The 243,176-nt window shown below is 43.6% G+C and overlaps 2 protein-coding genes across 3 annotated transcripts; both read right to left on the reverse strand.

The window, feature by feature from the left end:
• Nucleotides 1–21,707: 21,707 nt before the first annotated feature.
• On the reverse strand, nucleotides 21,708–22,504 carry LOC308511555 (small kinetochore-associated protein-like; the record flags this gene model as incomplete). Its single annotated transcript, XM_081081572.1, is given in 2 exon segments — nucleotides 21,708–22,243; nucleotides 22,246–22,504. Coding segments are annotated over 2 exon segments (795 nt in total).
• Nucleotides 22,505–31,657: 9,153 nt separating this feature from the next.
• ARHGEF7 (Rho guanine nucleotide exchange factor 7) lies at nucleotides 31,658–163,832 on the reverse strand. Of its 2 annotated transcripts, XM_081085158.1 has the most exons (22): nucleotides 163,420–163,832; nucleotides 133,717–133,803; nucleotides 110,023–110,107; nucleotides 106,901–107,031; nucleotides 95,819–96,020; nucleotides 89,546–89,634; nucleotides 77,370–77,464; nucleotides 77,038–77,133; nucleotides 70,930–71,052; nucleotides 64,851–64,989; nucleotides 64,013–64,072; nucleotides 63,151–63,297; nucleotides 59,970–60,056; nucleotides 56,851–56,929; nucleotides 56,514–56,653; nucleotides 53,241–53,465; nucleotides 50,036–50,129; nucleotides 47,709–47,798; nucleotides 44,462–44,638; nucleotides 36,121–36,220; nucleotides 34,958–35,012; nucleotides 31,658–33,080 (listed from the first exon to the last, which is right to left on the reverse strand). In XM_081085158.1, the coding sequence occupies exons 1-22, from the start codon at nucleotides 163,582–163,584 to the stop codon at nucleotides 32,958–32,960; spliced, it is 2,589 nt and encodes an 862-aa protein (XP_080941284.1). In that variant the 5' UTR covers nucleotides 163,585–163,832; the 3' UTR covers nucleotides 31,658–32,957. The 2 variants fall into 2 exon arrangements, with proteins under 2 accessions (XP_080941284.1, XP_080941285.1); XM_081085159.1 differs by lacking the exon at nucleotides 44,462–44,638 and having other exon boundaries at nucleotides 32,681–33,080.
• Between the last annotated feature and the right edge of the window lie 79,344 nt (nucleotides 163,833–243,176).

The following is a 243,176-nucleotide window of genomic DNA, read 5'->3' on the forward strand; positions in this document are numbered from 1 at the left end:
CACAAGGGACTTTGGCCAAACTGCACAATCTGAGGGACCAATTTCCACAAGACTGCTCTCACTTCAGGTGCCAGTCAAAAAGTTAGGGGCAGTGGTTCTCAACCTTCCTAATGCTGCGACCCTTTAATACAGTTCCTCATGTTGTGGTGACCCCCAATTTCATTGTTACAAATTGAACATAATTAAAGCATAGTAATTAATCACAAAAACAATATGAAATTATATATGTGTTTTCCGATGCTCTTAGGCGACCCCTGTGAAAGAGTCGTTCGACCCCCAAAGGGGTCGCGACCCACAGGTTGAGAACCACTGGTCAGGGGGTCCCCAGACTGTCCACACACTTCAGACCAGCTAATTGCACATTTAGGGTCTTCACCATCACACTCTTGTTCCATAATTTGCTAGAACAACTCACAAGTCAGGGAAGTATTATAATTATTATTTCAGTTTTATCATAATAAAACAATGCAAATCGGAACCAGCAAAAGGAAGGGTGAGGTGGGAGGGTCCCACAGGTAAGGCTTCCATGTTCAGGACACATCTCCTGGCACAGCGATGTAGGTCAACAACCAGGGATGCTCAGCCCAGCCTCAGTGTCCAGAGTGGTTATTGGGGCTTCATTCTAGAGACGTGATTGAGTGAATTGATGACCATATGTTTGAATTCAATCATCAGGCCTCTTCCCTCCCAGAGATGGGGCTGATATCACCTGGTTGGTCTTTCTGGTTGACCCATCCCCGTTGTGACTCCTCTCATTAGCATAAACTATTTAGGGGCTCACTATGTGGGAAACCCCAAGGGCTCAGAGGTTACCTCCCAGAATGGGGATAAGAGCCAAACCTTTCTTTGGGCTGAGACCAACTTCTTTATTACACAGTGGGTGTATTGGTCAGGTTCTCCAAATAAAGAGAACCAACAGGAGACTTATTTATTTACTTATTGATCCTATAGAATAAAAGCCTAGGTGGCATCACATGCAACATCATCACAAGATGGCCGCCCTCACATTATCACAAGATGGCTGCTACAAGATGGTCGACAGAGGAGGGCAGTTGTGGGTGATTGGGCCTGCTGGAGAGGGTAGTTAGGGGTGACCAGGGCTGCAGAGGAGGGCAGTTGGGGGCGACCAGGGCTGCAGAGGAGGGCAGTTGGGGGCGACCAGGCCTGCAGAGGAGGGCAGTTGTGGGTGACCAGGCCGCCAGGGGAGGGCAGTTTTGGGTGATTGGGCCTGCTGGAGAGGGTAGTTAGCGGTGACCAGGGCTGCAGAGGAAGGTAGTTGGGGGCAACCAGACTGGCAGGGGAGGGCAGTTGGGTGCAACCAGGCCGGCAGGGGAGGGCAGTTGGGTGCAACCAGGCCTTCAGGGGAGGGCAGTTGGGGGTGATCAGGTCAGCAGGGGAGCGGTTAGGGGCAATCAGGCAGGCAGGCAGGCGAGCGGTTAGAAGCCAGCAGTCCCAGATTGTGAGAGGGATCTCTGACTGCCTAAATTAGAGGCCCGGTGCATGAAATTCATGCACTGGGGGGGATGGGGGTGTCCCTCAGCCCAGCCTGCACTCTCTCCAATCCAGGACTCCTCGGGGGATGTCCAACTGCCGGTTTAGGCCCGATCCCAGGGATCGGGCCTAAACTGGCAGTCAGATATCCCTCTCACAATCCAGGACTGCTAGCTCCCAACCACTCACCTGCCTGCCTGATTGCCCCTAACCACTCCCATGCCAGCCTGATTGACGCCTAACTGCTCCCCTGCTGGCTTGATCGCCCCCAACTTCCCTCCCCTGCAGGCCTGGTCCCTGCCAACTGCCCTCCCTCCCCTACAGGCCTGGTTGCCCCCAACTGCGCTCCTCTGCCAGCCATCTTGTGGCCACATGGGGGTGGCCATCTTATGTGAGGGTGTGGCAGTCAATTTGCATATTACCTCTTTATTATATAGGATTGGCTCACACAATTATTGAGGCTGCCACTTCTCAAGGTCTGTAGTCAGCACACTGGAGACCTAAGTAGCTGATGGTATAAAGTTCCAATCTATAGGTTGGCAGGTGCAAGACCCCAAAAAGCCCATGTTTCAGTTCAAATCCAAGTGCAAAAAAAAAAAAAGCTGCTGTCTCAGTTCAAAGGTCATCGGCAGGAGAAGTGCCCTCTTATTTGTAAGAGAGTCAGCTTTTTTGTTCTATTCAGGCCTACAGCTGATTAGCTGAAGCTCACGCACATTGAATAGGGCAATCTGCTTTACTCAGTCTAACAATTTGAATAGTAAGCTCAACCCAAAATGTCTTCCCAGAAATACCCAGAATTATGTTCAACTAGGTATCTGGGCACCCCCTGGACCAGTCAAGTTGACAAGTAAAACTAACCATCACAGGGGACAAAGACAAAGGTCTATTTATTGTCCCAGAGGACAAGATGGACTCAAAATACTGTGCAGTTAGAGAAATAATGAGAAAGAAATACCTAAAATCAAATATTAACTATGGTAATTTGGGGTCATGGAAAAAATTTATTTTTATCTTCTTTTCTGAATTTTTCATATTCCTTTTTTTCTTTTCTTTTTTTTTTTTTTAATTAAATCTTTATTGTTCAGATTATTACATTTGTTCCTCTTTTTTCCCCCCATAACTCCCCTCCTCCCAGTTCCCGCCCCACCATCCGCCCTCACTCCCCACCCACTGTCCTCATCCATAGGTGCACGATTTTTGTCCAGTCTCTTCCCGCATCTCCCACACCCCTTTCCCCCCCAAGAATAGTCAGTCCATTCCCTTTCTATGTTCCTGATTCTATTATAATCACCAGTTCATTCTGTTCATCGGATTATTTATTCACTTGATTCTTAGATTCACTTGTTGATAGATGTATATTTGTTGTTCATAATTTGTATCTTTACCTTTTTCTTCCTCTTCCTCTTCTTAAAGGATACCTTTCAGCATTTCATATAATCCTGGTTTGGTGGTGATGAACTCCTTTAGCTTTTCCTTATCTGTGAAGCTCTTTATCTGACCTTCAGTTCTGAATGATAGCTTTGCTGGATAAAGTAATCTTGGTTGCAGGTTCTTGGTATTCATCACTTTGAATATTTCTTGCCACTCCCTTCTGGCCTGCAAAGTTTCTGTTGAGAAATCAGCTGACAGTCGTATGGGTATTCCCTTGTAGGTAACTGAGTTTCTTTCTCTTGCTGTTTTTAAGATTCTCTCTTTATCTTTTGCTCTTGGCATTTTAATTATGATGTGTCTTGGTGTGGTCCTCTTTGGATTCCTTTTGTTTGGGGTTCTCCGCGCTTCTTGGACCTGTAAGTCCATTTCTTTCACCAGGTGAGGGAAGTTTTCTGTCATTATTTCTTCAAATAGGTTTTCAATATCTTGCTCTCTCTCATCTTCTGGCACCCCTATAATTCTGATGTTGGTACGCCTGAAGCTGTCCCAGAGGCTCCTTACACTATCCTCGCATTTTTGGATTCTTTTTTCATTTTGCTTTTCCGATTGGGTGTTTTTTGCTTCCTCGCATTTCAAATCATTGACTTGATTCTTGTGCTCCTCTGTTCTGCTGTTGGGAGTCTGTATAATATTCTTTATTTCAGTCAGTGTATGCTTAATTTCTAGTTGGTTCCCCAATATAACATCGAGGGTCTCATTAGTTTTCTTGTAGATCTCATTAAGTTTATCGGCGGCTTCTAAACAGTTCTTGAGAGACCTTAAAAGTGTGGTTCTGAACTCTAGATCTTCCATTGACAATTTTGTCCTGTTTCTTTGTCTCCGCATTTTGTTATGCTTCCTTGGTGCACCCCCTAGTGGTCTTTGTTCGTGGTTTTATAGTTAAATCTTGATTGTTGTAGCTAATTCCAGGGAGGGTTTGACCTCCAGGCCAAGTGGCTATGAGAATCAGCTGTGTCAGCAGTGAGAGAACTTCTGTCCTCTAGGGAGGTGCTAATCTGGCGTTTGCCTGAGGCTATCTCATATTCCTTTTTTTCTTCTTGAGGGCATTATGCTAAGTGGTATAAGTCAGAAAAAGATAAATACCTATGATCTCACTTATATGTGGAATCTAAAACCAAAGAAAGAGATCATGAATATGGAGAACAGATTGGTGGTTGCCTGGGGCACAAGGTGGGAGTGGGCAAATGGGTGGAGGAGGTCAAAAGGTACAAATTTCCAGTTTCAAAATGAATTATTTTGTCCTCATCCCTAGGATATAAGTTCAAAAAGGGCAAGACATTTGTTTTAATTTTACCCTGTCCATTATGGAATTTTCCATTTTTCATCTCACCTCCTACTGCCAATTTGAATATAAACTTATTCAAATTTATAAAGTCTTACTAATAGTTTCAACTTAAACAATAAAATGTGACTTTCAACTTATGGAAAATATTCCAAATAAAAGGCATTGCTTTCTCTCTATATCAGAAACATCTTTCCTACTGAGCATATACTGGCCACACAATATTTTGTAATCATTCTTTCCCGCTTGTGTTTTATGAGAGATTGCTTTACGGACTTGAGGTTTTTAAGGCCAGCAATGTAATCCAATCTTGACCCCTCTCAGATCTCTGGTGTTCATGTTATGGAAAGGGTAAATTAAGTTCCTGGAGGTGGCCTATGAGAGCTCACATCACATTCTAGAATTAAATTGACCTTGTTTCCATCCCTTGCATGAGAGGAAGACAGGAGGGCTAGGCTGCTGTTTTCCAAAAGACTCATCCTCTTCAACAAGCCACTCGATTCTTCCTGTAGCTGACATCTCTGTCAAGTTTATTTGATTGCCTCCAAGCAAAGCAATCTGGGAATAAAACACTGCAAGATATTCCCACCTTTGAGAGAAATCACTGAGATTTCTAAACCTAGAGGAGATCTGAAACAACCGTTGGGGCTCGTGCCGATGTTCAATGCTCCAGAATCAAGTGTGATCAGGGCCCCAGTCAATCTGGAGACCTATGAAGTCATCTTCATAGCCATGTCGCCGTCAAGAAAACATCCAGCCAACTTCCCTCCTCTGCTCTAAATATTTACAAAAGTCTCAAAGAGTCTCACTCCCCAAACACCCAGAAACTCGGTCATGCAGTTTCTCTGCGGTAGACTCCTCCTATCATTAGATATTTCTTAAGCATGATGAAGTTCCAACTATTTGTGATGCCCTGGGAAGTGTCTTCCACTGTCTCAGGTTTTGGGGGGTAATAAGTGTGCCAGCTGTTCACATGTTTCCTTGTTGATAGTTTTTTTTACCCTTATTGCATAAGATTCTACATTGCCAGCTTCTATGTCAGTGTATCCACCTAATCAAATGTCATTGCAAAATTTATGGCCTCCATGTTTATCAATATTTTCTTCCTATATGATGACATTTTGCAGACTACTTTTTTGGATAAGCGAATAGGTTTTGCCATTACTTAGCTTACGGAGTTAAAATATCTAAAGCAATTTCTTCACAAAGGATTTACCATAAAAGTCTATTTATTTATTTATTCTGAAGTATTTGAGAATTATTTTGGAAACTGGGAAATATAAACCACCTGCACTGTGGTTAGAGTGAACATGACTCTAGATCAGCCGTGGGCAAACTACGGCCCGCGGGCCGGATCTGGCCCATTTGAAATGAATAAAACTATTGAAAAAAAAGACCGTACCCTTTTATGTAATGATGTTTACTTTGAATTTATATTGGTTCACACAAACACTCCATCCATGCTTTTGTTCCGGCCCTCCAGTCCAGTTTAAGAACCCATTGTGGCCCTCGAGTCAAAAAGTTTGCCCACCCCTGCTCTAGATGTATTGAAGAGGGAAGATCAAATCCATAGAGTGACTCATTATGAGCTCACAGTTCACAGTCTAAGAAAGAAATAAGCAATGTTCAACACACCAGGCCAAGTTTCATATTTTAAACAGAAATTGAGCAAAAAAAAAAAAACAGAGTCAAGGTAAGGACACAGAGGTACATTAATAGAGAGTATTAGAGAGGTGACAGAGAAGGAAATAAAGACAATTATGGGGGGAGGGAGGAGAGGATAGACAATTTTTCTGTCCTTAAGAGAAAATGACATGTACAGTCTTGGTTGATGGGCACATAGAAAAGAAAAACCCTTGGACAAAAGAACTTATATACAGAAGGTCTGAAATCTTTTATAAACGAATCTTTTAAATTTTTCTCTTTTTAATCAACCTTTTCAATATGAAAAGATACTCAAGTATAATTAGTATAACAGTCTAAATGTGGAAATACTTCTACTATTTTTTCTTCTTTTTTGCAAAATTACATCATACTGAAAAGAAACATAGAAGGAGAGATGCAGGGTAATTAAGGAACTGTGAACTCTTGCAGGGAACTCAGTGCCTTGTTAAAGATTCATTGTTGACTTTAAAAAAAATAAAGGATTGCCCTGGCCAGGTAGCTAAGTTAGTGAGTGCATCATCCCAAAACACCAAGGTTGTGGCACATACAAGAAACAACCAATGAATGCATAAATAAGTGGAACAACAAATCAATGTCTCTCTCTCTCTCTCTCTCTCTCTCTCTCTCTCTCTCTCTCTCAAATTAATAAATACATAAAAATTTTAAATAATAAAATTAATCTTTAAAATAAATAAATGACTGTGTGAGTAGGTAGAAATCAGAACTCTGTTCCAGGGAACATGAAAGACATATGCTAACTCTGATATATGTTTCTGTAACTTATTGGAATGATAGGGAAGGCTTGTATTTTATCATACTAGTTTAATTCTCCTCTGATTTGCATCTCTCAAACTACACAGTAATTAGAACTTTCCTTTTGCTAATAAGATGAGCATAACAACTATGCTTGCAATCTCTACAGACTAGGTTCATGCTGGTTTGCTGAGAACCAAGATCAACAGTAATTAATATAAATGCAAGAAGTCCGGTCAGAAGGCTGAATTGGCTCAGAAGGCTGAATTGGCTCTTTGATATTCACGGGGTGAATATTTGCATTTTATTACCTACTGCTGACTCAAAGGCCTAAAGCAAACTCCCCCAACCTGATAATCTTACTGTTTACTAAATAATCACCTTTGATATGTCTGTTTGCATTCCTAAAAGGCAATTGTGTATTCTAGTAAATAAAAGCAGATGGGAACGGAGATTCAGTGGAACTTGGCTACTACAACTAAGCTTTCCCTGGCGTCCTCCATAATTTCCAAATTATATTTCTTGTGTATTAATTTGTGCGTCAGCCCTTTCTCCAAGCCTTTGAACCCGAAAGCCATGCTGGCCGTGGCTTTTCACACTGGTTGACTTTTTAGAGCATCAAGACCATTTCTTTGGCCTTTTTTTCTGTCAGAAAGACTTCAACATTGTTTAACTTTTTATTTTGAAATAATCATTGTTCTCAGGAAGTTTCATAAGTAGTACAGAGGATTCTGTGTACACTTCACTCAGATTCTCCCAATGCTTACATCTTACATGACTGTGGTACAAAATCAAAATCAGGAACATACTCTGGTCCTGTGTGTGTCTAGAGCACTATGCCATGTTATCACATGTGTAGATTCGTGGGACCTCCACGGAAATCAAGACACACGCTGTGCCAGCACACTCCTTCATGCAGCCCCTTTAGAGCACACCCACGCCTTTCCACCAACACCTCACAACACTCCTAACCATGGCAACCATCGCTACAATTTTGTCATTTCAACAATGAAATCATAAAGTGTGTGACTTTTTGAGATTGGTTTCTCAACATAATACCTTTGAAATCCATCCAAATTATTGCATATATCATTAATTTTTCCTTGTTATCGCCTGCAGAGAATTCCCTGGTGTGGATATACCACAATTTTTTTAACCATTCGCTTATTGTAGAGCTATGTTTCTAATTTGGGGCTATTACAAATAAAGTTGTCATAAACATTTATGTACAGATTTTTATATAAATATTATGTTAAGTCTTTATTTCTCTGTAATAAATACCTGGGAGCACACCTGTTAATTGTATGGTACACGTATGTTTCAATTTTTAAGAAACTGCCAAACTATTTTCAGAGCAGTGATACCAGTTTGAGTGAGGAATAGAAATCGTGCTTTCCTTTTTGTCCCTTTACCCTCACACATTTATAATATGCTGGCCTTAGATTACATACATCAAAAACCATATTATAACAGTTATAATTTTTACTTCAACTATCAAATATAATTAAGAAAACTCAAGAGGAGAAGAAAAATCTATCACATTTCCCACTTTTTTACATTATTCTTCCTTTCTCTCTGATGTTCCAAGATTCCTTCCTTTACAACTTCCTATTTCCAGAACTTCCTTTGTCCATCCTTTTAGGGTAGGTCTGCTACAGACAAATTCTGTTTTTCTTCCTCTGAGAATGTCTTGATTACCTTTCCATTCCTGAAGGATATTCTCACTGGATATGGAACTTGGATTGACGGTTCCTTTTTTTTAAGCACTTGGGAAATGGTGTGTCCCTTCCTATGACCTCCATGGCTTCTGATGAGCAGTCTGCTGTCATTAGAATCCTCTTTCCTCCACGGGTAAAGTTGCATTTCTCTCTCACTGCTTTCAAGATGTGTGTGTTTTTATCTTTAGTTTTCATAAATTTGGGGTTCATTAAATTTTTTAAATCTCTAGGTTCATATCTTGTGCTAAACTTGGGAGGTTTTAAGGCATTACTTCTTCAAATACGTTTTCAGTCTCACTCTCTTTTTTCCTTCTAGGACATCAATGACATGGATGTTAGATGTTTTGTTATATTGTAAAGACCGCTGAGATTCTTTTTTATTTTAATTCTATTTTTTCACTCCTGTTCATATTGGATCATTTCTATCAAGTTCACAGATTCTTTTCTCTGTCCTTTCCATTCAGATGTTAAGCCCATCCATTGAATTTTTTATTTGGGTTATTATATTTTCAGTTCTAAAATCTCCACCAGATTCTTCTTTATATCTTCTATTTCTTCACAGAGATTTTCTATTTTTCATGTAATGCATTCATAACTCCTCATTAAAGGATTTTGCATGATGGGTGCTTTTAATCCTTTATAGATAATCCCAGCATCTGTATCATGTTTGGTGCCCTCAATTGTCCTTTCCCACTCAAGGGGAGATTTTCCTGGGTCTTGGCACAATGAGTGACTTTCAGTTGAATCTTGGATGACTTGGCTATTATGTCATTAGACTCTGGAATTATTTAAGTCTTGTGTTTTAGCACCTTCCTCTGACTCTGTGGGAGTTGGGGGGCATCACCTTGTCATTGCCAGATGGGGTTAGAAATCCAACTTCCTTTCTCAACTTCCATGACACCATGAAATGGGAGATCTTGGGGCTTATTATTGCTGGCCTAGAGGAGATCCAGCTTCCCCTCTTAATCCCCGTTGATACCACTCTGGCTGGCAGGGACAGGGATGCCTTGTCACTGCTCCTCATGTGGCCTCTACTGACTGTGTGTGTGTGTATGTATGTATGTGTGCATGCGTGTGTGTGTGTGTGTGTGTGTGTGTGTGTGTGTATGCTGGGGAGCACTGGGTAGTAGTGAAATTCCAGCCAATAGGGTAGAAATTGGGCCCTCCATGTGGTCTCCACTGATACCACAGGGGTAGGAGAGGGACTTAGGACCTCCCAAGGGTATGAAAGTCCTGATGCCTCACTTGGCCTTCTCTAACCTCCCACTTATGCGCTCAAACCGCACCACCCACCCCACCCCCGGCTGTAGGGGCACCTTGTTACAGCCTGGTGGTATGGAAGTCAACTTCGTTCATCATTATTGCTAATGCTGAAATATTGGATAGAAGAGTAGTTGAAATAAAAGGCTAAAATGCTTTGGGGAAATCTCTGAGAGTATTAATTATATATACTAATGGTTTTCAGAAGGAGTGAGAGTTGGGAAGTGATTTGGTATATACCCAGTGGGGAATTTGGTATATTCCCCAACTATCATAGAAATACAGACAAAAGCTATAGCCAGCCTATGTTACCATGGCAAAATAATAATATGTAGTATTAATTAGCTTTTGGTACTTAAGAGGATTTTTTGAACCTGTATGGTAAAAATAATAATATTTAAAGTACTACTTCGGGATTCTGATAATTTTCCCTCAAAAATCTCAAATCATTCTCTAAGCATTATCACTGCTCTTCGGCTCAGGATAACATGAAATGTGATGTAAGGGTCAAATATTTGGTTGAAAATAGGAAACATAAGTGAAGAAAGTAAAAGACTCAGACAATAGAGCAGTGAGTTGTCCTGAGCCAAGCCAAGCTGTGTGGCTGGGAACTGGAAACGTCAACATTCTCTTTTCTTTTTCCCTGATGATCAAACAACCAGGCTCCCGACTAACCATCCTCCGAGATGAGTCCCAGCCCAGGAATCCGCTCCACTCCCCTCCAGTGAAAACTGAGCTCACTCAGTGCATTTTGTGTACATTTCCTCTGCTGAAGAGGAGCGCAGCACCACAGGCCTGACCGAAATGGTGTTAGAAACGATGCTCGAGCTCACCAGTCACCCGACGCATATGCAACCCTAGGTCCTACTCCTAAGTGGGCAGTCCAGAATCTTCTTTTCTTTTTCTTTTTTTCCACCTCTTCTCTCTGTACGAGTGGCCTGGTGCATGAAATTTGTGCACATTAAAAGGGAATTAATTAGAGGAAAAATTTTAATATTGCTACTTGCCCTTTCTCTATAATAGAAGTGTCAGAGATGAAAGAAATTAGTAAAATGTATATGAAACTCTTCCTCCTGTCAGAGTCTGGGGCATGCATGCCATGGGACCTTGGGTCAAGGCCCTGCCCATTCACACGCACCTCGAAATCGCAGGAAATTGCCGGCCCCACCCCCATTGGGCAAGATCCAGGCCTGGCTGTCCCCACCCCCATCAAGCCCCATCAGGCAGGGGGTGCAACCTCAAGTCCCTCATCAAGCCCCACCAGGCGGGGGGCGCACCCTCAGGTCCCCTGGCCCAGCCCCAGAGCAGGGGGAGCGTCCTGAGGTCCCCCTGCCCAGTGCCAAGGTGGGGGCACGCCTTGAGGTCCGCCGTCAAGTCCCACTGGGCAGAGGGCGGGGCCTGAGGTCCCCTGGCCCAGCACTGGGGCAAGGGGTGCAACCTGAGGTTCCCCCAGCCCGGGTGGGGGGGGGGGCACATCTTGAGGTCCACTGTCAAGCCCCACTGGGCGGAGGGACACGGCCTGAGGTCTACTGGCCCAGGCCCGGGCAGGGGGCATGCCTTGAGGTCCCCCATCAAGCCCCGCTGGGTGTGGGGTACGGCTTCAGGTCCCCCATCAAGCCCCGCCAGACAGGGGGCTTAGCCGTAGGTCTACCACCCCAGTGCCACGCAGCCTCAGGTCCCTGATCACTCATTATGGCTCGTTACAGGAACCCCACCTCCACTATGGGCGCAGCCATCTTGTGATGGCGATGGCATGAGGACCACCCAGGCTTTTATTAGTAAGATGTATCCCAGGTCAGTCCTGCCTAGAAATTATAACTGATTCAAATATTAAATGATGTGTTTACATAATTTGACATTTCTAAAGTATAACTACTCCTTACAAAATTATTGCTTTTGTTCCCTGAACACTGTCAGACCACTATACAGTGCTACATCAGCTGGGTGATTCTCTGCCGTGGGCTGTCCTGTGCACTACAGGGTGTTTGCCACCTACTAGATGCCAGCAGTGCCTCCCCCGGTTCTGACGATCCAAAATGTCTCCCAACGTTGCCAAATGTTCATTGGGGCTGAGAACCACTGGTGTAGAGGATGCTGATGAGGATGCTGATGGATCTTTTATAAGCCTCCCAAACAACCATACCTCTGCAAGAGGGACAATGGCACACCCCATTCACGTAGGCATGAAAAATGCATCCTTGAAAAGCTCTCTGCGGGCTGCCCTGTGCAGGACGTAGGTGAATTAATAACTCCTGGGAATGGGATCCCAGCATGGGAACTCCAGGTCCTGGCTGTTTACAGAGTAGGTGGGTACAATCACAATAAGCTATAAGAACAAATTGACCATCAGAGGCTTTTGACCTACAGAGATCACAGAAATGACTAGTTGTGAAATTTCTAGAAAAAGATGGGCAAAAAAATAGGGGTTGACAAACCACAGCTTGTAGGCCAAGTTCAGCCATCACCTGATTTTATATAAAGTTTTATTGAAACCTAGCCACATCCATGCATTTCCATTGTCTGTGGCCACCTTAACGCTACACAAGAAGAGTTGAAGAGCGTCAGAACTTCTGACCCACAGAACCTAAAATAGTTGTTGCCTGGTCCTTTACAAAAGGTGTGCTGACATCTGATCTAAACCAACATAAGGGCCAATGACTAAGGTCAGCACGATGTGTGTGAGAAAGAAAGAGCCAGCCCTCTCTCATCCTCCATTCTCCAAGAAGCCTGGGCAGTAAGATCTTGTAGGACCTTGACCAAACCTGCATTGCCCACATGCATAGAATTTACCAGCTGAAAAATAAATGAGGGTGTCTAGGGACTCCTACATACATATACATATACATATACATATACATATACATATACATATACATATACATATACACATACACATACATATACACATACACATACACATATACGTGTGTTTTATATATATATACACACACTAGAGGCCCAGTGCACAGATTCATGCACTGGTGGGGTCCCTCGGCCTGGCCTGCGGGGATTGGGCCAAAACCAGCAGTCCGACATTCCCTGAGGGATCCCAGATTGTGAGATGGTGCAGGCCAGGCCGAGGGACCCTAGTATGCATATAAGATCTTTGGTTAATCTCTTCCCACCCTGCCCCCCCTCCCCCTTTTCCTCTGAGACTCATCAGTCTGTTCTATGTTCCCATGCCTGTGCATTGAGCATCTGCCCCCTGGTGGTCAGTGCACATTATAGCTACTGGTCGAACAGTCACCTAGGCTTTTATACATATAGGTATTCAAGTTTCCAAAGTAAAAACCAGACCCAACTGGGCTGGCTTGCATCACCCACAGTCCACACTGTCAGGCACTCTGAAACATACATGCATCCTTACCTGGAGGAGAGACTTTGAGGAAGCTGCAAGATGGTTCTGGGCCTCACAGAACATGACGCTGCTCCTCTCATTAGCATAGCTTTCTTCCGAAAAGGGGGCCTTGGTGACAATGCTATAAGCTGCCTTGATTTTGGCATCACTAGGAAACAGTGTCATTAAAAAAAATCAAACCCTGCCCAATCAGCATGGCTCAGTAGTTGAGCGTCAACCTATGAACCAGGAAGTCGGGGTTTGATTCCCAGTCAGGACACATGCCTGGGTTGTGGGCTCAATCCCCAGTAGGAGGCATGCAGGAAGCAGCCAATCAATGATTCTCTCTCATCATTGATGTTTCTATCTCTCTCCCTCTCCCTTCCTCTCTGAAATAAAATATATATATATAGCTTCTGGTAATGTTCTCACCCTCCAATGGCTTTCTCCTGAGACAAAAATACAGCATTGACTAAGACAACTTAGAGCCAAAGCATTTAAAATACCTTTATTGTTTTCCTAATTGGGTAGTCATTCCACGCCATGTTTAAGAGTGGTTCACAATGGTACTGTTTCATTTGGATATTTCTGCCAATCTTCACGTTTTCTTCATCATGCATTTCAATCCTTAGTTTCTTCAGTATTCATTACTGTCACTGTTGCAGAATTTAAAATGACAATAAGTGTTTGTGTTTTTTAAGAATGATATTTTTTTAATTGATGAGAGAGAGAGAGAAACATTGATCAACTACCTCCTGCATGCCCCCCTACTGGGGATTGAGGCAGCAACCTAGGCATGTGCCCTGCCTGGGGATGGAACCTGCAACCTCTTGGTGCATGGGACTATGCTCAACCCACTGCGCAACACTGGCCAAGGCTAGGTGGTGTGTTTTGAATAGAATAGTCAGCAATGCCAGGGAAATTTCGTCAAGGTCTGTGAACACATCTCTATGGCATACAATGGGCCATGATTTACTCAATTGTGTTTGGTAGGTGGGTTTGTGCTGCCCTGTCTCTCCACTCACTCCTGGGAGAGAAAGAGCTTCCTGGGGGAGAACGGTCTCCACCTTTCATGGCCTCCCTCTGCAGAAACCACCCTGAGGAGGCGACATCGCGCTCTGTGCACAGACACAGCCTCGGTTAGGAGTGAGCATCGAGATCCTTGGAGACATTTGGGTAGGCTGCTCCTCCCAGCCTCTTCCTTTTCCCATTTGTCCCAGTAAAACCAAGTCTTTGTGACTCTTCCTATACACTGAGTGGCCAGATTATTATGACCACCTGACGTTTGTAGGCAAATTAGCTATAATTTAGCCCTGAAGTTGCTAGAGGGCCAGACCATTGTAAATATGGGAGCAGGTTGTTTACCAGACAGAAGTGATTTTTTTCTGAAGATATGGGTAAACAACGCAATTTAACAGCCTTTGAACATGGGATGATTGCTGGCGCTCGGAGCCATGGAGCAAGTATCAGCAAAAGAGCCGAAGGCCTGTTGGAACACCTTTGCTGTCTGCAGTTACCAAGATAAAACGTCTCCAATTCGCACAGGAACACAAGGATTGGACAGCCGAGCATTGGAAAAAAGGCATGTGGTCTGATGAATCACGTTTCCAGTTGCATCATGCAGATGGCAGAGTGAGAATTTGGTGGAAACAGCATGAAAGCATGTACCCCACATGCATGAGTAGAACCCTTCAAGCTGGTGGGGGCAGTGTTATGGATTGGGGCGTGTTTTCCTGGCATGATTTGGGCCCTTTAATTCGTGTGGAACAACGTCTGAAAACAGCGGTTCTCAACCTGTGGGTCGCAACCCCTTTGGGGGTCGAACGACCCTTTCACAGGGGTTGCCTAAGACCATCGGAAAACACATATAGTTACATATTGTTTTTGTGATTAATCACTATGCTTTAATTATGTTCAATTTGTAACAATGAAATTGGGGGTCACCACAACATGAGGAACTGTATTAAAGGGTCATGGCATTCGGAAGGTTGAGAACCACTGGAATAGCACAACATACCTAAGCATCGTTGCTGATCAAGTTCATCCTATCATGTTGATGGCATATCCCAATGGAGATGGCTTCTTCCAACAAGACAATGCGCCATGCCACGGTGCTCGTATTGTGCAGAAGTGGTTTCAAGAACATGAGGGAGACTTTCCCTTGCTTAGGTGGCCCCCACAATCACCAGATCTCAATCCAATTGGGCATTTGTGGGACGAAGTTAAAAGAGCCATCAGGCAGCTGGTTCCACAACCATCAAATCTCACAGAACTGGACAGTGCTATTCATCAGGCATGGTGTCAGATTCCTCACATCACCTTTCAACGTCTCATGGAGTCAGTGCCAAGAAGAATCGCCACAGTATTGAAGGCAAAAAGTGCCCAATGGAGTACTGATGGGGTGGTCATAAGAATCTGGCCACTCAGTGCATAATAAAAGCCTAATGTGCTAAGTGTCCAGTCATCCGTTCATCCGTTCCAACAATCAAAGCTAAGGCTGCTCAACCGCTCACTATGACATGCACTGACCACCCGGGGACAGACAGTCAACCAGTCGACTAGTCGCCATGTCATGCACTGACCACTAGGGGCAGATGCTCTGACTGGTAGGTTAGCTTGCTGCTGAGGTCCAGCTGATCGGGACTGAGAGAGACAGACCAGACATGCCCTGGAGCCCTCCTGCGGTTCCTCCCCAGCTGGTCAACCTCTCACATCCCTCCCTGGCCCCAACCATGCACTGGTGGGGTCCCTCAGCCTGGCCTGCACCCTCTCACAATCTGGGACCCCTAGGGGGATGTCAGAGAGCCGGTTTTGGCTCGATCCCACTCAGCACAGGAGCTGCTCCCCTTTGTGGTCAGTCCACTCCCACAGGGGGAGCACTGTTCAGGCAGAAGCCAGGCTCACAGCTGGCAAGAGCAGTGCCAGTGACAGAAGCCTCTCCTGCCTCCGCGGCAACACTAAGGCCCATGGGGAGTGGGCCTAAGCCATCAGTCAGACATCCCCCAAGGCCTCCTGGACTGTGAATGGACACAGGCTAAGCTGAGGGACCTCCCCACACCGCCCCCCCCCACAGTGCACAAATTTCGTGCACCAGGTCTTTAGTGAATAATAAGAGACCTAGACCATGTTCCCAAACAATATCACCTAAGATTGAGCTGACCATTGGGGATGTTTCTTTCTCTACCTAGCAAGTTGCCGACTGTGAAAAGCATCAAGCAACTGCCAAGTCCTCCTAAGAGTTAATCACATACATGCGGCTTTGCTTCCTGAAAGTCAGAGGTGTTGGAAGACTTAGCTATTGTCTGTTTACATCTCTTCAACCAGGGCCACCGAGCTGCCAGGGAGCCACAACAGGAATGGTGTTGTCAGGCACCTGCCAGGAAGCCACTGGATGCAGATACACCCCAACATCACTGCCGCCCCTTACCCACTGCCCACCACGCAGCTGGACTGGCTAGAGAGGGTGGCATGACAGAGAGGCAAAGAGAAGAGAAAGTAAAGATAGAAGACAATAGTTATGGAGGGAAATGTGCCTTTAGAGCAGGAAACCCATGCTAGACCCTTCTAATTGGAAAAAATAAATTTAGTCCTAACTGAAAAAGAAAAAAGTGCAACTTCTGCTAAAAGGCTAATGTAGCTGCTGACTGGGTATCTTTCACAGGTAAGATGTGTCAAGGGAGGAAAGCTGTGCCCTGAGCCCTAGGATGGGCAATCCCGACTCTTACTTTTATCGGTGTTCCTGGCACATCCGGCACACGGCAGTGCTCTGGCAGTCCGAGCCTTCAACACTGCCAGCTTACGGGCAGCAGCGGCTGCCGCGACTTCACCTCCAGACTTGAATGACAAAGGCAATTCCATAGCGGCTTCCTTTTCTTTCCTTTCTTGGACAACTCTGAAGGGAAGAGAGTTTGTATCAGAATCAATTAAAGATGGAAAATTATGGGCCGCCAGGGCACCGCCCTAAAAGTATAGGGTTCATGATCATGCATGTAGAACATCTGTCAGGGTAAATGCTTTGCCTTGGGACTTCCCATTTTAGTTCGTTCTACCTGGCCTGAACAGACGCCTGCATGCAGCAGCCAGACTCCCCAGGACAACAGCAGGAGTGGGGAAGGTGGGCACTGCGTGCAGGTTACAGCCGCGTCGCTCACTCAAGACGCCACCCAGCACCACTCAGAGAGGAAGATCGTTTTCCTTGTTGTTGGACAAAGTGCCTCAACTAATCTCAGGGGCTGGTGCAAGGCCCCCCAAGGGGGAAAGCTGAATTCCAGTCTGGCCAGGGGGCAGCAAGCAGCCTAGGTAGCCTTGCTGGGTGTGCATGTCGTCACCATGGAAACTAGAGGGGGAGATTGTGTCTGAGAGCATGGATCCAACAGGTCTTTAGCACAGGATGAAGGGGCGTGGTCAGCCTGGAGCCAGGGCTCTGCAGACAGGGCCCCCCACCTCCACCCCCAGCCCCGCTCCTCATAGGAGGGCTGTGGAGTGAAATGATAGGTGCTTATGAAAGGCTGGCTGGTATTATTATCAAGATCTGGGGGAAAAGGAGGTCTCTCAGGCCTCACAGGCGGTCCATGTGGCCCCAATAGCACTGAGCCGAGGAGGGGAGTCCCCCCCGCCCCCTCCCCCCCCCGCCCCCCCCCCCCCCCCCCCCCCGCCGCATGCCTGCTCCTCTCCCACCAAAGTTCTACGTGTGAGTTTGAAAGAACAGAATGGCTGACCTGTAAATCATGGTGATAATAAAGGCTGCAGCAATGATCAGGATCAAGGCACAAAACACGTGCACATAAACTGAAAAACAATTTCCATTTACCATGATTTGGGTTCATTACAACAGGGCAGTCCTCCTCCCCGAGGTGGGCCTGGGCCCTCCACCCAGCTCCCCCGAGCACTGGCCACTCCACTAACACTGCCACTCCCCTCCCAAAACACCGCCCTGGGACCAAGGTCACCCCCAGACAGATGAGGGCTCCACATGAAAGGGACTCAGGGTGGTGGCCTGGCTCCCCGATGACAGAGGACTGCCCCCTGAGGGGAGCCTGCAGAGGTGGTCCCTTGTCTGTCCCCCAGGAAACAGCGACATGGGGCCTCCTGCCATCTGGCACCTCATCCTGACCCCAACTCCCTGAAAGTGATTCCAAAGATGCTTTTTGGATGTTAAATTCCGTTGGTCTGATTTCAAGTTATATTGACAGAGTTTTTCTGTACTAACAAGGGTTTTCACTGTCCTCAATTGCTTCCATCTTCTCAAAACGGAAGAATCAGGGCCTTCAAAGTGACTCGTAGGGGGTGGCCTCTATTCTGTGTTCCCCTGCATAGGAGCGTTAGTTGGTTTAAATTCTCTGCCCCTCTCCACTCCCACTGCACTTTCTCCTAGGGGTGTAGCAAAAGGCACAGAGAAGGTTCACTTTCAATGATGTTGAATGAAGCGAATTGAAATGAACAAATCAAGTTCATTGTATTTGAAAGCGTGAAATGAGAAGTTTTTAAGGGACAAGAAGGTAAACCTCAAAGTTTTGAATTCCAGGGAATGTGTATCCCTTAGTGGGATCTTGTGTCTTGGTTCATGAAATAAATTCAGAATTAATGGTAGCGAAGTCCGGTTAGAGAGAGACACATATGTAGACAATGTTTCAGGATTCAATCATCAGTGCATCTTCTGTATCTTTATACATGCAGGTATTTTTGGTCCTTGAGGTCAAGCTCCTGGAGGCAGAGGCTGGGCCTCTGTGCAATGTCTGGCCAGCACACTATTTGTTATAAACAATATGTGTGGTTTTTAATAAACCGTACATGATGATCCTTCAGAAATAGCAGCAACTGAAAGACAGCATTATTTTCTTTAAGAAGTATCTGGAGAAATTCTCCTCCAAATATAACTAAACAGAAGTTTTGCAATCAGCTCGGCACGTCTCCTGGAGAAACGGAAGTCATACACTCGGGAGACATGACATGTTACATAATGTGCCTAAGTCAAGGCTGAAGGGTGAAGGCAAGTCACTCTCTCTGAGTCCCTGATTGTTTCTCAAAGATCTAATGCTAATTCCCCAAGTTCACATTCTTAATCATACAGATTATGCCATAACACAATGAGCACTTCAAACCAGCCAATTTAAGAAGTTGGTGAAAGGTTTTCATAACATGGAATTATGCGCACAAAGAGCTCATAATACCCTGTCACCGAATACTACAACTTACACAGCACAAAGGTTCCGTCGCCGTCTTCAGTGAGTAAGATGTCAAAGAAATGAGAAGTAATTTGAGGGCTCAGTGAGAACGCAATGCAGGGCTCACTGCCCAGACCCTTCCCACAGATGGCCCACCCTCGCCACCGTGAAAGAAGTCAGAGGCGAGAAAGAGCCCAGCCCACACAACTCACTTGTGGAAACGGAAAGAATGAAAAGAGGATTAGCACTCGCCTCCATGCAACAATGACACATCCACTTGCAGAGCCGTGGGCTCTCTTCAAGGAGAAAACATTCCTGAGAGCTCATGGGGGTTGGGGGGAGAGGAGTCCGTAAAGACACCAATAATGAAGGTGCTGTTAGGTGTTATTCATTTTTCAAATGGATAACAGGCATAAATAAGGTGATTACACTAATTTAAACAATGTTTGTGATACATGCTAACATTTACAAAATGGCCAACTCCCACGGAAAATCCCGATGAGAAGATGCTCGGGGAGGGACCGGTGGGGAAAGCAGCAGCAGCTTGGATTGTGCTCCCTTGCCGGCTGCAGTCTCCCCTGGGTGCTCTGTTTCACCACTTCCTGCTGTTGTCTCTGTTTCTCTGGGAGATGAGAAAATTGGCATCGTTAATGGCCGAAGACGGTGTCCAGTTCTGTGACTTGACCTGGGAATTGAATGTCTTCTACATCTTCACATGTAGGAGATTGAAAGAACAAACCCAAATGCCCTTTGGATGTGAATGTTTCCTGCTTTTAGGACCCCCAAATGGTAAAAGTCCCAGAAAAACTAAGTTGCATAAATGCCTAGGATACTGGAGTCCTCTAAGAAGGGAAACCCTGTGATGGAAACGAAGTGAGCTGAATGTAATCATCTGCTCCTCTCCAAATAGGGGTGTGTGTGTGTGTGTGTGTGTGTGTGTGAACCCACCAATACACAAAACAGAAACAGAAAGATGATAAGTGCCCAAAGCAGCAAATTATGGCCAAATCACCAGCCAGTGCCATGAACTCAGCTCAGGATTACCTGTCACATACTCCAGGGAGTGAGCTGTTGGAATATAATAAGCCGTTCAACATTGGAAGACCCAGGACTCAAAAAGATTTCTCAAATAAGATTCTGACTAAGGCTTTGGGTTTTAGGATGAGGTAGGTGGAAGATAATGAACTCCTTTAAGGAAAAGCACTATGTCTTGTTGCAAATTCACTGCCTGATTATGTACAACTAGAGATTCATTGCAGCTGAGAAGTAACTTTCAGGGTGACATCAGCATAAATGCCTTACAAGAAATATAAAAGGGAGTCCTTCATGATAAAAGGGAAAGATACTGGACAATAACAAGTCCACATGGGTAATAATTTGATAAAATCCAATATTCTTTGATAAAAAAACACTTAAGAAACTAGGAACAGAAAGGAACTTCCTCAACTCACAGCTGCCATCGCACTTAAAGGTGAAACACTGGAAATTTGCCCCTAAAATCAGAAATAAGATGAAGATGTCCATTCTCACTGCCTCTATTCACCATTGTACTGGAGGTTCTAGCCAGGGCAACTAGACAAGAAAATTAAATAAAACCATCTATGTTAGAAAGAAAGAAGTAAAACTATCTCATAGGCAGATGGTATGATTTTACATGTAGAAAATCCTAAGCAAGCCATTAATAAATGAGTTGAGGAAAGTTACAGGATACAAGACAAATACACAAAATTGTAGTTCTATATACTAGCAACCTTTCCGTTCTCTTGGGTACATATCGAGGATTCTATGTACAATTTGAAAGTAGAATTAAGAAGACAACTCCATTTACAATAACATTAGGGATGCTGGAATCTTCCGAAGGTAGAGGGCGGGATTAATAAGGAGATGTGTTCCCAAGTTATCTAATTCAAGATCTAAAGAAAACTTGTCGTCAGAAAACCCTCCCAGCTGTAAATGGCATTCATTGTGACCTCTCATCTGCCACTTTTTTTTTTTTTTGCAATCTGAAGTTACAGAAATATTTATTTTAAAATTAGCACTTTATATATATACATATAAAAAACACAGAAGTGACTTAGATTAAAAGCTCCAAAGTGTATTGTTTCAGTTGGTGTTATTGCTATCTATACCTTCACCCCATTTATTAAGCCATTTCAAGCGACTTTAAGTTCCCATGTGTCCAAATTAGAGGGCCTGCATGGCTCCTCAGTGGCGTTTCCTGTGGAGACCTGTGCCCCATGGTACGATTCAGGGTTTCTCCTGCACATCTGAATGTGACCTTTTGGATCCTCTGGCTGTGGCTGGTTTGGTCTCCTGTTTCTAACAGTGGGTCGCTTTGCTGCCCAGGAGTTGATCCAAGCGTCCAGATTCCCTTCTTGTAGACCTCAATTATGTACATGTGAAGTTCAGAGAGCTGGCCAATCTGACGAGTGAGAACACTTTCTTAAAGGAAGAACTGCCATTCCAGCATTAACTATCCTTAATCCTACTGCACAAACTGGTTTCATTCTTGGAATGGTGAAGATCACGGCCAAGAAGCAGATGTCCTTAGTGGCTTCCTCCAAAAGTTAATCCACAAGAGAGAGCCTCTGGCCACTTGCTTTTTATCACATTTCTAATAGCTGCTCCATTTCCTCAAGGGCTGCTGTGAAATCATTTACTTGGCTGTTACATAGGGTCTGCTGCTCTAGGAACCGGGCCCTCCCTTCTTCTTTCATCTTCAACTTTACTTTTAAGGCCTGTAACTCCTCCATCTGCTTTTTTGCTGTTTCGTTAAAAAGCTTCAATTCATCTTGCCAAGTTTCTAACAGCAACATCGAGTCCATGTGATCCGGGTTGGATTCTTGCTGTGATCCCAGGGTTTTACTGTCTGGGTTGAGGCCCTTGCTCTCCCAAATCGCCAAACTGTTGTCCTGAAACTTCTGCAGCAGCTCCACCTTCTCAGTCAGGTCCTTCAGTTTTCCCTGAGTTTCAGTCAACTTCTGGTGTGACTGCCTGTTGACGGCCTCTAAGATCTGGTTCTTATCCTTGAGCTCTTCCTCTGACTTCTGCTTCCTCAATGGCCTGTAGCTCTTTTTGATGTTCCTCTTGATGGCAATATCTGCAGCTTTCCCCTGCCCATTCCCTCGTCTCGGTTTGATGCCTTCATTACATCGTTTTCTGAAACTCCTGGATGAAGAGATCTGGAAGCATCGACTTCTTTAGACTTCACAGGTAATAAGCTCTTAGAAGTGGCTCGAGTTTGTGTGTCGGCGAGCGGGCTGCCACTCAGCACGGAGGGGGGCTGCAGGGTGTGCACTGTCTTAGCCACGTTGGTCATGGTCGCGGGGTGGCAACGCTTGGCCCCAGGTGCCTGCTGCTCCCGCCCGCAGTCCTCGTTCCTCCGACTCAAAAGGTCCTCCATGGAAACTGCCACGCTGCCGGCCGGGTCTGCCACCGGGGTTTCAAAATTATCTGCCACTTTTTGAGAAGCCAAATGTCCCTTTCTTTTGCCCTAAGTGCCAAATCTTTACCATTTAGACAGATGCTCTCCCTTTGGGTGAGCCAAGATCCTGCCAATACATTAGCTTCTTGAGTCATCTTATCCAGAATATCACTTACTTCTTAAAAGAGCTGGCTTAGAGCTGTGGGTCATGGGACCAGGCAGCCCTGTGGGCCAAGAGTTGGGAACACTCAGGGGTCACCAGTGTGTCTGACTTCCTAAGTCTGACTGTGTCCTGGGATGAGAAGGCAGACACGCTGTCTTGCCTCAAGGGGCTCAGTTGGATTGGACTCAGAGGAGAAAGAAGAGAAAAGAAGAGATCCTCCCAAGCCACAGCACAAGGTCACCTGTGTCCACTTCGGGGGGTGAGGACAGGAGAGCAGCCTAGGACAAGGAGGGGCATCAGAGCTGTTAAGTGTCCCCGCCAGCGGCCAGCTTTTCATATCTGTGGGCACTTTCCTCCTCTGTGGTGAGGGCTTATGTAGGCTGCCCTGGCCCACCGACTTGTTTAATCTCCTTCCAAACAGTCCTGGAGCCCATTCACCCTCATTTCTGAAAGGGCCACAAGGGCAAGAAAACCCATCAACCATCAAGAGGCACAAAGACCTCTGGAATTTCTCTAAAGTGTGAGAAAATATACAGAAAGGATATTTAAAGCAGCTTCCCTTCTGGGCCAGGCATCTAGTTTATATCCTCCGCTGCACCCCCCCCACCCTCCCACTCCCCCACCCCCCCAACCCTCCAACCCCCACCCCACCCACCCCACACCCTACCCTCTGAGCACGGGCTCACCCAGAGCCTCCCCTGGTGGGTTGGCAGGAAGCAGCCCTGTTCTGAGGATGGCGCTCTCCTCAGATCCCACAGCCCCCACCCCAGGAGTCCCTGCGGGCCCTACCTCCCCAGGCACAGCCCAGACTGCCCGGGAGCAGATCTTAGTGCCAGGGCTGTGGTTTTATTCTGATTAGGATGAAACCGAGAGACCTCCCCCAGCCCCTCCCACTCTCCCCAGCATAGGGGTCCTCAGTCATCCTCAGGGTCCCAGCTACAATCTACAGCTCCCGCCTGGTCAGGTCTTGCCTTTTGCATGGTCAGCAGCCAGCCCCGCCCCCAACCAGGTGCTTTTGTAGTACTGAGTCCCCACCTCCAGCAGTTACACCCCCAGAATGACCCAGGTCTCCCAGGAAGGAGGCTCTCGGTCAGTCTTCTTCCACAGCAAGTCTACCCACCTGGGAGGGGACTTTCCTGGGTGGCCTCAGTCCCAGTCCCAGACCCTCACAGCCCTCTGCTCCCACCACTGCAGAGATGTGACCAGGACAATGCGAGAGGCCTGTCCAGGGACAGAGATCCGGGAGGGAAGGCAGGCCCGCCCTGGGACTCCATAGCTTTGTCCACCGGGGTGGGCCCGGCCCGGATACTTACTGGAAATTGACTTTTCATTGCAGACACCTCTGTGAAAGCAGCGCCCGAGTCCCTTGCACTGATCTCTGCTGATGTCGTGGCTGCATATGTGGTCCAGAGGAATGTCGCACACTGCAGAGCAGACACAGACCCGCTATCGCCCCGGACACAGCCACCCCCGTCATTCTCAACACCGCCGGGCTTGGCAGGGAAACTCGGGGGTGCATGTGGTGGGTTTTTAATTATGCATCATAGAAATCTCACTTTGAAACTAAGATCTGGAATATATGGGGAGCTGAACAAAATAATGCCAAGTTAATGACACAGAATAATGCAGGGGCCTGTAATGATGAAGGAGATAATACATCTCCGAGGAGTGGAGCGCTCGCCTCGCCAGGCTCGGCGCTCTAGCTCTACAAAGAAAGCGGGGAACAAAGACCTCACACAATGGATATTCGGGAGTTCAGGTTATAATGTGTAATTAATTCACTTGCAAGCAGACAGTGAATTAAAATGATCACTATGGGCTGAGCATTAGTTCAGAATTTAAAAGTTGAATCAAAAGGACAAAGTTTAATGCCAGTTCTGACCAAAAAGAGAAAAAAAGATAATGAATGTGCCATACACCGCAGGGGTAAGTGGCCGCTTCAGCAGAGCTCACCTGCCCAACCTTCAGCTTTGAGGACCTGTGGTTCCCTAACTGGCAGCAGCAGCGTCTGCCTGATGGGGGGGCGGGGTCTGTCACTAGGGGGAGGGGAGGTGGGGAGCCCGCCCACCTCCTGACTCTCCGATGAATTTTCCTAAGGGTTCATTTAAACCAGTGGTCGGCAAACTGTGGCTTGCGAGCCACATGCGGCTCTTTGGCCCCCTTGAGTGTGGCACGAAGTTTCAATCGCGCTGTACGTGCGCGCCCACACGTGGTCTTTTGTGGAAGAGCCACACTCAAGGGGCCGCAGTTTGCTGACCACTGATTTAGACTTTCAGACTAAAGGGTTCCAGAGAAACCGCCGTCTCTCATGCTTTTCCCTCTCCTTCCCTAGACACCCCCGACTCCGAGTGTGACAAATTCTGTCGCCATGGCTGCCCACGCCCGCCAGGGATGCAATGGAACAGTGATGGCCTCTGAATGCCACTGCAGCCCTCGGAGCCCACAGATGGACTCTGGCAGAGTTGGAGGATGTGAGACATCCTGGCTCTCTCCTAAAGCTGGGTCCTGGTCGCCAGTGACCGGGAGGGGCAGAGGGGCCTGTCCTTGGCACAGCTGGACTAGAGGGGCTCCCAGGCTGGTCCAGGAGGCCGTGGCATGCGGGCTCTCCAGGGGTCCTGTGGTCACTGAGCTCTCAGTCGCTCTGCAGAGAGGCTGTCAGGTTAGTGGACGGGGAGCTGTGCTGGGCTTTGCTCCCAGTGTGGTCTGGGCTGCAGGGAGCCCACCGAAGGCCCTCAGGGCGGTCATGATGGTCTCAGGGACACAGTGAGGGGAGCGCCACCATGCCATGCCAGCCTGTGGCCCCCACAGAGGTCAGACGGCTGGCTGCTGCTGACAGTCGTCAACCTCATCCAGAAAGATCCCGAGACTCCAGGCCACACAGCTGGCGGGCAGAGCTGGGACCTATCTCCACCACGCCTCTGTCCCCCCTCACGACTCCGTCCCCACCTCACGCCTCCATCCCCACCTCACGCCTCCGTCCCCACCTCCCCCCATGGCCATGGGTTCCCAGACCTGCTCCAGGTGACAGTGGGTGTTTACTGCAGCAGACACATGGGCGAGAAAATATGCATTGTCCCCTCGGCCTGGGACGTTGCTCAGCCGACTGAGCCTCAGCCGCCAGGGCTGACTGTTCTCTTTAATATCACCACACAGGTGAGACAGTCTTGGCACCGATTTCCCATTTGGCTGCCTTGATGGGCTGTTTTGGAAGAGCCGCTGGTCCCCCACCCCCAGCTTCGTGGCAGCTGTCTCCCCATCGCATCTGGGACCCCCGTGGGTCTCCCTGCCCCTCCCGCCCCCTCCCCAGCACTGTTTCGCTTGCTGGGACCTCCCGGGACGTCTCAGTGTATTTCTTCACAGTCCCCGCATAGCAGGGTCTCATGTCTCCAGCCCTGGCCACCCCGGGAACCTCCCTGGTCAGTCCCTTTGCCAAGCCAACAAACAAAAACTAAAGAGGAAAACCAAATTGCCTTTCCTTCTGCTTTTCTTTTTGTTCATTACTATAGTCGTGCATGAAGAAAAACTTAGGTGACACGTCCCTCTTCTCCCTCAAGCTCCAGTGGTCTCACTTCTAGAAATTTCCTCCATGTGGTTTTAAGCAACTGCAACCACACTATATATACACGCTAGCCACGTGCCCTGGAGAAAGCCACATTTACAGTTTCCTTCAACACCCAGGCACCTGTGTCCAACTTTGCACCCTGGGCACCCAGGATGGGCACGGGGAAAGGTGAACTTAACTGTTAAGAAATATTTTTTCTTTAAAAAAAAAAATCACTCTTGCCATAAAAGTTATGAAGTAGCTGAAGTATATGTTTGGCATGTCATATGAAAACATCTTTAATCCTCTAACCCCTTGTGAAATAGTTAAAAATATTTCTTATGCTGAAAACCTCAGGTTTGGGGTTTTTTGCAATGAAATTTTTAAAAAATGAAGACTTCACAGTATTTTCCTACATTATTTAAAAAAAAACAAAACAAGTTTCTTTGCCTTCCCTTCTCAGCCTGGTGCTAGTCATCTACACCTTGGGTTGAAATAGGCTCCTTGAAGGTTCCCTTCTCCTTACCTGCAAAACTCCTCAGGAAATGCGGGTGGGCCTTTTTGAGTTCTGGCATATATCTCATTGTGGCAGTTGAAGGACGGGTGAGGGCTCAAGGGAACCTAGGAAAGAGAGAAATTAGCACAAGCCAGACCTTGAGGCAGCCAGGCTGCGTGAGTCTGGTCTCACCTGTCCGTCATGTCCCCAGCTGAGCCCCCAGCCACAGGTCTCCCAGTTACACTCCAAGCAGACTTCAGAATCAAACAGGAAGCTGGCCACCTCCTCCCTCCTGCTGCCACTGATGAGCAGAGTGTAGAGTGAGTGGCTGGGCCACCCCACCTGCTGTGATGTCACAGAGCCCCGTGACACCACACAGAGGGCAGGGCTGTGACGCTGGCCACTATAGGGCAGACAGGATGCTTACAGTGCGGAGGAGGGTGGGAGAGCCTTAAGGGGGGCAGGCATGGCATCAAAAACCCTGCCTTCAGCCCAGCCGATGTGGCTCAGTGGTTGAATGTCAACCTATGAACCAGGAGGTCACAGTTTGATTCCCGGTCAGGGCACCTGCCTGGGTTGTGGGTTTGATCCCCAGTTGGGGGAGTGGGGGGGGGGGGGGAGTGCAGGATACAGCTGATCAATCAGTGATTCCCTCTCATCAGTGATGCTTCTATCTCTTTCACCCTCTCCCTTCCCCTCTGAAATCAATGAAAATATATTAAAAATAAACAACAACAAAAATAAACACCTGGCCCTCCTCCAGACCCTAGTCAGCCTGTTCCTATGGGACACCCACCCCTATTCCTATGGGAAACCAGGCCCTGCTTCGGAACCAGTGTTTGAGTCCTGCCACTCCCGTCCTCACTCCATGGTCTCCTTCTTAGAGAGCCCACTTCTGCTGGCACTGCTGGGACGCAACCATGAGCGAAACAGACAAAAGTGGCCACCCTCAGGGAGCGAATTCCATGGAGGGAGACAGCACAGACATGCAGGTCAGACACGCGCTGTGAGAACAGGAAAGCAGAGCACACCAGTGAGGCCATGTCATGGCGAGCAGGCGGCCTCTGAATTTGACGGCATCTGAGCAGGTTTAGAAGGGGAAGCACTATGAGGGCATCCAGGAAGCTCATGCAAGTCTGAAAGGAGCAGGTGCAAAGGCCCTGGGGTGAGGCAGGCCTCGTGAAGCTGAGAACCCGGGAGCCAGGGCGGTTTGATTGAAGACAGAGATGGCACTGCGACTGAGTCACAAGCAAGGGTGTAGGTTACTATTCGAGCTTCAGCCTTCACTAAGGGAAATGGCGCTAGGTCTGGATTCTGCGCAGGTGGGAAACTGGATTACATCTCTCAGGCTGTGCTGAAAATAGTAAGGAGGCAAGAGTGAACATGGGGAACGATGTAATCATCTGGGAGTAAAATAAGGGTGGGACCGGGAGTCACTGGTTGAATGTTTTTTTGTGTCATTTTAGAGTCCATGAGATGGGCTGGCAGATCTGTGAGCGGGAACAGGGCTGTGATGAGCCCAAGGATTCTGCCTGGGAGGCTGGAAGGTGGCCGCCACATGGAAGATGGGCATGGGAAGCCAGGTGGCGCGGCCGAGCAGAGGCTGCGTCTGTGTGTCCAGTTGGGGCTGCGGTCCTGGGGGGGGGGGGGGCATGCGCAGTGGGCAGCTGAATCCGAGTGCCATCAGCATGTGGGGAGCATCCAGTGGAGCCTGCGCTGGAGGGGCACCTGGGCTGGCGGGGACAGAGCCTGCCAATTGGAAGACGCAGCTGGGAGTCCAGGTGGTGGGGGGCACAGGTGGCGTGGTGTTGAGACGGGGGAAAAAAGCGTTCACCTTCGGGAAGAACACATGGTCCTGCACCAAGGCGGTGAGACAGCGCGGCAGGGAGTGTCGTCAGGAGTGGCAGCCCCCGGGGAGCAGGCCTGGCTGCTGGCTGGCTGTGGCATTGACCAGGCTGCTGGGGCGAGGAGATGTGAGGACAGGAGAGGAAGGACTCGTGGGAGCGGCTGCAGAGGGAGGAGGAGAAATTACCCAGCCTCTCTTACTGTCCAACCATCCCAGTGGCTGCACCCTCTCAGGTTCCCAAATGGAGGCAGTGGGGTTCCCCTCCTGGGAATTTGAACCTCCAGCCAACTCAAACCCCGGCTCATGTTCAGGTTCATGTCTCATCAAACTTCGGGAGTTCATGGAGACAGTGAGTCAAGTGTGGTCATTTAAGGCTGGGCTTCGCACGGGAGCTGAGAAAGCCCTCGGGTGGGAGGCCGATGCTCAGAACAGGCTTCCAGAAAGAGGCAAGAGCGACCCTGAGTTGCCAAAGGGTTTATTCAAGTGAAGACAGACATGGCAGCTAGGGGGCTTGCCCGGGCACAAGGGCAGGCAGCCTGGGGGGAGGGGGGGAGGCCGCTGCAGGGGCCTGAGAGAAAAGGAAAAGGTGCCTCCCCCTCCACCAGCAGGATCCACGGGGGCCACAGGACAAGGAGATGCCACTTCATACCCCCACCTGGGGGCCAAGACCTGCAGACCACCACTGTTTGGGGAGACACCCCACCCCAGGCCTGGCAGGGTGACAGCCAGTACTGCCTGAAGCCGCTGTCCACTCTGACCAGCGGCCAGGCCCCTGAGGACGGGGCTTACAGTCCACAGGAGGGGGAGCCAGTGTGGCGGGGCCTCGTCTCTCCCTGTATTAGCCTGGAGTCCTATTCCCATGATAACCAGCGACTGCATTTACCCACCTCATTTCAGCTAGAAGCAGAACATTTGCTGTTGTGGGCTGTGCCGTCCTCCCATGGAAAAATGTAGGCGTTGCTGTGGGTTTTCTGAAATAGAAGTACCCTTGGGGTCCCTTACAACCTTTATTCGTTACACCATAATGGGGTTTAAATGACCACCTGTAGCAACCGTCGGCCTCAGGCTCACTTGAGAGGTGAGTGAGTCCACTTTCCCTACTGTTACAAGCTGAATCGTGTGTGTCCCCCACAAAAAAAGATCTGTTGAAGTCCTGATCCCCAGGACCTGTGCTCATGACCTGATGTGGAAATAGGGTCTCTGCAGACACAATCAGGTCAGGATGAGGTCACACTCAGGGTGGGAGGGAAGAACTTCCTACACTCCCAGCTTGCCGGTGCTGTTTTCTTCCCTGTCTCCCAGCCCTCTCAGCTGGCCAGGGAGGCCTGCGTGGAGAGTGTCGGGAAAGGGCAAGGCTTGTAGCGGACAAGTAACTTTCTGCTGTCAGGCCCTTCCTGCAAGGGCCTCACAGACATCTTGAAAAATGATGTCACTTGTTCAACCCCCCAACATGGCTTAGAGCAGTGGTTCTCAACCTTGGCTGCACATTAGAATCACCTGGGAATCTTTTTAAAATCCTGATTTCTGGGCCTCATCCTCCAGAAATTCTGTTTCTTTGTCACTAATGTTGCGGCCCCACCCCACAACAAAGAAACAGAATTTCCAGAGGATGAGGTCCAGAAATCAGGATTTTAAAAAGATTCCCAGGTGATTCTAATGTGCAGCCAAGGTTGAGAACCACTGGTTTAGAGCATCTCCCAGGATGAGTCATTATTCTTGGCAGACCAAGTGGAGGCCGTACCTAACAGTGTCAGTTCCATTGCCTAATCTTGTATCTTCAAATACTCCCAAACCCTAGATTTTAAAGGCAAACTGATATTTTCCAGTGTCCAAAACTCACCCCAGAATTAAAAAATATAAAAGTCAAAATAAAGTGTAAATGTAACTTTACACACACACACAAACACATCCTCGAAAATAAAGTGACATCTTTGTAACATAAGAAAAAATAATCAGTTTAATCATTACAACAACATAGTATGAGTAGTCAGCGCCAGACAGTCGGTGGCATTTGCGCGGTGTCCCCGGGGCTGTAAACGCGGCCTCTGCGTCCTGGAGAAAGAAGTGGAGGGCAGCAGGAGTCCGCCAGAGCCGGAGGTCTCCGGGGCCCGGGCCCTGGCGCACGTGGACAGGCACACTCTGCAGAGCACAGTGGGCAGAGCTTCCGATGCCACACGTCAGTGTCGTGTGGAAATAAAAGTGCTTCACATCTCAGGATAGGAATGGCTTCGTCTCCTCATCCAAGAAAGGTGAGAGCAGAGAAGTAACCCTCAGAGTCAACCGCGCGCCTTTCTACCATCATCATCCACTCCCAACCTCTCAGGAGTCACCCGGAGAGACGTGTGCAGTCTGTTTATAAGAGGGCAGGTCTGTAGAATTGCTATGATGCATTTTCTCTGCTCCCTAAAAAGTTTAGTACAATATTGGATCCTGGGGAAGAAAGGTAATGCATTACACGGGCACCTCAACCATCACCCCGCCGGGGCAAGGGGAGGGACAGGAAAACACAAGTTCTCACTTGTCGCTTTAGCAACAGTTAAGGCAGGTGCTGTAGGAGACCCGTCTGGGATGCTGGCTGCAACATCGCTCATCACTAAGTGGTGGAGGGATCAGGTGCTGAATGTTGTTCCTGAGTTAAAATTTGCTTAAGACAGCAAACTTCAGTACACTCAAATGTAATTGTTTTTCACCGCAATGTCTTATGCATCACCAAAAAAATACTACTGTAAAAAAAAAAAAATGACACCATTTTCTAGTCCTAGCACTCATGAATGCTAAGTAGAGAAAGTTGGCAATTCTAGTTGAAAGGTCAAGTGTGGGCAGGTCAATGCTGGGCCCCACACACCTGCTGAGCTTGCAGCGGGAGGGCCAGCTCCAGGACCACCCCCCAGGGAGATGGGCGGGCACAGGGACTAATCAGCAAGGGCATGGAAACAGAACCATGGACAACCAGAAAACCAACTAGTTCCAAAGATGCCCAGTCCATAGGCATCAAAGATTAAAGGGTCACTTGACCAATAAATAGGTTGCAAATCAAAGGTCACATCTGAGGCCAAAAAGGTATTTCTGAGCAGTCTCTAATGCACAGTGCTGCAATTCTGCTTCTTAACAATGTAACACTTGTTCTATGAAGAAGTCATCTCACTAAAACAACCTCTTAGAAGAGGGAAACGGAAAGCACAGACCCTGTGATATCGCCGATCCTATCTCCACGGCAGGACAAGCTAGGCTCCAAGGCTGTTCCTGCCGGCTGCGAGGCTTCTAGAGCCCTGGCCCAGGGCTGCGGAGCCAGATTGGGGCCCACTTCCTCCTTTGTCTGCTCTGCAGTTTGGATACAGGGAGGGAATGGACCCACATTTAAACTTTCATTATTTAGGTGGGATTTAAGGTGGATATTGCTTATTCTTCTTTCCCAGTGAGCTCTGCAGTAATGCTTGCTGCCCTGACAGTGAAGCAGAGCTCAGGGTTGACGCTGGCTGACACAGGAATCCTACCCATAGCACCACCTCGCTTCGTCTTCCCTTCCCGGCCGCAGTGATGTGTAACAACACATTCTATTTACAGACTCTAGTGAAGCGCTCTCTTTTGAGGACAAAGCAGTGCACTTGGTCACATTATTGAACTAGCCTACATATACAAGTCTGTATGACCTCTCCAAGTGCAGTGGATACTCTGGTGACCACAGATCCACTCAAAGCAGACGAGAGGGTGCACCTGCAGCTGGACGCGGTGGCGTGAGTGGGACTTCCTGGGATTCATGGCTGAGGCCCAGACCCTCACTCAGCCAGAGCACGGCACTCAGAGACACCCACACCGGTGACTGCAATACTGCTTTAACAGAAGACTTTCAAATGGTATTCAAGTTGTCTCTGCAGCTATAAATAAGGTTAAGTTAGGTAGGCAACCAACATGGGAAGTATTTTCAGAGCACTATAGAAACCACAGCAGTGGAGAAGTCAGGCATCTACCACAGCCACGCGTCTCTGCTTTCCATGCGTGTGTGTGAACACAACTTCTAGGTCATGGGACCAGAAAGGTTAGTGGGAAGGAAGTTCTAGCAGGGGTATCAGATATAACAATCAGGGATAGGCATTCAAAACAGGATATTTACACGAAACATGTATATATAATATTTATATAGATTCAATAAAAGCCTGAAAGACCAGGGTTTGTAGTCAGTCACTGCACTTATTGCAAAATGAGGTAATTGAGATGTTAGCAGAGTAAGATTAATGCAGTTGCCCTCAGTGTCGATACCTCATGTCTGGACTCTTCAGGAACAATGTGTTTCTATTCGCCTGGCCTCCAGCTTTGTATGCACAGCCCTGCCCCAGGGTCCCAGCATAGTCTCCTAACTGGTCTTCAAGAAAGAACCATGGACGTTCCTTAGAGGTTGGTCTCGTCCCAGGAAGGGTCGTTCATGTTCTTTAAAACTTTCCTCACCAGCTTTTCCAAGTCTTTGCGGGCTCGCTGTTCTTCCTCCAGAGATTTCTTCATCTTCTTGTTATCCTGTCAACAAAGCAGACAGGACAGTCAGTGTGTTGGGCCCTGGAGAGGACTTCCTTCCCCCAGGAGGGCTGGGGTCTTGCCAATTGAAACTCTGTGCTGCAATGTGCCCTGTGCTGTGGGCATGGGTGTATTCGACAAGACTGCCCACATGCCTCAACAGACACTCGCGGCTCCTTATCGCACAGTTGCTCCTGGGACCAAGACCAATCACAGATGGAAAAACAGTTCTAATGTCACTGACAATTTAAGTTCCGATTACTGAAGGGGAGAATCGCTGTACGACATACCTTAAGAACATGGCTGGAAATAGCAAAAGGAACAACTTGCACACTCCCCACCCCCCTGCTCCTTTCACACCTGTAAAGATCTTACAGTTATGTCGGGATGGAAGTAACAGCAGCTGAATGAATACAGAGTGAGTGACTAAGCACCTACTACCGTACAGTTTGCACCTAATCATTCCTCCGCATGGAGAAGGTGCACACACAAAGATGCATCCCTTGCCAAGGGGACAGCACAAACCCGAAGCCCCTCAGAGGAAGACAAGTATTTGGAAGCTGCAGGGATGCTGCTGGGATGGCTGAGAGGCAGCTCAGAGCAGTGTCCCGTCCCAGCCCAGACCATGCTGAGCTCAGCTTCTCCCGAGCTCCGGCCTGTGAAGCAACACTTACTGCTCCCTCCTGAGACCAAAGCCATTTGTACAAATAATACATAGGGTGACCCAAAATATGTATACACACTTTGAATGATTACAAAGTCAGTGTTTATTAAGAGTTCATTTTCAATATTTTAAAAAAGCTACAGAAATGAATAACTTTTTTTTTTTTTTTTTTTTGTCAATGCCGTTCTGGTGCAGGCACTGCTGATAACGTGAAGCAATAGAATCGCAAACATCAAGAATCATTTTGTTCCGTATTTGTGCACCCGCAATCCGCTAACTGTTGCTGGGTTTGTACTGTAAACTTTATCTTTTATGTATCCCTGTAAAAAAGTCTACTGGATAAATTTTCTTTTGTTCAAAGCTTAGTCTGGCTTACAGTGGTTCTCAACCTTCCTAATGCCGCGACCCTTCAATACAGTTCCTCATGTTGTGATGACCCCCAACCATACAATTATTTTGGTTGCTACTTCGTAACTGTAATTTTGCTACTGTTATGAATCGTAATGTAAATATCTGATATGCAGGATGTATTTTCATCGTTACAAATTGAACATAATTAAAGCATAGTGATTAATCACAAAAACAATATGTAATTATATATGTGTTTTCTGATGGTCTTAGGCGACCCCTGTGAAAGGGTCGTTCAACCCCCAAAGGGGTTGCGACCCATAGGTTGAGAACCACTGACCTATTATTTCAAATTAGTTAAATTTGAAAAGGAGTGAAAATTGAGTTACCAGCTATTAAAGTTTGTATACATTTTTGGGAATTCCCTATGTCCCCCCAAAACCATATACATACTTATATACTTGGTCTAACAGACTTGTTGTTTTGGTTTCCTTGGAACAAAGACCATGTGTTACACTACAAAGTGGCAGAGAATAGTCACAGTAGGTAGTTAATAAAAGTTTTAACTAGATGGAGTTTTAGATATTTTAAATGATGAGGACATGCTTACAGAGAGGAATGGAGAGAGAGAGACAGACATTGACATGAGAGAGAAACATTGATCGGTTGCCTCCTGAATGTACCCCAACTGGGGAGCAAACCCACAACCTTTTGGTGTATGGGACACTCAACCAACTGAGCCACTCCAGAGGGCTCCTTTCTGTATTATTTTGCTTAAGGACATAGACTTCATTTTCAATATAGTGTTTTCCTCTTTTCCCCCCATTAAAAAAAAAAAAAAAAGGATTAAAAACTGATTATGACTCACCTGTCTTAATTCTTGGACTTCATCCTTCAATGCATAGACGGTATCAACAAGACTCCTAGAATAGAAAATAGAATGAACACCTGAACAAGGACAAGGGATGAAGAGGACAGAGAAGCAGATCATAACATGCCAGACGAAATAAACAGGGCTGCTCTACCCTCCTCTCTGAACACCTAAATTCATACACTTCAGAACAATCAGCCTCTTTCTCTGGGCAGGTAGAGCCTAGAGTCAATGTCAACTCCCACCTATGAGGACACAAAGCAGTAGTTTCTGAAGCCACACCCCAACCCTCCTGGAATTTTTCTGACTCCAATGCTCCACTCCTCCCTCCCCACACTCCCCCATCCTCCACACACACACCCTCTCATGCCCCCACCCCTCCACACACACAACCCATGGCTCCACCCCTCCACACACCCTCCCATGCCCCCCCCTCCACACACACACCTCCCATGCCCCCACCCCTCCACACACACACCCTCCCATGCCCCCACCCCTCCACACACACAACCTCCCATGCCCCCACCCCTCCACACACACACCCTCCCATGCCCCGACCCCTCCACACACACACCCTCCCATGCCCCCACCCCTCCACACACACACCCTCCCATGCCCCCCCCTCCACACACACACCTCCCATGCCCCCACCCCTCCACACACACACCCTCCCATGCCCCCGCCCCTCCACACACACACCCTCCCATGCCCCCACCCCTCCACACACACAACCTCCCATGCCCCCACCCCTCCACACACACAACCTCTCATGCCCCTATCCATACACACACACAACCCATGCCCCCACCCCTCCACACACACAACCTCTCATGCCCCTATCCATACACACACACAACCCATGGCTCCACCCCTCCACAAACCCTCCCATGCCCCCACCCCTCCATACACACACCCTCTCATGCCCCCAGCCCTCCACACACACACTCATGCCCCCACCCTTATACACACACACCCTCATGCCCCCACCCCTCCACACACACACACCCTCTCATGCCCCCAGCCCTCCACACACACACACACACACCCATGCCCCCAGCCCTACACACACACACACACACACACACACCCATGCCCTCCACAAACCACCCCCTTCCACACACACCCACATGCCTGCATTTTAATACTGGAATACATCTTACTTTTCTTCTATCACTGTCTGACCATTGCTTTTTGTTTCTTCAACTATAATTTTTTCTTCTTCTGGAAGCAAAACTTGTGGAGCAGATTCTTTACGTGAACCTATCATCATTAAAAAAAAAATACCCAAGGTGAATACCACAGCAAAGCTAAGAACAATTTCACTATATTAACACTATCTAAATATTAACATTAAATTCTAGGGACTATGCATCACATGAATTACTTTCTAGATAAAATAGGGAAGGGCAACTTTTACCAATTTTCTCCATCTCTGTCTACTGAACCCAGTTTTTTTTCATGCCTAAAGCATTACAGAAAAAAGGAAACAGCCTTTTTCTAATTTATTAAGCTTCCGTTTCTAAATCTGGATTACGGATCTGTTAAATCCAGAATTTTCCCGCAGGTAGTACGTTAAAGATTCTGCCCACAGTACTCTGGGTATTTTGGAATAAATATCCAAATCCATGAAACCTTAAGCTGTATTATTCCAGGAATCTTAAAAAGACATGTCAGACTATATAGTACATATACCCTGAGTGTTTGTAAATTTAAAAAACTGGCAATTAAAACATTTAACTCTACAGTGACAGTTAAAAATATAGCTATTATGGCATATGGCTTAGAAGTGGAATTTATTGTTTCTTTTATGAAAACTACTCTTCATTCCCTAGAAGTAAACCGTTCACCATGTCAGAGACAAGTTTATGGCACTTAACGAGCTCCCAACACAACCGCTGGCTCATGACAGTGTGTCTCCATACATGTTTGCCACAAAATAGGTACTTTAGAAATTAACTGAGAAACTCAAATATTTACTTTAAAATGTGAGAAAAAAGAGAATCAAATCTTATTTAAGGATACAGGAAGAAAATCTTAAAATAATATCAAAGGCTGTATAACACTATAACATACATCATTTGTATTTCTGAAAAATATCAAATGCAAATTGCGGAAGGATATGGTCTACAGAGAAACAAACACCTGCAAATGGTAATGTGACACACATTTCTCCATTAAAAAATACCTTTGATGTTGACATACGCTAATTACACAGCGTAACTTGCTTGATCTTATTTTTCTTGGTTTATCTTTGACTTGCCTTCCTAAAAGTTCATTGAATTATAAGAGGGCACTTATTGTACATATTTGTATCATGGGAATGTTCAGCATAACACCAATGTTTTCAGTTTCATTTTGAAGAACAGTTTCCACCAGTATGTAAGCTTTTACTGCTATGAATGGCACAAGATTAACAATTACTGTCAAAGCTCCATAGGAGGGCGCATAAAACATGACTGATGTCCAGAGAGTACCTCTGCCATTCCCACGGCAGCATGCCACAGGGAAGGGGACTCGGGGCCTTGGCCAAGCCTCCCGGCTGCAGCTGGACATCTGTAAAGCCTTCCTGCCCAGTCTCACAGCCGAGGAAAGGTACCAAATACAAGCCGCTGGGAAACCGCAACATCCAGAACAGGACAAAACTGAGATGCTGACATCCTTCTTTGTTACCTCAGGGGTAAGAAAATCACGCTCTATCTTACGTTCCACAGCAAAGCTTCTATACGTATCTTTTTTTTACACCAATAAAGGGAAGGGCCTTTATGTTCGCTGAGAATAACTTCAACGTTATAATCAAATGCAGTACTTAGAATGTTGTCACAAGCCTTACTTAATAAACTGGTATATAGAAGTATGTTTGTACATAGGTTTATCAAGTACCACTTCAAAGAGGACCCGCTGCTAGCGTTTTCGTGTTCCCACCATGCTGCAAATCCAGCAGACCTGGTCACTGTCAGGCAGAGGGAGGCGTGGCTTCACTCATACCCTGCTTTAGGGCCACAGACTCCCTTTTACACAGTGAGCTGCACAGCTGGAGAATTACTTGCCATGGCGAGTGGCGTGTCTTCTAGGCCTTTCTGGGTTAGTAGGGAAGGCTGTTTGGAAACCTGGGCTACTTGGGGAAATGCTGCTTAAGAAGGAAACTGGTATGTGAAACAAAGTACTGAGAAAGTACAGGGATACAAGCCAGCTCAAAAATTCTTAAGGCTGAGGAAAATCCGGTGCTTCTGATACAAATGTAAACGTTACCCATGTTTTTATAAGGAAGTTAATTCATGTGCTATTTTCCTAGAAAAAGAGAAAAAGATTCAGAAAGATTCAGATATGTAGAAAACAAATTTAATTTGCACTGTGAAGAGAAGCAAACTGATGACATAGGACAATTTAGAAGGCTCATAAATTTTCCAACGGGTATCTGCTTTGAGTCCAAACAGTTCTTGACTGAGTTAGTCAAATCAAAACAGTTATCAGTTGTTTACCTGTCACATTCAGTTCTGTAATACAACAGTCCTTCAAATGGATTAATGAGACAAGAGGTTAAAAATGTTTTTATACAACAGCACTTGAGGGAATATTAAATTCTACGCATAATTATTTTTACACCTTCTAGCTTCCTAGGCAAACTATTTACACTCTTTCCAGCATTAAAACGTTCAAATAACATAAGACAGAATCACAAGGGATATCCACTTTGTAAAGGGGCCAGACAGCAGTCGCTGTCCTGAAGAGGGGCTGGGACCATCTGCACTTGCACTCACACCCGTCAGTGGTAGTCCTCAATAAACTCAGGCTGCTCACTTAACCACTGAACCACATTCCATTACTGGTAAAATAGAAGAACAAAATTGACCGCCGCTGCAGAGTTGTCCTGAGGATTAACTTAAAAATTACATTTTATAAATCTCTCTTACCAGATGAAATCATAAAGATAAAAACTTTAAATTCCATCACGTAGCATAACTAAATCAGAGAAACTAAAATCTGTAGAACGGTTGTACATGCATGACATGGTTCTGATTTTTAAATACACTTAAAACACACAAGAAGAATGCAACTATATATTATAAAAATGTTAAGTTTGAACCCTGATCAGTGTGGTTCAATTGGTTGGGTGTCCTCCTGTGCATCAAAAGGTTGCCAGTTCAATCCCCAGTCAGGGTACATGCCCAGTTTGTGGGCTTAATTCCTGGTTGGGGGTGCGCAGGAGGCAGCCAATCTATGTCTACTCTCACATTGATGTTTCTCTCCCCCCACCCCCACTTCCTCCCTCTAAAAATAAATAAAAATATCTAAGACAGAAAAAAATGTTAAGTTTGCTATAGTCAGATGTACTAAGCTGCTATATTCCTGAAACATGCCAATGTAAAAAAAAAAAAAAAATGTCATTTATAGGTCTGATGATGAGCCAGGAGGTTTGTTAATGAAGATTACTTGTTTCCTGAACAGAAATCCATGGGAGGCTAATATTTTGCCTAGTTTCAATATAACATATTTTGCTAAAATAACTGAAAAAATGTTAGTATTTCAACAAAACAATAAAGGGATATTCTCCAGCCAGGTTTATAAGTAAGTTGACTATTTCTTTAAGAACAAAGTTTTAGAAAGTAAACAGATTTAACAAGTTACCTCCAAGATTACTGAAATATTTTCAGAGGTACTGCAGCATGTTTTGCCTGAACTACTTAGTTTGGAAAAACAATTTAACAGCAGAACCACCAAAAATGTTCTATTGCTTTATTTAAAATTCTCGAAAAGGTCTGAGACACAGATGAACAGGTTCATGATGGTTCCAGCATACTCAAACCTGTGTTTCCCAAAATCTGTATTTTACAGGTGATAATAGGGGTTTCCACAACACATCATCTTGGAAAATGTTGAATGCTACAGCCACTTCTTAGAGATTCACAAGGTACATGTAGCATTTTTAAGGTTTTCAGAAGGTTTGCAGTAAAAATGCCTGTTGGAGTTTAATTCAGCATTTCCTAAATTCGTCTGCGTGCTAAACATTTTTTCTTCAGCATCAATCTTTCCAGGTAACAATCTGAAGAGTGCTCGACTAGCCTAAAATCCTGTCTATAGATACATACACACAAATGCTGGTTGGTCTTGTAGTTGTTCAACAGGGGGTGAAGCTAAGGAAACAATAATGTATACTTAGCACCAATCAGCATTTACCAAACCTGAGGACTCCAAAGAGATCTGCACATGCTTGGGATCCAGCCGCCAATGGCTGCAAACAGGCAGTGACAGGTCCACACGGCCACCAGCAGGGGTCACTCTGCACCACACAGCTGGAGAGACAGTAGGCACTGGGGCCCCTGGAGGCAACTCAGAGGTGTAATCCAGAAGCTGAAGACACACTTAGAACACTGCTTCCTAAAACATTCAGAGAACCCCAAATGGGCCTTCATTTGAGAAACACCGATTGATCTGACACTTCCATTTTATAAACAGATGATTTGCCCAGGCAGCAGGAGTAAGTAGGACTCAAGCCCCAGCGCACAATCATCTCGGTTGTTAGACCACTACCTTGGTGCCTGATCTGACAACACAAATCCAGGGCATGAGCATGATATGTGTGTGTGTGTGTGTGTGTACACATGAGTGAGTCAGCCTCCACCAAAAGCCAAGAAACAGTTTATATAAAAAAATAAATAAATAACAAACATATCTGCCTAGCTAGCCAGCAGTCTAGTATGTTTGTAGCAAAACTCACTTCTTAAATTCATATTTCTAATATCTTCATCTACTTATACACAACCAAAAGTGAAATAACTTCCAGAATGAAGTAAAATATTACACTTTGGACTGGGCGGTATGGTCAGTGGTTGAGCATCAATCAGCCTACGAACCAGGTCACGTTTGATTCCAGGTCAGGGCACATGCCCGGGCTGTGAGCTCAATCCCCAGTAGGGGGCATGCAGGAGGCAGCCAATCAATGATTCTCATCATTGGTGTTTCTACCTCTCACCCTTCCTCTCTGAAATCAATAAAAAAATATTTTAAAAAATTATTATACTTTTAAAAATCTACTTCATAAAATTTCTCCAAAATGCCACTTTGTTATTTATGGCTATAAGACTCTATTTTTCTTAGGAAAAGAAATGTGAGGATTCTCTTTAGAGAATGATTTGCATTTGTTGATTGTTTGCACCTTGGCCTAGCCCCACAATGGCACGGGGACTTCTTTTCCTTTCATTTTGCTTTTCCTACTAAACTGGGCATGCACTTTAAAAAACAAAAATAAAAACTGACCTTAGTATAAAAAAGCATTAAAGTTGCGTTTTTTTTCTATTTATGCACACACACACACACACGCACACACACACAAAACACACAAAAATGAGATGCTCCATTCTTAAGACAAACTTCCCAGTGATTGAAAAATTAAAGAAAAATAGATGAAATAAAAATGTACAATGAGTGGCCCTGTATTGTTTAGAACATATTTAACCTAAGAAAGTGAGAGCTTCTCCATTAAGGCAGATAGAATGTGTTCTATTGCCTGGCCTTTCTTTGGAAGACAACGTTCATGAGAACAGCCAAATCATATTAAACTGCAAACTATGCTACTCCCCCCACCCCCATGTAACAAATATTAAAAGCCACAGGCTAGCAAATGCAAAATTTATTTCAACTGTACATAACAGACGTCTTTTTTTTTTTTTATAAAACAAACACTTCATTGCCATATGCAACCACAAACAATAACATGATACTGTACAATACAATGCAACATTCAGGTATACATCCAACTGAGTCTTCAAAGGGCAGTCACCCACTAAAAATGGCTTTCCCGTTCACAGATAAAAAGCACAATATATAAATTTCTCCCAGGTCTTATACCACTATATATACATTACTGTGTTTGGCAATTTTATGCAAAACACAATATAAGCTTATGTATTTGTGGCAAGTGTTAATTCAATGGGAACACCATTTAGGCCATTTGCAACAAGGCCTGGTAATGGCTTAACCCTACTTTCTAGTCCAGATTCTTCATCCTTTCATTATAATACTAGCTGTACACATAGATATTACAGAACTGTATAAGCATATAATACTATTTCAGCATGACTAAAGTTCCACAGAAGTAGAAACATGGCCCTTTGGACGCCTTATCACCACTGCCACACAAGAACTGTTTTCAGGCCTGTGGCACTATTACTTCCAACCAGGTCACAAGAACTAATGGTGCCAGACATTCAAAACAAATCCAAACAAACAAAAAATCAGGTTGTTATTGTGCAGTGATCTTAGCATCAACAAAGAATCATCATCAAATGGCTTTAACTGGTACAAACAGGAATAATGGGAACATGTCAAAACTTTGGTGTATAGAAAATGAAACTCATTTAGACAACCCAAATGATACTAGTGTTACAGAAAAATCTAAGTGCAGCAACTGTATTTCAATTGTGGTATATAGCAAATGACCCAGGCAACCCAAGTTTACTAAGGCATGGCAAAGGCATCGAGGCCAATGCACCAATTATAGTCTCAAAGCAAACAAAAAGATGTTCTATTCATATCAGAAAAGGTGAGTTCTCTACGTAATATAAAACAAAATTGCTTCTAAATTCCTTGCATGATATTGAGTAAGCATATGAACTGTGTAGTTAGTTATAGCTTTCCAAAAATTCCATTTGCTATTTGGCTGAACATATATTAAACTCCATCTCTACCATGGGTTAATACTGAGCTCTAATTTTAAATGATTGCTCCTCAACTTTTTTATACTAATTGATATAAAAATATGAAATCTCCAGATGTCATAAGCTTGAAAACAGATACTTAGAATTATCGGTTTTCCCAATGACCCCATTGCATGCAGTGCTGAAGCTGTCTGATTTTCTAAGCAATATGCTACTGCCGGGAGTTCACTAGCACCTCTGGGCTTGTGAGAAACAGGACCCAGCTCCCAGGAAACAATGACATAGTGTATCAGAGTTGTCTCTGTGCAAACGAGATCAGAACACTGAATACATGGGTTTGGTGAAGGAGGTATGGTGAGGGAAGAGAGAATTCACAGCCACCTGGAATTACAGCCACCCTGAAGAAAGGAAAAAATGTTATTCCCAGTTTATTATGGCATCTTGTTTTCTGAAGCTGGTTTCAATGGATACTTAAAACACAACCTTAAGGTCACATTTTAACACCAGATATAGCATGCATGGGAGAGAACACACTTCCTCCCCTCTAGCAATGGCCGGATGTGGATTTGGATGCTACAACTGAATGCAACATGTCACATTCAGTTCTTTTTGAAGCAGAAATTAGTCTTGAGTGATGCCAGTGAAATCTCCTTACAACAAATCCCAGGAAAATGGGGGACTGCACCCCAATCTGAGCTTTCCTAATAAGTGAGTTACATGGCAACTCAGTAAGTCTTTAATAGACTCAGATACCCCATTACAATCAAGAATGAGGGTTACATAGGATAGGGTTGCTGTAAATGGAGATTCACTGCAGCTAGTTGCTGAAAACAAACAATGTGTCCATCACAGGCAGTATAAGTATGAATGTCAGGGTGAAAGCCAGGCTGTGACTGAAGCCAAAGCACTCGCCTTTTTAAGCACACTAAAATGCCTCTCTCTGAAAGCACTCTAATCTACACTTTCAGAGGCTCAATGCTTCAGAGTTTGGACTTTAAACCTTCGGTAGAGTGGCACAGGCTTGCTAAGTGCCATTTAAGAGAAATTACTCCAATTAAGGAAAGTTTGGTGTAATGACCGTGTCTGAACTCTGACAATAATTTGGACTTTGCAGAGGAAAACTTACACCCCACGGGCAAATGGGGGCACAGGGAAGAGCACATGTGGCACACTGACAAGCACAGAGCTGTAGGGTGCAGACAAGCTTTCCAGTGCTGCCAAGGCTCAAAGCCCACACCAACACATGGTTCTTCATGGTCGCCAAGTGCCCCCAGGAGTCCTCAGAACACGCTGTCTGAACGAACTCTCAGTACTTTTGTGCATGCTTTTTCCTTCTTCTCTCTCCACAACTACTTGATCAGGGTGTCCATTATACATAAAAAATTTAGAATCCTATATATAAGGCCAGAGTCTCCTCCGTGTTACTGGCACTTAGATCACAAACCTGTATGGTTTCAGTATAAAATATAAAAGTGTTCATATAGCTGTATCCAAAAAGAAATGAGACAGTTGCTATAGTGAGAATTAAAAAACCAAACCATTTTGGGCTATAAAACCACCACTATCCAGAGAAAAGAACCCATAGATATAGGCTGTGTGAATTCACCATCTCCTTCAACAGTTAGTAAGTAACTTCAAATGGATACTTGAATTGGCAATTATGCCTCCACAAAATACAATGGGAATATCAGAAACGCTCTCAAAAGTTGTTAAAATATCACATAAAAGAGACAAGGAACAGCAAGAAAACATCTAAGAAAAGCAGGCTGCGATACAACAAGCATTTGTTAAGAAAGCTCAGAAGTGCATTAGTTCTGGTGAGAGATATATGAGCAACAGCTCTTACGAGATGTAGAACCCATTCTGTAACTATGGGCTGTCCATATACTGTCATAGTCAGAGTCTTCCGAGAGGTCTGAAGGCTCCAAACGAGAAAGGCTACTGCGACGACCCAAGGAGTCTAGACTTGATTGGTCATCATCAGCCAAGACGTGATTATGCATCAGGTCAGTGCCTTGCCATGCTAAGACGGGAGTGGGATGGAGTGACAGGTGTGACAGGCAAAGGTGAGATGAAAAGGAGGACGGACAGGAAGAGCCACAACCAAAAACATGAAAATAAAAGCAAAAGGTGATGGGAAAAGAAGGAAAAGAGAAAATACTGTTAAAAAATGGCAACAATGTTCACTTCTCCTTATTTATGGCTGGGTTTTAATAACAAAGTTAGCACAACCCTTAGAATAAAACCAGAACAATTATTATTTAAATAAACCTAAAGCACAATATTATTTCCAAATTGTTCCTTTCTAAAAACATTGCTATTAAGTCCTCAGTTAAATCTTTTCAAATTAAGCCCAGATCTACTAGTACAAATGAATTCATAGACATTTAACAAGTAACCAATTCTATTCCACATTCTATTGACAAATAACCTCATTTAGGACATTATTTGTAAAAGGAACCATTTGTGTGGTTAATTAAAAATTGTTTCCTATCCATTAAGTGGATATTGAATGCAAAATAGTTTCAAAGGACTTTTGACTTACTTCTTCAGCTACCTCTTTGTCAGACTATAAGTCACCAGAAGTCATCTTAATGATGGGGGTCTAAAACTTACCTTATGAACTATAACCACTGTAAAAATTTCAGAATGGAGAAAGGAATTAAATAGGGTCCGCTTCCCACTCATTGCCCCTTTCCCATCACCCCGCATGTCCACTCCTTAGAGCGCTCAGCCAGTGGATATGGATAAAGTGGGAAGCCATGTCAGTTCAGGTGTTATCCACCCTGATGCAGACCCTTTTACTGGCAGGAAGAGCGATGTGAACTGGTAGTGCCACTATGTTAAAAGAAGGACAACAGGAGGAAGTGGGAGCAAAATGGGAGAACAGAAATAAGCCCATGAGTGGTTGGCATCTGTGAGCAATGACTGGGCAGGCAGCTGTGCATGAGACATGCAGGCTGGAATGGACCAGGACAAAGGTTCTGGAACGAAACACTCAGTGGGAACCAGGGTGCCCCTCTGTGTTGGGGAATGGCACAGACAGCAACCACTGGTCCCATCCTGTTCCTGCTTCTGACCAAAGTAATTCCATTCCAAATCCGTAACAACAAGCAATAGTCTAGTTTGGATTTCTTCAACTAAATACTTATAGTCTGTGAAGGTCATTATCTCTTTGAGATAGAAGTTAATACCCAAGATGTTTAGTTTGTAAATGGCATCTAAATGTATACGGAACTGAGCTAAATTTTAGATGACATCCTGTCTTCACTAAAAATTTAATATGAAAAGAGCTGCTTTCACTCTGATCCCATTTCCAAATGTGTCAAGGAAATCACCTTTCAAGCGCAAAGGGTCAATTTCCTATCCGACCTGTTCTTAAGAATGTTTGGGTTAAGGCCATATATGATTGTATATATGAGTTGGCTCATAATAGCCGTTAAATATAAAAATCAATGTAGTGTCCAATGCTTTTCTTGCACAGGAGAAATGGAAACACATAATAAAAGCAATGTGATAAGGAAAGATCTGCACAAACGATGAGCCATTCCTTTGAGGCAGCCAGAAGCAGCAAGGCCACAGGCACATCACAGGGCACTCACTGTCTCTTGGATGAAGAAATGCAGCGCCCACAGAAAACATACATAACACTCATACTGCCTAGTCCAGTCACCTGAGACTATCAGGTTGAAATTGTATTTCAAATAACTGAAGTTGAGATGAATAATTCTTTAACATCTCAAATTCAAAACCAAAAACATTTTGACATTTTACAGCCTATTACTTATAACACAATCTCATCAAATATATGAAACTGTATGTAATATCTTAAATGACAATAATCTGGACTTACAAATGATTGCCTGATTTTATGCATATGCACTCCACATTCAGACCTTTCCATTTCTATTCCTTCTCTGCTGGCTAGTCACTACGAAAGACATTTTCACCAGTGAGAATATGGGGGGAAAAGTCTTAATGTCACAGGTGGGATATGTAATGTACTGGCCACAGGAAGTTTCTAGATGATCTGTAAATGCCACTTGGGGTTTAACCCTATTAGTCCTATCTTCATCTTTAACAAAAGCTAAAGCAGTTGAAATTCCCTTTCCCACTTTTCCCCCCCATCTTCAGTTTAAAAACAGGACAGGACACTGATTCTAATCACCATACTACAGGTAATGAAAATGAAGGAGAGATAAGTGATTTGTCAAATGTCAGGGTGGAAAGGGTACCAAACACAGAAAATTGAATAAAAACTAGTTTTTATGCCAGAAGTAATATATAAACCATCCAGTTCTTAAAAAATAAAAGCCCTAAGAAACAACAGTACAGAAGGATATGTGATGCTTGTGGCCCCAGCACCAGCAGAGGGTAAACTTGTCCCCTTTTCTTCTGAACAAACCACATACTTTACTCCATCTGCCCCACCCCCCACTGTACTGCACTCCACCCTCAAATGCTGGGGAAGTTTAAAAAAAAAAAAAAGAAAGGCCCACTTGTTATTGTTCTCACAATAGATTAAGGTTTTAAGACATTATGCATAAGATGCAGGCAAATTCAGTGGCACTGAAATCTAATAAATTGTGTCTACTTTCAAAAATTTTTAAATGCAATCATTTAAAAAAAGGGAGTGGACTAAAAGAAACCTTGTTCTAGATTTATATTTTTAACAACAATTGTAAAAAGCTAATAATTAAATAAATAAAATCCCAATACCACACCAATAGTTTAAGTAGCTTAAATAACTGAACTGAATGAATCTTCCGCTGATATCTAAATACATCTTCTCTAAGCTTCATAAACTCTGGCAGCACCTTATACTTAAAGGCTTCCCAGTGGAACCTTCTCTAGAAATCAGTTATTTTACTGACAGCTCAGACCCTTTCAATGATTTAGGGATGTGAGGCTCCAGCTATCCTATACCTGCCTAGACCACAGAAGCATCACTCACTAAGGACCCTTCAGGCAGCACACAGAGGGCCGTGCACAGGACCCCACAGCCCAGTTTCCTTCCCACTGTGATTTACAAAACAAACAAACAAACAAAAACCACACACACCAAAACAACGAACCACTACTATAAAACTTACTTGAGTTAAGTGTTTGCCGTGTTTTGGCGCTTGTGCAATAAGCTTCGATGACTTTCAGAATCTGTGCGTCTTCTTCCAAAGCAGCTGTGCCTGTCAAGACAGACACAACATGTCACAATCGAACTAAAAATGACAAGTACAACAGGTCACAATCTAAAAATAACTACTCCAATTAAGTAGAGGAATATGAAGTCATCCACTCAACCAAAATGATGACAATCAAGATAACCCCTCCTCTTATTTTCTGGTTAGATAACTGTTTTCCAGTATTTACAAAATTACATTCAATAGAATTTTTAATTTAAAAGTATTTCTTATCTGCAGCATATTGACAAAAGGTTAATATATCCTAAATACATGTTATCTTACTAATCCAGAAGAAAAATAATATTCCATATCCTGAAATTGAAAAAAAGGCAAGAACTAGAAACAAGCATTTCACACAGAAAGAATACGGGCAGTAACAAAAAATAGTCAATCCCACTAAGAAGTGAGAACTAAAACAAAGCATCAGGTTTTCACATACCAAACTGATAACAAGTGAAAAAGCTGACAATTCTCAATGTTGATATGGATAGTGGAGAGAAAGTCTTCCCTTCATCCACAGCTGGTAGGAATGAAGACAGGCGATATGACCACATTTATCAGAGGCTTTACAAAGAACATTTCCTACGATCCACAAATTCCTACTAGAGATTTCATCTAAGAAATTTATAAGGCACAATCTAAAGCTTGAAGGTATCATTCCAGGGCTCTTCCTTAAGCTATGGATTATTCCAGACACTGGCTTCACTCTCAGAGATCACAGGTACAGAGAACAGAATCTTCCAGACTAACAGCATCTAATGGTATTAGTACCAAGCTCAGAGGCTCACACTTCATAGGAACCTAGGGTTAAATTGTTTCTCTAGCTTGTTTCCCTAGATTGTCTATATTTTCTAACACAATATTTGGATATTTTTAAAAATATATTTTTATTGATTTCAGAGAGGAAGGGAGAGGGAGAGAGAGACAGAAACATCAATGATGAAAGAGAAACATTGACTAGCTGCCTCCTGCATGCCCCACATTGGGGAGCAAGCCTGCAACCTGGGTATATGCCCTGACTGCAACTGAACTGTGACCTTCTGGTTATAGGTCGACGCTCAACCATTGAGCCAGGCCGGCCAGGCTGGATATATTTTTTAAAAAGCTCACCTACTGTAATAAAAATGTAAGAAGAATGGAAGGCTGAAATATTTATAAGTTGCACACTAAACCCTCTGTTATTTTATGATAGTAAGACAGTTATATACAAAGCAAGCTGAATAGTACCTACTGAAAAATAAACTCCAGTATGAAGAGTTTAAGAGCAACTGAGAAGCTGACTTAAATTTCACGAATTGGGACCAATCAATTAACAGGTTTCTCATTATAAGCTCCATAACAAGCTCCTCTCTCAGGAGTAAGAAAGGTAACATTTAACTAGTTTAATTTCAGGAGGTGTTGCAAGGTAACTTCTAGAACAGGCCATTCCCTCTGTGCAGCTGATGTAACTGGATTATTTTCAGACGTGGGCAAGTACAGTGGTTTCCTCCTCAGTGCCACAAAAGCATCATGAAGCCAGAAAGGGACTGGCTTCCCTGAGAAGGTTGAAGAAGGTAAATTAATGAGAGGACAGCGAACATTTTCTATGTGGCACAGAGGAGGAAACCACTGGTTCTAATAACCAGAAAAACTTCTCTGATTCTGAATGTAATAAAGGTTAAAGTAACTTACAGAATTACGATGTGACTTTAAAGGAGTCAGGTTTACTTAGTACTTGCTGTGCACAGGCACTAGTTACACAGTGGTCCACACAGTTAAAGTTTCTCCTTTAGCCCATACAAAAACCCTTGGTTTTCTCATTACCTCCTGGTCCTTCTTCTGCTAGCTCCTTCCCTCCCTCATCATCTAAGACTCAAACCTTTCTCTTCTTCTTTGTCTGTTCAATCTCACAGCTTGAGAAACCACCTAAGCACAGAGAACAACCCTGAAATTCTCACCACTGGCCCAGACCTTCCCCTGGCCTCAGAGTCCTGTCCCATCACAGTCCCTACAAGCTGAAAGCCTCACTCCCACAAACCCTGCGTCCAATCCGACAGCACATCACTAGTGTTTCTTTCCTGCTCGAGTGTCTGCACCGCAGTAGTATGTCGCTCTTGCTGCTCCAACAATTTCCTTTGGAAGTGCCACGAAGGCTCCGACCTGACTTGTGTTTGAAGTCTTTGAGAAGCCATCTCCCTATCCCAGGCACACTGTGCTGTGGGGTGTGAGGCAGACCCGGGCCTTTGTGCCCACAGACTCACTTTTCCTCAGTGCAAACTCTTCATCTGAAGGCTTCCGCTCTGGTTTACGCTTAGGTAGCAACTTTTTCATGGTCTTGGGACTCTTACTAAGATCCTAAGGGAAAAAAAGAGAAAAAATGCTGACAATTTCCCAAGGCAGTAATTTTTACTGACAGATCAGTGTCACTGTAAAGATGCAAAATATTAAATCACCACAGTCATTCACTGTTAAAAGTTTCCTATGTTTCTCATATTTTGATTTTTTGCCAGCAGCGGAGCATTAATTTAAAATCAATACTAGGACAGTAACTGGTAAGAACCCTCATGGTACTTAGGTCCATCAGCATTGTCACACACACAGCAGAGGGGAGGCAGGCAGCCTCTGGAGAGGAAAGGACAGCTGGCTGGCGTGCGCACAGAGAGCCACGCATGCTACTAATTCTGGCACAGACCCATCTGCTGCCACTAACTAGAAAGAGATGAGAAAACTAAGGCTATTTTTACAATTTTTTTATTTGCGAGAGGGAGAAACATCAACTTGCTGTTCCACCTATACATACATTCACTGGCTGAATCTCGTATATGCCCTGACAGGAGACAGAACCCACTTACCTTGGCGTATTGGGAAAACACTCTCATCAACCGAGTCACCTGGCCAAGCCCAGGGCTATTTTTAAAGGAGAGGTAAGTAAAAAATGAGTCCTTTAGGAAAATATTTGAAGCCTTGGGGAGAAGAAAATGGAGTAAGATAGATCATCCTATCGGCCTTGAGCACAGATACAGAGAGAAGATGAGACACTGGCTCTCTAGAGCATGTTCACACTAGTTCAGAGCTAAATTCATAATGTAATGGTCTACCTCTTACCTCTACAACACAACTTCACAAACTGCAGAAGATGAAGGTGAAAAACTGAGAGAAGGAAGAAGTCCAATGGAGTGGGTAAAGTTTCAATTGTCAAGCATGCATTAAATTATCAGTATCAAAAAGGGTTCTGCCTTAAACGGTTTGGCTCAGTGGATAGAGCGTCGGCCTGCAGACTGAAAGGTCCCAGGTTTGATTCCGGTCAAGGGCATGTACCTTGGTTGCGGGCACATCCCCAGTAGGAGGTGTGCAGGAGGCAGCTGATCGATGCTTCTCTCTCATCGATGTTTCTAACTCTCTATCCCTCTCCCTTCCTCTCTGTAAAAAATCAATAAAATATATATTTTTTAAAAGGGTTCATTTTCGCATCATTTAAATTACATAAGCCATTTGTGAATCTTACAATGAGAAACCAAGACTCAGAAGGTGACGTGCTATGGGATGAGTCAGACTGAAAGCACAGAGGGAACAAAACTTTATGTTTAAAGGTATCTCTTCAAAATATTTTCCATAAAAATAAGTATTTAAAAACTCTTTAAAATGCAGCAGAAATCAGCTCACAGAGAAATAAACACAGCATGTGTTTGGTGGTTTCCATAACTCAAAGCAAAGACATGAGACGCCTGGCGGCGCACCAGACAAGGCACCCACCACACTTGCAGAGGGCACAAATCCACACACATTGCACACCCGACTCCTCGACGCAGACAAGGCTGGCTGCTCCGTTTTTTGCCATACTCAGTAAGACTTCTTTTCACTAAGTGCTTAGAGGTGCTCAGTAATACTGTACAATACTTAAGAGTGTGAAACCTTTTCTACAGCATGGGGTCCAGCAAAGCAACTGTAGCCAGACTTACCCAAACCAGAAGCTCACGTTCATGCCACACCTCTTCCCCTGCCTTTCTGTTCCTTTGCTTAATTAACACCTTTATCCCAATTTTCCTTCTCAATAATGAAATCTCCACCAGTGCTTGCCTGTGCTACCTGTAAACACTAAACTAGGTAATAAAGAACATCAACATTCTTTAAGGAACTGCCCATGATAAAGACATTTCTGACTTGGGCATATAACCACCATCAGCGAGACATATCAAAAAATTCAAAATTCATTAAGAACAAAAAATGTAAAGAAATAATAATTTATGTAGCACTGTTCTAGGTGTCTTAAAATTTTTAGAATTGCTAGCAAGGATTAAGGGAGGGTCTGCTCCAGATTCTTAGGCAAATTTGGTCTCTGACTGGACGTGGAGACTCCTATCAGGCAATAGTTTTTCACCATGCTCACACTCACACACACACTTATGATAATCACAACAGTGATAACCACACTCACTCAGAATAACCATGGTCACATGCTCACATGATAACAATATGCATTCTCACACTCTACCCATACTCATACTCAGGCTAATAGAATAACCACACTCACACCCCTACTCACCATCCTCACCCACACTCACGCTCATTGCAACCACATTGATTCTCACAATCACCATACTCGCCCTCACAATAACGACACTCACACTCACAGTAACCATATCCACATTCACGATGACCATACTGCCAACTCACACTCAAGTTCATACGCATGATAACCATACTCATTCATGCCGCTCACGCTCGTGATAACCAACTCTCATCATTTCAATTATCAAGCTTCCTCGAGTGCTAACACTTCTCAGAATGCAATTCTCATGGCACGTCCTTTCCTCATCAAAGCAGATTTATTGTATAAAACCTAGCATGAAAGTGCAGGAAACTGTTAATACTTATTTATGGCTGGGAATCATATTTTAACTGCACAAAATCCTGGATTAGAAAGGAAAAGAGCAACGTGCATAATGACCTCTTACACAAAGAGAAAAGCCGTCTTAACTTTCATTTTTTATGTGTAAATGTAGGGTTCCCGGGCAAGATCTCAAATTTGGAAAAGGATCATAAGGAAGGCACAGCAGAACAGCATGCAGAAATAGTGAGACCCATCATGACTGGAAGCTGAAAACCATTTCAGACTCAGCTAGAGGCCCATGGGAAGCCCATGGGAAGCCCATGGGAAGCTTCCGAGTCCTCAAGATAGGACCACGGTGAGCACAGAAAAGGCCATGAGGGGCACAGAGAGGGTCCGATGTTGCACTAACCGCCCGCCCTACAGGGTCTCCACAGCCTCCCAGGCCCCTAAACAGAAGGAAATGACAATAAAGAAAGGCAGACCCTTCACAGTTCAAAGAAGCTGAGCTGCACTTTTATGTCACAGGTAGAAATTCGTGATTTCCCATTATTTCTGAATTTACTGGAATGAAGCACAGCACAACCAACCTGACACGTCCCGATGTCAGGTCACGCTCACTTTCGCTCAGACCTCACCTCCTTGTAGCAGAGAGCAGCTGAGGGCCGGAGGGGAGGTGCGGGTCGCAGACAGCTCAGACTCCATGGCTTCGGGGTCTTCGGAGGCTCCAGGGGCCCCCAGTTGATGGTCGTGTGTGGGGTGCCGTGGTGGGAGGGATGGGGCAGTGTGTGGTAGGCAGGCGTCAGTGGCACCGACTTGCTGTCTGCATGCTTGCTGGATGGGGTGATCGAATGGGTGGGGAGCTAACCAAGGAAAAGAACAAGAAAAAGCAAAAAAGAGAACATTCACCATCAAAGAAACCTCAATCAAATACACTTAGTTCCGCTAATTTTAAAAAATGCACCCAACGAAATAACCCCCAGATTATCATTTCTCCAAGCAGTTTGACTCTGCGATACCCCAAAGATTCTGCTTCAGGCTGCGGCCTAGCCTGGGTTAGGAGGCAGTAGGACGCTGGGGAACTGAAACCCGGACAACACTCCACCACCACCTTTATTTGCCATGGATTAACATTTGCAAAAAGGTATTTCATTTAATATATACTATATCAGAATTTTACTAGGAGCAAGACTATGGGGGAGGGTGATCCTCCCCAGTCCGCTGTTATTCAGTGCCTGTAATTTAGGAGTGGGCAAAGCTTGGACCTGACCCCAGGTTTTGTTTAACTAAGGAGTGGCACAGCCAGGCCCACCTCTGTTGATAGCTGCTTTTGTGTTACAGAGACCATATTGCCTATAGTGCTGAAAATATTTACTACCTGGTTTTTTTATAGGAAAAAACTGCCACTCTCTGGAATAAAACAAATTATTTGATTAACTTTAATCAAAACAAAGTTATAGAGATCTAACTTCTCAGAAGGCTTGATCACTGGGGTTTATATTACTGGAAAACCCATCACAGTGACAATTAAATAAGAAAATGTTAAATAAATTAATTCAAAATTAGCCAATGACCCAAAGCAATAAGGCATGCTTAACAGGAGCAAGAGCTGAGTGATTCTGTGATCTGTAAACCTGAGTGAAGCCATTATTAGAAAGTTGAACAACCCAGCCCGTGTGGGTCAGTGATTGAGCATCGACCCAGGAACCAAGCAAGAGGTCACAGTTGGATTCCAGATCAGGGCACATGCCCGGGTTACAGGCTTGATCCCCAATAGGAGGCGTGCAGGAGACAGCCAATCAATGATGCTCTCTCATCACTGATGTTTCTCTCCACCGCCACCCCCCCCCTCCCTTCCTCTCTGAAATCAGTAAAACTCTATTTTTTAGTCCTAGCTGCTGCTTTGGCTCAGTGAATAGAACGTTGGCCCGCGGACTGAAGGGTCCCAGGTTCGATTCTGGCCAAGGGCACATGCGGGCTTGATCTCCAGTGGGGGCATACAGGAGGCAGTTGATCAATGATTCTCTCTCATTATTGATGTTTCTATCTCTCTCTCCCTCTCCCTTCCTCTCCGAAATCAATAAAAACTATTTTAAAAAAATTCTTAAAAAAAAAGGAAAGAAAGCTGAACAATATTTGAAATACATGTTTAAAATAAGAAAACCCTGGCTCTAGCTGATGCCACCATATTTAAGAACAAACTTTCTGCAGAAACCATGGGCCTGTCCTGGTGTGTGTGTCAGTGCTTGTCATTTGCTACACAACTACTATAAAATTTTTTTCAAAAAAATAATTCACAAAAGAATAAAATTATGCAAAACATCCCTTCTAGCAATAATGTAGTAGTAAGTAATATTTGGTGGTGTTTCTCCTTCCTCAAATAAGTCAAAAGAGGTATGCTTTGTGCTAAATTAGAACATTATTCAAGCTAGATATGGACAGAACACAGGGAGAACACTCAATTCCCCAAAAAGAAGTTCCCTAAGAAGGCAAATTTCAAAAGCCTGTATGTGAGGAACAGCGTCATCCACAGAGTGGGGACTTAAAATCCCTGCTGATGGGGCACCTCCCTTGCCACTGGGTGACATGAAAAGGATTATGAGAGGCCAGGGTCCAAATAGAAAAAGCTTTTACCTGAAATGAAATTTTATAAAGCTTAGTTTCAGACTGTTACTAACAATTTGAATGAAAAGGCATTTCATTTTTCTTTATAAACACACACATACATACATGCCTTTGAAGTAAGTTTAGTACCATGAAAGCTAAGCGTCTTTAATATATATTTTTTATATATTTTATTGATTTTTTACAGAGAGGAAGGAAGAAGGACAGAGAGTTAGAAACATTGATCAGCTGCCTCCTGCACACTCCCTACTGGGTATGTGCCCGAAACCAAGGTACATGCCCTTGACCAGAATCGAACCTGGGACCCTTGAGTCCGCAGGCCGACGCTCTATCCACTGAGCCAAACCTGTTAGGGCATCTTTAGTATTTTTTAAAGTATGGAGTTATAAATGGCAGAGTCATTCAAAATGACATATCAGCTAAAGGAAATGAGCAGTTTTAGCCTCCATACTGTTGAGAGATTTCGAGTAAGATGATACCATGACCAGAATGCTATGCTACAGCCACCCTTTCTGAGCTAAAACTTTAATGCCAAGGATAACGAATGCAGAAGCGAATTACATGGTAGGAAACGTCCTGACAAAGATCATAACAATTTAAGGATGTGAGAGAAACCTACCAACTGGAAATGCTATGTAATCGTAAGTCATTTGTAAAAAGGTGTGCCTGGTTCTTCAATATTGTTTGGTAAAGATGACAAATGATGCAATATCTTAAGCAAAAAAACACCAATAAAGAGAAGTTTTAAAAAATGACACTTTGGTACTGATCTATTTTGAAAGGTTTATGTATCTAAAAAACCAATAAGCTGAGCTGTTGAGCTTTTCTAAGTAGAAGTGGTTTTCTTAAAATCAAAATAATGAGTCAAAAAATACATTTTAATGCCTTCAACATGAATCTGGTCCTTTTCATCATCATAAATACTTATTTTTTGATGAAACAACAGAAATACTTAAACTTCTCAGAAAAAGCACACTCTTCAAGTTTCAGTTGAAAACCCCAGTACCTTACTCTCTGAGGCCCATCTGAGCACGGCAGCAGACTCCTGCCCAAGTGCCACTGACTGTATGTGATGAAGCACAACCTAGGGCTGTTTCACAAGTGTGACCACTGTGAAGCTACTCATTACTCAATGGAAATAAGCAAATATTTGCAGAGAAGTACAAGGCAAGTATTGTGCATTCTTGATCCAGATATTGATAATGCTTTAAATTACTTGACCACTTGCTGACAACTCAACCAAAAGCTGACCCTGGAGTTTGGAGGCAGAAGTATGGGGTCCTTACGGTATGAGACGGCACAGAATGAGGCTTAATGGGGGGATTGCTGACAGATGTGACTTTCGTTTGCTTCTGTAGATGGTCCACCCATTCATGAAGATCCTGCTGGTTGTTGCATGATACCAATATCCGCTCGATCATGCTCCCTAGAAGAGATGAGAAAAACGGGCTGAAATTGGAAAATTGGTAGAAAGCACACACATGCACATACATACACCCAGAGTATACTTCAACAAAGTTAAACATCAGCCCTCTGAAATAGTCAAGCAAGAATCTGCACACAGATGGTAAGCTGCCTCTCATCACCATGACAGATAGCATCCGCAAGGTTTTTGCCTATCACCTGATATTTCAAATGCATTTCTATGATTTTCACTGTCCTCAAGCTTTGTGATTGTCATTCCTGTCGTTGGTAGCTTTCCCTAAAAAAGAGCCCCCCCACAAAAAAAACACAATTAGTGCTTTTCTAGTAAAGAAGGTACCGTTACTAAAGTAGATACTAATAATTTTAGAAATGGCAGAGGAACTGCATTTGTAAACCACAAAAGCTGTCTTGTTTGTACCAGATACATGTATAACACAAAAAGCCTCTATCTCAAATAAGTAATCATAATACTATAATCAACAAACTGAGCCTCAGCAAAAAGGTACAGAGCAGCAAACTAGAACACAAATAAATTCCAACTGGTGAGTTACTCTAAACATAAATGTGAGGACACAAAAACATTACATATTATGATTAAAAAAAAAAACACACTAGCATCTATGGTAGCTATTTTAAATGACATGTTTATGAAAAGGAAGCACAGATTTGCCTCATAAAGAAATGCAGAGAAAGTTCCATGTTTGAAGGCAAAATTGGGGGAAACTGGGGCAAGAGGAATTGTACAAGTTATACTTGATTGTCCACCAGACAGGAAGTCAGCAGCTGTGCTGAGCGCTGCACAAAATGCAGAAAACAGCAGCCAACCTGTCCATTCTGAAAATGGAGGACTTGGGAACTGAAATAGGAAATGCTACCGGAGAGACACCAGAAAAGGACTGCAAATAGCCAGGCAGGACTTGGTCCTGTCCAAAACGTCACTGAGACATTTGGTTCACACCAAAAGGTGCTTGAAACTTGGTCCTGACAAAAAAACCATCCACCCTTAAGAAGACATCCCTGGTTTCAAACAGCACACATCACTTATTTTCACTTTTGGTTTACTGGATTAATACACAAGAAGTTACCATGTCTTCTTGATCCAAGGATTGTGCTGTGGCTGTATGGTCAATGACCACCTTTCTTGCCTCGGTAGCCTAGCCAGTCACAGCACATGGAGTTAGGTATATGGGCTAGTGTAGACCAAACATCTTCACGGATATACTAATGTACCTGGTGATCAACCAAGTCTTTAGGAAAAGTCTAACAGCGTTTGGGCCAAGCCACCTGTGGAGGACTCTCTCAGCACCTCCGAAAGTAGTAGTTCTCAGCAAGGTACAGGGGAAAGAAGGGCTGCCCTGCGGAGGACACCGGCAAAGTCACAGAGATGTGGGTGCTCCCGATACATAGAGGAAAGCAGGCCAGAAGTGCTGCTGAACATCCTCCTACAGCTCATGGAAGTAGAACGATCCAGTACACCGAGAAAGCCTGTCCTGGCATTTGGTGGTGAAACATTAGCCAGTACTTGATCCTTCTAGGGTCGGATGAATCTGAAAAATGCTGTATACTGTGCACTCCTTTCCAAGATTCATAATGCACACAAGTGTATTAGTAGCTTTGAGAAGTCCTACAGAAACAAAGCTGTGTGACTGCTTTTAACCTAGTAAATCAACACCAAGGGATAGAAGGTTCTGGTTACTGCTAGATTTAATGCTTTTTAATGTCAGTCAAAGCCAGATATAAATATTCACAATACATAGGTCACAGCACTCAGAGAGCAACACCTCACAGGAAACTGTGCAGAGTGGGAAAACAGGTCATACACGTGGTCTGACCTCCCGTGGCACATCAATGCCAACATCCAGAGCAAACTCACCAGCCTGGTCATCCATAGGGGCCTGGCCTGACCCAAAGGGCAACCTCTGCTTCCTCAGGTCAGAGGAGGGCCCCATCTCAGTCTCTTAAGATATGAAACATGAAGCCAGAGAGTGCTGACAATAAAGGACTCTGCTTTATGTTTATTAGGGTCATTTAACAAAGCAGGAGCTGCCAGTTTGAGGGAACACAAGTAGCCGCTATATCTAAACATCTGCTCAGAAACAGACTTACAAATCAAGAGGTATTATTTTTCTGGGTTTGTCCATATATATTTGCTTTATCAACTTTAAAGTGCTCCTTTTGGAATAACTGTGTGATGACAACTCTCTGGATGGCAGATAAAGCTTTCTGGATACAAATAAGCTGTAGACACTTTTGACTGAGGATTCACCAGTGTTCTTGTCGCGGACAATATGAAACAACCCACTATTCTGAAGAAATGCAACTCAGAGGAAACAAAGTGGTGATTCTGCTGAAGCAGTATCTGGTGACTGGCCAGGCCTTTACATACTGATGGGAAAGGCATTAGTTTCTCTAACTACACAGAAAAAAGGTAATACAACCTTTCTAGAAGCACCTATTAGACATACAGGGAAACTATAATCTGCTCGATACCAGCACTGTAAATTACAGTCAGACCTCCCTACCCATCGGTTTTACATCCACAGATTCAATCAACTGCAGATCAAAAACAGTATTTTCTATCCATGACTAGGAACCTGAGGATGGGGAGGGCCAACTGTAAGCACTGCTCCATGCCATTTTATATGAGATTTGAGCATCCATGGATTTTAGTATCTGAGAGGGAGTCCTGGAACCAGTCCCTTGCAGAAACCAAGGGATGACTGTGTAAAAAAAACAACCACCAAAAAAACAAAAAACAAAAAACCAGAAAAGATCTGCCCTGTGTTTTCATTTAAATCAGCTCTCATATCTTCTCAAAGAAAATCAGTGAAATTATAGAACACTAGAATAAAGAGGATAAGTGATCATCTACTACTACTTGTAACACCTGACATCTGCCAATGCCTCTTACCGTGCTACCCTGCTTATGAAGCGTCTCAGTCTGAAGCCCAGCCCAACCCACAGTGGCACCTACGATGGCACAACAACCAGGAAAGAAGTGGCAACTGCAAATATGACTTCAGGGGGTGGCACAGCTTACCTTGCACCTCAGGATCTGTGCCCTTAGGAGATAGTTCTGTAAGTTTCATTTGTTCCCTTCTTTTTTTCGCTTAGGATTAATACCAGGATGTTTGTACAGTGGCATCAAAATACACAGACAGGAGATGTATGTACATATTTGAATGTATAACACTATACACATAACACTACACACAACGCATAAATAGTGATAGCTACTATTTAATGAAAATATTCAAAATATGCCTAGAAATGATTCTCAGACACACAATAAAAAATAAATTTAAAATGTGTTTTACCTGATAGATAAAACCACTCATCCTGGGACTGGCAGACAACATTAGCAAAATATTTGGGAAGAGTAGAAGATATCTTTCATTCTTTTCCTAAAGTAAAAGATCAAATAAATCCAAAAACATGTATTTACAGATGTGAAAACAAATATTTAAACTAAATCTTCTGAAACATTGCATTATATTTTCCATTTAGGTATTTCTACCAAATTACATTAGCTGTATTAAATGGAAACAAAATTAGAATGAATTATTAGACTTACAAGTAGCCCATGTAACATCTTCTTTAAAAATTTGGTTAAAGGATCTATCGCTGCCATTAACTCTTTTTATAATTAATCTAAAATTTTATTTTTGTGATCGAGGAAAAAACAACAAAAGAACTTGTAAAATTTTAGTGGGAGGAGGGGAAATAGGTGGACCTTTCATGATAAAAAGTGGGTAAAATAAAACGTTAAAATCAATTTTGGTCTATTAATAATTCCTGGCACTTCCCTATAACTCCTGATATATCAATTTAATGTTGTTCGCATCCATCCCGTAAACTTAATCTAGTGTACACGAAAGGCTTAAAAGCATTATGTGTTAGAAATCATTCACTTCCATAAGGTAAGTAAAGCCCCAGAGACCACAACTAAAGGACAAAAATTCCTAGAGCCTAAAAGGAGACACAGAAGGAACATGCAGATAGCCTTTGTCACAAGTTGCCATTTAACCACTGCCCACAAAAGCAAATGATACCAGGAAGCCACGTCTCCAAGTAGACTTCGAACACCAGCCACAGGCAAAGTGCCTTGAAAAAGACATTCTATACTCTAAAGAAGTTGTTGAAAAGTGCTTATTATATTCCCCTCCTTTTTCTATTTCCTTTTTTTGTTAGTCCTCACGGGAGGATGTTTTTTCCATTGGTTTTTACAGAAAGTGAAAGGGTGAGAGGGAAACAGGGATATTATCATCTTTTCAGTCATCATTATAACTTTAAATCTTTTTCTTAAGTGAATGTTTTCTAGATCTAATATTATAAAGAAAACACTGAGAAATGTTTCTATAGATTTTTTAAATAAAATTTAAAAGTGCATAACTTAAAAAAAGAATTAAGATTTGGGTTGTTTTCTTTAATCACTGTAGTCTATTAGAAAGTCATGATTTCTTATGATACCCAAATTAACAACTAGTGGGCTGATATCATTTTTTAATTTCATAGGCAGGAAGGAATGTGCATTGTGAGTACAAGTTTCATTTTTCTTACTGCCCTAAAAATGTCATGTTTGAAATGGGTAGTGAGCATATTTTGATCATGTTGATAATTTTTTATAAAGGTAAAATAGAATTCATAAAGAGGTACTAGCTTAGTGACCCAATGAAGATGTAACTTGTGAATACTGAAACACAAACTGCTCAAATTTCACTGTGTGGGGATAGCACAAGGATCTGGTTTCATCTCTCACTTAAACCAAACCTGTAAGATAACTGTGATTCCCATAAGCAAATGTCAATTAATCTACACTAATAAAAGAGAAAAATGGTAATTGGCGTACGACGATACCCTTGTCATTGGCTAATCAGGGCTATATGCAAATTAACTGCCAACTATGATTGGCAGTTAACTGCCAACTAAGATTGGCAGTTAACTGCCAACAAGATGGCGGTTAACTGCCAACAAGATGGCGGTTAATTTGCATATGTAGGCACAATGCAGGGAGGCGAAAGGGAAAGCAGGAAGAAGCCCCCTGCCACTGACAGTGATCGGAAACCCAGGGGGGAGCTAAGAGCTGGGGGGCAGGGCAAAGGCGGCCCCAGGGTCTCCCATGATCAGAGAATCAGGCGCCTTTGCCGCCCTGGCCAGTGATAGCAGGAAGTAGGGGTGGAGCCAGCGATGGGAGCTGGGCACGGTCGAAGCTGGCAGTCCCAGGAGCTAGGGGTCCCTTGCCTGGGCCTAAAGAGGAGCCCACGATCGCGGGGCCGCTGCAGCTGCGGGTCCCCGCTGCCCGGGCCGGACGCCTCAGCCAGAGGCGTTAGGCCTGGGCAGGGGCGGAGCCTGCAACCGCGGGGAGCTGGGGGTCCCCTGCCCAGGCCTGACACCTCTGCCAGAGGCCTCAGGCCTGGTCAAGGGGCCGATCCGGTGATTGGTGATCGGAGGGTGATGAGGGTCAACTCCTCTGGCCGAGGCATCAGGCCTGGGCGGGGGGCTGAGCCGGGGATTGGGGGGATATGATGGTCCCCTTGCCCAGGCCTGAAGCCTGGGTCAGAGGCGTCAGGCTTGGGCGGGGGGTGGAGCAAGCGATCAGAGGGAGATGGGGGTCCCCTGCCCAGGCATGATTCCTGGGCCAGAGGCCTCAGGCCTGGGCGGGGGCCAGAGCCAGTGATCGGGGGGAGATGGGGGTCCCCTGTCCAAGCCTGACACCTCTGTCAGAGGCGTCAGGCCTGGGCAAGGGGCCGATCCTGCGATTGGAGGGTGATGGGGGTCAACGCCTGATGGCTCCCAGTATGTGAGAGGGGGCAGGCTGGGCTGAGGGACACTCCCCCACACATACACACACCCAGTGCACGAATTTCGTGCACCGGGCCCCTAGTATTAGATAATAGAACAGTATAATGATCTAACCATGGAAAACGGTAGATTTCCTGGAATGGCAGTGTTGGTAAGAAGCCCATGGCCAGAAGCCCATACTTCTCTGTGGCAGACATTTGCCAAACTGGACTACTAACAAGGGATCTAAAATCCTCTCCTGACACCATCTCTTAGTCGACACTGATATAGACTTTGATCATAACCGCTCTTGGCTGCATCTTAACTGGTCAAGTGGTCCACAGCCAGCTAAGCCTTGCTAACATACCGGAAACCACTTTTATATTTGGCAAGGACAAAAAGTAGACAAATTATAAGCTAGGAGTCCTATTAAAATGTTGTCATCATTTGGTAGTCCTTTAAAATTTTGTATTACACAATCATCAAAACATATCTTGACTGTCACTAAGAAAACTTTAAAAGCATTTATAAAACATTTAATGCAAATTATGTTCAGCTCTTAATTTTTATCCGAGACTTTTTAATGGTTTCAGGGAAAACAACCAAGAAACTAAAATAAGAACAAAGACCAACAGCACATGGCTGGTATCCCTTCCATGGCATGTGTTTCTTCCACTGCTGTTCCCATCCACTCTCTGCACACTTGCATGACAGTACCTCACTTCCGGCACACTGAATCATGACCTGGGACATGTAAATGACGTTGCCCAGGGTCTTAATGTCATCTCCTTCCCAGCTCCGGATGGCTTCTGTCAAGATCTGCAACTCCAGCTCTTTCCTTTTCCGTACATCTTGACACTGGGCCTGGAAAACATAGTAAAACACTATTAAAAGAGACAAACTTCCAGAATTGTAAGTTTTGGCCATATTGCTTTTTATCTTAATTCTTCTTAAGACACGTAATGTGTTTAATTCACAAGCATGGAATCAAGTCCAGAGAGGCAAACCTTTGAAATAAGAAACACTGTTTTAGAAAAATATAGCATATTTTGCCACTTATGGAAGAAAAAATGCAGACTGGACAAGAAAAATATTTTCTGATTTTATTAATATCTGCCAATATAGAAGACTAAGAGGGGGAAAAAGATAAGCAGCATTTATGCTATAAGGTGTGTATCTCAGAAACACAGTCAATAAGACAGCAGACAAAAAATAAAATGGAACCACCAGTATTCCATTTCATACTCTATCACTAAAGACACTGACTGGATGAAGGCTAAAACATGTGTAAGTCATTTTCAGGTAGCTAATGCATCAAATATGTGGAGCCTTTAAAAAATTTAAACAATTATCATTCCATTGTTCTAGTCTCCAAAGTCTAGTAAAGCATGAGAACTTACCAGTCATGGAATAACTACTATGTATGCTCATTTTTATTTCACCAGAGTAAACCTTAATTATACTTCACAGGTAATTTTTTTTATCATCTAACTTTTTCAGCTGATAAACAGTTTTTCTACATTCATTTGCCATAATACTATGTAAGAAAAAACACTCCATAATATGCTTAATCACTTACTGAAAGGTTTTTGAAGGCAGTCATGGATTTTTGAATATCTTGTCTATCCGGATGATAATCCTTGAGTAAAAGAACACACGATTAGCTTTTATAATGAAAAGCTTTTTCTTAAAAAGACATTCTCTATAGACTCTACTGAATCTTCCAATACTTTTCAACCTGTAATATGTCCTATACGTCCTATCCTATTTTTCCCAGCATTAAACTGCCGCCTCTTATTCTTTAAGGGAATCATGGAGCCAGTGGCCTTAGGGGAAACAATCATTCGAAGAGAGAAGCCAAGCGCTGAGCTGGAGTCAGGAGAGCAACATCTGCTGTAGTGAATGCAGACAGCACACACCACACCCACTCCTAATACTCGGCTCTGCTGCCTTGGCAGTAGGCGAGCAGTTGTGGAGAAGACCAACAGCCTGCCCTTGACCGGAAAAGCTCAGCAAACCCTAGCCAATAGTTCACCAAACCCAAACTTCTGCAAGGCTCACAGCCTGTTTTTCAGAAATAAGATAAATACCTATCTTTAATTAAATGATGCTTTTACATTATATTACTCCACAACTTATGCACTTAATAATTGTAGCTAAATGTTCCTGCTAGGACTCTTCAATGCTATTAGCATTTTCTACCTTTCGAAACTTTTTCTATCAGCAGCAGTGGGTGAAAAAGGAGATAAAGGAGCCGGGATAAGGAGAAAAAAATTAATACTTAAGAAAATCATTTGGAAAATCCACTGAATTAAAAAACCTTGGTAAACTCTTTTTGTTGATTCCAAAGTAAATCATTAATAATTTCTCTTACAGTGGCTAATGGACTCCAGGGACAGACATGTGATAAGCAGTACCTCCATGTGTCTCTCGAGCTCCTTGAGCAGCGTGGGGTACTTATCCAGGCGCATGAATGGTTTGCTGAGGCCAGTGGTCAACACGAGAATCCCCGGACTGTTGGCACCTTTCATCTCCATGAACTCTCCCAACTCCTCACTAAGCAACAAGCCGCCAGCAATGAAAGAATAAGGCACTGCTGTTAAGAGTTCACCATAGTGACGTTCCCTTATCCCCACTAGCAAAAATATAACAGCATACCATTTATATTGTCAAAACTATAGCTTTTCTAACCAAACATGTGCTGGTTATTTCAAAACACCAAAGGATACCCCAGAAGGTTCATGTTACGTCTCTCATTATGAGTAAAAACAATTGTGCATAATATAGAATACATGTAGTCACCTATACAATTCTACTCAAGAAAGGTCATTTCAGCAAGCCAATTTCATACAGAAGGGTCAAATGTAAGTGTGTAGTCTTAGAGCTCAAATAGATTCCAATTATATGGGAACTTCAAAATGGTAAAAAACGTAAGAGGAGAAAAATGCTTTAAAACTCTAATAACCTGAATCAGAGCATTAACACTCCAGACGTTTATCAGTCCACCCAACATCCCCTGAACATCAACTGCAACCTAAAGCACTTGTGAGAGCAACAGTGTTTCCTTTAGAGTGCACAATGTGGCACAATAAAATACTTAATATTTAGCCGAAACCGGTTTGGCTCAGTGGATAGAGCGCCGGCCTGCGGACTGAGAGGTCCCAGGTTCGATTCCGGTCAAGGGCATGTACCTGGGTTGCGGGCACATCCCCAGTAGGAGATGTGCAGGAGGCAGCTGATCGATGTTTCTCTCTCATTGATGTTTCTAACTCTCTATCTCTCTCCCTTCCTCTCTGTGAAAAATCAATAAAATATATTAAAAAAAAAAAAGAAGTTTGTAGTATTTTACTACTTTTTCACCCTCAACTTCACTATTATTCGTGTACCTTTTACAACAACAATGCCCTCCTGAGCCCTGTAGCATCATGCATACACTGTTTGCCCTGAATATCCAATTCAGCAGCCCTAGGTTTAGAATGACCCAGGATGGCCAGGAGTGCAATGGGAGTCAACCTCTGTCATTGACACATTTATGACTCGTATCAGTGGCTGAAACTCTGCATTTCTGTCTCTCCACTGCAGGACAAATGATGTTTAGGATCCATGTGAGGACCTGGATCTGTGTTCCTCACTGTTGCTGCACATGTCATTCCAGATATGGGAAAATGGGGGATAGACAGGCTGGGAGAAAAGAAGCACCAGGTCAGGTCACCTACTGGGAAGAGAAGAGAGTGAACTCTGAGGCTCCATGTCACCTATCAGGAAGAGCATTATAAATGAAGCCATAAAATAAGATGCTAAAGAATAACTGAACACATTCGCCCCCAATGTAGGTTACCTGAATCTGAACACAAGGACCCAGCTGCTGCCTCACTTCCTCCATCCCTCCACCCACCTAGGTCTAACTGGCCCCCTGCCCAAACTTCTTAGGACCAGCAGCCACTCCAAGGGCTCCTTACAAAATTTAAGATAAACCATTTGAAAATGTCAGCTCAAAAGTGATGAATATAACACTTTCCTATGGTTCAACCTAAAAGGATTTCATTGTGAGAAGGTGTGAGAGCAAAAATTGGTGTTGGTACTCCCCACCACCTCTTATCCCATCCTCAACTGACCACAGTGATGCATCTAAAGAAGAAATCATCTTACTTAACTAAACCAACTTAGAAATATAAGGTTTCAAATATCAGTTTGAAAACAAATTAATTAATCCCTAGGGAATTAGCCTTACATGTAAGACCTCTTTAGAAGACTACTGCTATCTAAATTCAAGTTTGTGACAACTCGGGGGACCTGGTTAAGTAAGCAAGGTACATTGCATTTAAAATCAGAGTGCAGCCCAGTCGGTGCGGCTCAGTGGTTGAACGTCAACCTATGAACCAGGAGGTCACGGTTCCATTCCCCGTCAGGGCACATGCCAGGGTTGCAGGCTCGATCCCCAGTGTGGGGTGTGCAGGAGGCAGCCAATCAATGATTCTCTTTCATCATTGATGTTTCCACTTCCCTCTCTCTCTCCTTTCCTCTCTGAAATCAATAAAAATATATTTAATAAATAAATATATAAAATCAGAGTGTATTCCTGGATTGCATAAAAAATACAGTAATAATGTTAATAGTGCCAGCTATCTAATCTACCAATTAATCTACACATACATGTTTTTAATATCAACTTTTTAAATAAACAAACACATATACCATTTAGGAGATATTATAAAAATCAAAGCAAACTACAAAAAAGTGAAAATATAATCCTAGCTATAAAAACACATAAAATAAACATTTTCTCATTTCTGTAAGAAATAAGGCTTCATGATGATGTCCTTCCAGTTAAGACAGCCATCATGGTGACGCAATTTAAAATGTTACCATAGAAGCTGTCAAACTCCTTCTAGGGCTGTGTGTGTGCGCCTGCTTTCATAACCAACACACAATTCCATATCTCTGTGTATATAACATTGTGCTTTCTAAGAATGGTTTTCTCAGGAAAAACACAGGGCTGGGATTACTGAAACCAGGAATAGTGATATTTCAGAACCTTGTTGTGATTAGTCTAGTGTTCATCCCAGAGGTCATGGTGATTTAAAAGCTATGAGCAATATCCTGGAGTACTTGTTTGCATAGTTTTATCATTTTGCCTTTTCTCACAAGAGATAGGCTGGTAAGTGAAGAGTGCCCCAAGACTGACTTCAACCTGCTGCCTTCCTCCCACCTCCCCCAACCTTCTGCTGAGCTCAGGCAGAAGTGAGAGCTGCAGAAAGAACAGTCAGGAAAAAGGACGGAGAGAAGGGCGTGACACTATGGGACCAGCACTCTGTGCTGGGCATCAGAGCAAATGCTTCTGTACATGATTCCCATAAGCACCACTCTGGGCCTGTGCCATAAGGATTATTATGCATGTTTACAGATGAGGACTCCCAGCAAGACCGCAACTGCCTCTGTTCTCACTGCTAGCAGGACAGCTGAACCCAAGAGGTTCATACTGTGTCTGGTCCGGCCCCTCTAACCATACCATACTGCTTTGTCTTTCACACTCACGTGGCCTGCCCCGCGCCACCCCCCCCACCCCCCCACCCTCCCACCCCACCACACACACACACACACACACACTCCTCATAAATCCTTACTCAGAAATGCTCCTCTTCAAATTACTCACTCTATCAACCCCTAAAGCAGTGATGGCGAACCTATGACACGCGTGTCAGAGGTGACACGCGAACTCATTTTTTTGGTTGATTTTTCTTTGTTAAATGGCATTTAAATATATAAAATAAATATCAAAAATATAAGTCTTTGTTTTACTATGGTTGCAAATATCAAAAATTTCTATATGTGACATGGCACCAGAGTTAAGTTAGGGTTTTTCAAAATGCTGACACGCCGAGCTCAAAAGGTTCGCCATCACTGGCCTAAAGCATGAGTAAAATGATGGATTTAAGAAGGAGCAATTTATATTTTATATCCATTTCTCTAAGAATTGAACAACTAATCAAGCATAAAACTAAAACTTTATGATACTAGAAGTATATTTCCCCTCCTTTAAATACAATCCATGCAGGGCCTTTCTACTACAGGAAAATCACAGAAAAGTCTATTTATGTACTTTTGATATTTAAGGATTATATTTTATATTTTATAACTATAGTTATAGCAGAGAAATATGAATAAAACTAAGCAAGTTATCCTTATCACCCCTCACCCCTGTAAAAAAAAAACCTACAACTTAAAATGTAAGTAACTGTTGCAAGCAAAAGTAACATCTTTTAATATACATATGACATTTTTATAATGCCAGAACATATGCAGTTAAGAAAAGAAACAGAACTTTATAAATCAATGGTTCATTTTTTAATTTAGTACAATAAAATAAAACAGTTGGTTACAGCTATTTTGACAAAACAATGGCTCTTTCTACTGATGTGAGCAATCCTTATACAGTGAATCTCCTCTGTATTTACTGAAATGACACTGTGGGCTGCAAGAAGGCAACAAAAGGAACACAAATAAGGAGAACTATATTGTAGCCAAGCAAAAAGTAACAATTAAAGTGCTGGGGGAAAACAAAACTCATTTTACAGACTAAATTATGAAACCTATAATTCATTCAAAATAGGCAACCATGAATATATGATGTCTACTATCATATGATAATGCAAAAGGTACATATCAGCTATAATTCTAGAATTGGTGGTTGTGTGAATGTATTCACAAATTCAAACTCAGAATTTAAATTAACCCAATAAGACTGAAAATAAGATTTGAAAATTTCAAAATACTACACTTAATCCTTAAAAAACATATTCAGGCATAAACATAGGAAAGAGGTTACAAGTTAAGATTCAGAATGAAAAGTGGTGAACCCTGACAGAAGCTACTAGCCAACTGCAATCCTCATCTCCATTCATGGACTTACGCTTCAGAAGTGGGGTCTGGCCTGTGAACAGAGTGGGGACTCTGGCTGCTCAGGGACCTCAGGAGGGCACACAGGCAGTGCATCCTGCCGCATCCTCTCCGAGGCTCACACGGCCAGAGCATGACTTCTCCACCCACCTCCCAACTCTGGGACAAGCCACACGGAGTAGGCATAGTTTCCCCACTCAGAAACTTATCTATTCTTTCCCTGTTATTTTGGGGAAATGCTACACTTACATTTCAGCTATGACACAGTCATTAAAGTAATAGTACAGAAGAGAGGATAAACAGCACATACTTGCAAGCATTTCCTTGGAAGTGTTATTTTAGGAAACTTTAACAGTCTGAATTTGCTTTAAATGTCATCCTCAGGGCAGATCCTCACTTTAATGAGAAAAATATTTAGTGAGAATCTTTCCCTAAAATTATTCACTCTCATCAAACTTCCAACCCAATTTTAGAGCATTCCCCCCCAAAAAGAGGGATGGAGAGCAAAGATAAAAAAGATCATAATTTTGCCCTAGCATTCTATTTGCTTTCTATTTATCTCCCCTATGACTGCATCAATAATTCCTTTTAAACTTTTCAGAAACACAATGTAATGCTTGCATTTCAAGTCTGTAGAAATTTCATTTAATTTTTAATTCCCAGTAGTAGACAGCAAGAGCATAAGTGAATGCATGTTTCGTGGTTTCAGAAAGGTGTGTGCTAACATAGCCCACCCTCCTGGAAAGGTGAGGGAGGGCGAAGTATTGGGTAGGGGTTGGAGGTCCTTTGGGTTTTTTGTTTCTGTTTGACACTATGTATCCTAATCTCCCTTCTGTTCATCAACATGTCAAAGACTGCTGCTTCATTTCAGGGCATTTATCATGTTCACTCACTCCAGATCAGTTTATACATGTTTTTTGCTTAATGCTTACAATAGCCCTATGAAATAGACATTTTTACAGATGTGAGGTGACCTGGGCCCACGAGCTTAAAAGGGTTCAAAAAAGAAACCATAAACATTTTTTAAAACACTTATTAATAAAAATCTGTGCCTCTTGTGATAACATCTGCTAATGACTGCAACATTCCTCAGTCTTCTTACAATTCTCAGGAAACAGACCAGCCTTGTCTTAACAACCTAGCAGAAAATCTGTACATTCTGTTTCACGTGTTTAATTTTGTTTCAGGTTGCTGATTGTCTCCAATTTAATGTTAAATATACCTATAAAACCCAGCCCTCGTTTTAAATGAGATATTATCTTTTACAGAAAATCTGTCTCATGTACTTCCAGTTTTATGGCCTAAAAGAAAACTGATTTGGTACCCTGATCTAGCTTGTAGCTACATTCCAGAATACTTACCAGCAGCTTCAAGTCATTTTCCAAAGAGCTCTAGTCTAGACTTAAGGGGAGACATTTAAAAATAACCTTTCCATTATACAAATTCTAATATGCATTTCAAAGACGTCTTACCAGTACTTTTCAGGCACTAATTTCAAGGGGTAATTAACATTTTCATTGTTGAATATAATCAAATGAATATTAGTATTTTGGAGGGTACCCCAAGAAGTCCTTTCCTTTCAGGTCTAAGTGAACGCACCTGTGCTCTGTGAGAACATTCACGGCAGATGGGTGATTGGCACAATATGAAAGGTACAAGGTTTTCATTTGTGGCATCAGATTTAAAAAGCAGCCTCCAACTCTCTGCTGAGCTTCAGGCAACCTGGAGACATGCAACACAAAGGAAATAATCCTAAATTTTATAGACAGAAGGAAAATTGCTAAGTAATAAACAGATTATTTTGACCAAGAAAGACCTCCTTGTGTACCACCTCTATGAAAACAAAATATCCAAATCCAAGAATATTTCTGTTCAAAGCAGGCATATAGCAGGGAGAAGTACTTACCTTGAAAGCTGCTCTGCTACGAAACAGTGAATTAACTCCCACCCTTTCCTCCATCCAGATGCCAGGACCTATGCATAGCAGAGCTACAAACCCCCAAGTCCAGGCTTCTTTGGGTCGTGAGGAAAATACCAGTAGATGTTATGAAGCCTCACATTTTGCATGAAACAAGGAGAATTATAAAATGTGGCTATTTGGTTAGTACGGTTTTCTACCAAAGTAACATCAAGATATGCACACACATAAAAAATACAAAAGCCACCTTTTCCTTCAGGTGAAGACTGGACATTGAGCACATCTATCAACTGCTCTCCTTCCCAAATCCACACTACATGACGGTTGATGTTAGAAGGCATCAACTCACAAGAACAGAAAGAATTGAAACTTTGGAAGAACCAACTTTGGAAGCTAAAAAGCATATGATGAGCCGTCATAACTGGGCAGGCAAATCCAACTCCAAGATCACACCGGGGCCCCCTGCAATGGGGCTGCCATTCAGCAGTGGGGCCACAAACAGCTGGGTAAAGGTCTGTGAGGCCCTAACTGGTTTGGCTCAGTGGATAGAGCGTCAGCCTGCGGACTCAAGGGTCCCAGGTTCGATTCCGGTCAAGAGCATGTACCTTGGTTGCGGGCACATCCCCAGTGGGGAGTGTGCAGGAGGCAGCTGATTGATGTTTCTCTCTCATCGATGTTTCTAACTCTCTATCCCTCTCCCTTCCTCTCTGTAAAAAATCAGTAAAATATATATTTTAAAGGTCTGTGAGGCAGCAAGACACTTATCTTTGTGGACCAGAAGTTGAGCATACCAGCAGGAATCCTTAGAAAAAAGGGACCATGAAAGGACACTGACCAGCCATCCTCACCCCAGTCTCCTTTGTCACCAGAACCCCAAAGCACAGACAGAAAGGATTGCAACCTTCAAAGCAGGAAACCAAAAAAGCCTTCTCTTCTCCTGAGGGAATCAGACCCAGAGAAAAATCGAGCATAAAATCGTAACAGCAGGGGTTCTCCAACAAAACAGTCAACAAGTTATAACCCATGGTCAGCACTTCCACTCAAAAGTTTAGGGCACCAATCTTAATTATAAGAAGACACAGAAATATGACCAAATACTTTTGGAAAAAAAATCTAACGAGAACAGCAAAGGACAAAAGGTGGGAATCTATGAAAAGGGGGCGGGGGGGGGGGGACATTATAGTTACTCTGCAGGGAGCAGAAAAATATTCAAAAGAATTGTAATTAATCCTGAAAGAAATAACACAAGATCTATAAAAAAAAGGAAAAGCATGCTTTTGTGGATGAGAGAGAAAAAAAAGGGGGAGGGGGGTTTCCTATGGAAAGTAACCTCACAGGGTGATTTGATTATAAATTCCTAACTGGGCAGGTCATGGTGGGCAATCATGCCCCAAGACTATATCTTTTTAGTAATGTTTCATCTTTTCTTCTTTAAAATATGTTTTTATTGATTTCTGAAGAGAGAGAGAGGAAGGGAGAGGGATAGAGAGAAACATCGATGAGAGAAACATCATCGATCAGCTGCCTCCTGCACGCCCAATACTGGGGATCAAGCCCAAACCCGGGCATGTGCTCCGACCGGGAATTGAACTGGTAACAACCTCTTGGTTCATGGTCAACGCTCAACCACTGAACCACACAGGCTGGGCTCATCTTTTCTTAACTATCCTGTAATCTAATCCCCACCTTGCTTTCTCCCATCTCCATGTAATCTTCCTTAGCTCCTCCTTAATTTCAAATGCACAAAAAGAAACTGCAAATTGTTATCTCAGTCTGTTGACAGGTGTGTCCTCAGTGTGGCTCAAATAAATTTTTATAAAAATCCTCTACAGGTTTGGACGTTCTTACACTGATACCTTGAAAATAAGAACATTCAGGACAAAAGCAAAGGAGCATTTGAAAATTAAAATGGAAGAGCAATTGAGAAAGACAAAAGAAATCTGGAAAATGAAGCTCTGAAATCTCCCAGATTAATTGGAAAGATAAGATTAAAAGACCAGGCCAAGCAGTTCCACGTTAGGATAAAAATTCCAGATACAGAAAAACAAAATAAACAGAAGTAAATCAAAGAAATTATCATAAAATTCGGCAGACTAAAAGACATGAATCTCCAGTTGGAAAGAACCCAAAGTGCCAGCAGGAGGGATGCAAAATGACACAAATCCAATATATGCATCAGCATCGAAGTTCAGGATTCTAGAAACAAAGACACTAAAGGCTTTGAGGGGAAAACACAAGTTTCAAACAAAAGAATCAGGAACTAGAATGGCCAGGGACTTCTCAACAACACTGAACCTTAAACAATGGATGGAAACAATTCTACCTCCATGCATCATAATTAATATGAACATGAACTAACTGTTTCTATGCACTCTTTCCTCAGGACAGTCCTAGCAAATGAGAGACTGCAGCAACAAGACAGGAAGACACCAGTGTCCAACACAGAGGAGGTGAAAGGCAGCAGGATGATAATCAAGGGAGACCATGAGACCAGGCAGCATGGCTAGAGGTGAAAACCAGAAGGCTCCAGAGTGACTTCTACAATATAACATAATAAGTACCTAGTGTACATATGAATATATTGAAAGAAATGAACATAAGCCATGAATAAATTAGTGGCAGGTACAGAAAAAAGCAAGCAGACAAAAAATGAAGGCAATTATCACCATTACTATTATGCGAAAAAGGCACAGTAATTCCATCAACAGCATTTACGTAAGGCAATAACCAGGCTTACTGAGGTTTTATTGTTTAGTTCATTTATCCTCATCTCAAGTCAATGTAAACTAGTATCTGAACAGCTAGCAGACTCTTTTCCAAGTGTGAACTCCTAAGTGGGGGTTTTAATAGCCTTCAGGAATTAGCCACAACTCTATCTATAATATAAATAATCACTTACCTAACAAACAAACTTCGACTATTTATTCAGACACTGGTAACAGATTAAAAAGGTAAGAAATCTTCTCTACCTTAAAAGTGACTGCAATCTTTTTGGGTAAAATGAAACACATACAAAAATTAAAGAAATACAAGACAGCCGATGATGCCTCAATTTTATGACACAAACTGCTGCCAGCCCACAGAGGAAGAAAGCACACACCCTCCAGGAGAAGGCGCAAAGGCCAGCCAGCATCCTTTACAAATCACCCAAAGACCAGTCATCACACACAGCAAGGATGCTGCACCAGAAGATACATCGGACCACCTGCTTTCTACCGGGATCCAGACACCTGAGACACACCTATTTTCAAACTACTACATACTGGCATTTGAGCAGGTGATGTTCATACTCAGGAGCAAAGTGAAATAGTAGATCCTGGCTTCTAGAATGGAAGGGGGGTTGAAGGTAACTGCAATGATAGGATGACAAAGTTTTATGAACAAGAGAAGAACATTGTTAGAGATGTGCACATGAAAATGATTAAACTATTAAGACTTCATTGCTCAGTGCTGTGCCATATACTGTTATGATTTCACTTCCAACCTGATCCAACACCACAGCCGTTGATACATTCAAAGGAGAACGTACCTATAATCTAAGCCAATGGATTTCATTTTTTATATTTCATCAATTAAAATTATGTTAATATGGTTTACATATGAACATTTACTTCATTGTACAGTTTTTCTTTGGCCCCACTGAGCCTGGCCCTAGAGTTTTATTACCTCACTCAACCTAATTTTGCCAGAATTCACTATACTCACCACCACCTTTTCTCCCCTGGCATGCTGCTATTAATGTGGTAGACCCCCTTGGGGGAGGAACAAGAGGGCCAGAGAATAGCCTCATTCAACTCCTATAAAAGACCTTGCATGGCCACTCCCTTAAGCATTAAGCCCCAAGAATAATGAGGTTCTGACTGCTTCAAATAATCTTAGGAACGAAGTCTGAGGTCTGTTGACCATAGAGACAGTTTCAGCTTCAGGCCCAGGAAAGCAGCAAAATCAGAGGAAGCAACACCATGGCTGACATCAGGACCAGCTGCAAGAACTAATGACCCCTAGGTCCAACCAGTCAGTAGAGATCACGACACTGAAAGAACATACCTGGAAAGCTGAAGAATATTCTACTGAGATCCTCTCAAGACCTCCCCTAAAATCCCTGTCTTTGGAAAACAGCTAAAACCCCTTAAGACAAAGGACCCAGTGCAAGCTCTCCCTCTCTCTTGAGCAGGCCCATACCTTCCCCACTCCCCTTTGTTCCCTCAAAGCACATACCTTTTCTTTCTTTCCCCTAAGCTCCGTTCTTTTGCCTCTGTAACCTGTTTCCCGAGTCCATGCAGCCCAGCGGCTCACTTCTTCCTCCTCTGCAACTTTCTATATAACCCGTCTGAGTTCTTGGCTCTGAATTCTTTCTTAGTCAAACTCAAGGACCAAGGTTTAACATCTGGTGCTATTCACCATTAACCCTCCTCTGCTACCTGAACTTCCGTTTTTAAATCTATGCTGTGAGGATAGTAATGTTTGCCCTATTTCACTAGGCTTACATGAGGCTCGCAAAGAGGTACTGCCAAATGTACTGCATAAATATTAATTTATTTAGTCTAGATTACCTATGCCAGTGGGAAGGAGAAGCAAACATTTACTTCCATTTTGTACTCAACAGGACTGGCCTCTTGCAAAAAACCCACACTGCTGCCAAATAACCTTCATTTACCAAAGGGAACACTACCGTAGTTATGATCATGCAAGTAATGTAATTTTAAGTAAACCAAAAATGTTGCAAACAATTACAACAAAAAATGTCAATTTCTGTTTGAGAGCCAGGATTTGGTTACACTGACATTCAGTTTTCCTTGCCACACCTTCCAATATGAAGTTCCTCTATGAAACCTTGAAGCCAAAGTTGAGAGAGCAAACCTACTTTCAGCATGGCAAACTGTTATCAATTTAAAGAGCTCCTGGCACCGAGGGCAGACCTCTTCCAAGAATGAGAAAGACACATACAAAAAGCTGGAAGGAAAACCAGAGACCAACCAAGAGAAAAAGTTTTCTGGTCCTTCCAGTGGCTACAAAAATAAAGATAATGCAAAAATAAAATGTGTTAGCTTTCTTTATCAGCCCACAAACAAATAAGCATAAATATCATCTGGTGGATTAAAATCTCAAAACTTTTCATGTGCATTATGACTTTAAGTCATCCAACACCCAGCAGGCATTAATAAATATCCTTTAATGCCTCATGTTAACAAAGAACATAAAATAGTCACACAGAAAAAAATCTCATGTCTGACATCCAGAACACACCTGTCCCCTACCCCCCAAAAACTAGTATCTTGGAAAAGTGACAAAACCAAGCCTTTAATACCTCCAAACATCACATTATGCATGCAGTGCTTTACAATTTCTCAGCTTCCTGATGGCCAGGAACAACACATGCTGGAAGAAGACACTCACAAGACTTGGCCTTCAAGGCTGTGTGCACACACGCCTCCCCATGCAGCACATGGCGGCACATAAGGAACTAAAGTCATTGGTGCCTCTACACTCTTTCCTTGCTTCAAGGGTTATTCATCCCCTACTTTTCCCTAACACCTTAAAAATCATCACTCACATGAAATCCTTCTCCTTTCTCTGACTAGTCAGCATATCCTTCCTTCAGAGATCACTACTGTAAAATTTAGATAATCTAAACTGCAGCTTTTACTATAAAAGGTAATATACCTAAAAAATTCCAAATAATCTAGCTCCCACCTTTGAAAATGCAAATTCTCAAATTATGGTAAACTTGATCCTTTAAATACCATTTATACCAATCTGAATTTTGTAAATTTTAGCATCTTACTTACTTGGTGCATTCTTCTAAAGACTGTACAAGCATTTGCTGGAAAGAACATATTTCTTCTAGATTTCCCATTAAATATGAAGTGTTTGCTGAACTTAACCTAGAGCCAAGAAAAATAACAGTAAAAATATGTAAACAGTTTTACTTATATTCCTCTCCTCTCCCATCCTGATGCCCTATTGAAGTCTTAACCTAATAAACAAATTGCCTATGTCTAAGGCAAACTGGTACAATAAATTCTGTGCCAGTACTTCACCCTCTATTTTCTGAAAATACAAAGAAACAGCCTTAGGTGACGACTATTCTACAATTAACACAATTTATCATCTAACTTACTTCTCACTGGTCTGCAATGGCCGTAGATAGGTTGAAAGCACAGTCTGAAGTTCTTTAGAGTATTCATTTTCTGTTTCCAAAATATTCTGTAGCACCTACAATAAATGATGAATAAATATTACTTGACATTAAGATTTCGAAGTTTCTGAAAGTTCATCACCATTGTTCAATTCACACTGTTGCTTCTATATAATACTAATGTGTTTAATATCATAGATCCCTATGATTAACAACTAAATCCACGTAATTACTATTACCATGGCTATACCACTGACTACCTTACTGCCAGGCACACATGACACAGGTATACCTAGAATGAGGCTAGAATGAATTCCTTCATCAGTAAGTAATGCCAAGTCTATAGATAAAAGGGAGAAACAACTGATAATCACAAAAGCACAGATGCATGAATGAATCTCTAAGCACTGTTGCGCGAAAGAAGCCATTCACAGAAAGCACATCCTGCCTATTCCATTTATAGTAAATCAAAGAACAGGCAAAACTCATCTACACTGGCAGAAATCAAAAGGGGGGAGGGCGGTGTAACAAGGGGGAAAGGGACATGACATAAATTACTGGGGTAATGGACCTGTGCTACATTGTGATTTGGGTAGTTGTTACATAGGCATATACACTTGTCAAAGCTCACTGAACTGTACCCTTAAAATCTATGCATTCTGACATATAAGGTATATTCTAACTAAAAAATATATAAAGTTTATTCTTTAGATTGCGTCTAGGAAATCTAAATTAATTTGTGGGAACTAAAGACCTTCACTAGAGAATATGATAGACTCAGATTATCCTACATATATTTATTAAAAATTAAAGACCTACAGTATAAAACCACCTTTAAATAGCCAGTACAGGCATACTTTGTTTTATTGCACTTCTCTTTATTGCAAGTCACAGGTGTGTTTATTTAACAAACTGAAGGCAAGACCCTCATCCACCAGTAAAAACATTAGGACTTACTATTGTAATACTTGCTTTATTGTGATGGTCTGGAACTGAACCCACAATAATCTCTGAGGTATGCCTGTACTCTAAAGATAGCAGATTAATTATAAATCAACTTTTAAAGTAAAAGGTTTCCTGATACCCTATATTAGTGTAGCAAATTTAGCCAAAAATCACTTAACTCCTAAAAACTGAAATATAAAGTGCGAAACAGCTGAACTAAAGCATGAGGCTCTCTCCACGAGTAATCACCAAAAGCAAAGGCTCCTCACTGGACAAGGGGAGAAGACGCCGAGGCCTGCAAGTGGAGCCAGGATGTGCAGGCAGGCCTGAGACTAATTACCAATGCTTACTCTCTATTCTTGGCACTAAGCAGGGTGCTCTACAGTCTGAAGTTCTTTAGAATATCACAAAACCTTTTCCTTTTACAGAGGAAAAGACAGAAGTGTAGAGAAAAGTGTAGAGAGATAACGTAATTTATCCCAAATCAAACAACTAGTGAAGAACAGAGCCAGAATGTGAGCCTAGATCTCTCTGACACGACACTGCCCACCACTGCCTTCCCCAGCTATCAGACTAGGGGCAGGAGTCAGGGCTCCTCTGGGCCCTGACATGAATAAAGAAAGTGAAATCCCTTCAACTATCTTTTCATCCCCAGCATCTTCTTTAATCAGGAAATCATATTACATGTATTTTCTGAGGATCTATTACATGCACTAACATGTGTTATGTCTTCTAAAACTAACAAATGATCCTAAATGATACAAAAAAATGTACAGAATATGAAGCTTTGAAACACACTTAGTTTTCTCCCCCTGGTTTTTTATAATAAAAATATATGTCTAAACATTTAAGAAAAAAGTAATGTTTATGCTTACAGCATTAATTCTGTTCACTACTGTTTTCTGTGTACTCTGAGGAGAGACTACAGTCACTCATGAGTAAATGCAAACCTGACTAAATAACTTACTATACTATTTAATTTGAAGAGAATCAGAGGTTCTTTCACTGTGATACTGAATACGGGTTTTGCCCCTGAATGCGTCTATTCATGGAAGACTGGTGGAGTGAGCCAAAGGGAGGAGGGGCCACTCCAGAGTTCATTCCTTTGTGGGGGAATCTGGGTGCTGATCCTATGATTATAATGTCTTTCTTCGTAGAAATACTCTTTAGACACAAATGTCAAAGCACTAGTGGACTGAGAACACAGTGTGACATCAGCCACTGCATCATCAGAGAATTATACTTAAACCTGATCTTATCCTTCAAAAATAATGTGAAGTAATAAGCCAAGTATAATGGGTCACTGAACTAAAAATAAAAATGTCATAGATATGTCCAACGAAAAGTCCTTTTTCAATGTTAAAACAAAGGTTAAGTACAAATATCAGGAATTATTAGCAACACTGGGTAGAATACTGAAAACTTAAAATTCTATTTTATAAAACATAGAGCAGTTCCTAGGTGACATACAAGGAAAACTGGGAGAAAACAAGAGTGGAAGAATAAGTGGCCTTTCCTCAATGGTAGTACTAAGCACAGCAGGCAGCTGTAAAAGCTTCCGAAAGCATGTAGCACCAAAAACAATCCTCTGCCAAAAAGTTACACCTATTACGACAGTTCAGTTGGCTCATTTCTGTTATTGTCATAAACATTCTCTTCAAATAAGTGCTAGAGACAAGTTCTATAATAGAGCCATCCAAACATTCCAAGTTACACTTAGCTTTTCCACCAACGCAGGACCAAGACTTGGCTGACTGCGTCATGCTGACGCTGACTGTCCACTCTGCCAGGAAGCCACGCGTCCCTCCTCCCTAAGCTCATCAGCACATCTGTGTACTCCAGTCATCACCTTTCTTCCCTTTGACTTCTGCACACTCTGGCTGCTGCAGGACCCCATGAGACCTAGCAGACAGGTTGCCAAAGCGCCACCACACGAAGGCAGGATACCAGCGAATGCGTGCAGTTCTCACAGAAAGAGCAGTCTTTACTCCACAGCCGTGAGGAACGACTCAGCCTGAGCTCAGCCAGCATGAGCTCTCCCTGAGGCATAAGGCGTGGAGAACCAAGTCCAGTCAAACAATGGTGCCACACAGAAGGAGGACATCAGGCATGCCACACAGACAATCCCTGAACTATCAGCCATTACAGCAAAGCAAAACAAAGGACGCCTGATTTCAGTAACTTGCAGACGCACAGAAACTAATTATTACCACCATTAATGGAGCACTTAGTATCACTGATTGATTTTACAAACGAGTTACAACTTTCATTGCAAATCTTGATAGATATCAGATGCTTTATTTTATATGACATTGATAGTCCTTTAAAAGTGAATAAATGATCTACATATAAGAAAAAATAAATAACATTAGGTAATTTTCTAAGATGTGATCCTGATAAAAAATTATCATCATAAACTAAAGCCAAATTTCAAAAACATAAACCTGTTTCATACGCACAATGGGAAGAACTAAAGAATGGCACAACTGTTCTAACCCCTCTCCCACCCACCTAGTCACTCCCTCCCCACAAAGGGAAAAATAATCACTGCACGTTCTCTTTCAACCCAGTCTATTTAAACTGTATTTAGTACTTAAGTATTCAAACAGTAAATTTATGAGACAGGAACTGAACCGCAAATAAACGATCAGCCTCTAGGACAGTGGTTCTCAACCTTCCTAATGCCGCGACCCTTTAATACAGTTCCTCATGTTGTGGTGACCCCCAATTTCATTGTTACAGATTGAACATAATTAAAGCATAGTGATTAATCACAAAAACAATATGTAATTACATATGTGTTTTCCGATGGTCTTAGGCAACCCCTGTGAAAGGGTCGTTGAGAACCGCTGCTCTAGGGAAAGGAGAGGAAGGGAAGAGCAGTGCTGCTAGAGGAAGCAATTCCTACTGCTCTTCCCAGCTCCACAAATCCAGAGGCCAAAGAAACACAGAGGAGCAACCCACTCCTACATCCACTGGCAATTACTGATTTAATGTAGTTTGTTGATCTCTGTAACATTTACTCTCCAAGAGTTCAGAGGTGCCACATAAAATGTTTTATGTTACTGTACCTACTGGAAGAAGTTATATTATGTTATATTTCTAAATTTGGGGATTCACAAGGTCTTAAATGTATTTCTTCCAAGCCCTAAGGTTTACTAATATAATAGCTGCAGCAAAAGTGCAGGTTCACAATGACATATGTCACCACAGAAAGCTGGCCTTAGCAAGCAAGTTAATGTGCATGTCTGCACCCTCATGTGTGAAGAACTGGCCTTGGGAGCGTGGCAGACCTGGGCACAAATCCTGGCTCTGCTACTTCCTACCTGGTACTGTACTTATCTATGGGTCTATCTCCTCTGTTTACAAAAAGGGACTTCTTTCACAAAAGTGTTAGCTCCCTGACTTAGGGTAGAAAGGAATCTTACAAACCACCTAGTACAACCTTCCAACCCAAACCTGGAATCCTATTTGGAGTTACTTCTTACATAACTCTTAGCCAGGAGGTCATTATTTTACAAGACAGCCTTTTCCATGGTTAAATAACTCAGTTTTTCTTTCATTCACTGAGCAAATGCTTAGCTCCTACTCTGTGCCAGGCTACTGCTACCACCTGAAAACTTTCATGTAGATCCTGATCTATATAAAACAAGCAAAGTATATAAAAACAATGGGAGCAAACTTTGCCAAATACGTCAGCAAGCCTCTCACTGTTGATATGAAATGTGGGTGGGACATAAGAAAGGATGGCAACAGCTCCCTAGGAAGGCCACAGGGAACGAAGCTGCATACCCTTCTCTAATACCCAGGGCACATGAGATAATAGACTTTATCCATACACAGCCGGGGCAGAGACATCAGATGTCAAAGAATTGAAAGCAATCTTGATAAAGATGGAGAGAAGCCAAGGGACAAGTAAAAGATATAATAGCAGCAAAATTAAGGCTGAGGTTAGAATGCTCAATGTACACATACAATGTCAGGTCACAGGCTTGGTGTTCTCCCAGGCCCAGCATGTAAAGGTTCCAGGCAACTAAAGGAACAAAGGGGAAAAGACAGGTGTACCATTTCTCTGGAGCACAGAAAAGGTCCTGGAAATTGCCACAGCATTTTAAGAAAGATGCATGTCTATTTTATACATTTATTAAAACTAGTGATTGCTACCTATTATATCATATTTACAAATTTCAAATGCAAAAGCTGCCCTGCCTTTTTATGATATTTGGCATGAATGGAAAGAGAACTGCTTGCTCTTCCCATACACAAAGGATACTGTCATACAGTTTTAAGTCACAGTGTTCATTCCATAAAGCCTGGAAAATAAAACCACAATGTATCACTGAACATGTAAGGTAGTAAGAACCTGTAACTTCCCAGATCAACATATTTACTAGTAAGAGACCTCGCTCTCTAATGACTGGGGAAACTCCTGATTCCTTAAAAGAGGTGACTCAAGACCTCTCCCGCTCTAGAGGTGGGCATCAGCTTCTACAACAGCAGAGCTCTCTCCTCTCTAACAGGAAAGGTGTCTATTACCATCCTGCAGGTGCAGTTTATGTTCTTTATTGTCAAAATCCATCTATTTCAGCCCTGGCAGGTGTGGTGTGGCTCAGTTGGTTGAGTATTGTCCCCTGTACCAAAAGGTCACCAGTTTGATTCTAAGTCAGGGCACATGCTCAGGTTGTGGGCTAGATCCCTGGTCGGGGTTTGTGCAGGAGGCAGCCAATCAATGTTTCTCTCTCTCTCTCTCCCCTTCTCCCTTCCTCTAAAAAAATAAAAATAAAAAAGTTAACATTTTAAAAATACCCTGGTATGAGGGTATTTTTAAAAAAATCCAGTCTCAGGCATATCACAAACGTTTCCTTTAATTATATGATCCTATCGTCCTTGACTAGAGCTCTCCCAGGTAATCCTTAAATGGAATTCCTGTTGGTAAACAGAATGGTATGGTGACCTCAATGATGCCTAACATCCCAAATGGTTCTAACTAGTCTTCCCAATAACCTTGAAAACCCAAGCGCCAAGTACTTTGCCAGACATCTACTTTAAGACCAACTGCTAATCCTCTTAACAATACTACAAGGCCAAGGCCAGCACTATCAACCTCATTTTACAATGAAGTGACTATATAGGCAGCTAGGGACGCGCACCTGGCCAGCCCATCAACAGGGCACACAATCACTACACCCAAAGCCTGAATCCACATCCCCAACCCCACTCCAACCCCATCACCTAAAGCAAAGGCACTCCTGATTATTCACTGACCATACACTGAGAACAGATTGATTTCAAATAGTTTTCACATTCAAAAATACGGTGGTAACTGGCTTTTTATAAAAACTAATCAACTATTTAAAGTACCCTGGATTTTTTTTTCTCTCCCTTCCATTGTCACTCTTCAAGACTAAGGTCCCAATGCTCCCACCTGTGGTCACTAACGTCCTGCTTCCATCTTCAACAATCTGGACTCCGGTACCAAAGTAATCTTCCAAAATCACTACCACTTTTATTACCAAACAATAAAATTCTGCCACTCAAAAGAAGCCATTCTCTGGTATACTCCCTTCTACTTTCTATGACAATATTTTTACATAATTAAATCACATTACCTAAATAATTTTATATTCTGCTTATTGTACTTAACATCATTTTTTATATTTTTTAAAGTACTTTTTTTTTTTAAGAGAGAGTATAAGGGAAGAAGGGAGAGGGAGAGAGGGTAACATAAATGTGAAAGAAACATATTGATTGGTTGCATGCACCCCCAACTGGGGCCAGGGATCAAGGATGCAACCCAGGTAGGGTATATGCCCTTGACCGGATATCAAACCCGCAACCCTTTGTTGCCTGGGCCAATGCTCTACCCATTGAGCATACCAGCTAGGGTTACATTTTTAATAATTATAAATGGATTTGCCTCTGGCTACTTAACCATTCCTGTATAGTTATATATTTAGGTTGCCTGTAATTTATTACTATCACAAATAATCCTATGAACACACCTTTGCACAAACATCTTTCAATACATTTCAGGTAATTTTTCTGGGATGGATTTCAAGATGTACAATTACTAGATTAAAGGGCTTGAGTGTCCTTAGAATTGTATAGAAGTGTCCTTCTATACACACCTGCCATACTACTTTTAAGAAATCCTTATACAGATTTACATTTCCGCCATTATTAGAACTGAATATTCTCTCTTTAAATCTCTGCTTACTGGATACATATAACATTGCTATCAAATTTTTTATGGTAAGCTTAACTATTTAGTCAGAGTGGGGTGGACTGAATGTGTGTGTCCTTCCAAGATGCACATGTTGAAAACTAAATCCCCAATGTGTTGGCAGTAGGAGGTAAGACCTTTGGGAAATAATTAGGTCACAAAAGCAGAGCCCTGGTGAATGGGATAAGTGTCAATAAAAGGATGCAAAGGCCAGGGCTTGCACTCTCCACCCTGTAAGGACACAAAAGAAGGCAGCCCTCTGTAAACCAAGAAAGTAACTTCATGGAGAACCCGATCATGCTGGCACCTTGATCTTGAACTTCCAGCTTCCAGAACTGTGTTAAATAAATGTCTGTGTTTACTCCACCCAATCTATGGTATTTCGTTAGAGGAGCCTGCACTTATTAAGGCACAGCTACTCATATGTATCTATTAATTTTAACGTATTTGTCTTAATTAGCTCTTCATACTTTAAAAATAATCTTACGTTGTTATAACTGTTGCAAATAATGTTTGAATCTATATTAATAAAAGGGTAATATACTAATTAGACTGGATGTCTTCCAGACGTCCTTCCAGACAAAGCCACAGCGGCTGCAAGGGCCGAGGGCCAGTGGTGCAGGAGAGGCGGCAGTGTGGGAGGAGAAGACTCTGGAGGCAGCCGTGGGAGAAGGCAGCACCACGGCCCCTTTTGCAGAGGCAACACGGAAGAGGCCTCGGTGTGGGCCCGTCCAGTGCCAAGGCCCCTTCCACAGAGGCAGCGGGAGAGGGGTCTGTGCGGTCCGGTCTCAGTGCTGCCCCTTCTGCAGAGACAGTCGCAGAGGCAGCAGCGTGAGCCAGTCCCGGTGCCACACCTCCACAGAGGCTGGACAGGGTGCGACCTGCTGTGCCTCAACATCCCACAGCCCCTCCCCCAGCCGGCCTGGCCCCAGATTGCCCCCCCACCCACCAGTGGCGGGGGGGTGGGGTGGGGGGGGACAGGGCCAATGCTAAGAAGTGAGGGCCAATGGCCAGCAGTCCTAGCAGCGGCTGCGAAGGACAAGGGCTGGCTGCTGTGGCGGCCAGCAGTGGCAGCAGCAGCAGGGTGATGGGGATGGTGCCTTCCCCTGATCAGCCTGGTCACCTCCCGCAGAGGACATCCCGAGGGCTCCTGTACTGTGAGAGGGGACAAGCCAGGCTGAGGGGACCCGCCCCATGCACGAGTTTTTGTGCACCAGGCCTCTAGTTAATCTATAATTTGGTTTACATTGTTTGAAGGCAAAGAATTTATTAAACTTTGCATAGCCTAATCAACTTTGATATTTTCCTGTATGTTTCCACTCACTGTTTTTAAGTTCTAAAAAGCATCCACCCACCCTAGCCCTGCTCCAATGCATTATCAACCAACCACATGCAGACACACTGGCAAAGGATGGAAGCATGGTTCAGCACAATTTTCAAGCAATCTCTGGCTAAATACTGAACTCTGGTGAATAGTAGAAAAGCCAAGCTTAAAATGTAAAAAGTAAAGGTTACGTGCACACAAGCACTTTGATATCACAACAGTCAATCTGAAAATTGAAATGACCTCTAAGTGGCTAATGGGTAGCATATACAGCTTGTATACTCGGGACAAAGGGACAATTCCTGGCCAGAGTAGGAGAGTGCGGGAGAGGAGGAGATTTCATCAAGATACTCAGAAGAGTGCACCATTTAAAACTTATAAACGGTTTATTTCTGAAACTTTTCTTGTAGTATTTTCAGACCAAAGTTGACCCCGGTTAATGGAAACTGGAAAGTGAAACCACTGAAAAGGAGAGACTACTTTAGACTCTTAATAGAACATAAGTAGCTCCCTCTTTAGAATATCACTGTGGATTATGACTGCATTATTCCCTACATGAAGCCCTTCCCAGAACAGAAACCAAAGTATCATTTAAGAATACAAGAGGAAAAGGAAGCTACAATAGTTAAAAGTTAAGTATTCCTACTAAGAAACTGCGAAAAACCATAAAAAGACTTAGTCTTTTGCGGAGGGGGGGGGGGGGGGGGGGCTATGGGCCCAAAACCACATATATAACACATCATATACTAAAATACAAAGAAGATAGTGGAATCACATCCCAGGAAAAAACATCCAACAGGCACAGGTGTGAAGAGGATGTGGAGAGCTAAGCATAACCAAGAAAGGAAGGTGGCCCTCAGAGTCAGGCGGAATACAGGATGTGCTGAGGAGTCCAATGTTCTGAAAGTTGACAGAGTTGAGATGGAAGTCAGAGTCCAGATGAAACAGATGATTGGTGAAAAGAAACCAGAGAAGTACAAGGTGAGGCTCAAATGCAGGATTTCTCAGGAAAAGAAAATCTGGAGTTGACCAATACGAGGAAAATAAGTCAAAGGTTGCTGATGGCAGGCGTTTAGGGGCATTGTGCGCAGAACACAGTGAATGAGAAGTGTTAAAGTGAACTGATGAAAAGAGGAGGCAATGAAATGGACATAGGGGGTGAGAAAAACAACTGACTGTATCCATGCATCAGAACATATGCTAACAAGGGAGAAATTTCTGCTATTTCTATTCACTGCTATATGCCCAATGCCTTTAACAGGGCCTGACAAAGAGTGGGCTCCTAACAATAATTTGTTAAGTGAATGAATTTTCTCTGAGGCCAACTTGCTCATAAGATTTGGGGCAAATGAAAGGTAAATGCTTAGAAAGCTAAATATGCACACACAGAAGAGACTGTGGCAATAGGTCAGTGTAGAAGAACTGACCCATATTCAAATCTGTCATAATTGCCCTGGCCAGTGTGGCTCAGCTGGTTGGAGCATCCATCATCCAGTACACTGAAAGGTCTCAGGTTCGATTCCCCATCAGGGCACATACCTAGGTTTCGGGTTCCAGCCCCAGTTGGGGCATGTACAAGAGGCAACAGATCAATATTTCTCTTTCTCTCTCTCTCCCTTCCTCTCTCTCTCAAAACAATAAAAACATATCCTCAGGTGAAGATTAAAAAAAGTCACAATTTTTTCATCATTTCTTTTTTTTTAATGGTTGTCTTTTTTTCTAAATATATATTTTTTTTATTGATTTAAAAGAGGAAGGGGTAGGGGGAGAGAGAATCATTGATCGGCTGCTTCCTACACGCTCCACACTGGGGAATGAGCCCACAACCATGTGCCCTGACCAGGAATCGAACCGCAATCTCCCAGCTCATAGATCAACACTCACCCCACTGAGCCATGCCAGCCAGGCTCACCATCTATATCCTATATAATAAAAAGGTAATATGCAAATTGACCCTAACAGCAGAATGACTGGGAATGACTGGTCATTATGACACACAATGACCACCAGGGGCAGATGCTGAATGCAGGAGCTGACCCCTGGTGGTCAGTGTGCTCCCACAGGGAGAGCTCTGCTCAGCCACAAGCCAGACTGACGGCTGCCAGCACAGCGGTGGTGGTGGGAGCCTCTCCCGCCTCCTCAGCAGCACTAAGGATGTCCGACTGCAGCTTAGGCTTGCTCCCCGCTGGCAAGTGGACATCCCGAGGGCTCCCGGGCTGCCAGAGGGATGTCTGACTGCCAGCTTAGGCCCAATCCCCCCCCCCCAGGAGCGGGCCTAAGCAAGCAGGTGGACATCCCCCAAGGGGTCCCAGATGGCGAGAGGGCACATGCTGGGCTGAGGACACCCCCTGCATGCACAAATTTTTGTGCACTGGGCCCCTAGTAATACAATAAAAGCCTAATATGCAAATCGACCAAACTGTGGGACACCCAGTTGGCAGGGGGCAGGACTGGCGCCAGGCCAGCCAAGGCGGGTGCCAGCGGGCAGAGGGAGGGGACGGCAATCGTGGGGTGGCAGCAACCAGCAGCAGGGCAATGGGGGGCAGAGCCGGCTGGCGCCATCCCCCAATCGACCCACCAGTCACCTCCTGCAGAGGGAGGCCAGACTGCAGACTAAACCATCAGTCGTATATCCCCTGAGGGCTCCCGGACTTCGAGAGGGCACAGGTGGGGAGGGCTGAGGGACCCCAAAAGTGCACGAATTTTTGTGCACGGGGCCTCTAGTCTATATAATAAAAGCCTAAGCAACCATTACAGCAGAACAACTGGTTGCTAGGATAAGCACTGACCACCAGGAGACAGACGCTCAACGCAGGAGCTGCCCCTGGTGGTCAGTGAGTTCCCACAGGGGCAGCGCAGCTCAGCCAGAAACCAGGCTCACGTGGCAGCGCTAAGGAGCAGTGAGCCGAGCAGTAAGGAGCAGCGAGCAGGCAGGCGGTAAGGAGCAGCGAGCAGGCAGGCGGTAAGGAGCGAGGGGTCCCGGACTATAAAAGGGATATCCGCCAAGGGGTTCCAAACTGTGAGAGGACTCAGGCCGAGCTGAGGGACACCCTCCCCCTGCTCACGCACAAATTTTGTGCACCGGACCTCTGGTTTCTTAATAAAAGTACAGAAAATGATACACTCATGGTAAAAGGGTTGCTGCGAAGAAAAACTAATCAGTTGTTTATTTCACTTCAAAAATTCAAAGTTCACATGGTCTCAGGTTTACGTATCTGAGAAAAATAAAAGACTGGAAGTGGGGGGGGGGGGAAATAACTAAATAAGTGCATACTTTCCACAGAATTCAAAACATAACCACATTTTAAACGTTTACTTTACTGATTTATCATACCTAGTTATATAATAGCAATGTAAAATTTTATCCAAATAAAGATTATCATTTCCTATTTTCTGTACCATATGCAATTGTGTAGGGACAAAGAAGGTTTGGATTAGATTTTTAGATTTAATACCATAGATATCTTTAAGCTTACAAAGTGCTCATGTTAAGTTTCAAAATGCAATACCAAAACATTAATGGTAGTTACGTGTGTGGGACACATAATGATTTTTATTTTTATATCCTTATCATACTCTCAGTAGTTTATCTATATAATATATTACTGAGTTTTAGAGACATTCAAAAAACAAAGTATTATTAAAAACTGTTTTGCAATTACTCACCACATTATAATAGCTTTTGTTAATGGCAGTTGTATCAAATCCTTTGGGAGGGCTCTTCAATGTTCCAGATTTGGGAGACACAGGCTTTTCTGAAATAAAAATGTAATGTAGTTTTACTGATCAAAACTAGAGACAACCAAATGCACCAGCCTCCACATAGCCAAACATGAATGGTACAGCAACCTCAATTGAAATAAACCAAAAAGAACCTAACGGGTTTGGCTCAGTGGATAGAGCGTCGGCATGCGGACTCAAGGGCTCCAGGTTCAATTCAGTCAAGGGCATGTACCTTGGTTGTGGGCACATCCCCAGTATGGGGTGTGCAAGAGGCAGCTGATCGATGTTTCTCTCATTGATGTTTCTGACTATCCCTCTCCCTTCCTCTCTGTAAAAAATCAGTAAAATATATATATATATTTTAAAAAGAAACCAAAAAGGGGAAGCTGAACAGAAGGCCTGTGCACGTCCAGGGGGCACCACAGTGCCTGCATCTCTTCATGCTCAACAACCTGACATCAGAGAGCTGAGTAAAGGTAAACTATTACCCATGCAGAATTAGAGAAAATGTTGGCAAATATTTCACAAAATTAAAGCATCAAGACCCACAGTCTAGACCAGTGGTTCTCAACCTGTGGGTTGCGACCCCTTTGGTGGTCGAACGACCCTTTCACAGGGGTCGCCTAAGACCATCCTGCATATCAGATATTTACATTACGATTCATAACAGTAGCAACATTACAGTTATGAAGTAGCAACGAAAATAATTTTATGGTTGGGTCACAACATGAGGAACTGTATTTAAAGAGCCAGAAGGTTGAGAACCACTGGTCTAGACTAAATTTCAGGGATTCTGATCACTCAGAACACAAAAGTCTCTCTTAACAATATGGTCTGGCTCAAGGTGATAGACAAAAGAGAAGGAAGGCCACCCAAATGGGGGGAAAAAACAACAGAAAAAACCACACTGCCTTAAGAACTTCCACACAAGTGACAACAATGAAAGCCGTCATGAATGCTGCAAGGATTCAAATATTTTTAAACTGCATGGCTTTTATTCAACATCCATTCAAGAGAAATTAAGCACAATTGGTACTGAAGAAGTGCTTTCAGATAACATGGCTCTCAGAATATGTGTGTGTGTGTGTCTGTCTCTGTCTGTCTGTCACTGGTTCTACGAGGAGAGGTGTGTCATATCTAACATTAGTTCTATGTGTGGGTTTGTCTATCACTGGTTCTATGGGGTGGGTGTGTCTGATAGGTAAAATGTGATACAATCCACTATTACTGAGGGCTGGGGAAATGGTGCTACCTTTCCAGTGGCCAAGTAAAGAAACGAGTTTTCCCTTTCTTACAATAAACTATAAGAACACTGAAAACAACAGAATTTAAACACAGATGTGCTAAAAGAAAATGAGAGTAGGGACTCCCTAGGAGATGAAAAACAGCAATGACAGGAAGGGGTCTGTGGGGGGTGAGGAAGGGTGGCTCCAGGGGCTGAGGTGCAACCAATGCAGGAATAAGACAGCCCCGGTGCAACCTGAGCAGAGTAAAACGGGGTGGGTCTCTTGGTGACCTGCATGACTGATGAAAAGAAGCCTAGAAGCTTCTAATCAAGCCTCTTCTCTGCTGGTCCAGAAGAACAGCAAGGAAGTGTGCTGGCTATTCAGGGCTCAAAACCCAGAGCCTGACCCTGCCAAAGTGTATCGCAAAGCTACACAAAGCTCCCGCAGGATTTGCCTGGTGCGAGAAAATCTCTGGGAGCCCCTGAGGAAGCAAATGTTACTCCTCTCTGCAGGAATACTTCTGCAACCCAGAGTATAAAGATATCCCACCCAACCACCACCCATTCCACACCAAAGAAGGGTGAGGGCTAGAGAAAACACTTATTTCCAGCAATGCAAAAAAAATATATATATATACAAGTTCCGTGTTACCTTTGTTTCTTTCCCTGCACAGAAAATATTTACATCAAACACTGTATTTTCATAGTTAAATAACTGTGTCCAACAGCTTGCACTTTATGTCACTTTTTGATGTCAAAAATATTAAGAATGACAAACTTAGGAAGTGGTAGTGTGACTGCTTATTAAAGATCTGTGGATCAGCAAATGACAGTCACACATTTAATTAAGTTCTCACATCACTGCCAAACATAGGTTATTACTCATCATCTCAAGCTAACCAGCACCTAAGGTAAGTTGGTGTGTGTTTTTTTAAAGAGAGCCTTTACTGTACAGATAATGAGCTATCTAGAAATGGAAGAAATTAATGTATTGGAAAAAAAGCTGGTGAATGATTATGCACACATGAAACTGTACTTGTGAGGATAGAGAATATGATTTGTTCACCCCACCATCTTAGCCCTCAATGGGATTCTTTTTCCAACTGCACACACCTCATCACACTGCCCACTAATGACTGAGAGCCTCCATGTTTACTTAATAACAGCAGCAACCAATGTCACTCATGCCCAGAACCAGCCCTTTTGCTTCTCTTTCCTTCCATCTCCTTTGAATTTAAAAATTCTCTACTGTTTGTGTGTATAAAATGCAGTAGATATCCATGTGTTTTATATATTAAAAAAAAAAATGTGTGTAGAAAATAAACGCTAAGTACACATTCAGGAAGAATACACAGTGCATTTGCAGCAAGCATTAGAAACATCTTTATGCAGACTCTTTGAGATATTTGTCTTTAAAGAGGAACAATTTCAAAAAGAAACCGCAAATAGGTCAAAGGTACAAATACATGAAACTTGACCAGAACACTGCCACTTCTCACCACCAGAGGGCAAACAATCACGGCTCCTTATACTTCCCCAAGAGGTGCAAGAGAGAAATTGGGACATGCTTCAGAACTTACCTGGACATACACAGCCCAAAAGGTATCACTCACTTAAAGGTAAACCTCAGTTTTGTTTATTCAATAAAATATTTTTAAATCAAATCAAAAGAAAAATTCACAACTTAAAGCAAGTCAGTGTTTTTGTTTCATAAGAAAATGATCCTAACAAGATCTCCAGTTAGAGGAATCTGTATATTTAAGACATGGCACACTTTGCTTACAGAAAATGAAGCATTAAATACACTGTAAGTTACAATGCTTACATTATACACACTTTAAAAAAATTCCATTCCAAAAATCAAAAAGACACATAAATTACTGAAAAGATGCAATACTGAAATGTTAAGTGATCCTAGCACTTTATTCTTAACAGTTATAAAGTGGTATGGTAAAATATTTGCTTTGCTTATTTCTCTCTCAGATGCCAACATTTAACATCAGATGGGGGTAACTTTATTTTTAATATACTCACGTTAATTTAAAAACACTAGGGATGAGAAGTTATTCCCAAAAGAAATTATCCCTTTGGTTCAACTGTCACATAACAGAGCGGTCGCCAACCTTTCGGACCTCACAGACCACCAGTTGGCAACCGCTGACATAAAGAATAATTAGCATAACAGGTTGCCAATATGAACCATATTACTTTTTATACCTTAAAAAATAAACAGTACAGAAATATTTCCAAAGTTACTTGCATATGCAAACTAGGGAGTCCAGGTGACAGCCACCAAGAGCTCTTGAACCACAAATGCAGTTACATACACCTGTTTGAGGGTCTCTCCCCACCCCCCCGGCCCCCACCTTTCCCCTCCCTCCCCCCACCACACACACAGAAACCCAGGGTTAAGATAAGATGAGAATTTCAGGCAGAACAAAGTGCTGCAGTCACTCCTGCCATAAATAAACACTTAAAAATATGTAATGGCTGGTTCCTCTTAGGGCTGCATCTGTGAAACCAACTAGCTAACCCTTAAATAACAGGAGTTTGAACTGCATGGATCCACTTTCCTGTGGATTTTTTTTCCAATAAATACTGTAAATATATATTTACTTAATAACATTTTTTCTCTACCTTATACATATAATATCTGTGTTAATCGGCTGCTTAGGTTATCAGTAAAGCTTCCTTACTTGGATTTTCAGCTAAGCAGAAGTTGGCACCCCTAACCCCCATGTTGTTCAAGGGTGAATTGTATTATCAAGAGATGATATTAATGACATTCAAATAAATTTGAAAACAACTCCCAGAAGTCACCTGAAGAGAACTTTGAGACTCACTCAAACTCTATCTTTCCTAATTTGCAAAGATTAACTTTGAAAACTCCATGAAGAGAAATAGCTGAAAAGTACAAATTCATTCACTTGTATTTTTACTATCATACCAGAATTCCCATTGAAATGAGTCATTCACAGCAGAATTCAAGAAAGCCCAGATTCAGCAGACAACTACCCAATCAGTGGGCTCCACTCCTGATGATGTACTCATTACCAGCTCTGTGACCTCCTAATAGCATACCCTACCAGCTCTGTGACCTCCTGGGTGTGCCCTTACCAGCTCTGTGACTTCCTGTGTGCCCATTACCAGCTCTGTGCCTCCTGATGCAGTCCCCATTACCAACTCTGTGCATCCTGATGGTGTGCCCATTACCAGCATTGTGCCCTCCTGATGGTGCCCATTACCAGCTCTGTGATGCCTAAATGCTATGCCCATTACCAACTCTAACTTCCTGATGGTGTGCCCATTACCAACTCTGTGACCAACCTCATCCTCACTGTAAAGGGAAAGCCCATCACCCCTCTCCCTCCTTGACTCCAGCATCCTCCTGGAAAAGGCCCAAGTGCTGTTCTCTCGTCCCCAGGAGAAAAATGGATCACGGGAATGTGAGACTAGCCAAGGAGCTGCTCTCAGATCCAGGGCTCAGCCTGCCCCAGCTCTCAAGCTCAAGGGCCAGTGCTACGGCTGTCCAGCTGTCCCATGGACTGACCAGGTCCAAACAAGTTACAGACTAAGTCACATTTCCCAACAGCTGTGACTATTAGGTCAAAATGACATTTCATCCTGATCAACCTGATACCATTACTGCACTCTCAGCTGGATCTACACTTGAATAGATTAAAAGAATATTATTTATTTGTGCCATGTGCCCTGAATATCCCAGCAACACTTGCCTTCTGGGGTTGTGGTGAAGATTGAATGAGGTCACAAATAAAAAGCACTTTATACAATAACCAGAACATAATAAGCAACCACAAAATCTTGACTATTGTTAATTTTATTATAATGATGATGAAAAATACTGCTTATTATCAACAAGCACAGAAAAATAGCAGCAATGAGATACTACTTCACACCCATTAGGATGGCTATTATAAAAAAAAAAGTGCTAGCAAGAATGTGGAGAAATTAGAACCCTTTTGTATTGCTGGTGGGACTGTAAAATGATACAGCTGCTGTGGAAATAGCATGGTTGCTCCTCAAAATTTAACACAGAATTACCGTATGAGCCACAATTCCACCCCTAGGTAGATACCCAAGAGAACTGAAAGCAAGGACTTACACAGATACCTGTGTTCATAGCAACATTATTCATAATAGCCAATAGGTGAAAACCCAAATGTCCAGCAACAGTGAAAGGATAAACAAAATGTGGTTGTGAAACAGAAAATATATATATTTGTCTCTGCCTCCAGTTTGTGGCACAAAGCTAAAACCCATGCAATTTCCTTAAGTGATAAGAGCACTAGGAGCATCTGTTGTTCTACTGAGATGACTCTCTGGGTCAGCTCCCAGATGGGGCCTGGTCACCAAAAAGACCCAGCCATGATTAGAAATCAGCTTGGAATTTTTAGCCCTACCCCTATCTCAAGGAAGGGGAGAGTGGCTGGAGATTTGAGCTAATGATCAATGATGCCTATCTGATGAAGCCTCCATAGAAACCCCAATAGTATGAGGTTCAGAAAGCTCGCAGGTTAGTGGACACATCTACATTCTGGAAGGGTAGCACCCCCTAACTCCACAAGGACAGAAGGTTCTGTGTGCAGGAACCTTCAGGACCTCATCCTGTGTGACTCTTCATCTGTATCCACTATTATATAACACATCAGGAAATGTAACTAGTTAGCATTTCCCTGAGTTCTGTAAGTCATTCTAGCAAAATATCAAACCCAAGGAGGGGGTCATGGGAACCTTGGTTTATTGCCTGTTGGTCAGAAGTCATTATAACCCCAATGTGGGGGTACAGTAAAAAATTACTTCCCATAAAACAAAAAATAGGGAAGAATTTCAATACTCGGCCCAAGGTCATTTACACAAGTTCAACTAAATAAAAGCACATAGTATATATATATACTGAGCACATTCATTTATTTCTGTTCCTTCTCACCTAAAGGAAAAGCATCAGTCCATTCTGCCAACACTCCACTTACCACTGGGCTTGATCTCTCGGACGTAGTTGCTGGGGAACCAGCCAGTCCTGCCGTTGTGTGTGCCCTCCCACCAGCCTCCTTCCTCCACTCGAGTGACATGGATGACATCTCCTTTCGTAAAGGAAAGCTCATCTTCATTTGTCTGTTGGAAGTTAAACTTTGCTCTTACTACCAGTTGATTGTTGCTATTATCGGTCATGTCCTAAAAAAGAGAAGGGAAGAAAAATTTCATGAAGTATAGTCTAAGTCAGTGATGGCGAACCTATGACACACGTGTCAGAGGTGACACGCAAACTCATTTTTTTGGTTGATTTTTCTTTGTTAAATGGCATTTAAATATATAAAATAAATATCAAAAATATAAGTCTTCGTTTTACTATGGTTGCAAATATCAAGAAATTTCTATATGTGACACGGCACCAGAGTTAAGTTAGGATTTTTCAAAATGCTGACACGCCGAGCTCAAAAGGTTCGCCATCACTGGTCTAAGTCATTATGGAATAATTATATATTTTACTATCATAAATGTAGTATGATTACCCTAAACAGCAGAGAAAGGTTTAACTTTGAGAAATTTAAGTTTCCTATCTCCTACAGTGCATCTTGACTACCTTACCACCCCACTTCCAGTCCAGGAGGAAATTCTCTTAATGGCCTGAAAGGTCTTATTCCTGTCACTGTTATGTCTACATATACACATTTTCACATACATTTTTATGGTCTTACCAGGAGCCCAGTGCGCGATTCAAAATCACACGGCGCCGCCCACTCCCTCTCCGGCCCTTGAAGCAGCCACAGCCGCTGCTAATCAAGCCTTCCCCCAGCGCAGGCACTTGGAGCCCCTGCCGGCCTGCCCCCAATGCTGCACGCACAACCTCCTCCTATCTGGTCGACCCATTATGGCATCTCGGTTAATTAGCATATTTCTCTATTATATGTATAGATAGATAGCTATTATACATACTTCTCTACAATTTATAAAAAGTTAATACACTGTAGTCATTTTTTCAGGAGTACTTATAGTTACTTTAATCTTAACTAGCTTTATGACTATGCTATTAATTACTTAATTCTCTATTACTGGATTTAAGGCTATTTCTAGTATTTTTCTATTGCAAAACAAGGCTGCATTAAAATTATATGCACTTCTATCTTTGAACATCTGTAAATAAATCTATTATGTTAAACTCAGGTCACAGAACATGTATGACATTTCCAATTTTAGTACCTATTTATAAATCACCATCCAAAAACATTTTACAAACTTACACCAAGCTACATTCCAACCAACAGTATCTAACCAATACTGAATATTGTCAAGTATTTTTATTCTTTTTATCTCCATCTATATCCTAGAGTGGGTGTCAGAGGAGCTTGCAACCCAGACATACCATAAGAGCAAATAAGAACATATAAAATCGTGCCCTCCTGGCCCAAGGAGCAGCAAAGGAGCAACAGGCAGGCACTGACAGTGGGTACAGGCATTTAGCCTGCACCTGGGTGTCCACGGAGACTGAGTAGGACATCCCACATCCCACAGAGAGCATCAGTACTCCACCTTCGTAGGTGATATTAGCAAAAATCAGATAGGGGTTCCCAGCCTCCACCCAAACCAGGTGGTAGCAGGCTACCACATCATTAAATATCCTAAAATATTTAATTCTTATTTATCTATTTAGCCATTATATACTATAAATATAATATTATAAATATTTATATATTATATTACATATTAACTATTATGCATTACAAATATCTAACAAGGCATCCTCCCCTGCTCCCCTGCACTCCACCTAGCCCCAGGGGACCACCCAGACCTAGAATCTCCTCACATTCCATCCAGCCTCAGAAGAGGACTAAGGCAAACTAAGCTGTCACTGGAACCTATAGCCTACCAACCTAGGCCAGGACCACTTACTAAACCCAATCAGGGCCAAAGGCTAATAAGATACAAGATTTAAGTAGGATCCAGCATCTCCTACCTAATACACTCTCCGAAGTCTCCAGGATACAATAAAAAACAACTCATTCCAAGAACGTGGAAAATCACAGCTTAAATGAGAAAAGACATTGATAGCAACAACAAGATGAAGCAGATGCTGGGATCATCAGAAAAAGTTTTCATCATCAAAAGTCCTCAAAAAGCAATTACAAATTCTCTCAATCCAATATAACAAAAGCCTAGGTGGCATCATGCGCAACGTTGCCAATAGATGGTCAGCAGGGGAGGGCAGTTATGGGCAATCAGGCCGGCAGGGGAGGGCAGTTGTGGAAATCAGGCCAGCAAGGGAGGGCAGTTGGGGCGATCAGGCCGGCAGGGAAGGGCAGTTGGGGGTGAACAGGCCAGCAGGGAGGGCAGTTGGGGGCAATCAGGCCGGCAGGGGAGGGCAGTTGGGGGCAATCAGGCCGGCAGGGGAGCAGTTAGGTGTCAATCAGGCCGGCAGGGGAGCAGTTAGGCGTCAATCAGGCCAGCAGGGGAGCGGTTAGGGGCAATCAGGCTGGCATGCAGAAGCGTTTAGGGGCAATCAGACAGGCAGGCAGGCGAGCAGTTAGGAGCCAGCAGTCCTGGATTGTGAGCTGGATGTCTAATTGCTGGCAGTCGAACATTCCCCAAGGGGTCCTAGATTGGAGAGGGTGCAGGCCGGGCTGAGGGACACCCACCCCCATGCACAAATTTTGTGTACTGGGCCTCTAGTACAGAATAAAATAGAAAACCTCAGAAAAGAAACAGAACTTATAAAATTTGCTCAAACTGACAGTGAAAAAAGAAAAAAGAGGAGAGCTCCAGGAACTTGTGGGAAATAACAAAGATCTGAGACTGGTACCATCAGAGTCTTAGAGGAAAAAGAGAACAGCGCTGAAAAGTGGTGTAAGAAGTATGATTGAAAGTGTCCCAAATTTGGTAGAAGAATCACATATATAGATTCAAGAAGCTGAGTGAACCAACACAACAGGATCAGCCTAAAGAAATCCAGACCAAGTCACATCATAATTAAACTTTTAGAAAACTAAAGACAGAAAAAAAATCTTAGTACAGGATAAAAAAGACATCTGTGGATATTCAAGATTTCAAAAACTTTACTTCCCATACACCCTTTCTGAAGAAGGTAGTGAAAAATGTGCTCCCTCAAAACGGGGGAATTATCCAAGAAAAAATGATGGTGGGGAGAAAGTGGTAAAGATGACTCAGGTCACAAGGAGTCTGCAGAACGATGATGTAAAAAAACCTCAGACAGGGCAGCTGGCAACAGCCTGCCTGATAACCAAGAAACTTGGTGGGCCAGAAGATTTCAAGTTCCTTAGGAAGAGGAAAGTGAAAAATCCTAACGTCTTAATATACAAGAAGAGTTTATTAGAAAAAGGCAGAAGACTAGGAATGCAACCTGCAAAAGGTACTCCAGAGAACTAAATAAATAGGCAACAATTATTCAGTCCAGAAAACAAAGTGTTGTCATGCAAGGAAGAACAGTCACAGCACAGATCATGGCTCCATTATGAGTCTGAGTCTCATAATGTTATATTAAACCCTGACCCAACAGAAGCCGACTCATGAGGAAGAAGAGCTGGCAACATTGATGCAGGTAAGGAGCTCAGAGGCAGTGGAAGAGCCCTAATCCCCTCTTACACTGTGGGAAATCCACATTGAAAACTCTTCCAATTAAAAAAAAAAATCAAGCTTATGTAGATAGTTCATTTAAAGACACACAGGCAAATACATAAAGAATCAAAGGGAAAAATGGAAAGTTGTTGTCTCTACTGATTTTTTTCCTAATACCAAATCTTGGAGAATTAATTGCCTGCCTCTTTAAATGAGGTATATGTGTCACTAAACAAAAAGATGCAAAAGATAAAGCACAAACACAGTGTTAAGGCAAATCTTCAAGAGGAGCTGAAAGAATTCCTAAAATATTTAATTCTTATTTATCTATATAAATTTTAACTATTACCCTATATAATAAAAAGGCTAATATGCAAATTGTCCCCTCGACCAGAAGTTCCACTGGGAATTTGACCAGGGGGCTGGGGCAGGGCCGGCCAGGCAACCGCCCGCGGCCCCTCCCCCCAGCCAGCCCTGCCCCTGATCAGCCCTGGGTGGGCCAGCCCGATCCCACCCATGCACGAATTTGTGCACCAGGCCTCTAGTATATTATAAATACTGTATTATAAATATGTATATGTTATATTACATATTAACTATTACACATTATAAATATATAACAGTAATTATTGTATTTTATAAATATTTAATAATTCAAATAATACATTAAATATTTCTCTAATAAATTAAACAATGCATACTTAATATTTAATACTTAGAATCCTATATAATAAAGAGCTAATATGCAAATGGTCACCCCGCCCTCACACCGTCACACCGTAACAACTCACTCAACACTGGGGAGAGAGGAATGGGGACCAGCCAGGCACAAATGAGTTCACGAGAGAGAGATGGGTACCAGCCAGGCTGCGGCCCGGGAGAGGGACAAGCCACACGCCCTGCAGTTCCAGGTGCCAGCGGCTGCACCTGCAACCCAGGAGAGGGACAAGCCGCACGCCCCGTGGTGCCGGGCACCAGTGGCTGCGCCTGTGCCTGCACCTGCAGCCCAGGAGAGGAACAAGCCGCACACCCCATGGTCCTGGTCGCCAGCAGCTAGGGCTGTGGACCGGGAGAGGGACAAGCCACATACCCTGCTGCCCCGGGCACCAGTGGCTGTGGCCTGGGCGAAGCCCTCCACCCACGGTCCACTGCAGCTGCAGCCGGCCTGGGCGGAGCCAGCCTGGGTCCTGGGTGCCTGTGGTCGGCAGGAGGAGGGAATCCTGTGTTCCAGGTGCAGGGTGAGGCAGAGGTGGTTAGGGGAGATCAGGCAGGCAGAGGTGGTTAGGGGAGATCAGGCAGGCAGGCAGAGGGGTTAGAGGCAATCATGCAGACAGGGAGGCAAGCGGTTAGGAGCCAACAGTCCCAGATTGCAAGAGGCAGTCGGACATCCCCCGAGGGGTCCCAGACTGTAGAGGGTGCAGGCTGGGCTGAGGCACATCCCCCCCCCCCCCCCCCCCCCCGCACAAATTTCGTGCACGGGGCCTCGAGTATTTAATAAAGAAATATGCCTTTGACATTTGGCAATGAAAGCTCTGGCCAACACGGTCACCTCAAGCATAATGCTTGCCGGCACACTTGAATTCGCTTGTCCATGTGAAGCTCACGTTTGGAAAAATGGCACATTTTTCTGGTTCAATTTTCCTTGTTCTGGTTCAGTGAAACATCATCGGGCTTATTATGCTATATCAGATTGTCTCTTTCTTCAAACCATTGTCCTTACTCATCAGTTGTCTACTATGATCTTCATTATTCTCCTACTTGTGGCTTATCCTGGCTTTCTGTAAAAGCACACCAGCCGATCCTGGTGATAAAGTCCTACAAAAGAATACTACAAAAAAAAAGAATACTACAAAACAAACAAACCTGCAGAGCAGGCCCCTAAGGAGGTCAAACTGCCCCTGGGTGACCCTACTGCCCAGCTCATCCACCTCAGCTCAGCAACCAGCCCTGAGGCCCCCTCTGCACACAAGTTTGGCTGACCTAAGTTGAGAAATGGCGATATCTTGTCAGGACCTTATAAATGAGGTAAATTACATTCTCCAAACACTTATGAATTCTCTACACTCAAGGCACAAGTTAGGCAAACACCACTGATACCTTCTCTGCTTCAGAAACACACTCCACTAAGGAAAAAACAGAGAGATGTCTGAGAGATGAGATGAAAAAAAAAAGGCACAGAGTACAAGCAGCCAGGCTGGATCCATTTAAAATTTCAGATTCCATAAATCCGTTCAGCACTTAACTATAGTGAAGTATATACAGATTTTTACAATGTTACTCTAAAGAGTGATGATTAGAGGGGAAGATGCCAAAGACAGGCTGAAAGGAGGGTACACTACAAAGAGCTGTACTCCAGGGACTCTCTACACACCAATTTCAGCCTAACATCACAACGGCTGAGTCAAGAGTGCTCTAGTCACTGTCACTAGTGTCACAGGAATCTGGAAAGGATGTATTTAATCACTATCTATTACTTTAGAATTTTTCCCTCCCCTTTTTTAAAAAGTTCTTCTGAAACTATACCTCATCATCTATCTGGGCTCAACATGACACTCCACAACAGTCTAAAACATAAAGAGCTGAGCAGAAGAGGCCAGTTATAAAATAAGTATATGCTGTGGAATTCCACTTATGTAAAACACAAAACAGGTAAAACTCATCTTTACTATTAGAAATCAGAAAAAAAAGTCACCACCAAAAAAAAAATCTCAACTCCCTTTCTCCCTAGTGCAAAGAGGTGGCTTAAATATATATTAAAATTCACTAGGTGTTATTTACCTTGTGTTATTAAAATATTACTAAATGTTGCCGAAACCGGTTTGGCTCAGTGGATAGAGCATCGGCCTGCGGACTGAGGGGTCCTGGGTTCGATTCCGGTCAAGGGCATGTACCTGGGTTGCGGGCACATCCCCAGTGGGAGATGTGCAGGAGGCAGCTAATCGATGTTTCTCTCTCATCGATGTTTCTAACTCTCTATCTCTCTCCCTTCCTCTCTGTAAAAAAATCAATAAAATATATATTTAAAAAATATATATATATTACTAAATGTTAAAAAAAAAAAAAAGAAATCAGAACAGCAGGTGCCCTTGGGAAAAGCAGACACAACAAAAGCAGGTCAAATTCTGTCTCTTGATCTGGGTGCTTACACACTGGAAATGTTCAACTTGTGCAAATTCATCAAGCAGTTTGTTTAGGATACACACACTTTTCTTATTATTATTTTTTTTGGCACACACTTTTCTATATGTATGTTACATATCAATATAAGTTAATGATGGAAGGAAAATGAAAAGGGAAAAGGTGACCCCCACAACCAGGTAGGGCACACACAGGGTACCTCCTCTGGAAACAGTAATCTATACCCACCACATTCATTCTTAATGGTCTATTTCTGATTCCTATAGACAAGGCACCACCATCAGTATCTCACCTCTGTAACTTCTTTGTTTTATCCAATGTTCTGTAATTATCCTAATAATCCAGAACCAGGACATCCTGGTGTGCTGTCTTCACATAAACTCCACCCTCTCCTCCACTCCCTAAAAGTACCTATAATCTTATTTATAGAATAAAAGGTTGTTGAGGAGTGAAAGACCCAATTTCTACTCCAATGGTTAACTATCTCCCAGTCCTGTGATCTTGGTAAATACATATCTTAATTTCTCTAAGCTTCAGTTTTCTCATAAAGTACTTCATCCTATATAATAAAAGGCTAATATGCAAATAGACCAACCAGCAGAACAATCAGAACAACCAAACAACTGGTCACTATGACATGCGCTGACCAACAGGGGGTGTGTGCAGAACATAGCGGGCGTTGGCCACGGCGGGATGGTGGAGCAGGTGAGTGAGGGCACCAGACTAAGGTAGAGCACCAGTCGTTGTCATCAGGGCGAGCCTCCGGTGATTACTGAAAATTCTTTGCTCCCGCGCGCCACAGTCCTGCCCAGCGCTCGCACTCACTGCCGGCGCTGGTCCCGATCACTCCCCGCCATCAGTGGGTGTGAGCAGCAACTGCTGGCCCTGACTGCCCCCAAAGGCTTCTCCACCTCCTCCTGCTCCTGAGGGGCAATCGGAGCAGCAGCTGCCACTCAGACCCGCTGATGATGCCGGCCCCGCTCACACCCACTGCTGGCATGGGCCCCAATCACTCCATGCCATCAGCGGGTCCAAGCGGGACTGGCAGGTTGGGGGCTGCCGGCAGACAGGGGACCGGGGGACGCGGCAGGAAGGGCCAGGTGGGGGCACGGAGGATGGGCCGAGACCCGCCCCTGTGCCTACCGCAGCCTCGCGGCCCACAGTTCCTCTCAAGGTGCACGAATTTGTGCACTGGGAACCTAGTCAAATATAAGATGCCAGAAATTAGACAATATATTGTGGTTTTTATATTCCACCAAATACTATCAATTATAATATCAACTATAAAGCACATGCTACTTTCAGACATATTAAAAATTTTTTTAATAAAAAGGTCATAGAATTTATTAAATATGGCACATTAGAGAAGCATAATTATTTTCTATGTTTATGGTAGAGAGGAACTAAAAATATTTTTTTAAGTACATGTGTAATACATTTTACTGTCTTGCATGCCTTGGAAAAACATTTTGTGAACTCAACAACAAAACACTAGAACTTTTCAAATCTGCCTTCATCACAAGGCAGGAAATCTGTCCTAGAACAGACAGATGATAAGTTCACAGACACTGAAGCAACATTATAAAGACAACCAGCACCAAGGTGGTAATTAGGCGAGACATTCTTAAATAGAGATGTAAGCAATTGCATCTTGAAAATACTAATCCTTGCTTTGGGGATGGTAGTGCCTTACAAAATCTCAAAGCTCAGCTTTATTTTAATGAGGTCACATAATGTTCAAGAAACTACAAGTTGCTTTTTTATTTATTTTTTTAATATATTTTTTTATTGATATTTTACAGAGAGGAAGGGAGAGGGATAGAGAGTTAGAAACATCAATGAAAGAGAAACATCAATCAGCTGCCTCCTGCACACCTCCTACTGGGGATGTGCCCGCAACCAAGGTACATGTCCTTGACTGGAATCGAATCTGGGACCTTTCAGTCTGCAGGCCGACGCTCTATCCACTGAACCAAACCAGTTAGGGCACAAGTTGCTTTTTTAGCTTAACATTTTTATTATGGAAAATTTCTAACACAAACTTAGAGAATGATAGATACACTTCCATGTTACCATCACCCAGCTTTAATTAAAAATTTTACCAATCTTGTTTCATTAGAAATTATTTTTAATGTAAGAAAATTACTATTAATAACACATAAAAAATCTAAGGCAAATAATTACTCTTACCTGGCATGGTAAGAAAAATCTTGCCATGTTCATTTCACTAGCAGATAACTGTCTACCAATCATAGACACAAAAGCAGGTGAGATGACTGAGGTCTTTTTAATTTTGGAGTAACTTAAAAAATTTCTTTAGCTAATGAAAAATTAATCCTATACTTACTGTGATCTCAGTAACATTCACTACCAACACTACATTTAACTATATTTTACTTCAAATTATACATTTGCAATCCAGTTTTTATTTACTCAAAAACAAAAAATATGAAAATTGCCAAGGGTAAATGGGTGAGACAGTAAATATTTCTTCACCCAGAGTTTGCTGATCTCTCTTACATTTTGTTCATGTATTTAAATAAAGCTAATTTAAAATATTTTTCAAAATATGTGCAGAACCCAAGCAAGTGCTACAGCTATCTATTATTACTAAGAAATAGCTCATTGTAAAGGTCGGTGAAGTGCCAGTTATTTAGTATGTGCTGAATAAAAAATAATTTTAGTGGAGTTGAAATGTGAAAAAAATATAAAGATGTATTTTTAATCCTCTCATAAAAAAATATTTTTCAAGTAGTTTGTGTATTTTTTTTTCTTAATTTGGCATTATAATGCTTCCAACACTCTGCAAAATTTCTCTACCATTAAACTCTTAACTTCAGGGGATCACTGTAAGGGTTATTTGAGTCCAAGTAAAGGACCTAGAACAATGTCTGGCACAGAAAAACAACTCAAAGCATGCTGTATTGAACACAAAATCAGAAACAGGATAATAGGACTTCTCTAAGGAAAAAAAAACAGTCAAAGATAAATAGCAATCAGTGTTAGCTTGAGTTCAAAACTGCAGGAACATGTAAAAACTATGTTCTTTCTTTAGCTTTCAGTTTCTAACATGGCTTCGTGAACTAAACTTAAATTTCTTTCCCTCTATAAAATACAACTCTAACTAAATTATTATTATTTTTTTTTTAGATTCACCATTCGTTTAACAATATTACTTTCTATGTTGAAGTAGATAGAAAGATCTGGTCCCTAAAAACTCTACAAGAATCGGCCTCTCTTCAGACTCCGGTTACAAGATCATTTATGTTTCTAACAGAAAATAATTTACTAAAATGTTGCATGAAAGCAAAGTCACATCACTCGTTAATCAAAGTAAATGCCAATCATCCACTAGCTCAAAAGAGGGCTCAGAGTTTTTTCACAATGACAACAGGGAGCAGCCTCATACTGGTCAGCTGATGTGATGGCCTCTTTATACATTTTCTCTGTTCAGTATTATATTTAATTTTTCCCCAGTTTCTCAGTAACAATTTCACTGTTAATCCTGTGTTCTTTGTTAATAGCCTCTACCCTGATGATTTATAAATGGATTTTTCTTTACTTTCCAAGATGACTATTTGTCTAAGTTTTCCCCCCACCTCATTACTGCTCATAACCAAGAAGTCCCTCCATCTAGCCAGCATGGCTCAGTGGTTGAGCATTGACTTATGAACCAGGGGGTCAGGGTTTGATTCCCGATCAGATCACATGCTCAGGTTGTGGGCTCGATCCCTAGTGGGGGGCTTGCAGGAGGCGGCCTATCAATGATGCTCTTTCATCATGGATGTTTCTATCTCTCTCTCCCTCTCCCTTCTTCTCTGAAATCAATAAAAATATATATTTAGAAAACAAAGGAGTTCCTCCTTCATATACTGCATCCTGACTCTGAAAAGCACCCTAAGGCATGCCTTTATTGAGAGAAAAACCACCCTTAGGTCTTTTTAGCTTGCAGCCATTGGTTCTTTATGCAACTAAGTATTTTACAAATATATATTTCTTATTCCTACAGTTCCGTATATTTGTGCATAGCAGAGAGAAAATACTATGCAAGTGACCAGAGAAATATTTTAAAGCACACATGTCTCTAGATAAACTGATTATGCATCTTAAGATATAACAGCGAAAATAACAAAAGTTTCTCAAAAGCAGTCATTAAGCATTACATCTGGATAATTTGGTGATGAGCAAATGCCAAACCCAAGTAAAGGAACAATGGGAAAAAATCAAACCACCCCTCACTCTGCAACTCTTATTAATGGAGGCATGTGCATTGCTCCAGATACACCTACAGACACAATCACTTCCCCACATATTCCAATTTCAATAACTATCTCTCTCAAACTTACCAAACTTCGATACTGGCCCTGGAATAATTTTGAAGTCCGACTGTGGGAAGGCTGGGATCCCAGGGAGTCAAAAGACTTTATCCGATGAGATGAGGGCCGGGCACACACGGAGTCACTTCCCAGTCCAATGTCTGAAAAGGTCATGAACGGAGAAAAGAGTGAGCTGAGACGCCTGACACCATGCACCCTCAGTGCACACCAGACTCTAAACTGGGGCAGCCCCCGAGGGACGCACCGCAGACCACAACAAAGCAGGCCATTTATGCAACACACAAAGCGCAGATTCTGTCTACCACAGACTTGCCCTCATTCTCCAATCACCTTTCCAGAAATTAATTGGAGATAACTATTTATCAGTTCTTCTCTAGCATAATTTTCAAACTTATGAAATGTTCTGTAACCTATTTTTAATACTTTCACTTCACGGGGGGGGGGGGGGGGGGGGGCGGTGAACACCCTTACTAATTCAATTATTTTGCAGAGCACCACCCCATACTCATTCCCAATACATCACCACCACATGCCCACTTCTCCAGGATCACCGTTCACATAAGCAGCAAGAATTATTTAACAAAAGGAAAAGACTTACTTAAAACCAACAGAAAATCCCCTTGTATTTTGCAGCTAGAGACACTTCTGAGGATTATTTCCTCAAAATGAAGGCAGCCCAAGCTTTATTCACCTCACCAAGCTGGTGAAAAGATCAAAGTAAATAGCTATTGCCCTAGCCAGTTTGGCTCAGTAGACATAGCTTCGGCCTGTGGCCCGAAGTGTCCCAGATTCGATTGTGGTCAAGGGCACCTACCTGGGTTGCAGGCTCCTCCCTGGCCCGAGCCCTGACTGCTCAGGGCTGTGCAGGAGGCAACCAATTAACGTGTTTCTCTGTCTTTCCCTCTCTCTTCTACTCTCCCTAAAAATCAATGGAAAAATATCCTCAGGCAGGGATTAACAACAACAAAAGTAAACAGCTATTAAAGGGCTTAGTTCTCTCTCTCTTCATGATTACACACTCCACACAAGCCAACCAGTAAGTAAATGTTAGCAGCCCACTTCTTTGAAGTAATTTTATTTTTTTAAAAAGGTGGCCATGAATAGTTTCCTAAAAAATCACTGTTCTGAGATACATAGAAAACTGCCTAGCAATTTCCTAAAGATATATGGGAGCCTTCTGTAAAATGTTCTTAAACTGATGTTATCCAGGTCTATTTTCTTGGCAGACATTTGGATTGGCTTACATATCAAACTCGTGGCCCATGGGCTGCATACAGCTCACAATGAATATTTTTGTAGCCCAGGCAACATACAGTATGTAAGAAACATTTTTAAAATATTTCTTAATTTTTACAATATCCTGTTATACATAGTTATTAATAATGAACTACAACATTCGCTAATGAGTGATTACTATAATCGTGTTTCATTCATTTCCCTTACATGCCTTACGCACAGGCGCGCCATTTCTCTCCACTAATACTAGCAGCAAATATTTTAGCAGGCGATTGCCACGTCATTATTCTTGGACTGACTTGTTTGGTGTGCGCAACAGGAAATATTTCGCTTTCGGAGAACAAGAAAAATATGTTTATTTGCGTTATGCTTATTAATTTGTGCAGTTATTCAGTGTCTGGTAAGTTAATGCTCATTTTCATAAAAATTAATATTTTGTCTTGTTCTTTTATTTTATGCTAACGATTACTCATTTATTTCAGCCCTTTATATTCAGCATGTCTCTATTGAAATAAACCTACGTTCCTATGAAAATTGCAGCTTTTGTTTTTTTGCGGCCCACATAAACTTAAACCTTGTTTATCTGGCCCGTGTTAGCCTTTAAGTTTGGCATGCCTGGCTTACATAGTGTCTTATAAAATTTGAGTTAGTTGTCAACAACTAAACACCTGAATATGTCACAGAAAAACCCAAATTTCCAGTTGCTCTTGCAGCACAGGCAGCCCCTAGATCAGGGGTGGGCAAACTTTTTGGCCACAATGGGTTCTTAAACTGGACCGGAGGGCCGGAACAAAAGCATGGATGGAGTGTTTGTGTGAACTAATATAAATTCAAAGTAAACATCATTACATAAAAGGGTACGGTCTTTTTTTTTTTTTTTTTTTTTTTTTTTTTTAGTTTTATTCATTTCAAACGGGCCAAATCCAGCCTGCGGGCCGTAGTTTGCCCACAGCTGCCCTAGATAGGCATCCCAGCAAACAAGTGCTGTGAGGAGCACCAGGGATAGTTCCTGAGTGCAGAGGACCTCCCAGCCAAGATTGTAGCCCAAAGTATTCTGACTCAGTTCCTCCCGGACACAATGAAGTGAGTACACTCCATCTGAAGGGCCAGGACACAAATGGGAAGAAACCATGACAAAATAAACTTAAGAGGTCTCTGATCAAAAGAGACATATCAAAGTCTAACTTTCCCCCAGAAATCTAAAACTAAAATCTGTAAGAAAAATAAAAATGACCTTAAAAAACAAAAGAGCCACTAAGTCCTTCTTTTAGATGCACAAGATAGAACTTCTCGGAGCTCATGGGACAGTTATAGACCATGAGGAATTTGCACAGAATCTCTCTTGTCCTCACTTTGGTCTGGGAGCCAGAGGAGTATACTGTGTACACCCCACCTCCACTCACCCTCTCCATGAGAGATGACTGGAGTTCAGAACACTGTGAACCGAGTACCCTGAGTACGTACTTTCATAGCCCTTTGGAAACTTTGCCCAGGTAGGTATTTACTTTAGAGGCCAATTCACTGGCTACTCCACTGTCATGATCACACCTCAAAAACAGTCATTAGATCTGCTAATAAATATGAGTTTTAATCAGCCTAATAAAAATCCAGAGGAAGTGTAGCCACATGAATGAGACATTTCTCCTTTGCTCTGTTTTCAGGTAGTAACTACTCTGCCCACAGAAAGGAAAACACCTGATATCCATCTGAGGACCTAAAATGGAAGATTCTGTTCTAATAAGAAAAAAAATCCCAGCAAAAGTGACAACCAAAAATGTAATGCAATAGAAGCTTATTTCTTTGAATTTTATTAGTGCTCATTTGTCTTGCTAAAAGAAAAGGTTTTGCCCTTTTGTCTTCACACCCCGTCAAGTTCAATTAAAAAAAGATCTTACCTGCTGTTACTTTATTTAAAGTCACTAAGGAACTGAGGACCTTGTTAAAATTCTGCCCCTGGTACAAATCATTTGCATCAAACGTCTGAAAGGAAAAATTAAACAAAATTAATAGAGTCTTGTGTTGGGTGCAGGATAAACCAAGTTTTTGCAAAATGAGAGAACCACATGTAGGATTTCCAGGTAAAATCATAAAAATGCAGCACAACTTGAAAAATCAGGACCGGTGAGCTCAGCTTCCAGTCTGGGGGTGGGAGGTCCAAAGGAATTCCCTTACATATACCTTAAACCTGGGCCAGAGACCAACTCCCCAAACTCCTTCATAACCTGGAGTGGAAGCCCTTCCCAGGTGAGGGAGCCAATTATGCCAGCACTCAGTGAATCTGGGGTGTTTTCCCAATCCTTTTCTTTTTAGATTAAGGCAGAGGCTACATGGCAGGCACACTACCAATTTCCTCTCCTAGTCACAGTCAATTCCAAAGCTAACAGCAGCAAAAGAGAAACACAGGCATCAGAATGGATGAGAGTAAAAGGGAGGGAAGATAAAAAGATGCAGATTCCAGAATGAGAACAGGTATGGGACAAGGGAGTACTTGACCCTCAGGGACGAGGGTTAAGGCCCGACCAGAACTATCTAATCTGAAATTCCTTCAATCTGAGTGGCCTATAGACAAGGGGAAAATGAGTCAGCCCCAATGCACACACACACATTAAAATAAACAAGAGCTCATTCCCATACACTATCTGAAAATTACATATAGCTTTTCATCACCAAATAAACTCCACACAAAAAATTTTTTTCAATAATCAAATAACCCACAACTCTGCCAGAAAAAAATTACGAAAATATTTCAAAGATGCAAATAAGAAAAAGATATGGTATTTAGATCCACCAAAATGTAAATTGTGTTAACATATTTCCAAAAGTTTCTCTCAGTGGGACAAAAACAAACCAACATGACTAGATATCCAAGAATGAATATCAGCACAGGAGGGCCCAGACATTCTCTCCCGCTGACTGCCACCTCTCTCCTCATTTGGTCAATTCCTCTACCTCATGGGTCCTGGCAGGACCACCCCCTTTCCTGCCTCCCAGCCCCCATCTCTTTCCTGGCTAACTCTTACTCATCGGACTTCCCCCAGCCTCACTTCCTTCCCCAAACTCAGTTAGGTCCCCTACCCAGGGCCTGCCAGCACATTCATCACAAAGACAACATTACATTTAATGTGTATATGCCCCTCTATACTGTCAAGTCTACAAAGCCAGATTTACAACACACAACATCTAGCAAAATGACCAGTACAGTAAAAATTCAAGTTATTTGCTGAATGAATAAATGCACCAATCCATCCACCCATCCACCATTTATTTAGCTGCACTAAATGTCACCGTGAGTGCCATTCACATAAAGAACAGCTACGAAGAGCCATTCCAAATCTGAGTAATTATTGGTTTCTCAAAAATCATCTTCAGTAATGATCTTCTGCCTGTAATTTCTGAAACAGGAGGTTTGTTTTGAACACGAACAAACAACAAAATAAGAAAATTCAGAGGTTGAAAAACTTCAAGAAAGGAAGGCATCAAGTCACTGAGTCAAGAGGAGCTGAAAACGCACCTTTTTGTAAAAGCTGAAAGAGGAAACTAAATGGAACCACAAGACTTAAAAGATATGAATACATCTAAGCATTCTGTATACAATGACTGATGCCCTATCTCACATAGTTGAAATACAAAATAAAGCTAATTTCATGAATACCAGATCCTTCCTATAAAAAGAGATAGCCCTTAGAACAGTCTTAAGAACTATCTTATAATATACAACTTAATTCATTTATTCTGATACTTATTTTTAAAGGAATTCCAAGTCAAATCAGAGCATTATCTAGGCTGACATATCCACCTACATTTTTTTAAATGGGCTATTTATTTTTTTTAAAGAATTAAAAGTATTAACCTCAGTAGACCTCAGTTTCCTTACATGTAGAACATGTTACTTGTAAAATGCTGGAGTAGGTGATCTGCAGCAGTCTTTCAGCTCTAAAATTATAATTCTAGAGCCTGGAAAATTAAAACTGTAGTATTCTACAAAAAGAAATCTACATAAATTGTCTACTAACCTTCATTGTGGAGAAGCAGCAAGTCATAAAACCCAGAAAAACAGGATGTTGAATACTGAAGTTTCCTGTTATTCCAGAACTATATATCTTTCTTACTTGGATACCAGGAAGCGTCTGGTTGGCTAAAACTGCCCACCAATGGGGTTCAATGTGACGTCAGAAATTAAGTGAATTCACACATATCCTACATTTCTTAACAGGAAACTACACAATGAAATGAGACAAATGCTTGCCACTAAGAGGAAAATAATGCATATTCTGAGTCAATAAAATGTTTTGACTAAAAAGTGCTTCTCCAGAGAAAGATAACAGACTACTTCCTGAAATATGAATCTACTGAACAAAAAGCAAAACCAGAAAAATCTTAGGGCCCTGAGAAAGTGTACTATGAGAACAAGAGAAAGTCTCATTAGAACTTTTATAGAAATATCTCTGCAAAAATAAGTCAGCCTATATCTGAGAAGGACCAGGACACTTAGCACATTAAACTACCTCCTGGGTCACTCGGTCGTTAAGGAGATAAAAACCCTGGGAGGCTGGCCCACCTCATGGCCTAACCACTGATGCTCTCAGAGCAGCACACTCTCACCTCTGGCTGGAATATAGAGCAAGCAAGCCGGAAGGAAGGAAACAAACACAGTGGTTCCTTTTCTTCAGGTGGTATTGGGAGAGTGATTATCAGGAGGGACTGCACATTAGGATTTCCTGGGACTTTTCTAAACCAAGACGACTTTACAAAATCCAGCCCATCTCAGACCAATTTAATTAGAGTCTCCAGGGAAGAGACCCATGTTAATGCTCTCCAGGTGATTTTGAGCACCCAAGGGTGAGAACCACCTCCCTGAGGAGATGAGGAAAGTGTTCTGAATCCTCTCCCTAGGCAGGCCCACCTTTCACGCATGTCCCTTATAAACACAGTAAGGAGGGAACATACAAATACCCCATAGATCTTAGAATCTACCCAGTTGGAAAAGTATATTAACCAAAAACTCACCCTCACTTTTACATTTAAGTGAATTACGTGTGCAGTAGAATGATCCAATATTCTCAACAACAACAAAAATCCGATCAATATTCCAACCAAACAAACTCATAATACTAAAAACATTAGAGTTTATTTTTAATATTTTACTTTTAATAGATGCAGATTCCAGAATGAGAACAGGTATGGGGGCAAGGGAGTCCTTCACCCTCCAGGAAGAGGGCTGAGACCTGACCAAAGCTGTCTAATCTGAAATTCCTTCAATCTGAGTGGTCTAGAGACAATACTATATAATGAAATACAATACAAACCATATAGAAATCAGGATAGAAGAGGCCCAGAATATTAAAATACTTTTAAAAATAAAAATAAAAATTTGAGAAATCTCTCTAGTCTCTCATGGAGAAAGAGAGACAGGGCTGAACTAATATGACAAGGCATGTAAGTGAGGAGGCAATACTGTTCTGTGAGGACAGATAACCTTCTGAACTTGAAGGCTGCCCCCTGCTGGTTATTGCCTTACACAACTTACTGAAGCACTCTGGGCCTCAGGTTGCTCATCCTTAAAATGGGAAGGAGGAACAGAGAGGATACTGAGATTACAATAATAATGATAGGTAGCAGCAATGTGCAAACGCTTCAATGTACAAAAAGGATAATGATTAAAAAAATAGTGTGAATCTTGCACACCAAGCCTTAAGGTCTCTTGTAAAAAATGACCCATCAAAAATTATGTCCTACCAAGGAAAACTCTTATTTTCTAAAATACAAACAACTACCAAGAAAAAAAAGAAAGCTTCCTCAATTGCTGTAAGTGCTCAAGAATATCTTAAAGACCATCCAGAGAAAGGACCACAAGTCTCCGCACCACATGCTGCACACACCACACAGACTGCAGCATACAAACCACACACTGCACACACCAAACATGAACGCTTTTGTAGCACACACACACCACAGAAAGTACACACTGCAAATGCACACTGCTTCTGTAGCACATGCACACTGCTTCTGCAGCACACACCAAAGCATGTGCTGCACACTATACACATGCACACATTGCTTCTGCAGCACACCCTACACAATGCACAGCCAACACAGGCACACTGCTTTTGCAACACACCAAACACTGCACACACGGCTTCTACAGCTCATACACTACATCATATAGCACAGCACACACACTCACTGGTGCCAACCTCCACTAATGTACATCAGTATCAGCAAGAGTCCAGCTCATACTCCAACAGGAGATTGTCTTACTCCATATCAACATTCCCATCCAGAATTCCTACCCAAGCTGCTGCATACCCCCCAGCCCCACACTCACCTTTAAGCCTCAACAATGTTGGACTCTTTCGCTGCCCCAAGGCTCATGAGGGGAAATACAAACACCAAGATGAAAGAGAAAGGACACCCCTACCAGCATGTACCCCAGGTCTGCTCAACACTGGATGTGATGGCTGCTGCCCATCACCAAAGCAGCTGCCCCCATTTGAGAACGCTTCTGTAGAGCTCTCACTCCCCTCACCATCTGCTGGACACTGAATATCCAATGCCTTCTCCCACTATTAACTCTCAGAGTGGGAATCATGGCCGACCTCACCTGAGCCCATTTTAAAATGCAATATGAACAATGCACAATCACAAAATCCAAGCAGCACTATCAGTGGAGGTTTCAGGAGAAGGTTGTACCTTTTTCTACCTACAAAAAAAAAAAGCAGAAAATGAACTATTTTACAGGGAAAAGTCCTAAAATCCAGGTTGATGAAAGTGTAATCTACAAGAACAATTACAGGCAGATATTTTAAAAGAAACATGCAAGTATAGACATGGCAGAATCACCCCAAAATTAACAACTTCCTTTATCAGGGAAAAGTACCAAATACCAAAAATATTCTAGCCAAGAACTTATTCTCCTTGTATCAATCAAAGCAGGGCATTGCTATACTCTTCCTTAAAGTATCAGCATAAATACTTCATTTTCCTTCAGAGACTTGTCTCACTTCCCCATTCAGACAGTGAGTCACTAACAAAACTCACTTCGTGGCCAAAAAATGTCTTCAGGGCAGGAAAACACAAAAAACTCTCTTCATCCAGTTCCTCTCACAAGCACATACATCCTATTCCTCTACTGGAGGAGAACTCAGAACCATATAACCCAGATAGAGGGTTACAATTATCTACATAAATTTAAAAAGAGCACACAACTAACCCTGACACCACGCCCAATAACGAAAACTCCAGGCTGGTTTTTCCAACACAGGCTACTCCTGGCTATCGTCTTGTACAAGGTACAATTGAAGACAAACTTGTGAGAAAATTAAAAGGACCAACTGATGCAAGAGGGCTCTGAACACAGGAGCAGTACAGAGAAGACAAGTTGAGACTAGAAGGAAAATGAGCCAACTGGACATGGTAGTCGCTGCAGGGCACACTGGCCTCACCAGCCACAGTGCGTCACTTTGAGAGAATGAGAGCTCTATCAAAAAATAGCCCAAGATGACAAGCATAAACCAGGGCCACCGCAGACAAACCAGACTCTATGGCCTCCAGAAGTCCATGATTACCCAATCCAAACCCAGAAGGGCAAGAGGGATGTCAAGTAAGAACAGGCCTTCCAAAGGCCAACCCCACCTCTGAGCACTGGCCCCTGTGGACTTCCTAGGCACCATTTTCCTTACCTGGAAAGGGAGACACTCAACTGGCTGACCTTTCTAAGACACCTCTGACACAGTGTCCTTTTTAAAGAATAATCACCAACTTCGAGCAAGGGAGAAAGAACCAGGCTTAGGAAACCTGGCAGAAGGGAAAATGTAAGGGTGGGAAATTCAGGAGCTGGCCTTCCTGACCTGCCTTTGTAAAGGCTGAAGCAGGAAAAAAAAAAAAACAACACGGGGAAAATGAGTCACAACTCCGCAATAGGTAAGGCATTCCTCTGTCCTGGAGGTACATCCCCTATGACTAGGTTCCAGACAAGAGGGAGGCTCCAGGTGACTGGTAGGCCTGGCTAGACGATGAAGCCACCAGGCACATGTTAGTCAGCACTCTCCCAGACAGGACACTTCTGAAGGCCTGAAAGGACCCCCTTCCCACCTAGCAGGCAGGACACATGCTCACCCAAGCTGATACCAGCCTCAGCAGAGACTGGGGGATGCTGAGAAGCCCAGTTCACTGCACTATGCTGGATGCTACAACTACAGGAAGGTTCAGCCCTGGTCTCGAGGAGGAAAGAAAGCACCTGCCATCAAACTTCAGAAAGGGCTTCCAAAAGAAGCTTGACAACTGTGTGTGGTCTTAGCAGATGTGCAGACACTCAGCTACAGACAAAAGGCAGGGAGAGAAGTTATACCATCTGCATTAGAAGGACACCATCTGGCCTGAGAGGCTCTCAAGCCTGCCTAGGGCTCCTCCCCAACCTGTCCAGCGGAGGCCCCGAGCAACCAGCTCCTGAGAGCACCCACCACTCTGACCACTCATCACCCATAAAAAACTGTCAATGACACACCACTGAAAGAACTAAAACTGACCATCAAAGACTTGGCAATCTGGTCCAGCCTTAACTTTTACTAGTCCTCTAAAAATATTTTGGCATATTCCTTATTTATATAGTCACAATTAATACTGTTTGGTTCCTAAAGTAACACCGGAAATAAGGAGAGCTCACCTGTACATAAGATGAGGCTGTGTTACACACATCAACCAACTGGCAGGGTGACCTCCTATGTGCACTTGTGAGAACTCCCACATGCATAAACCTCTAGCTAGGTAGAAGATTTAGCAGAAAGAGATACCATGTAACCAACAGAATATTGTGGGAAAATTGAGGTTTCAAAGGCACATGAAGAGCTGATGCTGATCCCATCTAGAATTTTTATATTCATCACACTATTTTCAGCTTCCTTTGTCTCTAATCAAGGAACTGCAGCTCACTGTGCCACTTTCTTCCATTCACACCCCTCCCTGGAAGAGAGCTGTGCATCCCCACCAATTGCCATGCCTTCCCATGACATGACATGCACCAGCTCTGAGCAGGATGATGTATGTAATCCCATGTAAAAGTTTTAGGAGCTTTTAAGTGTTTCTGCCAACCTCTCTGTTCTTTTCCTTTAAATGACCAGCACACCATATTGTTTGTAAAAAAGGAATCATCCATGCAGTCCAGGGAAGGGGGCCATAGTCCTGCCTTTAGGAGGGGGAAGATTCACAAAATGTGAGGACAAGTGCTTGAAAATCACCAGCGTGCCCACCACTGTGGAAGAACTACCTTCATGTGCCATGCTTTCCTCTTTAAATTGAGTTACCACGCCTTCTAATTGGATAAATCAGATATCAAATTCATTCTGCAGAGTGCTGACACACCCAACAAAGAAATGGAACAGGGTTTTCCAAGATAACCAGAAGATGCCTGAATCTAAATAAGACCTGAAAGATTGGTTCCTCATTATCATTGCGTTTACCTCACCTTGGCTTCCAAATTCACCGAGGGAATTAGATCTCAGGAGTATCTTCCACATAACAGAATAGAAAAGCAAACTTGACATCAGTAAGTAGATTGTGTTTTGCACCATATAATGCAGACATTGTTAGCCCGGAATCTTTCAAATGCAAGCAAGTGAAATCAACTCAAATGGCTTAAACAAACCAACCAAATATTATCAGTTCACATAACTAACAAGAATGGCAAGAGTGACAGCATAGACATAGAAAGCTTAAGGCCATCTCTTTCCTCTGCTTTCCTGTGTGGGCTGCAGCTTTAGGAATGTTCTTCCTTGTAAGGTACCACCACTGCCAGCAGCCCCAGACAGCCAACAAGTCCACCACCTCAGCAGCACCTGGCTGTACCTGCCCACTCCAACTGCACAGCCGCTGTGGCAGAGCATCAAGGAGACCGTACAAGTCAATAATGGGTACAGCCTTCCTGCAAATCTGCACACGTGTGACTTAGTGCAGTTTCTGATCACAGAAACACAGACATCACCAACCAAAACAGACTCTGACCCACCTAGCCATACTGACATCAAAGCAAAAATAGATGACTCCCACCTAAATGATGTCACTGGCTGATAACACCCATAGTTATACCCCAAAAGAAAATACCAAGGAATGTGGAGAGAAAATGTCTTCTTTCCAACATCTCTGTACTAATGGAAAGACCCCTACAACGAAAGGCTAAGTCAGCCATTTCTCAATCATGCAGCTTGAATGTTCCAAATGCAACAAGTCAGGTCAGCTCTTCCAATGAGTTTATGAGGAAGCTATTTTTGACATAAGAAATTGCTACTTTTGGCACAGTTCTAGAGTGTGATTCCTGAAGTATAAAAATATAATTTTGTCCTATCACATTGTCAAATGGAATTTGTGAATTTAGAACATGATGAGTAAAAACGAATCTTAAATAAGTTGTGCTATTTAAGTTTAATGCAAATGGTCCCTACTGTTGGGATATGTGAAAAACAGAGCCAGGGTGAATTTTCGCCTTCGTGGCTTCTGTAGATTTTGTGCTTAGTTCCGCCTACTCCCACACCCAGGGATAAAATTAAAGTTTGATGATGAATTCTACTTGTACCCAACATATACCCAAACAATTTTTCAGTTTAAAATGAGAACTAAATCATACTGTTTTGTGGGTTCTACTGTATCAATACCCAAGCCAGGAGGACAGGGACAGAAACACCAACCAAGTATTGTAGGTACATTGGTCAGGAAGGGCTGGGGAAGGGGAAGGACAAAGTTCTAAGAAGAGAGGCAAGACAGCTGAGCAAAGAAAGCGTTGAAAAGTCTTAGTCACAAACAGAAATCACCATGGAGCTGAAGCACAGGCAGCAGAAAAGAGGATGGATGCAGCAGCCTCGGAGAAGGCCCCTGGGTGCTGTGCTGGAGACTTCATGTCAGTCTTATTTTACAAACAGATGTGGAGAGGAGAGGCAGATTGGCTTTGGGTCCTGAGAAACAACATGGCAGGGGTTCTCGGTATTTTCTTTTTACTTCAAAAGCCCCAGACTAAGAGCTAGAGAAAACTGTAGCCAAGACACAAGAGTGCAGACAAAAACAGCCCGGAGAAAAGCCTGCCCTCTCTGGCCAGAGCATCAGGAAAAAGACAGCCCAACAGACAAGAAACTGCTACACAGTAACACCAGGGGAATCAGGCCCCTCCCTCCATGCTGCCCACCATGCCCTCTGGAGTTCCTCATCTTTCATTAAGGAGTAAAGTTGAAGGTGATAAATTAAGAAAGACAGGTCTCTGGTATAGTTTTTAAATTTATCAAAGTAATTACTGAAAAATTAAGAATCACCAAACAGTGCAATTACAAAATTGGGATATAGAGGGGTTTGTGAGGAAGGTGGGAGGCAGGGCAGGTATACTAAATCCTCCCTTTCATGGGGATCTAAATGAAGGAAGTCACAGTGGCACACAGAGGAAGTGGATTAGAATGGGATTTTACAAGTAAAAATCTAAAGGGCTTTGTAATGATTAGCTATTACAATGGTAACATGAGAAAGTACAAGTACTTTACAAACTATTCAACGCTATGCAAATATAACTTTCACCATTCGACATGTAAAGTTCAAAGGAAATATGGGTGATCAGAAAAGACAGAACAGTAAGTAGATGGTGCTTGTCATTAAGACTTGAGTATAGATGCCGTCAAAACTTCCAGATGCTCACTTTCAGAGAGAAAGAAAAACATAAGCTTAAGACCAAATATATTCATTCATTCATTCATTCAGAACATTTTTGTTTTTGTAAAATTAGGACCCATAAAATACCATATGGTATCTAAATATCATAAAATGCTATCTCTTTACCTGCAGGTCTCTATGTAATTTTCATATATATATATATATATATATATACACATATATATATATATATACATACATACATATACATATATACACACACACACACACACACACACACATTGTGTACTTATTTCAAAATAAATACCACTTAATAAAGCTTCCTAGCATGAGCACAATGACACAATGAGACTGCTGGCATCCCCAGATCTCTTTACCATTTGTTGGCTTAGTTCTACTTTGAAGGGCTATAATTGAGTCCCTAGTGCTGGGCCCAATCTTTAACTTAAAAAAAATAAAATGCTTTCTAAAATGTCTGACACCTGTCTAGGCTGAGTATTCCCCTTCCATGCCTATTATAATCTCCAAGGACACTAAGATTTCCTCTCAAAGTATGAAGCTATCACAAACCCCAAGCAGTTAGGTCCCAGAATGCCACAATTCAGATTTCCCTTTAATTCCAAGTTAGGGCAGTTCATCAAATTCAGGACGTTTTGTTGGTTTAATTCAACAAATCAATTTGAGAAGTCTGAAGGCCAACCAGAAAGCAGTGGCAGGCTTTGTCCCCCACCCAAATATTTTGTCTACCCATTATTGCAGGCTGGCCATCTGAAATGGTCTTTCTTTCTAAATCCCAACCCCGTGTCACTCACTGTCGCTCTTACAGGCCTTACAGGAGCTGCCTGTTTCCCAGTTATGTGTATTCATTGTATTTGCTACACAGACTCACCGATGCTTCCAGCAGAGACATGTGTGTTCCCCTAAACAGTGGTTCTCAACTTTCCTAATGCCACGACCCTTTAATACAGTTCCTCATGTTGTGGTGACCCCCAACCATAAAATCATTTTCATTGCTACTTCATAATTTTGCTATGAATCGTAATGTAAATATCTGATATGTAGGATGTATTTTCATTGTTCGCGACCCACAGGTTGAGAACCACTGCAGGCAAGGCACAGCCACAAGGACTAGCCTCATAAATTGCATGCAGACTACCACCACCGCCAGAAGAAACACTTCCCTGCTCTCCACTAGCAATGAAATACAAGCTTGATCTTCGTTATCACATTTTCAAAACACATTCTACCCAATAAATGCTCTGGTAAAAGAAAATCTCATGTTCTCAACCTATGTGAACAAAGCAGCAATCTTCCTAAGAACACTCCCAATATGAAATCACCTTCTCCTCTTCTATGGGCCAGTTCTAAACCAAGATTCCAACAAGTTGCTGAAAACCAGGAAGAAGGTAAGTTTTCTAGGTTTTTGTCTTGGCAAAGAGATCTCAAAATTAAAGTTGGGACATGAAAGTTACCATACAAACTTTCAAGCCCCTAAACTGCCTTGTCTTGATTCTTCAAGCATCTCCATTTGATTGATGTTCTTCAAACTCCTGGCCATGATCCAAATAAAAAATGCCTTTTACATTGAAATCATTACAGGCACACAAAATCCAAAGTTGTTGTGCAATCTGAATTTTTAATAAAGTCACCACTAAGAGATAAACAATTAGCAGATGCAACAAGAGTAGAATTTATTCAAGCTTTTAATACAGTTGCTAATGATCCATTATCTCTGATTTCTTTATTCTCCAGGTTACTATACTGAATGGCTTTAACTAGTTAGCCATCACACCCAAAATGATGGAAAATATGTAGAAAACTAACAGTTTACAATTAGTCATCCTAAATCTTAAGTAAAGACCATCTCAGTTGCATGGTGCAGATTAATTAACACATTAAGAATTCAAAACCATGAATTTATGGACACTATACTTGCCTAGTTTTCTGAAAAGATCAAATGTCTAAGGGCCCATAATCTTCCCTCAGTCCTCTTCCCTTTTACAAGAGTTTCCACCAACTGAACTGCCACCATCTCCTTGTGTCAGCTGATCTTCAATTCTAAATTTAGAAGTTCTGAAACCGGTTTGGCTCAGTGGATAGAGCGTTTGGCTCAGTGGATAGAGCGTCGGCCTGAGGACTGAAGGGTCCCAGGTTCGATTCCAGTCGGGGGCATGTACCTGGGTTGCGGGCACATCCCCAGTGGGAGATGTGCAGGAGGCGGCTGATCGATGCTTCTCTCTCATCGATGTTTCTAACTCTCTATCTCTCTCCCTTCCTCTCTGTAAAAAATCAATAAAATATATTTAAAAAAAAAAAAGAAGTTCTGAAATCTCCATAAACCTGATTCAAATACCAACTCTGCCACTTAGTAAATGTCATATATCAGGCATATTTTTTACCTCTCTAGATCTCAGTTTCTCCTCAGTGTACCAAGGCTAACTGGATCTACTTTACAGCCTTGCCCTGTGGCTGCTCTAGTACTTAGGAGCCACTCAGCAAGCAGTCGCTATTACTATCCAGCTGCTGGTATAAAGTTTTTAAAGTGATTGCATTTTCTCAGTTCTTATTAGCGCAATGGAAATGTTCTGTTGGTTCCTTCCTCTTCAATTAATTTTTTTAGTATTCACACCTGAAGTCCACCTGGATAAAACTGAGCTCATGCCCGATCGTGCACAGGTGGGGTCTCTTGGCCTGGTCTGCACCCTCTCGCAATCCAGGACCCCTCGGGGGATGTTGGAGAGCTGGTTTTGGCCCAATCCCGCGGGCCAGGCCTGCCAGGGTCCAGCCTCAGCAGTCCAGGGGTTCCCTAAGGTGAGGACAGCATCAGCCAAGAATGAAGGACACGGAGACAGCGTTCAGATGATCAGCATAGCCAGATTCTCTGTTTATTCTCCTGTTACATCTGTATTTATACCATTTGATCCTATAAGCATGCCTCTATAGTTACATCATCATATTTTGGATCCTACTTTGACCTTCTACAGTTCCTTGTTTTATGTTTATAGTTTCTTATCTGACCTTTGATAAAAATCTTATCTCTATCTAGCTCTGTTGATTTTAATCTTGTCTAGGTTAGTTTCTGTGTTCCATTGTAAGAGCTATTGTGGATTCTAAACATGAGCAACTAAATTCAGGAAGGATGATCAAGGAATGCTAGGAGCATCAGGTGAAAAGACTTTTGGGGGGACCAGCCACAGATTACATACTAAGTACAAGGGGAAAAGAGCACCTTTACAACTGAGAGATCTGGTGAATGTCACCTTAGATAAGTGATAGAACTTAGCATTGGCAGTATGGAATGCATTGACAGTAAGCTCGTTCTGATGTGATCATGGAAATACAGAGCATCACTTGTGTAGAATTCTTGCCTAAAATGTTTAACCCAGCCCAGCAGTGTGCCTCAGTTGGTTGAGCATCGCCCCATGCACCAGAAGGTCACCAGTTCAATTCCTGGTCAGGGCACATGCCTAGGTTGCAGGCTCAATTAGTAGTAGGGTGTGTGCAGGAGTCAGTCGATCAATGTTTCTCTCTCATCGATGTTTCTCTCTCTCCCTTCCTCTCTCTATAAAATCAATAAAAACATATACATACATACATACATGTGTAAATAAAAAAATAAAATGTTTAACCTAAATCAGATCCTGAACAGACTGTGGGACACTCTGCATAACAACTCTGTATTCTTCAAACCCATCAATCATAAATAATAAAGGTGGCGGAACTCTTCTAGAACTGAAAGAGACTTACAAGACATGACAAACCAAACGCAATGCATGACCCCTTGTTTGGAGCCTACATTTAAATAAAAACTACAACACTGTCACTTGGAGACCACTGGGCAAGTGTGAATATGGACTATATCTGACATAGTATTACTAAAACAATGGACGAGGTCTTGGATGTATCAACAGTACCTTGGTTATGGAGGAGAATGCTCTCATTTTAAAAACATACATGCTGAGTATTCAAAGACAAGCATCAGGTCTACCACGTGGTTTAAATGATTAACAAAATACAAATATGTCAGAGAACAAAAGGGCAAAGGTGTCTATAACGGCAATCTAAGTGAAGACACAGGGTGTTTACATTAGTCTTCCAACCTTTCGGTTAATTATAAATTTTTCAAAATAAGAAGAGCCCCTCTTTTAAGTAGAAAATAAAAGCATTTCACTCATCATCCATAGGCCTTTCTTGAAACGAAGATTTAAATGAACAATTCTGATAGGCCCAACATCACTTCAAGATCTCAATTGTTGCCACCCAGATTTCCCTGAAATTCCCACCACAGATGGCTGGCCTTGTTTTGCAATGAGAAGGCTGGAGAAAAGTATACTTGCTGAGCTGGGTTCTTGGCTCTTCAAACATGGGAAAATCTCCCAGCCAGATCTCTCCTTACCTCACCACACCCTAATTTTAAAGACCCAGCTGGATCAGCTTAAACACCAAAATAATTAAATCAGAATCTCTCCAAAGGGCCCCTGGAATCAGTATATTACAAGCTCCACACTGCTAACCAAGATGATGCAGTTTTATTCTTTAAAATATTCTAAACGCAGACCTCACATCTAAATATGATCTGAAAGGCCTTGTATTTTGTTTTGTAGTTATTCACGGGAGCCTGTCCTTACTGGTTCCTAGGACTTAAAGGAATTCTTCAGGGATACAAACTATTTCAGGACAAATACCTGTCAGGAAAAAGAGGGGTGAGAATTCCTCCTTCCTACAAGACCAATAAGGATTTTCTTGATTTGTTTTTAAGTGAAAATTAAAAAGTGATGACTGAAAGATATTCAGAGAAGCCTGTTGTTTGTGTGTTTTATTTTGGGGATAAATAGGAAGTAAGAGGGGAATGAGGCAAAAGGCAAAACAATAAGTAACTAGAATTTTCTATGGACAGAGAAATAGGCAGTCATGACCACACAGGTGTATGAGTTCCAAATTCATACTGTCTCACTCATCAGTCATGACTGACATTATATCATTTTTCACAAGGCCTTACTGGAAAATAAGAGCATGGATACTTGATAAAGAATTTTCCCCACCAACTGACAACACTGGACATCCTTGTCCAATTGCAAAATGAAAAATGTACGTGTGATCTAGTAATATTCAAAATAATGCGTGTGTTTGTCAAACACACAATTCTTTCCCCCATTCTAAGACTAGTGAGAGACTTTCCCATCAACGCCCAGACTCCCCTGCATGGTCAGCTGAGCCAGCCCAGACAAGCCAGCACAGGCAGCAGCAGGTCCAAAGTGGCAGCTGAAAGCACACCACTAGCTGTCGTCTAGCACAGGGCAGGCCCTCCCACTTCCTCAGTGAGCATGGCCCTCCTAACTCCACACATATGCAGAATGCATCATATCCAACACCTGACATATTTCACCTAGATCAGATGCCTCTACCTAAGCTATGACCAGTTTCTAACAAAGATTCTGGGCCCTTTCCAGTGTAGAGACAAAAGGTTGATAATAGAGTCACGCATGGATTTCTTCAATACACACATGCTGCCCCTCCCCCAGATTCTCCTAAGTCTCCCACAGTGGGGACTACAGAAATTTCCTGTCCCTGTATAAGGAGTCTGAGGAAGCTCTGGACATTGTGTGGCACATCACCCCCGAGGGAAAGAGGCTGCACAGAGAGCTTCTATTCTGCTGTGCTCTCTATGGGAAATCCTCAGTTTCTCTTGTACCAGTTTTCTAACCAGGCTCAAGGTCTTTCCTGATTCTAAAACTCTAGGATGCTAAGACTGGAACTACCAGGCCCCCACGCTGCCTCCCGCTGTGCTCTGCCAAAGGTAAGCCATCGCCAAGAAGGACCAGGGCCCGTGTAACAACTCCTCAGCTACAGTCAGGCTACCAGCACGACTAGTCGCCCTTTGTTTATTAGATCAGCAGACACCTACTTCATAAAATGAGAAAAAAGGGTGACTTTTTCCGTTATATTTTAGCTAGATGTAGTTCATAAAGCAAGGCTGTGAAAGAATAAAACAAAAATTTGAGAGATAAGAAAGAAGAGTAAAAAATGTGAATGGGGGTGGGAGGTGGGGAGAAAAGGCTAAATTGTGAGAGAACAAATGGGACTCTACAGACATGATGAGCCCCTTTACCAATGGTCTAGATGGGGCACCCCATAGGGTTTTTACCAATTCAACAAATATCTATCTAGTGCCTGTTAATTGAGAGACACTAAAACTCAAATATTAAACAAAGACACACAATCTGCCCTCAAGGAGCAACCCAAGGAAACACACGTACAAGTAATGGCGCTGTGGTGAAGGTGCCATAGGCAGAGGCAAATAGCAAAAATAGTCTGAAAGACCTTGGCGGTGACGGCAGAGTTGAGGTTGGCCAGCTTCAAAGCAGGAAACCATGCAGATGGCCACCTCAAGGGGCTCCTGGCATGGAGACAGAATGGGCATCAGAAACAGCCTCCTCGGGAGATGCAGGCACAGCCTGACTCCCTGTTTGAATCTGGCCCCACCACTCAGTAGCTGAGTAACCATGGCTCTGTTCCTAAACATCTCCAGCTCAGTTTCTTTCCTAAAGTGAAAGTCATTACAAGGTTTAAACAAGGTAATACAGGTAAAGCCACCAGAACAGCACCCGGCACAGAGCCCATGCCATTATTTGTAAAATGAAACAACAAATACCATTTGGTCATCTCAAATAGTCTGACATGCCTGGAATGGAAAGTCCAAGAGCATTTGGGAGGGCCAGAAGAAGTGGAAAGGGTTCAAGTCATGAGAAGTTCCACCCACTATGGCCAGGCTCCTGGGCCCGACCCTCTGAATGATGGGGATCAGGGACAGACAGGCTGGCAGGACACTGGGCTGGAGGCCACATGGGCTATCCCACAGGTGGCAACACTACATGAGAAGACACACAGCAGGTGGAATAAATACCAAAGTAAAGACCAAGAGAAAGAGCCACGTGTTAAAAGTTTGCTTCTGGGGTAGAAGAGAGGTAGGAACTGTTGGCTTCTAAGGCTTGGAATATGCTATGTACACCTCTTACCTGAATAGAAGGAAGTTTTCAAATGCAACCTGATGACATGCCCTTGGTGTCCTCTAAGTCCTATGCCTCTAGCCCAGAGGTCGTATTCTCATGGTGGCAAAACAGCCTATTTTATTGCATGTGTTAAATAACACCAGTACTTGCTGAATGACTAGTTGAGATTCGAGTTATACAACTCTTACTAGTAAGTGAGCCTAACCAGCTGCATTGAAAAGGCTTGCATAGAGGCGGCCCAGCGGGCAGCCCTGAAGTATCTGAGTCCCACAACAAGGGCTTCTTACAGGAAAATTAGAATCATGGGTGAGGCCCTGTTATTAAACCGGTAGCTAGTGAAGGAGGTAGAAGTTTCACTGAATACTACAATCCTGGCTTTGCAGAAATGTTAGCTCTCTGGCCTGATGCTCAGCTCTAGCTAAGTCCCCTTCCCTTTCACCCTGAGGTTCTCCCACTGGGAAATGCACACTGGCCCCACTTCCCACCTGCTTTTCATCCCAACACCAGAGGATGGCTTTCTCAAAAGGATCCTTTTCACACGGGTGGGGAACCTTTTTTCTGCCAAGACCCATTTGGATATTTATAATATCATTCACGAGACATACAAAATTGTCAATTTAAAAATTATGTTGCTATGAAAAAAGCTCCGAGATTTATTAAATTTCAAGTCCCACCTGCGGTTGCCTCAGCAGGGCCAGATGTTCCTCACCCCTACTTTAAAAAACAAAACTCTTGAGTCTATATTACCTCCTGTCATTATTACTGACAGGCAGGTGGGATGGTGGCTGCCTGGGAAGCTGCACAAAAGATATCTTGACTTCCTAGCAGAGGAAGCACTCTCACAGCAAGCATGGATGTGACCTGAGATAATAATTTACCAGGTCTTATTCTTGCTCCTCCACCTCCTCTTGCTTGGGATCAGGAACACAATTTATTAGGTTTACTCAGCCTGCCTGGACTTTAGCCTTATTAATACAACAGATAATAGGAACTTAAAATATGTGAGCTGCCTTCACTTTTCCCTTTTTACACCTATTTCCCACTTACTCAAATTCCTGTGTCACTGCAGGAAGTTTCTCAGGGTCTTCACTGTTCAGGAGTGGAGACTGTGGGATATTCTGGACCTTTGGCAGATGCCCTACTTACCAATGCCTTAGTTTTCTAGTCATAATATAGGGATAATAATGACACAACCTCATAGAGATGCTTAAAAATTGAGTTTAATACACATTTAGAACAGGGTCCAGGACATAAGCACTCAGAAAATGCTATTTATTCTTGTTATCTATTATACACCTCTAAGAATAATGCCACTAGGCTGAACCAACTACACAATTTGCATGGCCCAGCACAAACAGAAAATGCAGAGTTCCCATTGAATAAGTCTTAAGAATTGCAGATAGGGATAGCAGAGCATTAAACCAAGTGCAGGGCCCTGTGTGATTGACTACAAAGATCACACATCCACAAGGCCAGCCCTGCCATCAGCTGAATTCTCCCGACAACTTGCCTAGGGTCCTTGCTAGGAGTCAGGCTAACAGTACTCCCTTATAATCATTAAACAGTTCAACTACCTCCAGTCCAGGTGTCAGCATACTTGGAAGAGCCACTGGATCCAAGTTCAAATCCTGACACACTCACATGCTGGCTGATGATGTGGGACCTCTTAACCAACTAATATATTGATCTCAACTGCAAAATGGGGAAAGCAACATCTTCTTTGCAGGGTATTCGGGGGGGTTAAATAAAATAGTATATATGAAATGTCTAGCCCATAATTTGTACTCAGCAAATGTTACTCCCATTTAATTTTGAAGATGACTATTTCTCCAGCCTCTTCAATGATCTAGACTTGCACTTGCACTGTCCAATGGGAGGCCACTTGCCACGTGAGCTGTTGAGCACTTGAAATGTTGCTAATCCATAGCTGAGGTATGCTGTGAGTGTGACAAATATACACAAGATTTTAAAGATTTAACAAGCTCATTACTATTTTTATATTAACTACACATTGAAAGAACATCATTATGAATACAGTGGATTAATAAGAATGCATTATTAAAATTAACTTCATATTTCTTTTTACTTTTTAAATGTGTTAATGGAAATTTTTTAATTACAAATGTAGTTTGCACTATATTTCTATTGGGTAGTGATGATCTAGACGAGGCACCCAAATATCTGAAATAGAGAGAAAGGTCTAATTATCCACACTGGGAAAGCAGCCAAGACAAAGAGGTAACCAAATGCTCACCCCACAAGACAGTTTGATAAGAACTAAATAAAATATAAGACAGAGTCAACTTTGACACTTTTTGCCAGGAAAAATGAAAATAGAATTACAGTACCTGAGTAGAATTTGGCTTTCTTTGCTTTTAAGTACCTACAAAATGTTCAGATAATACCCGTTTCACCTCTCAAGTGACCTTTTAATTACAAAACATTTCAATTTTTTTGAAAGGCAATTTCTGGTAAAGGCATAAATAAACTGACTTCAAAGTTTATTCAATAAGCCCACCAATAAATACTATGTCATTACCTACCATTTCCAGCTTACCACTGAGTCAGTGATACAGAAGATGACTAGCTAAGAAGACTGCTGTGTGGCCTAAAACACCTTCAATGCAAAGCTACAGTACACAGTTTAACTATCTGTCTAAATCTAAAATGAAGGTAACACTTGGGTGGGGCATCCCATCCCTAGGGAAAAGACTATAGATATACTTTTGTCTTTATTCAAATTCTTTGCCCTGGCCAGTGTGGCTCAGTTGATTGAGTGTCTTCCCATGCACTGAGAGGTAGAGGGTTCAATTCCAGATCAAAGCACATGCCCAGGTTGCAGGCTCCATCCCCAGTAGGTTTCTTAATCCTCACCCAAGGATATTTTTTCCATTGATTTTTTAGAAAGAGTGGAAGGGACAGAGGGAGGGGGAGAGACAGAGGGAATGGAGAGGAGTTTTTTTTTTTTGGGGGGGGGGGGATGAGGGAGAGAAACATCGATGTGAAAGAGACACATCATTCCTCCCACACGTACCCCAACCAGTAGGGGATGTGCATGAGGCAGCCAAAAGAGTTTTCTCTCTCATTGATGTTTCTCTCTCCCCCCCTTCCTTCCTCTCTCTAAAATCAATAAAAACATTTTTTAATTAATTCTTAAGCCTGCATCAACAAGTTTTAATTTTCCATATAAGCATGTGTTAATTATTTCCTTTATTTTTTCTTAATCCTCACCCAAGGATATTTTTTCCATTGATTTTTAGAAAGAGTGGAAGGGACAGAGGGAGGGGGAGAGACAGAGGGAATGGAGAGGAGTTGGGGGGGGGGGGGAGAGATACACTGATGTGAAAGAGACACATCATACCTCCCACACGTACCCCAATCAGGACTGGGGATCGAACCTGTAATCCAGGTACATGCCCTTGACTGGGAATCGAAGCTGGGACCCTTTGGTGTGTGGGCTGCCTCTCTAACCACTGATCCACACTGGCCAGGACTATGTTATTTTAATAGTATTTTAAAATATTCTTTTGGATGAAATCTCAATCATAACCTTGGCTAAAAATCTGGAAAAGAAGTGAGCATTAGGGCAAAGAAGTATCATAAATAAAAGAGTTTGTCCTTCAGAAGTACACAGGGAAGGTAAGTGTTTAGGAATGTGTAAGGCAATTCCTTTCCCAAAACCTCACCCTAACTCACTAAATCAGCCCAGCTGATTACAATACTGCAGAGCCCACCCGAACATCTTTTCACGCCCCCTCAACTTAAAGAGAGAAAGTGAAAAGGACATCATGCACACACAGAGGGAAACCAGCCCCTTTGCAGTCTCCGGGGCGCTTCCAGCCAGAGTTCCCACTTACACAGACCAGCCACAGAACGCCTCTGGCCAGCACAAAGCTAGAGGCTACTCGTGAGAAAGCTGGAAGGTAACTGCAAACGTCTGAGGTTTTCAACTTTTATTTTCTATTCTAGCACCTTCTCTCTCACATCCTCTTTCAAACATCCAATGCAAGAAATTATGAGTGCCTCACATTTGCCTTAGTTTACCATGAACCTAGGTATACAGGCACGGTCAACAATACAAGGAAGAAAAGCCAAAATGTCTTCCATCTTCCTGGGTGAAAGAGAAAACACGACAGGGACAGGTCGTCACAGGACTGGAAAGGAGTGCTCTTATATCCTGCTAACTGGGCAAAGGCAAAGCAATAAAAATGTCTGCAGACATTTGGCAGTGTAGTGTTCAAAAACCTTTTAAAAGCCCCTACCTTTGGCCTAGCAGTGCCCTATCAGGAAATGTCTCCTTAAAAGATAATGATAAAGGATTCTGTACAGAAATGTCCACTGCACAGTCCAATGTTTACAGTAATGAAAACTCAGAAATAACCTCTACATCCAAAAATGAGAATTTCCACTAGGAACTATGAAGCATCCTTTTAAAAGTAAGCAGACAAATATTTAACATGAGAAGACAGTCACACTATGTTAAATTAAAGCACATTACAAAACATTATGTATACAATGATGTCATGGATATTTTTTAAGTCTTTTTACATTTGTGTAAAGGGGGGGAAGACTGAAAATATATACAGTAATTTTAACACTGGTTATCTTTAGATGTGGCAGTACACAATTTTTTTTCTTACATTTCTCTATTTTCTGCTCTATTCTAACAACAAACACAAACTGTACAATATTCCTTTAAAATTAAAACTCCTTTGATAATAAGAACAACTTGTTGGGGAATTTTCTACAGCTAATTACGCTGTGTATTCAACTGAAATAACTGATAAAGTAACCATGATATTCAGTTCCTCTTTTCCTTTAAAATTCTTGGGATAGTTTAAAATGGTGGCAAACAAGCAAATACATCTACCAAATACAGACAGTCTGCTACAAATAAGTCCAAACAAACCCCTGGAACAAAGCACCTTGACATCTGTAACTATACAAAAACTAATCTACAATTCAAGCAATCAGATGTTGAGGGAGGGTGGCGGCAGAAGAGTTTATGGGGGTATAAATGGTCATGGGGAGGGGGAATAAATAAGGAAGATGTGAAGGAAAATAAAATAAAGTCACTGGGAAACTGCTGCACTGTGGTCTCAGTGCAAGGCCATCTTCTAGGGAACAGGCCCGCTCCTTCACACCCCAGATGAGAACAAGCCTGGAAGCCCAAGTGGGGTCCCTACAAACTCCTTTTTCAGGGTAACTTCATAAAAATCAGAGTGACAAACCATTTAGGAGGTTTTTGATGTGCTGTTTTATTTTTATTATCTGTAATGTAATTAGGAATTTTAAGTGTGGCTTGCAACTGACCCTTGATAGAATGCTAATAAATGTGCCTATATTTTAAGTTTAATGAAAGAGATATTTACTCTTTAAAAAACAGCACAAAGTAAGTCATAATTTCCCTTTACCTAAAAAAAAAATTGCTATCAACTGAACTTCAAGCTCATCAATCAATTACAAATATTTACTGAAGGTCTACTATGTGCCAAGCACTGTTCTAGATGCTTGGGATAAGTTAGTGAACAGACTTTTCTAATACATCTTTAAATAAACTCTCAATTAAACATTTTTAAAAAATCGTTACATGACATTTCAACAGCAACCTTTGGAAAACTAAGGATGAGGGTTTTTTTAACACGTAACTTCTTTTAAAACAATGCTTTAAAAGTCTTACACTGAAGTTGTCTGATTATAATCTTCATGTGCAAACTGGGTTTCAAATGTACTATAAACAAAACGCGTTAGTTTGAAGAGGATAACACAGTTCCACAACAGAGGCTACGAAAAAGCAAAAACTGCTACAAGCAAAGCTTATTATCACAGCCCACTAGGATAAAATGTGATAAAATGCCAAAGCCCATCCAGCAGAGGAAACGGCCCTTTGGGAATCTCCACTAAGCCTTCTCCCCTGTCGGTACAAGGTTTCCTCGCAGACATCAAATACTCCCAACAACAAAGCATCTCGGCTTACAATCATTCATAAAAACAGTATTCCCATCTCTATGAATGCCTACGCATCGAATTTCAAACAACAGATAAGCTCTCCTTATAACCTTCCCTCACAGAGTGAATGACTTCTAGCTTTTCCCCCAAGAAACCTACAATGAGAGACTGGACAGAAACCCTCTGTGGATCCACCTTACATAACAGGTTCTGTGAGACGCTCCCGTGCACCGTTAGCCGGGAGCTCAGGCTCCCACTCCGTCCTCCCATAAGGAACCAGAGGCCGCGAGCGGCACAGCACAGGAGCACAGGAGCTCAGCACAGATCTAACTGCGGCCGCGTCGGTCTGCAATTCCGAAGTAAATGCCCAGCTGGGTTTCTGGGTCTAAAGCACTATCCCAAGATGAAGACGAATCGCATGTTAAAATAAGGTGAGAGAGAGAGAGAAGTCTCCAGGGAGCATCCCTGAAAGGCTGCATGTAGCGTAGGGACAAAACCTGAGGCCACTCGGCGGAGACACACCGCCCAGCGTCCTCCCCAAGACATGGGTCGGCCAGCGTGTCTCTGACCGAAACATCGGCTGTTGGAGTGAAGCCCGCCTAATTCCCGGGAGAAAAGGAACGCCTTGAGGAGTGCGGCTGGACGAGGACTAGGACCCGTTTTACTAGCGCCCGGCTTTGCCTCATCCCCTCCCGGGGACTCGGACGCGCGGACCCAGGCCTGGCGGCGGGTCGCCCTCGGCGCCCTAACAGCAGGTCCAGCGGAGGCAAGCGCCAAGCAACCAGGTCGCCCCGTAACAGGCAGCTGTCGAAAATGTGTCGCCTGCACCCCAAGCTGCTGGAACCATTTTCCCTCACTGTACAGAGGGCCAACTTCGGAGCTCGGTACGGCGGCTCCTCCCCGCCCTGGGGCTGCGTTCACGCCCGGGCGCGCCCCTCGCCGGCCCCCGGGGTCCCCGCGCCCCGCCGACGCCCGCGCCCCACCGCTCACCTCCAGGCGCAGGGAGGCCCCGCAGCCTCGCAGAAACTCGCGGATGTTGCTCAGACACTCGCTCTCGCTGCGCGGCTCCGGGTAGACCTGCAACACAGAGCACAGCCGCTCAGCACAGACGCGCAGCTCCGCGGGGGGCCGCGCCCGCGCCCCCGGGCCAACCCGCGGCGGCCCCGGCGGGCGGATCCGGGCGGGAGAACCCGGCGGCCCAGAGCGCCCCCGGCCGCCCCCGCCGCTCGCCCGGCCAGGCGCTGCCTCTCCTCACCCCCTTTCCTTCCTCCGGGCTGCACCAATCTCAGGCCCCTTCCCTCACCAGGAACTGGACCCGGCGCCGGAAGTGACGTGCTCAGACCGCGCCCCGGGCGGCCCCCCGCGCGCCCTCTTCCGGTCCTCATTCGGCCGCCCACCTGGCCCCACGCGAGGCCTGCTCTTCTCGCTATCTGGTCCTCATCCTCCGACTCGGCCCACCTGGCCCAGCCCACCGCGCCTTCCTCCTCCTCCTCCCGGCACCTGGTCCTCATCCTCCGACTCGGCCCACCTGGCCCAGCCCACCGCGCCTTCCTCCTCCTCCTCCCGGCACCTGGTCCTCATCCTCCGACTCGGCCCACCTGGCCCGGCCCACCGCGCCCTCCTCCTCATCCTCCGACTCGGCCCACCTGGCCCGGCCCACCGCGCCTTCCTCCTCCTCCTCCCAGCACCTGGTCCTCATCCTCCGACTCGGCCCACCTGGCCCGGCCCACCTGGCCCGGCCCACCGCGCCCTCCTCCTCCTCCCGGCACCTGGTGCGCCACTTCAGACACGGCCCCCTTGGACAGGCTGCCCCGTCCAGAGGAACGCGGGTGAGCTCGGCCTCGGTGGCTTGAGCAACCCCAAAGGGGCTGTAAAGAGCCCAGTGTTTCTTCAGTTCTTCCCCACCTTGGGCTCGGGGGAGGGTGGAGTTAGCATTTTAATACGATAGTTTAAAGTAATTAGCAACATAAATTATGCACGTTGGAATTACAGTGCAACGTTTCCCCAAATACAGACCATGTGCTTCATGAATGATTAACGAAAATGCCGATTACAAGTCAGCGAGTAAGTCAGCTGGAGAGAAACTGTGGCCAGTGCAGCCTCCACCACAGGTGAAGCGGAGGAGGGCTCCGCAGACTGCCGGGTGCTTGGTCCCAGGTAGACCTGTGAGGGCCACGGCTCACACACGTAAATAATCATGGACAGCCTCCCAGGGCCAGAGACAGGAGGGAAACCAGGCACAGTACCAGTTACACAGAAAATCGAGGGAAAAGCCGGAGACATCAGAAGCGCTTTTTGTTGTGTTGTTCTGAACTGTATATGAGGACTTTAAGTTTTGGCAGTTACACCAAGTCATCATCCAGATTTCTAGCATTTTTGAGGATATTCGAGGCCTTTTTGTACTGTCCTCTAGGGGGAAATTAGGACATTACATCAGGTCTCTCTAAGGAATACTGTGGTTTCATTTGAAAGTGCTCAGGTCTTTTACAATTAGAAATCAAAACATAATCAGCATGTTGAGAGGTGTAAAGAGGGAGGAAATGTGACTTTTCTGCTCCTATAATTTAAAAATTCTTCAAAGAAAGTGCCAACGTATTTCCCTCCCAATTTGAACAGATTTGTTTTGTTTTTGTAGACGGCAGAGAAGAACATCAAAACCAAAGTTCCCTCCTAGTTCTTTTTGCTCCTTCCTAAAAAAGTTTTGAAAATCTATGTTCCAAATGTGTAGTTAACATCTAAAATCTTCATAATGTTAAATAGTTGCAAAGTATTAACTTCTGACATCCTGATAACATTTTAAAACTAAACTGTTAGGCATTCTTTATATACATACTAGAGGTCTGGTGCACGAGATTCCATGCACTGGAGGAGGGAGGGGAGGTCCCTCAGCCGGGCCCGCGCCCTCTCACAGTCTGGGACCCCTCGGGGATGTCAGACATACCTCTCGCAGTTCAGGACCCCTGGCTCCTTACTACCTGCCTACAGCACAAGCAGGAGAGGCTCCCGCCACTACCACTGCGCTCACCAGCCATGAGCCGGCTTCTGGCTGAGCGGCACTCCCCCTGTGGGAGTGCATTGACCACCAGGGGGCAGCTCCTGCATTGAGCGTCTGCCCCCTGGTGGTCAGTGAGTGTCATAGCAATCATTTGTTCCGCTGTTCAGTCGATTTGCATATTAGGCTTTTATTATATAGGACTAGAGGCCCAGTGCACAAAAATTTGTGCACTCGGCGGGGAGGGGGTCCCTCAGCCCAGCCTATGCCCTCTCACAGTTTGGGATTCCTCAGGGGATGACCACCTGCTGGCTTAGGCCCGCTCCCGAGGGGATTGGGCCTAAGATGGCAATCAGACATCCCTTTGGCAGCTGGGCAGCCCTCGGGGGATGTCCACTTGCCAGCAGGGAGCAGGCCTAAACTGCAGTCGGACATCCTTAGCGCTGCTGAGGAGGCAGGAGAGGCTCCCACCACCACTGCTGTACTGGCAGCCGTCAGCCTGGCTTGTGGCTGAGCAGAGCTCCTCCCATGTGAGAGCGCCCTCACCACCAGAGGGCAGCTCCTGCATTGAGCGTCTGCCCCCTGGTGGTCAGTGTGTGTCATAGTGACCAGTCATTCCCAGTCCTGCTGTTAGGGTCAGTTTGCATAGTACTCTTTTACGATATCGGATAGAGGCCTGGTGCACGAGTAGGGGCCGGCTGGTTTGCCCTGAAGGGTGTCCCGGATCAGCGTGGGGGTCCCGCTTGGGTGCCTGGCCAGCCTGGATGAGGGGATGATGGCTGTTTGCAGCTGGTCACACCCCCTGCAGGGTGGGGGTCCCCACTGGGGTGCCTGGCCAGTCTGGGTGAGGGGCTGAGGGCCGTTTTCAGGCTGGCAGGTGACTGAAGCTCCCAACCTCTCCTTTTTTTCTTTTCTTTTTTTTTTATTCTGGGATTTATTTACCTTCTATGGCTGTCACTGGAACTGAGAGCCAGCTTTAGCTCTGAGGCTCGGCTCCAGCTCTGAGACCTCGGCTGCTGAAAGCAGGTATCTGGGTTTGTTTGGCTTCTATAATTGAAACACTGTTGCAGCTCCAGCTCTGAGGCCAGCTGGCTGAAAGCAGGTTTCTGGGTTTGTTTAGCTTCTATAATTACAACATTGTTTCTTAGAGTGCAGTGGCAGGCGGGGAACCTTGGCTTCCTCCATCACTGGAGCAGCAAGCCTCCTGTTCGCTTCAGCTGCTTGGCTGCCGGCCGCCATCTTGGTTGGCAGTTAATTTGCATATCTCGCTGATTAGCCAATGGGAAGGGTAGCGAAGTTATGGTTAACTACCATGTTTGTCTATTATTAGATAGGATGACTCTACATACAAGATATAATACCCATCCTCCATCTAGAAAAAATTTATGAACATGCTCTTTAAAAGTCAGAAATTTCACATTAATTTCTTTCTCCTTTAATTCATTTCCTTCCCACTTTATCCACAAAATTGTATTCTAAAATTATATTTGTGTTTGAAAATGTTATTGATCACACAGTTTTTGCAAGAGATCCATACAAATACAGTTGGTCCTCATTCACTGATTCTATTTGCAAATTTGCCTACTAGATAAAATGTATGCGTAACCCCAAAATCAGTACTTGCCACACTTTCTCAGACATTATGGACATGTACATAGAAGTGAAAAATTTGAATTGCCTTATGCACACATCTCCAGCTAAACCTGAACCAAGGCCATGCTTTGCACCATCTTGTTTTAGCTCATAATATATGCAAGTGTCCTTTCACAATCTACTAGTGTCACATTTTTGCTGATTTCACTGTTTTAAATGGCCCCCAAGAATAGTTGTATTAAAGCACTGCCTAGGGTTCCTAAGCACAAGAAGTCTGTAATGTGTCTTACAGAGAAAATATGTGTTAGATAAGCTTTATTCAGGCCTGAGTTATAGTACTATTGGCCATGAATTCAATGTTAATGAATCAACAAAACAATATATCTATAAAAAGAGGAGATTTGCAGATCAGTACATAAGGCTGTTCCAGAAAGTGCTAAAAACAAGTGTGTGATGCAGCGATGGAAAAGCAGCTAAATTTGTGGATCCGTGAGATGACAACCAATAAAAAGAGTGTAGTGGACAGCTTTGTTATGAGGCTAAAGGCCAAAGAAATTTACAGTCATGTTACCCAGAGTGAAGAAAATGTCAAACCTTTCTCAGCTAGTGCAAGCTGGCTTGCAGGTTTCAAAAGGTGATAGATACCACATGAAAAAATGTTAAATTTGCAGGCAAAGCAGGTCCTACAGATCAGGAGGCTGCAGAAGAATTTTTTAAAATATCTGTTAAGCATTATACATGAAAAGGGTTATATGGAAGAGCAGGTTTCAGTGCTGATGGGACAGGCTTGTTCTACAGGAATGTTGGCAAATGAACCTATGCAATGCAAATGGCTTCCAAACCCCCTGGCTTTAAATCATGTGAAGACCGGGCAACCTTGCTATTGCGTGCCAATGTCAAGAGTGACTTTAAGTGCAAACCAATAATGGTACACAGAGCACAAAACCCAATAGCACTTAGAGGAGAAAATGCCAGTCCATTGGAAGTGGAACAAAAAAGCATGGATGGAGTCCGAAATATTCTGGGATTGGTTCCACAACTGCTTCATCCCAGAAGCCGAATGCTAGCTCCATGGCAAAAACCTTGCCTTCAGGGTTTTGTTAATTTTGGATAATGTTCCAGTCCATTGTCATTGAAAAACTCAAAAATGCCCACCCTGACACAGAAGTTCTCTTCATGTCCCCCAAATACTGCATCTCTCATCCAACCTCTCACTCAGCACAAAAATAGCGTTTAGCATTTGTTTTATAGCAAGGAATTATAGATGCAGTTCACACCCAGAGAAGAGTGGAAACACCAAGCTCCTTCCCTGGAAACTACTCAATATCTCAGCATCATGCCGCCATAGCTGTGAACTGTGTGAGCGTTTGTGCTTTATTCTGATTTATTTTATGCACCCATTAGCAAGATGTGTGCTAAGGTAATGGCTTCTTCACTTGATGCACTACAGCTGACCAAAGTTTTCACAGGCATGCTCTACTTTCCCATAGCAGAGGAAACCTGTATGTTGAAATGAAAGGAGTTTTATGATGTAACTTGATTCGTTGAAGCCTTCTGAGTTACACAGCCAAAGTCCAGATATAATCTATCATAAATAAATTTTAAAATCATCAGTTAACAGTTTGATGAGAGTCCCCTGTAATTCTGTGAAAGCTAAGAAGTAGAAATCCCTGAGCTGCAATTCCAAGCATTAGTTATTCACTTTTAATAAACTCTAGGCTTTTCCATCAAGAACTCTAATCAGGCAGAGGCAGTCCCAAAATTACTGTAATTTTCCTTCAAATATGGCTTTTGTACTTAATATTTTATAAAGGGTATGTCTGATGTGAAGAATTTGCTACAAAACTGAATTCTGAAGCAATATTAAGGTCAGACTTCAGCGACCTCCACAGCTGTCCAGTTTCCTCTACTCTTCTCTGCTACCCACACCACGCCAAGAACAACCAGCTCCACCCTCAGTCCACACCAAGCGCCATCTAAGGCAGCTGCCTTCCCTCTGACTCTGAAAGTGTTTAGAAAGTCTTAAGTGTAGAGAGAGAAAGTGCATGAGAAAAGAGAATAGGCAGTTCTCCGTGGTAACAAGTTCAGTGTTACCACAACTCAGATCAAGAGTATAGAAAACTTAGACAGCTTATACTATCTGGGAAACACTTAACTCTCCAGGACCCTAGTTCTCACAGATTCTGATTGCGTAGGTCTGAAATACAGCCCAGAAGTCATGTGTGTGTGTGTGTGTGTATCGGTGTGTGTTTGAAATTCCCCATCTGGCTGATTTGCAGCCGATTTGGAACCACTGATACAGTATAACAGTATTTCTCAAATGGACACATGCATCAATATCACCTGGACTAACAGGTTATTAGGACCTGCCACAGAGTTTAAACTCTAAGTTTGGGGTGAAACCTAAGAATTTGGATTTCTGACAAGGTCCCAAAGATGCTGATGGTACCAGGACCATATTTAAGGAACTAGTAGTATAAGTAGGCAGCTATTCAAGAAATGTTCTGTTTTTTCCCCATTGGAAAAACAAGTTCCCAACTACAAAACAAAGGTCTCCCCAGGTCTCTGCCACCAACAACAGCCTCATCACTCCAACTACAAAGAATTGCCTCCTCTGAATACCTGTGGTTCTGTCTGCAGCCCCCACCATGTAGCTGGACCTACTGGTGAATGTCTTACCTTACCCTGTTAGACATAAACTCCCAGAGTGCAGGGGCCCACAGCATCTCCTGTTAAATAGTCAGCAAATATGACTAAACTAGAGGTCCAATACACGATATTCATGCAAGAGTGGGCCTTCCTTCCCCCGGCTGCTGGCACCAGCTCCCCTCTGGCACCGGGACCCCGGCTTCCCTCGCAGCCCCAGCTTCAACCCAAAGGATGTCCGGTCTAATTAGCATATTATGCTTTTATTATTATAGATGACCTACCCACTTAGGCCACTGAATTCCCTAATCACAGAGAAGTGAGAGAACCTCAGTGTAAAAAGGTTCTACATTCAAGGCAGATTTGTTTTTTTACAGATGACCTGCCCAAAATTATGCAGCTTGATCCATCACCAACCTGCTCTGTGCTCCAGAATGCTGACCTGTGAGGACTGCAGCATCAGAATCCCTCCCCAGTGCGTTGGTTTCTGGTGGAATTCAGCCAATCGATGGCCCTAGCAGGAACCAGGCCGGAAGCCACCCTGCTGAGCTGCAGTGATGTACTGGAGCTTCTCACAAGCGCTTCCCACCCCAACTCTGCGTTCAGTAACAGCACCTTGGGGACTTGGAATCAGGCATGATGGAGGTGTTCACACCACAGGAATCAGCAAACACTACAAATCAGGGACCCTCCCCACAGAGCCCATTGTTAAGCCTTTACCAACACACCACTGGCTGTATTCCTTGACTGAAGACCCCAGCTCCTGTCAGGAGCCTTCTGTGGCTAAAGCTCTCACTGGCTCCAGGAACCTGCTTCCCCCAACTTTCCCTTCAGGCCTAGGGGAAGCAGTGGCTTCCCAGGATACTTTCACATCACTGCAGGTTGTCCTTATCCCTGCCCACACTTCGTAAATAGCCTCTTCACTAAACTCTCCCAACCACCTCTGTTTAGCATGCTGTTTTCTGCTGGGACCCAAACCTAGTTAGTTTTCTGGTGGTACAGTTAAAAATAGAACCCAGTGTCCCAGGAGAAGATGGCATATAATTTAGGAAAAGGATTAAATCAATTATAGTACCTCCACAAAACAGAACACCACCCACCACACAGTCTTTTAAGAAGAGGCAGTTTTATATATTCACTAGAGGCCTAGTGCACAAATTCGTGCATGGGTGAGGTGTGGCTGACCTGCCCCAATGGGGGTCCATTGGGCCAGGCTGGCCAGGGGAAGGGGCTGCGGGTGGTTGGCCAGCCAGCCCCGCCCCTGATTGGGGTGAGGTGGGGGGCCGGTCAGGGCCCAGATCAGGCTGGTTGGCTGTCCCAGTGCACGTCATAGCCACCAGTTGTTCTGGTCATTCTGCCCTTCCAGTCACTGGGCTCTTATAAATATAGATATGTTACAGTAAGTAGGGGAAAGGAACATAGGGAACAATACATATAACATGCTACCTTTTGTGTACAAAAAGAAAAGAAAAAAAAAAAGGCAAGAAGAAAATGGATGTGGGTGTTCATAAATGCATGGAATATCTCTGGAAGCACATGTCAGATACTTTTAACAGGGGTTGCTTGCCTCCAGGGAAAGGAAATGGGGCCGAGAGGACAGGGGAAGAAGGAAATTTGCTCTTTAATTTTTTGTACTCCTTCAATTTTGTACCACATGCAAGTATGATTAATACTTTTTTTAAAAAAAGAAGCACCATCCCTCGCTAGTCTTGCTCACTGGCTAGAGCATCGGCCTTAGCACTGGAGGTTCTTGGGTTCAACTGCCAGTCAAGGGGCACAAATCTGGGTTGCGGGTTGGATTCCGGCCCCAGGGGGTGCGGGAGACAACCAATTGATGTGTCTCTCTCACATCGGTGTTTCTCTCTCTCTCTCTTTTCCTCTCTCCCCTTCACTCACTCCCTTCCCCTCTCTAAGAATCAATGGAAAAGATATCCTTGGGTGAGGATTAACACAACAAAGAAGAACTCCAATCAAATGTTCTCCTCAGCCCAAGGTGCCTTCCCAGTCCTTAGCAAGTGGGACATCAGTGTATTGGGGTCTTTGTGGGGCCAGTCTCCATCACTCCAGGCCAAGATGCAATGCTCTGTTTAAAACCCCGAGCTCATCTTCTAAAAGTCTAATTAGCACATATTGATTCATCTAATTTTTAATTACCTGGCAGCCACTGCTTTATTTTAATTAGACTGCAGCTCTCTGCGGGTCAGGGATCGAGCGCTTCCATAGTACTCTGTGCTCACTCACAGTTAGTAGTGTTCAATGGAGTAAAAATGGAGGTCGATAGTGCTCCCTTGGCAGTCTACTGTGCAGCCCTTCCTCTAAATCTAATGGGAAACAAATGAAGCACCCAGCAGAAATTTCAAGGATTTGGCTGCTAAGTATCTCCCCAAAATGCATAGCCTAGGATTAAAAGTAGTTTACTGAAAGAAACTTAAGCCCTTAATAGAATATGTTTTTCTTTTGCTTTCTTTCTTCAACTTATCCCAAAGCCCAAATCTTGCATGGATGCTGCAATCATCTGGGGAAAAATAAAATGTCAGTATGGAACTAGCCAAATTATAAAGGGCAATAAGAAATACGAATGTACAAAATCTCCAGTTCCCAAACTAAATTCAGATATCCAAGACATGTGAAATGTCAAGGAGAGGCCCAGCTTAAATTAACTCATGTGTCCCCTGAGGTTTGGTTCCCACATTTTAAGTCCTTCAGAAATGGTCGCAACCATCCAAATTCATACCATCACCAAAAATGGATTTTTTCTTTAAATGTAAGCATAAAACATGCATCAGACAACCTAGAATAAACTTCTCCACTGAGGTTACATTTTGTTCTCCCAATAACGTTAGGTCAAAACAGGCGGGTGTGTATTAATCAAGTGAGAGGTCTCTGCTACACCTTGCCCTGTCTGGCTGTGCTCAGTACACCAGAGGAGCAGAAGTTCAGGGGATGGGCCGCTGTCAGTGTCTCAGAACATTCCTTAAGCAGAGCCATGTCTTATGCTTTGAAGGATCTTGACACAAGAAAACAGAAGAGTACAAATTCATAGGGCAATTCAAATTGGGCCCTTTGGTCAGAGATTTTTCTTACCTGAAGTTATCACCTGCTCAGAAGGAATAATCACCTTTTTTTCTCTCTCATTCTCATGCTTGTGACCTATTGAAAAGAGCCCATATATTATGGCACAGCATTTTGTAACTCTGAGCCACTGTTTACTTTCTCCTTAAGCTCAATGTGATGTTGTTTCTGATCCTTCGACCTACATTTCCTCCTGCTGAACACATGCCAGAATGGTTGGTGGTATCTTCCTGTTGTCCATCAGTGGGAAAGCCTATGGAGAAGGCTTGTGGTCTAGTGGGAAGGTGCTAAAAAATATCTAAAGCAGGAATTGCTGTGTATTCTTTTTTAAAAAGAATGTATTTTATTGATTTTTTTACAGAGAGGAAGGGAGAGGGATAGAGAGTTAGAAACATCACTGAGAGAGAAACATCGATCAGCTGCCTCCTGCACACCCCCTATTGGAGATGTGTCCACAACCAAGGTACATGCCCTTGACCGGAATCGAACCTGGGACCCTTCAGTCCATAGGCCAATGCTCTATCCACTGAGACAACCCGGCTAGGGCTGCTGTGTATTCTTATAGTATCAGTGTGGCAATAGGGCTGAGAACCTTCTAGGAGGGGAGGAACACCTACAGTCAGCTCTCTGGATGGGACGCTGGTAATGGTTGGGTCTCACAACCTAAGGGGCCTACCTATGACCGAGACACCTCAGGTTAAAATGTCAACTCCTGTCCTACAGCCACTGAGGGTATTCCACTGTCTAAATCTATGTTCTCCAGTGTCTCAGAGGGTTTTGTGCCTGCCCTGCCAGTCCCCATTTGTTTCACCCTAGCTCTTCATGCTTGCTTCTGAACCCCCCTCCTCACACCCTCCACACACACACAACGAAACTGCAGGGCCAAAGTGGGAGCTATAGAGCAGCGCACTGCCTTGTGTATGACCCTCCTGCCTAAAGGATCTTTTGTTTTTAAACTGCCTGAGAAGCTGCATTTAAAGCAAGTTAAAGCCTCAGAGCCAGAAGACTGAACATTGACCACCTAGGAAAAAATTCTATTTTAATCCATATGGTAGCCTGTGAAAGAAGGCTCGCTGACTTTGGAGAGAGACTGGGAAGTAAAGGGGAGTCTACATTTGAGGAAGAAACCTGAATAAGGGGGTAGAAAACAGCTGAGGGCATTTGCTGGCAAGCATGCCTCTATAAATAGCAGCTGAGACCCTCCCTAGAGGGAAAGGCAAGGGGAAGGAGGCCACCACAGCTTGGAATACTCACTCTGTAAAAGCCACTTGCATGAACTCAGCAGCCAGTTGAGACTTTCATTATAACCCTGAGTAATAAAAAGGCTATACAGAGATCATTCTCTCAACACTCTTAAACATCAGGAGAGTGTGGGCTGAAATAAATAGGGCTGTAGCTGTGAAGAAGATGTGTCTCTGTCCATACTTGGGAAATATGTTTTCAAAAATCACTTAGAAAAACTGACATTCATCAGTTAAAATAAGGCTGCCAATGTATACTCAGGAATTACATTTCTTCCATATTACTGTAACTGGAATATCTCACTTCATATTTATAATTTACCTATCACATCACTCCTGAGCTCAAAATCCTCAAAAGCGCCTCATTTCACTCATCAAAAGCCAAAGTCCGTTAAGAGAATGAAAAGACAAGCCATAGACTGGGAGAAGGTATCTACAAAACACATATCCAATCAAGGACTTGTACCCAAACTATACAAAGAACTCCTAAAAGTCAACAATAAAACAAATAACAAAACAAAACAAAAAACCAGACAACTCAACTCAAATATGGGCAAAAGACCTGAACAAATACCTCACCAAAGAGCCCTGGCTGGTTTGGCTCAGTGGATAGAGCGTCAGCCTGCGGACTGAAGGGTCCCAGGTTCGGTTCCAGTCAAGGGCATGTACCTTGGTTGCGGGCACATCCCCAGTGGGAGGTGTGTAGGAGGCAGCTGATCGATGTTTCTCTCTCATCGATGTTTCTGACTCTCTATCCCTCTCCCTTCCTCTCTCTAAAAAATCAATAAAATATATATTTTAAAAAAAAACACCTCACCAAAGAAAATATACAGATGAGAACTAAGCATATGAAAAGGTGCTCCACATTATATGTTACTAGAGGCCCGATGCATGAAATTCATGCAAGAGTGGGCCTTTCTTCCCCCTGCTGCCATCTTCCCTCGGCGCCCAGGACCCAGGCTTCCCCTGCAGCCCCAGCTTCATCCGGAAGGTCGTCCAGAAAAATGTCCAGTCTAATTAGCATATTACGCTTTTATAATTATAGATTAGGGAAATGCAATTAAAATAAGGGGTTACCCTACGCACCATTAGACACCAGTCCAACACTGACAATACCAAATGCTGGTAAGGATGTGGACCAATAGCAACTCTCTCATTCATTGTTGATGGGAATGCAAAATGGTACAGCCACTCTGGAAAGACAGTTTAGCTGTTTCTCACAAAATTAAACATCCTCTCACCATATGATCCAGCAATCACATTCCTTGAATAAATTTGCTTTACCCAAATGAGTTGAAAACTTATGTCCATGCAAAAGCCTGCACACGAATGTTTATAGCAGCTTTATTCATAACTGCCAAAACCTGGAAGTAATCAAGCTGTCCTCTGTAGGTCAATGGATAAACAAACTGTGGCACATCCAGACAACAGAAGACCATTCAGCGCTAAAAAGAAATGAGCGATTAAGCCACAAAAAGACACGGAGGCACCTTAAATGCATATTACTAAATGAAAAAGCCAACCTGAAAATGCTACATGCTACATGATTCCAATTAAATGACATTTTGGAAAGACAAAACTACGGAGACAGTAAAAAAAGATCAGTGGCTTCCAGGAACTTGGGGGGAGTGTGGGATGAACAGGCAGAGCACGGAGGATTTGGGGGACAGTGAACCTATTCTGTATGATACTGTATGGTTAATCCATGTCAGTATGCATGTGTCCAAACGCTCAGAATGTACAACACAATGTACACTATGGACTTTAGTGAGTAATATGTCAATATTGGCTCATCAGTTATAACAAGTGTACCACACTTGCAAGATATTGATAATAGGGTAAAGTTGGGAGATGGGAGAAGGGAAATATGGGAATTCTCTGTATGTTCTGCTCAATTTTTCTGAAAACCTAAAACTGCTCTGAACAATAAAGTCTATTTTTTTAAGTCCAAGTCCTTATGATGGCTGAGCAGTTCCTGCACAAGCTGCTCCCTTGTTCCCTCTATGACCTCATTGCTCAACTACTATCTGTCGCCCAACTCGCACTGGCCTCCGCTGTTCCAGACTTGCCAGGCTAGCTCCTACCTCAGGACCTTTGCACAGGCACTTCCTCTGCCTGAAATCTTCCTCTCCCAGTCACGTCGCACCTTCCCTCATATTCAGCAAGTCTTTGTTCAAATGTCACTTCTGTTGTAAAACTGCATTGTTGCCCTAATTACTGGCCCTCCCCTTCCTCCTCACTCTCCATTTCTCTCTATAACACCTAACATTCACACTTATGTAATCTACTTGTGTACTGTGTATGTTTACAGAGCATCTCCCTGAGCTATGGAATATATGCTCCATATGCATAGTATTTGGCCTACTGGATGAGTGCTATATCTCACACCTGGCATAAACTAGCACTTATTATTTGTTCAGCGAATTAATGAATTAAGGACCTATACCTACGACCCTAATTAATAACCATAAATTACTTGATCATAGTTAGTGAAAGTGAAGTTGACTGATACTGACATAGCACCTAGAACCAAAAGGTATATAACTGGTGTAATATGAGAACTGAATATTTGAGACAGGGACTATAATCCGCAAAAAACTTGGAAATGTAATCACCACAGGCAAAATGATACAGAGAAAAGTTGCTCTTGGGTTTTACCATAAACCCTCAATCCCTTTCTGTCGTGACTGACAGATGCATCTTGTTACCGCAGGCTCTGCCCGAGGTCGGCCGCCCAGCTGCTGTCCAGCTCTCCCCAGGACTGCCCACGTTCAGTGTCCAGGGCTCCGTTTTCTCTGTGTGTCTATCAGGGCATCGGTTAGCCGGTGCTGCCGAGAGCCAGCACTCTGGTTTCAGCTCTCATCTCTCTATCGCTCAGGAAAATCGCTGGCTCCAAGTTGGGTTCCCCCTAACCAGCTGCTCTGCTCCCTCAGGCCTCCTCAGGCTCCTGTCGGCCGGGCGACACTTTATGCAGCCGTCCACAGACCTGCATGTTTAATAAGGTTTCCTTATATTAGTTTCCTACGTTTCACAAAGGGGCTGACACAAGCTGACGAAGAGCTCATGTGATGCTGACCTTTCAGAGATGAGAGTTAGGCAGAGACATCGAACAAGGAGGAGAAAGCGGGAACAACAACAAAAAAGAAGAGGAAATATAAAAAATAAAAATAAAGAAACAAGGAGGAGAGGGAAGGGAATGAATAAGGGCAACTGTCAAGACTGCAGTAACGTTATTGTCTTTGTTACTGCACATTGTCATCTATTTCGTCTCATGATAGACTCAGGGGGAGTATTCAGCCCTCAGCAACTTCCTTACTTTCCTCCAGGCTGTTTTTCCTCTGTTCAGGCTGAGCAAATTCCAGCGATGGGTCCTCAAGTTCACCAGTTCTATCTTTTGTCATCTCCACTCTACTTTTGAGCCCATCCACTGAGTTTTTTTATTTTTTGTTTTTTTATCCTTACCCGAGGATATGTTTTTATTGATTTTAGAGAGAGAAGAAGGGAAAGACAGAAACATCAATGCGAGAGACAAACATCTATCAGTTGCCTCCCGTACGTGCCTGGCCCGGGATCAAAATTGCAACCTTTTGGTGTCTGGGATGACGCTCCAACCAACTGAGCCACCCGGCCAGGGCTCATACACTGAGTTTCATTTCAGTTACCCTATTTTTCAGTGCTATCATTTCTATTTGTTTCTTTTGTATAAGTCCTATATCTTTGCTGAGATGTCCTGCTTTTTTCATTTGTTTTGAGAGAATCTGTCATTGCTTTTTGAAGCTTCCTTAAAAACTCTTGGCAGGTCATTCCAATCATTCATTGGAAGGAGAAATGGTCACTGCAGATCACCTCAGCAATGACAACTAGAAAAGCAATCATCTAGAAGAGGAGCTTCCTGTGACCCGGCTTGGGGTGGGGGAGGTTGTCAAACACTGTCACTGTTTCCTCCATATTCAGTAACAAAATGAATTCTTCGTTGGTTACTGGATCCAAAAGCATAAATTGGAATGAAGTCAAGGCACTTATCCTCGGTGTTGGTGGAAGGCTGGTGTGAGCCACACAGACTCCTCCAGACTTTCAGAGAACAAGGAGTCCCCAGCTTAAGGGCCACAGACCCACCACCCCTTGGAAGCAGTATTGGAATGTATCCTACAGCTCAGCTAAACTCCATCTTTAAAGAGCAGCAGCTGCCTGGTTATGTTTTGATACGGCATTCCAGACTCTTCCCCGAGGCAACTCCCTGGCCCCACAACCCAACATGTGTGATTTACTTTTCCCTTAAGAGCACTCTTGTTAAAAGAACCCTTACCTAGAAGTTTCTCCATATCTCTGGGTAGCTTTTAGTGACTCGCTGACTGACTTAGCCACAGTTCTTCCAACCCGAATTTCAATATTTCAAAGATCTGCCCTTAAGTGCCTTACTTAAGTAACCCATCCATCAAATCTCATACAAGCTCCTGAATTGATATCTTAATGGAGATTGTGTTTCTCCTCTGTTTTGTATAAGAATTTTCTAGATGCACAGAAACAGGTGAGGAATCCCATTTTCTTCAGGCATAACTGAGTGCCCCTTCCAACCAAAGGCAGGATTTCATGCCAAACTCTCTACCTCCACGTGTAATGCTCCAAAAGTCCACAGGGCGGCAGCATGGGGTCTGCTCTGCCTTAAACTAAAAGGCACTAGTTAGGAAACTTCTCAAGCATGAAGGGGTAACCCAGGTAGGCAAGCTGCCAGGGCTCACCTGTGGGAAAGCCCCCAGCTGATCACACCTCAGGCTCCTGGCTTCTTAAAGGGCCATGCATGCAATCTGGCTGGTGCAGGTTACGCTACTGCTGGGCTGATGAGTTCAGTGGGTTATCCATGGTTCTCAGACGTGGTCCCCTGAGCCAGCAGCATCAGCATAACCCGAGACTTGTTAGAAATGCAAATTCTCAACCCCTACCCAGAACTACTGAATCGGGAAGTCGGGGGTGTGGCCCAGCGGTTCGGCTTTTTCACCAGCCACCAGATGACTCTGGCACACACATAAATGTAAGACCCACACAATCACCTAAAACCAAAGGTATAAAATGAAGGAAAGCCCGCCATTGCTTGAAAACAATTTGAAATGCATATACTACTAATTCTGATGTCAGTAATAGGACTAACATTTTTATATATCACGGACAAAAATTAATGTTGGCAGCTATGCCACATCCAGCTATAAGAGAAGGAAAACCAAACCAACCTAGAAACTTTCAGTCTCAATGAGTGTGTCTCAGACTTCCTTCCCTCAACCACCCTACCCCTGCTCCCAATAACACCACCTCCGCTCTCCTCTCAAAGAAAAAGCATTTTAAGGAGAGAAAAAAACAGCCAATGGGCTTACTTCTCCTACACATGGAGATAGACCTAAATAGTGCATTTTTATTGCTTTGCATTGGAAAAATAATACTCAAAGCTAAACACTGCTTACATTTGTTGTGGTTATTTAGGAACAATATTTCTAATAAACACCACTTGATTTGTTTTTACTTCCCTTAGTTTATTATGACATGTAACAAATCGTTAGCATTTTCTAAATGAGAAAGAAAGCAAATCCCAGAAGAGGCACATGTATATTCATAAAATTATGATACAAACAGTCCTTGATGTGAACATGAACTTCCTGAAAAATATACATTTATATCCTGATAATGCCTTTTCCTACATCAGAAGTAGACTTTCAAATGTCAAGTGCAAAATACAGATATAGCAAAGAGCAGTTAGTTTTCAGCAGTCTCACCAACTTTACCTCAAAAGCTGTTTATTGTAAAATAAATCAAAGAAGAAAGATTAAACACCTGACGTTAATACATTGAAGACAAGATGGAAATCTCAGAAATGCTCAGAGTGACAACTGTTTAGCCTCCACACAGCACTCATTGAATTTAGATGAACATGTTAAAACATATAGGAAATGAAAGAAAAAATACCATAGATGTATTTCCCCTGACGCTATTAAAGGAATATAGTTGAGTTCTAGAGTCTCCCTTATCCAAGGAAAAAACAGCTAAAGATCAACTTCCTCTTAACAACATTTTCAAGAGTTGATACGCATCATATATCCTGCTCAGTCCTCTGCAAAATCACTATAAATTCATACCCTCACATCCAATGGGCTCTCAATGGGCTCCCAGCCATCCAACCATTCTCATTAAATCAACCCACTCACACCCCATACTCTCCAACATTTTCTGCTCCCCTAGTTTTAACAAACCTCCCTCCCCAACCCCTCTCTTCATCCCGAACCTACATTCACCCTAACTGGGTGCTCACCCCATTACTACACACAGGCACTGTTGCTAAGGTGACCAGTGACTGGGGAGACCAGTCAGCCAGGCTTTCCCAGGACAGTCCAGTGCATTCCTGTTGTCCCAGAATAATTAATAGTGGCCTTTTACCCTCCAAGCACAATGCCAAAGCTATTTTTAGTTTTTGAAGCATACTGTCTTGGCCATCCTCTTCCACTGGTCACCATCCTCTCTTCTGACTTAACCACCCTTCAACCACCATCCTTAGCCTCTTCAGGTTCATCAGCACTTGCCTGGCCATCAAGTTCCAAGTTCCTTGAGGCCTTATGTTCTCACTCCATAATTTCCCCGTAAGAAATCTCACCACTCCTACACTTCAGTTCACATCTCTGTAGCGTGACTCCCAAATTCATATTCCAGGTAGGTGTCCTCTCTGAGCACCAATCCAACATACTCTGCACTAAATCCATTCATGGTCTTCTTGTACCAAACCTAGGCCCCACCCTGCCTGGCCCATATCTGTCTCTACAGGAGCCCTTGCAGCTTAATTACAGCCTACTCACATCAGAGCTCGGCTCAAGTACCACTTCCAGAGGTGAGCCTTCCCTAAAGCATCCCCCGTCCCCATGTGCCAAGTGTAAGCCAGGTTCCTCTGCTACACACTTTTAGAAATCTGTTCCTTGCCTTCAGGGCACATTTCTCAATTTGTAAAACAATAAATTCATATAATTATTTTAATGCTATTCCCCGCCCCCACCTAAGAGAGTATTCGAGTTTATTTTTGGTCATCATTACACCTCCAGTATCTAGCACAATTTTTAAAACATAGTAGATACCCAATAAAAATGTGATGAGAAAATAAGTGAGCTCTCTGGCAATAAATCTAAGTACAGGCAGTCCTTGGGTTATTGCTGAGTAGTACTCCATGGATATATCATACTTTCTTTATCCTTTTTCCAGTTGAAAAACATCTGGGCTGTGTCCAGTTTGTAACTATTAAGACAGAGTTGCTATGAACATTTGTGTACAAGACTTGGTATGAGCATGTCATCTCCATTTTCTTGGGTAAATACATAGAAATAGGATGGCTAAATCACTTAGCAAATGCATGTTTAATATTTAAGAAACTGAAAAACTGGTTTCTAAAGCAGTTGTATGATGTTACATTCCCATGAGCAGTTCCTTCACATCCTCACCAACACGTGGTATAATCAGTCTTCTACATTTAGCCATTCTAATGGGTGGAGACTGGTAGCTCACTGTGGTTTCACTTATTTTTTAATCTTTATTGTTGAAAGTATTATAGGTGTCCCCTTCCCCCTCCCCATTGATCCCCGCATATTTCCCTATCCCTTCATGTGAGTGTATATCTTCTTTGGTGAAGTGTCTACTCAGACTATTTGTCCATTTTTTAAATTGGATTGTCTGTTTCCTTACTACTGACTCTTAAGAGTTCCTTATATATTCCTTAATTGTTTGATAGAAATCACCAGTGAAGCCACTGACCCGGAATTTTCTTTATGAGAAGCTTTTTAACTACAAGTTTAAACTCTGTAATAAATATAGAGCTAATAAGGTTATCCAATGAGCTTTGATATTCTGTGTCTTCCATGGAAATAGTACATTTAGTCTAAATTGTAGAATTTATTGGCATAAAAATATTCATAATCTCCAATTATTATCCTTTTAATACGTGTATTGTGTCTTCTTTCCTTTTTTTTCCTTATCAGTCTAAGAGGTTTGTCAATTTTATTGATTTTTCTCAAAGAACCAGCTTTGTTGATTTTCTCTAGTAATTTTCTGTCTATTTCACTGATTCCTATTCTGCTATTTATTATTCTCTTTTCTCTATTATTTACTTTGGGTTTAACTTGCCTTTATTTTTCTAGCTTCTTAAGTTGGGAGCTCCATTACAGACAACAAAAGACTTGATTATGTGCAGGGTCAGTACTCTCTCCCTCCCAGAATATTGTTTTAACAACTCATAAACAATTCATATGCTTAAGACTCACACCAAAAGAAAACATGATTACTGTTATTTATTTGAAGAGCCAGCCTTGGACTGCTGACATGGCAGTTCCTCGAATTCAATCTAAGTAAATGTGCTTTGTTGGGGAGACAATAAAGGAACTCTTATTCTTCTCCACTTGTCATTAGTTGATTAAGTCTGCAAGATACTCAATTCCAGTCTCTTGTCACTTAAGTATGGCTTCTGTGGTACTTTCTAGAAGTTTAACCTTTGCCAGAAGTCTGTCAAGAATTTGACCACATTCTATTTATAGAGTTTGTTTTCAAAAGAAACAAAAATGCACTAACAAACAGGAGAACTATGACCAGAAAAATGTCATGTTTCCGTGAGAAAAGATCTGTTACCAGCAGCAATGTCTTATGAGAATCATTGTACAAACGCAGGTCTTGAACATGGCAATTTCTTCAGCACCATAGAAAGATCACAGTGATCTTACTCAAGAAATAGGGGCCTAGAATAACATTCCCAGATGTTCTGATGGTCTCTTCCGCCTCCTGAGAGCCAACCACAGAGGTGAACAGCAGCAAGATGATTCCACTGAAACGCCTAGTTTTCCATCAACAGCACGATAACATTTCTTCCTTAAAGTGAATGACAAAGTCATAATCTTTTGACATGTGTTCAGAAAGCAACGGGTTTTTTCAGAAAATCTGACAAAAGACTTCTGAGTAAATTTGCTAACTGCAGTTGGATACTTACAAGTCTCTTATGAACTTGAGCTATTTTAAGGACAGGAAATAGGTGGGAAAGCGTCTTCTTGGCATAGGATCTTAGCAGCGAGGCATTCAGAATTGAGGAAGAAAGGCCATCCTGGGTCAGGGTATTTATAGATAATCCCAAACTTGACCATTTTCAAGAAGGCGTTACTAACAAACATCATGCTTCCAGAACACGGTGCCACTGCAAAAAAACTGCACATTCAAAGCAAACCTGAAACTGTGGATTCCTGTCCTAGACTAAAGCAATTTATATAAACAGGAAGAGGCCTAAGTTACTTTCATATACCCTTCTTGGGGTTCTAAATTACAGCTTCTTTGGAGAAACAATAAGACTGTTATGAGCCCCTTTTTAAAAAGCTGTGCCAAGTGTAATAAGAACAAAGTTATGCACAAAATTCCACTTCCACTCTCCATCTTTGTACCAATTATCTATTGCTACAGTAAGGCTGAGGGGCAAACAGCCACAAAATCTCAGTGACAGGCTGAAGTAAGCGTCTCTGTTTTTGTCTGTGAGGCCATGGGTCATCTGGGCAGTCCTGGCCTCCATGGGCTCGCTCATGCAGCATTCGTCAACTCTGGTTCAGGTGGCAGCTTGCTGCTCTTGGCTGGGCTCTCTCCAGTGTTTAGGGTTGGTGGGCTATGGGAGGGTACAAGAGGCCTCAGCAGGGACAACTGAGCTCTCTGCCACGTGGTCTCAAACCCTTCCATATCTGGGCCCTGGGCTTGTCCTTGGGGTGGAGGCAGAGTCTGAGAGGGTTGGAAAAGATGCAAGGCCTCTTGAGTTCTGGGCTAGGAATGAGCACCCGTCACTTCTGCCACGTTTCAACAGCCAACTCAGATTCAAGAAGTGAGAAAACAGGTCCGCCTCTGCATGAGAGGAGCTGCAGTGTCACTCTACAAGGGGCATGGCTGCAGGGAGGGGTGGTCAATTTGGCCACTTCTGTAATCATTTGCTTGTGCCCTAGGAGGCTGACCTCTATGGAGGCTGACCTCTCTGCATCACTGCCCCAGAGCCCTTGCCCAGCACAATCCTGGAAACACCATTCATTTAGACTGCAGTGTGAATGACTTTCCATAGACTGTGCACAACTTACACAGTCATTTGCAACTGCCCTCAGTTAACCCACCTGCAAGATTACAAGTTTGGGCGAGACGACCTCTTGAGAGTTCCTTCACATTGAGAATTCACAAATGTTTTACACTGAAGGCCTTATGGTTTCCCTTATGACCTGCCTGAGAAGGTGGTACAGAAAACATGCATGTGTGTGCATGTGCTTCTGTGTATATAACACACTAGCAGCATGCACATAATAAGAACCCAATAAATACATGTGTGTTTCTGTGCTTATGATGTGTACACCAGCATGCAGAGTAGGAATCCAATGAATACATTAATTAAATTTAAGTAATTTAAACAAATGTGTTGGAAATATATCTTCACTCATCCCATGTAAACATCCTTAGCCTTTCTCCCTGGCCTTTAGACTATAGTAGACACAGAACTAGCCTACAAAAACAGGGCTGAGAACTACCAATGTGGTTCATAAAACTAAAAATTCAGAGCTAAAGTTAGAAATACAAAAACACCAGGAAATAACTTCTCCCAACCTAACTTGGTAGAACTGATGGAGGGAAAAGTCAGAAGTTGTACACGGGGCCCAGGGACAGCCCCAACACTCTACCCTCCCTCTGCAGACACAGGACGGGCTGTCCAGGCCCTCACTGCCCATCTGTGATTCCTGGCCCTTCTCAAGCATGAAACTCTATATACGTGAAACCTGAGCCCCCCAGCCTGGCCCTCTGGCCCCTCTGAGCCAGCAGCTGTGTACACCCAGCAGCTGCACAGGGGCCTGGTGCTAACCAGAGGGCCCTGGAAACCAAATCCAGTGGCCCCACCAACCCAGACAATGGTGGTCTATCAGAGTGGGAAGGGAGGGTCACCAGCCCCCTACAGTTGCAAGAATTGGCCCTGCTATTAGAATGAAGATGTATTCTTGGACTTTGGTGGCCTTGAGGTCCAAATCCAGAGTTTTCCTGGACATGGCAGGAAAAGTTTTCAGTATAAAATAATAATAACTACCATGTACTGAGGCCCTCCTGCACCCAGCACTGCACAAAACCCCTCACATCTGTCTACTCATTTACCATTCCTCCTGGCATATATCATGAATCTCATTTTTAGGAGGAAGAAAACATTACTCAGAGAAGTTAGGCAGGTTGCCCAAGGTCACACAGCAAATGGATGACTCCAGAGCACATATTGGGACCACCCCATCTTACAATGGTTCCAAGAGGGACCAGTAAGTCTTGGGGACCACTGAACCTCCCAGCCCCTGACGTTGCCCATGGCAGAGTTGAGTCCCAGAGGGATGGTGTGCCTTTGCTGCCTTTTGCTGACAGTGAGAGGCAAGGGCAACTCCAGCTCCCACATGACTCCAATCCAAAAAGTTAGACACACCCCCACAAAACAAGAATTAACAGCTCTTCCCACCACCACTCCTGTGCCCCCCACCATGGCCCCTCCAATTATTATTTTTTACAGTGAGCAGTTTCCTCTGAAGGGAGAAGAAATCCATTAAATATACACATATACAGTATCTTCATTTTAAAGGTTTATTATATACATATACATGTGTGTATATGTGTGTGAATTTATATTATATTACACTGGAGGCCCAGTGCATGAAATTCGTGCACTGGGGGAGGGGGGGGTCCCCCAGCCTGGCCTGTGCCCTCTCACAGTGCGGGAGCCCCACAATCAATCACCCCAAAGAGGTAGGCCCCACCCACCCATCCAGGGCTCCTCGATGGATTGCCCCAAAGAGGTAGGCTGGAGCCGGGGTCCCCGCCTCCATGGCGGGCGCAGGGCCACGGGAACCCCAGCAAAAGCTGCGTGGACCTGCCCCCGCGGCAAGCGCAGCCATCTTGTGACAGCATGAGGGCATCACGGTGTGACGCATGAGGACTACCTAGGCTTTTATTAGTAAGACTAGAGGCCCGGTGGACAAAAATTTGTGCACTCGGGGGGGAAGAGGGGGTCCCTCAGCCTGGCCTTTGCCCTCTCGCAGTCTGGGACCCCTCGGGAGATAATGACCTGCTGGCTTAGGCCTGCTCCCGGGTGGCAGAGGGCAGGCCCAATCCCTAGGTGCAGCCCCTGGTCAGGCTCAGAGCAGGGCCGATTGGAGAGTTGGGGTGCCGCCCCCTGTCATGCACAGAGCAGGGCAGATTGGGAGGTTGCGATGCCACCATCAGTCACGCTCAGGGTAGGGCTGATTGGGGGGTTGGGGTACCGCCCCTGTCACACTCAAGGCAGGGTCGATGGGGAGGTTGCGGCGCCATCCCCTGTCACACACAGAGCAGGGCCAATCAGGGGGTTGAGGAGCTCCCCCCTGTCACTCACAGAGTAGGGCCAATAGGGGAGTTGGGACACCGCCCCGTCACACACAGAGCAGGGAGGATCAGGGGGTTGGGGCGCCGCCCTCTATCACCCACAGAGCAGGGCCGATCAGGGGGTTGGGGCGCAGCCACTGTCACACTCAGGGCAGGGCCGATGGGGAGGTTATGGCTCTACCCCATCACACACAGAGCAGGGCCCGTGGGGGTGGCGGGGGGGTTGGGGTGCCGCCCTCTATCACCCACAGAGCAGGGCCGATCAGGGGGTTGGGGCGCCGCCACTCTCACACTCAAGGCAGGGCCGATGGGGAGGTTATGGCTCTACGCTGTCACACACAGAGCAGGGCCCGTGGGGGGGGGGGGGGGCAGTTGGGGTGCCGCACCCTGTCACACACAGAGCCGCAGGACGATCAGGGGGTTGGGGAGCTCTCCCCTATCAGGCACAGAGCAGGGCTGATCAGGGGGTTGGGGCGCCTTCCCCTGTCACGAACAGAGCAGGGCGGATAGGGAAGTTGTGGCCCCGCCCCCTGTCACACACAGAGCCGCAGGGAGATCAGGGGTTTTGGGTGCTGCCCCCTGTCATGCTGATCCCGGTGCTGGGAGGCATATTACCCTTTTACTATATAGGATAGAGGCCTGGTGCATGGGTGGGGCTGGCTGGTTTGCCCTGAAGGGTGTCCTGGATCAGGGTGGGGGTCCCCACTGGGGTGCCTGGCCAGCCTGGGTGAGGGGATGATGGCTGTTTGCAGCTGGTCACACACCCTTCAGGGTGGTGGTCCCCACTGGGGTGCTTGGCCAGCCTGGGTCTGGGGTTTTGTTTAGCTTCTATATTTGTTAAAATGTTTCAAACTGCAGGCTCAGAGGCTGGCAAGGCAGGCGGGGAATGTTGGTTTCCTCCGTCACTGAAGCAAGCAAGCCTCATGTTAGTTTCAAGCTGCCTGGCTGCCAGCCGCCATCTTGGCTGGCAGTTAATTTGCATATCGCCCTGATTAGCCAATGGGAAGGGTAGCGGTCGTACGCCAATTACCATGTTTCTCTTTTATTAGATAGGATTATATTGTTTTAAATCTTGGTGTAGATGGACACCCGATACACTCAGAATCAGATGGCCCGGGGGTTATCAGGTACCAGAGTTACAGCTTAACTGAAGTCCTGGGATGTCCTCGGATAGAATGAATGAGAAGGCTCAAAGTGAGCTTTCCCAAGGCCATACCCCAAGGGCAGTGCTCCCTAGACCTGTGTGTCCTCTTTCCAGTTGTCTCTGAATTCCTGTCCAGCCAGGGAGGAGCACTGCTCTTACTGCTGGCTGCCTACCCGAACCTCCTGAGAGTCCCCACTGTGCCCCTTCCCCCTTGGGAGCCCTGCTGACTGGCAGTCTATGCCACACGATCCAGCCCTGGACTCCGTTCTACCCACTGTGGTCCCTCACGCTGTCTGTCTGTCTTTCTGACATGCCTTGTAATTCCCGAAGGCATGACTACCTATCTTACCGATTTAGCACAAGTTAGGCAGCCAGCAAGTGCTCAACTAGCGGCAGTACTGTCATCGCCACGGGGCCCTGGCAGCAGCTGACCTGGGTTGGAATATTATGCGTCCGTGCGTCAGCTGGGTGGCCCGGGCACAGCAAACTGCTGGGCCTAGGTGTTGTCATCTGTGAAATGGATGTGACATGAGGTGACAATGGGTCACCAGTTTAGCACAGTGCCTGCAACTCGGGGCGCACTTTTTTTATTAAAAAAAAAACAAAACAAAACTACATAAAGACGAGGCAGGCAGTGCTTACAGGAATGAAAAGACAAGGCTGTTACAGGTGTTCTTCCTATTCATAGAACGAGGCCATGGGACAGCACAAAAGCTGAATTCCTCCAGAGCTGATGGAGGCAGCTGCACCTGATGAAGGCCATCTGGTGATCCTTTCCCTGGGGGTCCTCCAAACCCAAGTCAGATGCGCATGCATGTGTGAGTGTGCAAACATTGGTGCAAGTGTGTGCACATGTATGGTGCCAACAGAAACACTACAGCATGTGTAGGGTGGCTCTCAGGAAATCACTTTAGGCGTTCCCAATTCAACTGAATTCAGGTTTGTTTGCTTTATGTTGAATGAGCCAGCAAATGCAGTTACCCTCTTCTCTGGGCCGAAAACCCAAAACCAGAATCACCTGGTGCCGGGCCGCGATACCACTGTAAAGTCACGTGCTTCAAAAGCAGATGTTTATTCCTGCAAAGTTAACTATTCTGAAACCTTAGGTAGTCTCCTTAGAAGCAACTTGCTATAACCAATAATTCAGTTTGCAGAGAAGTCTCTATACAGAGGCAGTAGGAGATAACATGTTTTATAACTGGAACCTTCTGAGTGCTTTACCAGCCAATCAGGAAGTATATATGAACAGCTCAGGTGCAGGCCACCTAAAGCAAAGCAGGACTCTCACCACCACCCCACACTGCCATCACAGACCACGTTCTTAGGGCCAAGGACCTAGGGAAAGGTAAATTTCTCACAGTGGGCACGCAGAACTGCTGTCCAGCACCTGCTGAGTCTTCACTTCTCTTCCCACCCCCATCCCCAACCAACCCCAGAATCCTAGGACTGACCAGAAAGCAAGTCACGGATCAATTAGGAAACAGCAGTGTCTTTTTCCTATGCTGTATCAGAATTCACTGATTTTCTTTGCTGTGGAAGACCCCTGGGACTTCCAGATCACAGTTTAGGAAAATATGAACAATATTCTAATCCGGCGGTCGCCAACCTTCCGGACCCTACGGACCACCAGTGGTCCACCGACCACCGGTTGGCGACCGCTGTCCAACCCATGTGTCAAAAATTAATCAGAGGCTGGACAGCTTAAATGCAGTCTCCTTGGATTTCTTGATTCTTCTGTTGTTTTCATCTACACATGACTTTTTGACTTTTGATTTCCTTCTGTCTCATATGGTTCATATTCTTTTTTTTTTATTGTGAATTTTATTTTATTTTATTTTTTTATTGCTTAAAGTAATACAAAGGGTATTACATATGTGTCCATTCCCCCCCCCCCAGTTCATATTCTTATATTTGTATTTTCTCCTTCAACAAAACCCCCAAGAATTTGTTGTTTAGTCTTTTAGCTCCCATAGCGCCTGGCACTTGCAGGTAGACAAGTACTTAATGAATGGACTTGGTTCAAATGTGTTAGGCAACCTGTTATAGGATGAATTGTGTTCCCCGTTAGGATTGGAGTCCTAACCACCCAATACTTCAGAATGTGATCTTATTTGGAAACAAGGTCGTTGCAGATGAGGTCATGCTGGGGTAGGGTGGTCCTATTCCAATGACTGGTGTCCTTATGAAAAGGGGACATGTGAGTGCAGAGAAGCGACCACAGGGGGACACCATGGGAAGACAGGAGTTGTGCTGCCACAAGCCAAGGAACCACCAGAAGCCTGGGCGAGGCCTGGGCAGATCCTCGCCTCGTACCTGCAGAGGGAGCCGGCCCTGCCCACACCTTAATCTGGGGCATCTGCCTCCAGGGCCGTGAGAGAATAAGTTCTGTTGTCTAAGCTGCCTGGTCTGTGGTACTCTGTCCCAGCAGCTCAGGACACTAATACTCAGCCCAACAGTTTAAAACAGTTTAAATGCATACATGCTTGCACACCCAAGACACCCAGCAAGACCAGAAGGGTAGCATCTGGCTTTCAAGTATATTCTACAAATATTAGGTTGACGGAGTGTCTCCTGGGCCGCACTTTACGGATTACTATGTGCGCTGAGCGTGGAGAGAAACAACCAGGTTCCTGGAGTTTTTCATGGTGAATCGAGCAACTTCATCTAAAGGTAAAATTAAAGCAGCATTTCATGGTGTTCACTATTTCCATGTGTTTTATTGATCTTACATTCATGTTCCATCTTCTAAAACTTCTGTATCTTTATTTCATACCCTGTGACTTAATAGTCTAGAGATGTTTAAAGTGTTAACTCATGAGCCCAAAGCTGCTAGGGCTCACTGCGTCCTGTGGCCTTTGTGTATTTCTCATCACAGGAGGAATGAGGGAAGCAAACTGTGAGTAGGACAGCAAAGCATCCTGGCCATTACTGAGAAAATCTGAGTGTCATATCCTCATACACGAAGATTTGGGACTATAATTCCCACTTTCCACTCCCCTACAGCAGAGAACCTATCCTCCGCCATCATGAAATGTATCTCTTTTCTGAACTCCTCTCCAGGCGTTTATAATCCCCTCTTTTCCTATCCAACCTTTCACCTTAAATAAAAGAACTGCATGAAGGAGAACCTGAACACAAAAACTTTTTAAAAGTGAGCAGAACAATCTGAACCAAATGAATGTACTCTCGGTTCTCCACCCTTTTACTGGCTCTAAAATAGAACAAATCAGCTTAATGTAAGAAACACATTAGGGCGTGTTTCTTAATAAAAGGCACATGGGAAATCTGAGCCATCACAAAACTTATTTTTAAATTTTTTTCCACAAAACTTTTAATTATTCACTATCTCCACTCTCATGGTTCAAAGTTTTAAATGATGAATTTGCAAATGTTAAGTTGAAGGCTGCTTACACCCCATTGACCAGTTGACAGTGTGTTCATGTGGCCAACAGGAGTAAAGTTAAGATACTTTCAATTTCATGTGAATATTCAGTTCAGTTTCCAAATGTTTCTTTTTAAGGAGGAAAAAAAAAAGCCCTAACATTCCCACATTCAGGGAAAGCTGTTCAGCATGTGTGCTCTGTGGCCTATATTATTTGGTGTGCATGCAAACATCCCAAAGCTCAAATAAATAACTCTGCTCAGAAAGTGGAAAAGTTCATGGAACTTCCGAACCCCAAGGTTTTCAGAGGCAGAGAATAGCTAATATTTTACTCCAAAAACCTACCTTTGAACCACAGAAAAGCAGAAGCTCTGTCTATAATTGGCTTACTTTCATGTTAAACTTTCACTGATAGTCAGTCTAAAACAAACCAATTGGGGCCTAGGGGAATAAAGGGATAGCTTCAATATAAGAAATTTCCAAATGACCATAGTTTGAGAATATGTTAGATTGTTCCAATTTGGCTTTGGCAAGCTAAGCATTTTATTCATTCCTGTCTTTGTTGTGTTAGAGATGAAAGGCACACTATAGTGTTCTAAGAGAACCTTTCTAGAATTTAAAAGAAAATTATTATTGAAGTCGATCAATATGAATTTAGTTAATATGCCAAATAACATACATTTACAGTGATATGTCTTTTCTAGACAGCACATGAAGTTGCTTAAAGCTTCACTCTTAGAAATGAACAGTATTTCATATAAGCCTATTTTGGTAAACTTAGCATGTATGCATTTTCCATTCTTTTCAACATCTGTCTTTTATTACCAGAGATTCTGATATCCAGATGAGTGCCTTGAAAGTTAAATCCTGCTCCTTATTCCTGTCTTAAATCATAATTTTATTGTGACATCAGGTTCATGTTCAAACATTTTTCTTCCCAGGACAGGCTGGCAGGTATTCATTCTAAAATGCAGATTCTGTTTTCATAAATACATTCCAAGTAAGAAAAAAAATACCTAAAACTAGTATGCACCCAAAATTCAAATTAAATCTTTTCTGACCTCTAAAATGTAGCACCAGGACATGCACAAGCTTATAAGATTAAACATTTTACTTTATAAAGTCACCTAATATTTTTATTAGCAAATTATTATTGTGCATTTGGGGTCAATAAACCCATTTCTAAAATTAAATAGTTTTTCCTAGTCATGGTGTACTTCAATTTTTACATTTTAACATCTTTTAAGTAATTGTGGATCTTAAGATTATGTATTGGCGAAAAAAAAAAAACTGGAGTAAGATTGTAGTGTTTTCGAAATACAGGGAACACATTGGTTTTAAACGCGCTTCTCTCCCCTCACCCCTGCTTTGTCAGCTGTGGGAGAGGAAAGCAAACTTTAATCACTCGCAGAGATGCGGGTCAAGGTTCACACTCCAGCCCAGCGGAAAGGAGCCACCAGTCACGAAGAAGAGAAGCAGGGTCTGTAGGGCTGGGGATTCTGTCCAAAATCAGGTAGGAACCTGGAAATGAAACCTCGAGTGTTAAGCCAGCCTTGAAGAATGCCAAGGCTCTCCCAGCCCCGTGTCTGCCATCCTCTGGGCTTGGAGACAGACAGGAGGCATTCTTTCGTGGGGAGGGCAATAAATCATTTCACAACCCAGCCCTCGGCTATTGATGAATGCATCTTTTAAAAAATGCAGAGCAATTGGTCAATCGAATGGGGGACGCAACTCTCATACAATACCCCCAACAAAAGCTGTTCAAACAAAGCCTCTAAGGAAGCGGTGCGCGTCGCCAGAGCGCGGTTTTCGGGTCGGGTCACGGCGAGGGGCGACTCGACCTCAGGGCGGTGCACAGCGCTCCCCTTTCCTTCCGGCCTCCCCGGGGTCGTTCCCCTAGTCCGCGGCCCGGACCCCCTTCCCGGCCCACAGCGCACACAATGGCGCCCCGAACTCCCGCCACTGGGTCCTCGCGCCGCCAGCGCGCCCCCCGCGCGGGCCGCGTGCCCGGGTCCGCGCACAAAGGAGACGCGTGGGCTCCGCCGCGCCCCGCGCTCTCCCAGCCCCGCGCGGCCACCAGGTGCCTACGCGGGCGACCCGGCCCCCGCGCGTCGCTGCGCATCCCGGGCGAGGCGGGGCGCGGGGCCTCCCACCGCCTCGGGCTCCCACCGCCGGGGCCTGTCCGCCGTGGGGGCGCGGGCCCGGGGACACTCACTTTCTCGATGGTCCCGGGCAGCAGGCGCTCCAGCAGCCGGCAGAGGACCACTCCATCCTTCAGGGACGCCTGCAGGAAGCCCTCCGGGTCCGAGATGGTCTTCTTGGGCGACTCCAGCACCCCCAAGGTAATGAGCCACGTAACGGTCTGCTCGGCGGAATTCATAGCGGCGGCGCGCCCGGCCTCCCCGCGCCGCGAGCCGCTCTCGGCGCCGTTCACCTCGGAGCGGCCGCGGCCCGGCGGGTAGCGCTCAGCGCCCCCTCCTCCTGCTCGCCCATGGAGAGGCCGACGACGGCGATTGGCCCGGGCGGCGCCGCGGTCCGGCCGGCTCGCGCTCCCTCGCGTGCGTCCTGGCCGACTGTCAAGTGCCTTTTCATTACCAGCACATGAACCTGCGGCGGCCGCCCGGCGCCGCCCCCGCCGCCGCCGCCTCCCGGCTCCCAGCCGCTGCTGTCGATGACATCACTGCGAGGAGAAGAAAAGACGCCGCGCCGGAGCGGCCCCGTGCCCGGCCCCCCGGCCGCACACGCACTCCGCGCTCGGGCCCCGCCGCCGCGCTCCCTCCACCCGCGGGCCGGGCCGTGCGCGCGCGCCCGCACCTGCGCGCCGGGCGGCGGGCCCCCGCCCCAAGGGCCCGGTGACCTCCAGGCGGCCACAGCCGGCCGCCAGCCAGGGCTCGCCGGGACTCCCGATCCGCGGGCGGCGCGCGCCTTTAACCGTTTGCGCCCCGCCGGGTCCGTGCGCAGCCCCCTCCGGCGTCCGCTCACTACCGTCTCTTCCGCCGCCCTCTCCCCTTTTTGAAGGACTGGGAACCCTTTATATACATATATATATTAATTTATGAATGTTTAAATTATTAAATGCCTCCCGGAATGCTCTTTTTATTTTTGCCAGTTTTATTTCAAGAGGTTGGGGGTGTTTGCTTCACCCCGCTCCCTTGCAAGCCAATAATTACCGAACACAAATGATAATTGAATCTTAACCAGATGGGTCTGATTTGGAGAGGAATTGATTTTGAGGACGCTGCTGTGATCCTTGGGGGAGGAGGGGTGTGGACACCGCCACCTCCTCCATCCCCCCACCCCTCCCCCTTTCCGGCCCCCACACACAGCTGCGGAGCGGGTGTCACGTATGCCCCCTGCTGGGAGGCCCCACTTCTGCTCTCTTGTGACCTCACTCTCCAGGACCAGAAAGAAACCTTGGAGCTATTCCACTTTAAATTGGTGGCAACGTTTCAAACACTGTGGGAGGAAGGTCAAGAAAACAGCAGAGCCTAAACTGTGCAGATAATCTGGAAGGAAGAACTGTGAAACAGCTCAGTCCAAGCAGGCCACTTGGCCACGCTCTTGGACGAGATGCTGTGAGCCTGCGCGGGCTAGACCTAGAGAACTCAAATGGCGCGCAATGGACAAGCTTCTTCAAACCACCAAGGACACTGCCATGTGCATATGCTAACCAAGGACGCGAGCCTCTTCCTAAAAGGAGCTGAGTGTGAAGGTGTTCATGTATGTCCATTTCCTCCATCCAGTTCCTGAGAGCTGAGGAGTATGGGGAGTCCAACCAATGGAGACAGGTCTGGGTCATTTGTGTCAGTAGCTTACTGTGCCCTCAGGACATGCCCATGCCCAGTTCCAACTGTACACGGTCCCCGACAGAATGGATGACTGCTGTGCCTGTTGTGCTAGCTGCACCTCGTCCCCTGTGCTCCTCCCTGGCTGCTGACTCTCAACTTTTCTTCACCACTTCCTCGTTAGATGTGTAAAAAGCATGAGCTGTGGTTTGTTTTTATGCCTATTTGACTGTCTGTTTTTAAAATAAAAGTCCATTCAGATTTAGTGTATTACCTGACACACTTAATTTTTTCCTATTACTTTAAATAATTATTTATTTTACATTGTTGTAAATCTATTTTTTAAAAAGCAACAGGCATTTGAAGATTAAACTATTCCAGTAATTTTGGGGGTGCATAAATCCTAATAATGCTATAACAGACAAGGCTTGTTGGGAAACAAATGTCTTATAAGTCTGTTTTCTCCACCATGTGAATTTACCTCGGGGGTACCAGTGAGTGTTGTTCTCAGTGCCCTTGACTGGATACTATCCTATATAACAAAGAGCGATAATATGCTAATTAGTCCAGATGGCAGAACGACCAGTGGGCAAGAGGGCTCTGTCAATCTCTTGTAACGTCTGAAATAAACATTGGCCTTAAAAGTGAATGTTGCTTTGATTTTTCTTTTAAAATAACCATTGAGCCCTGCTGGCATGACTCAGTGGTTGAGCCTCGACCTATAAACCAGGAGTTCACAGTTCGATTCCTAGTCAGGGCACATGCCTGGGTTGTGGGCTCAATCCCCAGTAGGGGGCGTGCAGGAAGCAGCCAATGGATTAATGTTTCTCATCATTAATGTTCCTATCTCTCCTCCCTTCCTCTCTGAAATAAACATATAAAAAAATAAAATGCCCATTGATATTTTTATCTATATTCCATGCAAAACTTTTTTTTAAATTCTGTTGGAGAAATACTTTTTTAAAGGAAAGAAGCAGATACCACACATAAATATCCAGTGATAGATTTTGTACTGGGGCAGCAAAATCAATCTTACATGAAATTTGTTTTGCTTTATAAATGGCTTCATCCATTTGAATGTAATGTTGCTTTCCAAAGGGAAACATTTTTAATTGCCCCATTTTCTGTTCTTTTGACTTATTCCAGAAAAGCCACATCCAAGGAATTATGGCTTCAATTAATTGAAACTCAATTTTTAGAAGCCACTGATTATTGAAAGTAGAGATGTCCCATAGGGAACAGGGCCTTATGTGCTTGCCCAGGTACCAAATTTCATTAAGATTCAGCCTGGACAGTGAGCAATTTTGCCTGGGGTGAAGAAGCTTCACTCGCCACAGAACAATTTCTGATGTTGCCCTCTTAGCTGAGTAGAGGTGAAGGTAACCAAGGGAAAAACTGAGTAGAGGTGAAGGTAACCAGGGGAAATAGGATTTTTTTAAAGTTAAGAAAATAAGGGCTGTAATGACAAATCCAGTAGAAAAGTAATTAAGGGATTAGAAAAGAAGGTGGAAGGATGGAGACCTTAGGCTGAGCAGAGATGGATCTAATGAGGTGTGGATGTGGGATACCAAGTAATTTTCACATAAGGTAAAATAACACAGAAGGAAAGTGTGAGGACACAGAAATACGTCCAGTGAAGAAAAAAATAATATGCGCACATGGTTTCATAGCACCATTATCTATTAATGTGGAAAACTGAAAAATATTCGTATCATTGGGAAAGAGCTTGGTAAATTAGAGTTGTAACATTATTGTTCATCTTGAAATCAGTGAGATGGTAAATATGATGTGTGGAATAACTATATGTAAAATATAGCCAGAATTATTTATGTGATGACGATCACTGAACACCAGCAAAAGGGCAGAGGGGACCATGCCTGAGGTGCTGAGAATAGTGAGGAATTTTGATTCTGAACACTGCAGGTCCATCATAATTATTTCCAAGGTTGGAAGACGACACAGTGTTTCCTGCAGTGTGATGGTAACTGTCTAGAACAGCGGTTGCCAACCTTTCGGACCTCACGGACCACCAGTGGTCCATGGACCACCGGTTGGCAACCGCTGGTCTAGAACTTGGGAAGACAGAGCTGGATTGCATCATTCCCTAAAAAGAAATCCTACCTGTCATGGTGCCAGTACCCATCCTCTACACCTCACTCTGTCTCGCTGGGACTGGGTCCCTGGGTATCTCTCGTCTCTCTCATCAGCTGGTCTCCCAGAGGAGGGCACGCACAGAGGGCCTGGAAGGCGGCAGGCAGGAAGGTGAGATGCCTTCCTGTTTGCTTGTTGTTCTGCCACCCCTCCACCGGGCACAGGCTGCTTGTGGTGGTCTCCAGTCTATCCCCACCCTTCTAGAAGCAAGTTCCCTGCAGCCATCTGGGGGCTCCAGCGCCAGGGGACAGACCCCTCTCCAGAGGGCTGGGCCCCAGCCTCTTGGCAGCGTCCTCTGAGCCACTGAGCGGCCAGCAGCCTGGTGTTCCCTCCCCCAGAGATCTGCTGGTTCTGCCAGGCTTGTCCTCCGCTTTCAATCCTGGTGGCCCAACCTCCCCCCTTGTTCCACCCAGCCCTGCTTGGTAGTTGCCTCCAGCTCGATCACCCTGTGCAGCCACGGTGCCCCTTTCCCTTGGCCGTCCTCTGATACCCCATAGTCAACAACAGTTCCTCAGCTTAAATTCTATCCATTCAAATGACCAGTGTGGCTTCTGTTCTCCTGGTGGGACCCTTGCTGACATAAGGAACCTGAAGAGTGGAACATGCAGTCAGAGTCAGGGGAAAGATGGTTGAGAGGCAGAGAGCTCAGGAAATTTTTAAGTAACATTAAGAGTGGAGAATATGTGGGATGGGATAATCAGCCCACTAGAAAAATCATTAAGCAAAAGGAGAAACACAAGAGAGCAGCTGTATTGATAAATGCTTGGGGACCCCACATTCTAGGGCATGTCAGAGGTGACACGTGAACTCATTTTTTTGGTTGATTTTTATTTGTTAAATGGCATTTAAATATATAAAATAAATATCAAAAATAGAAGTCTTTGTTTTACTATGGTTGCAAAGATCAAAAAATTTCTATATGTGACACGGCACTAGAGTTAAGTTAGGGCTTTTCAAACTGCTGACACGCCAAGCTCAAAAGGTTCACCATCACTGTTCTAGAGGCACACTGAAGTGAGGGTTCTGCCAGTCCCCCTCATCACTCATCCAGGCTAAACAAGAGAAGGCTGAGAATTTAAGGGCTGGAGAGTAGAGTGGCGCTTCATTTGGAAGGGGTGCTGAGGCTTTCTCCTCCCACCCTAGAGAAGAGAAAGCGTGTGCTCAAGAGAGGAGAGCTGGGGCCCCACTCAGAGCGTCACTCGCTCCCCGGGTGGGTGGGGTGTCATGACAGGTTCCCAAGCAGCGTGGCTGCCTTGGGAACAGCTGGTGCCCTGAGTGTGGTGGGTCAGGGAGTGTTTGTGTTTCCCTGGAGCTGGGGAGGACGTTGCGTCCAGATGTGGGTGCCCCTGAAGGGTCACCTCTGTAGCAGGCCTCTGGAAAGAAGAGGCGGCACCAAAAGCAGGATCTGTGTGTTGGGGAAGGATCCCCTGGTGCTCAGAGTCCAGTTGCTGGAGGCACCCTGAACACCAGGGAACTGGAGATCGGGGCGGGGTTGGGGGGGTCCCTTGCAGGGCCGTCACGTCTTGTAAGGACCCACACAGGCACATTCACATGTCAGAAGACACCAATTCTATCTACAAATAGGAACCTTCCTGTCTTCACGATCTCCTGTCCTCTCCCTTACCATCCAGAGAGGCCAGAGGTAGTGTGGTGCTTGGGGCAAGGAGTAGAGCCAGGTGGGAAATAGCAAGAAGCCAAAGAGCCCCACTTCCCCACTCCTGGGTTAAGGTTGGGACTGGGCTGGGGTAGGAGAGGTTAAAATTAAATGAGAAACGGAAGGCTTAATATTAGAATAGACTGCATTTATTTATACTGAAGAGATGGGATTCTTTGTTAATGACTGTCAGCCCCAGAAAAACTGTCCTGCAAAGTGTGGGTTCAGACTTCAGATCTCCTCCCGTGTGTATCTGGGATGCCCACAAAGAAAGGGGGTACAGAGCTGTTGAAAGGGGCGGTGTAGAAAAGGAATAAAGGCCACTTCTGTTTTCATCCTATTGAGTCCAGCCTGTGAATAAACTAGAGGCAGTTTACTATAAAAGAGAGCATTTTGACAACACGGGGAAGTCAGCATGACGCCGCCAGACCTTGGAGCCCAAGGAGCAAGAAGCTGTCCTGAGCTCCGGGACTGACAGGGGAGAACGTGGCCAGGCAAACAGGCCTCAGCCTTCTCGGCAGCACATGGGACAGCCATGGACGCTGGGCTGGGGAGCTTGCGGGCACTGGCCGTGAGGGTTTAGCCACTAAACCAGTGGTTCTCAACCTTCCTAATGCCGCGACCCTTTAATACAGTTCCTCAGGTTGTGGTGACCCCCAACCATAAAATTATTTTCGTTGCTACTTCATAACTGTAATTCTGCTACTGTTATGAATCATAATGTAAATATCTGATATGCAGGATGTATTTTCAGGGGTCGCTAAACGCTGCCTGCGAGGCAACGCTGTCTGGCTTCCTTCGAAGACATCCCAGGAGGGGGCCACTTGAGCGGGGAAGAAGACTTGAATGGCTGGTCCCCATGACTGTCATATTTTTCTAAGTTAATAAATTGGCATTCTGACCTATCTCAGGCTTGGTTCAATGGAACCCACCCAGTCCTACACATGGCCAAATTCTAGTTTCCAGGCCTGCAAAGTTTGGGGTAAGACTTCAAACAATGTTCTACAGAGAAGTTACCACCTTCTGGCAAGACTCTGCCGGACCTTGGTCTGAGAATGTCCCACTTCTCTGTTATTCCTCACCCAAGGATATTTTTTTTTCTATTGATTTTTAGAGAGAATGGAAGGGAGGGGGAGAGAAAGGGAGAAGCATCAATTGAGAGAGACACATCGGTTGGTTGCCTCCCGCACACACCCTGACCAGGGCAGGGGATCGAACCGGCAATCAAGGTACATGCCCTTGACCGGAATTGAATCTGGGGCTCTTCAGTCCACAGGGCAACACTCTATCCATTGAGCCAAACTGGCTGGGGCTGTTCCATCTTCTCTGTTTTCCCTCTGAACAAGTTCAACATTGATATGTGCTTGTGGGTCGACCATAAGGCAAATGGATGCTCATGGCTGGGATAGTGGTAAGGAGCCCCAGCCCTTTCCTGTCTGTGCTGGCCTCTTGCAGCTGTTCGCCAGCTAACCTGAGGCTGCACCACAGAACCTGTCGCCATCAACTCTGAAGGGCAACCTCTCTCCATGTTCCACATCTAGGTAGGCAGGGTGGCTAGTGGCACCAGGGCCTCAGGTGTGGGGAGCCGATATAGGGTTAAGCCTCAGACTGACCTGTTAGCAAAATCACAAGTCTTCTTCCGAGTCTTAAACAACCCAATCCGAGAGCTGGCCGCTGATTTACACGCGTTATCATTGAAAAAATAAAAAAGGGGGAATTTGCCAGAAGCCGGTCCACCCTTGCTGCTTGACACAGTCACTGCAGGGAAAAAATATCTGCACAGCACATGTTTCAAGGGACCTGGCGTATATGGCATACTGCTCTTAATATGTTTGCTCCCCCTCTTAGCGCTATGTGTTTTAAACAAGACCACCTCCCCGAGAAAGGTCATTTCCCCAGGTGAGGATTTTTTCCCTGGAGTTAGGGATTAACAGGACTAAGGAAGAGAATAAATCAGTGAAACCCCCTAGTGTTACAGAAATACCATGTACTATTTATGAAGAACTTGGACTAAGACTGTTGGCAATAAATTTGGGACTTGTTGGGCCCACATCCCCAGGGGTCTGCCCACCAGGGAAAGCACCAAAGCCTGTACCCCTGGAGACTCACCAACACAGGGCAGTCCCAGGGAAGGCAAGCATCGAGGCTGGGAGGACATAACCTTTACTGGGTAGGATAATCTCCTTCAGTCACTTCCTTGTAGCTTATCAGTAGAGCTTGGAATAGCCCTTATAATGGAACACAGAGATTAACCTAGACAGGATTAAACTCAACGGAACTAGATTAAGAAATGCCCTAACCTTTGGAATAGAATGGATAGGATTAAAATCAACTGGAATAAATACAGATGTAACAGGACAATAAAGATAGAACCTGGCTAGAGAACCAACTATGCTGATCAACTGAATGCTGTCTCCGTGTCATTCCTTCTTCGCCAACTCCGTCCACACCTTTGGGAACCCCTGGACCTGCTGGGGCTGGACCCCAACACTCAGGGAAAGAGGGAGGGGACACAGGTTTCAACACAGGCCCAGGAGCAAGAGAACCTATTTTCAGTCATATCTATTCTATATGTCACAGTCGCCACAGCTTCTGAATAAGCTAATAGGATGGATAAAAGTATTGGATTGATCTACTCGTCAGCTCAATGGTCTTTCTTTAATGTACAAAAAAACTCAAGCTATATGGACAATTTCCATAACAAGCAGATACCAAAGTTAAGATGTATAGACCCATTTTTACATAAGGAATTTATTAGTAATCCAGGTGTCTAAAACCCAGACTTACAGAGTATGACTTTACATTTTCATTGGTACATTAACATTCTCCATGTGCCTGAATACCTTATATCTTATTAATTTCTAATGGTCTCTCCTCCAGTTTATATTTATTATTAGAAAACAACAGAAGCCCTCAATGCAGGTGCATTTACAGCCCTCCTGAGGCTGAACCACCCAGGCAGCTATTGGAGAATATAATGGAACACTTATATCCCAAACAATAGGCCATGTGACTAAAGTATTTGATACCTGCCCTGCTGCACCCCAAAAGTACAACCACCAAGCCAATTACACGCCTGGGTTTAGAGCAGTGGTTTTCATATGTTTTTACTCATGAAAAACTATGGTAGCCTTGCATATTTTTAATTTGACATCTAAAAGTTTTTACTAGTATTACAAGTTAAATTAATTGCAAAGGATGTAACTTTCAGTGTATTATAAACAATGACTTAAAAATAAACTCACATCATTCCTTTAACAATATCCAATGGAACCTATATACCATAAACATTTCATGCCCACCATTCTCCATTTAAAAATGCACTGATGCCCTAGCCAGTTTTGCCGGCTGCGCGTTTGACATGCTTGGATTAGAGCGTTGACCAGCAGACTGAAGGGCCGCAGGTTCCATTCCGGTCAAGGGCACATACTTCGGTTGCAGGCTGGATCCCCAGTCCCCAGTCGGGGCACAACCAACTGATATGTCTCTCTCACATTGATGTTTTTCCCTCTCCCTCTCTCTCTCTTCCCCTCCCCTCCATTCTCTAAAAATCAATGAAAAAAATATTCTCGGCTGAGGGTTAACAACAACGAAAGACTGAAAATTTATTTAAAAGCCTGTCATTTTACATTTTACTTTTTTCCTTAAATTTATATTTTAAATTTATACTTTCTCCATAGATTTTATCTTAATGTAATATATTTAAATTAGGGGCCCAGTTCACGAATTTGTGCACCTTGAATAGAACTGTGGGCCATGGTGGGCACAGGGGTGAGTCTCCACCCATCCTCTGCACCCCCACCCGGCCTCTCCCGCCATGCCCGTGTCCCCTATCTGCCGGCAGCCCTGCTCCTGCCACCACTGCTCCCACTCACTGACAGCATTGGCCCTGCTCGCACCCGCTAATGGCGCGGAGCAGTTGGGGCCTGTGTCAGCAGTGGGTGTGAGCGGGACCGGCTCATTCAGTGGGTGCGAGCAGCGGCTGCTGCCCCAATCATTCCTCAGGAGCAGGGGGAGGAGGAGAATCCCTCAGGGATGATTAGGGCCGGCAGCCACCACTCGCACTCGCTGACAGCACCGAGTGATCCGGGCTAGTGCCAGGCGCCAGCAGTGGGTGCAAGCGGCAACTCTAGCACTGGCAGCGGGTGCGAGTGGGGCCATCGCTGGCAGCAGGTGCGAGAGGCAGCTGCCAGCCCCGATCGGCCCCCAGGAGCAGGGGAAAGTGAAGAAGCCAAGGGGTGACTGGGGCCGGCACCCCCAGCAGCAGGTGCGAGTGCTGGGTGGGACCGTGGCATGCAGGAGCAAAGAACTTTCAGTAACCACCAGAGGTTCACCCCGATGACAGCGACTGGCGCCCCACCTTGGTCTGGCACCCCTGCTCACCTGCTCCACCATCCCGCCATGGCTGACACCCTCCATGTTCCGCACGCGGCCCTGGTGGTCAGCGTATGTCATTGCGAACAGTTGTTTGGTTGTTTGGTTGTTCCACCATTTGGTCTACTTGCATATTAGGGTTTTATATATAGAGATAACTTTTATTAATTACTCTAGCATACTTTTTACAGAAAAATATTACATATATAAATAGTAATATATATCTTTAAATTTGATCACAAAGCTCTAGGTGTCAAAAATATGTATCCTAGATTGTTACCATTATAATTTTTATCAGTTCACAACTGATTAAAAACAATACAGCATATCAATTTTTATAATGGAGTATTAAATATAAAAAATAATTTTGTAAATGACTATTTTAATTAGGTGGATGGGGCTATTTTACTTTTAATTAGTTCACATGTCTGTGGATAAATGTTTTTTATTGCTAGCTTTAGACGAAGTTCGGCATTTGTGTTAAAGATTTCTCCTTTGCTATGGAAATTTGACCTTGGGTTAAATCTGGTAATATTCTATATCTTGACCTAGGGCAGTGGTCAGCAAACTCATTAGTCAACAGAACCAAATATCAACAGTACAACGATTGAAATTTCTTTTGAGAGCCAAATTTTTTAAACTTAAACTATATAGGTAGGTACATTGTTATTAACTTAGTTAGGGTACTCCTAAGCTGGCCTTTGCTAAAAACGTCCTCAATCTGATTGAGGTACATTCGCTGAGGTCGACCCCTTCCAACTCTCCCATCCACACTCGTCTTGTATACTTGTTTCATCTATCTCCTTTCGTTCATCCTCTCTATATGTCCAAACCATCTCAACATACCTTTCTCAATCCTCGACACCACATCTTCTTTCACTCCACAACATTCCCTAAAATTAACTTAATAAACTTAAAGTTTTAAGTCTTAGTTAAACAATAGGTACGTTGAATAAAACTTGATATACTTAATAACGATATTATTGATAAAATTAAATTCCTTACAATTTACCTTTCAATATCCATAAAATTAAATCATGACAATGACTGACAAACACTAATGTGAACAATGGCCTTGCATCTCCTTGTTAAGTTTGGGTAAGTCAGGTTTGTATGTTGTTTTTAATTTTAGGCACGATTCCAGGTTCTCATCAATAAGACGACTTCTCAATTTAGTCTTGATAAAGTTCATGCTTGAAAATGATTGTTCGCGTAAATATGTAGACCTGAATAAGGAAAGAACAGCAAACGCTAGTTTTTCCAGTTGATTATATGAGTCAGGAACGCTAGTCCAGGTGTTAAAAATCAACATATCTTCCCTCTCCAGGTCTTTCAAAGCAGACCACTGTGCTGTGAACTAAGTTCACACTTGTTTTTCTCCAATATTTCTATATCAGCACAAAGACGTTCAAATTTCGAGCTCCACAGTTCTTTGTTTTTTAAATCCAGCAATTGCATTTCAAAGTTGCCAATGTCAATATTAAAGGGAGAAAAATTTAATTCTCTTACAGTAGCGCTGAGAAGTTTTTTAACAAAGGCTAGCGTCGCTGTTTCTGAATTCCTGAAACCTGTTGAGTAAAGCTTCCCTCATATTTAAAATTGTTGTTTTGAAATAGCAAATATCAATATCAGAATTATTTTCTTGGCGATGTTTCAACAGGCTTGGAAAGTGAATCAAAGTTTCTCTTTCAAAATCTTGAGCAAAAAGAGATAATTTGTTTTCGAATGAAATAACTTCTTCTAACATCGTAAAAACTGTGTTTCCTTTCCCCTGTAGTTTACGATTAAACTGATTTAGATGAGACGTAATGTCTACCATGAAATAAAATTTTTGGATTCACTGATCGTTCGTTAGTTCTGGATAGTAACACCCTTTTCAAGGAGAAATGCTTTAATTTCTGTTAATAAGGAAGCGAAACGTTTCAAAACATTTCCTCTTGATAACCAACGTACCTTGTTATGCAGCAGATGATCTGCGTACTCACTCTCCATTTCAACTAAAAATTCTTTAAATTGGAGATGATTAAGAGCTTTAGCTATAATGGAGTTGATAATCTTAATCACCAATTCCATAACTTTGCAAATTTCTTCTGGAAATGTCTGCGCACAAAGCGCTTCTTGATGAATGATGCAATGGTAAGTAAGTATCTCGTGATTAATTTTTCCTTTCAAAATAGCAACAAACCCGTTTCTTACGCCAGGCATACTTTTCGACCCGTCTGTTGAAATTGAGACAATTTTATCGAGTGGAATATGATGTTTTTCAATGCACTTAATTATAGCATTTGCTATATCCTCTCCACGTGTTTGACCTTTGAGTGACAATAATCCTAAAAGTTCTTCTTTAGGACCTGTAGGTGAAATAAATCGTACAAAAAGTGAAACTTGCGCTGTATCATTTATGTCACAAGACTCATCAACTGCTATTGATAAAGCTGAAACCAATTTAAGATCTTCGACTTGCTGGTTGGTTATATTTGAAGACATTTTGACTGTTCTATCTTTCACTGTTTTAGCAGACAATGGTAACTCTAATTTTTTAAAGAATATCTGCTTTGTTCTTAAAATCCCGAAATAGCTCTTCGGATGCATTTATAAAACAACTTTTTATGTATTCGCCGTCTGTATATGGTTTTCTTCTCTTAGCAATCTCTTGACTAACCACAAAACTTGCAATATTAACATTGTTGGAAGATTGCATCCAGTAGTTAAATACAGAACTTGATTTTTCTTGATTCTTCTGAAGTTCCTCAACTGCTTTCTTCCTTGCATCACCGACAGGATATTTAGTACTAAATGACAGGTGTTTAGTTGTAAACTGTCTCTCCAAATTTGATTTCTTGTTACGCACCAATTTTTCCTGACAAATAAGACAGGTCGGAAGGCCATTTAAGTTTTGAATAAACATGAAAGTCTGGGTCCATTCAACTTTAAATTCACGGTTTTCGTCTTCCATTTTCCTTTGCTTCTTCTTTGTAGCCATGTCAAACAGGGCACCTAAAAAATGTTTCATTTTATAATAATAAAGCCACCAACACAAAAGAATTACAATTCTTAAATTGATGACAAAAATATCTGTAGGATTTGCAGTTGGTTGGAAAAATACAGGTAACTTTAGGCTTCGAGTAGGTACTTTTGTCACCCGCGCGCAATTTGCGGACACGACTAGCACTAACCACTGCACATGAGACTGCTGACTGACTGGCTCACTCAACTTGTGCATGAATCACGCGTGCCTCCCCCACGCTGGTATCCCAGGGCCCCGCGTCTCCCGTCGCCCGACAGACCGACACCCCCCACTTCTTCTAACGCCACTTCTTCAGAATAGACTCGCCCAGGCCGAAAACCGACTTCTGCGCATGGGCCATGAAGTTTCAATCACAGCATATGTGCGCGCCCGCACGTGGTATTTTGTGGAAGAGCCACACTCAAGGGGCCAAAGAGCCACATGTGGCTCGCGAGCTGCGGTTTGCCGACCACTGACCTATCGGCTTGGTCCCACGGGTGTGCTATCTTTGTAAAAAACAATTTCCAGCTGCACATTTATGATTTGTAAACTTTTCCGAGCTATTTTTCAATTTAAATATAAATTTTAAAATATATCTATAGCATTTAAAGTTTATTTGTAGACATTTGGGAACATTCGTTGTGAGACTAAAGAATACATAAGTAAAATTAGTGAGTGGTAAAAATCCTGTAAGATTCAAGGAGTTAAATAAATATTTATTTTTAATAAATGAGTCAAAATTTGCTGTCTTGCCGAAACCGGTTTGGCTCAGTGGATAGAGCGTCGGCCTGTGGACTGAAAGGTCCCAGGTTCGATTCCGGTCAAGGGCATGTACCTGGGTTGCGGGCACATCCCCAGTAGGAGATGTGCAGGAGGCAGCTAATCAATGTTTCTCTCTCATTGATGTTTCTAACTATCTCTCTCCCTTCCTCTCTCTAAAAAATCAATAAAATATATTTAAAAAGATAAAATAAAATAAAAAATAAATGTTATTTAAAAAAAATTGCTGTCTTAACAACTTAAGATATGAGAATAGTAATAAAACTGTTGATCAATGCCCCCTATTGGCCATCACAGTCAGTGCAAGGTAGGATCAGTAAACGAAATTAGGTCAATGCTTGCTAGCTCTAACACCCACCTTTGCTCAGAGGAGTTACAAACCGGCATTAAAGTTTAGTAGAAAAAGTAAAAAAGAAGTTGGGCTTATAATTATTATATCTGGTAATTGGACAGAGCTGTAACCACTGCAGCTTTATTTCAGAACACCTGTGTACTTCATTAGTCATCTAACCATCCGGGTGCTCACAGGACCAAACCCCTCTGTCCCCCATACTGGACACAATGCAGAGTCATCTGAGAAGGAAGCAGTGTGAACAAGAGCCCTCCACTTCTTCTGCAATCTGCTTCCGCATTAGTGCTCAATGCAATGCAACGTTCAATGCAAAACAGATGCTCCCAGGCAAGTGCAGCCATCTGACTGCAACAAGTTGTCCGAGGGAATTAAGGACATCTCTAGAATAAATATGGGTTCTTCCGCATCACAACTATTTTTTATTGATTTTTTTTTAGAGAGAGAGAGAGAGAGAGAGAGAAACATTGAGCCCACAACCCAGGCATGTGTCCTGATCTGGAATCCAACTGGCAACACATCACATCTTGTTAAAAGGCCCAGATTCAGGCTTGACGTTGTTTTTCCAACATCTGGATTCTTTCATTGGTAAACATCCGGTAGCTCTGGGGCTTGCTAATTACCTCCAGCACCTCCGAACCATGGGGACAGTGTATAGATCTTTAACTCTCAGTTCCACATAAGGGCTTGATGATAGTGACAGCTTTCACTGGATGAAATGAATGATCGATTCCTTCATCTCATCGAGTTGGCACCCTGGCTGAATGTGGCTATTTGCTTTTTTTCTCTGTAGCACTCATCGCCTGATGCCCCTGAAGGAGTGTGAAGGAGTGTGAAGGGCCTTTCCTGGAGGTCTAGAGGAACCTGCCTGTCGCCGTGTGCACTCTGAACCTAGCCTGGTCCCTGCCTCCCTAGTTGGCTGCCAAATGCTGTCAAGACTGGCTTTTAGATTCCCTCCACATTGGTCCCCAGCACTTTTGAAATCTCCTGTTGATGTGGAAAGAAGATTGGAGCTGCCATTCCCCTCTTGCCCCCTAGGATGATTTCTAACAGGCAGCACAGAAAATAAAAGATTGAATAAGAGTGAATATTAGAGCCCAGCATCGACCTATGAACCAGGAGATCACAGTTCAATTCCCCATCAGGGCACATGCTGGATTGCGGTCTCGACCCCCAGGGGGGTGTATGCAGGAGGCAGCCAATCAATGATTCTCTCTCATCATTGATGTTTCTATCTCTTTCCTTCTCCCTTCATCTCTGAAATCAATAAAAAAGATTTTTTTAAAGAATTCATACTAGAAAGATAAAGAGATGAAAGGCAAATGTTAAGCCAAAGACCGTGATATACATTAATTTTTTAATTTGTAAAATTATCATAAAATATACATATTATATTGACTACCTTAACCATTTTAAATATACAGTTTTATAGTGTTAAATGTAGTCACATTGTCGCGCAACCAACAGAACTTTTTCATCTTGCAAAACTGAAACTCTGTTCCATTAAACAACTCTTCACTCCCCTCCCCCTACCCCCCTCACCTCTGCACCCACATTTGAGAGGAGATCATTGTGCTTACTTTCTGGCTCTAAATCTGACCATTCTAAGACCTCCTATAAGTGGAGTCATACAGGTTTGTCTTTTTTGACTGGCTTATTATTATTATACACTTATTTTAAATAAAGACTTGATAGAATTTTTAATAAACTCTAGCTATTTCTCTATGACTTGTTTTATAAATTTCTCTTATTCTCTCTCTTTGTGATATGTTTTCTCTTCCTCTCTGTTTAATTCCTTTATGCTACTATTTCTTCCTACCTCTTGCTTTCGGTGCTTTTTACTAGTATTCTCCTTTTCCCGTTGGTTCCTCTTTCTTCCCCTGTTTTCCATAACGCAGCTGGAAGGAAACTAAAGAATGAATATTTAGCAGAGCGATTTGTGGAGGATTGGCGAGGTAGGGTGTCCTGGTGAGAAGTATCCCTGCTTTCACTCAGCCACTCACCTGAAATCACTCAGAATGCTTCTCTTACCCCAAGGGGGCAGTCATCTCTCATATTTCAACAGAAGAGGGATGCAAGTTGAGCTGCCTGGAAGATAATGAAAAAGGCTCACCAAGGCCACTACATATTTTATTCTCAGAGAAGGCGAGGCAAATATGACTAGGTCTCAGGGGCCCTCTGGGGACTGAAAAGGAGGAAAGGATCCTAGGTCAACACTTGGCCAAGTGAGAAAGAGAAAGCTCCCAGAGGGTGGATGGATGGCAACTAGGCACTGAAAGGGGCCAGAGACCCACTTGGTCCTGCGGGAAGGTGGGCGCTGCGCTGAGAGGAGGCCTCTGCTGGTGAGGTCAGCACCCACGGGCACAGGGGGCTATGCCAGGTGACAGGGCAGAGAGCCAGAGGCTGGTGGAGCCTGGGGTCTCGACATACATACTATGAACCTCCAGGGTCGATAGCCAAGGGAGGGATATCCCTTGATATATGTTATGGGCTTTATTGTGTCCCTCAAAAGGATAGTTCACATTCTAACCCCCAATACTTGTGAATGTGACCTTATTTGATGAGAGGGTCTTTGCAGATGAAATTAGGTAAGATGAGGTCACGTTGGAGTAAAGTGAGCCTTTAATCCATTTGACTGGTATAGAAAGAGAGTTGTTTCCCCTATCTTGTATGTATTTTGAGGTTTAAATTCTATTCCCAACAAACAGATAAAGCTGTTAGGTTAGGTGGCTCAGGAGGCGGCGCAAGAAATAGAGTCCAGTGAATCAGAAAAGAAAGGAAAGGAAAAGGTTTATTCTGCGTCCCCGGGAGACCCACGTACCCCAAGGACAGGGCACGTGGATTCACACCAACAGGGAGGGGGGCGCTTTTTTTATACTGCGGTTGGGTGAGGGGCGGGGACATGAGCTGAGGAATTCTCTGCTGCAGGGAATGGGCGGAATATTCAGGACTAAGTTCTTATCTGTGTGGGGGTATGTGAATTCAGGGAGAAGAAGCTAGTATCTGTGTCTGGCACCTTGATCTGTGAGAAATTCCAGGGGAAGTCCATTATCTCATCACATGCCTGCATGCATCCGAGCCTGGGCTCTCTCCGACCTAACAAAAGCTAACTGCTTTTTAGAAACATATTTTAAATAGGAAAGTAGAGAAGAATATATATAAAGAGTTTCAGGTTTGTCTTGCCATACTTTGCATTTTCTCACCTTACAATTCAATTTTATATAACCAAGTTATAACAATGAACTGGCACTTTCTTGTGGATGACAGGCACAATTTTCTGTCTTATAGAGTCAACTCTTACATGAGCAAAAGCAGCTAAAGTGGTGACTGAACTGTTTCTCTTGTCTATCATTAGCAGTTAAACAAATCTTTCTTGAGCACCTACTATTTGTCAGGCACTGTGCCCAGAGCTGGGAACAGAATGATCAATGAGACAGATGTGATCTGTGCCCTCGCATAGCTCACATTTTACTCACAATCGTATTTCATGCTTCCCCTTTTCAGGGCTCATTTGTCTTTTGTTATTCTCTATGTAAACTGAGTGCTTTAGGATTAATGATATTATGTCATATTCTAGGTAATCATGGACAAATGACTACTTCTCTGATTTTCAATTTATCATAATGAAAAAGTTGGCCACATGCTTTCTGATTTTGACTGCAGAGTTGAGAGCATCTTGGAGATATTTCCCCCCTAAGCCTTATTTATTTATTTATTTATTTATTTATTTATTTATTTATTTATGATTGGAAAAGTATGTCTATACCAGTGATAGCGAACCTTTTGAGCTCGGCGTGTCAGCATTTTGAAAAACCCTAACTTAACTCTGGTGCCGTGTAATATATAGAAATGTTTTGATATTTGCAACCATAGTAAAACAAAGACTTCTATTTTTTTAAAATATATTTTATTGATTTTTTACAGAGAGGAAGGGAGAGAGAGAGAGAGTCAGAAACATCGATCAGCTGCCTCCTGCACACCTCCCACTGGGGATGTGCCCGCAACCCAGGTACATGCCCTTGACCGGAATCGAACCTGGGACCCCTCAGTCCGCAAGCCGATGCTCTATCCACTGAGCCAAACCGGTTTCGGCAGAGACTTCTATTTTTGATATTTATTTTATCTATTTAAATGCCATTTAACAAAGAAAAATCAACCAAAAAAATGAGTTCGCGTGTCACCTCTGACACGCATGTCATAGGTTCACCATCACTGGTCTATACTATGTAGAGAGATTGAATGTGATCGTTTCCATTTTACGGAACAAAAAATATTAAATAAACTGTTAAACTTGCCATCTTTCAGTTTAAATTTTCTATTTACTCTTTGTAAGGCAATGGGATGGAACGAGATAACATGAACTCCATCCAGCCCTGCATCGAAAGATGAGGTCAACCATGGGATGAGTCATTGTCACGCAGACTACGTCCTAAAAATATAGAGTGACATCCTCACATCAAGACAGAGAGAGGCAGGAAGTAGGGAAACGCAATCCCAAGTGAAGTCATATCCTCGGAATCTTTTCTCAACAAAGAGTTGGGAAAGAGCACTAACTGTTCTAAGATGACCTCATCTAGCCAGGGGTGGTTTGGGGACTTGGTGAAGAATCCTCCAACATGAATGAGCGCGTAGTGAGCCAAAGGCGTGGGCGTAAGGACAGCAGCTGTGACAACTGCCGCTTATGAAAAGAAAGTCTGCTCACCAGGGAGGCACCTGGGTCACAAGACCCTGGTGGCTGCTTCCATTGCATGTGGCCTCATTGAGCCATGACCCCATGATGTGACAAGATGAGGCAGAACCCAAACCAGGACAAATGCTCAGAACCAAACTGCCGGCCACACATAAAACAGCCACAGCAGATCCCTGTGCTCTTGGCATTTTCAGAAGTATCATAGCTCTTTAGATTATCTACTATTTACAGTATGTGGGTGGCATTATGCTGGGGACACCAGCATGTGTGTTTATTGCTGAGTGTTTATTGCCAATGATGTACCCCAGAACTGTGGAGATAACTAGGATGGATCTGGGAACCCATCCTAATGAATCCTCCCTAAAAATCTCTAAAGATCTCTTCAGTACAGGATTCAAAGAGTTTCCAGGTGAAAGTGCTAGGAGGGTGTGATCGCAGAGAGGGCATGGAAGCTCTGTGCCCGTTCCTTCATAACTATACAGCTCTAACTTTCAGCCTCCAAAAGCGGGAGGCAATGGATTTTTGTTGTTTTAAGCCACCCAGTGTGTGGGACTTCTCTAGTGCACCTCAGAAAACTAATACCCAATTTATTATGGCCACTGTTTATTGAGCACTTCTTTCCGTACTTTAATCCTCCTAAAACCAATTTGTGGACAAGGGTAAGATGCACAAAACTGAATAGAATTGGTTCGGGCTACCAATTTTAGTCAAAAATTATTTCAGCATAAAGAATGAAGCAGATTTTTGCCAGAAGTTGGAGGCACTTCAACCAGCGTGATCTAAACATGCATAGATCCCAGCCAAGGTCAGGCATCTAAACTGCCGATTGCTTTATGTACTCATTTTCTTCTCTCAAGATCTCAAGGCTTTAAAACAATAAAAAGAAAACACAAAAAGAAAAAAAGAAAGAAAGATCTCAAGGTTCGAATTTGGATGTCAATACTAGCTAGTAAGTTGTAGTTTCCCTTGCGATGTGTCCCCAGGGAATTCTGGAAGCAAATAGGTATGAAAGGGAGTCAGGCTTGTGGAAATTTCACTCAGGCAGCAGCCTTTCTTGAGCCTTATGCCTATTATCAGGGCTGCCCTCAATTTCTTCTTCCACTTCCTATCACACCAAGATAAAGAAATACTAGTATGTGCTGGCAGAAAATTCGCCCTGTCTTCCTCTGGTGAGGGAGAGCCTGGAAATTCAATAGGCAGTGGAGCCTGGAGGCCTGTGTCAAACTGAAATTAAGCACAAGCTTCCTTACCTTCTTGTGAGTGCTGCCCAGGCGCTGGGCTGCTGCCTTGTTAGGCAGGTCAGGGGCGAGTCAGGCAGACTACCCTGTGCTACCCAGGGGATTGGCATTACTGTTTCAGTATGTTGTTTGTTTTTGAATATAATTTATGCAATAAGCTATTTCTTAAATCTAGACTCCATATGGAGCCCACTTTTGCATGTATGTGAAGAACAACTTAGTTTCTTTAATAATTTTTATCATAACCCTTTCATGTTCCTCAATCACATTCCTCAATCATATTGCTCAGTATTTGACTATATAGTGTGTGTGTGTTTTTTAAATCATGAGTTACTTTTGGATTTTTTATGCTTATTCAGTTCAACTTAACAGATATTTTCTGTACTCATTCTACTCTGAGTCTAGCACTGTGCTAAGAGCTGGAGGTAAAGAGAGAAATAATCCAGGAGAAAGGATAAGCCAGGAAAAAGGATAACACTGAAGAGAGAATAATACGAGAGAGAGGGATATTCAGGAAAGAGAATAATTAAGGAGAGAGGGTAACACAGCAGAGAGGATACTCCAGGAGAGAGTTCAATCCAGGACCGAGAGTAATCCAGCAGAGAGGGTAAAGCAGGAGAGAAAGTAATCAGGAGAGAGGATAATCCAGAGAGATGCTAAACCAGGAGAGAGGGTAATCCTGGAGAGAGAATAATCCTGCAGAGAGTGTAATCCAGGAGAGTAATCCAGCAGAGAGGCTAATCTAGGAGAGAGGATAATTCAGAGGAGAGTGTAATCCAGGAAGAGGGGAATCGATGAGAGTGGTATTCTTGAGAGAGAGTAATGAAAAGTAAGGGTAATCCAGGGGGAGAGGATAATCCAGTGAAGAATGTAATCCAGAGGAGAGGCTAATCCAAAAAAAGAGGATAATCCAGCAGAGAAGATAATCCAGGAGAGAGTGTAATCCAGCACATAGAATTATTCAAGAGGGAGGTTGATCCAAGAGAGACGGTAATCCAGAAGAAAGGGTAACACAGGAGAGTGTATATTCCACGTGAAAGATATTACCATCTCTCCTGAATTACTGTTCCTACTGGATTAACCTCTGTTATGGATATAACCTCTCTCCTGGATTATCTTCTCTGCTGGATTACCCTCTCTTTCAGATTACTCTTTGCTGGATGACCATCTCTCCTGTATTACATGCTCTTGTGAATTACACTCTTCTGGATTACACTCTCTCCTGGATTGTTTCCTCTCTTGAATTACAACATCTCCAGATAATCCAGGAGAGTAATATCCATAACAGAGGGTAATCCATCAGAAGTTGTAATCCATGAAAGAATGTAACACAGGGGAGAGTACAATTCAGAAGAGAATGTAACCCAGCAGAGTGTAATCCAGGAGAGAAAGAAATCCAGGAGAGACGATAATCTATCAGAGAAGTAAATTCAGCTTCGAGTATCATCCAGGAGCATGAATAATCCAGGTTAAAGGATAAACCAGGAGTGTGTGTAAACCAGGACAGAGTGTAACCCAGCAGAGAAGCTAATTGAGGAGCATCTGTATTCAGGAGAAACTGTAATCCAGGAGAGAAAACAATCCAGGAGAGAGTATAATGCAGAAGAGTGGGTAATACAGGAGAGATGGTAATCAAGTTGAAGGATAATCCAGGAGAGAGTGTAATCCAGGACAAAGAATAATCCAGACTAAAGAAGTCAAGGAGACCTGGCCTGTTTGGCTCAGTGGATAGAGCGTTGGCCTGTGAACTGAAGGGTCCCTGCGGATTGAAGGGTCCCAGTTTCGATTCTGGTCAAGGGCATGTACCTTGGTTTCAGGCACAACCTCAGTATAGGGTGTGCAGGAGGCAGCTGATCGATGTTTCTCTCTCATTGATGTTTCTAACTATCTATCCTTCTCCCTTCCTCTCTGGAAAAAATTTTTTTAAAAAAATCAATAAAAAAAAGAAAAAAGAAAAGAAATCAAGGAGCATATGTAAACTAAAGCAGAGTGTAATCTAGGAGAAATGGTCATCCTGCAAAGTGTAATCCAGAAGAGAGGGAAAAGGAGGAGAGAAGGTAATCCAGAAGAGAAGATAATCCAGGAGACTGTATATCCAAGAGAGAGGGTAATCTGGTAAAGAAAACTATTCAGGAGAGAATAAATCAGGAAAGAGGATACTGCAGAAGAGAAGATAATCCAGGAGAGAGTGTATCCAGAAGAGAGGGTAATCCAGGAGAGAGAATCAACTAGGAGTGATGATAATCCAGGAGAGAGGTTAATTCAAAAGAAACAGTAATCCAGCAAAGAGGATAACCCAGGAGAGCATGTAATCCAGAATATAAGGTATTCCAGGAAAGAAGGCAATACAGCTGAGAGAATAATCCAGGAAAGAGTGTAATAGAGGAGAGGGTAATCCAGGCTGAATAATATTCCAGGAGACAGGATAATCCAAGGGAGAGTGTAATATATGAGAGAGGGTATCCAGGAGAGAAAACAATCCAGCAGAGTGTGTTATCCAGGAGAGACTGTAGTCTTAGAGAGAGGAGATCCAAAAGAGAGGGAAAACATGCTGAAACCAGTTTGGCTCAGTGGATAGAGCGTCAGCCTGCGGACTGAGAGGTCCCAGGTTCGATTCCGGTCAAGGGCATGTACCTGGGTTGCGGGCACATCCCCAGTGGGAGATGTACAGGAGGCAGCTGATCGATGTTTCTAACTCTCTATCTCTCTCCCTTCCTCTCTGTAAAAAAATCAATAAAATATATTTTTTAAAAAAAAGAGAGAGAGAGGGAAAAGGGCTAATCAAGCAGAGAAGCTAATTCAGCAGAGATGATAATCCAGGAGGGGGGATAATCCAGGAGAGAAGATAATCAGGAGAGAGGGTAAACCAGGAGAGAAAACAATTCAGGAGAAAAGATAAGCCAGGTTAAAAGGTAACCCAAAAGAAAGGGTAATCCAGCAGAGAGGATAAAGCAAGAGCTTATAATCCAGGAGAGAAGGTATTCCAGGAAAGAAGGTAATCCACCTGAGAGGATAATCCAGGAAAGAGTGTAATAGAAAAGAGAGTAATCCTGGCTAGGCAATGATCCTGAAGACCAAATAATCCAGGAGGGAGAATAATCCACAAGAGAAGGTATTCAGAAGATAAAACAATCCAGAAGAGAGTGCAATGCAGAAGGGTGGGAAATCCAAAAGAGATGGTAATCCAGTTAAAGGCTAATATGAAAAGAGTGTAATCTAGGAGTGAGTATAATCCAGGAGAGAGAGAGAAATCCAGGTTAAAGAATAATCCAGGTGCGAGTGTAAACGAGGACAGGGTGTAATTCAACAGAGATGGTAATCCAGCAGAATATAATCCAGCAGAGAAGATAATCCAGAAAATTGTGTCATGCAGGAAATTTATAATTCAGAAGAAAGTGTAATACATGAAAGAGTGTAATTCAAAAGAGTGTGAAATCTAGGAGAGTGGATAATCCAAGAGAGAGGTTAGTCCAGAATGCGGGTAATCAAACAGAGGACATAACCCAGAAGAGCATGTAACCTTCAAGAGTAGGTAATCCAAGAGAGATGATAATCCTGAACAGAGGCTAATCTAGGAGAGCAAGTAATACAGGGGAGAGGATAATCAGACAGGGTAATCCAGCACAGAAAATAATCCAGGAGAGTGTCTATCTAGAAGATAGGGTAATGCAGCAGAGAAAATAATCCAGAAGGGATGGTAATCTAGCCTTTAGGATAATCCAGGAGAGGGTGTAATCCAGGTAGGAATATAATCTAGGAAAGAGGTTAGTTCGGAGAGAGTATACCCAGGAGAGAGGATAACCCAAAAGAGAGGGTAATCTAGGAGAGATGATAATACAGGAGAGATGGTAATTCCAAAGAGATACTATGCAGCAGAGAAGATAATCCAGAAGAGCATATAGTTCAGGAAAGGTGGTAATCCAAGAGAGAGTGAAATCCAGGAAAGGGTGTAATCCACAACAACATGTAATCCAGGAGAGTGACTAATCCAGGAGAAAGGGTAATCCAGGAGAGCATGTACCCACAAGAGAACATAATCAAGGAGGGTAAAAAAGGAGAGAGAGTAATCCAGCAGAGACAATAATCCAGGAGACTGTACATCCAGAAGAGAAGGTAACTCAGGAGAGAAAACAATTCAGGAGAGAAGATAAAACAGGAGAAAAGCTAATCCAAAAAAAATTTAAAAAATAAAAAAGGTAATCCAACAGAGTGGATAATCCAAGAGAGTTTATAATCCAGTAGAGAAGGTATTCCAGGAAAGAAAGTAATCCATTGGAGAGACTAATCCAGGAAAGAGTGTAATCTGAAAGAGGTAATTCAGACTGGAGAATAATCATGAAGAAAGGATAATCCCGGAGATCCTAAGAGAAAACAACCCAGGAGAGATGGTAATCCAGTTGAAGGATAATTTGGGAGAGAATGTAATAAAGGAATGAGTATAACCCAGGAGAGAGTAATCCAGGAAAGAGTGTAATTCACAAGAGTATATAATACAGGAGAGGTGGTAATCCAACAGAGGGTAATCCAGGAGAGAGGGTAATCCAAAAGAGAAGATAATCCAGGAGAATGTGTATCCACAACAGAGGGTAATCCAGCCGAAAGGCTAATTCAGGAGAGATGATAATTCTAAAGAGATGGTTATTCAGAAGAGAAGATAATGCAAAAGAGTGTGTAATTAATTAGAATGGGACATCAGGAGAGAGTGTAGTTGAGGAAAGACTGTAATCCAGAAGAGAGGGTAATCAAGGAGAGTGAATAACCCAGGAGAGGGGCTAATCCAGAAGAACAGGTAAATAGAAGATAATATAGTAGAGTGTGTAGTGCAGGAGAATGGTATTCCAGGAGAGAATGTGATCCAGAAGAGAGGGCAGTCCATTCTAGAGGATAATCCAGTAGAGAGTATATCCAGAAGAGACTGTAAGCCAAGAGAGAGAATAATCCGGGAGAGAAGCTAATCCAAAAGAGAAGTAATCCAGCAGAGAAGATAATTCAGCACATCAAGTAATCCAGGAGAGGGAGGAATTCCAAAAAAGAAGGTAATCTGCCTGAGAGGCTCATCCAGGAGAGAATGTAATCCAGGAAAGAGTAATCCACAAGAGCATGTAATACAGGAGAGGTGGTAATCCATCAGAGTATAATCCAAGAGAGAGGGTAATGCAAAAGAGAAGAAAATCCAGGACAGTATGTATCCCGAAGACAGGGTAATTTTGCAGAGATAATACAAAAGATATGGTAATCCAGCAGATAAAATAATGCAGAAGAGTGCATAATCCAGCAGAATGGGAAACCCAGGAGCAAGTGTAATCAAGGAAAGGCTGTAATCCAGAAGAGAGGATAATCAAGAAGAGTGGGTAATCCAGGAAAGAGGCTAATCCAGAAGAGAGGGTAAATAGAAGATAATACAGTAGAGTGTGAAACATAGGAGAGAGGGTTTTTCAGGAGTAAGTGTGATCCAGAAGAGAGGGCAATCCAGTGAGAGACCAATCTTGGAGGGAGGCCAATCCAAGAAAGAGGGTAATCCATCAGAGATGATAATCCAGGAGAGAGTATATCCAGGAGAGGGTATTATAGAAGAGGGAATAATCCAGGAGAGAAGTTTATCCAAAAGAAAGGGTAATCCATCAGAGAAGTTAATTGAGGACAGCATGTAATCTAAGAGAGTGGGGATTCCAGGAAAGAAGTTGGTCCACCTGAGAGGATAGTCCAGGAAAGAGTGTAATATGGGAGGGTAATCCAGGCAAGGGAATAATCCAGGAGTAGGATAATCCAGGAGAGAGTGTAATCCAAGAGAAAGGGTATCCAGGAGAGAAAACAATGCAAAAAACTCTAATCCAGGAGAGTGTGTTGTCCAGGAGAGTAGATTATCCAGCAGAAAGGAAAAACTTGGAAAGAGGCTAATCCAGCAAGGAAGCTAATTCAGCAGAGACAAGAATCCAGGAGGGAAAATAATCCATGAGAGAGAGTAATCCACTACAGGGGTAATCCAGAAAAGAGGGTAATCTTTTAGAGAGGAAAAGCTGGGGAAGGAATAATCCAGAAGAGAGGGTAATTCGGAAGAGAGGATAGTCCATCAGAGACAATAATCCAGGAGAGTGTGCATCCAGAAGAGAAGGTAATCCAGGAGAGAAAACAATTTAGTAGAGAGGGTAAACCAGGAGAAAAGCTAATGCAAAAAAAAGAAAGGGTAATCCAACAGAGTGATTAATCCAGGAGAGAAGTATTTTAGGAAAGAAGGTAATCCACCTGAGAAGATGATCCAGGGAAGAGTGTGATCCAAAAGAGGTAATCCAGGCTGGAGAATAACCATGAAGACAGGGTAATCCAGGAGAGAGTATAATCCATGAAAGAGGGCATCCATGAGAGAAAACAATCTAGGGGAGAGCATAATGCAGAAGAGTAAGAAAGCCAGGAGAGATGGTAATGCAGTTGAAGGATAATTTGAGAGAAAATGTGATCCAAGAGTGAGTGTAATCCAGGAGAGAGAGTAATCCAGGTTAAAGAATAATCCAGGAGCGAGTACAAACCAGGACAGAGTGTAATGCAAGGAAGATTATAATCCATAGGAGTGTAATCCAGGAGAGTGTGTAATCCAGAAAGAGTGTAATTCACAAGTGTGTGTAATATAGGAGAGGTGGTAATCCAGCAGAGTGTAATCCAGGAGAGAGGATAGTCCAAAAGAGAAGATAACGCAGGAGCATGTGTATCCATAACAGAGTGTAATCCAGCAGGAATGGTAATGTAGACCAGATCATAATCCTAAAGCATTATCCAGGAAAGAAGATAATGCAGAAGAGTGCATTATCCTGGAGAATGGGAAATACAGGAGAGAGTGTAATCGAGGAAAGAACTGCAATCCAGAAGAGAGGGTAATCAAGGAGGGTGGATAATCCAGGAAAGAAACTAATCCAAAAGAAATAGTAATCCAGCAGAGAAGATTATCTAGGAGAGCATGTAATCCAAGAGAGGGGTGATTCCAGGAAAGAAGATAATCCACCTGAGAGGATAATCCATGAAAGTGTGTAATTGAGGAAAGAGGGTAATTCAGGCTAGAGAATAATCCAGGCGACAGAATAATGCAGGAGACTGTGTAATCCATGAAAGAGGTAATACATGACAGAAGAAAAATGAGGAGAGAGTGTATCCAGAAGGGTGAAATCCAGAAGAGAGGGCAATCTGGGATATTCTACATAGAGCACAGAGGCTAATCCAGGAGATCTGATAATCCAGGAAAGAGTGTAATCCAGAGCATGTAATATAGAAGAGATGGTAATTCAGCAGAGTGTAATTCAGGAGATTGTGTGTGATCCAGTAGAGAGAGTAATCTAGAAGAGATAATAATCCAGGAGACTGTCCAAAAGAGAGGGTAATCCAGGAGAGAGAATAACCCAGGTTAAAGTATAATACAGGAGCATGTGTAAACCAGCATAGAGTGTAATCCAGGAGAGGTGGTAATCCATCAAATTGTAATCCAGTAGAGGGAATAATTCAGCAAATACAATAATCCAGGAGATTGTGTACCTAGAAGAGAGGGTAATCTAGGAGAGAAAGCAATTCAGGAAATAGTTACCCAGGATATTCCAGAAGAGAGGATTATCCAGGAGAGAGTGTGTCCAGAAAAGAGGGTAATCCAGGAGAAAGAATAAACTGGGAGAAAGAATAATCCAGGACAGAAGCCAATTTAAAAAAATGGTAATCCAGCACAGAAGAAAATTCAGGAGAGTTTATAATCAAGGAGAGTGGGTATTCCAAGAAAAAAGGTAATACAGAAAAGAGTGTAATCCAAAACATGGTAATCTAGGCTGGAGAATAATCCTATAAATAAAATAATCCAGGAGAGTATATAATCCATGGGAGAGGTTTTCCAAGAGAGAACACTTTCCAGGAGAGAGTGTAATCAAGGAACAAGTATAATGCAGAAGGGTGTGAATCCAGGAGAAATGGTTATCCAATTAAAGGATAATCTAGGAGAGAGGGTAATCCAGGAGAGAGAGTAATGAAGAATAAAGGAGTCATTGTTAGTGAGGGTAGAGTATAATCCATGAGAAATGGTAATCCAACAGAGTGTAATCCTGAAGAGAGGGTAATCCAGGAGTAAGGGTAATCCAGCAGAGAAGATAATCCAGGAGACTGTATATTCAGATTAGAAATTAATCTATGAGAGGAAGCAATTGAGGAGAGAGGGTAATCCAGCAGAGAAGATAACCAAGGAGAGAGTGTAAACCAGAATGGAGAATGATCCATGTGAGATGATAATCCAGGAGAGAAGCTAATCCACAAGAAAGATTAATCCTGCAGAGAAGTTAATTCAGGAAAGAGAGTATTCTAGGAAAAAAGGTAATCCACCTGAGAGGATAATCCAGGAGGAGGTTATCCAGGCTGGAAAATAATCCTGAAGATAGGGTAATCCCAGAGAGAGTATAATCCATAAGAAAGTGTAATTCAGTAGAGTGGGTAGTCCAGGAAAAATGATAATCTGGTTGAAGGATAATTCAAGAGAGAGGGTAATCCAGGAGTGAGTCTAATCTAGGAGAGAGAATAACCCATATTAAAGGATAATACAGGAGTGTGTGTAAACCATGAGAGTGGATAATCCAGCAAAAAGTGGATAATCCCATCTCCAGGAGACTGTGTATCCAGAGAGAAGGCAATCTAGAAGAGAAAATAATTCCTGAGAAAGAGAGGGTATTCTGGGGAAAAAGATAATCCACTTGAGAGGATAATCCAGGAAAGAGTGTAATCCAAATGATGGTAATCCAGGCTGAAGAATAATCCTGAAGACAAGGTAATCCAGGAGAGAATATAATCCACAAGAGAGAAAACAATCCAGGAGAGAGTGTAATGCCAAAGGGTGAGAAATCCAGGAGACATGGTAATCCAGTTGAAGGATAATCCAGGAGAGAGGGTAATTCAGCAGAGATGATAATCCAACAGAGAGGCTAATCCAGGAAAGAGGATAATCCTGGAGACTGTGTAATGCAGGTGAGGTGGTAATCCTGGAAGAAGGTAATCCAGGACAGAGGGCAATCCAGTGGACAGGGTAACCCAAGAGAGTGTATTATCCAGGAGAGGATAATCTTGGTGAGTGAATAATCCAGATTTTGTCCTTGAGATAAAATGGGAGAGAGAAAAAAATACAAGTTTATAAATGAGAAGAATTAAGATATGAAACATATACCTTCTCAGGTGATTTTGTGATCAAATGTAAACATTTGTGGAATATTTCAAATATTTCAAATGTCCCTTGATATTAACAAAGCTCCCAGTTTTAAATTACTTTAAAATTTCATGACATCCATATCTGGATGCTGGACTACTCCTTTATCAATTGGGTCCTCTCGTGTCCCTGGGCACCTCTCTTATGGCACCATGTCCATAGTGCTTCCTGCGCTAGCACTTCAGCTGGTGTCTTGCTTCCTACCTTCTCAGGGTCAGGGAAAGATCTGATAGAAACCAGGAAATGCTTTCCAAAAAACGTGGTTTTGCCTGAGTTTTCACTTTTTCCTTTCCTTATCAAAATAAATTACCTTCAGGATGCCAACAACAGTATTGGAGCTAGATACTTACAGTGGGCAAACCCCTAAATCAACTCTAAGAATGGATTTATAAACAAAATAAATATTTTGGAATCAGATATTATAGCTCTAATAAAAATTGTGAGTCAGTATAATGATTCGCTATTCCCAGGGAAACAGTTTCATGAAACAGACCATCCTTCCTTTCCTTCCTCCTCATATCTCCTTACTAGTATAGCTGCCTTAGCTTGTATATTAGTTTCCCAAGGTTGCCATAAGGACGTACCAAAACGGGTGGCTTAAATCAGCAGAAATTCATTCTCTCACAGTTGGGAGGTCAGAAGGCTAAAATCGAGGTGTCAGCAGGGCTACAGCTCCCTACAGAGGCTCCGGGGGGGGGGGGGGGGGGATCCTTCCTGGCTGCTCGCAGTTCCCCATGGCCCGGGTATTCCTGGATTTGTGGCAGCATCCTCCAGTCTCTGCCTTCACATTCATGTGGTTGTCTTCTGTCTCTGTATCCTCTCCTCCTCCTCTTCTTTTTATTTTTAACTAGTATTTCTTTTTTTAAAAAATATTTTTTTATTGATTTTTTACAGAGAGGAAAGGAGAGGGATAGAGAGTTAGAAACATCGATGAGAGAGAAACATCGATCAGCTGCCTCCTGCACCCGCCCCCCCCCCCCCCCCGCCACCCCCACCCCCCTCACTGGGGATGTGCCCGCAACCAAGGTACATGCCCTTGACTGGAATCGAACCAGGGACCCTTCAATCTGCAGGCTGATGCTCTATCCACTGAGCCAAACCAGTTAGGGCTCCTCTCCTCTTCTTGTAAGGATACCAATCATCGGATTTTGAGCCCACTTAATTTCCAAATAAGGGTACATTCTGAGGCTCTGAGTGGATGTGAATTAGGGAGGCACTATTCAACCTGCCATAGCTTATAAACTAGAAACTATTACCTTCAAGGTGTTAGAAGGAGAACTTCTTCTGCTTTCTCTCCCCTTTTCATCATTCCTTTCTGTAAGAGGGGGAGTAAGACCGAAAAATTCCCAGATCATGGATGTTCTAGATTCTCTTGGTCTGAGAAATCTACCTTTCTTCAGACACATGCACTCATACCTCCCTCATCAGGAAACCTATCAGGCTGACTGTGGTTGTCCAGCCTGTGACTCAATGGGCAATTTCAATTGCAGGCAGGGGGATGCTGTAGAAAGCCTAGAATGGAGTTCAGGTCCAAGCCCTGTTCTCAAGTCCAGCTTGACCAGAAATACAATTCTCATCTGTCATACTTCTGAGCACACTCCTCAAGTAGTTGGAACCCAGAGGGAAGAGTGTGACTGAGAAGCATAGGGGTCCCTGTCAGCAGCCCGTCAGCTATTCACAACTGTCCCAGCAGACAGAAGGCTGTGCACCAGAGAGAGAATTCCTGAAGCCCAGTAGGCCTGCACTTGCATTTTAGATGATTTGCCCTGGAAGCAAGGCCCTAAGGATCGGACTAGGCTCCAGGTTAAAATGTCAGTGCTCAGGTCTGGGGACCACCCTCTTTTATTTTATTTATTAATTATATTTTTTTAACCCTCACACGAGAATAATTTTTCCATTGATTATTTTAGAGTGAGTCAAGGGGAGAGAGGAGCGGGGGAGAGAGAAACATCAATCTGAGACAGACACATCGATTGGTCGCCTCCTGTTCATACCTCGAATAGGGCCAGGGATCCAGTCTGCAACGCGGTATGTGCCCTTGACTGGGAATTCAGCCCTTGACCCTTTGGTCTGTGGGCCTATGCTCTAACCACTGAGCACCTGGACAGGGCAGGACCACCCTCTTTATAAGAGGACTGGAGGGTAAGGTGCAACCAGATGATGGAAAGGAGCGTTTGGGAAGGGAACCAAACAGAAGCTCACTCCTATCACCGTTTCCCTGATGGTTCCCAGGGTGTTCTCTCCCAAGTCCCATTGAGGAGGTGGAGGTGGGGCAAGGTTGAGTGGGGAGCAGTTAGGCCCAGCTGGGGAACAGCTTGGGGGTGGAGGTGGGGGCAAAGGGCAGCTACCAGTTGTCCCTTTACACTGTCTAGCCCTGCCCTCCTCTGCCCCTCAGGCTGAGGCTTGTGATGTGGAACCAGTCCCTAGTCAGACCTCTGGGGGCTAATCCTCCTGAGTGAAGCATGTACCCATCCATTCTCTACCCCCCCTCCCCCTCCCCCCCCCCCCGCACCCATTGGTTTTGATAAAGAGTAAAAGTTGCAGGAAAATCTAGGTCCTTAGGCAATCAGGTGCTCTTAACGCCCATCTGACCATGGCATTGGTGCCGAGAGCACAGGACGCTGCAAGCTGAGCCAGAGATTTAATATAAAAATAACACATGACAGGACATTTCAGCTGGTTGGGAAGAAAACTCTGGTTTTGAGGTCACTGTTTCAGATCAGGACTGGGGACAGCTGGGCCTGCGATGCACAGCCATCTGAGACCTGAGTTCACACTTCATTGAGCTGGAATTTCTGTCTGCTTCCTGTTGGCAGGTGTCTCCATCACAACTCACTGGTCACAACAGAAAGGCCAAAACTGGAGTGAGTCTCGGCAAAGAGCCATCTCGCCCTTTCAAACAGGGGCAGCGCCTGGCATTATCCAGCATGAAGTGGCATTACTGTGGGATTTGTCATTCAGCAAACAGACTCTCATCAGAGAAACAACTGTTAATGCTGAACAAATCTATTTTAAGGATGCAAGAATGAATGGGGGTGGCAAAGCACTTATAGTAAAAGGAGCTACCTAAACCATCATTCTCTTAATATAGCCAATATTTGAGAAACATGACTTCATTGCAAGACAATTAAGACCTGGTCACACCCTGGTTGAGTAGCTCAGTTGGTTGGAGCATCCTCCTGATACACCAAGGTTGTGGTTTCGATCCCTGATCAGGGCACATACAAGTATCAACCAATGAGCCCAGCCAGCATGGCTCAATGGTTGAGTGTTGACCTATGAACCAGGAGGTCACGGTTCGATTTCTGGTCAGGGTAAATGCCTGCAGACTCGGTCCTCAGAGTGGGGCATGCAGGAAGCAGTCAATCAATGATTCTTTCTCATCATCGATGTTTCTAACTCTCTATCCCTCTCCCTTCCCCTCTGTAAAAAATCAATAAAATATATTTAAAAATAAAAAAAAAAGAGTCACGATACAGCCAGTTCTGAGAAAGACACACACAGTGTAGAGCTCTGGTGAGGACACATATGTGTTTGATAAATCTTAGCCGTGACATTGGTGAAGGGTGAGCACTGGCCCAGGAAGCATAGCAGCAGCTGGGGTGGTGACTCTGGCGGGCCTTCATAGCAGGCAACGGCACACATTCAGCCTGCATTCCCAAAGCACACATTCATCATTTAGGCAAGGTGGCCTGGAGCATTCTGTGTTCAGTCTGGATGAAAACTCTGACGCACTGAATTTAAAGACGGAGCAATCAAAAGAGGATTTGAGGTATAAAATTAAACCCTCTTTAAAAATTAAGAAAGGTGATTGATTTAAACTCATTTGGTCTATTCAATGATTCACTCTACAGTTCTAATTTCTGTGAGTTTCCAGATGCTTTATTAACGAGCAGGACTTTTGGTTTCACCTTCACAGTTGCCATCTGGGTACAGGGCAGGAGTGGCAAAACGCAAAGGATTTGGGAGCAGCATCTGCAAAAAGGTCTCCGTTTTACAGCAGCACCATTGGACAGAGGCCACTTTAGAAATCCTTGTGAGACGAGGGCTGAGATCTGATAGTAGTCCAGATGGGTGTTGGGTCAGTTCATTGTTTTCTACGCTGTGACAAACAGGAGCAAGACCGTGCCTAGCAATACTGCCTGACCCAAATGCCACTGGCCTTAAATGTCCTTCCAGCTGCTTGGGCTCCCAGGCCTGTGCCAAGAGGGCACAGTGCCCACAGGAATCTTGACCAACCCTGTGATCTGAGAGCCAGGCAAGGAAGACAACCTCCACAGGCGACTGAGAACACTGCCAGCCTGTTCTCCTGGAGATGGCGTCTCCGCACACTGGGCCAGCGGGCGCCATTCATTCCCAATCACAGCTGCTGCAGGTTGATTTCACAAAGCAGATGTGTCCCTAGAGACCTTGGCCAAGAACACATGGAGGCTCCTCCTGGAAAGGGTAGTGGGAGATGTGGAGGCAGCTGGGATGACCGTCTCCGTAGCTGAACGCAGCTGACCCTCCGGCAGCAGCTGCACTGGACTTCCACACCCAGGGGACAGCGCTGAGTCGCCGGCAGCAGGATTCAACAGTTTCCATCATGGAAATACGGCCAGAGGCATAGAGACGGAATATAGGTGTGTAGCCTCTGAGCCTCGGAGCACAGGAGGACTCGGAAACTCACTGGGGCTCAGCCAGAATCTCACGTAGAAGATACATGCTAAGTTAGCATCATTGGCAAAGAACGGAAAGCAATTGTTTTCTAGGCCAGTGTAGGGTAGGAACCAGGTTGAAAGCATTTTGTCAAAGAAAATGAAGAGCCATGATGAGAAGGAGTAGGACAAACAGAGGCATGAGAGGAAGGGAGAAGGTACTAGTATACGGAACCAATGAAAAGAGGGAAATAGCAGGAATCAGTGGGTGTTACAAGATAAATCTGAAAGATATGCCTGCCACCTGAGTCTGTCCCACCCAGGGACCTCTGTAGTCACAGGACAAATTCCTTCCTTCCTTCCTCCTTCCTCCCTCCCTCCCTCCCTCCCTCCCTCCCTTCCTTCCTCCCTCCCTTTCTCCCTCCCTCCCTCCCTCCCTTCCTCCCTCCCTCTCTCCCTTCCTTCCTTCCTTCCTTCCTTCCTTCCTTCCTTCCTTCCTTCCTTCCTTCCTTCTTTTTCTTAAGGAGTGAGGATACTTTTTGCCATTTATTTTTTGCAGAAAGTGGAAGGGAGAGGGAGGGGAAGAGAGAAAGAAACATCGGTATGAAAGAGACACATTGATGAGTTGCCTCCGACATGTACCCTGACCAGGGACAGGGATTGAACCTGCAACCCAGGTATCTGCTCTTGACTGGGAATTGAATCCAAGACCCTCCAGTGGGCAGGCTGACACTAACTGCTGAGCCACATCAGCCAGGCAGAACATATTTCTTCTGCACATCATTACATACTGTATAATTTATCAATAAACCACTAAATCTCGATTTGAAAAAAAATATGGGACAGTCTATTGAAATGTCCACTGTTTATTAAATTCATTTCACAGAGGATAATGTAGGGCTTCCCTTTCCCTGTGAAACACAGATGTCTGGAATTTTTTTCAAACGCTCATTTGCATAGGTTCAGTTGCAGGTTGTAATTTCCAAAAACGACCCCAACAATATCTCCCATGTCACAGGCCTTTTTTTTTCTTTAGAGAATTTTTATACGAGTTTATTTGAGCCAACATGCTGAGAAGCAAGATCTCAAATGCTCTGGAAAATGACAGTTTTACCAGGGGTTTTATAAATTGGGAATTAAGGAGGCATGTAAGGTAGATTAGAATAGATCAGTGGTTCTCAACCTGTGGGTCGCAACCCCTTTGGGGGTCGAATGACCCTTTCACATGGTCGCCTAAGACCATCCTGCATACCAGATATTTACATTATGTTCATAACAGTAGCAACATTACAGTTATGAAGTAGCAACGAAAATAATTTTATGGTTGGGTCACAACATGAAGAACTGTATTTAAAGGGCCAGAAGGTTGAGAACCACTGAAATAGATGAAGGGGCAGGGTAGTTAAGGAGATTTTGTGCTCCTTTGGGGGTGGCTACACCTCCCTCTGAAAAAGAGGATTGCTCTGGCGTTTCAAAGGTGTATTGACCTACGTACACAAGAACAATGGACAGGACTTGCTTAAGACAAAGATAAACCTTTTGATAGGCCTGAGGGTGACTGCCTACCATGACCTGCTCAGTTAGGTGTTTATGATTCATTACAACACCCCTCTTCTTCCACAGTCTTCCCTTTTGGTCATAAATCAATCTGAAGAATGCACTGATGACTAACCCTTCAGTCAGGTAAGGAGGTTTCACAGCCTAGGAATGCTCTTCCCTAGGACTTCTCAACGTTGTCTTGTTGAAATAGTGGGTCACTGGGGATGGGGCAATACTGGAACTATGGTATGTGAGCTGAGGTCCAATTTTCCCAAGAGGGTAGGACAAGTAAATGCAAGGTAGTTGGGGCTTATGGCCTTTGTTTTGAATAAACACTCTGGATCATTTCTATCCTATGAACTATTATCATGTTCTAAGTTTTCCCATTAGTCTCATTTTTCTGTATTTTGCTTCTAGTATAACATTTATATAAGCCATAAAAAGAGTATCAAAGGTATCTAATTCATGTTCAGTAATCACAAGCAGTTGGACTATATAGAAAAACCCAAAGAACAAGTATAGCTACTATTATGATTAATATCATTAGCCGACAAGTAAAGAAAACCAAACAAATGATTTCTGAGTTCAATAGCAATCCATAGGTATACAGGCTGTCAATGTCTTGGGGTAGCTGTCTACCTCTGGTGTCAGTGACTTCTCATCCCTGAGGAGTCCTTGGTGTCTGTTGTAGGTGGAAGTGAGTGTCAGAGACAGGAGTAGATATCCATTCGTGTTTTGGTGCCTGAGGGTGGAAGTGTCTTTTATTTGATGTCCTTTCCAATAAACAAAATATCTTGGTGGCAGTTAATGACCTTCAAAGTCTTTGTCTCCTGGAAGCTCACCAAGTTCACCCAATGTGAAGCTGGGAGCCGGTGGGGCTCAATGAACCCATGCTGGTACCAGGCATGGGGTTGAACCTGCATGGTGGTCCCTAGATAGACTCCCTTGGAATCCTGCTGGCTATCCCATATAATAAAAGCCTGATATGCAAATTGACCGAATGGCAGAAAAACCGGTGGAACAACCAGTCACTATGATGTGCACTGATCACCAGGGGGCAGATGCTCAATGCAGAAGCTTCCCCTAGAGCCTGAAGGCCCCAGGCCAGCCAAGGTGGGTGCCAGTGGGCCCCCCCACTCCTCGATCGCCCTGCCAGTCTCCCCGCAGAGGGAGGCAACCAGTGGCAGCGAGGGGAGGGGTGGGGGTAAGGGCAGCAAGCAGGTGGTGCCAGGCCAGCCAAAGCAGGGCCCCCAATTTCTCCATCAGCCGCCCCACAGATCAGCCCTGATGTCAGCCAGGCCCAAGGACCCTACCCGTGCACAAATTTCGTGCACCAGGCCTCTAGTACCAAATAAAAGTTGACAACCAAACATGTGGAAAATTTTTATAAGAATTTATTTGAACCAAATTGACAACATGCTGGGGAGCAAGATCACAAATGCTCCCCCTGCACCTTTATTTTTAACAATGTGATCTTGATGCTTCTTTTAACAAACCAGCAGTTTCCTCCACTTGAATCCAGGTAGACTGTCACAGTGACCAACAGAGTGTGGCTGAATTGATGCTTTGGGGCCCCCAGAGTCTAGGTGATACCATAAAAATGTCATGCATTTTGACCTGGCTCTTTTGGGACACTTTCTCTAGGAAAACCCAGCAGCCATGGTGTAAGGAAGCCCAAACTAGCCCACACTATGCATTAAACTTTTAGCTAAGTTCCTTTGCATCCAGCCTGTGTCTCATCCTTTAACTTGAGGCATGACTTCTTTGTAGTGATGTAGGTATAGTAACTATTTCCCCAATTATGTTTTATTTCTCCCAGAGTCATTTAATACTTTCAGACCATCTTCAGTTACATTTCTACAAGTTGAAGTCAGTTGGAGACAGATGAAAGGAAAAGAATTTGGCCTAATCTGATTGCTATTGCTTGACAACAGGAAAAGAAATAGTAACTTTAAAAGTTAGCTTTTAAAACAAATTTTAATTATATAAGCAATACAAGAGCATTTTAAAGCAATTCCAAAAAAACATTAAGCCCAATAGATCAAGCTAATGTTCCCCTTGCACATGTGTATCTCACCTGTCCCTGCCTATGCTTCTCCATTGGTAACTCATCAATTTGATATGATCTTTCAGATATTTTATGCATTGAATATATATGTTCTCATAGAAAATACATAGCGTGGTTAAATCATGTAGTGTCATTTTATGTGGGGTTTTAAAAAAAAAACAAAACACATAACCTTAATGGTATTATAGAAATGTTCTGCAATGTTTCTTATCTATTAATTTTTAACTGCACACTCTAACTCCCTACCCTCTCTGGGACTGTTATTGCTTTCAGGGCAGTTCCTCCTATTTAGAGAGTTAGGGTTTTAAATGTCTTCATATTTTATGTGATGGGGTTTGCATTTCTGTTTCTTGTTCTTTTAGCTTCAGAGTCATTTCTGGGTGGTTACGAGGAAATACTATGACATTTCCACTAAACAGAACACCCTTTATATATTTTCTGTTGGGTGTGTTAGGGTTATATCCCCCATATAACATAATTTCTGCTATAACGTGAAGAATATTTTTATCACAACTTATAGCTGGTCATTACTAAAACAGCAAAGCTATTTACTCGATTCCATTCCATTACATCCATCATCTTGCTAAATTTGGGATTAAGGATTAACACTAAAAGGGGTCCAAGGATTCGATAGTGGAATGTATTATTACATAGCGTGTAATGCATCAATGTTATTTTCCTGATTTTGAAAGACATTTTATAGTTGTGTAGGAGAAAGCTATTGTTTGTAAAAAAAAATAAAGTAAATAAATACATACTGAAGTATTGGGGGCGGTGGAGTATCGTGATCTCCATTTATTCTCAAATGGTTCAGGGGAAAAAAGTGTTCCATTGTACTGTTACTTGCAATTTTTAGGTAGGTTTGAGATTTTGCTTTTTTTTAAGTTTGTTGAAAAAATACTTGGAGATGCCTGCTGCTAAGGAAGTGAAAACTTAAACAGAAGGAATGAAAGTGTTTAGCCAAGCGGTTTTTTAATACATGTAGCGTGACGTTGTCCAATTCAGAAAAGTGGAAACATCTGGTGAGGAGGCCATTAGCTAATTTACCTCAGTCTATACAATGCCTGTGTGTGTGTGTGTTTTAAATCTTTATTGTTGAAAGTATTACATATGTCTCCCTTTTCCCCCCATTGACCTCTTCTAGCCCACCCCTGCCCCCCATCCAGGCCTTCCCTCTAAGGTTTGACAGCCTGTTCCATGGACTTATTTTGTTCATCATTAGATTCCACTGTGGATGAAAAGGGAGTATGTGTCCATCATTTTATTTTTTATCCAATCCCAGAGGTTTCCCCACTTTACTTTCTCCCACCTCCCTAATCTATCACCAATGGATTTCATGTAACCCACATATGCCTCCTCTTTTGATTGTAATGTATAAAACAAGGTAAAAAAAACAAACAAAAAAATAAAACACACCATTCTCCAGAGCATTATCCCCATACGTTGAGATTCTGCTTCCTGGCAATTGTCAACAGTTTGACTCAAATAAGCTCACAAAAATTCTTTACAGGTTTGAATGTCATTTATGTTTACACCACATATGAGTGAGATCATGTGATACTTATCTTTCTCTGACTGGCTTATTTCGCTTAGCATAATACTACTCTTCTGTTGAAGTCAGCTAGCAATGGTATGGGAATAGCCGAGTAACAGATGTGTGCTCATCTCCCATAAATGTCTCAGATGAAGCTGTCAGCCCCAACAGGCATGGCTTCTTATATTTCTTTCATAGCTGCCTTTTCCATTTGACTTTTCTGGAAGTTTTAATCCCATAATCAGCTGCCAGTTATGATTATTGTGTCTTGGTCTCAATTGAACTTTAAAAATATATATTTACAAGTGCTTTTCCAGGGCAAGAGCTGGGCAAGTCACATTTTAACCCCTTCCAATCCTGTGATTCTGGATATAGAAATTAGGTAATGAGCAGCGAGTATGGGGATATTAATTCTGTTCAGCTGCTTCCCCTCCCCCCTCCACCTGGTCTGAGCCAGGATCTGCGGAGAGAACTTCACACTTCAACCGACTCAGCTTTCCGGGCAGTAGATTTAAAGGAAATCTTTAAATAGTAGCAGCTGTTGCTTTCTCAAGGAAGTTTCTGGGAATATGTTTACTTAGTTCAAGTAATATGTTGGGACTTTCTTTAAGAATACTCTATTAAGAAATATGGAATATTCGTCTCAAAAATCAGTTTAGGCACTGATTCAGAATTTTATGTTATACACATTGAGAAACTGAATACATCAATGGACAATAGCCAGAACATATATGTTGTGTGTTTCCTTCCCACGTCCCGCGTGGATCAGGGTTCAGGAACTGGAAACAGAGCCGCACACAATGAAAATGAAAAGACAAGACATAATTGGAAATATTGGGGGACCAGGCGGGCAAGTCCAACTCAAGGGGAAGGATTTCCACCATGCTCAGGCCTCACCAAGCTTTTACTGATTCTGGGATGCACCCATAGCATAGCCCTTAGGCAGGTGACCCCCCAGTAACAGGCAGACTAGCCCATCAGCAAGGATTTACATAATAATAAATGGGGGAGTAGTTTCAGCTACCACTGTCTGGACAAACAGAGGTGGCGCCTAGCTCCAACCTTTGCTAGGGCTTCAAAGGCACCCAGCCTCCCAGCCTTGGGGGGTATTCTGTCTACGCTTATCAGATAGTGAAGACAATAAACTGTTTCCCACACATATAAAAAATAAAACTTTGACCTACAACCTGCCTCAGCCTGCCCTGAAAAAAACAATCCCTAATCTACAATAAACATCCCAGAAGCAGCCTGTTGTAGGTCAGACTCGAAGGAGCCAAGTGGCTATCTCTAGTGGCGATCCAGGAAGCTAAAGCATAACTTCTGGAACAACCAGCCCCAAATGGCCAGGACTTGATCAACAGCTGACAGCTACCCTAACTTGCTTACAATTTAGGACCAGCCAGAGAAAGCCAAATGTGCTCCGCTGACCAGTCACATGGGAGGTCTGCTTCTGGTTAGTGTCTCCAGCTTCCCTGCCCAGAAGTGACCATCAGGGCACACCTGGGAATCACTCTTGTCCATTATAAGCTTTTTCCTCCGCTGCCTGCTTTGAGTGTCTGCCAAACTCCAATTGTTGTGACTCCCTACTCCAGTGACTTCTGATTAAACAGCCTTTGCTTTTCTAATTTGGGTAGTGTTCATTCATTTCCCAATATTTTAAAATATTTTAATGCCTACTATCCCACTGGACCCTCACACAACCCTGCAAGAAGGGTAGAGCAGGCATTCCACTATGACATTACAGGCACAAAACTTCAGAGGACCCACCTAAAGTTGCTCAAGGGCAGGGTCAATGCCAGAATTAGGTCACCTGGTTTTTCATCCTGGGTTCTTTCCAAGGCACTCCTTGAAGAATATTAACACTTACCATTACACCCTTGCTTCTTAGGCTACACTGAAAGTCAAGATTCTTAAAGATAATTTAATAGGGTGGTTTATTGGAAATTTTTATTTTTTACAGGGTCTCCAACTCCAAAATACCTTCCAACCAAAGATTTGGTTTGGTCTCCAACCAAAAATTCCACCCAGACACTGTGGCAGTAGAATGACCCAGTTTCCTCCATCTCTCTGAGTAAATGGAAACATGAGTCAAGACTACCCAGAAATGCAGAGAAGGACGTTCCTAATAAAACTCCCTTTAGAGAGTCTTGCTCCACTGTATGCCCACCATTTACTGAGCTCTGAGGCTCACCAGGACACTTTTACAGCTCAGCCTGCTCTGGTTGCCAACCTAGGAACTGATTTCTATCATTCAACCATGAGCTGAAGGTCTTCCTCTCTCCAAAGAAAGCCCATCTACACTAATAAAAGGGAAACATGCAAATTGGTCATCACTCCGCTACACCCACCAGCTAATCAGAGCAACTATACAAATTAACCCAACAAAGATGACAGTTAATTTGCATACGCAGGCGCAGAGCGAAGACTGAAGACAGTGTAGAAGGAAGCCAAGCACTGCAGAAGGGAGCGAAGCTTCAGAGAAGCCAGCAGGCCGGCAGAGATGGGAGCAAAGTCGGCCTCGGTGGGCTTCGCTCCCTTCTCTGCTTCACTCCGGCCGGCCACAGGAAGCCCTATTCTTGCAGGAATAGGCGTGAGGAAGCCCTATTCTTGCAGGAATCTTCCTGCAACAGGCCTCTAGTTTTTTATAAAAGCAAAATCATGACTCTTATATAAAATGTAAAACAAACACATGTCAAAGATTCTAACCAACAGAATGTTGAAGACTAAAAATAATTCAAAGAAAAATTCAAAATACCACACATTTATAATAATAAAGGGATACTGAAAAGCATTTACAAATAGACGCAAAACCAGCAAAATTCGCCAATATCTACAGAGCAATAATCAATTGCATCCCACCTAACAGAATTTGCATTTCTGTGGATAGGAATTATCTACTATCAGTTTTTTTATGTTATCAGTTTTCTACAAATTTCAGAGTTGTAAAATAGCTCAAAGCCAGTAAAAGGTGGAGATAACCTGGATGGGTAAGCTAGATAGAACACCCACAAGTCCTGTTTTAATGTTTTCCCCATTTCGAAGTTTTCCAAAATATTTTCCTAGAATCTCCCTTGTTACCATAATAATCTCAAAGATTATTTCTAATCATAGTATAAGGCTGGTCTCTGGTTTGGCTTGATTATTTATGTAGGTGGAGAAAGAGTGTTACTTTGCCTTGTCAATAGGTTTGGTAAGATTGAATCAGAAATTAATAAGTTTCCACACAAAAAAGCACCAGACCCAAATGGTTTCACTAGTGAATTGTATCAAACTCTTAAGGAGGAAATTATGCCATTTCTGCACAATGTCTTCCAGAAAATACAAGCAGAGGGAATACTCCTAATCTATTCTGTGAAGCCAGCATCACCCTAATACCAAAACAAGGTAAAGACATTACACAAAATGAAAACGATTAGTCCAGTGTGTTTCATGAACATAGATGCAAAAATTCCCAACAAAATACTGGCAAATCGAATCCAACAATATATACAAAGAATTATATATCCATGGGCAAGTAGGATTTACTCTAGTATACAAGGCTATATCAACATTAAAAACCTAATTAATATAATGTTACATCAACAGGCAAAAGAAGAAGAATTAAATAATCAGTTCTACTAACACAGCAAAAACTCTATTGGTAAGTCTGATGTACATCCTCTATTGAAAGTTACTGGCTTAGCAGATGCTAGATACAAATTAAAGACTGTGGACAATCAACATTTTAAATAATGACTGAAATTTGATTGATAAAAGTAGACTGCTGTTGCCTGATATCCCAGAACTCTAACAAAGGTGGGCAGCACTGTTTCAAAGAGTTTTTCATCGGTGTCCTTGAGGTTAAATACACCACAGATAGCCAGGGCATTGACAAATCTTCAGGGACTTCCCAGGAAGCCTGCAATTTCTGAACACCTCTTCAGATTTGACAGTTTTTCCCATGCAACTTTACAATGCAACATGTCAAACCGAATTACTACTTTGAGCCCTTCTCTGAACAATCAGAGAATTGTTTTTCCACTTATCATTCCCTGTGATGTTTTAGGGATAAAAGGTATCCTAAAAGTCTTATCTTACTTGTTCCACATTTATGATCTGATTTGGGGAAGGCAAATGTCAAAGTTGTCAGACTTGCACACTTGGTTAAGATAGGATCGTGGGTGCCTGAGGTAACTTAGCTTCCTATTTAATCAAAATGACAATAAAACATTTAAAATAAGCATAGACTATAATATTACTGTTTTTAAAGCCTCAGTTTGTTCATAAGTAAGGAAACCCTTTTATTTCCCGTTAAATAGTTAAGAACATGAAGTCAATACATAGTATTGAAAATGATTTCAATACGACGCAGAAACTCTGCTATCAAGGGCTATTACACAGAAAGTGAAGAATGGCCTGTTGTATTGTAGGCAAAGTCATTAAACAGTAAACCATGGAGGCAAGCCCAACGAATTTGTGAACCCTGCCAAGATTTTACTCAGTACATAGTTTTCTGTTTTTATGTGTGTGTTTTTCCAGATTCAGGTATTTCAAACCCAGGCAAATACAGTTTGCTTTCCAGTGTTTTGTTTTTTCCTCCATTATACTCCTAATATTCTGAAACAGACGTCAGGGGTCCAGGAGGTCAAAGTTGATTTTATAATAATCCTAAGATTTTATTTCTGTTATGAGGAGGAAAATAAAACTCTCCTCTCCCCATTTTCGGTTCTCCAGCTGGAACCCTGTAAATTAGACGGACAAAATGCAGATTCCCAAAAGAAAAACAAACAGAAGTTTGTTAACATATGCATCCTGCATACACGTAGGAGTGTAGCACAAAGGGGTGGTTAGAAAGGAGCTTACATAACATCTTAATTAAAGAACAACACATTTTTAGAGAAGTGACAAGACATAGGAAAAGGACTTTGAGCTTCTAGGGATGACAAATTGTGGTGAGGCAAATATATGAGGAAACGGATGGTAGACGATGGCTAGTTTTAGCAAGAGTTATGAAGCTTACTCTGATGCCATCTCTGGGTTGATAAGGATCAAGAGTTGTCTCTGTATTTCCTAGTAGAGAGAGGAGAGGGGACACCTTAACAAATTTAAGGCTGTTTTTAGGCAAAGGGGGGAGGGCAGAGCTTTTCTTGTAACTGCTTCTCAAGTGCTTTCAGCTCAAAATCATCCTTATGCCAAAGTGGCATCTTTGGAGATGGGATGTTCGGCCACCCTTCAACCGACAATGTGTTTATCATTGACGTCTTCAAATGAAACAACAAATGTGCTTTTTTAAAATTCCCTCATTTCCATTTTTAACTTAGTTAATGTGGATATTTATAACATGCATAAGCAGAAGCTGAGGTCCTCATGAAGTCCCAAGAGTATTACAAAGTCCAGTGACCAAAACAAGTTTGAAATCACTGCTTGAGGGCAAAACTACCTTTTTCCTTGCAAAAAATCCAAGGAACACACAGACGCACTTTTCCGTCACTGTTGCTGCTAGGGTGGCTTAGTCAGTAATATTTAATAAAGAAAACTAAGGGGTTAGATTGATTAAAAACTATCTGTCATACATGAGCATTTTAGCAGACTAGCAAAGCTTATCATATGACTTCCTATAAGCCACACACATCCCTTTGTTGTTTGTTTGTTTTCTTTTAATATATTTTTTATTGATTTCAGAGAGGAAGAGAGAAGTAGAGAGAGATAGAAACATCAATGATGAGAGAGAATCATTGATCGGCTGCCTCCCACACGCCCCCTACTGGAGATCAAGCCCACAACCCAGGCATGTGCCCTTGACCAGAATTGAACCCAGGACCTTTCAGTCCACAGGCTGACGCTCTAGATACTGAGACAAACTAGGTAGGGCCACACACATCCCTTTGTAATGTAGCAAAATAGAACACATTTGTTAACCTGAACCAAAGATATAGCCTTTCTAGCACATAAAAATAAACCAAATTATGTAAAATTATGCTTACTGGTTGAGGAATAGAGTGAAGAAATAAAATGGAGAAATAGAGTGAAGAAATAAAATGGTGTATAGTCAAGCTGCTAAATTACTAAAATCAAGTAGGTTGAGGCATGAGGAAATGATCCTATTTTTGTTTTAACTAGCATGGGAACTTAAACTTTTAAACTTCTCAGTCCTGTGTCAATGCCTGGATATACATCAAACCTCCAGATAACCCTCTGATTATTCCCTGAAGGACTAAGTAAAGAATGCTTACATATCCAAGAATGCTCACTTGACATCCGTTATCCAGATGACAGGTCATCTAGAGAATTACCATCTAGGACCAATTCTAGGCCAAGAATGCAGGACTGATTCTTCTCAAGAATGTGCTAGCCAGTATAAGAACTCTTAACTTTTCTTTCTTTTTGGAACACTTCTGTGTTTTTGCCTATCTGTGGTTCTAGTTTACAAACTCTAAGATCCTTGAATAATCTTTATTATTTATTTCTAGCCAATACTCCAGACTCTTTCTGAGATTGTTCTATATGATTGATGTTTCAATATATCTTACTTAAAAAGTATCTAGGTTTCCAAAAATTATCCATTAATTAATGCAACTTAAAATTATTACACAATCTTGCTATCTAACAACCTTGGAAATTATTTTCAAGCTGACAATATAAAACATAGTTACTGTTTAAATAAAAAGATCATCATAGGACTTCCAGCCAAGATGGCAGGATAGGTAAACACAGTGCTTGTCTCCTCCCAAAACCACATCAAAATTACAATTAAAATACAGAACCACCATCATTCAGATCTGCCTGAAATTGAGCTGAATGGAAGAATTAAAACTATAAAATTACAACTACAAAATTTAAAAAGAAGCCACATGGAGATTGGTAGGAGGGGCAGAGGCGTGAAACGGACTGATCCCACAACCACGTCTGTTGGATAAAAATCAGAGAGATACCTTTGCTGTGGATGTCCCCCCCGAAAAATGAGGGGTCCCAGTACCACACCAGGCCATTCAGCCCAGGGTTCCAGTTCCAGGAATAGAAGTCCCTGAACTTCTGGCTATAAAAAACAACAATAATTGAAGCTGAGGCTGTTAGAATCCCAGGCAGTTCCTCTTAAAGAGCCCAAACACAGACTTACTCAGACTCACTCCCTCTGAGCTCCAGTGAGGGGACAGTAGCTTAAAGGGCACCAGGGCCCAAGCCAGTTTGGCTCATTGGATGGAGCGTCGGCCTGCGGACTGAAAGGTCAAGGGCTCGGTTCCGTTCCGGGGCACATGCCCGGGTTGTGGGCTCGGTTCCCAGTGCGGGCCATGCAGGATGCAGGAGGCAGCTGATCAATGGTTCTCTCTCATCATAGATGTTTCTATCTCTCTCTCCCCCTCCCTTCCTCTCTGAAATCATATATATATATATATATATATATATATATATATATATATATATATATATAACATCCAGGGAGGAATTGAATTGTTTGGAATCAGGTCAAGAGCTGGAGGGACATCATTCTCCCAGACAAAAGTGTTGGCAGAAGCCACTGTTCCTTTGATGAGCCCTTCCCCCACAGAGCCAGCAGACAGGTGCCATATCTGAGAATTCATCAACTTGGTTCATACTGTTTGCCCCATCCGGTGATTCCCTGAGACCCTGCCCCACCCAACTTTCAGGTCCACCCCAGCTGTTTCCAGTGATTGTACCATAGGAATGGCCTGTCTTGGCTCATGCTTCATATTTTCCTAAAATCTACCAAATGAGCAGCATTTGGCCTCAGCAAGCCCAATTAAGTGGCCCCAGGCCAGGCACTAGCAACGACCAGCCTTGGTTCACAGCTTGGCCTTACCTGGGCACCTCCAGGCCCAATACAAGAAGCAGCCATCTACAGATTGCTTTGTAGCTTATGCCTGGTGGCCTGGGCAGAACACAGGTGGTGACTGACCTTGACCTGTACCTCCCCAGAGGCCCCAGAGCCAGCGCAACCAGTGGACAGCTTCAGACCACATCGAAGCACCCCCACCCAACCACCGCCATAAGCAACACACTCAAGGGCAGATTCAGCAGATACCAGAGCCCAGGTGGAGCAAGTTTTGCTCTGTGTGGTGGGTTCCTGTGCATCTGATTCTCCACGGTGGTTAGAAGTTGGTGATCAGAGGTCACAGCCAGTTCTTGCAGCTGATCAGCCTGGGTAAATCTATCCCATTGAAATGACAACAGCAACCAAGACTCAACTACAACAGGAGGACGTACAGTCAACATTGGGGGGAAGCACCTCAAGTGCTCAGCTTGAATGATCAGGGAGACTGTGCCACTGGACCCTACAGGATACCTGCTACATTAGGCCACACTACTGAGCCTGGGAGATGGTGGCAGCTCTCCCTAATACATAGAAACAAACACAGGGAGGTGGCCAAAATGAGGAAACAAAGAAACATGGCCCAAATGAAACAATAGAACAAAACTCCAGAAAAAGAACTAAACAAAAGGGAGATAAGCAATCTATTAGATGCAGAGCTCAAAACATTGGTTATAAGGATGCTCAAAGAACTTATTGAGGACCTTAACAGCATAAAGAAGAACCAGCTATGCTCTGGCTGGTTTTGCTCAGTGGATAGAAAATCAGCCTGAGGACTGAAGGGTCCTGGGTTTGATTCCAGCCAGGGGCACATGCCTGGGTTGCAGGCTCAATCCCAGGTAGGGGGCATGCCGGAGGAAGCCAATCAAGTATTCTCTTTCATCATTGATGTTTCTATCTCTCTCTCCCTCTCCCTTCCTCTCAATAAAAACATATTAAAATCAATAAAAATGTATTTTTTTTTAAAAAGAAGAACCAGTTATAAATGAAGGCTACACTAACTGAAATAAATAATAATTTACAGGAAGTCAACAGTAGAGTAGATGAAGTTGAGAATCAAATCAGCAATTTGGAATATAAGGAAGCAAAAAACAATCAGAACAGCAAAAAGAAAAATAAATTTGAAATAATGAGGATAGTGTAAGGAGCCTCTGGGAAAGCTTAAAGAGAACCAACATTCACATCATGGGGGTTCCAGAAGCAGGGAAAGAGAGAGCAGGAAATTGAAAACTTACTTGAAAAAATAATGACAAAATTTTCCTAACTTAGTGAAGGAAACAGGCATTCACATCCAGAAAGCTCAGAGAGTCCCAAACAAAAAGAACCCAAAGAGGCCCACACTAAGACACTTTATAATTCAAATACAAAAGGTTAAAGACAACAGAAAATTTTAAAAGCAGCGAGAGAAAAGCAGTTAGTTAGCTACCAGGGAGCTCCCATAAGACTATCAGCTGCTCTATGTTATGGGTCTCTGCACATCTGATATCTCAACACAAACTTTGCAGGCCAGAGGGAGTGGCAAAAAATATTCAAAGTGATGAAAAGCAAGGACCTACAACCAAGATTACTCTAACCTGCAAAGCTATAATTTCAAATCGAAGGACAGATAAAGAGCTTTCCAGACAAGAAAAAGCTAAAAGAGTTAATCACCACCAAACCAGTATTATATGAAATATAAAAGGATCTTATTTAAGAAGAAGAAAAAAATACGAACAATAAAATGGCAATGAATACGTATCTATCAACAATTGAATCTACAAACAAAGTGAACAAGCAGAACAGAAACAGACTCATAGATACAGAGAATTTTTTGTTGGTTGCCAGATAAGAGGAGGACTTGGGGGAGGGGTAGACGAAAAAGGTGAAGGGATTAAGAAGTACAAATTGAGGAGAGAGAACCAAGATGGCGGCATAGGTTAACGCCGGAGTTTGCTGCTTTGAACAACTACTTCAAAAGTGAAACCAAAAAACGGAAGGGACATCACCCAGAACCACAGGAACGCTGGCTGAGTGGAAGTCCTACAACTAGGAGGAAAGAGAAACGCATACGGACACTCAGAGGAGGCACAGTGCTGAGGTCAAATTCTGAGGTGCGGAGTGCACGGAGCGGGCTGGCGGCGGAGGGCAGGGTTGGCGTTTTCAATCGGGAGGGAGTCGCAGACTCTGAGCTCCAGATACAGGCGAGTCTGTAGGGACCCACACTCAAACGGGAGAAGCGGGACTGTCTGGCTTCGGTCAGAGCGAGTGCAGCTTTCTCTCCGAGGTTTGCAGCCGTTGCTGGGACTCAGAGAGGCAGAGCCCCTGGGGACAGGACTGAGAGCCGCCATAACTGCTCTCTCTGGCCCACCCTATTGATCCTGTGTTACCCGCCCAAGCCCTGCACGGAGGCATTTGCGGGATAGCCTCAGGCAAAGGCTAGATTAGCACCTCCCTAGAGGACAGAAGTTCTCTCACTGCAGACACAGCTGATTCTCATAGCCACTTGGCCTGGAGGTCAAACCCTCCCTGGTATTAGCTACAACAATCAAGGTTTAACTTTGCGCACAAAGACCACTAGGGGGTGCACCAAGGAAGCATAACAAAATGCAGAGACAAAGAAACAGGACAAAATTGTCAATGGAAGATATAGAGTTCAGAATCACACTTTTAAGGTCTCTCAAGAACTGTTTAGAAGCCGCCGATAAACTTAATGAGATCTACAAGAAAACTAATGAGACCCTCGATCTTATATTGGGGAACCACCTAGAAATTAAGCATACACGGACTGAAATAACGAATATTATACAGACTCCCGACAGCAGACCAGAGGAGCGCAAGAATCAAGTCAATGATTTGAAATGCGAGGAAGCAAAACACACCCAACCGGAAAAGCAAAATGAAAAAAGAATCCAAAAATGCGAGGATAGTGTAAGGAGCCTCTGGGACAGCTTCAAGCATACCAACATCAGAATTATAGGGGTGCCAGAAGATGAGAGAGAGCAAGATATTGAAAACCTGTTTGAAGAAATAATGACAGAAAACTTCCCCCACCTGGTGAAAGAAATGGACTTACAGGTCCAAGAAGTGCGGAGAACCCCAAACAAAAGGAATCCAAAGAGGACCACACCAAGACACATCATAATTAAAATGCCAAAAGCAAAAGATAAAGAGAGAATCTTAAAAACAGCAAGAGAAAGAAACTCAGTTACCTACAAGGGAATACCCATACGACTGTCAGCTGATTTCTCAACAGAAACTTTGCAGGCCAGAAGGGAGTGGCAAGAAATATTCAAAGTGATGAATACCAAGAACCTACAACCAAGATTACTTTATCCAGCAAAGCTATCATTCAGAATTGAAGGTCAGATAAAGAGCTTCACAGATAAGGAAAAGCTAAAGGAGTTCATCACCACCAAACCAGGATTATATGAAATGCTGAAAGGTATCCTTTAAGAAGAGGAAGAGGAAGAAAAAGGTAAAGATACAAATTATGAACAACAAATATACATCTATCAACAAGTGAATCTAAGAATCAAGTGAATAAATAATCTGATGAACAGAATAAACTGTTGATTATAATAGAATCAGGGACATAGAAAGGGAATGGACTGACTATTCTTGGGGGGGAAAGGGGTGTGGGAGATGCGGGAAGAGACTGGACAAAAATCGTGCACCTATGGATGAGGACAGTGGGTGGGGAGTGAGGGCGGAGGGTGGGGCGGGAACTGGGAGGAGGGGAGTTATGGGGTGGGGGGGAGAGGAACAAATGTAATAATCTGAACAATAAAGATTTAATTAAAAGAAAAAAAAAGTACAAATTGGTTGTTACAGAATAGTCATGGGAGGAATAGTCATGGGAATAGTCATGGGAGATGTAAAGTACAGCATAAGGAATATAGTCAATAATATTCGAATAAGTAGGTGTGGTGCTGGATGGGTGCGGGATTTATTAGGATGATAACATATTAAGGTATGTAATGTCTGGTCACTGGAGTGTACAAAACAATAAAGAACAGAAAAAAAAGATCATCATAATAATGCTTCAATTTACTTAAATACAAACCTATATTTTTCATAATCTGAAATGTTATAGAGGCGCAACATTAGCATACTTGATCAGTAAACCTGTTTTAGTTTAAGAAAAACAAACTCAAGTAGTTAAGCATTTTGTTTTACATCAATAAATCAGGGACAGCTATCTTTCAAACTGAATTTTTAGATTAAATTAGTCTCAGTTGCCAAGGATTTTTGCTTAGTTTGTATACTTGGATTCTTAGCATTTCTGAGTTATATTTTACTTATTTTTAATTTAATCTAATTTATTATCGACACTATTACAGATGCCCCCCATTTTTCCCCCCCTTACCCACCTCCACCCAGTTCCCAACTCCTCTACCCCTGGCCATCACCCCACTATTGTCTGTGTTCGTGATTTTATATGAATATTTTTTAAATAGCACATTTAAGAATACTTTAAATTTAATTAAGTTCAATGTCCTTATTTTCTCAAATATTCAATTTATGAAAGTGCTTTTTTTATCTCTGTAAACCAACCAAATAGAGCTCCTTTAAGAGACTTTATGATTTATTAATACCCTCCAGAGATAGGAAAACATTGCACACTCCCTCAGAAATAAAGTCCTTTCTGAATTACAGACAAATCATCTTAGAGATACATAAAGAGCTGAGCTCACAGATTCAGACATGAGAAGCTACAAAGAATTCAAAACTCTATAGTCATTTAAGAAACGATTCATCACATTTATAGTCATTTCTGACAATGAATTACTATCACATTTATAACCATAAAACGCTGAAATGAACTAATAAATATATGCAAAACTGGTAGGGAACCGCTTTCGAAAAGCTGGCTTCACTCCAAGCCCTTTATGAAATGGACGTGAGGGCCATACAGGTGCTACGGGAGAAGTGCTACCTTGGTCTCTCCCACCTTAAATCAGACCCCCGACTTCTCCCGGCTCCCTCCAGAGTATGGAGGGTGACCGCCTGTCCTAAAACTCCTTCAGGGTGTCTTTCAGGGCCACTGAGGGTGTTGGTGCCAGCGCAGGTCTAACGGTCCACCTTAGCGCCCTGAGGCAGGTGCCCGCGCAGGCCTCACCTGGGTTCTGCTCGGCAGGTGCCTCAGCCTGGCCATCTTCACAGCGCCTTCCCGTGAGCCTCACGCCTGTCTTAAAGGCCAGGGCAGAGGTGAGAAAAGTGAGGCTCAAAGGCTCAGAAGCCAGACCTTTTGGTTATAACAGTCAGTGGGGAGCAGAGGCAGGATATGGGGCCCAGGTGGTAACTCAGGTCCAGGGCCCGTGCCTGTGGCCGCCATGGTGAGTTTCTTCCCCTGCACCTGCGCTTCCAACTTGCGCTGCCGCACACCGCTGGCCTCCAGCAGGGCCCAGAGATGCACTAGATAGACAGCAGGCCCCTGGTCAGAAAGGACAGCTATGCCTGCTGGACAGTGGCTGCTTCAGAGGCTGAGCTTCCTCGCACCCTCTGCTCACACAGCCGGGAAGCCATGGGCGGATAGGTGATATGCAGAGCCATGCAGGCCCCTGTGGCTTCACAGCTAGTTATGCGCCTGTTCTCTCAGGTGAGAAGGGGGTGGAAGAAGGAGGAAGAGAGAAGCGCCGCCTCCTTCCTCCCAAGCCCTTGGCAGGACGCAGCCTCAGGAGAACACACCTCTTTGCAGAAGACCAGTCTTGGGCTTCCTACAAACAACTGGCAGGTCGTGAGTGGATTAGACCAGAATTAAAGCACAATATTTTTCCTCTCCCAAATATTACTAGATATTTGGAATTAACAGTAGGTATAGAATGGATTGGATAGAAAGAATATAAAAGCAGGAATTCTAATTTAGTGTTTTAAAAAGGTGTATAAAAATGGGTATCTTTTAAAATTTATTCATTCTTCTTCCTTCGAAGCACAGCTTTAAAAAAAGAAACTATGGTAATAGCTTTAAAGGGCTTTTGAAAGCCTAGAAGCAGAGGTTTTAAGAAGCAATTTTTATTCAAATGTTTTATAATCATCTACTTAATAGCTCTCTTTAAAATTTATATTCTGTTTATTATTCCCAGTTAATGGCCTAAAAGTTAAATTTCATTATGAATTTTCTATTTAAAAAAAGTCTCAATTCATCAGAGGCAAGAAAAAAAAGACTATATTTCTTCTCATGAATCTATTTAAAAGACTGGCTTGTCATCCTAGCTAATTACCCATATATTCCTACTCATGAATTGTCATCCTGGCTAATTCATTCAACCAGGAAATATTATGGAGTTGCCTGCTGCATTATTATCTTCATTTTCTGGATAAAAAAAGTGACCCTCACAGGGCCATACTAGGGGTACCTGCACATAAACAAAGACGTGAAAGAATGCACTTCTCACTACCAGTGATAAACAGAACAGGGTGGAGATAACACTGCGGTGAGGGGGAGTCATTTTAGATTAAGGAATTCATCCAGTCAATTTCCTTTATAAGGAGGCATAAGTAAGTGTCAAAACACCATGGCTACAGGGAAGAAACTTCTACATTTATTTTCAATTTACAGGTATATTCTTTGGAGAGCAATCTAAATTATTAAATTATTAATTGACTTTCTTTTTGAATTTTTTTACTTTGTTTATATTTATTTATTTTTTAATCCTCACCTGAGGATGTTTTTTTATTGATTTTAGAGAAGAAGGAAGGGAGAGGTAGAGGGAGACAGAGAAACATCAACGTGAGAAAGAAACATCGATCAATTGCATATGTGTCCCAACCAGGGATGGAACACCCAACCTGGGTGTGTGCCCTGACCAGGAATCAAACCCGCAACACTTCAGTGCACAGGATGGCGCTCCAACCAACTGAGCCACACCAGCCAGGACTGACTTGGTTTACATTTAATTCTTAAACATATAACTAACAACTGCTTTGAGGAATAAGCAAAACCACTATAAGGAGGTTATCATCACTTTAATCTATAATTAAATGATTTTTGATAGAAAACAAAACATTTTATAAATGCAGCATGAATATCTCAAAGGCTATTTAAGCCACCTTGCTAAACCTCATTGTTTTATAATGTGTCCGTGAACAGATTAGGTTAATTGCCTGTATAGCTTTTATCTGCTTTTCACAAACAGAAGAGCTAGTTTCTAGAGACAACACACTAATTTATCCTGAGAGTTGGAGTGCAGCCAAGTTTTTATCAATATGAACAATAAGAAAATTTAATTTTTAAAAGCTAAGAAACCTTAGACAATTCTGTCTTCGTTAGAAGTTATGAAAGCATCACTTCATCTGAGGGCAAAGTAGCATGCAATTACTCTACCAGCAAACATCTGGTAGCAAACACTGAGAGGAATAGGTACCTCTTAGAATTTAATTAATCCTGTGAAAAATATATAGTTATAGAGAAAAAATCAAGGTCAGATTATAATTGCAATATGCTTTTATTTTATTGATGCATTTTCAACTCAAGGTTCTTTAATTTTCAGCATTATGTCAACCACAGAAAAAACTGAGGGGAAAAATAAAACATAATTGTACCACGATTTCTCATTAACTGTTGGACAAATGCCAAGGCCTCCCTACTAGAAACAGAAGTGAAAAGGATAATTTTCTTAGCAAGCAACTTAGTTTCTAAGAACCAGATCCATTAATACAGACCACAAAAGACCCAACTTCAACTTGTCAATTCTGCAGGCAATACCAAGAGATCCACACCTAGAGACGCTAAAAAGGCTCTGAGCCAGAGGAAGCCTGAAAAGGGAATTGACAAGGTAAACTGCTGATAAATTACGCTAGTTCAGTGGTGGAGCATAAAAGGACCAAGACAATAAAATACTAGTATGTATATGGGAAAACCTTTAAATTTCAATAATATAAATATATTTCAAAAGTATAAAAGGAACAAAATAATGAATACTGAATATATACACAGAGATAGATCATCCCAAAAGCAGTTCCTGTGTTATCTATAATTCACTCTCCTTCCAATTTCAGATTAGAGATTTTTAGGACATTATTAGAAGCAAGTGTGGAAAACTTCTAATTTGAAAGCAACAGTGCCTTATTCTAACTTTCCCCCCTTTTTTTGTTTTTGTTTTGTTTTTGTTTTTGTTTTTGTTTTTTTGCCACAATCTGAAGCACTGGTCCTTTATAGCGTTGGCAAGCTTGTCCTAAACAGAAGTAGGAACCCTTTTTCTGCCAAGGGCCATTTGGGTATTTATAACATCATTCGTGGACCATACAAAATTATCACCTTAAAAATTAGCCTGCTATATTTGGTCAAGCATTTAATTAACCCACCCGTAATGCCTTGGCAGGGCCAGACCAAATGATTTCGTGGCCGGACATTTCCCACCCCTGTCTAAAGGTTCATCCACCCTCCCATCTACTTAACACTGAGCTGACTCCTTTTCACCCACAGCAGGCATGATTTGCTTACCTCAGTGAGTTTATGGGGTGAGAGGTCCTGTTAGCCACAACAAAGGCATACGGACATGGTTTTCTGTAGATATTTTAGTAACAAGTGAGGCTTTTCTCTCGTATAATACTGCTTTTCCTTCCAAAAATAATTAGAAGCCTTCCCCCAACAATTGAAAATACTTTCTACACCAAGCATGTCAAACTCAAAGGCTAACACGGGCCAAATAAATGAGGTTTAAGTTTATGTAGGCCACAATAAAACAAAAGCTTCAATTTTCATAGAATCATAGGTTTATTTCACTAGAGACATGCTGAATGCAAAGGGCTGAAATAAATAACTGTTAACATAAAATAATAGAACATTTTAATAAAAATTAATATTTTTTCTTGAACATTAACTTATCAGACACTGAATAACTGTACAAATTAATAAGGGCAACACAAATAAACCTATTTTTCTTGTTCTCTGAAAGCAAAATATTTCCTATTGCACAGACCAAACAAGTCAGTGCAAGACTAATGACATGGCAATCGACTGCTAAAATATTCGCTGCTGGTATTAGTGGAGAGAAATGGTGCGCCTGCGCTAAGTTGTGTAAGGGAAATGAATGCAACAAGATGATAGTAATCAGTCATTAGCAAACATTGTAGTTTGTTATTAATAATTATGTATAACAGGATATTGTAAACATTAAGAAATTTTTATAAAAATGTTTCTAACATACTGTTATATTGGTTGGACCGCAAAAATATTCATTGTGGGCTGCAGCCCACTGGTCATGAGTCTGACATGCTTGTTCTACACCAGTGATGGTGAACCTATGACACACGTGTCAGAAGTGACATGTGAACTCATTTTTTTGGTTGATTTTTCTTTGTTAAATGGCATTTAAATATACAAAATAAATATCAAAAATAGAAGTCTTTGTTTTACTATGGTTGCAAATATCAAAAATTTCTATATGTGACACAGCACCAGAGTTAAGTTAGGGTTTTTCAAAATGCTGACACACCGAGCTCAAAAGGTTCGCCATCACTGTTCTACACTAATCTTTCAGAATATCTGTAAATTGTTAAGTGCTCTATTTTCACCTGTCTTTCCATTTCATCCTAATACAAGATAAAAGTTGAACACCAGTCCCTGCACTACTGGGCTAGGGGATCATATCATTTTTATAGCTAAAAGTAAAATGCGAACTGGTGGACCCAGAGGCAGATTTTAACGATGCCAAACCAAAAATAGCAAAGCTCAGAGGCCACCTGGAAGTTTTTATTTCAGGTAAAAAGAGCAAAAACTCATTCTTGGGTTGCAAATCAGCCAAACCCGGAAGCAGTTAAGGCAGGACACTGAGCATCATTCAGCAGCAGGAAGGGAAGAGAAAGCCTTTCCTGGAAACAGGTAACCTTGGGCATTTGAAAGAGCTTCCCAGGACAACAGCAACAAAGCTACATACACCTATAGTGAACTCTGAATAGCCATCATAGAGAGCCTAACGCAGGAAAGTTACCGAGGAGTGCACAGCTGGGCCACAGAGAAAGAAGGTCCAAGAAACCCAACAAAAACAGACAAGGGCAGAGATGGTTCCCAGACCCACATGTGACTGGCATCCCACCAGTTCCAAGGCAGGAAACCTAGAGATGGATGTTCACATTCACCCCTGTGATAATTCTGCAGAAAACTAGCTCCATTCCACGGTATCAGGGTCAGTTTATTGTAAGACGTTTATTGTGAGTTTTGTTCTGAGGGTTTCTGGACTTAGAGTCCACAAGCACATAATGCAGAGGGGTCTGTGAACTTGGAAGGAAGGTAATTATGCCTTATTTGCATTGTCTGTATCTGAAATTTAGCTTTTTCTTTGATTATAAATGCAAATTACATTTATAATGTGATTTTGTCACAAATAAAATCCTGTATTTTTATGTGGGGAAGCACAGGACTTAGTTGGAAAGTCTGTAAGGAGGACTCTCCGAAAGGTGGGAGGCCTCTAGGGGGACCTTGCCAAAGGTGGCAGACCCTACCTTGACTTTTCCAAACAAGTCTGAGCCCCCTGGGTGTTTTGCTGGAATCTTTATGTTTATTCTTTAAACGTCCTTGTTTAAAAGACACTACAGATAACATGTATTTTCTCAAAGATACTTACCCTGCTGATAGTATCTAGTAGTTAATTTTAGTTCAAGCTGTTGCTACAATAAAAGCCTAAGGAGGCAGGTGAACAGGGCTGTTTGATTCCTATAGCCAAACAGCCCCTTAACCTTCTCTTTCACAGAAACATGTGTCAGAGTAATCATTCATCCGTCACTCAGGGTCTGCCAGTCAGCCCTGGCATTTTTACATTGATGTTAAGTTGTTGTACATACCTTGAAATAGCTGCTATTTCTTATTATCCTATATAATAAAAGGCTAATATGCAAATAGTCTGAATGGTGGAACAATCAGAACAACCGAACAACTGGTCACTATGATGTGCACTGACCTCCAGGGGGCGTGTGTGGAACATGGTGAACATTGGCTGTGGCAGGATGGTGGAGCAGGTGAGTGGAGGTGCCAGACCAAGGCAGGACACCAGTTGCTGTCATTGGGGTGAGCCTCTGGTGGTTACTGAAAATTCTTTGCTCCTACATGCCACGGACCCACCTGGCACTCGCACCTGCTACCAACGCCAGCCCTTCTCATACCCGTTGTCGGCACCAGAGCTGCTGCTCGCACTCACAGCTGGCACCGGAGCCACCGTTGCCAGCGCCCAACACCAGTCCCAATCACTCAGTGCCATCAGCGGGTGCGAGCGGCGGCTGCCAGCCCTAATCGCCCCTGAGGGCTTCTCCACCTGCCCCTGCTCCTGAGGGGCGATCAGGGCAGCAGCCACCACTCACACCTGCTGACGGCACCAGCCCCGCTTGCACCCGCTGCTGGCACCAGCCCCAATCACTGTGTGAGTGGGACCGGTGCCGTCAGCGCATGGGAGTGGCGGTGGGAGCAGAGCTGCTGGCAGACAGGGGACCAGGGATCGTGGCAGGAGGGGCTGGGTGGGGGCACGGAGGATGGGCCAAAACCTACCCCTGTGCTCACCACAGCCTCATGGCTCACAGTTCCTTTCAAGGTGCATGAATTCATGGAGTGTGCCCCTAGTTTCATATATTAATAAAAATGCACATATATTATTACTAGAGGCCCAGTGCATGACATTCGTGCCCTGGAGGGGTCCCTCAGCCCGGCCTGTGACCTCTTGCAGTCTGGGACCCCTGGCTCCTTACCCCCTGCCTGCTTGCTGCTCCATAGGGCTGCCCTGGAGACAGGAGAGGCTCCCACCACCGCCACTGCACTCGCCAGCCATGAGCCCAGCTTCTGGATGAGCTGTGTTCCCCCTGTGGGAGTGCACTGACCATCAGGGAGCAGCTCCTGTCTTGAGCGTCTACACCCTGGTGGTCAGTGAGTGTCATAGCAATCAGTTGTTCTGCTGTTCGGTCGACTTGCACGTTAGGTTTTTATTATATAGGATAACACCAATTTGATGTTAAGTTTGGAAAACACTGAATAGAGAGTAAGGTTAGACAGACTTCTGTACTACAGACTTTCTCAGAGTCTCATATTGCAAAGAGTAGTGTGAGTATTTGAAGGGGAGATTTGGTAAGCAAAGCTGGTGCAGAATAGGGAGGCACTCTGAATTCACTCCTAACCTTTAGAACAAACTCCGCAGTTGTCCCATTCAAGCTTGGTTGGTGCTGCAGGGGATCAGAGGGTGGGCAAACAAGCTCAAGCATTGCTGCACATCAGAAACACTGCAGAGCTTTGAACATCCTCATGCCAGTGTCACCAGGTCCCCGGTGCAGTTAAAGGGATATACAGATTGAGAACCACCACACCCTACTTAGGCATGGCGAATATGCGGATAAAGATGTGGCACACAAAGTGGAATATTACTTAGCAAGAAAAAAGAATAAAATCTTGCTAATGCGACATCATGGACAAACCCAGAGGATATTATGCTAAGTGCAATAAGTCAGAGAAAGACAAATTCTATATGATTTCATTTATATGTAGAATCTAAAACCAAAAAATAAATAAATAAACAAGACAGAAATAGACCAAGGTATAGATAGAAAGAACAAGTTGATGGTTGCCCAAAGGGAGTGACATTTTAAAAAACAAAGAAGGTGTGGTGCTTGCCCTGAAAAAAAAAAAATACAAGATGACAAAACATATATAATTGAAGCCAGGTGATGGAGGTTCTTTATACTCTTCCTCTACTTTTGGGTAAGTTAGAACATTTCCATAATAAAAAGTTAAAATACAGCCCCACCGGCATGGCACAGTGGTTGAGCCATCAACCTATGAACCAGGAGATCCCCATTCGATTCAGGTCAGAACACATACCTGGGTTGTGGGCTCAGTTCCCAGTGTGGGGTGTGCAGGAGGCAGCCGACCAATGATTCTCTCTCATCATTGATGTTTCTCTTTCTCTTTCTCCCTCTCCCTTCCTCTCTGAAATCAATAAAAATATATTTTTAAAAGTTAAAATACATTATGTATCCTACTCTCCCATGGAGCTCCAGACTTTAAAAAGGGCTCAACCTTCTCCTCTCCTCCTCCTCCTCCTCCTCCTCCTCCTCCTCCTCCTCCTCCTCCTCCTCCTCCTTTTTCTTCTCTCCCACCCCCCTCCACAGGCTTGCCCTGTGCACTCGCATGTTCTCTCTCCATAGCAGCCATGAGGGCCTGGCAGCTGCGCAGACTCTAGGCAGGGGCTCCAATGGTGGGTCTGGACACGGCGCCAGCCAAAGCGTAGTGGGAAACAGACCAAGCTGGATGGGAACAGAGACTAAACTGAACTAAAGCCTTGGCCTGGCAGAGAGTTTCTGGGCCTGATGAAGACAAGGCTGGACATTTCCCACAGCGGGGCGGGTGGGGATGAGACCCCGGGAGCCTGGGGACAGCCTTCCATTCCAACCCCGGTCAATCTTACCACCATATCTCATCCTCCCTTGCGTGGCCCCTGAGATGTTTTTATGTGACACAGCAGGGACCCCGTTTCCACTGGCAACAAAAACAACTGCAACTGCGCTTTGAAAATGATCTTTTATTGGGAAAATTGGTGACATAAGGACAAACTGTTTAATGGCTAAAGGGTAACAGAGTATGTCACCCCAAAATATACCATTTAGGATTATTTTGAGCTGAAGGCGATCAAGAATCACAGATAGAGGAAAAGCTCTGTGCCCTCTCCTTAAAAGCCTATGGGCAAGGTCATATAGGTCTCCCTTTGTGAAGGTGGCACCCTCACCCATACCAGGAAGGGGGAGCACTCTTGGTGGTAGAAATGAAGAGCCCACACTGAGAATTTACATAAACACCCCTTGTCTTCCATTAAGTTCCCCTGTGTATTTCTTAGTCGCTTTCCCATCATTTATTATCCCTTGAGGTCCAAACCCCCTCTTCTTTGTTAAAATTGTACGTAAGTCCCCAAGTCTAACTACTTCTTTGAGTGTCACTTTTCTGTGACCTCCCATGCATGTAAATATTGATAAAAATGGCATACCTTTCTCCTGTTACTCTATCTCTTGATAGTTCAATTTGCAGGCCTCAGAACCCAAGAGGGTAGATGAAAAGTGTTTCCTGCTTGACGGTTCTGGCAACAAAGATGAGCTGGGGGAGTAATCTGCCACTCACTCCTGTAATTGAGGTCTCGGCACACCTGAAAAAGCTGTGAAGGTAGAAATACTTACCAAGTCAGCCTTCTGGACTTCTGCTCAGAGTCTGGTCAAGTGAGAGTGCCAAGAGCCACTGCTTATCTTTTCCTTTCCAAATCTGGATTCAGAGAACACATTGTAATAATTAGTTCTTTGGCCCAACTGGGCGTGGCTCAGTGGTTGAGCGTTGACCTACAAACCAGGAGATTGCGGTTTGATTCCTGGTCAAGGCACAAGCCCGGGCCAATCAATCATTCTCTCACATCATTGATGTTTCTCTCCCTCTCTAAAATCAATAAAAATATTTTTTTAAAAAAATAATAGTTATTTGACATGATTCTTACGAATCTGAGTTTGAGTATTCTTATTATTGATCTTTTCCCTTCCGGGGGTAGCCGTTGTTTTCCTTTGTCTCTGTCCTTGGTGTCCTTTGTCATAAAAAGGAGAATCATAGGTAACAACATAGGCTTAGGTCCTATAAGCTGTTGTTCGAGGCAGCCTTACCGACCAGTGAGTTTACGGTTCTCACCAGACCGGCATCCATTTGGATAAACTTTTCTGTGAGTCACTAATAAAAATGATGATGGGATTCTCCTTCCATCCTGCTTTGTGTCCTGAGAGTTTGGCTTGACTCTCCCAAGACAAGGGACACCAAAGAGAATCCTAATGAACAAGCTTTGCTGAGTTTCCCTGACACTCTTACCTCATACTCTTTGACCTTTCAGAGTCCCCCACAACGGTCCACTCTTCATCAAACCTAGCGTGAAAATACTTTGGCCCAACTGTTTCTTCAGATCTTCATCTCCTATGAAGGCCTCCATTCACGGCCCAGTCAGGCCCCACTCTCTTCCCAGTCACAGATCCTGTCTCCCACCCACCGGGCAGGGCCCAGCTCACTTCCTGCTGTGATGTCACAGGCCCCCAAGCATTCCACAGTATCCTGGCTATGAAGGTGAGGGGAGCTGAGGGGCCTCAGAAGGAAGTCCTCCTCCTTCGGCTGAGGGAACATGGCAGCGAATAGAGGAGCAACCCTCTTTGTCCTGCTGCTGTGCTGCTGGCAAGAAGCTGAGGTCCAGTCAATGAACATATTTTCAGGTACAGTCGCAGTGGATCATGTGGCAGGTAGGAAACACACTCCTTCCTCCCTGGGGCCTGAATCAGGCAGGTGGTCGCTTTCTGCCACAGGTCCCTTCTCCCCCATCTCCCCACATTTACCACTTATTCCCGGGGGAACAGAGTAAATTCAAGCCCTTTTTAAAATCTGGTACTCAGTGGGAGAGTAGCATACTTTATGTATGCTGTTTATTATGGAAATGTGTGTGTGTGTGTGTGTGTGTGTGTGTGTGTGTGTGTGTGTGATTTTAGAGAGGGAGAGGGAGAGAGAGAAAGAGAAACATCAATGATGAGAGAGAATCATTGATCAGCTGCCTCCTGCATGCCCCATACTGGGGATTGAGCCCACAACCCGGGTATGTGTCCTTGACCGGAATTGAATGGGGATCTCCTGGTTCATAGGTCGATGGCTCAACCACTGAGCCACGCCAGCAAGGCTGTATATAACTATTTATTATGGAAATGTTCTAACTTACCCAAAAGTAGAGGAACAGTATAAAGAACCTCCATCACCTGCTTTCAATTATATATGTTTTGCCATCTTGTTTTTTTCTATACGCACATAGACACATTTGTTGTTCCTGGGAGTATTTTAGCACTGTCCAAGATGTCTTATCATTTTATGAAAATGTTTTCTTGCTAAGATAAGAACCTTTTTATTTATATATGTCTACAATGTCATTAAACACTGACAAGGGTTTCAAAAATCCTGCAAACAATCGAATATTGGCTAATACCCAGCCCATTTAAAATCTCCCCTGTGGTCTCAGAATGCCCTTCTGCAAGTGGTTGGTTCTAATCACACCCAAGCAGCACCCATAGGCCTTTGGCTCTGGCTCCTTTATCCTGACCCCTTACATATTGAGAAATGGGACAGAGGACAGGGAGGCCACCTTGGCCACCAGTTTCCTGGTGAGAACCCAGACACAGGAGCTCCATGCAGGGCTCTGCAAAAGAAAATCTATTTAGAGATCAGTGCAGATTCAATGAACATGGTTAAACTATTAGGGTTTTTGTCACTTCACTAGGTCCAGCTTCTGAAACATCATGGAAATCAAAACTTCAGGAGGATATACCTGGGATATTTGGTAAGGAGCCTCTTCTTATCAAACACCTGGTTTGTGTTTGGATGGGTTTGGGTGATTGGTCAGCGGGTGTTTTCCAGAAAACCTGCTGCAAAGTGCAAAAGGTAGAGGTGATTTGGTTTAGGCTAAAATCACATTCCCATGACCCCACAGCTCACGGCCTTTAGTATCTCCAGGAGACCGCCCCCTGCTTCCTGCATGGAGCAGATGGAATCCAGGAACTCCCACTGCTTTGCTCTGGTCAGCCAAGCTCCTGTCCCCTGCCTGTCCCTACCTGTCCCCATTCTCTCTTACAGCTGAAGCATGCTGTGTGGTCACATCTGTAGAATCCCACCCTTCACACACAGCTGGCCTGCTCAAGACAGAGGCCAGGGACCAGAGCTGGCTCTTCCTTGATCCTTCAGCACTTGGACAGTTTCTGGTCCACAATAGGTGCTCAATAAATGCTTGTGGTTCCCCTCAACATCTATTCTTCTCCATGACCCAGAATCTAACTAGACACCATGATTTTTTAGGAACTTAAAATTGGTTCTTCTGTATAATAGCTGGCTCAAAGAGTAGCCAAGGTCTTGTCAAGGTGGAAGCAGGTATTGCCAGAGCAGCTGCACCAGCTAAGACTGCGACTGGCTTCATGAGCAGAATCTGAGTGACAGTGGCTCAGCCATGCAGGGGTTGTGATCCTGCGTCATCAGCAGCTCAATGACATGAGGCTTTATCCCTGTGGTCACCCTGGCCATTCCTTGAGCTCGTGTCCCAGGGTCACACATGGAATCCACAGCTCCAGACATCATGGCCACTTCCAGGGCAGAAAAACTCAGGGGTGCATACAGTCCAGACACCATTTCCCTTTTATCAGGAAAAGCTAGATTCTTCACAGAGTCCAGAGACTCCCGCTTACCTTTGCATGTCCCATAGCCCACCCGCTCTTCAAGGTTCTCAAAGTACCCAACTGGGGTGCATACATCACCCCAGCCAGGTTCAGGTTCTGTGGTGGAGGAAGGAGAACATGGCTGTTGAGTGGGAATGTGACAGAACCATGGAAGAGTATTACCCCATGTATGTTTGTGACACCATTGCTTCCAGCGATATTTAGTTCTTCATCCCCTTTATTCGTGTATTCCACATGAGTGGGAACTGGGGTGACCAGTCTGCTTTGCATGAGGCTGTGGAGTTCCCAAGATGTGGGACATTCATGCTAAACCAGGAAAATCAGGGCAAACCAGGGCAGGTTGGTTGCCCTCAGCCCAACCCAACATGTGGACTGGCTGGTCAGGATGTCTATTGTGTTGCAGTTATGGGGGTGCTGGTCAGCGTAACCATTGTATTACACAGATGAAGGGTCCTAGTCAGCATGACCACTCTGTGTTGCAGAAATGGGGGCTGTTTAGGGTGCCCATTGTGTTGCAGAGATGAGGAGATGGTCAGGGTGACCATTGTGTTGCTGATACAGGGGGACTCATAGCTGCCATTGTCCCAGACTATATATTAATGCTTATATATACTGCTTTATTTTAACCTCATAAAAGCCTGATGTAATATAGACTCCATTTTACAGAAGACAAAACCGAAAGTCAGAGAGGAACTTGTCAAGCGCACATTCCCATGAGAGTAGAACCAGAATGTGGGTCAAGTCTGTCCAACATAAAGCCCTGCCTAGACCAAGTTATAATCTTCCTAGGAGAGGTCAGAAGGATATAAGAGGAAGAACATGTCACATTATGTAGCAATTAGAAAATACATTTGTGCAAACACAGGGACAGCTTGGGGAAAGGCTCAAGGTGGGGACAGAATGGCAACAGGGGCAGGAAGAAAATTATAACTATGCCCAAGACCACGCTTCCAGCCTCGTATCTTTGGGGGTCAATGTTTATTACTCAGGGAATCTGAATGGTCTCGGGTTTATTAGTTAGGGAGGCCCTTCCTCCTCAGACAAGTTTCTTTAGAAAGCCAACTCCTATGAGAGCATGAGTTGGGGGTGGGGGGAGCGAGGAGGTTGGGGGTTAATGGGAAATGAGGACACATTTGTAATACCTTAACCAATAAAGAAATAAAAAAAAAAAAAGAAAGAAAGCCAACTCCTGGGTGGGTGGGAGGTAATCAACCAAGGATCTTGTGTGCATGTATGCATGGCCATGGACACAGACAATGGGGCAGTGAGGGTCTGGGATGAGGGGCAAGGTGGGGAGGGTGGGCTGGACAGGGTCAATGAGGGGGGGGAGGGGACATATGTATTGTAATACTTTCAACAATAAAGAATTATTTAAAAAAGGAAAGGAAAGCCTACTCTTGCCCTGGCTGGGTAGCTCAGTTGTTTGGAGCGTTGTTCCATACACCAAAAGGCTGCAGGTTTGATTCCCAATCAGGTCACATACCTAGGTTGTGGGTCAATCCCTGCTTGGGGTATGTATCAGAGGCAACTGGTCAATGTTTCTCTCTAAAATAATAATCAATAAACATATCCTCAAGTGAGCATAACAAGGAAAAAAAACTACTATAGAAAGTCAATTCCCCTATCCATGGAGTCACTGATTTCCTGTTTCCAGACACAGATTTCGCAGAACTGCCGTGTAGAGCAAAAAAGGTGTGGGTTCTGCATCACTGGCTTTAACATATCCTTGTGTGCTTTTCCCAAGATGAAATTCTAGTCCAAGAGTTTCTGGATCTGGATAAATCAACATTGTTTGAAACACAAAGACCACAACAAAAGCCAATGAAGAGTACAAAGAAAAAAGCAAGTATACATTTTTTTAAACTCTTAATTGCATGCATTCCTAGAGGTCTATGGTATTAAATGCACAATCACATTCTGGCCGGTTTGCTCAGGGGTTAGAGCATCAGCCCTCGGACCTAAGGGTCTCGGGTTTGATCCCCAGCCCTGGTCAGGGCTCCTGCAAGAAGCAACCAATTGATGTGCCTTTCTTCTCTCTCTCTCTCTTTGTCTCTCTCCCCTTCTCTCCCTCCCTTCCACTTGCTAAAAAAAAATATCAATGGGCATAAAGCACAATCCCATCATTTCAGCATTCTTAAGGCCAGCTACTTCTGGAGCAAAAGCAAACAGAGATGTGACAGAAGTGGTTGTCCCAAACCATGTCTATAAAAACCTAGACCAGCAGAAACAAGTTCACTTAATTTTGGAGTGGTCTCTGGGGTGCATGGGCAAGCAAGGCCTTGGGTTTGGGAGGAAAATGGGGCTCCACCACTGCAGGAACAGGGGGCACAGGAAAATAGGAACTTCCCATAAGCCAGCATGTGTGATGCTCACCTAAGCTTCTTAGAGAGCAGAGCAGTGACCATGACCCCATTTGATGGGATCAAACTAAGGTCTGAAAAAGGATGTGCCCAAGGCCACACTGCTAGCAGAGAATAAAAGCAAAGAATGTGCTTTTTCAAAGTGTAGCTTCATGTTGTTCGAAATGAACATAAATAATAAAGTAGTACACTGAGAACCAAGACAGAATATTTGGTTGACACCTGCCAAGGAGAAAGCTGGGCACCAGAAATCTACACACAGAGCATGAAAATGCACAAAGCAGCAGGGGAGTCCAGTATTTTCTTGAAAGTTTGCATCCAGACATAAATTCTAAGTCCTGGCACTAGCTCACCAGCATCCGCCCAGACCCAACTGCTGGTTCAAGGCACTCAGGTGATGCCCGACTCTCTGGTTACACATTAACTTTCCAACACACATTTCCAGTGGAAACTCTATAAGCATTCCACCCTAACGTTTTAAAATAAAGTTTGGACCAAAATGTTCATGAAAGTATACATTTATGTTTTTCTCCATTTCCGCCCCCCCCCCCCATGCTCTTCATCAAAAAAGCCCATATTAAAACCAATGATCAGACTGATACTGATAAGCATCATGAAAAGACATTCTCTGCCGGGAATGAAGACACACTTTTCCTTAATGGTAAGTGCAACCTGGTAATTCCCTTGCCTGAGTTCAGAGGCTGGTGGGGAGCACAGAGGGACCCGATGGCTCCTTGTTAGAGAATGTAGAGTGTGGAGGATGGAGGATGGGGGTCATGGCTGCTTCACCAGGTCAGGCAGATTTCCCGTCTCTTTCAGGGCTGAGGGACAGCCAGCCCCCACCCCTGCTCATGGCTCAGACCCTGGAAAACCAGGGCCTAGAGGAGCTGGCAGGAATGTCGTCCCTGCAGGCAGGCGGGGGCCAGAGGGCAAGGCAGGCGCTGTCACACTGCCCATCCCCTCCCAAAGTTTCAGTTAAGTCACTGCTCCTCTCCTGGGGTGGGCCCAGAGCGTCCCCCAGGATGTCCCCAGGAGTGGGGGAAACAGACAGGTTTCTGAAATGAAAAGCACTGTGTCAAGGCTCCAGGACTAAGGAGCCAGCATCCCATGGGTGACAGATCTTGTCTTTACCCTAAAGACTCAACAAGAAAGGACACCTGCGCAGCTCTTAGGACACCCCTCTGAGACCCCGTGGTGGACCTAGAGGAAGTCCAGGTCGCAGCTCCCAAGCCTGATGGTATAGCAGGCGCAGGAAGGGGAGCTGACTCAAATACATGCCCCCAGGCTCCACCGAGGGACTCCGCCGGTGGGCCCAGGAACCTGCATTTCAGTCCATTCCTCCAAATAGCCTTCTCCGGGGAGCCAGCCTCTTGTGTTTGCAAGGACTGAACAAGAATAAGGTTCTAGTTGAAAGTAATATTTCTAACGCCTCTGGATTTGTCCCACCCACTGACGTCTGCCAGTTGCCGGATGGTTATAAATTAAATAGGGCGGGACATCTTTATGGCAGTGGGCCCACAACAGGAGAGGTGACAAGGTGGGTCTCTACTGAATGGACCGCCCATGAACCGGTCTCAAGAACACAATCTCTCTGCATTGTACTCATTCCCTAAAGAAGCAGGAGGAAGTAAGGATGGACTGAAAAGTCTGAGACAGGCTGAGAATGAGAGACCGGTGGGAAGAGTCTGAATCAGGGGTAAGAGATGAAGGAGAAAAAATGAACCAGTCACCAGGCTCTTCACAGGGACCATGAAATTTCCAAATCTGTCATGGGTGCAGGACTGCCCAGCACTACTGTGTTTGTCATCCCTGATCCTCTGCTCAGTCCTGAGACTGGTCTGGGGGCCTCCGCAGAGCCCTTGCTCTCTGAGTGGCCCTCTGAGCTGCCACTAGACTTCTCTGGGCCCCAAGGCAAAGGCCACACTTTGCTGTAAAGGAATCTGTTTAATTGAATTGTTTTGCTCCTATCCACCAAGCCAAGACCAGCCACTTCAGGGACTGAGAGAAAATAGAGGTTAAGTTCAGAGTCTTGGGAGGGATGGGCAAGGGCCAGCCTAGGAGGGGATTTGGGGCCAAACAGAAGCTAACCTATAGTCTGGGGCCAGGGAGGAGGTGGTGTCAGGGTTGCCAAGAAGAAGGAAGAGCAGGGGAACAGAGAGCAGCGTCCTCAGGTCACCATAGCGTACAATACCTGCTCTACTCTGTCTTAATGAACTGATACGAATGAAGGGAAAACCCAGAATGCCATTGCTTTTGGCCATTGGTCCCAGTAGCAGCTCTGTGAACAGAGCCTTCTGGGCCACCCACCAGTTCTTGGGATGCAAAGACCCCACCTCTGGAGCAGCTGTTCTTCAGGTGGTTGCCCCAGGAGCAGAGGGGATGGTGGCCCACTGATCCTGCTTTGGACCCACCAGCTTCTTGACAAAAAGCCTAAGAGCCAGGGGCTGCGACTGGCACAAGCCCAGACCATTGGTGAGCCCAGAGCCAAGTCGTGGGGGTCCCTGAGATTTAGCATACGAGATAGAGATGTGTAGCAAATGAAATGAGGCCATACCCCAGAAAGCCCAGGGTTCTAGTAAGTGACATGGTCAACCAGCAAGGCTGCAAATGCACATTTGGTTCCAAGACGCGCCCTTGTCTGCCCTTTTATAATGCTGGGTGTCAGGCTCATTGTTATTATTGTTTCTAAAAGAATGCTCGGGCCAAAACTGGTTTGGCTCAGTGGATAGAGCGTCGGCCTGCGGACTGAAAGGTCCCAGGTTCGATTCCGGTCAAGGGCATGTACTTGGGTTGCGGGCACATCCCCAGTAGGAGATGTGCAGGAGGCAGCTGATCGATGTTTCTCTCTCATCGATGTTTCTAACTCTCTATCTCTCTCCCTTCCTCTCTGTAAAAAATCAATAAAATATATTTAAAAAAAAGAATGCCCGGGCCAGGGGCAGCAAGCTGGGCTCTTCAGCTTACCACCCTGCCTCTTTCTGCTTGGATGAAAAGGCACAGGGGACTCTGGAAAAGCTTGTGGCGTGTGCTCTTTAAAGGACTTACATCCACAGCATTGGGGCTTTCTTAGACTGTGCACATCGTGTGCAGATACCAGCGGCATGCCCACCTTCAGTGTGCTGATCATGGATTAAAAACACACAGGCAGCGCTGGCGACTCCCTGACACCCAGGCAGACCCATCTCTTTTTTTAAAAAAATTATATTTCTTTATTGATTTCAGAGAGGAAGGGAGAAGGAGAGAGGGATAGAAACATCAATGATAAGAGAGAATCATTGATTGGCTGCCTCCCGCACACCCCCCACTGGGGAACAAGCCCGCAACCCAGGCATGTGCCCTTGGCCGGAATCGAACCTGGGACCCTTCAGTCCGCAGGCCGACGCTCCATCCACTAAGCCAAGCCGGCTAGGGCCAGACCCATCTCTTAAGCAATGTTCTGCCCCTCATCCTTAGGCTGAAGGACGTGAAGATGGCTGTGAACGGCAGGAGAGCTGCATTGGTCGGGGCAGATCGGATTGACTGCAGCTCTGAAACATTGTGCTATGGCTGTGTGTGTGTGTGTGTGTGTGTGTGTGCGTGTGTTTTCATCGTAATCATTTAGACTATTTTGAGTATAATTCAGCTAGTAAAGGACTCCTATGCTGACATAACAGCTTCAGCTAGAGAATAAAATTCTTCTAGTCCTGCTCCTGTTTTTCAGATGGGGAAACTGAGGCACTCTTAGGTTAAGGGATTGCCCTGTATTACACAGCAGGCTGTAGGTACACTGGACACTGGCACCCAGGCAGGACTGATCGCCATGGTATAAAGAGGTAGTTGGTGTTTTGCTAGAGGAGACAAACGCCTTAGCATTTTTGTTTGGTCACAATAGAAGCCTGAATGGGTGAGGTGGCCTATGGCCAGGAAGCCTGATGTGACAGTGAGCCAGGGAATGAGTGGATAGTGCCACAGGGATGCAGATGAAGTCTCCCAGACCCATGGGAGAGCTGCTTCTTCACTTGCTGGGAAGGGAAACCAAGGCAGGCCTGTCGCTGCCTCACTCCCTGTTGTAATGCCTCCAAGCCGCAGAGGGAACAGGAACGAAATTGCTGAGCAGGATGGAGAATTAATTACATCCTCAGCAAAGATTACGCTGGTCCATCTGCATTAAAGACATTTATTTGCAAAATGTTGTTGTAGAGAGGCAGATTGTCTCTGGCTACCTATTAACGGAAGTGGGTTGCTGCTGCTGCTGCTGCTGCTGCTGTGTGTGTGTGTGTGTGTGTGTGTGTGTGTGTGTGTGTGTTTGCGCTCACCTGGGCATAATCCCCAGTGTATAGGTACTCATGTTGGCATGTCTGGGAAATAGGTAACAGGAAAACAAAAGGACAGATAAAACAAAAACAGTGAGAGCATTTAAAACAGTTCCTACTCTGACATATTTTCAGAATTACCAAAGACTCTGTGAAAACAGCCCGAAGCATTTCCTGTGTTCCCTTCCCCTGGTATTCCCCGGTGCTAACGTCTTACGTGACTGAGCACAATTCCTAAAACCAGGACATTAACATGATGCAATACTGTCAAATGGCCTAGAGACCTGATTAAATTTTGCCAATTATCTTACTAATGCTTTTTGTTGGCTCTAGGATCCATCCAGGATTCCACTTTGCATTTAACTGTCATGTCACTTTAGTCTCCTCCAATCGGGGCGTTCCCTGGTGTGTCTTTATCTCTCATGACCTTGAGGAGCACTGCCTAGTTACTTTGTAGAATCTCTTTCCGTTTGAGATTGTCTGAATGATTAGATTCTGGTTATATATTTTTGGCAAGAATGTTGAAGTGATGTTATGCTTTTCTTTGTACAGTACATGAGGATGTGCTTGACATAGACATATCTTATTACCTTGTTCAATTATTCAAGGTTGTGTCTACGAGGTTTCTCCATAATCAAGTTAATTAATATATTTTTCCTTTGTAAATAATTAGTACTTATTGGGAGGTACTTTCAGACCATGAAAATGTCCTATTCCTCATCATATTTTCACCTATTAATTTAGCCTCCACTGCTATTTACCTTTAAAAATTATGACTGTAGTAGTTGCCAAAAAAGTGATTTATCTATTTCTATCATTCCTTCTACAGTGATTAGTTAGACTTCTACTATATGGAAGAGCTCTAACTTCTTCTCTCTGTTTATCCTGGGAAAGGGAAGAAATAAAACCCTCTGCCTTAGAGAGAGGAGTGGCAAATGCTCACACTGTCAGGACTCAGGCAGAGATCTGCTGCTATTGGAGAAGTTAGAGAATTAAAACGCTCTACCTCAAAAAAAAAAAAATGATGAGGTATTGTATTGGGCCCAGGACTCTATACTAATACTATAGAAGTTGTTTTATAGGTTCCCCAATATTTTTCTATGTAAACAATCACATTTACAAATAAGGACATTTGTCTTTCTGACATGGATACCTTTTGTTTATTTTTCGTGTCTTATTGCACTGCCAGGACCTCTAGGAAGGTTTAAATAGAAGTGGTGAAAATGAGCATTCTTGGCTTCTCCCAGACCTCAATGGAAAACAGTTTAGTCTCTTGTCATTAAGTATGATGTTGGCTATAGATTTCTCACAGATTTAACATGTCAGTTTGAAAAGTTCCTTATGATTTTTAGTATGCTGAGCAGAGGAACCTCTTGGCAACTCACTGACTCTATTTCCTGGGCTAGACTTATTCTCTCACACTAGTAAGAAGCATGATGGAACTTACAGTGGTATATCTCCTTTTCCTGATATTTGATTTTTTAGCATATCCTATATAATAAAAGCCTACTATGCAAATTGACCGAACAGCTGAATGATCAGTCACTATGACATGCACTGGCCACCAGGAGTCAGACGCTCAATGCAGGAGCTGCCCCCAGCCTGCAGGCCCCAGGCCAGCCAAGGCAGATGCCAGCAGGGTCCCCCCGATCACCCCACTGGTTGCCCTGCAGAGGGAGGCAACTGGGGGGGAGGAGGAGGCTGGGGGTGGGGCCAGTGAGCAGGCAGCACCAGGTCGGCCAAGGTGGGTGTCAGCAGGGGCCCCCTGATCGCCCTAACAGTTGCCCCACAGATCAGCCCTGATCCCAAGTCAGGCCTAGGGACCCTACCCATGCACAATTTTCATGCACCAGGCCTCTAGTTCTTCTATATTTGGCTTCTTAGTGATTCTTGTCATACCCTAATGGATATCTCATGATATGGGGGTGGAAGATAAAGAAAAAAGAGGCACACGCCTAGCCTCTGTGTACTTGTTGATGAATACCAGAGTAAGTATTGACAAAGGAAATCCAGTTGAGGCTTCCAGCACCTTTCCTAACTGATGGGGAGGAGAATCAAAGGCTTATAGTGAGTCACAGGAACTTGGGAGACAGTGCAAGGGAGAAGCTAAGAACTTAGGGTTGAAAGCCAGATGGCCCAGTTAAAAAGAAAAACGTGAGTTTGGAATTAAACCATAATTGTCAAATTTTTATCATTGTGCTTAATTTTTCCCACAGAAGAGGAGAAAGAAACACTTGATCAGATTAAAAGCCTAAGAAGCCTGGAAAATATTATTGACAGTCTACAAAGAGCTTTAGGTAAATGGAACCTGGGACCATCTTGGTGATAGGTAAATGTGGGCCTTTTCTTTTTTTCTGGTATGAAGAGAAGTAAAGTGTCTACTCAAGGGACATGTGTGATTGTGATCAGCTCTCTGAAAAAGCAGATGACTCAGCCCTGGGTAGACCAGCTGTGAGCCCCACCGTAGTTTCCTGGTGGTTGTCAATGCAGGGACACCTGGCCCATTCAACTCTAAATCTGAGGAGTCATGGGCCATGTATGGGCATCCACTCTCCCTTCTCAGCCAGACTTATTGAGGGGCCCCTTCACTCTCCCAGGAATAACTGTGATGCCTGAGGCCACATTGTGGTGGTTGCCTGTCCCTATGACCAGGCCCAGGAAGGTCCCCACACCATCTGTCACACCTGCCTCTCAATGAAGGTGGCCTCCCACTTGGGGCTGAGTCTCACATCAGTGGGGGTCCCTTGCCTCCCACCCTTCCCCACTACCTTTTCAAATACAACTTCAATTGCTGAAGCTGGCCCGTGCATTTCCCCTGTGGCTTCTGCCCCTGGCTCCAGACTTCTCCCCAGAACTTTCCAGAATACCTCTGAGCCTCTTCTCCAGGCTAATCCTCCTCTGTCCTCCCAGTCTCTCTGAGTTATACTTCGCAATCACGTTGATGGTTCAATATCTCCAGCACGTGACATCCCACACATCTGCCCACGCACTCTAAGACTGCATTGGTTCTGGGGATACATCCCACCATTAATTTCAAGCTAATGTTAATGAAAACTTCTAAGGATTTGGTAAATGTGCTATTGCTAAGCCACATGCAGTTGGCTTTTTGGAGGTCCAAGTGCAGGGCCGAACATTTAAACTTGGGCACCTTAATTCAACCTTCAATGTTTATTGAGCACCTCCCATGCACCAGGAACTATTCTAAGTTCTCAGGATTCTTCACCATAGACACAGAGACCCCTGCCCTTGTGGAGCTCACATTCTGAAGGGGGGTCAGATGTGTCTCTTGGTTCCAGCCTGTTGAGAAATTTGGGGGTCCTGACTCATACTATGGGCTGCTCCTCCAAGCCCCTGATCATCCTGATGCGACAAGCCCACCATCTTGTCATTTAAATGCCAATGAGGATAGGATCTCGGGCACCTTACTAGACACCTCTCAGTTGTACAAGTTGTCATCAGGCACAGGCCAGGAGTTGTTCTGAAGTGGGGCTCTCCCCACCTCAGACTTTGCAGGGCCAGAGCCAGGTCTGGGGCCACAAAATCTCAGGCCCCACGGTCTGCACCCTGTCCCCCAACAGGACCAGTCCAACACAGTCAGAGGTTAAGAGGGAGATTAGTGGTGGCTCGACCTGCTGCAAATTTACCAACTGTACTGTCATCCAGCCAATTTCTGTTGCTTTTATGTAGATTTCAGGAGAGACTTTGCCAAATTCCCAGTTCCCTGGGATTTGAGTGCTCTGACATTAGAACAATAAACTCTCCTATAACCCAAATGTCTAAAGACAGGGGCCTCTCCACTTAAAGACACTCCTATAAGTTATCCAGGTCCTATATATTTGGGGGGGAGGTGGGGGGGGGCGGTAGACAATGGAAGCTCCTTGAATGGCAGTTGGGTGTACAGGCCACAGCAATGCTTGGACAGGAAGGACCAAAAGTCCTTGACCTCCCCAAAATAACATCACAGGAATGGTTCCCCAGCAAACTGCCTCTGAGGGGAGAAGCCCAGCAAAGCTCTAAGGAGGTCCCCCATTGGGTTTGGGGGCAGAATGCCCTGGAAATGAGATGTTAAACCAAACAGACTAGCTGGGGCAAGTAGATTGCAGCCTGGCCTGCCAGATTCTCCTCTCTCCGCTCTGTCCTACTCTCCTTCTTTCCTACACCTCACTCACTGCCCACCTCACCTAAACCCACACTTCTCCTTTTTCCTCCATGCAAATAATGCACATGTGAGCCCTGACTGCTTTGGGGTTTCTGTCTTGCATATTTAACATCTTCTGAGCATCTCTAGAATGATGTCTGCACCTTAAACTTGGAATGCCCCATATCGATCTCATTCCCCACCCAGGACTCTCTCTTCTTACATCTCCTTCCAGTCACCCAGCTCCTCCGGGGAAACTGGAGAGGAGACTGCCACTCACTGAGCATCTCAGCTACATGTAGAACCAGAGGATCTGACTCAGTGCTGATGGGAGCTGGGCAGTAGCTCAGAGCGCAAGATTTGGACTCACCTGGCTTCAAATCTCTACCTAGGCGGAATGAGTTGTATGACATTGGGGTGACCTTCACCAAGCACCTCCTAAGCTTCAGCTTCTTCAGCTGCAAAGCAGGGTAGTCAGAGCACCTGCCTCATAGGGGAAGAAGGGGTTAGATAACATTTGCTGAGGGCTTAGCATGGCGCCTGCACACATACCCACCCCCCTGGACCTGTGGTGGGCGGGGGCAGGGGCACACCTGAAGCGACCAGAGGAAAGTGTTTGCTTGTGGTTCAGGGACAACAAAGGAGTGAATCTAAAGCTGCTCCTAGCCCCATACTCTTCAGTCCTGCAGCCCCATCAGTATTCATTAATATGAGTGAACTATGGGAGGGTGTGAAATGCAGGCTCATAGCAACACCTAGAATTTTTAAAGAAAATCTCCTCTTTTCAAACAGTAAACACTCTCAAGCAAAGAAGAAAGAAAAACAAGAGTTTGTTCAAGGGATCCAACCACCACAGGGTGAAAGAAAGCCTAAACTGAGAAACCAAGGCTGCCTGAGGGACTGCCCATTCACTCCCACCCTGTGGAGTAAAAATAAAATAGAATTACAATTATACAGCATAAAGAAGAAGAATTGTATTCAAGGAGTGCCAAATAAAATGAACATATTGAAATGTTAAGTTAAAGGGCCTTGGCTGATGTGGCTCAGTTGGTTGCTGGTTCCAGTCCCAGTATGGGCACATGCCCATGTTTCGGGCTCAATCCCCACTGGGGGATGTGCAGGAGGCAGCTGATCAATGTTGTATTCTCACATCAATGTTTCTCTCGCTCTCTCCCTCTCCCTTCCTCTCTATATAAAAATCAATAAAAATAATTTTAAAAGAATATTGAGTTAAAGGTAAGGTGTTTTTATTTTCTTAAAGAAAAAGAAAGAAAATCTGATTGAGCCTGAATAATAAGAGTGTTCAAAGCTTGCTAACAGAATGAGTTTTAAAGAAACATAACCTGTATAGTCAGGGTCCTTCAAAGAAACAGAACTAACAGGATGTACACATATAGAAATGTATTGTAAAAAATTGGCTCACGTGCCCTAGCCAGTTTGGCTCAGTGGATAGAGTATCGGCCTGCAGACCAAAGGGTCCCAGGTTCGATTCCCGTCAAGGGCACATACCTGGGTTGCAGGCTCCTCCCTGGCCCAGGCCCTGGTCATGGCTTGTGCAAGATGCAACCAATCGATGTGTTTCTCTTTGTCTTTCTCTTCCACTCTCTCTAAAAAAGAAAATCAATGGAAAAATATCCTCAGGTGAAGATTAACATAAAAAAAAAAAAAAAAGAATTGACTCACGCAATTATGGAGGCTGACAAATCCCAAGATCTGCAGTCAGCAAACCAGAGACTCAGGAGAACCACTGGTGTATTTCCAGGAAGAGCCAATGTTCCAGTTCGAATCTGGAATCAGAAAAAGACTAATGTCCCCAGATGAAAGTTCATCTGTGAAGAGGAAGGCCAGCCTTTTGTTCTATTGAGGCCTCAACCGATCAGGTGAGGTCCACTCACCTATGGAGGGCAATCTGCTTTTCTCAGCCTACTCATTACAATGTTGATCTCATCCAGAAACAACTTCATAGAAACATCTAGAAAAATGTTTGATCAAATATCTGGGCATCCAGTGGTCAAGTTGACATATAAAATTAACCATTATATCCTGTGAATAATTCTGTACATGGAGAGCCAGAGCCTATGAAGGCCTGATAGTCAGCCCTCCCATGCCTCCCTCCTGCTGCAGCTCCTGCAAAGGCATGCACGTACACATAGAAAGCATGCATGCACTCACAGAGTAAATATCCTTGCCCCGTGAAGGCTCAGAAGATACACAATGAGTTTCTGCAATGTGGAGAGAAAACAGCATTCCAAGGAGTGCATGCAACTGACTTGGATGGAAATTCAGGGCTGGCATTGCCCCTCAGTGTGACCAGGCTATTTATAGCCAGTGTTCAACCTTGAGGGTGGTTAAATATTTTGAATATTATCCCTGACTGAAACCAAGATCTCTACAGGGGGAAAAAAAGTTTTCCAATCCCTAGGTAATGATCCAATTTCAGGTAATTTTCAAGGCATTGAAAATTCCCTGTGTACTAGTGAACCTTTTAACATCAGTATTTCAGCTGTGAAGGATATGACCCACAGCATTTTTTAGGGGGTGACAAGAACATTTCCTTGAGCAAAGTTTCTTCCAAGTTTTCATACCCAAGCTGATTGTGGTTGCAGACATGCCCTACTTCTTGAGGTGACCAGGCTGAAAAGTGTTATTCAGATTTAAATGTGGGGCTGCCCTATTTTTCCAGAAAGGCAGGTTTGGGGAAGTTCATGAATCTTGTCTTAGAAACAATGCTAAATGTTTGTGTTGTTTAGCAATGGATTGGTGTTCTTCTAAATATTATTTTAAAAGACAATTGGAGATTGAATTAAACTATACCATTTTATTTGTAATTGCTGGCTTTATGCTCTTCTCAAAGATAGAAAAGCCTTATCCTGGCTTTTCCCGATGTCAGTGCATCACCTGTAAAATATATGGGGGCTTGAGTCAGAGAATGTTTGTGCTGGAATAGCTTTTTGAGGCCTTTCATCCAACCCTAGGATTCTAGGAAACTGAGGCAAAGAGAGGACATACAGCTCACTAGTTACAAAATAAGTCAGTGGAGGAGCAAGAATAAAACTCTGATTTCCAACCCTATCCAATTTCTATTACACCATTCTGTAGCCCCTTCCTATCTAATAAAAGACAAACAGGGTAATTGACTGTACCTTCACTACGCTTCCCATTGGCTAATCAGGGTGATATGCAAATTAACTGCCAAGAAAGATGGCAGTTAACCGCCAACAAAGATGGTGGTTAATTTGCATACATAGGCACAATGATGGGAGGCGAAAGGGGAAGGACAGAAGAACGGTGATCGGAAACCCAGGTGGCAGGCAAGAGCCGGGTCAGAGAACCGGGGCACCTTTGCCTGCCCCCAGCCAGTGATCACGATCAGAAAGCCAGGACCCAGGAGCCACCTTGCCTGTGGCCCATGATCCTGATCGCAAAGGCTTGGAGGCGGCTTTAAGGCCTTCTAACTCAGGAGTCATGGTCTTCCACTAAATGTTTTAAAATCATGACCATCACTGTTGGCAGATCAGGATATACTGACATAATCAATTTACCCAGCAGTACTGCCCTTAGATAAGACAGATATTTAAAAATTCCTTTCATTATCTTGAGGTAAATTGAAGAGATATTCCTTTTTAATCCTCACCCAAGGATATTTTTTTCCATTGACTTTTAGAGGGAGTGAAGGGGAGATAAAGGGAAGAACATCTATATGAGAGAGAGACATGGATTGGTTGCCTCCCACACGTGCCCCAACCCCAGGGCCAGGAATTGAGCCTGCAATCAAGGTACATGCCCTTGACCAGGAATTAAACCTGAGACCCTTCGGTCCCCGGGCCAACAGTCTAACTACTGAGAAAACTTACTAGGGTTGAACAGATATTTGAACTTTACCTTCCCTTGTTCTGTCTCTGAACCTTGTAACACATCTCATCACAGCAATTTTCAAAACCCGAAAGTGTAATGATCCAATATTTTGGCCACATAAAAATGTCTTCAATCTAACTGACAGCATCCAAAACAGCGAATGAATGTGTTGGGTCCTTGGAAGATAGTTGAACTTCTACTCTCTAGGGATCTGTTGTACAACAATGTAAATATACTGAAATGTACATTTAAAAATGGTTAAGATGATAAATTCAGGGTTGTGTTTTTAACTACAATTTTAAAAGGTATCTACAGTTACACCATGAAGAAAGTGAAAAGAGAATATACAAAAAAGAAGAAATATTTGTAATCATATATCTGATAAGGCACTTGTATCTAGAATATTAAAACTTTTATTACAACTCAATAACAAATAACAACAAAAATGGGCAAGTGATCTGAATAGATGATTTTCCAAAGAAGATATACCAATAACCAATTAGCACATGAAAAGATGCTCAACATCATTAGCCATGAGAGAAATGCAAATCAAAATAAGATACTACTTCACACCCACTAGGATGGTGACAATAACAAAGATGGGTAATGGTAATAACAAGTGTTGGGGAGAATGTGGAAAATTGGAACCCTTGCACTCTGCATGTAGAATGTGAAATGGGGCAGCTGCTTTGGAAAACAGTTAAACATAGAGTTACCATATAACTCAGCAACCCCACTCCTAGGTTTATAACCAAGGGAAAGGAAAGCATATACCCACACAAAAGTTTATACACTTATGTTAATAGTGGCATTCTTTAAAATAACCAAAAATTGGAAACAACCCAAATGTCCATCAACTGATGGATTCACAGACAAGTGTGTTCTGTCCATACAATGGAACATTATTCAGCAAAATCCTATATAATAAAGAGGTAATATGCAAATTGACCATCACTCCAACACACAAGATGGCTGCCCCCCATGTGGTCAAAGATGGCCACCCCCATGTGGACACAAGATGGCCAGCAAGGGAGGGTGGTTGAGGGGGGACCAGGCCTGCAGGGGAGGACAGTTAGGGGCAACCAGGCCAGCAGGGGAGGGCAGTTAGGGGCAATCAGGCCTGCAGGGGAGCAGTTAGGCATCGATCAGGTTGGCAGGGGAGTGGTAAGGGGGTGATCAGGTTGGCAAGCAGAAGCAGTTAGGGGCAATCGGGCAGGCAAGCAGGCGAGCAGTTGGGAGCCAGCAGTCCTGGATTGTGAGAGGGATATCTGACTGCCTAACCACCCAGTGGGATCAGGCCTAAACAGGCAGTCTAACAACCCTAGAGG

This window comes from Myotis nattereri (assembly GCF_964212035.1).
Source record: "Myotis nattereri genome assembly, chromosome: 2".
Classification (NCBI taxonomy): domain Eukaryota; kingdom Metazoa; phylum Chordata; class Mammalia; order Chiroptera; family Vespertilionidae; genus Myotis; species Myotis nattereri.

Excerpts from the sequence above, each read along its gene's own strand:
- ARHGEF7 (XM_081085158.1), bottom strand. The coding sequence starts at position 163,584 with ATGAATTCCGCCGAGCAGACCGTTACGTGGCTCATTACCTTGGGGGTG. Across the intron at positions 36,221-44,461 it reads CAGAATGGGTTCTACATCTC|GTTCACGTAAAGAATCTGCT; the intron begins GTAAGAGCTGTT and ends TAATGATGATAG. Across the intron at positions 35,013-36,120 it reads CAGACAGTGATAGAAGAAAA|GAGTCTTGTTGATACCGTCT; the intron begins GTAAGATGTATT and ends TTTCTATTCTAG.